This window comes from Triturus cristatus, chromosome 5_1, assembly GCF_964204655.1.
Source record: "Triturus cristatus chromosome 5_1, aTriCri1.1, whole genome shotgun sequence".
Taxonomy (NCBI): domain Eukaryota; kingdom Metazoa; phylum Chordata; class Amphibia; order Caudata; family Salamandridae; genus Triturus; species Triturus cristatus.
In genome coordinates, this window is record NC_140587.1 from 447,580,966 (window position 1) to 447,824,758 (window position 243,793).

Below are 243,793 nucleotides of genomic sequence, written 5' to 3' on the forward strand. Positions count from 1 at the left end.
CAATTGCTGTACGCGTGATTAAAACCTCATCGTCCACATACAATAGTAAAGGGACTAAGCCGGAACCTATTTTAGGGACGTCATAAGTGCATTATATTAAAAAAGTCTCCAAGGGATTCATTTAGGCTAGGCGTAAAAAAGGAGCCAAAATATAGCCTTGTCCTACTCCACGTTCCACTTGGATAGAGGGCGTAAAATCTCCTTGCTGGGTATATCGAACCCTTGTGTGGGTATCTTGATGGAAAGTTTTTATGACATGAAGTAAAGCAGGGTCAACTCCCTGCCCAATCCAGGATTTCCCATAATTTATCCCTGTCCACTAAGTCAAAGGCACAGTAGAGGTCCATAAAAGCCATGTGTATGACCCCTATCCTGGCCATGACATATTTACCTAGGATTAGAGATAAATTCAGAGATACATTTAGGCTAGCTTGGTTGTACCCAAGCGTGGGCAAAACCCATATTGGACTTCAGTAAAAAAATATTTCTCTTTCACCCACTCTTCTAGTTTTGCTAAAATTACCCTGCTAATTTTTTTTTCTGAGGCGTCTAGCAATGAAATGGGCCTGTAATTTCTGGGGGAGTTTTGAATGCCTTTCTTAAAAATAGGGATAGTTATGGATTCCCCCAAGTCTCTATGAGTGCCTTGTTGACCACTGCTCTAAAAACATATGTCACCAGAAGGGCCCAAAAATTAGGATTGTGTTTAAAAAGCTTAGCTGGGACCCCATCTGGTCCCGGCATCTTCCCAGTTGTGGAACTTAATATCCTTTTGCAAACTTAGCCTATCGAAATGGTCTCACTAAAATGTAAAAGTTCTAGTGGTAAAACAGGGACGTCAATTGTAACTGAAGAATTGGTGCCCTCATTACTTAAACTAAAAATACAGGTAAAATGCTCAACCTATTCTGACTATAATACAAGCCATTCTATACCTGTAGGTGAATTCCCAGAGAAAAAGGGTTGATTTACAATCTCCCAAAAAGCCCTACTATTTTTTAGGTGGGCTGCACTTTCCCAGACCTCCCAAACTTTTTCTGATATTGTCAGTTTTCCTTTCCTAAATTGCTTGTTTGTAACTCACTCTTGCTATGCTGACTGCTTCCAGATCCCTTGGGACTGTATTAGTGTTTTAAAAAATATATATTTTAAAAGCATAGGTACAGTCATGATTAATCCAAGATTGCACATGGCGGGTTTGTTCGGGGGCTTTTCTAAAATTAGTGCTTCTGAGACTTCTTTACATATCTTAATAAAACTGACACATATGTCTACTGGGTCAGCATAATCTGTAAAACAACACACAATCTCTGCCTGATTAGTGATGTGAAGATCCCCAAACACTACATCAGGGTTAGCATGGATCCATTTCCTTCGTACCCCCTTTTTTGATGTGTAAGTGAAGGAGTTTTTAATCTTAGTAGATGGAGAGGCTAATACTAACGGGAGGGCAAGGCTGACTATTACAGGGTAATAGTCGCTAAAAGGCGATGGGCACATCTCATATTTTTTCAATTTTTCAAGTGGGGGACAAAATCCTCAGACAAAAGGATGCGATCTATCGTGCTACCTTTTCCTCTCCTGACGAAGGTAGGAACCTCCTCACTGTGCTCACTATTGATCTCAGAGGTGATAAACTGCTTGTTTGTTAAGATTTAGCTTGTCGAGGCTTCGCCATAAGCCGAGGGCTGGAAGTGGCCAATGTCCCCTTTCTTCTCATCTGTAAATTCAAAGACCGTGACCCACTAAATGGGCACTTTACAATAATAAAATCCTGCCCAAATGATAGAGACATTTAAAGGTTCAATAGTTAGTATATCTATGAGGGTGTGTTCCAAGTCCACCATTATCCCCACTGGTTGAGTCGAAATACAATTATAATAAAAATTAATAAATGTAATAATATTGCTGACCTTAGATAGGTTTAACTCCAAAATCTGGTAATGAGGACTAAAGCATTTTAACATTGAGGTGTCTTAATGTAGTGGAGACCAGAACTAATAGGCCCTCCTTTCCCCTCCCTGCCTTAGATGGAATAGCCTGGGAATTGAAGGAACAAAACCCATCCAGTACAACACTATTGCATGCCCAAGTCTCATGACCGCAAATGAGGTCACATTTTTTAATAAAAGATAGCCAGTCTTTATTGTTCATGTTCAATTTCAAACTAATTCCTGCTAAATTCCAGGAAAGAATTTGTAAGTCCCCATTGTAAATTGGGTACCTGCAATTTAGCACTGCGTAGTGTCCCTCAATAGATTTTAAGGAAGAGCCAATCCATCTGACTCTCCTCAACAATAGAACAGTGTCGTATTAACTGGATGCAAAAGCAATATTTCGTGCAAGCCAATGACAGACTTTGTTTTTAAGTTTGTTATGTGATTCTTCTCTCTGAGCTTGGACCTGAGGGACCCCAATCAAAACTTTCACATATGGGGTGCATTCAGGAGGTACATTTAAGGGCTGTTGAGTTTTTAAGGAATTAGGCTGAGTGGGAGGACTTTGAAAACTAATATGTCCGGACGGTCTCCTTTGTCGAAGGCTGTCCGGTGGTTTATTAATTCTCAGCTCGTGCTTCTCCCCAGGAACTAGTGTGGATCTACTTGTGCCAGGACTGCTTGTCATGTTGATGTCTGTCTGGGCTTTGGGAGCCCCCCTGGTAGATGTTCTATACACTGGGGTCTCTTTCTCACACCTACTGCTCTCAGGAATTGTGGAAGTAACTGCTTACTAGGTTGCATAAGGACTGCTGATGGAGACCGCATGGTTATCTTAGATGACAAATCTCCAATGACCTCTTCCAGGAAACAGATCATTTTCATGAGAGGGGCAATGGCAGAGACCACAATAGTGTCCAACAATGACATATCCCTTCCCAAGATAGGTTAAGATCTCCTTTTTTTAGTTTCCAATTTCTTAATAGTACCTAATACCTCTTGGGAACATACCGCCTCAGACATTTGAGGCATACTGGGATTGTTGCTATTAAAGTATTTATTTGTTGTCCCCAACGCCAATTCGGTATTGGTTTTAATTGTGGTTTTAGTTTTCCTCCTTCCCCTGGCTGAGGGTCCACATCCTTTACTAGATCCTGAAAGATCATATGTGGGTACTCTTGTTACTAAGGTGGGCTGCTCCCCCCCTTCTGCATGCAGCTCAACATGGGGTCCTATATCCAGTTCCTGTACCAGGTTGGAGCCACTGTCTGTTTTTCTACTGCAGTCACTGGATAAACTGAGCTCCTACGTGTCTGGCAAGTGTTGGGCCCCTCCCCTCTCTCTAATGACAGACCTCTTTCTGCCAGCTCAATTCCTTTGGATACCACACTGACCGCTTTGACTAGAAATAAATCCAGTGTGGTGCCCGTATGGGAATTAGTAGGGTTAGAGGGGGCACAATCCTTTCCTGATGCAAGTTTATGTTTGACCATGTGTGACTGGCAGAAAATCCAAAAGGGGTGGCCCAACCCAGCCTCTTTCGGGCAAAGACAGGCTCGGTCTTCGCCTTGGTGCAAGCCCAGGCACATCTTGCGCTTCGGGGAAGTGTCAGCGCTGATCAAGTGCATCAGGCCAACCCACTGGTGATGGAGGCTGGGCAACGTAGTCCCACCCCAGAGCAGCCACAGAAACACAGTCCTCCTACTGTCTCCTCCCGTGATATCTCCCTTGCTGCAGGGAAGTATCCGTTCGGATCAAGCTCGTCAGGGCCGACCACTGGTGATGGACACTGGGGGACATAGTCCCACCCCAGCCCAGAGCTAAGTTGGGACCCCAGTCCCTGGAACACTGGGTACCACTGGGTAGTTATAGTTAGGATGGTGTTTCCATAGAAATTACCTTTTTGGTTTGCTAACAACGTTGGCACCGTGTGACAAATCCTCGGGATACTTTCCAAAAAAGTGCTGTTTTTGTTCAGCTAATTTCTGTAAAGTGTCAGGGTGATCCTTCAAGAGGGGGCCAAGAAAAAGGGGTGTCCCAAAAAGCAAAATCCCCAAGCAGCTTCAATAGTGATTTTTGGAACACGCTGCAGCCAAAACAGCTGAACGGCATTACACCAAAACCGGCTGCAACCTAGATCTTGGTCCACAAAGATTGCTTTTTGTGATTTAGTATAAATCCATTGAGTGGTTAAGTTTCACAAACATTTTTATATCTGGATGAGTGGGTGTTCTGATTTTTAAGTGAAAATGACCCCAGGGGTGGGCCCAGAGGTATGTATATATGTATGTATATACATATACAATTTTGGAAGATATATATATATATATATCTCCCAAAATTGTCACATTTCGTAACAAACATGAGTCGTACTCATAAGCAGGGATAACATTTTATTTATTGAAATGAGGAGTTGGTAGGCAAACACCCTACGTGTTTCGGTTCCCCGGCACCTTATTCACTGGTAGTTAGTCAAGTCCTACATCGATGTTTATATCCCTTATCATCGTCCTCTTCCTTTCTAGCGCCTCTCTCATGGGAGTTATAGCTCCTTAATCAAAGTGCTCTGTGGCGCATAATGACGTAAAATTCATCAACCAGGTAAAAGTGTAATAATGATATAAATGTGCAAAATTAGGAAAGAGTACATTTGAATACAGTTTTAGATCTTTTTTTACTTTTACTTGTTCTTTCTACCAGCCTTTTAATTTATTGTTCATGTGTCATTGAATGTTTCCTTTGTGTGCAATAATCAACATAGATGACATTTATCATTCATTCTTCCTCCCCTATTCAGTCCTCGCTGTGAATGATTTAATTTGGAAAGTTGAGATGTTGTTCCTCATTCAGAGCATGCATGTTAATCGCACTGCTTTATGACATTTGTGGTTTTACTGAGCTAAGCACATCATTGACACCCGTATTGCCTTTTGATCCCTTCAATGTCTCACATGGAACTCTTCGTTCTTTCTTATCTGTGTACTCTTTATTGTTCACTGCCCCCTATGGGCGAGTTCATTTCAACGCTGGTTAACTCAATTTCTCCTTTTCCCCCCCATGACTTGTTTCCAAAAGATCCTCATTTCAGATGATTCAGATTGTTTATATTTATCGCAATGTATTATGGTATTCGTGGTTTTACTGAGTTAGGCACATCATTGATGTCCACATTATCTTTTTATTCGTTTAATGCCTCACGTGCAACATTTAGTTCTTTCTTAACTGTTGTACTCTTTATTATTGGCCGCCCCCTGATGGGGACTTAATTTTGATGCCGGTTGACTCCAGTTTCCCCTTTTCTCAGCCTGATTTGTTTCCAAATGCTTATCATTTCGGATGCGCATTAAAGCTCTCTGATGGGCTAAAAATGCCCAATTGAATTGTACATTAAAGTCCTCAGGTGGGTTCTTTCCTTTATCATATTTCACTTCATCATTTGCCATTTTCTGTCAATTTTTTTTTTTTTAGTTTTATATAGCGCGAACTAGGCCCGAGACATTGGGTATCAGAGCGCTTTACAGGGGCACCCGTTTCGATACTGAAGGATACATTCATTTTTGATAGGCACGGGGAGATTAAGTGATTTGCCCAGAATCACAGGATGTTGAGCGTCGTTGCCGAGACTTGAACCCGGTTCCCCATCTTCAAGGTCTCTAGCAGTAAGGCTACACATTTAATTTTTATTCAATACTTTTCTGCTGAAGCCAGGGAAAGGGGGGCATGTTGGTCTTTTCACACCCCAAGACTTATAATGACTCAGTGAACCAATCCCCCGGGGCAACCAACATTGCTATGTCCTGGGGAGCCCACTCCTGGGACACAGTTTCCCTGTGAGCAATAGCAGGAGCAGGGAAAACAATGTGCACTGCCACCCAGAAGGATCTGCAAAATCGGGCGCACCCATTTTTGTCCCTGCCCACACTCTTAAAGACAGGGGAAGAAGTGATTGCTCCCGCCCAACAGGAGAATAGAAAAAAAACCTTACTCCTGCCAGACGGGAGCAATGCAATGCCGGCATCCACTGCAACCAGAATGGGCACTTACAGGGGAGCCGGCAGGATGGCCGGGGACCCGGGGCTCCACCCTCAGCCCCTAACTTTCTGTTCTGTGGGTGACCCGGGTGGGCATCTGTGTTTAAAAAACAAGGGGACCCCACACGTTTGTGACCTGGGGTAGTAGTGTAGTTTAACAAAACAGTGGTCTGGGTGAGGTCAATAAGATCCTCAGGTAGCAAGGCTACAAGCATTTAGTTTGAAGTTAATTCAATTGGAGTCATTGATATGCTGAAGCCAAGGTGGATTCAGTTCAGAAATGTATGCAAGGACACAGAGTATTAAAGGAAGGCATCACATTTTATTTAACATCATAAAATGGAGTAGCTTCCGTTTCTTTTATTTTTGCAGATAGAGAATATACAGTGCTCACACATAAATAAGTGATAGAGCGTGAAGTGAGGTGTTTAGTGACAGTAAGAACTTTACATCGCATTGAAAAACAGATCAAAGGAACCCAAGTAATTTTTACAGTTTAAGGGAACTTTGAAATTGTGGTCGACGGCGTTTCGATCTTAGTAATTCAAGATCATTATCAGGACATTATGAAGTGCGAGCACGTAGAATCTAAAATAAGGGAAAGTTGTGAATTAATTGGATTCTGTGTCCTTGGGATACTGAATTAATTATTGATGGCGTAGCCATTAAGTGACAGTCTGGTGCAATCGTAGCGATGGGTGGGGAAGCGTTAGTGCCTAAGGATTGAAGCATTTGAAAAAGTCGCGTACATAGGACCGGAGCAATGAATGTGATGCTAGGACGCCCGGGGAGTAAGTACACTTGTTCGCGAAGGAGCGTACGTTCCAATGCGGCGCAGGTGAACGTGAAGGCTGTCAGTTGGGGTGCCTAGAGAGGTGATCCTTGTAAACGCTGTATTAATTAAGGAGTATCGGTATGGATAGGTCATATCGTGCCTAAGAGGGTGGGTTTGATACGTAGCAAGACGTGCATGTTAAGGGTTATCGCGCCATGCGTGGAGGCTTAAGTAAGGTGCCAACCCGTAGTGAATGCACCGGAAGGGCAAGGGGGACTTACTGCGTGAGTACTGAATAGATCACAGATTACGGTCCGAAGACTCAGGCTTGCTTAGGCCGAGAGGTGGTGGCCGGAATCCTGATTGTGTAACGAAGGCCCCAGCGGAGGTGGAGACTCGTGTGTTAAGTCGAGAGTCCCGGTAGTTCTGAGGGGGAAGTTACAAGGTAATTAGGTGGGTGAAAGAACCGCAACAAGGGCGGCGTTTCCGCAGGAATCTTACTTACTTGGAAGGAGTTGTATCCAGAGGGAGTCAATCCCAGAGTGAAACGCGTTGGCAGTAGTCCGGAGCGTGTGGCGTGCATGAGCGCGGAGCTTGCTTATGAGGCCTATAGGGTGTAGCTGCGCATGCGTGGCCCGTGAGCATGGTGCGTCAACCTTGTGACCCGGAGGAGGTCAAGGTCAGCCATGATGGGTGAGGGAGTAGTTACGACGATTCCCAGCGGTGTGATTTAGCGGAATTATCTGCAGTTATATAAGGCTAACATGTGAAGGAAAAGCCCAACTTGAATTTAATTACAGTAAGCAGAAAATTTAAAAGCGAAAAGTCATGACAATACGAATTAACGAATAATCGCTTGTTGTGCAACACAAACTGGTGTAATGTCACTTTAAAAATGAATTAATTAAAATAAGTGAAAGAACATTGACGTCATTGTTGGTGGTATGGTGAGCATGAGAGGTGGAGACTCTATTGCCATGCGCATAGAGTAAAATGTCAGCATTAAGGAAGGTGGCTTACAGAATCATATTCCACTCATCAATAGTGTTCAGGCCATATTCGATCGAGCGACAGTTGAACATCCATTTGCATTCCAGTCTGGTTAGGATGAGGTTGGGGTCGCCAACTCTATTGTTGGGATGAAGCATGTCGATCACTTGCCATTGGATATCCTGTTCTGTGTGTCCTTTTTCAATGTAGTGGTCCACAAGAGGGGCTGTTGTGACTTGACATCGAATTCTGCTTCTGTGTTGTCCAATTGTGGCTTTGATTTTTTGTGTTGTCTGGCCTATGTACTTTGGGTTACATGGACATAGAATGCAGTAAATTACATTTGTGGAGTTACAGTTGGAAAAAAATTTCAGATTATGCATGCCAGTGTCATATTGGAATACTTTGGTGTTACTTGTGAAGGGGCATGCAGCACAGTTACCACATTTAAAATGCCCTATAACAGGAGGCAGTCCGAGAAAAGACTGTATTCTGTTGTTTTTGGGTGTTGGTCTTTCAGGCTCTAACCAAATGGTCTTTGATGTTGCGTCCTCTCCTAAATGAGAAGAGGGGGGCTTCTTTAGTGATATTTATGGATGTCAATAGTGGCCAGTGTTTTTTAACCACTTTGGTTATGTTGTTGGTAGAAGGGCAAAAGGTGGTGACACAGGTGATCCGTGATAGGACTTTTTTGGGTTTGGGCTCCAGGAGTATTTCCCTGTGAGAGTACCACGCTCTTTTCATAGATCGTTTGACTAGGTGTCTAGGGTAGCCTCTGTTGAGTAGTTTATCACGCAGTGTGTTGGCTTCTTTAAAATAGTCCTCTTTGAGTTTGCAATTTCCTCTGATTCGTAGGAATTGCCCAAAAGGAAGTCCATCTCTAAGTGCTCTGGAATGTGCACTTTTATAGTGTAGTAGGGTATTACGTTCGGTGGTTTTTCTGTAGAGGGTGGTGTATAAAGTACCCTCAGATTGAATGACGGTCACATCTAGGTAGTTTATGGAATGATTGCTGGAGCTATGTGTGAACTTAAGATCTGGCTGACAGTTGTTGAGCCAGAGGTAGAAATCTTCAAGTTCCAGATTGGAGCCATGCCAGATCATGAAAACGTCATAGATGTATCGATGCCAGCTTTTTGATTTTATTACGTTGTGGGTTGAGGTAATTAAGGATAAATTCCTTCTCTATTTCATCGACGTACAGTATTACAAAATTAGGTGCAAAAACTGCCCCCATATAAGTGCCCTTCCTTTGTTTGTTATATTTCTCATTGAACAAAAAATAGTTTTCAGAGAGAGCTATTTGGAGAAGGGAAATTATACATTCTGTGGGTACCTTGTGTGGACGGGGTCTATTGTTGAGATGCTTTTCAATGACTTCCCTGCCTTTGTCTTGTGGAATGTTTGTGTAAATGGACTCAATGTCCAAGGTGACTAAGAGTTCCCATGATGGGTCAAAGGTCTCTTTTTCTACTATGTTAATAAAGTGTGTTATATCATTAACATAGGCAATAGTGTTCGTAACAGTGTCTTGAATGAAGAAATTGACATATCTCCCTAGGGGTTCCAGGATGGAATCACATCCCGAAAGGATCGGTCTGCCTGGAGGATTACTGGGATCTTTGTGCACCTTTAGCAGTGTGTAAAGTACAGGAGTTCTGGGGTTTTTGTTGTTCAAAAATAGAAACTCATTGTGGCTAATGTAACCTGCCTCTTCTGCGGCCTTTGTTAATGTTTGTATCAGATTTTTTATGCCATTGAGAGGGTTGTTATTTAATGGTTCATAATGGGTAGTATTGTTGAGCTGCCGCATAATTTCTTTGTCGTATGTGGTCTTGTCTTGGATCACAATCCCGCCACTTTTGTCACATAGTTTGATGACAATGTTTTCTGCATTTTTTAGATGGAGAAGGCTTTTTTTCTCTTCCATGCTTATATTAAATGGGACAAACTTGGCTTGGTTTCTTAGTTTGTCCAAGTCTTTTAGAACAAGATGCTCAAAGGATACTACCTCAGGTGGTAGTGATCCCGTGGGTGGATTGAAGGTGGATTTGGGACGTAGTCCCGTGGTGTCTAAATTGGGGGCAGTATCTCTGTTAAGAAAAAAGGCCTGGAGTCTAATTCTTCTCAAGAATTGGAAAATTTCGGTCTGTATCTTAAACCAATCAGTTTTTTCAGTGAGGACATAAGAAAGTCCCTTACTGAGGAGGGAAATTTCAGTGGTAGCCAACTAATGGCTAGAGAGGTTAAAAATTGGGATTTCTTCAGTAGGTTGTCTGAGAGGAATATCCTTAATCAAGGGCTCATTTAGTACTGGTAACCCCATTGGTAAAATTTCCGTCGTGTCTGACGTTCTCCTGGTTGGAAATTGTGACCCGGGGCTCCACCCTCAGCCCCTAACTGTCTGTTCTGTGGGTGACCCGGGTGGGCATCTGGGCACCACCTAAGGCCCCGGGAGATGAGTTTCCTTGGGCCAGTAATAGCTTTAGACGGGTATGGGGGGTGCCTGTGCCCTCTCTTCAAAACAAAAAAATATACAGCCCAGTGGGATGGGGTTTCCAGGGCCTCTTTAGACAATAAGTGGTTGGTGGCTGTTTTCTTTTTAAGTTGATACTTGACAGATAGAGAGAATTTATATTAAAACTTTAGGCTAAACTGGCTGACTCACAAGAAATATGTAGTGTTGGCACACGCAGGTGTAGGCTTAGCATAAATATGCAAATGCATTAATGTTTTCACTCATTTCATCGCACGTAAAGTAATTTCCCATGTGAAGAATGTTTTTCCCTCCTTCCCTTCATAAATTGTTTTGTTGGGCAGTTTCATGTACTCCTTGCTCCATTTAATCTTAATTGAAGCATGCTTAAGTTTAGAACTCCAGCTAATGTGGGAAACGATACTGCAAAAGGTTGTATTTGCCATTAAAGTAATACATTTTTCTTGTTTTCCTCGGCAGCAGCACACTTAAATGGACATACCCGTTTTCCCATACAAGCCCAGAATTGGGACTATGGGAAGCTTCGCCACCTGCTGTTTTGTGCCACCTGTGACAGTAAAGATCCGCGGATTCTAAGAATTGGGCATCTGTGACTGGTAGTTACACAGGTACCTTTTACACACTTTAAGTATGACGAAACCCGGGCCGGGGAAGGCACAGCCAGACCCAATGGGGGCCCGGGGCAATCGCCACCCGGGGGCGGGAAGCCCCCTCGTCACAGAAGCCTGGGAAAGGATTGGTCGCCCTAAGGTAGCCAACTACCCCCTCAATCAGGGGGCGAGGCGGTAAGTAGCTGGGGGGATAAACAAGGGCGCAAAGCTCTGAGTTAGCATGCAACCCCCCTCCCTACAAGGAGAAGACGGAATCACTGCCGCAGATTACTTGGAGGACAGAGGTCAGGAGGGAGGAGCAACGGAGGACTGCGGCCCCCAGGAGGAACGAGGACTGGACCGAGGGCAGTGACAATCAGGCGACGTGACCCAAGCTGTTGAGGCTCAAAGAGGCAACGAGGTGGCGCCGGGAGCCATCTGGAGTGGCAACAGGAAGCAGGCGGCACCCTGCTGGAATCTGCGGTCGGTGGAGCTGGAACAGGGAGGCCAGCGATCAGCGATCAGGCGGCGTACCAGGCGGTCGAGGCGGAAGACGGCACCAAGAGTGATAGGGAGCAGTGGGAAGAGCTGGCCCCAACCGACAGGAACCGGTCAAGAAGGATCGGTCAGCGATGAGGCTGGAAGGCGAGTGACCTCCCCAGAGCCTCCAGTACAACAAAAGGAGTCGATGGAATCATCCAGGCAGCAGAGAGCTAGCTGCGTGGAAACTGCGGCCAGCGGCGGCAACAAAGGCCGAGAAACAGGAAGGCTCGGCGGGGCGGGGACTCGTAAACAAAAATTAAAGATGCATGGGCCATTTTTGCTGCAGCTCCGCGAGGGAACCTGTGTGCAGCAGTGGCTGCGAGCTTGGGGTCATAAGCGTTAAAAATCACCTGAGGAAGCCAGTGAGCAGCGGTGGCTGCAGGCTAACAAAGCAAGGCTTTGGGGCAAAAGTTTAAAGGACTAAGCACCTATAGGAAGCCAGTGAGCAGCGGTGACTGCAGGCTTTGGACATCTGTGTTGGGGTGAAAGAAATGGATCAATCGAACGGAATGGCCGGAAGGCGAGGGGCGGCTGGCAGGGAAACACGGCTGCCAGCACAATTCAGATAGGCACAGGGGTGCACGGATGCCCCCCATAAGAGGCAGAGAGGCCACGAGTGGATGCGGGGCCTAAACTGGATGCAGACCTACAGGCCATTCTGGAGAAAGCCAGGGCTCTGGGGGCCCTGAAAGGGAAGTCGTGCATGAATCAGCGAATCGGGGAAGAGCCCAATGGGAAGGGGAAGGAGCCAAGGCGGGCCTCCCCTTCCACACCACCCCCCCAAGCGTCTGGGAGGCAAGGGGCATGCAGCCAAAACCACGGCCCCCAAGAAGACAAGCAAGACAGGAGCAAGGGGTACAGCGGTTGAAAATGCGAAGGGTGCCGTGGATAGGAACAGAGCCCGGGTTGGAGACAGAGCGGCATCATCCCCTGAGGTGCTGTCCGGCTCAGACACGGAAGAGAGCAGCAGCGATGAAGGGTCTGTGGCCAGCACGGTGGCCCCTCAGGAATCACGCAGAGGGTGGTGCATCGCGGCAGACAGGGACAGTGGTAAGCACAATGCAGAAAGTGCAATGGAAAGGTGCGAGGGTAAGCAGCGCACTGCTCCAGAGAACGGGGGACCAGGGCATTTTGTGAATTTGGGAACACAGCTAGTGTTAAACAATCTACTAATGTGGGGGCCATGGCCTCTCAACCCCCCCCTGGTTAAAAGGCATGGGAGGGGACCAACAGGGATTCTAGGGCACGGCTTGGGGTCAGAGACAGGCTCACCCAGCAGCATGGGTGCCAAGGTGGCAATGGCCGGGGGCGGGATCCCCATTTAGGGGGACTTCCAATGGAATACGGAATGCAGTGAGGAGAGCCAGGGGCCAGAGCAAAGATTGAAGAAAAAAGGGGACCCAAAAGGGGCAACAGGCGGGGGGCAGGCTAACCCCCAGCGGGAGCAGCAGAATAGAGAGACAAGGGCTGAGGAGGCCACATGGGGTCAGCTCCCAAGGGCAGCAACACGGGAAAGAGCGGAGCGGGGGACGGCTCAGACCCAAGGTGGAAACCAGCCAGCGAATACTTACGCCTCTCCCCGGGAGACACCCCACCACCACGAAACTCCTAGGCCCAGCCAACCTTATCCCGGTGACAGTAATGGAAAGGATTTGGATGAAAGAATTTATAGAGATTTTTTCATTGCTAGAGGTGCGCCAGGCAGGCTTAGACCTGACAAAGCAAAACAAAAATGACAAGGACAGGAGGGACAGATGCAAGCCCAGGGTGGAAAGGTCATTTGAGAGTTGGCTAAGGGCGTTCAGGACCCTAGCATGTGTATTCATTGAGAAGTTCTCCCAGAGTGCACCAGCACTGATTTTATACAAGCAGAAGGTGCACAACAGCAATACCAGGGCAACACCTGGTTAAAATACGACTGTCAATTAAAAGCAAACATCACAATTAGGGCACGGCACATCCTGGGGGTAGACAACTCAATTGCGGATGCCATTTCTCGTTTTCAGTGGGGCAGATTCCGGGAGCTCGCACCGAACCAACGAATGGCCTCGGTGCCGGAAGAAGCATTGGCGTAGATGGACCCGGTTTGAAGAGGATGCTGGACAACGCACTGGCCGCTAAGACAGAGAACCGATACCGTAAGGGCTGGGCCACGTTCGCCGACATGACAGGGGTCTCGGGGGGCCGTCTGACAGGGCAGGATGAAGTTTTAGGTTTCCTAGAATGGGCATTCCTGATGGGGAAAACAAAATATGGTGTAGATTGCAGCAAACAAAAAGGGAGAGTCAGCTGCCCATTGACTTTGCAGTGCTACAGCAAATAATAGTGGCGCTGAGCGAGGTATGCACCATGGAACTGGAGGCTATTTAGGGCAGCGTTCACGCTGGCATTCTGTGGGGCATACAGGGTCAGGGAGATAGTGGCCTCCACAATAGCTGCCCCAGGATCGACCTGCATACACCGGGCTGATGTAGAATTGGGGGCTGGATATATGAACGTACTCCTGCGGTGGTTGAAAACGGACCAGGCGGGCAAAGGGAAGTGGAGCAGGATGAACTGCATCAGGGGCAAGATATGCTGTCCAGTATGCTTATTTCAGACGTACATTTGACACAAGCTGGGCCCGCTGCTAATGCATGAGAAGGGGTCTTACCTGAGCCGGTTCCAATTCATAGCAGTGATGAGGAAAGCGCTAGAAAAGGTAGGGCTCCCTGCAAAGGAGTATGAGCGCCACTCTTTCCGAATTGGGGCGGCCACCACAACAGCAGAGCTAGGTTTGGGAGCAAATCAAAGGTGATAGGGTGCTGGGCATCTGGCGCGTTTAAGCGGTACATGCGCCCCACGCTTTACTGAGTCTGGTTTCACCCCCCCACCGTGTAGGTCCGGCGGAGCAGCACAAGAAGGTATGGATTGTAGGTTACTCATACATAACACCGGGACAACGGTGGGCGGCAGCCAGACGCGAATTCAGCGGAATATGGCTTGTCGACACGGCTGGGGCAATCAGGGATTAAATGGGACCAACTGCTCCCCGCAGTGTGGGAGGCAATGGGGCAAGGTGGCAGACGGGATGTGGTGGTGATCCACCTGGTAGGGAATGACCTGGCAATGGTAGGGAGGAGAGGCTTATTGGAAAAAATGCATGCAGGCCTCACAGATGTAGCAAGACTAGCCCACCCGGCTAAAGTGATTTTTTTCAGAGATCATAGTGCGAAAAGCTTGGAGAGGGGCTGTGGATCTGGGGGTGGTGTTGAAATCCAGACGTAGGCTAAATATCACCATGGCAAGAATATGCAGAGCCAACGGCTGGGGGTTCGTGAGACATGGTTTCATCAACTTAAGATCCCCGGGTTATCATTTGAATGACGGGGTACACCTGACAGGGCGGGGATGGACATGTTCTGGCTTAACATCGTAGGGGTTCTAGAGCAGATGGGTTTGTCATGAGATAGAAGGGGAAGGGAGAGCAGGGGGAGCTCCCTCTGATCGTAAAACCATACGTACCGTGGCAGAAGAAACCCAGGAAAGATATACAAAAGAGAGAAAAATTACTAGAGGTAGATGGAAGGCTCACTCAGTGTCCTTGGGATGCCTCATGGCAGGGGCACTGAGAGAGCTAATGACGGCACACAGCCAGAGGCAGAGTAGATGTGATGCTCCCATAGGGCCCTTGGGATGCCTCACGGCAGGGGTACGGAGGGAGCTAAATGACAGAACACAGCCACAGGCAGAGTAGATGAAATGCTCACACAGGGGCCTTGGGATGCCCCATGGCAGGGGCCCTGAGAAGCAGGCGAGGGGCTAACAAAGGGTCTAGGGCAAGCGGAACAGCACTTGCAGCCTGGGCAGGTCCTGACGGACGCCCACAAAATTCGGTAGCAAGTTGAAGCCTGGAAACACAGACACAGAGGCCCGGCCAAAGGGGAACCTCACAAAACTGTACTGTCTGGGAGCAAATAACGATAATGAATGTACAAAGACAATAAAAGTAATCAATAACATGGATTTTTATGAATGACCAATGAAATTGCGAAATGTACAACCATGTTATGTTTCAATAAACTGCGACGTTTAAAGGCACCAAATCACGTTGTCAGTGTTGTAATTGAAAGGTGAAAGGGATGCAGTAGGCGGGGGACGACTCGCCCCTGGGAGGATTTTACGTGTGCACAAGGTTTTCAGACCCTCTATAAGGAATGCAATAAAAGCTTAGTTTATTTTACTTTTGCCTTTTCAGAATAAGAAGTGCAATGAATGATTTATTTGTAATTATTTTATGATTTACCATAGTAAATGAAGTGTCGCTGTTTTTGTGGAAATGTATGAATCTTGATCCTGCACTTCGAATACACAGGGATGTCGGTGATGCATGATCATGAGTGTACACGGTGTGGTATTGCATTAAATAATGTTTGGTTTTCTTTGCCTACGCTATGTAACGTTACTGCCTCTTTCTATTAGGTGGTGTATACAGCTTAACATTGCATTGACGCACTCAGTGTCGTCATAAGATTGAGGATAAAAACATTAAACTAAACCAATTACAATTGCAGCGGGTGTTCCTCACATAGTGATGTCATTTACAGTCCTATGGCTGGCAGTGCAGTGTGTTTAAAAGCAGTCATTGCTTTGTCACCTGCAGTTTCTCAATAGGTTTGCCTGCTTCAACTCAGTTGCCATGGTGAGGCGCAGAGAGTTGGGACATATAACCCCTCTCCTCTGGCTCACTCTGCCCTTAAAGGAAGATGATGCTGTCACGTGTCCTTGTGAGTCAAAGCTGTGTGCTGTGGGGGCTCAGCTGAAAAAGCTGAATCACAAAACTTATTTGGGTTGCTAGGCAAATGAACACACACTTCATTAATCCAAACAGGCACCTTTGTAGGTTTCTGCCAAACAGATGCCAGTCAGGAGAAGGGGACGTCCAAACACAAATCCCCATTATCTTGGTTAATGTTAGCCTTTGGCAGTAACAGTGATTCTAAGCTAAAACTGCCCCCACTCTGAAATGTCTAGATACGGAGGCCTGGGTAAATGACTGAGGCCCTGATTTAGATCTAACCGGACGTGTTACTCCGTCACAATGGGATATCCCATCTGACGAAAAATAAATCCCATAGAATATAATAGGATTTTTGTTTCAAAGGATGGGATAGCCGTCACCGTTGTGACGGAGTAACCCACCTGCCAAGATCTATATCAGTTGCGACTGATCAGTGGTATACTTTTTAGGGAAATGGCGCTACAAAGGTGATGTCACCCACTATCAGTGTATATGCAAGTATTTATTCAAAGGTGCTGTAAGGTAGGGAGAACCACCAGCCTCCCCAAACTTGTGCAGCCTGTGCCACACTTTCAATCCAAAAAAAACAACAGCCCCAGCACACAATACGTATAAGGGTATGACAGCTGTAGCTACAGTAAGTCAAGACAGTGCAACAAGTATTTAGAACACGTTTCTTTTGTTCTTTTATTCTTCTTTTTTGCTCCTTTTGTTCTCAGTCTTCATATACAGGTTTACAAGCCACAGGTTACAAGCCAACACGTGTTTCGTCGCCAGCATGGGGATTAACCCCGCGACTTTTTCAAGGCTCCTGAGTCCTGTGTAGATATGTTGTTAGAGTGTGGTGATTTTTCCAACACACACGGTATGTAGGTGAGGGCAGTATTGTGATGCGTCCCAAAAGATCTATATCAGGCCCTATGTCGGGCACTCTCTTTCAACTGCAAATAGCTGACAGAGAATTATTTGTCCAAAGTAACCAAGCATTGGCAAAGCCAATCTGTCTGGCCTTGCTAAGTATATGTTGCAAAAATAGAAATAAGAAAAAATGCTACTGCTGAAACGTGGCAGCCATATTTTGTCATAAACATATTTGATTTAAAAAAAACATTTTCTATAATTTTAACAGAAATGCAGGGGTGCTGCTTACTACCAATGAGCAGAAAGAGTTGACCCAAATCCACTCTGTTTATATACACGTGTATGTGTTTTTTATTTATGCTTTTATTTGAGTACACTGGGCTGGCAAGACAGTTAAACCTGTCTCTAGGCCATGCCAAAAAATAGCAACTGAACCCTTTTTGTTATATGGCTGCTACCCCATATAGGACTTGTAGGCAGTTTCGGGCAGAGCAAGTATCACTTTCTATGATTCTCAAAATGGTGGGTTAAAATGGTGGCAGGCTTATATCCCTTGGACCCTGGGTATAGGGTACATTTCAAACAGGACAATGGTGCCTTTGGTTTCATTTGGGAATGAGGCCAATGAACCATTGTTCTCTTTAAAAAGTCTCTAAATCAGGTGTCAGTCCTTTTAACAAGCAAATAGCATTCTCCCCAGTCTCTGCCCCGGAGCCAAACCTGCTTGAATCCCAGTGACACCACCAATGAGATAATGATTCTCTCGCCCTTCTGTACACGTGGTCTCCGAATCGTTCCCCTCCCACCCAGTCATCCCCAAGCCGCTCGTTTTCACAGAGCTCTTTTGAAGCATGCTTTAGTTTTGAAGTCCAATTAATGTGGGAACATTAGTGCAGATGGTTTTTTTTGGCACTCCTAGCTCTGGTTGCCATTTATAAATATACCAGACATGAGCTCCAATAAGAACCTGCCAGGTAAATATAGTAGCACTTGCTTTTCTGGTAATGCCCATACTGGCAGTCCATACCTCTGTATTTATAAGGTTGCTTGGTGTTTTTGCCATAACTGGCAAAACACTGTTGTAAAGGTCATTGCACCAACTATGGCAGCCAAAGGTTGTTCTGGATATGGCCAATAAGTGGTATTTCCCTGTGTTCTCCAAGTTTTTCAGGTATTCTTTGTTCGCTTCCCCATCTCTTATGTATCCCAATGAAGATTATGTAACCTCTGACCAAACCAATATTAGAAAGATTTCATGTAAGTTTGTTGATTAAGTGCACTGTGGTACATCTCTCAGATATAAACATTAGACACGAAAATCACAAACCTACAGCAGATTGAACAAAACAGCACTACACAACCACAGATGGCCCAGACCACAGTATCCACAACATACCTCTCCAAGAAGAGATAGGGCCTTATTACGACTTTAGCAGACTGCGGTGCCAGGAAGACCGCCATGGCCCTTGTGAGCCTGCCTACTGGATTACGAGTATAATTCCGGGTGGGTGGGCGGTGCTGCGGTGGTCTCGCGGCGGTGGCATGCTATGCTCATAGGAGAGCCTTTAAAGCACACCTCCACTATGTTAGCACCGAATGCTCGTCTGTGCCGGGTACGGCATGCACTGTCATGCATGCCACACAGTGCACGCACGACCATGCACTTGTCGGGGGGCACATTTGTGCCACCTGCTCCCATCCCCATGGGCAGATTTGTCTACTTTCCCTACCTTTCCACCAAGCCTTTCATGGCGGGCTCACTGCCATGAAATGCTTGGTGGAAAGGCAGGTTGTAATTTGCTCAACAGTACCGGCATCGGCACTGCTGCAAATTCGGCCTGCAATCTGCACTGCCACCACTGCAGGATCCTGAATTCTGGTGGCGGTCCTGTGGCGGTCCGGCGGCCACACTCCTAATAGAGCAGGCGGACCTGCAGTGGTGGCAGTGGTTGGGCCACCACCATGAGTACGGCGGTCTTAGGACCACCGTGGTCATAATAAGGGCCATAGACTCTGCTCCACCTTGGAACTTCTTGTTGATGCATCCCAGACAGCCAAAACTGTGACAGGGTCATACATAACATTACTTTAAAAATAGGGCAAATATGGGTAGCTCTGTCTGCATATAGGTGCAACTCAGGGTGACAGTTGCTCACTGTCACGATATGATTAAAATTATTTCACTATAGTAGAAGGCACATGTTAGACCTGTCAGCCTTAGGATAGTCTTGCCCAAACGTTTTGTCTTCCTCCTCCATCATTTTTACTGATCTTGCTTTTGCTAGCCTTAGGACTATGTGCACTGTACCACTGCTACCCAGTGCTAGAGTGCTTGTGCTCTCTCCTCTAAACTTGGTAACATTGGCTTATACCCAATGGCCACACTTCATTCACTTACAAGCCCCTAGTAAAGGGCCTGCAAATTAAATGCTACTATTGGGTTTGTAGCACTGATTGTGCCACCCACTTTCAACATGTTGCAGGCCTGCCACTGAACCTGTGTGTGTTCAGTTTTAAACTTCCATTTCGACCTGGCAAAATAAACCTTTTTCCAGGCCCAAAACTTCCTCTTTAATACATATATATGTCACGTTTAGGGTGGGCCCTGGACAGCCCAGAAGGCAGGGCGCAATGTTTTTAAAAGTTGTACATGTACATTTTAAGTTCTACATGTCCTGGTGGTGAAAAACTCTTACATTCGTTTTTCACTACTGCAACGCATACCTCTCCCATATTATAACATGGAGTTACCTTATTACATTCTATAAGTGTAATTTCCAGATGAGAATAGATCACCAGTTCATGGTTGGTGTCTCTGGAATCACAATTTGAAATCCTAATTTATGGTGATGTGATATTTTAAAGTGTAATCCTGAAAATGCCACTTTTAGAAAGTTTGGACTGAAACCTTGAAAAAATGACAGGGTGCCGCGAAACACGTGCTGGCTGTTTTACCTGCCGCTGTTCCATTATGTACAATTTTGGGTTGTTTGTTACTGAAGTTCAACATTGTGGTTTTCTTTCTAAAAGAAGTTTTGTGGCTTTGTTCACAGTGAGAAACTCTGGATTAATTATGATTTGTAGTATGATAATGTATGAGAGTTTTTAATAATTGACTTTAAGAAGAAGTTGCGAAATCTGAATGAGAATAATACTTGGTGGAATTCAGAAGCATAAATTAAATGAAGAAATACATTTGGACATTAAAGGAAACTGCATTTTGTTTATTTTGTAGAGGTACCTTCTGCCATAGTGAAATTAGTTTAAAAATACTTTACAATTTTCTTAACTCCACTAGCTTTATGTCTGCTGTGGACCATTCCTCTCTGGAGTCTACCTTAAATTATTTCTTCTTCACTAAATTTCCTAGGAGCAAAAGCAACTAACGTGTTCTTCAGCGGTTCCTGGCTTTTCTTTTCTAGTAAAGAGCCTAGTTATACATTGAATCCCCCCAATCCCAACTCTTAAGCAGCTAATGTGGCATTTTCAGTAGGTAATCCAAAGAGATTTTGAATTCTATATGCTCATTATTTTCAGGGGTGGCCATTAGGCGATGATTAAGTAGTAAGAAATGAAGCCAAACCCAAAACTTCCCCAACATTTTTAGCTTTGTCGGATAAGACCAACCCATCCAAGTAAATAGAATTGCAGGGCATTTGAGGGATAGGGAAAGAGACCTCGCAGCAAAACAGGAAACCTTTTGTAAGAGAAAAGGACATTAATGCCCATAAAAGTCATGGACAAAATGATCAATATTATTTTACAAATTCCGGAGGCTACTTTCCCCAAACCTCTTTCTGGAGTTCAGTTTTTACCGGGCACTTAAAATATGACAGCGAAGCATAAAATTCAGCAAATCAGGAAACTGAAAAGGGCAGCTCAGCAGAACTGAAAATTTGATGAGGAGAGTAAGATACCATTAGTACAAAAGAGAAAGAAACAGCAAAGGTGCAGAAAACTGAAAGATAGATGCAAACTGTACAGCAGCAACTGAAAGGAGAATGCAGCCTGGACAGCAGCACACCAACCCATACAATCCACAATGTTGCCAGGCATCAGTCTACAATGTAAGGTACTACCCATGCGGACTTACGCGCTGATGGCCCAGAATTGTTCCTAGGGCCTCGCAGGGGAGCACCCTGCTCTTTGGGTGTTTTGAATGATGTGTTCCTTTTACTGTTTGTCAAGATGCACCTGCATCCGAACATCAAGGGACTGAGCTTCACAACCCACACATTTTCCTCAGAAGGGTGCAACATCTACCAGGCCCCAAGAAGGAGCAGGTATGACCTTGGTCTTGGCAGGTAACCAACCACCTGCCGTCTTTCAATACCTCAAGAAAGGTAAGTTCAGTTCTAGAGTGTTCAGCATTAGAGAACTGTAAATAAGCAAGCTCAAACACCAATAACACATACAAATATATTGCATATGCTTTGAAATAGAAATCGTATCGACATTTCTAATCAGCTCTCAATAACTTTCTGGTATATAATGTTATATTTTTCACTCGTTGAGGGTGAAATCACAAAGATCTGTGGCTCTCCATTAGAAAGCCGAACCAAACACCTCCAACATGATATCAGACTGAAGAATATAGTCTTAGCACAGTGGCGGATGGTGACATTTGAAAGTGGTGGGCGTAAACTTTCTGTCGGAGTGCACCGTGGCGAGCGAGCGCAGCGAGCGAGCTCGACCACCTTAGAGGGGGTTCGGGGGGGTTTTTCCCCCCGAGAAAATTTTGAAAAAAAAGTGGGTAAAGGGTGCATTTTCAAGCAAATTTGAGAAGCACAGAGACTAGAGCTGCTAACACACATAGAGCCCACTGCAGAGGGTATGTTCTTAGGTGAAGTCCTGCTGAAACTAAAATGCATTAACATTATAATCTCAGTTTCCCCACTTAACAAAGAGAGTCATCCCCAGAAAATGAGTTCCCCATCCTGTTTCTTCATTACATTTTCAGACAAAATTAGGAACATTCATAGACCATCCACACATGCATTAAGCACATTGTAAAAACAAAAAAAAGAATCACGTACAATAAAGCACAAATACACACACACAGTCGCACATACAGACATACATACCATAACACACACATACAGACATACACAGGCACATCTTGAGACTCAACATAATGAAGAACATGACAAAGAGACAGAGGGAGCAAAAATGTTTTGTGCTGATGGAGAGTTAATGTACTCACATCATGCCAGGAATCTGTGCCCAACCTACGGGTCAAAAGCTGTGACCTTGGATTTGACAGCGGGTCAATCATTGTAAATGTTGCCCCCTCTAAGAGCCATGATATACAGTGCTGCAGTATGAGAGCTAGGGCATACCATACCGCTGTAGTATGAGCACAAGACACAGGACCACAATATGGGAACCATAACATTAAGTCCTGCAGCATGAGAGCCAGGACATATTGTGCCACAATAGTATCAGTACAAGACACACGACCACAATATGAAAGCCATAATATACAGTTCTGCAGTATGAGAGCTCGGACATACCATGCCACCGTAGTATGGCCACAAGACACAGGACTAACATATAACAGCCATAATATACAGAGCAGCATTATGAGAGCTCAGCTAGGACATACTGTGCCACAAGAGATTGAGCATAAGGCACAGAACTATGATATAAGAGCCACGATATACAGTGCTTCAGTGTGAGAGCTCGGACATACCATGCCGCTGTAATATGAGTACATGACACAGGGCTACAATATGAGAGCCATAATATACAGTGCTGCAGTATGACAGCTCGGACAAATCGTGCCACCATAGTATGAGTGCAAGACATAGAAACACAATATTAGAGCCATAATATACAGAGCTGCAGTATGAGAGCTCAGCTAGCACATGCCACCAGAGATTGAGGATATGGCACAGGACTACAATATAAGAGCCACGATATACAGTGCTGCAGTTTGAGAGCTAGGAGATACCATGCTGCTGTAGTATGAGCACAGGACACAGGACCACAAATGAGAGCCATAATATACAGTGCTTCAGTGTGAGAGCTAGGATGCCACCAAGTGGACTTGGAAATGCTTTTGCCATATTAAAAATAAATACCATCCTGCTCACTGGAAATGTTGGAACACGTCACTTCTTACTGGGAGCATTGAGTACGCATTGTTGGAATGGACAGCTTTGTCACCAAAAAGGGCAACATAACGTGAACCAAGTACTCTGTTGGCCTCTCGCTTATACGTTATTTTTTTTACAAATATTTAGTTAAGCTCCAATCTTAACTAACTGTAAACATGTCTTTATTTGATATCTAGAGCATACATTTCTGGCATCCAAATATATCCACATAAAGTGAGAACCACGTGATTTTTAAATACTTGGTCACAGAATGTTCCAGTCACTGCATTACCGTCCGTGAGAGATATCTTTACTAGGATCCAAAGACTTTCACCACTTGCAAGCTTTTACTAAAAGACTAGAACAAGCAATTTTAATAAAAATCTAGTTAACACAGATGATATCGTTTGTGTTTGTAATAAGAGACCCCTACTGCCACCTTACACCACACAGGATTGTTTTCCTCACAATGTCGTGGACACGGCTCTGCAGCAATTTTACCAACTAACTTTCCACACAATAGACGTTCACCACATGGTACATTTCACATTTTGAGATTTCTCTATTACTTTTACTGCACAGACCTCGAACCAGCCGGTACCCCTATTGTACTCGTGAGGGTCTGTCACATATCAATCTATCCTGACTACACGCAACGGGTACAGGAACAGCAGAAAACCTTTGTGGTGGTAAAGCGACATCTACGAGACTTAAATTTCAAATACATTGTCCTTTTCCTGGCCAAACTGCGGTTAGAGAGCAATGGGAAAATGCTGTTCTTTTTCCCCTGGTGAGGCAATTGACTGGCTGGACTCCCGAGGACAGCCGGGGGCATGATTCATCCAAGTCAACAGGCTTGGCAAGACCGCCCAGAGTGCAAAAGAAACAGGACTCCTGGATCGCCAACTGCAGGGACCGCAGCACAGGCCGGGTCAGAGTATGCCTGGACGGAACACTACAGATCCCAGATGGCATCCCGGACTCACGAGAGTCGTCCGTGACACAACTTAGAAGTAGTGTTCTGAACAAAGACACTAATGTTTAAGTTAAATCGGTGCCCGAATGAGTATGTGGGTTTTGGAATGGTCTTGAAGTGTCAAACCACTATTGATTCAGAATTAAACCGCAGCACCCTACTGGGAGCATGTGGTACATGCTTGATAAAAGGGGGGATACTTTTACATTAAAGATAATTAGTTGACAGGGTTCAGCGCCCCTAGAGTCGGGTACCCGGACGGGAAGGCACGTCCTCGCATCCCACCGGCCGGCCGGCCAATGGAGTAGCTGTACGCTGAGACATATGTTTTCTGTGTTTTTGTTCTTCTGTTTAATGGGACTCATCGGTAAATGGGGTGAGGTCGACATTCCCTCTCCTTGGCTCTTTTAAGGGGTAGGTGGGGTAGTTATTGCCTAGAGGGAGGGGGGAGTTGGTTCATGTTGGGGGAAGGGTAGGCAGGGCACCTCGACACTTGTGTCATGGTACATTGATTGAAATGAAGCTAGAGGGTTTAACAGTGTCTGAGTTGTATGAGAAAATGAGGCCAAGGACTGGTACAAATGATGGAATGTTATGTCAGCCACCATGACTAAAACGATTACATTGAACGCTCTTGGTATTGCAGCCTTTGAAAAATGTGGGAGAGTGTTCTCTTATGCTGAAGTGGTATGACATGGCTGTGGCCTGCCTGGAGGAGATACACATATGGGAGGACTCATTTCCATGTCTGCAGAAATACTGGAGGGATCAGTTATACTCCACCTTGTATTCTCATTTCGTTAGATGAGGTTCTCATTTGGGTGGCCCCTGGGATCCCATTCCAACATTTACACCACAACATAGACCCAGAAGGAAGATACATTATAGTACATGGTAAACTAGACGGTAGGGAACTGCACAGAGAGTGTGTTCGCAAGAATGCAGTGCACACAGTGTGGATAAGCAGTGCCTCGGAGGAGGATGCAGTGTGGTCTTATAAGGGACACGGGGTACAAGGTGTTCAGAAAGTGGACGTAGAGCTCATGCAGAGAATGCACTGCACAAAGTGTGGGTGCAGTGTAGAGAATGAAGATGCAGAGCACAGTGTAATGCTGTGCAAAGTGGGGACGAATTTCAGACAGCAGAACTGCAGTGCAAATAGAGTTAGGATGCACTGCACTCAGAGTGGCCGTGCAGTGCGCTGAGGCAGCGATGCAGTGCACAACGTGATGGCGTAGTGTGCATGTGGCATGTGGATGCAGAGCAGAGAGAAAAGAGAGGAAGTGCACAGAGTACAGGGGAGATTTCAACATGGTGACGCAACGTGCAGTGTGTGGTGTGCACTGCAGTGCACACATAATAGATGTATTGCAGAACAGAGGGATTCAGTGCCCAGTGAACAAACAAAATGCAGAGACATTCAGTGAGATGCAGCAGCCAGAGCAGGGGCTCTTTGTTGAGAGCACAGTGCACAGAACGACCTCTAGCCACAGAGAGCAGAGATGGAGTACACAGAATGCAGATGCAGCGCATAGAAGCAGCTGAAAGCTGCAGTGAATGTAGTGATGTAGAAGGGGCTTCACAGAATGAGGTGAGAAAAGTTGCAGTGATCAGAGTAGACGAGTAGTATAGAGGGAATAGAATACAATAGTGCAAAGAATGGGCAGAGAGAAAATGCAGTGCGAGGGTAGTGTATGTGTGTGTGCCTTGTGTTTATGAGAGCCACAAAACATGTATTTTTCTAGCGCCTTCTGGATATCGGTGTGCTTAGATTATTTATATTTAAATGACTTCCCAGACAGAAAGGTTGGATCCCACCCTTTGTGTAAACGTCCTAGGCTTATGTTTACGTTTTTAGCCTACTACCGTATGGCGATTGGTGTGGTTATATTACTGAAAATATGTACACAATAATGTCATAGCAGAACTGCAGCGTGGGACCCCAGCTCCGTGTGTAGGTCCGAGGCCGACATTTACAAGGTACAAAAAATGTTTTTTAATAGCGCCTGATTGAGGCTGGCCTGCTTATGTTGCTGAATCCTTAAATAAACGGAGGTGGTTTGTTGTACTATTTTCTTGTTTTATTTTGTTCGTAAACTTTGTATCTTTATAAACTGTAGATTTATTTGTTTTGCTTTTATTTTATATAATAAAAAGTGTGAATATAATCTCAAAACACCCTTGTATTACAAAGTACAATATTTCGTTTCTTTATCTGTGGTGTTTGCTTTGGGGCAGGAGAGGTCGTACGGGGGAGCGGGTCACAGTTGTTGGTGTCTTTATAGCTTTGTAGTGCAGTCGCGGCTCGTGTCGTGTGTGGGGGGGAAGGGGGGGGGGTGTCACGCGGGGGTGTTTTTAAAAAGAATAAAATCCTACCTGTCCTGAGCAGGTCCGGGTCCGCGCTGCCTCGCCTCAGGTCCGTCCGTTACTTCTGGCGCCGCCGCCTACACACTCACTCACTGGAACAGGCGCAGCCCATCTGACCCCTCGCAGCCAATCCTGATGCTGGAGCAGCACCAGGATTGGCTTAGAGCAGGCTTACGCTCCGCCCGCCTACCCATTACGAGACCGAGGTTTGAGCCTTGGCTCAACCTCGCTCTCCTAATGGGCATGCGCCAGACTCGGGAAACACTAGTGCGCATGACTGGGCACGGTGCAAAAATCGCCCTCCGTCCCCACTCATGCGCACTTGTGTGCTGCTGGCTGCCTGTCAGTCAACATGACGCCAGACCGCCCACCCCCTTCAGACTCTGAAGGGGGTGGGCGGTCCAACGTCATACTGACTGACAGTTCTCCCTCACCGTCGTCACCGAGGAAGCTGCGGGCGCGAGGCGCGGGTGGGGGGGCGACACCCCAACGCCCCCAATGGACGGACCGCCACTGTCTTAGCATACTTATAAGACTAAAGCAACTCCCTACAAAATGGCCAATCGGTGCAGAAAGAGACATGTCAGCATAAAAGTGAAATCCTATTTTGTTCACTTCGGGCGTGCCCAAACGGCTTGGTGGTTGTAATAGAGACTGTGATGGTGTGTTGCTTGTCTCCGAATATATGACCTATGTGTTTGTGTTATTAGGTTGTGACATCCAGATCTCCATTCTTTAGCTTTTGCTCACTTAATGTAAACTTGGGGGCTGTCGGTATAAGATTGAATGCTGACCTGTTTATCCTGAAAGATTTTTAAAAAGCATATGATGTTATACATTAAAAAGGCTGCAGAAGGAAAAGGTTAGAGTAGGTGCTCGTATAGCTCAGAGGTGATCCTGAGGGGCATCTTAGCACTAAGATCATCGGAGTGATGCAAACAGCCTACTTTACCACATGTGAAGGTCAAGACGTTAAGAATGACAAAGGAAACAGCCAAGGGCCAGATATACGGCACATTTCAATGGCTGCAAACGCTCCGATTCAGCATTTGCAAGTGTTAAAATAATGTTTCCTATGTACTGATCTCATATGAGAAGTCAGAACAAGTTTTTCCGACTCCTCAAATGAGATTCCGAATGAATACCGATTCGATATCAGGAAGGCGGTGTTGTAGGCATTCCTTCCAAATATTTAATCAGTATCTAATGTATCAATGTTTTGCTAACAAAATCTTTTCACATACCATTGAAATTTTACCAACATGTCAAAGGCGGTGGTAATCCATTCGCAACAGGGAAGAGCTCTCAATTTAAAATGTAAAAAAAAAAGACCAGAGGTCCTGTAAAGGAGGTAAGGGTGATTTTTTAGCGTTAAAGTTTGGATAGAGGTAAAGGGAGTTACGAGGGGAAATTTACGGTTAATTGATGGCTTGGGGCAAAGGAAGGCTAGGATGATTTTATGGTTAAGGTGTGGGTAGAGGTAATGGGAGTTAAGGGTGATTTTAGGGTTTAGGGGTGGGTAGAGGTAAAGTGAGGTATGGGTAGATTTAGGATTAAGGGGTGGGTAGAGGTGAAGGGAGATAAGGATGATTTTAGTGTGAAAAAGGGTGGGTAGAGGTAAAGGGAGTTAACAATAGTTTTTTTAATAGGTGGCTTTGGAGGGGTTACCACCCCCTAAAAAGAACAAAATCAAAGGGGGGGGGGTTCACCCCTAATAATACCTAGTCATCTATTATAAAGAAATGATGTAGCTACTCAACTGTAATAACTTATTACAGTGAGTTCTGCCAACACAATGCCAGCTGCCAAGGGTAAATTCATGTTAGATCATGGAGCATAATTAAAGCAGCTGTTTAAAGAATAAAAACAAAACTCTGCTTTTCTTTCTCCTAATCTGTTATTCTAGCTATACAGTGACACGCCGATATTCATGGCAACATGTTGATTTGCACTTCTTAGATAATTATAGAAAAGTTAGAATCTTTCTGCAAGTGTATACACATTCCAAGCTACTTTCCCTTTTTTTTAAACTGACTTGTAATAAACAGATTCTAATATTTTTCAACGAATATCTAGTATATTTTTTTATATGTTTAATTTTGCACTAGAGATTCTCATAGTCTCTCATATGAAAGAGCTACACACACAGGATGTGAATGATTTGTGGAAAAGGAGATGGTGTGACCATCTATTATAAGGAAAAATGTTTGGCGTTCCATAACGTTATAAAGGAACTCAGCCTTCGTCCTCGTTCCTCTATATGGTCATGGAACTCCTCTGTGACTTGCAATATCCTTATAATGTTCAGCAGGGGGTGCATTTGTCTACATATACATTTATATACCTTAAAAATATCATACTTTACGACATGCAATGCAGGGTAAAGGCCTGCGTTGGAAAACCCTATGTGGCATTGTAAAGCACTGTAGAGATCAACGTGTTGTAATGCCCGAGGTGTAAAGGCACGCTCTGTAAAGTCTAATATTCATCAGTGCAAATGAACTGTTGACAGATAAAACATCCAGAGAAATATATAGAATTATAGAGACTCTATATGCATGATTTTAAGTGTGCTGTTTAAAGAATGGAGACAAGTACGAATTTTCTTTCTAATAAAAAAAAAAACTAATCACCAGAGTGCTACAAGTGTTCAGCATGTATTCCTCAATATGAAGACGATGAAGTCAATCCACTCCGGGGCCCCCACGGACCTCTGCCCCCACCACATTTTCAACAGAGCCGCCGACACCATCGCACCCATGCTCTGCCACACCATCAACCGCTCCCTGGCAACCGCCTCGTTCTCTGACGACTGGAAACACGCTGAGATCAATCCCCTTCTGAAGAAACCCTCAGCGGACCCCACCGACCTCAAAAACTACAGACCCATCTCCCTGCTCCCGTTCCCAGCGAAAGTCATCGAGAAAGCCATCAACAGCCAACTCGCCACATTCATCGAAGAGCACAACATCCTCGACTCCTCCCAATCTGGCTTCAGAAAAAACCACAGTACGGAAACCGCCCTCCTCGCCGTGACAGACAACATCCGTAACTTACTGGACAAAGGAGAAACAGCAGCCCTCATCCTCCTCGACCTCTCAGCGGCGTTCGACACAGTCTCTCACCGCACCCTAATACGCAGACTCCATGACGCAGGGATTCAAGACAAGGCCCTCGACTGGATCCGCTCCTTCCTCTCTCCGGCAGAGCACAGCGGGTCAGACTCCCCCTTTTCCTCTCGGACCCTACACCTACCACCTGCGGAGTCCCCCAGGGGTCCTCCCTCAGCCCTACGCTCTTCAATGTCTACATGGCTCCGCTCGCCCCCATCGTCAGAACCGACGGACTCAACATTGTGTCATACGCAGACGACACCCAACTCATTCTCTCCCTATCCAACGAACCCAACACCGCCAGACACAACATTCGAGAAGGCATGGAAGCGGTCGCCAAATGGATGAAAAACAGCTGCCTACAACTAAACACCAACAAAACGGAAGTACTCATCATGGGCCCAGACGCCTGGAACAACACCTGGTGGCCCCCCGCCCTCCGAAGCCCGCCCGCCTACCCCCACGGAACACGCACGCAACCTGGGAATCATCCTGGACTCAGAGCTCAAAATGGACCGCCAGATCAACTCTGTCTCGTCCTCCTGCTTCCACACCTTCCGCCTCCTACGTAAGACCTTCAAATGGATGCCCCTCGATCACAGAAGGACCGTCACTCACGCCCTGGTCACCAGCAGGCTCGACTATAGCAACGCACTCTATGCCGGAATAAACAAAAACCTCACCCGCAAGCTACAGAACATCCAAAACGCCACGGCAAGACTGGTCCTCAACCTGCCAAGACACTGACACATCTCCCAGCACCTGCTCACACTCCAGTGGCTCCCCATCGAAGCTAGAGTCACCTTCAAGATGCTAACCCACATTCACAAGGCCCTCCACGACACCGGACCAGCATACCTGAATAGCCGACTCAAATTCCGCGCACCCCAAAGGACCTTACGATCAGCACAGCTCTCCTACGCCGGATCGGGAGGCCGCTCCTTCTCCTTCTGCGCGGCCAGAGCCTGGAACGACCTTCTGCTGCACCTCAGACAGATAACATCGCTCCCCATCTTCGCAAGAAACCTCAAAACCTGGCTCTTCAACAGACCCCCTCCTTGATGGACTGGAACCTGCGAACCCCCACCCACACCCCCCAGTGCCTTGGGACCCTTACGGGTGAGTAGTCGTGCTTAACAAACACCTGATTTGATTTGAATATAACAGCTTTCTCGAAAAATATGAACTGACAGATATTATAAATAGCATTTCTTCTTCTGATAGTTAACCTAACCATTCAATTGGGTTTGTTCTATGGATCCAGACGCTGTAGTCCGGGCAAAGCTTATTATGATCACAAGATTTGTGTACAATTAACGCAGAAATAACCAGTCCAGCCACGACAGGGCCATAAGGAGTAGCAGCTAGCAAGAGGAATAACACAAACGCTATCAGTCCTGAAAGCCCACAGGAAAAAGCCATGGAGAACACACCCCAAGGAAAAGCCCTCCAGTCTTTTCCTTGCTGCCCAGTTATAGTCGCCTGCCTCACACAATGCATGTCAAAGGGTGTACTGAATAAGGGATTTATTTGACCTCTGTGGGCAGTATGAGTTCAAAAGGCAGTTAAATCAAAAAGGCCTATTCAATCCTTGCAGGCATTTTCATATGTGAAACATTCAGAAGACATTGCAACAATGATTAGGGAGAATCAAAACTCAATTTGATTTCTCAAACGTTCACTCTTAAGTGTCTGTACAGAGTAGATCTTGGCAATATTAGCGCCAAGATAAAGATATAAGAGTTTGTAGAAAGCATGGTTTAAAGCCTTAATTTTAAAGAATTCAATATCACACTGGTGTAGATGGTGTTCTTACCCTGTTGCTTATATCATCTGCAGAGTACATTATACAAAAGGCACCCAGTTTTCCTTTTTTACTGATTTTACAGATAAATATAGACAGAAAACAATCTATTTCTTGTCTGTACTTATCTTAAAATATGGAAAATACAGAAAATAGGTTCGGGATGATTCTCACTACTGGCAATCATGAGTGTCAGGGCAATAGCTGTGCAGATTGACAGGTAGAGTTAAAAAAATAAAAAAGATTTTTTTCTGATGCTTAACTAACTGCAGCAGTCAACTGTTTAAGCTGTTCTGCAATGCAAGTGATTTTAGAGGACTGTTTTGTACTCAGTGGACATTCAAACATGAGTAAACATTTGTCATTTAAATAAACATGGAAATATAGCCTTTGCAGCTTCATATTTTTACACTAAGCTCAAAATAAATACAAATAAAATTAGGAAAAAATAAATATGGATACATAAACATGTCCCAAAAAAATACCATAAAAGTGAGAGCCCTAATTATGCATGATTCCATGCTCTACTTGTAAGGCAATAGATTCCCTTTTGAGCTCTCTAGTTTGGGCAGGCAAAAGAATTTGGGTGCAGCTACCTATCCTCAAGTTAGATAGAGTGGTGCGTGGATCGCCACCGAGTCCAGGAAAACGGTCACTCATGCGCTCGTAAGCAGCAGACTTGACTATGGCAATGCACTCTATTCCAACACTACCCAGAAACTCCCCAAAAAACTACAACGTCCAGAACGCCTCCTCCAGACTCATCCTGAACATCCCACGCCGCAACCACATCACCAGCCAACTGAGAGACCTACACTGGCTACCTGTCAACAAAAGAATCACCTTCAAGCTCCTCACGCATGCCTACAAAGCACTCCACAATGCCGGACCTGCATACCTCAAACACTACCTCTACTTCCACACTCCCACCAGGCATCTCCTCTCCGCCCAACTGGCCCTGGCCATCTGCAAAACCAAGGCTGGAGGAAGATCCTTCTCCCACCTCGCTGCAGAGACCTGGAACTCCATGCTGCTGCACCTCAGGAAATCACCATTGTTGCTGTACTTCAGGAAGGATCTCAAGATCTGGCTCTTCGACTGAACCGCAGACCACCCCCCCCTCCCCTCTTAGTGCCTTGAGACTCTTATGGGTGAGTAGTCGCGCTTTATAAGATTACTGATTGATTGATTATGCCTCCCTGATCTTGAATTATGCCGTATTGCAGCTCAGCCCAAACACACAGCTTATTGGTACAGTGATATGGACAAATATGCGCAAAATTACTGCTGAAAGGTTACTGAGATGAGGAGCCCCTTCCTATTACATTGAAGGGAGGTGGGGGCACCACTGATCATCCTCAGACATTTCTCTGCTACTTGTGAGACTGCTGTTCATAGGGTTCCGAAACACTCCCAATTCATAGATCCCTGGAGATTTGGTTGTTGCAGCCATTTCGCAAAATCAGTAGAGATATGTTCATATGACCTATACCTGTCTGACAATTTTATTACATTTGAGAATGTACAACATCAGTTTGGGGTTGAACCTGGGCAGTTTATGCAATATACAAAGATGTCCAGAACTGCAAACGAGATTTGGCTGGGGGTTGCCTCGCTTCTCATCCAGCCTATGTAGTCCTAAAAACACTCATGTTATGCCAAAACTGCTGTATCCCATCTTAATAAGGCGACAAATCAGTGCTTAATTTGAGCCAGTGGTTTCCGGTGCTCGGCATTGGCACTTAATTGTTAACACCTGCACTTAAGACAGTCTGCCACATGCTGGCACTGTCTATCTAATTTAGAAGTGAGCAGAACAACAGTCATTTATTGATTAAATATATATTAGAAAGGACTAATACCGTCCGCCACAGCCCTCGTTGTTGTCTTGGGCACCTGAAATAGTCTTAATTATCACACTTGTAAGAGTGTGATGGTTAGTAGTTGTGTTGGTACTGTCATTAGCAGCACTGGTGTGAGCAATGGGTGGTGCCAGTTGCAGTACCAGTACCAGTTGCAGTGCCAGTTGCAGTAGCCCTAGAACTAGATCATCGACATGCAGAAAATGTGGGAAGGGAAGAGCTGACGTCTTCCACATGACATGGAACTGTGTGAACATACCAGTGTTTGGGAAAATGTGGAGTCCAAATGAGTAGAAATTGTAAATATTCCTAATGTAATGCCAATTAAACGTTGTCTGCTTAATCTTATAACCAAGCCTGAAGGACAGAGGGTCAAATGTAAGTGTGCTTTTCTTGTGCTGGTGTTAGGAAAACGCCGTATTGTTGTTCCCTGGCTTGGGTCCCGCAGTCACATTGGCCTGATAGGTGAAAGTCTTTTCCCAGTGGGCTGTCACGAAGGAAATCAGAATGATAACGGCCAGAACAAATGGTAAATATCCAGAAGATCTAGAGATGTGGTTCGAAATGCTGCATGTGCTGGTGGCGAGAAATGGCAAAAGGAGGAGATGGTATTGTGGTTGAATGATTGGAAGTGTTATAGAATAACAGTGGTTTCTGTGATTATTGCTATGGTCCATTCTTCATTTGATTCCTGTTTGTGTTATAATTTATGTTTAAAAATACAATTAAGTTACAAAAAACTTTGAAGAATTAATGATTGTTACAGAGCATAGATCTGTGCAGTTGCACAATGGGGGCTCCTGGGGGTGACATTCGAAGAATGTCCACCCCTGGGCGGCTTCGGGCCAATGGTACGGCCCAGGTGCAGCAGTTGTACGGGTGAGGTGCCTGCTTTAGAACGCGGCGATTCGTTTGTTGGGCCGCTTTACATTTATTTCTGGGTGAGCCCTCCCCGTCAGTGAGGGAAGCTTTAAGGCTCTTATGTGAGGCGGGGCGGAAGATTTATTGGTCCTGGGAGTGCTCAACCAGGCTTGGACGGGGTTTGAAAGGAAGAGGAGGGCGTCAGCTGATGGCGTTTCTGTGGCTGTGCTGGCATGCTCCTCGGGTGACAGCTCACCTGTTAATGGTTGTCATAAGGCGGGTAGCATAGCTATTAAAGGAAGTTTGAAGGAGGAAATGGGGCGTAACACAAACCCCCGCAGCCCCCGCGGTGCGGGGGGCCCCCAAGCTCCAGGGCGCCCCCTCAGCACAGTGCTCGGGTCGGCCAGAGAGGTCCTAATCGGCGGCGGTTTCCAGGGGGTGGGCGGAGGGGTTATGCCCTTCCAATTATTTAATACGCGATGTGGATGGTAATTATAAAAGCAACAATTACCATCCAATTTTAAATTATATAAAAAGAGTTGATGGACGTCAGGCTAAGTCGTCACAGCGTGACGTTTTGGAAAGGGAGGGGTTGCAGCATTTGGAAAATGGCCTGACGTCAGAGCGGTCATGTGCTCTAAACAGTTACAGGGCGCATGCTTCTGTGCCTCGTGTATTCTGTTTAGAGCTGTAACTGAGAGGCGATTTCAGGAGTTGCAGCTGGGCCTCATTGAAAGGAAACATCATGGACTGTTGACACGCTTTGCGAGAATGCGCAAATCTGTACTTTACCTGAGGGAGCTGTAACAGGAACATAAGACCTGACTGGAATATTTGACCTGCGCAAGGGTTGATGCTTCAAAATTATCTGTGTAAATCCTGGAGTGAGTGGCAATCCAGAAAAGAATACTCCAGGGAGGCCTTCCTCATGTGAGTTCGCCAAAGTTCAGTGTGGTGCAGTGGTGAAAGTGGGAGGGCGCGGCCAGTTAAGTTTGCAATTGAAATTGTACACAGTATTTGTGACGTTTGTGAATCCGTAGACATTATCGGAAAGCATTCAACCCTTAGTAAAGTAATACCGAGCAGTTTCAGGTGTACTACTAACATGGCTGTTAAAAACTTAAAGACAAGGGTAACAAATCATTCTGGAAGGAGCTGTACACTATTTGAACTCCGAAAGATCCGTTGCCTTTCCCAGCGGCAAACACTGTCAGTATGTAACAGTGTGTGTCACATGTGACAACGTGAATACAGTTCCTTCAAATTTGAACTGGGACTTTTGTGCGCCAACTCCCCTTTTTACACAAAATACACACTCGCTGTGCTTATGTTTCTGTATGTCAGCCTTTTGGATTTTATCGCCTTGAAACGCTCTCGGCTAGGTTTAGAAAGTTGGAACAATGAAGCGCTTGAAGGCATGCTTCCATTGTATATTCAGACTAAATCAATAAAGTTGATTTGAGCTATTCGGTATAAATATTGGTGCCCTGGAACCCAAATATGTGTGTGAGCGTGCGCGCCCAGTCTCCTGGCACAGTTTAGAGCCTTGTCCTGTTTTATGCGCCTGCAATCCATAAAGTTGATTAATTGAACCCCACTTTTATCACCATTTTATTTGTCATGTTTCCTGCTCTCCACCGGAGGGGCGACGCTCCTCCACTCTCATGGGAGCACCGCCCCTGCCTTGCGTAATTGAGGCAGGTGCCTGCAGTCAAGTACACTGGACTCCAAAAAAAGAAAGAATCCTGGAACGATAGTAAAAAATCATTGATATAAATTAGCATTGGTATGGATTCACTCTCATTTGTAGTACAGTGATAGGATTTAACCTCATTGATGACAACTGCGTGATTGGGTGATCCGTGTTTGAGGATTGAGTATTATTGGTGGCATAATGTGAGTTTAATTTTCATTGGTGGTCCATTGTGAGTATGTACTCCAATGGTGGAGAATTATGAGGATACCTCAATATGTTTACTGTAGTGAGAAAATTGCTGCCTATTGTTTTCAAAAGTGTGAAGACTGCTGGATAATTTCAGAACAATACGAGGATTTCTGCATACATTTAATACATTATGAGACCCCTGCATACAGTGAGCTCAGAGTGAGAGAAAAAAGCAGGCGCTTAGGCTAGTTTGAGGATTCCTGAATAGCATTACTGCTGTGTGCAGACCAATGTATTATTTTGGGGATGTATGCCTGTTCTATTTGGTGAAATGCAAAAAACATCAATAAGGGGAGTTCAGTGTGACCACACAGCTTGCGGCACCAGCGATATTGCACATGAAGTACCCTTGATAGCTCTGCTACTGGCTACTCCTACATAATGTCTCTCTGCATGGGGTCTCCTGCAGGGTCATATTGGGACAGAAAATAGGCCTGGCTCAAAATTAAAAGTGGTCTCTTTAATCGAGTCAGATAGCTAAAAAGTGTTCCACACTCACAAATCGGGGCAGTTTTGAACTGGTAAAGACAAGCTGTATAGGTGTTTTGCAAAGTATGGGAGACTACATGCATTGGTGATAGCTTCAGACAATGTTTGTGGTAATAGAGTAATTAATAATAAAATCAGGCCCACCAGACCATAAAACAAGCTCACAAACAGCATAAAAGTCTGCGAAAATACACTGACATTTCGGACCAGCCCTTCGGACACTGCCCCATTGCCCAACAGGCCAGTTCGACTCTGGCCTCCTGCATTACTTTAGTGCTGGGTGAGAACTTGTGCACCACTTTGGCACTGGGGGCCTCATTTATGAGGTTTTGCCCATTTGTGCGGGGCAAAAAACCAAATCACGAGCAGCTCCTTTTCGGGCGTTTATTGGCCCGTTGTGCACATTTTTACAAGCTGGGGCGGCGCCTCAGCAGTATCGGAATCAACACGACACTAAATCATCATTGGCAGCCAGCCCTGAGGAGCGCACTGTGCAGCATAACTAAGCCTTGATTGGCCAGTATAGTAAGTGCTACTGCACTGCACTGCACGCACCACCTAAGATTATTTTAAAAGTGTACATTCATGTTTGGGTCCCAGGACCGTCAATCTGGTAGCGCGCGAAAGCGCTACCAATGACGGCCCGCAAACATGTATAATGAAGAGCCAGCCCATGGTAGACTTGTAAAGCTGTCCTGTTATTTAGCGCATTGCAGGCACCAACGCACATGGTGATGTGCATGAATGCATCCAGTGAGTAACTACTTCAACAGGCCAACACAAGTTGTTGACTCGAACCGACTCCCAGTTGGACCTCGGGCGCCTGGCTGAGGGCAGGTCGTGTGAGAGTAATACTTTTACTTTCGACTCTCCTTGTGGTGCATGTAGATCGTTGGGAGATTCAAGCAACTGCAAGTACGTTTTTCTACTAGTTTATACACAGTTTTTTGGAGTTGGGACTTCTGAAAAGAAAAAATGCGCGTCACTGGGGGTGAGGTTAGGGAAAGGAGGACACAGCACCCAATAGAAGTGCTTTCTGCATCATGTGTAGAGAGAACGTGTGTTGCAGGCTCTGGCCTTGCCCTTGGACACGGGGTCAAAGCTTGACAGTGACAGGGGAAGTGTTTTAAATGGGCCTGCACATGTAAATATTCTTCTCTTTGGTAATGGAACATTATTTTGCAGTTATGTAGCAGTGTAGTTGTGTTCAAAGCACTAGAAAGTTCCTTGTATATTGAGCAGTTTTGGGCAACAAACAAAGTGTCAAGTTAACTCTGCTGATTAATTTACCTGCAGGAGAGGTGAGTTTGGTCTAGTGGCAGTTTTCCTTTGTGTAAGGGAGCCCAGAGGGTTAATATTGTAGCTGCCACGTATTCGCATTGCTGATGTGACATTCCATGTTTGCAGTGACTTATGAGTGACGTTCCACAGCAAAATGTAACACTTCAAATACATTTTATACTGTGTTAAAATAATGAGTTGCATTTTCACTGTGCTTTAAGTCATAGGCTTGGACATCGTAGCACTATAAATACAGAAGTCGTTAACCACCACTGCTTACCTCCCTGCCAGCTAAAAATCTGTTCCTTACTGTCTGGTTACACTCATCAGCAGTGACGGAATTAATGTAGAAGATTTCATAATGCAAACAAATGCATTTTCTACTGATTACTTTAATTTGGATTTATCTTTAAACTTTATTTTGAATGCTGTTACCTGAAGGTGAAGACAATCAAAAACTAGTGACTGAATAAACATATTTTGTCCTCCAACCTTCTTCCCTCTCATCCAGCCTGGTACTGCTCCAACTGCAGCACTCAAGTTAGTCTAGTGATGAGGTGCACTGGACACACCTGTAGTATCCTGAAGGTGCTGCCGGGCAAAGCCTTCAGAGTGCGTGGTGAAACCCAGTGTGGTGGACCGGTCTGCAGACATTGCTGAGGTTACCTACAGTCCCAAGGCCTGCCAGACAAGGCTACTCTTTGACCTTCTTAGTCACTGTCTCTTGCTGTTACACTAGGTGCTTCTAAGTGCTTGTTAGTAGTACCCCCTTTAAACTGCACCTGCCACCACTCACTGGACGGTCCACAGAGACCCCTTCGTGATCGAAGGCCAGGCGCTGGTGATGGATAAGTTGCTTGCTATCTTTAGGCAAACTGTCCATAGGGCAGAATCGGGGCTGTTCACAGCAGAAAAATCCCCCCACACTGCTCCAGTGCCAGCTGCCTGCCAGCAGCACAATCATAGAGAGCGCGCTGTGAGAGTCTCACAATGCTGTTTGCGTGGTGAGCATGGTAACATGAAAACAAACCAAAATTCAGCCACTGGCTGGGATTATCATTACAGGCTTTCTGTTGATGGTACAGAAGTGCCGGATCCTGGCTGTGTTTATGTTCTGCAGTGACACCCGATGACCAGGTGGAGGGCTGGCCTGGTGCAAATGTATTTAAGCTGCAGGGCAGAATTATATGTGTGTTTTTAGAGAAGTGTTAACACTATAGGTCACAACGCTGCTCCTTAACAGCCAAAGCGTAGTCGGTTATAAGCTCCTAATTGCGACGCTGGACAACCAGTAGCGCAGCAGGTGCTGGCAGTGGCTGCTTTTATCATAATATGAAGCGACGTGTTGTGATTCTTCCAGGAGCTACAGTATGCATGACTAACACATTTTAGTGCGGTGATGCGGAAATCAGTACTAAAATGCCTTAGTCCAACCCCTGATGCGTTGTACTTGGCAGGACTATAATACGCCTGCTGCAAAGGACCTGTGCCATTCATATCAAAGAATAAAATTTTAATGGCACAGCTCAGTGGGTTACTGCTTTTTTCACAGAGATTCTGTTGTTACTGTGTACTTCATAAGTTACATTCGTGATCTAGAACAGTGAGCTATAAACTGCTATCTAAGAGCTGCATGGTACATGTTAGAAATTGATGTTTTTTCCCAGTCTTTCTATTTTGATGTTGCTAAGAAAGGTTTGTTTGGGTAGAAATACATTTTTATTTAAGTCGACCGTAAACACTGTTATGTTCTGAGTCCTGAGTTTGTCCTTCTCCAGACCAAGCACCGAAAAAGTGCCTACCATTATTATGAATCTTACACCTTTTGGTCTTCTTTGCCTCCTGTAACATTTTCTATGCATTAATTCACAAATATATGATTCATTGTGTCTGGATGTGTGATTTTGAAAATGTGGAAAGTTTTGCTTTAGGAGCAGAGATGAATGAAGTGCTTTTTAAATGCGGACTGTAGCATCTGCAGTTGTAAAGCAAGCATTCAAGCCTTTGGCCATTCTGCCGGTTAGATAAGATGATTGTTACTGATGAGGTATGTTTCACACAAGATGCCCTATTAGGCACATTATGTCATACCGCCTTCAATTCTGATCTGCTTTCGAGGCACCATGTTTGTTGAGACTGAGTGTGGTGGGGTAGCACATGCAAAGAAGGTGGGACTGTGTCTGACAAAGGGTAGGGTGTTGAAAATGCACTTGAGAAAGTTAATTATCATGCAATTTTAGTGTCAGTAAATGGTCATGGTGAAAGACTTTGAAGTGTAGGGGATGCAGTAATAAGAATAAGTAACTCTCCCATTTGGCCCATGTACATTTTAACTGGAGGGAGTGGGCCTCTAATCTCAGCTTGCCAAACGAGTTGTTCTGAAGTTTCTTTAGTGCCAAGGTGGTTTCTTTATATGTGCAGCATTGCATGGTGTTAATCCTGCGAGATCCATGAAATGCATTAAATGCCCTGTTTGAGGAGCTACATGACAGAGTTTCAACATTTCAGCATTTCGACTTCACTAAAATAGGTAACAGTCTGCTTTTGAAACGTTTGTTCATCAATGCCAGGTTCAGGTTTGGATTTGTGGTGAACAAAGTAACAGGTCCTAATGGGGACCGATCTTCAAAATCTGTAGTTACTAGACGAATTGATAAATGATAGCGTCTAATTGTGAAATTAAAGACTAACTCAGTTACTAAAATGGCACCCTCGTTTACAGTTTGTATAAAACATTATACAATTAAGTTTCGATTAACTTTAAAACGTGTGCTTTTGAATTATATGAATTTAAAGGGGCATTTTAGTAATGTAATTATAATTTTAGTTTTTCCCGATTTAGTACATATTCATAACAAATAATTTGGGTATACAAGGTACGTGTGCATTTCTATACCTTAGGAATTGACAAGTACAACAGAGATGGATTCATTTTGAAAACTGTAGAGAAAACGGTCTTCTGTGAAAAATATAACTACGTTTTCGGAGCATAGTTTATTGACGAGTTCAACATTTGACACTAAAAACAGTGGAAATAATCCTTTTCTATAACTATTTGGCCCATCTCAAATAAAGTGATCATACAGCATTACCAATGCAGTTAATTTTGACACTTGAAAAAATTGTTCCAGGTCTGAGAAAAAATTGTGAAGAAAGTGTAGATAAATAAAATTGTATAGTAAGGGAAAGTACAGCATGAGAGAGTAATTGTCTAAGTTTCCAAAGCAACGTTTTCTAACTAGCATTTTATATAATTCTTTGAGGAATGTGACATCACTTTTTGAGATGCTTGAAGCAGTGTCAATGACATTTTAGATGTTCACCAGTCCTTCTCAGTGGCTTCCTAATGATTCCGGAAGGTGCAGTGTCAGAGCTATAGAAGTGAAATGAAAAGAGAACACAGCATTAGGAGCCAATGGAGTTCCAGATCTATTGGGAACGTCCATTTGTACTCCCTTAGTCCATTAATGGATTGTGTTGCTGTATTCGGGGTGTTTTTAAAGGTTCCAGATTGCTGTCTGGAATACTGAAGGGCAGGACGTAGCCTCCATGCAGGCGTGACAAGACCAGTGCATGAAAAGCCATTCTCTAGTCAGGCTTGGGGCCAGTGGCGTAACATTAGCCCCCGAGCTCCAGGGGGTCCTCTCCAGCACTGTGCAAGGGGGCAGCGACCTCCTGACTGCGTCCGGAGCGTGGGGGGCCCCCTCCCTGAACTTTGCAGGGGGGCCCCCTCAAGTTTCGTTACGCCACTGGGAGGAATCTCTCCTTACCTCCACTCGGCAGCCTGCTTCCTCGGTTCTAAGGAGAGGGAGGGGCAGGTAGCGCACACGCGCGGTGAGAGGCAGGTTATTAGGCAGAGGGAAATTCACACACACACACACACACACTGGCTCATCCCTGTCTTTGTATTTCTTCTCCTTGCTATAGATCTAATCTGACTCCTGAAGGGAATTCTTTTGTTTTATAGTGGTAGAGGGGAGTGAAACAGGTAGTGAAGATAGTAACTTACCTTATTAATACATACACCCTGCTACACACTCACCTTTACAGGTTCTCACTCTTTCAGGGACACACACATCTTCCATCCACGCGTACCTCCTGCACTGATCGCACCGAGGGACTTTCTTGCTTTGACCACGTTGGGCATACTTGGTGCTATAGGGAAGGGGGGACCTGCTCTTCAGCTTCTTGCATCTCGTTCCTGCGGAAACTTCAGGTGAGCCCTGATAATTTATGTCTATATGAAAAATATATCCCCTTGTTGTTCCTGTTCAGGACCGCCAGGAAAAGTGGCGTTCCCGAACAGAAAACATAACGATGGCCCCCTAACCTAGCAGAAAACTCCAAGGGTATCAAGGTTATTAGGTTTTTGATTTTGAAAAGCAAGCTTCCACTTTGAGAGTGTGTTTCTTAATAAGCATAAGCTTCACTGGGTGGCTGTATGAAAGATGGCAGCTGCTCTGCAGAGCTACAGAGCCCTCAGAGGAGCCACCATGGCAGCCACTCCTCTGAAGGCACACAGATCTCCAGGGAAGCAATGATCTCCGTTGTTGGTGGGCAGTCATCCATCAAACCATAAATAAGGTTTGTAAACACTGGTCCAAGGCAAAATGACCGTCAAGGGAGGAACACCAGCCAATACCAAGAGCAGTGGGCCAACAAACTGCACGTCATTGCAAGCCAGCCACTAACACGGATCCACACCACAGAAGTGGAATGCCAACTGGGAGTAAGTCACACAAGGGGTAGGGCAACTCCTAACACCTCTTGTGCTACTGTAACCTCAAACTGAGGGAAGGCAGGGCACTGCGATGCCTTGCACTCAGGATCCATAACCACAGCCAGAAATGAAATCCAAGCAAGTAAACACCACAGACAGCAAAAATGTCAGGAAGTTGGAGACTTGTGTGCAGTTTTATCGCGATTACTGTGGCTAGAAAGAAACAAGCATTAGCAAAACCAATAGGTCTTGCCTATGCAAGAGCTATTGGCTTTGCCAATATGTTTTGGCAATGTTGTACAACAGAGTGGCTGCTGTTCAACATGTCTAACAGATAGTAGGGTAAAGGAGAGGTGTAAGGCAGAGTGTTATGGAGTAGCGTGTAGTGACGTACAGTAGAGTTGAGTAGCATGGAGAGGAGTGAAGTGGAGTGTCATGGTGTAGCGTACACTGTTGTGGAATGTCGTGGAGGGAAAGAAGTGTTGTGGAGGAAGCAGAGGGCGTAGAACTGAGTGGCATAGAGTGGAGCACAGTGTCAGACTTGAGTAGAGTGTGGTGAAGTGTCATGGAGTGGTGTAGAGCAGAGTGGAGTGGCATAGAGTACTTAGAGTGGAGTACAGTGAGGTAGAGTAGAGTGGCATGCAGCAGAGTAGATTGTCACAGAGTAGAGTGGAATAGAGTGGAGTTGACTAGTGTGTCATAGAATAGAATGTAGTAAAGTGGCAGAGAGATATTTGCGTAGAGCATCGTAGAGTGGAGTAGTGTTGGTTAATGGCATGTCGTGGAGAAGAGTGCTGTAGAGTTGAGTGGCATAGAGTGGAGTAGAGTGTCAGTGGAGCAGAGGTCAACGGAGTAGAACATCCTAGAGTGCAATGTCGTAGAGTGGCTTAGAGTAAAGTGGCATAAAGTATAGTGGTGCAGACTAGATTGCCGTAGAGTGCAGTGGCATAGAAGGCATTGGTTTTGAGTAAAGTGGTGGGGAGTGCAGTAATGTAGAGTAGCGTAGGGTGCAGTGGCATAGAGTAGAGCGGTGCAGAGTAGATTGCAATGGCATAGAGTGGAGTGGCGCAGAGTGGAGTCGAGTGGCGTAGAGTGAATTGGTGCAGAGTAGAGTTCAGATGTGTAGAGTGGTGTAGAGTGCAGTGGTGTAGAGTGTAGTTGTGTAGAGTGGCGTAGAGTTGAGTGGTGCAGAGTAGAGTACAGTGGCATAAAGTGCAGTGGCACAGAGTGCAGTCATGCAGAGTAGCATGTTAAAGAGCAGGGTCGCAGAGTGCAAGGTTGTAGAGTATCAAAGAGTACAGTAGTACAGGATAGAGTGGTGCAGAGATCAGTGACGTAGAGTGCATTGGTGAAAAGCGGAATAGAGTGGCATAGGGTGCAGTGATGTAGAGTGCAGTGGTATAGAGTGATGTAGCATGCAGTGGCATGGACTGCAGCGGCATTGAGTAGAATGTTGTAGAGTACAGTGGTGCAAAGTAGTTGGCATAGGTGCAGTGACATAGGGTGCATTTAGTTTGAGTAAAGTGGCGTAGAGAGCAATGGCGTAGAGTACAGTGGTGCAGAGTGGAATAGCGTGGCATAGAGTGCAAACGCAGAGTAGAATAGACTGGCGTAGAGTGCAGTAGCAAAGAATATAGTGTTGTAGGTCAGATTGGCGAAGAGCACATTGTTTTGAGTAAAGAGGTGTAGAGTGCATTGGCACAGAGTACAGTGGCATAGAGTGAAGTGTCATAGAGTAGGATGGTCATAAAGGGGACTGGCGGAGTGGTGTAGAGTGCAGTGGTGCATAGTAGAGTAGTGTGGGGTAAGTGCGTTGGCATAGAGGGGAGTGGTGTAGAGTAGAGAGACGTAGAGTGGAGTAGTGCAGAGAAGAGTGCAGTGTGGAGTGGCGTAGTGTGGAGTTGTGCAGAGTAGAGTGGAGTGGTACAGAGTAGAGTGCAGTAGGGTAACATGGAGGATGCATGGTATGGTAGCGTATTACCATTACAGGCAAAACATCTTCAATTGAAATGATCATTACATTTGCACTCACATACAGTTTAACTGAGTAAAGTATATAGTGCTCAAATGATAATGTGTGGAAATGTCAGTATCCAGCGCATTGATTTGATCATCAGCACAATTCATTTACAGACATTTAAATTTTGTTGTGTGCTAGAAAAAAAAACATCAATACCGCCTTCCTCAAGCACTTCCCGGAGCCAGTATGATTGTCACATAAATCCTCTCACTTTGAAGTCATAGAAAGAAAAATAAACACCAAGCTCCCTGGAAGACACAGCCTGACATTTTACCTCTGTCTTTGAATGCACAGCAAATGTGACAAGATAAGAACAAGATTTAAAGGCCTGTTTACCGAAAGCAAGTTTGTGGAAGCATACAGTAAACAAGGTTTGGGCAGCGGAAGGGACTGTCGCGAGCTGGGCGGCCTGAAGCAAATAAGCGAGCACATAGAAAGCCAAAAAATGTGAGTTACAAACTGCAAAGCCAATGGGAAGCAACAGAAGGAATTCTTTGTATGAGTTCTTGATTGTTAGAGAGAACGAGTTTTGCGTCATGTCAGGGACAGAAGCACGATCGGTTATGGGACCAGGGTAAGGATTTCAACTGCTCTACGAATAGTATAATTTTGCCTGCTGCATCCTTCACTGTGTGCTCATGTTTACAGCTTGTTGCAGCAATCTGGCTACCCCTCTTTCCTGGTGACACGGGATTTCCCTAGAACTGTCCCTGATAACATATGATTAATTTATTAAGATGCAGGCAGTACTATATGTCTGCTTTAGCCAGCAGAATTCATATTTTTCTAAGCTTTTCCAGCTAGTCCTATTATAGTTGCAAAATTGCGATAAAAGAAATCATGTGAAGAAGTTTGTAATTCGGTCTCTATTGCCAACCTTTGTGATTTCCCTTGTGCTGCTACGCTGTGAAGACTCCCTAATAAAGTAAGGTGCCGGCCATAGCCTGTGGCATTAAATTATCAGCTCCAGTCACCCCTCCATAGAGTGCCAGCATCTTGAAGTAGAACAGAGTCAGCTCTTAAGCCCTTTGCTCCAGTGCCTGAGAAGTCTCAGTAGATGCACACAGCCTGTGTTTGCTGCTGTGTTCCTAGTCTAACAGGGCACGTGCGTACCCAGGTTTTCCGCGGACTGACAGCTCACATGAGGAACCAGTAATGCCCAGTAGAATACCATCATATTCAGTAAGTTCCCCTAGCCCGAGGTACGTCACAAGACACCTTGCCAAGGGAGACGAAGGCATGGTGAAACAATGCCTTCAACTGGGTAAGCTAAAAGTTTGGAAAGATTGCAAATAATATGCCTTCCCTTCCCACGTTTACAGCAAAAAAAGATAAGTAAGAGTAAGTTAAACCTTATTTACAAGGCTGTTTTTATGCCTCTTAGGATGGCTTAACACCGTTTTCTGAATAAGGCACCCTTTAAAGCTATACCTAGCGTGAAAGGGGTGGGGAATTGGTGTTGCGGTGGGCGTTCCGCCGCCACACCCATTGATTTTGACGGTGCCCCATATTTACAAGGGTGGCGTAAATATGGGGCAGCGCCAAAATTAAGACCAGGAAAAACCTAGTCATAACATAATGAAACAAAGAGAAATGTTCAATTTCTCCTTGTTTTTGCCTCAAAACGGCATGCATGATTGTATATGTGCAGTAAGGTGTCCCTTCCTGCTCATAAACAATCATTTAAAAAAATGTTGATCTGCAACTTCTATGTGTGCTGCACAATGCAGCACACATAGGAGTTTCAAATCACAATTCTGGATTGTTTATGTGCAGTAAAGGACACCTGCCTGCACATAAACAATCATTCCCTCAGTGCAGGCACCCTTGCCCTATGGTTCAAGGGTACCTGGCTGGTTCTAGGCAGCTGAATTTAGCCCCAGCGCAGGTAGAAACACAGGAGTGCACCTTATTATTGTAAGCACGGTGCATCTCTGCGTTTCTAAAATGACGTACCACTGCTATTTTGAAGCTAACCCACGCTCGGCCACTTTTGTTGTAAATAGGCCCCCTGGACTGTTTGTTCTCCTGCACAAACTATGGTCCGGGGCTGCATGACCTATGCATCGCCTAATGGGTGGTGCACCGTTAGGGCTGCTTTTCCACCAAGCTGCCAGCATGTGTAACCCATGCTATGCACACAAATGATGGACGGAATGCTGAATAAATCATGCATTCACACCCAGTCAAGAGATCTGGGTTAAATCCATCGTTCTTTTGCTCACCATGCCACCCCAGTTTAGACCTGCTGCTCTTTCCTTTAGAGCCAATCCAGTTTTCAGTCACTTCTGCCCCTCTTTTTATATATAGATCCTCTGACTTTGAATTAATGCAAGTTATGTGTAGGAATGTTGGATCTGCTTTCATGGTTACCCCCACTTTTTTTCTGGTGTTATTCTGTGTTATGACTAGTCTGACTGGGATCCTGCTAATCAGGACCCCAGTCACTGTGCTTTCTCCCTAAATTTGACATGGTAAGTACTTTGGTACATCCACAATTGGCCACTGGCGTACCCTTCTAAGTCCCTAGTGTATGGTACTGATGTACCCAGGGCATAGGTACACCAGGGGTCTCCCTTAGGCTGCAGCCTGTAATATGCTATCCATGAGAGATCCCTCAAACTTTGACTACAGTCCTGCCATGGCAGCCTGTGTGGTGCTAGCACCATTTACGATGGCTATATGTTTTCTTATATTTTAGGTCACTGCACTTAAAATCTATAGGTCACTCCAAAGGCAGGCCTTTCAATCCTGAAGGCAGAGTGCTAGGTTATAAATGTGAGGGTGCCCTGCATGAGCAGGACAACCTCTACAAACCCCAGAGTCGATTCTCCTGGCTTTGTAAGTGCGGTCAGCCATTTTCATACATATAGCGGCCATGCGTCATTACACAATGGCTAACTATTTATTGGCTGTGCTGAACCTGGGCATGTTTGTACCTAACATGTTTGAATCATATTCTAATACCATTACCAGTATTGGAGGTATGATTCCATGAACTGGGGGGCTCATCCGGGAAGCCCCAAGCACTCCTGGAAACAGCCTTCCAGGGTCTGCCAGCAAGCTAGTGCTGCTGCTGACCCCATACACGTTTCTGCCCTCCTTCTGCTGAGCTGAGCTTGAGCAGGGGAAGGTAGAACAATAGGTGTCCTGTCACAGGGAGGTGTGACCACCTCCCAGACAGGACGTAGTGTATTGGGCTGGGGTGGGGGTGCTTACCAGCACCACCAGACTGCTATGAAGGGCAAAATTGGTGCCCTCCTTGCATGCTCCAGTTTGAGCCAGTTCAGGGAGACCTTGGCTCCCACTCTTGTGCAAAACTGGACAACAAACATGGGAGTATCATCCCCTCTGTCCAGCCCCTCCTCTAAATCGTTCCAACCCTTTCCCTAGGGTACTTAAGGGCTTACCTGTGGGTGGCTCTTCAGATTCGTCGTGGGACTAAATTCAAACCCGAAACCACTTCAACTTCACTCGTCTGGGAACCCAAAGTAATCTTCATTGGAGTGAAGGAGTCTCTCTCCTGCATCTGCAGGCACCGCAATGAAGCTGACCAGTCTGCTGCTCCTGACATCCCACAGACTTCGAAAGGCTCAGCAACACAGGTGGTGGTTCTGCAACTCCCTCAGCATGTTTGAGGCCAGTATTCCTCATCGGAACTGCTGGAACAGAACCCCTGTGCACCGCATCAACTTGCCGTTGTCAAGGCTTGTTGGCTCTGTACTCCAGAGATCTTCGGGCTACAAGAAGCTCCAGCCTCCAGCAGTCCTTCCTGCCAAAATCTTTGTCCTCACCACATCCTCTGCACTGTGGACCTGCATTTTTGGTGAGGTGCTCGAGGTCATCTTGCGACTCCTGTGCCTTCGGCTTGAGGGTCCTCTTGAGGGTCTTCTTTGGCTTCAGTGAGTCCCCCTGTTTGCTCGGGCCTGCTCTTAACTCTCCTGCAATTGGTGAGCCCCTTGGACCTTGTTGGTCCCAACTTTGCTCCTATGTTGTTTCCCTTGTCTGTTGTTGCTACCAAGGCTTGTTGGTGCTTCCGCCGGACACCGACCCCCTGGCTCTCGACTTCTGATGTGGGACAGCTCGTGAACGGCTCCTGGTCTTCCACAGCGTTACCTGGTCCTTCCAGCTGCAGTGCGTGGTCACCGTCATCACTCCTGCAGCTTCCATCTTCGGTGGTCCTCCGTGCCTCCTGGTCACCTCCAAGTGTCATAGACTCTGTCCCCTCTGCTTTCTGGTTCTTCTCTTTAAGAATCCACCCTTGGATTCCACTGGACTCTTTCACCTTCTTCGCCAATGGCATCTTTCCTGAAGTCCTCCATTGTGGTATACAGCGGTTTCTGACGTCACTTCACATCTATGCACCTGGCTTCCCTGGTGTAGGTATCCTGGTTCCTGGGGTATCCACGGGTGGGGTGACTCTCCAATCTTCTGTCTTTCACAGGGATTATTCAGGGTCCACTGGGAAGGGTCCTTCTTCTTTTAACTGCAACCGCAATTTTCCCATTGACTTGTATTGAGTCAGCGGTTGTGTTTCCACTCTGCACACAGCCTCCATGTGGTCACTGGGTACTTACCTCGGGTGGGTCCTTGTGTCCTTAGCTCTTCTGAGTCTCCTGGTCCAAGTCCCAACTTCGGTCGAAGTTCACATTGAACTTCTTTATTATATGGTTTGGTCCCCCCCATGGAGACCACAGTGTATTGTGCTTACTTACCTGTTTACAATTGAAGTATTTTGTGTGTTTGTGTTGATATCTCCGAGTATGAGATATACCAATGTGTTAGAAAGTCTGTATAATAAATAGGCCTATTTTTATAACTACACTGTGTGGTTCTTTTTCGTTTAACTTACACTACAGGATTAGATCAGGTAAAACAATTTGCTTAACACTCCTTCTGGACAAAACCGCTACCACTTAGAGAGCTTTCTATGGTTGTCTAAGACCACTAAAATCACCATAAGGGCTGTCTGGATTAGTGCAAGGTGCTTCACTTAAATAAGAGTGCACCATACACTAAGCCAGCCTCATATTAGCCTTTCTTTTCTTACTTTCTTTTTTATACACATTTCAGCTCTACCCTCAGACTCCACCATCACTCCATCAATCAGTGATTTGTAGAAGGTGGCTACTCACTCGTGAAGGGTGAGGGGGGGGGCTCCTGGGTGTGGAGGTTCAGTCGAATAGCAAGGTCTTGAGGTCCTTCTTGAACTGTGTGAACACGCAGATTTCCTGAGGTGGAGGGGCAGGGTGTTCCAGGCCTTGGCAGTGAGGTAGGAGAAGGATCTTCCTCCGGTTCTGGTCTTGTGGATACGTGGGATGGCGGCCAGGGCGAGTTGGGCAGAGCGGAGTTGTCTGGCAGGTGTGTGGAAGGCCAGGCGGTGGTTCAGATATTCTGGTCCAGCATCGTGAAGAGGTTTGTAGGCATGTGTGAGGAGGCCTGGGATTGAAAAGGTGTCAACTGCGACACGGACTCTTGAATATCTTTTGTATCATATATAAATGACCCATGTAGTTCTTGCCTATTTGATACACACTATGATCATCAAAGGATTTACAAGAATGACCTAGATTTTCAATGCCGCACTCGTCAAGCATACAGGGTACAATTCAAAAGAGTGGTGCACAGGTCAGGGGAAGGCTGCCTGCTGGGTCCCCACAGATGGATAAAATCCACACACTTGTATACAGAGAAGACCGGCACCCACTATATATTATGTTATGTAAAACCCGGAGGTGGTGTATATGCACTGAATGCTATTGTCGTGGTTCAAATGCCAACATGGGCTAAAAAACTCAAAAATATTCCTGACACCGTTCTCTTCTGTCTTCAAATATACATTTTCAATTCTAATAATACAGGATTTTCCTGAACGTTCTAAAACAAGTACATGCCTTGAGAGACGTTTCTCCACTAAGGACGAAGCCCTGAAGAAGTCCCGCAGAATGAGACAAAACACGTTGGCTACCGTATTGTGAATCGGTTCTTATGCAAATAATAAAGATTTTTCCAACACACGACATGTCTGAAGCCAGTTTCATGAAGTTGAAAAACCAGAGGGAAACGTGTGTCATAATTAATGATCAAGATCTGATCAGAAAGAACATATTTACATAACATTTTATAGTGGACACACTATGATCATGTTTATCACGTGTGCATCATGTTTAAGAGAGCACTGAGCACGTTTTATACATTGGCACCCGCTGCTTCATTGTAATACATTCTATGTTTTGCATTTTATGATTAAATTCCATTTGTATGTGTTATCAAATAAACTCCTAATAAGGCCCTCAGTCAGCACAGTAGGAACTTAACTAATTAGCTATCATTAAGATCTGTCTTTGCCTTTATATAGACATTATCCTTGGAGCTAGTCTTTTCAGGCCCTGTGCTTTCATTAATGAGGTAGTCGTCCATTTTGTTAATATTGATAAAAAATCAATGGTAATGTTTAGAATGATACGCTTGCATATACGAGCAAAATCATATCACTATTAACAAACTCACCAGTCGTGAACTCTCGGTCAACCCCGACTCAGAAACACGTGGTCAGGCATGCTCTACAACACGTCACAGGTGTGGTGGCACGTAGCTGGCAGAAAAATGCCCCAACAGGAAACTCAAGTCCATCCCCCAGATAAGCAATGCGACGCCACAATGGTCCAGGGAGATTGGCCCCAATAAAGCATACATGGCTGGAGGGGAGCGCATTCCCAAAACATCATACAGTCAGATGCCACACGAAGTTAGGAACACATAGCCAATCAGGACACAGCACACACTGTACATGTAATGATCACGCGTCCCTCTTGCCAGACATCTGGACACTGACCCACATTGTGTCCACGCAAAGTCGAGGCCCACCTGCCTTTGTTATCATTGGCCTTATTTACAACTCCAAAGACTAGGCCCGCGTTCTTTTACCAAACAAGGTTCGCCTGAAATATTTTTATGAAACCCTAAACCTGTATAAAACCTTGCTCAGATTGATTGTACTCTGGGACAGTGTTCAGACCCGCTTCTGTAACTCTGCTCCCGGCCGCAATGTTTAATGAAACCAACTGTTTGTGTTTTGCCAAATGCCTCTTGTCTTTTGTTTTTTCAAGGTAAATTCATATTCAAGCAACCTTTTCATTCTTCATACATTAGGTTCATTAAATGCAGTTGTTTTTAAATAGTGTAATTTAATTAAGTATGTGGTTATAATTCTGCCATACATCTTCTCCCATTTATCACTATTCACTGATATAGGTGTCATAGATAGGTGGCATATTTTATACCTGAAGGCCTACCAGGTCCTATATTTTGTGGATAAGGTGGGTGGTTTCCATTTGGCTCTTTTCTTATTGCTTTAAGAGTTGCAGTAGTGGACTGGACCAGAGCGGTAGGTTGGGTTGTGGCCTAGTGCTACCAGGGAAGTTTTTCATCCCTCCCCCCAGGCCTTACTGATATGCTTTAAAATGGACTATGTTTCACTACCTTTCCCTAAAATTCCTTTAATGGATATTCCTCATAACTTCTGCAATTATTTAAAAAAAAAAAAAGAAAATCATAAAGTTTTCTACAATGTTATATACTTTAAAAGGCACTCATTTGCCTGAAAGTATACTGCCAACGTAAAATACCAATTTAGGGCCTGATTATGAATGGATTGATTCATTCTGACCCATGTGTAAACCTCCGGGTAAGAATTCGCGGCACCCTCGCCTACAGACCCCCCGGATCCCGTACCGCATTCGCCCCAACCATCACTGACCTCATCGCAACCCATGCCACCTCCATTGACTACATACTGCTCGAAGACCTGAACTTCCACCTCAACAATCTCAGCGACCGAACTCCACCGCCCTCCTGGACAACCTCGCTAACATTGGACTGAAACAGATCGACCCCACCCACAAGGCAGGACACACCCTCGACCCCATCTTTACAGGGGAGAAGAACAGCCGCTTCAGCCTCACTACGCAACTCGCAACCCCACTGGACAGACCACCACTGTGGTCACTTCTCCTACTCGAAAACAACCGTACACAAACCTACACCATGCCCCTGTGCAGGATATGGAGCAAGGGCACAGAAAAGCACCTCAACTCCACCCTAAACTACGCTCCCCCTCCCGCCATGCCCAACGTCAACTCTGCAGCCTACGGACTCCACAGATGGATCACCAACTGCGCAGACAAGCTTGCCCCTTCTGGAACTCCAACAAATAGCACCCCACGAAAGCCACCTGGTTCATCACCGACCTCCAATAATTTCAGATGCACCAGCAGACGTCTCGAGAAAGTCTGGAGAAACAGCAAAACCCCGGAAGCAAGGACCAGCTACAAGAACGCCATGACAGAATACCACCAAAAGGAACTTCATCCAGGACAAGATCCTCACCAACTCCAGCACCTCGAAGGAGCTCTTCAACATCATACAGGAATTCACCAAACCCCCCAGCGAAGTCTCAGACGTCATGCCCTCCCAGCACCTCTGCAACAAACTCGGCTCCCACTTCCACCTCAAGATCAAGTCCCTCTAAGACAACTTCAATGAACAGACACTAGACATTGAAACCTCACCTACCTCCAGCGACGCCAGCCAGCCTACCATCTCTGCCTGGATCCCGGTCACTACAGAAGACACCGCCACGACCATAAGGAGCATTCACTCAGGAGCCCATGGACCCCAGCCCACCGCACATCTTCCACAGAGCCGCCGCGACCATAGCACCCGAACTGCGATGCACCATCAACTCCACCTTCGAAATGGCACATTCCCCCATGACTGGAAATGCGCAGAAGTCAAGCCCCTCCTCAAAAAGCCCTCTGCTGACCCGACGGACCTCAAAAACGACAGACCAATCTCTCTCTTCCCCTTCACAGCAAAAGTAATGGAGAAGATTGTCAACCTCCAGCTCACAAACTTCATTGAAGCCTACTCCATCCTCGACTCCTCCCAATCCGGATTTCGCAGCAACCACAGGACTGAGACCGCCCTCCTAGCCGCCACAGACGATATCCGCACTCACCTAGACCAGGGCCCATGGCTGCCCTCATCCTGCTAGACCTCTCTGCAGCCTTCGACACCGTCTCCCACCGCACACTCACCACCAAACTCCACGACGCCGGCATATAGGGAACAGCCCTTGACTGGATCCGCTCCTTCCTCACTGGCCGAACCCAAAGAATCAGGCTCCCGCCCTTCCGTTCCGAACCCACCGAGATCAGCTGTGAAGTATCCCAAGGATCGTCACTCAGCCCCACGCTCTTCAACATCTACGTGGCCCCCCTCGTTGCCATCGTCAGACAGCATGGACTCAGCATAGTATCCTACACCCACAACACTCGGCTCATCCGCTCCCTCACCAAGGAACCCGACACCACCAGGCTCAGCTTCCAGGAAGGAATGAAAGACATCGCCTCTTGGATGAGCAGCAGCTGCCTGAAACTCAACTCAGAGAGGACAGAAGTCCTCATCCTCGACACACCCCCTCCGCATGGGACAACACCTGGTGGCTCACCGCCCACGGCAAACCCCCACACCCACGGACCCCGCTCACAACCTCGGCATCATACTCAACTCATCCCTCAGCATTACCCAACAGGTCAACACTGTCTCCTCCACGTGCTTCAACACCCTCCACATTCTCCGCAAAACCTTTAAATGGATACCCTCCGAATCCAGAAAGACCGTCACCCACGCACTCATAACCAACAGACTGGACTACCGAAACGTCCTCTATGCCAGAATCAACAAATCCCTGATCCGTAAACTCCAGACCATCCAGAACACCGCCGCCAGACTCATCCTCGGCATCCCACGGCAAGACCACACCACCCAGCACCTACGAGACCTCCACTGGCTCCCCATCGAGAAGAGAGTGACCTTCAAGCTACTCACTCATGCTTACAAATCCCTCCACAACACAGGACCTTAGTACCTCAACGAAAGAGTCTCCTTCTACGCTCCCAATAGAAGCCTCCGCTCCGCCGACCTCACCCTGGCCAAAACCCCTTGCATCCGTAGAGCCAGAACGGGTGGAAGAGCCTACTCCCTCATTGCAGCAAAGACCAAGAACGAACTCCCGCTCAGTCAGCATCAGACGTTCCCCCACTATGCATACCTTCAGGAAGAGCCTCAAGACCTGGCTCTTTGGGTAAGATGTTGCTGCACGATAACCCCCCTCCCCCCACGCCTTGAGACCCTCACGGGTGAGTAGCGTGCTACACAAATCCCTGATTGATTGATTGAGTTACGAGTTTGAAGATATTTAAATTTCTTGGAAAATATACAGCGTTTACCGTATCATGTGGTTTTTGGTGCGAAAAACACCAAAATCCAAATGTTATCCCCCACAAACTCATAATAGGGGTTATTTATTGCACCCGATAAATAACATACACCATGCTATTGTTATTTATCAGGTGCATTAAATAACACATAAACTCGTAATCAGGCCCTTAGTGTTTTGGTCTTATGGGACTGGCACTACAAGGACAAAAATTGCTAATACAAATGTCAGCAGTGTTTGTGGGGTGAGGCAGGCACCGGTGGGCACCCTTAAAATAATGCATGATGCTGTGGATGTCCTGAGGGCCCCATTAACCCAGTGGAGGGGGTCATAGATCCCCCTTGCAATGCGGATACCACATGTCCCCATTTCACCCTCCTGAGACGTTTTTTCAGGACGGACCAGTGACCAGAGGACCACTGATTAGAAACAGCAAGTGACCCATTCATTTATATTTCTCAGCTGCCCCTATAAAGATTTCTTTCGTTCAATAATTTGATATAACAGGGTTCATTCTGTTGATACCCTGTCATGCCCGGATTACTTACCGGTAATCTTCATTACTCCGAGTCCTAGTCTTCCTCGCCACAGTATTCACCAATGAGCCTCCGGCTCCACACAGAACTCCAAGTAACTTAAAAGAGCAGCGCTCTAGTCTCCCCTCCCTCCTCCAACATGGCCCCCAGTGGCTTCAGCCAATCCCATAAAGGGATACAAACCAGCAAGCCCGATCTGATAATCAAAGCCGCAGACATGAAGCCACCACCAGGGCCGGGAGGGAAGGGAAACTATACTGTGGCGAGGAAGACTAGGACTCGGAGTAATGAAGATTACCGGTAAGTAATCCGGGCATTACCTCCTCGTCCAGTCTTCCTCGCCACAGTATTCACCAATGAGCCGATACCAAAGCAATCAGCTTCATGTAAGGAAAAGACCACAGCAAAGTGCAGTGAAACTAGATTTAATATACAGAGGTACAGCAATCAAATACAACCCCTCAAGGCATCCCCGCAGTCAACACAGAAGATGCAAATGAAACAGAACCCCCACCCCCAACCTGGAGGCGGTAATGGGACATGAATGTATGAGGTGAAGACCAAGTAGCAGCCCGGCAAACATCCTCCATGGACACCCCTTTGAAGGAGGCCCAAGACACAGCAACAGAGCGGGTGGAACGCCCCTGAACAGGAAGGGAGGGAACTTCAGCAACCGAAGCATACGCCAACAAAATGGCCTCCTTAATCCAGCGACTGATCGTCGAGAGGGAGGGTTTCAGACCCTGACGTGACAAACCATAATTGACAAACAAGTTGTCCACTTTGCAAAACGAAGACGTGCGCGATAAATATATCAATAAAGCACGCCGAACATCCAAGAGGTGCAACAGGGATTCCTCATCCGAGGAAGGATCAGGACAAAGACATGGAAGCACCACCTCAGAAGACCTATGAAAATAAGAACCCACTTTAGGAATGAACGTAGGATGAGGGCGCAACACCACCCTGTCCGGCAAAACCAACAAAAAGGGAGCAGAACGAAGGAATGCACCCAGCTCCCCCATACGTCTGGCAGAAGCAATCGCCACAAGAAACACCACCTTGAGTGTCAAAAACTTCAACTCCACCGACTCCAAAGGCTCGAACGGAGCCAACTGCAAGGAGCGCAAAACCAAAGGCAGGTCCCAAGGTGGAGGACACATAATAGGACGGGGGCGTTGGAAAGATAGAGACTTAAAAAGTCTAGCAACCAAAGGTGAAACAGAAATCAAAGGAAGGACGTGGAACGCCTGAATCGCAGCCCACTGAGCCCTAAGAGTCGAAATGGCCAAGCCTAGCACAAACCCATCATTCAAAAAATCCAAAATGCGAGCCGGATCCAAAGAAGCCACCGACAGATCGCGACCCAGACACCAAGAAACAAAATTATCCCAGTGTTTAGCATAGGACTTAAGGGCAGAAGGTCTCCTGGACTGCTGAATGACCCCAGCTACAGCCAAGGAACAGCCAGTTCGCATCAACGAATCCCTCTCAAGAGCCAGGCCCGCAGACCCAAGGACCGGAACACAGGCAGAGGAAGAGGAGGGCCCAACAGAGGGTAAGGACTGAATGGCAAGGCCCACCCCGGAGACACAGCCAATTCCAACATCAGGGGATACCAAGGGCGACGCACCCAACCCGGAGCAATGAGAAGCACAAAGGATCCCTCCCTCTTGATCTTCTGCAAGACCGCCGGAATCAGGGGAACAGGAGGAAAGGCATACAAGAGACCCTTCGGCCAAGGGAACGACAGGGCATCCACCCTCCAAGCATCCCGGCAAGGCATAATTGTGCAATAGCAACGGATCTTGAAATTGTCCCGGGAAGCAAAGAGGTCGACAATCGGACAACCAAACATCCGTCGCAACCTCCTGAAAATCACAGGCGTCAGGGACAAAGAGCCCATGGAGGGAAACACCCGGCTCAGACAATCCGCCACAGTGTTCTCCGTGCCAGGAAGATAAATGGCAGACAGGGACTCCAGATTCAACTCCGCCCAACCACAAATCTGACGGCCGAGGCAACTGAGGGATCGAACTCTGCACCCTCCCTGATGGTTTATATAGGACATCACAACCTGATTGTCCGTTCGAACCTGCACATGGTGACCCTGAACCAGACTCGAGAAATCCAACAAACCCAGAAGGACGGCTTTCAGCTCCTTGTAGTTGGAGGAACATGACACCACCGACTGAGGCCAAACCCCCTGAGTCGTCGAATCCCCCAGAGTAGCACCCCACCCCAGCAGGCTGGCATCGGTAGTGACCACGCGGGTGGGAACAATCAGAAAAGGGCGGCCCCTGGACAGATGACCGTCGACCAACCACCAACCCAGGACCACCCGAACCTCTTCCGACATAGGAATCAAAACAGTCATATCCAGGGAACAGGGGTCCCAATGCGACAAAATGTGCGATACCACCGGGTACATGTGAAGGCGAGCCCACGGCACCGTCAACAATGACGCCGACATCAGACCCTGAACCCTCAGCCATAGGCTCACAGGATGAGACAGTCCCACCAACAGGGCACGAACAGCAGACATCAGGGACAGAATCCTGGGAGGAGGAAGGAACACCATACCCAACTGAGTCCTGAACAGAGCCCCAATGAAAGTCAATTCCTGTGCAGGAACCAGGGAGGACTTCGGGACATTCACGAGGAACCCATGACGTTCCAGGACATGGCACACCCTCTTGACATGCAACTCCGCCTTGGGAAGAGAAGAAGCAGAAATTAAAATGTCGTCCAGATAAGGAAACACACTAATGCCCTCCCCATGCAATAGGCCAATAAGAGGAGCCAGAACCTTAGTAAAGACCCTGGGAGCAGAGCAGAGTCCAAATGGCAGTACCTGGAATTGGTAATGCTGACCCATCACGCAAAATCGGAGAAACTTCTGGGAATCCGGATGAACCGGGACATGGAGATAAGCATCCCTCAAGTCTATCGATGCAAGGAAGTCGCCCCGAGAAATCAGAGGAAGGATCAACGGAAGGGAAACCATCTTGAACTTCTCGTGAGGGATGTAAGTATTCACCCACTTCAGGTCCATCACAGGGCGAAGATCTCCAGTGCGCTTCGACACCAGGAACAGGATGGAATACACGCCCAGCCCCAACTGATCGATGGGAACAGGAACCACCGCACCCTTGACCACCAGTGAGTCGACGCCGTCCAAAAGCGCCAATCTCCTTACAGGATCTCTGGGACAAGGAGTAGCCCTGAAACAGTCTGGGGGAGTCAGGATAAACCCAATCCGCAAACCCTCTGAAACCACCTGCAGCACCCATTTGTCCGAAACAGACCGTCTCCAAGACTCCAGGAAGAAACGGAGGCGACCCCCAACCGGACCCATACCAGGAGCGATCCAGTCACGACTTAGGTGCAGGAGTGGAGGAGGAAGAGGAACCGGAGAACCGGGTCTTACCAAAGGAAGGAGCACCCCGGCCACGCCCCCTCCCACGAAAGGGCTGACCAGCACGACCCCTCCGAGAAGGGCCAAAAGCTCTCTGAGAACCAAAGGAACGGAAGTGACCCGCTCGCTCAGGAGCCAGTAGCTTACGGTCCTCCGCCGTTTTCTTAACCATGTCATCCATCAGTGACCCAAAAAGTTTAACCCCAGAAAAAGGAATCTTCATCAGGAGATTTTTCTGCGCAGCATCAGCCTTCCACGAACGAAGCCACAACTGACGCCTCGCAGCCACCGAAGACCCAGCTGCGGAAGCCGCAGCCCCTAAAGAGTCAAAGGAGACATCCGAAAGCAACCGAACCTGTTGCTCCATCATCGCCAGGGTAGAAGAAACATCCTCCCCTTGGTCCATCAATTCAGACAGGGACTGAAAATCCTTCAGCAAGGATTGTATAGTGTAAGATGCATAGGCAGCCGCCCTGATAGAGAAATTAGCAGCCGCAAAAGTGCGTTTCACCGCACCATCCACTTTACGGTCAACCGGGTCAGCAGGAGAAGAATCCTCAGACACCACAGTACCATGAGACACCATGCTGGCCAACAATGAATCAACCTTCACCGAAGAAGGGAACTTCACATCAAAGTCCTGCAGCGGGTATCGCTTACTCAAAAAGCGTGGAAAGGAGCCTCTGTCCACATCTTTCCATTCATTCTCCAGGACCTTCAAGACCGAAGAGTGTAAAGGCAAAGAATCAGGCGCAGGACGCTGGTATTGCGCAAAGAGATCGTCATCCAGAGGAACCACAGAAGTAGGAAACACCAAGTTCTCTCTAATGTGACCCAGCACCTCCTTCAGGTCGGCACCCTGCACAAAACGACCTCTGACATCAACATCCTCCTCAACGTCAGAATCAGCAGCCGCAGCTACCTCCACCTTAGCCCGCTTAGCAGGAGGAACAGGCGTCTGACTTTGCAGAGCAGCAGCAACAGCAGAATTGATCAGCTGCTGTAACACAGCCATAGACGGTATCTGGACACCAGAACCAGAAGCCTCAGGAGCAGAATCAGGAACATCACCACACTCCATGACAGCAACACACCAGTGAACGCACGAAGAGAACACAGGCAGAGGAGAAGACAACACGCCTGGCTTAAAAGGCCCCGGGGTTGCTAGGTAACCAAACCAGCCAGAACCCGTAACCAGACCAACCAACCATAAAGGGAGGAGAAACAGCCTCGCGCATGGTCACATACCCAGCCAGCGAGGACCGAGGCAGAGGTGAACAAGGAACACACCACGAAGAAGCCGTGAAAGAAACGCCCACGGGAGCCACCCGCCCCCACAGCACGCACACGCTCCAGGAACAGCAGGTAAGCAATGAGACCGGGAGCCTCGGGCCCCCAGATCAAAGGCATCCGGCCGCGCTACGTCCGCTGAGCAGGACGCGCGGCCGGGAAATGAAGCAGACCACGAGGGATCGTCAGTTTCACCGAACGACACAGGCCAACAAACAAACAAGACGAACGCCGCTGAAAGTCCGCTAGAGCAGGACCAGCGGCGTCAAAGGCAGTAGCAGGAGGTACAACACAACCATTTAATCGAACTACTACCCCCAAACTAAATACCCAAGGGCATAACGGGACCGCTGAAGCAGGAACCCAGCCCCACTCACCTGAGGACACCACCGGTCAACACAGGCAACGCAGCACTCGGAGAAGTGCAGAAAAAAAGAACAGATCGGGCTTGCTGGTTTGTATCCCTTTATGGGATTGGCTGAAGCCACTGGGGGCCATGTTGGAGGAGGGAGGGGAGACTAGAGCGCTGCTCTTTTAAGTTACTTGGAGTTCTGTGTGGAGCCGGAGGCTCATTGGTGAATACTGTGGCGAGGAAGACTGGACGAGGAGGTAATGAAAAGCATCCCTGGTAAATGTATTGTCAACAGAAGCACATCCTACAGGTGCAACTTTGTCAAAGAACATGCAAACAAGTGCAAGCTTTCTCTTTGGGTATATTTTCATTTTGTACCCGATATAAAAAAAAAAACCTTTCCTTGCAGGTAGAAAGTGGCAAATGACAGAGAACAGAACTTCTCCGAGAACCTGCATCACGAGACGCAAATACCACGTGTTGGTTGTACCTTGCAAGCCCGTCTACAGATCACGGGGGTACAGAATATAAAGGAAAGAAGCAGCGCCGGAACCGAAGGAGTTAAACAATACTGCCAAGTCACTTGCCTTGTCGGGAAGCCCGGGGAATCCAGCCTCTGATTTCCATCAGCAGCTGCACAGGCTGCCACGTTTGTTAACTTTCACACTAATGTTTATCGCACTTGTCGCGCGCTGCATAAATACCTGCTGGCTCGCGCTGCATGATGGAACACAACTTGGGAGAGGAGCAAACCCTAATGCTTTAATGCTTTGCACGGGATGGGCGCTCGGGAATTGCAGTCCTTGAGCACATGAAGCAAAATATACTTACATTTACGGCCATGGAGTTTATCATCCCTAACAGGGCCCTATCACAAGCATGCAATGCTGCAAGAATTCGCCACATGTGTTTTCAGGCGGTGTAATTAAGACAAAACAGCAAATAGCATTTGCACATGGGGCAATCTGATTCACATTAAGTTTGCTGTTCCCATAATGAGAAGTAGATAACATAGATGTAACACACGAGTATGGGTCTATGTTTGAGGCAAAATCACTCTGTTTCACGTTTTACTACACAGATAGCAAAACTGATTTGCTTTCTTTGACAAAACACAGAGGTTATTCACTAATAAAGATTTCTTTGTTAAAGTCCGATGAATCTCTTACAATGATACTGCAGGGATTTTAATTCAGTATAAAGGAATTTAATGAAAATTAGGTCATGTGGAAAAAAGGTACTCTTTTAAAAATAAAATAAAATAAACTACGTCATGTTTACTTGGTACAGCAAACTGGGCTACTTCACTACCATACTTCAGAGAACCCACCACAAAATATGACAGAGTTCTCTGGGGACAGTTTCTCTCTTTCTGTCCCTGCCCCTTTCTCTCCCTCCCCCTCTATCTCTTTCCCTCTGTCTCTCACACCCTCTGTTTCTCTCTGAGTGCCCATCTCTTTCTTGTCAGTCATTCTCTCTCTGCCGCTTGTCACTGGCCCCTTCTCCCTCCTGTCACTGCCCCATTCTCGTTACCAAAGTAGAGAGGGAGGCAGAGGTAGCGGCTAGGTTTATCCTTCTGACAGTTACGTAGTTAGATAAAAATTGAGTATATCCCAAAAAAACTATCTTTAGGGAATTAGATAAGATCTAGCAAGAATTCGATGTAATCCCTTGTCTAGAAAAAATGCTTTTTTTCTAGAGACCCCTCACCTTCCACGGTTGCCCCTAGGTGGCATGCTTCATCATTGGGGTTCCTCTCAATCCTCTACGGATTGAGGCATGCTGCGACATGCGAATTACGTAGGAGCACTTTTTATTGTAGACTATGTGTAGAGCAGTGATGTGGAGTGGAAAGGGAAAGAACATTTAAAAATACCTAAGTAGTTGGCCACTCTTATTCCCGCCCCTAGTTGGTATGGTTAAAAATCAGGGGTCGTTTACTGAGAAGAAACCTGACCTTAATGAGCTTGGTTGTCTCAGTAATGTGTTTTTGTCAACATGTTTTGAGTAGTTCCCCTAATAGCACTTCATCAGGACTCCACGGGGTCTAACCCAGTGTGTACCACTCGTAGTGAATCATGTAATAAGGACACAAACCATGCACACCTAATGCGCACTGTATGCCTATTGTTCTAGTGATTAATCCGTGTTTCTGTAGATGCTATATTATTGCATCATACTCTTATGTGGTCTCCAGGGAGAGAAGTAGGTTGCTGTACCAGAGGCAGCTTTGACGAAAGTGTGACTACAAGCCCCTCTACCCCTGGCTTTGAACATGATGCAATAATATAGCATCCACAGAAACACAGATTAATCACTAGAACCGTATGTATACAGTACGCATCAGGTGTGCATGGTTTGTGTCCTTATTACAGGATTCACTAGGAGTGGTACACATGGGGCTGGACCCCGTGGAGTCCTGATAAGAGCTATTAGAGGAACAGCCCGAAACATGTTGACAAAAACACTCACTGAGACAATCAGACTCATTAAGGCCAGGTTTCTTCTCAGTAAACGACCCCTGATTTTCAACCATACCAACTAGGGGCGGGAATAAAAGAGTGTCCAACTAGTTAGGTATTTTTACATTTTCTTTCCCTTTCTACTCCACATCACTGAACTACACATAGTCTAACATAAAAAGTGCTCCGACGTAATTCGCAAGTCGTAGCGCACTTCAATCCGTAGAGGATTGAGAGGAACTCCAATGATGAAGCATGCCACCTAGGGGCAACCCTGGTGGGTGAGGGGTCTCTAGAAAAAAGTATTTTTTCTAGACAAGGGATTACAACAAATTCTTGCTGGATCCTATCTAATTCCCGAAGGGCAGGGTTTCTTCGATATATTCGATTTTTGTCTAACTACTACCCATTCTCTTCACTGCCACTTTCCATCCACCTCTTCTCCCTCTCTCGGGATTACCCATCTTTCGCCTGCCATTGAGCCTTTCTCCAGGCAGTGTCCTCCCTAGCTCTCTTATCCAGTGCTTCATTTGTAAGAAAATAATAAGTGCAAGGGCTCTCGTCAGGAGGTCAATCCAGCTTGCAGCACATATTGCCCCTGCGGTGCTGCCAATGATAATAACAACACAACTACTAACCGTCACACTCCTACAAGAGTGACGGTTCGGACTATTTCAGGCCACCAAAGCTATAAGAACGGTTTGAGTGGCAGCTAATAGTCATTTTTTTTTCATAACTCTTTTTATTGAGTCAACAGATATAGTAATTGCAGACATTGCAAAAGTATTATAGCATACAAGTATCCATATATTAAATATAATATTGAGCAGGTGACTATTACATAATTGTTGTAAAACAAAAAATGTAATCATTCGGGCCCAGAAACAACAGCCCTAAACATTTCGAAACACTGTGTCATATCCTGGAAAACAATATCCCGGTCATGCCCCTCCAGCCCCTCCAACCACATCATATCTAACTGTACATCCAAACAGCCCTGTGCTACGTCAATATACATTTTCGATTTTGGCAGAGTGTGGTGGAGGTGGTTCTAACACAAGGCCCCTATAGTCCGCCCATCGTTTCCATATTTTAAAGTGCTTCTGAGGACACCCTCGTGCTTTAAAAATGGGTTGTTCTTGCCCCATACACCAGTCAAGACCTGCCCTCCAGGCACTCAATTTGGGTGAAAACTGATCCTTCCACGCCTTTGCAATATCCCTCTTGGCCAGGGTAAGACCCAAGAATGGTAAATGCCTTTTATAGATGTTGCCCCCAATTTTTTCCGTAATATGAAGGAGAACAAGCCTAGGCGAATGATGTGGAACCCAACCGAGCACTTCAGATACACACCGAAGAACCCCCCTCCAGAACCGACCCAGTGAATCGCAGCTCCAAACAGTATGCAGTAGTGTACTCTCCTCGACCTCGCATCTTAGACACCTGGGAGAATCGATCAGTCCCACCCTCCAAAGCCGGTATCTAGTGAAATAGGTGCGGTGTAAATACTTGAATTGAATAAGCCTAAAGACGGAATGCAATTGGTGCGTATCTCGGGGATTCAAGGGCTTCTCTCCAGTCGTCACCGTCCAGGGAGCCCAAGTCTGTCTGCCATTTCTCATGAAGGTGATCTAGTGTCGTGAAGAGATTTGTCACTAGCGTTTGGTAAATCTTTGCGGTTTTATGATCCCCCAAATCCACCATAAACACTTTAAGCTAATAGTCATTTTTAATGTATATTGAGTTAATAATTACCTGTTGTTGTGGTGATTTATAAATTAGCCACACTGTGCCACCTTGTGGCAGGCTGTAGCAAGAGCCGGCTGTTGCTAGCACTGAAAACCACAGGCTCAAATTAAGCACTGCTCTTATCACTGCCACTCTCTCTCTGCAGTCAGTGCTTCTCTTTCTCCTGTTATGGCACCCATGTCTCTTTTAAGTGCCTCTCTTTCTACTGGCATTCTCTCTAATATGGCTATCTCTCCAGTGCTTAATTTGTATAAAAGACAAATACGTGCCAATGCCCTCGTCAGAACGCCACTGTAGCTTGCACCACTGATTGCTCCTTCTCAATGCTGCTGACAGTACCAACACAAATACTAACCATCACACTACTACACGTGTGACAATTCAGAATATTTAAGGCCTCCAAAGCAATAAGAAGGTCGAGGGTGGCAGGTGTTAGGCATTTTTTATGTATATTGAATTAATAAACTACTGTTGTTGTGCTCCTCTCTAAATAAGACAACTGCTCCACCATGTGGCAGACTGTCCGAAGTGCCGGTGCCGAGCACCAGAAACCACAGGCTCAAATTAAGCATTGTACAGTCCCTCTTTCTCATTACTGTGAATCACACTTTTTATATGCAGTTCTGTGCTTCAGTCGCCGGATTTTTCCTGATGGTGAGGGGTATTGAAAAAAGGCTATATGTCGGCCCATTTAAATTAGGTTGGTGGAGATATAGCCAAACCTCCAACAACCCTTACTCCTTTGGGCCATCGGAGGAATTTGACCAGAATGGAGATGGAGAAGTCTCCACTGTCGTCAAACTATGGTCCACCGCAATGGCGACCGAGTTCCCTCCAGGCCAAGACTATGATCTGCCTGCCTGATTCAAATGCGGGCGGGCAAATCATAGTCTTGGCCTGGAGGGAACTCGGTGTCCGTTGAATTGGAGTTCCTTCTCTGTCGAGGTATAAATCGGGCTCTAAGTCTTTAGTACAAAGGGGTCTAGAACACTGAATTCTGGGTCCTGTTTTGTAGGATGATCTAGCAAAAGTATCATATGGCGCCTGGCAGGGGGGCATGAACTTTCCTAGAACCTTGAGTAATTTTCTACGACACAATCAAGAAACCAAATATTACATTTAAGCACAGATATCCGTTTTAATATTGGGTATCTCATTCATCCTACATAAGTGCTTCCTATTTGCTGTAGGTTTGTCAGGCGTTGGTTATTCTCCATTTTGATTTCTGTTTTTGAATCTGTTTATTAAATCTGTCTGTTAAAGATGGTGCCAGTTACTGTTCTGATGGGGCTACATTCCAGGGCACTATTTACTCAACATCTCTTTGCTAGGGGTGTTCCTAACATAGGAGGAGGGGTAACATTTACTGTAAATGCACATGCTGTCTACCCTTTTGAAATAGTTTACACATGTGTGTAGTTTGATCCTGTAGATCCCAATACTGGGGACTTTCATACATATAGAGCATAAGCTGCTCTCTCAGCTGGTGATGAACTCCATTGTCCTGTTAGGATATCGAGGACGTCAAGCATGTTTTGGTGGTCAGTTACCGCTTGTAGGACATAACATCAGAATGAGTCCATTATGTAAATATGGGGCTACCTGCTCTGTACTGGCTGGGTAAACACCATATCCTGACACAACAAATCGAACAATTTTAGAAGTAAAACAGTTACTATAGCAAATAGCATCTACTTATAGGCGTCTTTGAGAGTATACAATCAAATGCTACAGGAACAGTTTCTCCTGGACCTGCACAACATGTGCATGCCACATTATAGGCATTTAGTTCACAGATTATTAATGCTATTATGGACAAAGCACCCAAAAAAGTGAGATGACATTCCATTCAGATTGCTCTAAGACCAATCAATTGGAAGCAGTCTATCCTCACACAACACCCCATGATAGACATAGAATTTTAATTATGTGCATTTCTGCTGGGGTGGTGCCACTTGTAGTAGATATAGTGTAGCACTTGGGGAACAGTAATTGCAAGTATTTATACTACTACACATGGCACATCCTCTTTTGCTGTACTAAAACAAGTTCAAAAGGAACATGGAGCTGCACCTGCTCTCGATTTTGAGATGAAAGATGCTGCCTCCAGTTGTACAGGATTGTGAATGAAAACTTCCAAAGATTTTTCCAGAGGTTTACATCTCTGTGGGCCACGATACTTTAGGTTCATTGGCTATAAAACAGCATCTCGAAGCAAAAAATGGAAGTAAGACGTTTGGCATGAATAAGCTGCACAGGAGACCAAGAAAAAGCAAAACAAAAAACAAGGACTGGATCTCTCTCCACACAGGAATACATGGAGTGAGGGGGCAGATATAATTATAGAGATTGTGACAAAACCATAATGCAGAATTGGTATCAGTATCCTGGTAGCTGTTCACCCCATTCTTTTCAGGACTGTAGGGACAGTAAAAGGGCAAAAGGAAGTGGACGGACTGAGTATCACAGAAAAGATTAATATATCAAGCAATAACATGAATCCGGATATGAAGCTGAAGTTAGTATAAAGAAGGAAGAGAAAGGTTCGGTCTCAAAGACACACTTTAAGAAAAAGAAAATGGCTGATTTAGCAAAAAACAAGCCCTGCTAACTATGTAGACTTCTGCAGAAAAGTACTTGGGCAGTAGCGTTTCTAGACAGTGCCCCATAAGTGACAACACCAGACTCTTAAGGGGCACGTGTAGGATACTCCAAATAAAGAATACATACATACAGGTTGAGACACTGGATGGAGATATAAATCATCCAGGCAGGGATCATAATGTAGAAATACAGATTGAGGACGACATAACTCACAGAATAAAAGCTATACTCTGGCCTCAGTTATCGGATGCTAACAATATCATTCTTGCAGCGGATGATTGACATTCAGTGTTTGTAAGGGAAGCACCCTAAGGTGAGGAGTTGATAATGCAAGCATTCTCCGCCTTTATATTTGAATAACTCAGGGAAAAATAACCATGCAAGTGGACTCTGAAACAGGCTCCCACGCTATATAGAAACCAAGTGCTGTGGGACAAATAATCTGTTCTACACTAGATTACCTTAAGGAGCGAGCCCAAGTCCAGGCTCAGTGGCATTGAAGCAAGGATCCAAGCGCAATATAAAAGCTATTCTAGGTCATCTACAATACCAAGGTATTACAGTGCTTTGTTATTCTACGAGACTGAAACCTGATAACCAATATAGAATAGTCTTGAAATATAGAAATTGAAATGCACATACATGCGCACATTCTGTACAGAAGGCTCACAGTACTGCACTAAAAATTAATCCAGTGAGAAAAAAGTATTAAATGACTTCAGACATGTCTTAAGGTTTATTTACTCAAAAAATAGTGCCTAAATCCCAGTATCTAACCTCTTTCTCATGTGGTGGTTCTTATCACACATATATATGATTGCCATAAGGGTATAAGCATAGCCCTGTGCTTTTTGCAGCAAGAATTAAGGAGCTCTTTCATGAAGATCCTTAGGCACTATCATATATTGATTATGATTGAGCACCTGGGTAGGGTGGATGGACTAATGACCATTTTAGCGTGATACAGTTGTCAAACTGATTTTAAAAAATCGAAAACTTCTTATTTAAAGGTGATTTTCATTTGATATGAGCTATCCAGTGAAGTTAAGTGTTTGGCACCTGTCTTCCTGCAGACATGTGCTACTTTGCAACCTCCAAACACATTAAAGAAGTCACAAACCCTGATGGAGTTTCTTAACTTCGGAAGAGCTTACTCGTCACATTATACTGAGCGAGTGATGTATGATCTAATTACTCCCACATTTCCTAAAAAACAATGGATGAAAGCACACAAGGCTATCTTATAAAGGGCACTCTTACAAAATAGCCATCTGTATTGCAATGAGAATTTTCTCAAAAGGAGCAAAGTGTTCCTCAGCAGAGGACTACAGATGTGATCTTTAAGCTATTAGAATTGTCTGTCCTTTGATGAACACTATGTATGTGTGATGTACTAGGAATAACTCTAATTACTAAGTTTAGTTTTTTTAATCACAAGTCTGTAAATATTTAATCTCTAACATCCTTACTTGAGCCATGTATTCACTAAGACACACTTAATCAGTCAGTTATACAATTAATTTTTCAAAAACAAATCATCCATTTAGACACTTATATACCCATTTATTCTTCCATCGAGCTTGAGATATACATATATAAAACATATGTAATTTTCAGAAAAACACACATTCACTGGATGTGTGTTTTTCTGAAATCAGTGATGTCATCAGTGATGTCATTTGAGATGTCATCAGTGATGTCATGAGTGATGTCACTGACCATGTCATGAGTGATGTAATATGTGACGTCATCAGCAGTTCATTGCGGGCGCACGAGTTATAGTTAGCTGAAATAACTATAACGGGGGAATTTCAATGGTTTTGTAAGAGTGAAAAGTCCAGCTAACTATATCGCCCCTGAAACCTATGGTTTTTTCAGTGAATTTCTAAGATTTTTAAAATTCGAATTCCTAACTATAACGTGCCTGAAAACCTATGGTTTTTTCAGTGAATTTCAAAGGTTTTTTAAATGCTAATTTCTAATTTTGCCTACAGAGATAGGACATGTGAAGAAAGAAGAAAAAACGCACAGAAAGAAAAAAAAGAAATGCAGAAAGAAGCAACAGAAGTCCTCAAAGACGAAGAAAAGTGCAGGAAGAAGGATAACGTGCAGAAAGAATAAACAGAAGAGCAGAAAGAAGCCTTGTTGCAAAATCATCCTGTACCCTCAACTTTTTCAGACGGATTCTGGTGGTAACTGAGTCTGACTAACCAGTCCTAGAGCCAGTGCTATGTTAAAAGACATTCAGAATACAGTGAAAACACCTACATACACTAGGGAACACTATGCGTTGGGGTCCCCCTGTGATTAGCATGACCTCCTCTGTAAGCCCCTAGTATATAATAGGGCAGGGGATTAAAACTACCTCTTAAAACGCGCCACAGGGCGTGTTTGCACACGTCACCTCAGGCCCCGTCCCCTCCCTTCCCCACTGTGTAAACACACCCTGTGGCCGTCTTAAGTTGTGAGATTAAGTCCCCTTGAATCCTGAGGGTCCCTAGGGTCCAACTAGACCACTAGGTACCTCCAGTAAGCGCCACAGAGCTGCGTTGCAGATAGATGTAAAAAGGGGCACGACCTAGACCACCTCTCTGCAACGCAGCGCAGTGGCGCTTACGGGAAGCACCTGGTGGGCTAGTTGGCCCCCAGGGTCCCTCAGGATTGAAGGGGAATTATTTCCCCAACTTAAAACGCGCCACAGGGCGTGTTTGCACATGTTAACTCAGGCCCCGCCCCCTTCCTTCACCACTGTGTAAACATGCCCTGTGGCCGATTTTAGTTGGGAGATTAAGTTCATTTGAATCCTGAGGGTCCCTAGGGTCCAACTAGCCCACTAGGTACCTCCAGTAAGCACCTGGTGGGCTAGTTGGCCCCCAGGGTCCCTCAGGATTGAAGGGGAATTATTTCCCCAACTTAAAACGCGCCATAGGGCGTGTTTGCACACGTCACCTCAGGCTCCGTCGCCTCCCTTCCCCACTGTGTAAACACGCCCTGTGGCCGTTTTTTAAGTTGGGAGATTAAGTCCCCTTGAATCCTGAGGGTCCCTAGGGGTAAAATAGCCCACTAGGTACGTCCAGTAAGCGCCATTGCAGAGAGGTGTAAAAAGGGGCACGGCCTGCACCACCTCTCTGCAACGCAGAGCAGTGGCGCTTACTGGAAGCACCTGGTGGGCTAGTTGGCCCCCAGGGTCCCTCAGGATTGAAAGTGAATTATTTCCCCAACTTAAAACGCGCCCCAGGGTGTGTTTGCACACGTCACCTCAGGCCCCGTCCCCTCCCTTCACCACTGTGTAAACGCGCCCTGTGGCCGTTATAAGTTGAGAGATTAAGTCCCCTTGAATCCTAAGGGTCCCTAGGGTCAAACTAGCCCACTAGGTACCTCCAGTAAGCGCCACAGAGCTGCGTTGCATAGAGGTGTAAAAAGGGGCGTGGCCTCAGAACACCTGTCTGCAACGCAGCTCCCTGGCGCATACTGGAGATACCTGTTGGGCTAGTTGGCCCTCAGGGACCCTCAGTATTGAAGGCGAATTAATTCCCCAACTTACAACTGGCCAGGGGGCACGTTTGCAGAGTGCTGCAAGGAGGGGGCGTAGCCTCCGGCGCGATGCCGGTCTTTTATTTATTTTATTTTTGTAAGAAGGAGGGCTGTGTGGCCCCCCTTCTTTTTCTAATTTATTGGCCCTGGGGACCCCATCCCCCAGGGCCTGCACCCTAATTTGTTTTGTTGGAAAAAATTAATTTGGCCCTCCCAAGGCCTTAATCGGCCCCGGGGACCCCAACCCCCTGGTCATGGCCTTTTTTTATTTTTTATTCTTTAGGAGGGGGCTGCGTTGCCTCCCTCCTCGGGCCACTTATGGCACCGGGGACCCCATCCCCCGGGGCCGGCATTTGTTTTTTATCATTTTTAAAAAAAATATATATTTATAGAAACACCTAGGACATGCTGGACAAACCGTATGTACCTATCACCATGACGATTTGCGTGATATTCATTAAAAGAAGACTATGCATACAATGAATCCACATGGAATGTATTTACACCGCTAGTGAAGCTCTGACGTGTCTGACGCCCTACCGTGCCTAATCCCGGCGCCCCCTCCGGTGTGTACTCTCCAAGTAGACACCCTTGTTGTTTATTTATACAAACATGGGTAGCTATTGACGGGCACATTTAATACACACGCACACCAAGCCATTCAAAGGGGATTTGACAAAAAGTCGACCAAACTATGTAAGAAACCTTCCTCACGGTTAATAAAACACACATCCATCGCCGGATGTGTAATACTTTTTATTTTACTCTCTGGAAAGGAGACAAACCTCACTTGAGAGTCACAGCGTGCTTCTGGGTTGTATTCCACCAGCTAGTGCGTATGCTATGACACTCTCTAGCCCATGTGCACTGTAACACCACCCCGTGAATATGTCATGCCACACTTGCCTTCGCACTGGTTATATTGCCCCATCTAACGTGCCTTCCTCGATGCCTATGTTATAACGCACAGCGCTATGCCATGCATATTACAATCTGGGATTCATATCTTTGTCACAGTGCATATGCAACGTTACACTCCCCAGCACATATTTTATATTACAACTTTAGAGACTAGTTAGGTTACATAACACTGCCCTGTGCATATTACACTCCAAGGCGCATATCGCATAGCACGCGCTAGTGCCTGTGCTATCTCGCGCTCTCCAATGAATCTGTCATTGCGCACAATGTATTGCATATTATATTTCACGCCCCGGTTCATCTTATATCACACTTTTTGGTGCATAGTTTATACCATATACTATATCTAGTTTTCATTTTCAATCGTGCTCTCAGGACTATGTTCTATATAACACTGCGTCCACCTACCCTTTTCACGGGCATTACATTTTGCGATAGGGGGTGGAGGGTCAGGGGGTGTTTCTGCCAAGTGAGCCCGGAGTCACAGTCACAAACGTCCTCTTATTCCTGAATAAAAGTGAGATTATGCTGCATACTTGTTCATATTTTAAGTAGTTCGCACAGACACACATTTTAAAAACAATAAAGTTCCAAATACCCACCTTCTCTGAACAGTTAGCTTGCTGCCCCATCCACCTCCTCCCTATCCTCTGTTGTCTGAATCCATGGACTAGCCTCCTCCCTTCTGCCATGCATGGTCTGATGTGCTGCCACTGCACTCCATTTAGCATGATGTACCAGTCCACTCCTCCTGCCCTCCATTGCCCAATTCTATGGCCCATCATTGACCTCCTGCTTAGCCTCTGTGCTTAGCTTGCTGCCCCTATTCTCCTTCCCCCTGCCCTCCAATGTCTTTGTGCATGCCCCTGCTCCATCCTTTTTACCCACCATGTTCCATGGACCTGCCACTCCTATCTACTCTGATTGTTCTGTTGAGCTGCCACTCCCCTCCCATCTGCCTAGCATTGTCAGATGACTGTAACCTGTCCCTGCCACCTCCACCCTGCCTGTCCACATGCCATGCCCCTATCCCCTTCCTCCTGTCCTCCATGGTCCATTTTACTGCCATACCCTTCTGCCCTCCCTGGTCTGTTGTGCTGCACCCGCTTCTCCTGCCTGCCCCGCGCAGTCTGTTGTGAGGCCCCTTCCCCTGAACTCTCTTGTTTGTGCCCAGGTCCTGTCCCTCCCTTCTATCCTCCATGGTCCTTTGTGCATGCCCCTGCACCCTCCTTCTTGCCCATCATAGCCATTGTGCTGCCACTAACCCTCCTGCTTACCATGCATGGTCTTCTGTGCTGCCATGGCCCCTCCCACCTTCCCTGTGTGGTCAGCTAGCTGCCCCTGACCCCCTCCCACCTTCCCTCCATGGTCTGTGTGTATGCCATCATAGTCTCACTGTTGCTCTCCATGGTGTGTCTTGTTTCTAGTGCCCATCCTGCCTGACCTCCATGGTCATCTAGCTGCTCATGCCCTGCCCCCTTGCCCCCAGCCCTCTGTTTCCATGTGCAGACCCCTATTCCCTCCCTCCTGGCTTGTCTGTTCCATTGTAATGCCCCTGATCCGTCCCTCCTGTCCTTTATGGTCTGTTATGCTGCAGCTTTCTCTCCTGTCTGTCCATTATGGTCAGCTAGCTACCATTGCCTCTTTCCCCTCTGTTCTCTGTTGTCCATGTGCATGGTCCTGTCCCCTCCCTATTGCTTTCTATGGATTATTGTGCTGCACTCCCGTCCCACATGCTCTGTGTGGTGTATTGTGCTGCTGCAAACCCTGATGCCTGCCCTGTAGGGTCAGTTTGGTGCACCTCTCCATGTCCCTCCTGTCCTCTGTTATCCGAGTCCATGTCCCTATCCCAATTCCTCCTGCCTACCATGATCCACTGTACCATACTTGCGAACATTTTGAACTTGGTAAGAGGGAGATTTTGAAAAAAAAACTGGGGTATTGATTTTCCCCTTTGAGTTACATTGAAAAAGAGGAGATTGTAGACAGGAGACAGATAAAAAAAGCCCATTTGAGCTTAAAAACATTGGACGTTTCCTGGCTGAAACGGGTCTGTTGGCATGTATGGTTGTACTACCACTGCCTCTTCCTTCTGCCCACAATGGTCTATTATATTGCCACAGCCTGTCTTGCCAGTCCTGTATTATTGGTTTGTTGCCTCTGCCCTTCCTGCCTGCCCAGTGTGGTCAAATTGTTGCCTCTGCACTCTCCTACCTGCCCCTGGCCAAATTCATTTTGGTTGTAGACATGGGGAGATTAAGTGATTTGACCAGAATCACAGAATGTCGAGCTGAAGCAGAAACTCCTACCTGGTTCCCTATTTGCAAATTCTGCAGCTCTGGAAGTAACACCACATCCTCTCCCCTAAGTGCAACATTTAATCAACTGGTCAACTGGATAAAAAAACATAAAGATAACCAATAATTTAAAAGTGCTTTGTCGCTATTTGAAAACTCATTTTATTTTGTTAGAGCACTAACCATAATTTTGATGCAAATAAGACCCTCTCATATATATAATTTCTAACGGAAATGCTCTAGGTATTACAGTGTTGATTACATCAAGATGACGTCAGGCCTTCCACAGTTTTGTAATAAATATTGAATGTTAGCAATCTAGTTGTTCATTAGGATAATTTTGAGAGGCAGAGGCCAGGGACACGGACTCTGAAAATTGAAGGCAGGTAGGAGGGTGCAGAGGCAACAATTTGACCACACTGGGCAGGCAGGAAGGGCCGTGGCAGCACAACAGACTATGGAGGGCAGTGGAAAGGGGGGCAGGGGCAACAAACCAACAATACAGGACTGGCAAGAGAGGCTTTGGCAATATAATAGACCATTGTGGGTAGAAGGAAGAGGCAGTGGTAGTGGTAGTACAACCATACATGCCAACAGACCCGATTCAGCCAGGAAACGTCCAATGTTTTTAAGCTCAAATGGGCTTTATTTGATCTGTCTCCTGTCTACAATCGCCTCTTTTTCAATGTAACTCAAAGGGGAAAATCAATACCCCAGTTTTTTTCAAAATCTCCCTCTTACCAAGTTCAAAATGTTCGCAAGTATGGTACATTGGATCATGGAAGGCAGGAGGAATTAGGGTAGGGACATGGACTTGGATAACAGAGGACAGGAGGGACATGGGGAGGTGCACCAAACTGACCCTGCAGGGCAGGCATCAGGGTTTGCAGCAGCACAATACACCACACAGGGCATGCGGGACGGTAGTGCAGCACAACAATCCATAGAAAGCAATAGGGAGGGGACAGGACCATGCACATAGACAACAGAGAACAGAAGGGAAAGAGGCAATGGTAGCTAGCTGACCATAATGGACAGACAGGAGAGAAAGCTGCAACATAACAGACCATAAAGGGCCGGAGGGACGGATCAGGGGCATTACAATGGAACAGACAAGCCAGGAGGGAGGGAATAGGGGTCTGCACATGGAAACAGAGAGCTGGGGGCAAGGGGGAGGGCAGGAGCAGCAAGATAACCATGGAGGCCAGGCAGGACGGGCACTAGAAGCAAGACACACCATGGAGAGCAACAGTGAGACTATGATGGCATACACACAAACCATGGAGGGAAGGTGGGAGGGGGTCAGGGTCAGCTAGCTGACCACACAGGGAAGGTGGGAGGGGCCATGGCAGCACAGAAGACCATGCATGGCAAGCGGGAGGGTTAGTGGCAGCACAATGGCTATGATGGGCAAGAAGGAGGGTGCAGGGGCATGCACAAAGGACCATGGAGGATAGAAGGGTGGGTCAGGACCTGGGCACAGACAAGAGAGTTCAGGGGAAGGGGCCTCACAACAGACCGCGTGGGGCAGGCAGGAAGAGCAGTTGCAGCACAACAGACCAGGGAGGGCAGAAGGGTGTGGCAGTAAAATGGACCATGGAGGACAGGAGGAAGGGGATAGGGGCATGGCATGTGGACAGGCAGGGTGGAGGTAGCAGGGACATGTTACAGTCATCTGACAATGCTAGGCAGGTGGGAGGGGAGTGGCAGCTCAACAGAACACTCAGAGTAGATAGGAGTGGCAGGTCCATGGAACATGGTGGGCAAAAAGGATGGAGCAGGGCATGCACAAAGACATCGGAGGGCAGGGGGAAGGAGAATAGGGGCAGCAAGCTAAGCACAGAGGCTAAGCAGAAGGTCAATGATGGGCCATAGAATTGGGCAATGGAGGGCAGGAGGAGTGGACTGGTACATCATGCTAAATGGAAGGCAGTGGCAGCACATCAGACCATGCATTGCAGGAGGGAGGAGGCTAGTCCATGGATTCAGACAACAGAGGATAGGGAGGAGGTGGATGGGGCAGCAAGCTAACTGTTCAGAGAAGGTGGGTATTAGGAACTTTATTGTTTTTAAAATGTGTGTCTGTGCGAACTACTTAAAATATGAACAAGTATGCAGCATAATCTCACTTTTATTCAGGAAGAAGAGGACGTTTGTGACTGTGACTCCAGGCTCACTTGGCAGAAACACCCCCTGACCCTCCACCCCCAATCGCAAAATGTAATGCCCGTGAAAAGGGTAGGTGGACGCAGTGTTATATAGAACATAGTCCTGAGAGCACGATTGAAAATGAAAACTAGATATAGTATATGGTATAAACTGGGCACCAAAAAGTGTGATATAAGATGAACCGGGGCGTGAAATATAATATGCAATACATTGTGCGCAATGACAGATTCATTGGAGAGCGCGAGATAGCACAGGCACTAGCGCGTTCTATGCGATATGCGCCTTGGAGTGTAATATGCACAGGGCAGTGTTGTGTAACCTAACTAATCTCTAAAGTTGTATATGAAATATGTGCTGGGGAGTGTAACGTTGCATATGCACTGTGACAAAGATATGGATCCCAGATTGTAATATTTATGGCATAGCGCTCTGCGTTATAACATAGGCATCGAGGAAGGCACGTTAGATGGGGCAATATAACCTGTGCGAAGGCAAGTGTGGCATGCCATATTCACGGGGTGGTGTTACAGTGCACATGGGCTAGAGAGTGTCATAGCATACGCACTAGCTGGTGGAATACAACTCAGAGGTGTGTGGCACTCGGCGGGCACTGGTGGGTGTAACACAGCATTGGGCTCAGCCAGAAGCACGCTGTGACTCTCAAGTGAGGTTCGTCTCCTTTCCAGAGAGTAAAATAAAAAGTATTACACATCCTTGCGGTGGATGTGTGTTTTATTAACCGTGAGGGGGGTTTCTTGCATAGTTGGGTCAAATTTTTGTCGAATCCCCTTTGAATGGCTTGGTGTGCGTGTGTATTAAATGTGCCCGTCAATAGCTACGCATGTTTGTATAAATAAACGACAAGGGTGTCTACTTGGAGAGTACCCACCGGTGGGGGCGCCGGTATTAGGCACGGTAGGGCGTCAGACACGTCAGAGCTTCACTAGCGGTGTAAATACATTCCACGTGGATTCATTGTATGCATAGTCGCCTTTTAATGAATATCACGCAAATCGTCATGGTGATAGGTACATACTGTTTGTCCAGCATGTCCTAGGTGTTTCTATAAATATATATTTTTTAAATTAATAAAAAACAAAGGCCGGCCCCTGGGGATGGGGTCCCCGGGGCCATAAGTGGCCTGAGGAGGGGGGGGGGGCAACGCAGCCCCCCTCCTAAAGAATTAAGAAGAAAAAAAAAAGGCCATGACCCGGGGGTTGGGGTCCCCGGGGCCGATTAAGGCCTTGGGAGGGGGGCCACGCGGCCCCCTTCCAAATTAATTTTTTTCAACGATGAAAAATTAGGTTGCAAGCCGTGGGGGATGGGGTCCCCAGGGCCAATAAATTAGAAAAAGAAGGGGGGCCACACAGCCCCCCTTCTTAAAAAAATAAAATAAATAAAAGACCGGCATCGCGTCGGAGGCCACGCCCCCTCCTTGCAGCACTCTGCAAACGCGCCCCCTGGCCAGTTGAAAGTTGGGGAATTAATTCCCCTTCAATACTGAGGGTTCCTGAGGGCCAACTAGCCAAACAGGTATCTCCAGTATGCGCCAGGGAGCTGCGTTGCAGACAGGTGTTCTGAGGCCACGCCCCTTTTTACACCTCTATGCAACGCAGCTCTGTGGTGCTTACTGGAGGTACCTAGTGGGCTAGTTTGACCCTAGGGACCCTTAGGATTCAAGGGGACTTAATCTCTCAATTTAGAACGGCCCTAGGGCGCGTTTACACAGTGGTGAAGGGAGGGGATGGGGCCTGAGGTGACGAGTGCAAACACGCCCTGTGGCACGTTTTAAGTTGTAGAAATAATTCCCTTTCAATCCTGAGGGACCCTGGGGGCCAACTAGCCCACCAGGTGCTTCCAGTAAGTGCCACTGCTCTGCGTTGGAGAGAGGTGGTGCAGGCCGTGCCCCTTTTTGCACCTCTCTGCAATGGCGTTTTCTGGACATACCTAGTGGGCTATTTTGCCCCTAGGGACCCTCAGGATTCAAGGGGACTTAATCTCCCAACTTAAAACGGCCACAGGGCATGTTTACACAGTGGGGAAGGGAGGGGACGGGGCCTGAGGTGACGTGTGCAAACACGCCCCATGGCGCGTTTTAAGAGGTAGTTTTATTCCCCTGCCCTATTATATACTAGGGGCTTACAGAGGAGGTCATGCTAATCACAGGGGGACCCCAACGCATAGTGTTCCCTAGTGTATGTAGGTGTTTTCACTGTATTCTGAGTGTCTTTTACCATAGCACTGGCTCTATGACTGGTTAGTCAGACTCAGTTACCACCAGTATCCATCTGAAAAAGTTGAGGGTACAGGATGATTTTGCAACAAAGCTTCTTTCTGCTCTTCTGTTTGTTCTTTCTGCACGTTATCCTTCTTCCTGCACTTTTCTTCGTCTTTGAAGACTTCTGTTGCTTCTTTCTGCATTTCTTTTTTTTCTTTCTGTGCGTTTTTTCTTCTTTCTTCACATGTCCTATCTCTGTAGGCATAGTTAGAAATTAGCATTGAAAAAACCTTTGAAATTCACTGAAAAAAACATAGGTTTCAGGCACGTTATAGTTAGGAATTAGCATTTAAAAAACCTTAGAAATGCACTGAAGAAACCATAGGTTTCAGGGGCGTTATAGTTAGCTGGACTTTTCACTCGTACAAAACCATTGAAATTCCCCCGTTATAGTTAGCTTAGCTAACTATAACTCGCGCGCCCGCAGTGCACTGCTGATGACGTCACATATTACATCACTCATGACATGGTCAGTGACATCACTCATGACATCACTGATGACATCTCAATTAACATCACTGATGACATCATCCTTGTGATAGAGTGGAAGACCTCCTCTCCCCCTAATATAACCTTTGATACACACATTCAAAAATAGAAACAAAAATTTTCAAAACAATGGACATACCAATACCAGTTACAACAACCTATTCAGTAATTCTAAGATCCACATACACTTTCACTCATTCACCAACAGTCCTATACAGTCACTCATACATGTACTCACTCATCATATGTACTCATATACCTATACATCCTGTTACACAATGCCACTCATCCATAGAGTTACTCACACAGTCACTCATGCTAATAAAGAATCAAACATCCATTTACTTGCATATACAGTTATACACACACCACCACACTTACTTCTACAGAAACTTACACATACTTAGTCTTTTAACCAATCAGTTATAGAAACACATACTTATTCATACAGGAACTCTTCCAATCTCTCACTCTCACATATACTCACTTATATACACCAATAGTCACATATACTAGTTTAAAACATATGTAGTTACTCATAAAGACACTATTGAGACAGTCATTCACTCACTAACACACCCATGCACACACTCATCCACCCATACAGTCCTGCACCCATGCTGTCCTCAACACATACAACCAGTGAGTCACTCATTCATGCACCTATGCACTACGTAATACCCCCCACCGAACCATACAGACACTCAGACACTCATACTGATACTCAAAAAACCAACTAATAACCTATATAGACACTCATGTAGCTACAAACCAACCCATGCAGCCACTTATACACAAAGTGAGAGACTGATACAGATATTTACATATTTATACATTACTCACTAAGCCATGTATTCACTAAGATACACTTAATCAGTCAGTTACATAATCAATTTTTCAAAAACAAATCATCCATTTAGACACTTATATACCCATTTATTCTTCCATCGACCTTGAGATATACATATATAAAACATATGTAATTTTCAGAAAAACACACATTCACTGGATGATGTCATCAGTGATGTAATTTGAGATGTCATCAGTGATGTCATGAGTGATGTCACTGACCACGTCATGAGTGATGTAATATGTGACGTCATCAGCAGTGCATTGCGGGCGCGCGAGTTATAGTTAGCTGAACTAACTATAACGGGGGAATTTCATTGGTTTTGTAAGAGTGAAAAGTCCAGCTAACTGTAACGTCCCAGAAACCTATGGTTTCTTCAGTGAATTTCTAAGGTTTTTTCAATACAAATTCCTAACTATAACATGCCTGAAACGTATGGTTTTTTCAGTGAATATATATATATATATATATATATATATATATATATATATATATATATATTCAAACAAGGACGCTTTAGCCATCTAAAGCTGGTGATGCACTCCGAGCCGGTAGGTTTTTAAACAAAGCTTTATTCCACCATTGCTGACAAACCGGTTTCGGTCTTCACGACCTTTTTCAATGTCAGAGTTCAATTTCCAATTGCTTTCTTAAATACACGGATGTTAGTGACATAAAGGACAGACTATACTGTTTGACTAAACATGAAAGAAGGGCCACTATGCTCGTAAATTATAGCAATGGTCGCCATGTTGGAGTTACCCTTGGCCAATAGCCTGCATATAATTCCAAAATTGCTGGTATTGTAACCAACGAAGTTGTTATCAGTCATTTGCATATAATTGTTAGCAGTTTCTTGCATGATATTATTGTTCACTGTAATTACAGTTCCTAATGCAAACATTATTCTAACAATTTTGTTAGTGCCTTTATGTTACAAGTTATTAAGCCCTGAATGGGAAAAAAAAAAAATATATATATATATATATATATATATATATATATATATATATATATATATATATTACCTACTGGCAGTCGCCAGTAGGTAGTTATAGTTAGGCCCTCTTTTCCATAGGAAATCCGCAACATTCTATTTGGAATAACGTTGGCGCCGATTGATGAATCTTCGCGAACGTTTCCAAACTTTTGGCCAGCTCCGGTCCGCCGCTCCTATCCTGAAAATTTCACGGTGATTCGTCAAGCGGGAGCCGAGAAAAAAGGGGGGTCCCAAAACGCGTTTTCCCCATGCATTTTCCCATAGGACCTGTTGACGCAGCTACAGCCCGAAGTGCTGAACGGAATTACACCAAATTTGGCAAAGAGGTAGTCCTCAGTTCAGACTCGTGCCTTTTGCTTAAATGGTGTAAATCGGTTTAGTATTTCCTGAGAGAATCAAAAGTAAATTCACATATATATCTGGGCGGAGCCTAACCACACATCTCATCGTGAGATCTGATTGGCTGTCAGCACTTCATCCAAGAAGTGTTGGCAGTCATCTTGGGACCAATATACATGATAGCACCTCATTGAAAAGCATTGCAGTTAATAGAAGGTTTTAAGACTTTAGTTACATTATAAATCATTTGTTGATGCTACCATACTCATTTTAGGAATTGTGGTGTGTTCTAAGGTGATTTTACCATGTGAAAAAGCCTTCTGCTGTGATATCATGAATCATGTTTGAGAGAAAACTATTTTCTCACGCTTTTCCCACAGAGGTTTGGAAGGTGATCTATAAGCTAAACTGAGAGCATATTTTCTGTAAATTCACATTATCTTTCTCAGTCATGTGAGAATGAAGTCTGACATTCTCAGTAAAACATGTACATCCAACAAGGGCAGAGACTGTCAGTTGATTCCTTTGTGTTCTACTGCAGCTTCCCAGAGTGTTCTAAAGAACAACTAGAGCGCTAACAGTCCTACTTTGACAAACGTATGGCACACCTGAAGCCATCTTGGTTGGAATAAAGTGGTAACTCTTAAAACATTTAATTTAAAAAGGAACAAAATGAGGGGGTTCATTTTGCCATGGAAAGTATGATTAGTGCTGCAGAAAGAAAAATTAGGGCACATTTTGTGTGACTTCTCAAATCCTCTTCTATTTCATTAAAAAATTCTGACATGCAGACTGAAACATGCACTTTCAATACCAGCAGCAGACTTCCCTGGTGAGCAGTAGCTTTACTACAGTGATCTAATAAGCAACTAGAGTGCTAACATTCTGAATTTATGGCAAATGTGTGACACATCTGAATGCCTTCTTGATGGAATCAAAGTAAAAAACTGAAAGTATTTCCTACTAAGGAGACTGTAGTAAATGAGGAAATTAGGAAACATCATAACAAATAACTCTCCCAAAATGGCCACCAGAGACAAAAGAGCCCAAATGTAGCCCAAATATCACCCAGATGTAGCCCAAGTATAGCCCCAAGACAGAATGTCCCAGAGTGTTCTAACAAACAACTAGAGCGCTAACAGTCTTAATTATGACAAAAGTATGGCACACCTGAAGCCATCTCGATTGGAATAAAGTGGTAACACTTAAAACATTTAATTTACAAAGGAACAAAATGAGGGGGTTTATTTTGCCATAGAAATTATGATTAGTGCTGCAGAAAGAAAAATTAGGGCACATTTTGACTTCTCAAATCCTCTTCTATTTCATAAAAAAATTCTGACATGCAGACTGAAACATGCACTTTGAATACCAGCAGCAGACTTCCCTGGTGAGCAGTAGCTTTACTACAGTGATCTAATGAGCAACTAGAGTGCCAACATTCAGAATTTATGGCAAATGTGTGACACATCTGAATGCCTTCTTGATGAAACCAAAGTAAAAAACTGAACGTATTTCCTACTGAGGAGACTGCAGTAAATGAGGAAATTAGGAACCTTCATAACAAATAAATCTCCCAAGATGGCCACCAGAGACAAAAGAGCCCAAATGCAGCACAAATATCACCCAGATGTAGCCCACATGTAGCCCAATGACAGAAGTGTGCAAAACACTTATTTTTTGTGTATTTGCAGTTTTTTATAGTGCAGACTTGTCAGGTATTGGAGTGCTCTACATGAGCATTGGTTACATCACACAAGATCACATTCATTTTGGTTGTAGACATGGGGAGATTTAGTGATTTGACCAGAATCACAGAATGTTGAGCTGAAGCAGAAACTCCAACCTGGTTCCCCAGTTGCAAAGTCTTTAGCTCTGGAAGTAACACCACATCCTCTCCCCTAGGTGCAACATTTAATCAAGTGGTCAACTGGATAAAAAAACATAAAGATTACAAATAATTTAAAAGTTCTTTGTCGCTATTTGAAAACTCAGAAAATATGTCCTCATTTTAGTTTTTTAGAGCACTAACCATAATTTTGATGCAAATAAGACCCTCTCATATATGTAATTTCTAAAGGAAATACTCTAGGTATTACAGTTTTGATTACATCAAGATGACGTCAGGCGTTCCACACTTTTGTAATAAATATAGAATGTTAGCAATCTAGTTGTTCATTGGGATACTGTTGAAAGGCAGAGGCCAGGGGCGTGGACTCTGAAAATTGAAGGCAGGTAGAAGAGTGCAGAGGCAACAATTTGACAACACTGGGCAGGCAGGAAGGGCAGTGGCAGCACAACAGACTATGGAGGGCAATGGAAAGGGGGGCAGGGGCAACAAACCAACAATACAGGACTGGCAAGAGAGGCTGTGGCAATATAATAGACCATTGTGGGCAGAAGGAGAGGCAGTGGTAGTAGAACCATACATGCCAACAGACCCGTTTCAGCCAGGAAACGTCCAATGTTTTTAAGCTTAAATGGGCTTTATTTGATCTGTCTCCTGTCTACAATCTCTTCTTTTTCAATGTAACTCAAAGGGGAAAATCAATACCCCAGTTTTTTTCAAAATCTCCCTCTTACCAAGTTCAAAATGTTCGCAAGTATGGTACATTGGATCATGGTAGGCAGGAGGAATTGGGGTAGGGACATGGACTCGGATAACAGAGGACAGGAGGGACATGGAGAGGTGCACCAAACTGACCCTACAGGGCAGGCATCAGGGTTTGCAGCAGCACAATACACCACACAGCGCATGCGGGACAGGAGTGCAGCACAACAATCCATAGAAAGCAATAACGAGGGGACAGGACCATGCACATGGACAACAGAGAACAGAGGGGAAAGAGGCAATGGTAGCTAGCTGACCATAATGGACAGACAGGAGAGAAAGCTGCAGCATAACAGACCATAAAGGGCAGGAGGGACGGATCAGGGGCATTACAAAGGAACAGACAAGCAAGGAGGGAGGGAATAGGGGTCTGAACATGGAAACAGAGGGCTGGGGGCAAGGACAGGGCAGGAGCAGCAAGATGACCATGGAGGTCAGGCAGGATGGGCACTAGAAACAAGACACACGATGGAGAGCAACAATGAGACTATAATGGCATACACACAGACCATGGAGGGAAGGTGGGAGGGGGTCAGGGGCAGCTAGCTGACCACACAGGGAAGGTGGGAGGGGCCATGGCAGCACAGAAGACCATGCATGGCAAGCGGAGGGTTTCTGCACTTTTCTTTGTCTTTCTGTACCTCTCTTACCTCTTGCTGTACCTCTCTTGCCTCCTTCTGTTCTTCTCTTGCCTCTTTCTGCACCCCACTTGCCTCTTTCTACACCTCTTACCTCTCTACACCTCTCTTGCCTCTTTCTGCACATCTCTTGCCTCTTTCTGCACCTCTCGTCCCTCTTTCTGCAGCTCACTCTCTTCTTTCTGTTCCTCTCTTGCCTCTTTCTGCACATTTCTTGCCTCCTTCTGCTCTTGCCTCTTTCTGCACCTCATTTGGCTCTTTTTGCACCTTTTTTCCTCTTTCTGCACCTTTCTTGCCTCTTTCTGCGCCTTTCCTCTTCTTTCTGCATCTCTCGTGCCTCCTTCCACACCTCTTACCTCTTTCTGCACTTCTCTTGCCTCTTTCTGCACCAATCTTTCCTCTTTCTGCACCTCTCTTGCCTCTTTCTGTACTTCCCTTGACTCTTTCTGCACCTCACGTCCCTCTTTCTGCAGCTCAATCTCATCTTTCTGCACCTCTCTTGCCCCTTTCTGCACCTCAGTTGCCTCCTTCTGCACTTCTCTTGTCTCTTTCTGCTCTTCGTTTGCTTCTTTCTGCACCTTTCTTCCTGTTTCTGTGTAGGAGAGTAGGATCTGCTTCCCATGTTTACCCCCACTTTTTGCTGGTGTTTCACTGTTTTTCGACTTTAGTCTGGCTGGGACCCTGCTAATCAGGACCCCATCCTAGCTGCTTCCTCTCTAAAATGATTCCATGTACTTTAGGTACAGTTCAGATTGGAACTGAGGTGCCCTTATAAGTCCCTAGTGTATGGTATACTATGTACCCAGGGCAAAGGTACCTCAGAGGCCGACCAGGGACTGAAGCATGTATTATGCCACCCCTGGAAAGCCACCCAAAATGACACCACAGGTCTGCTACTGCAGCCTGGGTAAGATGGTGAATGCACCCCTTACTGAGATATAGGTTCACTATATCTCACCCTATATACACACATATAAACCTATACATCACTCCTATGGCAGGCCTTATCAATCCTGAAGGCAGAGTGCTTGGTTCTTATGTGAGAGGGTGCCCCTGCATGAGCAGAGTTCCTCTGCAGCGTTCGGAGACCCTTTCCTGATGCTGTTTGTAGTGCAGCCTCACCATATACTCTTAAGTGCATTATAACCAAACGGTAAATGCTAACTTTGGACTGGCTGCACGGAAACATGTCGTGTTTGGTGTCAAACTCCTTGGAATCATTCCCCCACACCAGTAACTTGTGTGGGAGTATGATTCCACCCTTCTAGAGGGAGAGACATGACAGCACTGGTATACCCTGTAGAAATTTAATAGAGCCCTGGCATCACAACATGGATGCTGCAGCCACAGACACGGGTCTGGCCTCCTGCTGCTGACCGAAACTCCAGCAGGGGAGGCCTGGACAATAGGTTTCCTGTCACAGGGAGGTGTAACCACCTCCAAGACAGGCTGATGTGTATTGGGGCTGGGTGGGAGCACTTTCTGAGTGCTTTGAAGTCCTGCACTGGGGGCACATTTGGTGTCCCTGTCCATAGTCCTGCTCAAACTGGTTCAGGAGCTTCCAGCCCCTGCTCTGGCACGAAACTGGACAAAGGAAATGGGTGTAGCCACCCCTCTTTCCAAACCCTCTCATAGGTGGGTCCCCAGAGTATGTACAACCCCCTACCTTAGTATAAGTATGGGACCCCGTCCTTAGGATTTTAGATTACCCTGGATGAAACTCTGAAGCCGAATACTGGAACTTTGAGGCTCTGTTCAAGACCAGAGGACTGAAGAAATCTCCCTTGGGGTCAAGGTGTGACTCCCCTGCTTGGCAGGCACCAACGAAGCAACTTGCCAGTCTGCATCATCGAAGCTCCGGACTCTGAAGTATTTGCAGCCCAGGAAGAAGATTTTCAGACATCTCAGAGGCCGACCCGAGTCCCCAGCAAAGCTGTGACCCGCAGCCCTCGTGAGTAGCGTGGAACCGGAACTCCTGGTCACTGTGCATTTCTTCAAGTGCATTGACTTCTCGACGTCTCTTAAAGTTGTGCTTGGGCTGACTTATAGCCCCCACCTCGAGCACTGAATCCACCAAAGATTGTTGGCCCGAGTCAAGCAATCCTGGCTGAAGAGGGGTGAAACCCCGAAACCGGTCTTAGGATGCTTGATTCCGGTCCAGGGAAGACATGGCTTGGCAGTTCGGGCTGGACTGTTCCCATGAGGCACAGGGTCAAGACTGATTTGCATATGGCCATGTGACCCGTGGGCTGCCATTTTGTGTTTGGTCTTGAGGTCCCTTCGCGATCCCTGGTCCGTTGACTGGTGGGTTCCTGAGGGGGTAACTTTGCATTTCCTTGCGCTTTCCTGGTTGCTCCAGACATGCCCTGACTCCCAACCAAGTGGTGAGTCCCACAGACCTTGCTGGTCTGCACCGAAGCATCTTTCTTGTTTCTGCATGAGTTGCTGTTGCCAGGGCTTGTTGTATCCAATCTGGGCACCGATGCTGCAGCACTCGACATCCTTTGTGAGACAGCTCGAATCCAGCTCCTGGTTGTCCTTGACGCCTCCTGGTCCTCGTGGCTGAAGAGTCAAGCTTCACCTCTTCACCTGAAATCACCCGACATCGGTGGGCATCTGCTCATCGCCTTCCTGGTCACTGGCAAGTGACCCAGACTCTGTCCCCTCTGCTTTCAGGTTCTTCTCATCTTCGATCCAGGCTTGGATCTCTTCGGACACTTCGCATCTTCACGGTAGCAGCACTTCTTCGCCAGCTCCCATTGAAATCGACGACGCAACCCGACACCAAAAGACACCTATGCACCCGGCTTCCCTGGGTGAGGTAACACTAGTACTCTGGTGCTCCCGTGGGTGCTAGCCCTAGAACTTCCTAAGTCCAAAAGGGTTTGGTCCTGACTCATTTCCAAGTGTCCCTAATCTTTAAAAATCTAACCGCGACTTTTCCCATAGAAGCTAATGGGAGCTTGTGGCTGTGTTCACAGATCTAGGCCTTGTGTCTAGTTAAGTTGTGGTTCTTATACCACTATTTTAGTATATGGTTTGGCTCGCCCCTAGGGCCTGATGTGTACTTGTGCTATTTTACTCTGATTATTGAAGTGTAACTTATGTGTTTTGACCGCTAGTCTCATAAAGAGACTAGGAGGGTGTGTTTAGTAATAAATACATATATTTTATATATATACCTGGTGTGGATATCTTTCATTTAGTGACTCAAGAGATTATAGACTGGTAAAACAAGCTGCTTTACATTCCTGCAAGACTTAGCCTGAAGGCTGCTCTCCATATCAACCACTAGGATAGCTTTCAATAAAGGTTGTCTTTAACCTATAACCAATAAGGGGTTGTTTGGACTGATACAAGGTGCCCACTAGAACTACTGGACAGCATATATCAGGCCAACTTCTTACATTCTGCACCTCTCCTGCCTCTTTTTGCCCCTTTCTTTCTCTTTCTGTACCTCTCTTGCCTCTTTCTGCACCTGTCTTGTTTCCTTCTGCTCTTCTCTTACCTCTTTCTGCACCTCATTAGCTTCTTTCTGCACCTCACTTGCCTCTTTCTGCACCTCTCTTGCCTCTTTGTACACCTCTTACCTCTTTCTGCACCCCTCTTGCCTCTTTCTGCACGTCTCTTGCCTCTTTCTGAACCTCTCTTGCATCTTTCTGCCCCTCTCTTACCTCTTTCTGCAGCTCACTCTCTTCTTTCTGTACCTCTCTTGCGTCTTTCTACACCTCTTACCTCTTTCTGCACCTCTCTTGCTTTTTCTGCACCTCTCTTGCATCTTTCTGCCCCTCTCTTACCTCTTTCTGCAGCTCACTCTTTTCTTTCTGCACCTCACTTGCCTCTTTCTGCAGCTCAGTCTCTTATTTCTGTACCTCTCTTGCCTCTTTCTACACCTCTCTTGCCTCTTTTTGACCCACTCTTGCCTCTTTCTATACCTCTCTTGCATCTTTCTGCCCCTCTCTTGCCTCTTTCTGCAGCTCACGCTTTTCTTTCTGCACCTCTCTTCCCTCTTTCTGCAGCTCACTCTCATCTTTCTGGATCTCTCTTGCACCTTTCTTGACTCTTTCTGTACCTTTCTTTGTCTTTCTGTACCTCTCTTACCTCTTTATGTACCTCTCTTGCCTCCTTCTGCTCTTCTCTTGCCTCTTTCTGCACCTCACGTGCCTCTTTCTGCGCCATGCTTCCTCTTTCTGCTCCTCTCTTGCCTCTTTCTATACCTCTTACCTCTTTCTGCACCTCTCTTGCCTCTTTCTGCACCTCACTTGCCTCTCTTGCCCTTTCTTCCTCTTTCTGCACCTCTCTTGTCTCTTTCTAACCTCTTACCTCTTTCTTCACCTCACTTGCCTCTTTCTACACATCTCTTACCTCTTTCTGAACCTCTCTTGCCTCTTTCTGCAGCTCACTCTTCTTTCTGCACCTCTCTTGCCTCTTTCCTCTTCTTTTTGCACCTCTCTTGCCTCCTTCCTCACCTCTTACCTCTGTCTGCACTTCTCTTACCTTTTTCTGCATCTATCTTTACTCTTTCTGCACCTTTCTCGCCTCTTTATGCACTTGTCTTCTCTCTTTCTGCACCTGTCTTGCCTCTTTCTGCGCTTCCCTTGCTTCTTTCTGCAGCTCATTCTCTTCTTTCTGCATCTCTCTTGCCTCTTTCTGCACCTTGCTTGACTCTTTCTGCACCTCTCTTCCCTCTTTCTGCAGCTCACTTTCATCTTTCTGCACCTCTCTTGCCCCTTTCTGCACCTCAGTTGCCTCTTTCTGCACCTCTCTTGTCTCTTTCTGCACTTCTTTTGCTTCTTTCTACACCTTTCTTCCTGTTTCTGCACCTCTCCTGCCTCTTTCTGCCCATTTCTTCCTCTTTCTGCACCTCTCTTGCCTCTTTCTACACCCTTTACCGCACCCTTCTTGCCTCTTGCCTCTTTCTGCACGTCTCTTGCCTCTTTCTTCACCTGTCTGGCCTGTTTCTGCAACTCACTCTTGTCTATCAGCACCTCTCTTGCATCTTTATGCATCTCTCTTGCCTCTTTCTGCACATCTCTTGCCTCTTTCTGCACCTCTGTTGCCTGTTTCTGTACCTCTCTCGCATATTTCTGCAACTCTCTTGCCTCTTTCTGTAACCTCTCATGCCTCTTTCTGCACCTCTCTTGCCTCTTTCTGCAGCTCACTCTCTTCTTTCTGCACTTCTCCTGCCTCTTTCTGCACCTCTCTTGCCTCCTTCTGCTCTTGTCTTGCCTCTTTCTGCCCCTCATTAGCCTCTTTCTGCACCTCACTTGCCTCTTTCTATACCTCTCTTGCCTCTTTGTACACCCCTTACCGCACCCCTCTTGCCTCTTTCTGAACGTCTCTTGCCTCTTTCTGCACCTGTCTGGCCTGTGTCTGCAGCTCACTCTCGTCTATCAGCACCTCTCTTGCATCTTTATGCATCTCTCTTGCCTCTTTCTGCACCTCTGTTGCCTCTTTCTGTACCTCTCTCGCATATTTCTGCAACTCTCTTGCCTCTTTCTGTAACCTCTCATGCCTCTTTCTGCACCTCTCTTGCCTCTTTCTGCAGCTCACTCTCTTCTTTCTGCACTTCTCCTGCCTCTTCCTGCACCGCTCTTCCCTCTTTCTGCAGCTCACTCTCTTCTTTCTGCACCTGTCTTGCCTCTTTCTGCACCTCTCTTGCCTATTTCTGCACCTCTCTTGCCTCTTTCTGCACTTCTCTTACTTCCTTCTGCTGCTCACTCTCTTCTTTCTGTACCTCTCTTGCATCTTTCTGTACTTCTCTTGCCTCTTTCTGCACCTCTCTTGTTTCTTTCTGCACATTTCTTCTTCTTTTGGTACCTCTCTTGCCTCTTTCTGCACCTCTCTTGCCTCTTTCTGCTCATCTCTTGCCTCTTTCTGTACCTCACTTGCCTCTTTTTACACCTTTATTCCTCCTTCTGTACCCCTGTTGCCTCTTTCTATACCTCTTACCTCTTTCTGCACCTCTCTTGCCTCTGTCTGCACTTCTCTTGCTTCTTTCTGCAGCTCACTCTCTTCTTTCTGTACCTCTCTTGCATCTTTCTGTACTTCTCTTGCCTCTTTCTGCACCTCTCTTGTCTCTTTCTGCACATTTCTTCTTCTTTCTGTACCGCTCTTGCCTCTTTCTGCACCTCTCTTGCCTCTTTTTGTACCTGTCTTGCCTCTTTCTGCACCTCTCTTGCCTATTTCTGCACCTCTCTTTCCTCTTTCTGCTCTTCTCTTGCCTCTTTCTGCACCTCTCTTGCCTCTTCCTGCACCTCACTATTTTCTTTCTGCACCTCTGTTGCTTCTTTCTGCCCCTCTCTTGCTTCTTTCTGTGCTTCTCTTGCTTCTTTCTGCGCCTTTCGTCCTTTTTCTGCATTTCTCTTGCTATTGCCTCTTTCTTCACATTTCTTCCTCTTTCTGCTCTTCTCTTGCCTCTTTCTGCACCTCTCTTGCCTCTTTCTGCACCTCACTCTTCTTTATGCACCTCTCTTGCTTCTTTCTGCACCTCTCATGCTTTTTTCTGCGCTTCTCTTGCTTCTTTCTGCATTTTTCTTCCTCTTTGTGCAACTCTCTTGTCTCTTTTTGCACATCTCTTACCTCTTTCTGCACCTCTCTTGCCTCTTTCTGCAGCTCACTTTCTTCTTTCTGCAACTCTTACCTCTTTCTGCACCTCTCGTCTCTTTTTGCTCTTCTCTTGCCTCTTTCTTTCTGTGCCTTTCTTCCTCTTTCTGCACCTCTCTTGCCTCTTTCTATATCACTTACCTCTTTCTGCACATCTCTTGCCTCTTTCTGCACCTCTCTTGCCTTTTTCTGCACCTCTCTTGCCTTTTTCTGCAGCTCACTCTCTTCTTTCTGCTCCTCTCTTGCCCCTTTCTGCACCTCAGTTGCCTCTTTCTGCACCTCTCTTGTCTCTTTCTGCACTTCTTTTGCTTCTTTCTGCACCTTTCTTCCTGTTTCTGCACCTCTCCTGCCTCTTTCTGCCCATTTCTTCCTCTTTCTGCACCTCTCTTGCCTCTTTCTACACCCTTTACCGCACCCTGCTTGCCTCTTGCTTCTTTCTGCACGTCTCTTGCCTCTTTCTTCACCTGTCTGGCCTGTTTCTGCAACTCACTCTTGTCTATCAGTACCTCTCTTGCATCTTTATGCATCTCTCTTGCCTCTTTCTGCACATCTCTTGCCTCCTTCCTCACCTCTTACCTCTGTCTGCACTTCTCTTACCTTTTTCTGCATCTATCTTTACTCTTTCTGCACCTTTCTCGCCTCTTTATGCACTTGTCTTCTCTCTTTCTGCACCTGTCTTGCCTCTTTCTGCACTTCCCTTGCTTCTTTCTGCAGCTCATTCTCTTCTTTCTGCATCTCTCTTGCCTCTTTCTGCACCTTGCTTGACTCTTTCTGCACCTCTCTTCCCTCTTTCTGCAGCTCACTCTCATCTTTCTGCACCTCTCTTGCCCCTTTCTGCACCTCAGTTGCCTCTTTCTGCACCTCTCTTGTCTCTTTCTGCACTTCTTTTGCTTCTTTCTGCACCTTTCTTCCTGTTTCTGCACCTCTCCTGCCTCTTTCTGCCCATTTCTTCCTCTTTCTGCACCTCTCTTGCCTCTTTCTACACCCTTTACCGCACCCTTCTTGCCTCTTGCCTCTTTCTGCACGTCTCTTGCCTCTTTCTTCACCTGTCTGGCCTGTTTCTGCAACTCACTCTTGTCTATCAGCACCTCTCTTGCATCTTTATGCATCTCTCTTGCCTCTTTCTGCACATCTCTTGCCTCTTTCTGCACCTCTGTTGCCTGTTTCTGTACCTCTCTCGCATATTTCTGCAACTCTCTTGCCTCTTTCTGTAATCTCTCATGCCTCTTTCTGCACCTCTCTTGCCTCTTTCTGCAGCTCACTCTCTTCTTTCTGCACTTCTCCTGCCTCTTTCTGCACCTCTCTTGCCTCCTTCTGCTCTTGTCTTGCCTCTTTCTGCCCCTCATTAGCCTCTTTCTGCACCTCACTTGCCTCTTTCTATACCTCTCTTGCCTCTTTGTACACCCCTTACCGCACCCCTCTTGCCTCTTTCTGAACGTCTCTTGCCTCTTTCTGCACCTGTCTGGCCTGTGTCTGCAGCTCACTCTCGTCTATCAGCACCTCTCTTGCATCTTTATGCATCTCTCTTGCCTCTTTCTGCACCTCTGTTGCCTCTTTCTGTACCTCTCTCGCATATTTCTGAAACTCTCTTGCCTCTTTCTGTAACCTCTCATGCCTCTTTCTGCACCTCTCTTGCCTCTTTCTGCAGCTCACTCTCTTCTTTCTGCACTTCTCCTGCCTCTTCCTGCACCGCTCTTCCCTCTTTCTGCAGCTCACTCTCTTCTTTCTGCACCTGTCTTGCCTCTTTCTGCACCTCTCTTGCCTATTTCTGCACCTCTCTTGCCTCTTTCTGCACTTCTCTTACTTCCTTCTGCTGCTCACTCTCTTCTTTCTGTACCTCTCTTGCATCTTTCTGTACTTCTCTTGCCTCTTTCTGCACCTCTCTTGTTTCTTTCTGCACATTTCTTCTTCTTTCGGTACCTCTCTTGCCTCTTTCTGCACCTCTCTTGCCTCTTTCTGCTCATCTCTTGCCTCTTTCTGTACCTCACTTGCCTCTTTTTACACCTTTATTCCTCCTTCTGTACCCCTGTTGCCTCTTTCTATACCTCTTACCTCTTTCTGCACCTCTCTTGCCTCTGTCTGCACTTCTCTTGCTTCTTTCTGCAGCTCACTCTCTTCTTTCTGTACCTCTCTTGCATCTTTCTGTACTTCTCTTGCCTCTTTCTGCACCTCTCTTGTCTCTTTCTGCACATTTCTTCTTCTTTCTGTACCGCTCTTGCCTCTTTCTGCACCTCTCTTGCCTCTTTTTGTACCTGTCTTGCCTCTTTCTGCACCTCTCTTGCCTATTTCTGCACCTCTCTTTCCTCTTTCTGCTCTTCTCTTGCCTCTTTCTGCACCTCTCTTGCCTCTTCCTGCACCTCACTATTTTCTTTCTGCACCTCTGTTGCTTCTTTCTGCCCCTCTCTTGCTTCTTTCTGTGCTTCTCTTGCTTCTTTCTGCGCCTTTCGTCCTTTTTCTGCATTTCTCTTGCTATTGCCTCTTTCTTCACATTTCTTCCTCTTTCTGCTCTTCTCTTGCCTCTTTCTGCACCTCTCTTGCCTCTTTCTGCACCTCACTCTTCTTTATGCACCTCTCTTGCTTCTTTCTGCACCTCTCATGCTTTTTTCTGCGCTTCTCTTGCTTCTTTCTGCATTTTTCTTCCTCTTTGTGCAACTCTCTTGTCTCTTTTTGCACATCTCTTACCTCTTTCTGCACCTCTCTTGCCTCTTTCTGCAGCTCACTTTCTTCTTTCTGCAACTCTTACCTCTTTCTGCACCTCTCGTCTCTTTTTGCTCTTCTCTTGCCTCTTTCTTTCTGTGCCTTTCTTCCTCTTTCTGCACCTCTCTTGCCTCTTTCTATATCACTTACCTCTTTCTGCACATCTCTTGCCTCTTTCTGCACCTCTCTTGCCTTTTTCTGCACCTCTCTTGCCTTTTTCTGCAGCTCACTCTCTTCTTTCTGCACCTCTCTTGCCCCTTTCTGCACCTCAGTTGCCTCTTTCTGCACCTCACTTGTCTCTTTCTGCACTTCTTTTGCTTCTTTCTGCACCTTTCTTCCTGTTTCTGCACCTCTCCTGCCTCTTTCTGCCCATTTCTTCCTCTTTCTGCACCTCTCTTGCCTCTTTCTACACCCTTTACCGCACCCTGCTTGCCTCTTGCCTCTTTCTGCACGTCTCTTGCCTCTTTCTTCACCTGTCTGGCCTGTTTCTGCAACTCACTCTTGTCTATCAGCACCTCTCTTGCATCTTTATGCATCTCTCTTGCCTCTTTCTGCACATCTCTTGCCTCCTTCCTCACCTCTTACCTCTGTCTGCACTTCTCTTACCTTTTTCTGCATCTATCTTTACTCTTTCTGCACCTTTCTCGCCTCTTTATGCACTTGTCTTCTCTCTTTCTGCACCTGTCTTGCCTCTTTCTGCGCTTCCCTTGCTTCTTTCTGCAGCTCATTCTCTTCTTTCTGCATCTCTCTTGCCTCTTTCTGCACCTTGCTTGACTCTTTCTGCACCTCTCTTCCCTCTTTCTGCAGCTCACTCTCATCTTTCTGCACCTCTCTTGCCCCTTTCTGCACCTCAGTTGCCTTTTTCTGCACCTCTCTTGTCTCTTTCTGCACTTCTTTTGCTTCTTTCTGCACCTTTCTTCCTGTTTCTGCACCTCTCCTGCCTCTTTCTGCCCATTTCTTCCTCTTTCTGCACCTCTCTTGCCTCTTTCTACACCCTTTACCGCACCCTTCTTGCCTCTTGCCTCTTTCTGCACGTCTCTTGCCTCTTTCTTCACCTGTCTGGCCTGTTTCTGCAACTCACTCTTGTCTATCAGCACCTCTCTTGCATCTTTATGCATCTCTCTTGCCTCTTTCTGCACATCTCTTGCCTCTTTCTGCACCTCTGTTGCCTGTTTCTGTACCTCTCTCGCATATTTCTGCAACTCTCTTGCCTCTTTCTGTAACCTCTCATGCCTCTTTCTGCACCTCTCTTGCCTCTTTCTGCAGCTCACTCTCTTCTTTCTGCACTTCTCCTGCCTCTTTCTGCACCTCTCTTGCCTCCTTCTGCTCTTGTCTTGCCTCTTTCTGCCCCTCATTAGCCTCTTTCTGCACCTCACTTGCCTCTTTCTATACCTCTCTTGCCTCTTTGTACACCCCTTACCGCACCCCTCTTGCCTCTTTCTGAACGTCTCTTGCCTCTTTCTGCACCTGTCTGGCCTGTGTCTGCAGCTCACTCTCGTCTATCAGCACCTCTCTTGCATCTTTATGCATCTCTCTTGCCTCTTTCTGCACCTCTGTTGCCTCTTTCTGTACCTCTCTCGCATATTTCTGCAACTCTCTTGCCTCTTTCTGTAACCTCTCATGCCTCTTTCTGCACCTCTCTTGCCTCTTTCTGCAGCTCACTCTCTTCTTTCTGCACTTCTCCTGCCTCTTCCTGCACCGCTCTTCCCTCTTTCTGCAGCTCACTCTCTTCTTTCTGCACCTGTCTTGCCTCTTTCTGCACCTCCCTTGCCTATTTCTGCACCTCTCTTGCCTCTTTCTGCACTTCTCTTACTTCCTTCTGCTGCTCACTCTCTTCTTTCTGTACCTCTCTTGCATCTTTCTGTACTTCTCTTGCCTCTTTCTGCACCTCTCTTGTTTCTTTCTGCACATTTCTTCTTCTTTCGGTACCTCTCTTGCCTCTTTCTGCACCTCTCTTGCCTCTTTCTGCTCATCTCTTGCCTCTTTCTGTACCTCACTTGCCTCTTTTTACACCTTTATTCCTCCTTCTGTACCCCTGTTGCCTCTTTCTATACCTCTTACCTCTTTCTGCACCTCTCTTGCCTCTGTCTGCACTTCTCTTGCTTCTTTCTGCAGCTCACTCTCTTCTTTCTGTACCTCTCTTGCATCTTTCTGTACTTCTCTTGCCTCTTTCTGCACCTCTCTTGTCTCTTTCTGCACATTTCTTCTTCTTTCTGTACCGCTCTTGCCTCTTTCTGCACCTCTCTTGCCTCTTTTTGTACCTGTCTTGCCTCTTTCTGCACCTCTCTTGCCTATTTCTGCACCTCTCTTTCCTCTTTCTGCTCTTCTCTTGCCTCTTTCTGCACCTCTCTTGCCTCTTCCTGCACCTCACTATTTTCTTTCTGCACCTCTGTTGCTTCTTTCTGCCCCTCTCTTGCTTCTTTCTGTGCTTCTCTTGCTTCTTTCTGCGCCTTTCGTCCTTTTTCTGCATTTCTCTTGCTATTGCCTCTTTCTTCACATTTCTTCCTCTTTCTGCTCTTCTCTTGCCTCTTTCTGCACCTCTCTTGCCTCTTTCTGCACCTCACTCTTCTTTATGCACCTCTCTTGCCTCTTTCTGCACCTCTCATGCTTTTTTCTGCGCTTCTCTTGCTTCTTTCTGCATTTTTCTTCCTCTTTGTGCAACTCTCTTGTCTCTTTTTGCACATCTCTTACCTCTTTCTGCACCTCTCTTGCCTCTTTCTGCAGCTCACTTTCTTCTTTCTGCAACTCTTACCTCTTTCTGCACCTCTCATCTCTTTTTGCTCTTCTCTTGCCTCTTTCTTTCTGTGCCTTTCTTCCTCTTTCTGCACCTCTCTTGCCTCTTTCTATATCACTTACCTCTTTCTGCACATCTCTTTCTGCACCTCTCTTGCCTTTTTCTGCACCTCTCTTGCCTTTTTCTGCAGCTCACTCTCTTCTTTCTGCACCTCTCTTGCCTCTTTCTGCACCTCTCGTCCCTCTTTCTGCAGCTCACTCTCTTCTTTCTGTACCTCTCTTGCCTCTTTCTGTACCTCTCTTGCCTCTTTCTGTGCATTTCTTCTTTCTGCAACTTTCCTGCCTCTTTTTGCACCTCTCTTGCCTCTTTCTGCACCTCCTTTGCCTCTATCTGTACCTCTCTTGCCTTTCTACTCAACTCCTGTCTTTCTGCACCTTTCTTGCCTCTTCCTGTACCTCACTCTTTTCCTTCTGCACCTCCCTTGCTTCTTTTTGTGCCTCTCTTGCTTCTTTCTGCACTTCTCTTGCTTCTTTCTGCACCTCTCTTCCTTTTTCTGCATTTCTCTTGCTATTGCCCCCCCCATTGCTCCCACCCAAGAACTTTGCAACGACTTGGCAAAATCCTCCTTAGAAAAAGTTAACATATATGTCAACTTCTCCACCCAATCTAAACCTGACAATAAAGAAAACACCCCTTCTTTCTCAACATTTAGCCAAGTGTCATCAAAACAGATCGAGGACCTCATATTAACCATCAAGTCTGGGTCCCCCACCGATCCATGCCCTTCATCGGTTTTAAAACTCATCCCTGATATTCTGGCCTCAAACCTGACAGACATCTGCAATGCCATGTTCAACACAGGCCACTACCCCGCCACATGGAAAAACTCCATTATTAAGCCACTACTGAAAAAACAGCACCTCGACCCGTTAGATACAAAAAACTACAGACCCATCACAAGCCTGCCTTTCCCTGCCAAAATATTTGAGAAACGAATGAACACACAACTGGCCCACTATATCGAAGACAACAACCTCCTGGACGAGACTCAATTTGGATTCAGGAAAGGACATGGCACGGAAACAGCCCTCATTAAAGCAGCAGATGAAATTAGAACCATCTTAGTTCAAGGTGGCACAGCACTGCTTGTATTGCTGGATTTGTCTGCAGCCTTTGACACAGTCGATCATTCCACTCTGATCGACCCTGTCTCGAACATTGGCATCAAACAGAAGGCCAAAAAACTACTGACCTAATTTCTCTCGAATCGCACACAATTAGTTAATTTTGGCAACTTCAAGTCCTCCCCATTCACCCTCCCATGTGGTGTGCCACAAGGCTCATCCTTGTGTCTGACACTCTTTAATATCTATGTGTCGGACCTGGCCAAGGTCATCAAAGCCCACGGGATGGGTATTACCTCCTACGCCGATGACACACAATTGGTGCTAGCAATTCATAATGATGGAGAATCAATTGCTGCAAGATTCCAAACTGGTATGATTGCAATCAGCACCTGGATGGCCAAAAACTACCTAAAAATTAAATTCCGATAAAACAGAGGTATTGATATTTGGCAATCTCTACCCTATCTGGTCCTCCATCTGGTGGCCCACCGAACTGGGCTCACCACCTCCCCCGGCTTCAAAAGTCAGAAATCTAGGTGTTTTATTTGACAATAAACTGACTTTTACCTCACATGCTAACGTTATCTTCTCTACATCATTTTACACTCTAAGGATGATTAAAAATCTTTTACCTTCCCTTCCACCTAACGCTGGTAAAACCCTCATCAACACACTAGTTATGTCGAAAATCGACTATTGCAATGGCTTCCTAATTAACGCTCAGAAAAACGTCACCAACAGACTCCAGATGGTGCAGAACTTAGCCGCTAGACTGATCACAGGTACCTCTAAATATCATTCAATTTCATAAGTAGTATGAAACCTTCACTTGGTTCCTATAATAAGCCGTAAGAAAGCTTTGTGTGGATACACCCTTAATAGAACCCTCCGGTCCTCAACTGCCAACCTCCTGCACATCCCCCGCACAAGGAAAGTAGCCTGGGGTGACAGAAGATTCATAGTCGCTACCGCTAAACTTTGGAACACCCTTCCCCAGCATATTAAATCATGCCCAACCCTGCTCGCCTTCAGGAAACTGATCAAGACTTGGCTTTTTAATCAATAGACACCTCATCTCTGGCTCCAACCTCTACCTAGTTCGCAGTGCCGAGACGCCCTAGGGTATTTGCGCACTCTATAAATTGCTTAAATAAATAGTAAATAAATAAATTGCCTCTTTCTGCACCTTTGTTCCTCTTTCTGCACTTCTCTTACCTGTTTCTGTACCTCTTTTGCCTCCTTTTGTACCTCACTCTCTTCTTTCTGCACCTCTCTTGCTTCTACCTGCACCTCTCATGCTTCTTTCTGCACTTCTCTTGCTTCTTTCTGCACCTTTCTTCCTCTTTCTGCCCCTCTCGTCTCTTTTTGCACGTCACTTGCCTCTTTCTGCACGTCTCTTGCCTCTTTACGCAGCTCACTCTCTTCTTTCTGCACTTCTCTTACCTCTTTCTGCACCTCTCTTCCCTCATTCTGCAGCTCTCTTGCCTCTTTCTGCACATATCTTGCCTCTTTCTGCACCACTCTTGCCTCTTTCTATGCCTCTCTTTCATCTTTCTGCACCTCTCTTGCCTCTTTCTGCACCTCTCTTGCATCTTTCTGCACCTCTCTTGCCCCTTTATGCGCCCCTCTTACCTCTGTCTGTGCTTCTATTGCTTATTTCTGCAGCTCACTCTCTTCTTTCTGCACCTCTCTTGCCTCTTTCTGCATCTCTCTCACCTCTTTCTGTAGTTCACTCTCTTCTTTCTGCACCTTTCTTGCCTTTTTCTGCACCTCTCTTCCCTCTTTCTGCAGCTTACTCTCTTCTTCCTATACCTCTCTTGCCTCTTTCTTCAGCTCTCTTGCCTCTTTCTGCACCTCCATGCCTCTTTCTGTACTTCTCTTGGTTCTTTCTGCAGCTCACTCTCTTCTTTCTGATCCTCTCTTGCCTCTTTGTGTACCTCTCTTTCCTCTTTCTAAACCTTTCTTGCCTCTTTCTGCAGCTCACTCTCTTCTTTTTACATCTCTCCTGCCTCTTTATGTACCTCCCTTGCCTCTTTCTGAACATGTCTTCCTCTTTCTGCAGCTCTCTTTCCTCTTGATGCACCTCTCTTGACTCTTTTTGCTCTTCTCTTCCCTCTTTCTGTAGCTTCCATGCTTCTTTCTGTACCTTTCTTCCTCTTTTTGTACCTCTCTTGACTCTTTCTACACCTCTTGCTTCTTTCTGCACCTCTCTTGCTTCTTTCTGCACCTCTCTTTCCACTTTCTGCAGCTCACTCTCTTCTTTCTGCACCTAACTTGCCCATTTCTACATCTCTTGTTGCTCTTTCTGCAGCTCACTCTCTTTTTTCTGCACCCCTCTTGGCTCTTTCTGCACCAGTCTTGTCTCTTTGTATACCTCTCTTACCTCTTTCTGTACCTCTCGTGCTTCTTTTTGTACCTCTCTTGCCTCTTTCTTCACCTCTCTTGCCTCTTGACTCTTTTTGCTCTTCTTTCCTCTTTCTGTAGCTCACCTGCTTCTTTCTGCGCCTTTCTTCCTCTTTTTGTACCTCTCTTGACTCTTTCTACACCTCTTACCTCTTTCTGTACCTCTTATCTCTTTCTGCACCTCTCTTGCTTCTTTCAGCACCTCTCTTGCCTCTTTCTACACCCCTCTTGCCTCTTTCTACAGCTCACTCTCTTCTTTCTGCACCTATCTTGCCTATTTCTACACCTCTCTTTGCTCTTTCTGCAGCTCACTCTCTTCTTCCTGCACCCCTCTTGCCTCTTTCTGCACATCTCTTGGCTCTTTCTGCACCAGTCTTGTCTCTTTGTACACCTCTCTTGCCTCTTTCTGTACCTCTCTTGCCTCTTTTTGCACCTCTCTTACCTCTTTCTTCACCTCTCTTGCCTCTATCTGCACCTCTCTTGGATTTCTACTCCACTCTTGCCTCTTTCTGCACCTCTCTTGCCTCTTTCTGCACCTCACTCTCTTCTTTCTGCACCTCTCTTGCTTCTTTCTGCAATTCTCTTGCTTCTTTCTGCAACTCTCTTGCCTCTTTCTGCGCCTCACTTACCTTTTTCTGTACCTTTCTTCCCCTTGCTGCACCTCACTTCTTTTTGCAACTCTCTTACTTCTTTCTGTGCCACTCTTGCTTCTTTCTGCACTTCTCTTTCTTCATTCTTCCCCTCTCTTGCCTCTTTCATCACTTTTCCTGCTTCTTTCTGCACCGTTCTTCCTCTTTTTGCACCTCTCTTGCTTTTTTCTACACTTTTCTTGCCTTTTTCTGTACTTCTCTTGCTTCTTTCTGCACTCCTCTTGCTTCTTTCTGCGCCTTTCTTTCTCTTTCTGCACACATCTTACCTTTCTAGGTGTAGTTAGAAATTAGCATTTAAAAAACCTTAGACATTCACTGAAAAAAACACAGGTTTCAGTGATGTGATAGTTAGAAATTAGCATTTAAAAAACTTTAGAAATTCAGTGAAAAAAATCACAGGTTTCAGGGACCTTATAGATCGAAATTAGCATTTAAAAAACCTTAGAAATTCACTGAAAAAACTATAGATTTCAGGGACATTATAGTTAGTTGGACATTTCACTAGTACAAAACCAGAGAAATTCACCCGTTATAGTTAGTTGAGCTAACTATAACTCAATGCACTGCTGATGACGCCACATATTACATCATTAATGACATGGTCACTGACATAACTGATGACATCTCAAATGACATCACTGATGACATCATCCGGTGACTATGTGTTTCTGTAAAGTTTAAATATGATATATATATATATATATATATATATATATATATATATATATATTACCTACTGGCGGTCGCCAGTAGGTAGTTATAGTTAGGACCGTGTTTCCATAGGAAATCTCAAAATTCTATTTTGAATAACTTTGGCGCCGGTTGACGAATCCTCGCGAAATTTTCAAAACTAATGGGGCGCTCCGCTCAGCTCCTACCCTGAAAGTTTCGGGGGGATTCGTCAAGCGGGGGCCGAGAAAAAAGGGGGGTCCTAAAACGCGTTTTCCCCATGCATTTTTCCATAGGGACTTTAGTCGCAGCTACAGCCCGAACGGCTGAACAGAATTACTTGAAATTTGGCAGAGAGGTAGCCATAAGGTCCATGAAGTGCCTTTTGCAGGTTTGGTGTAAATCTGTTCAGTATTTCCTGAGAAATTAGCATTTAAATCAATATATATATCTGTAAGCGCGCAGCGTGCGTGCACTGAGCAAGTCCTGTGCTTGCACCCTGCCGTGCGCGAGCGCACTTCTGATTGGTTGTTAGATGTCAGTAAACATTCGAATCGGTGGAAATCAGGAAGCGGCGGCCGCCATTTTGTCTCTCGGATAAAGAGGGGGTGAGAAACAAAGGTGGAGAACTTGAAAAGGGGGCAGAGTGGGGAGATATTGACCCACTAGGCATTGTAAGGGGGTTACAGTAGGACCTTGTAGGGCAAAAAAAAAGATTTATATTTTGGAAAAAAATATCGCCGAGTGCGCGCACCCAGCGTGCACCCAAAAAAAAACTTTTTTAAAAAAAAATAATAAAAAATCGCATTTAAGTGTTTAGATATAAGGTGGCTCTAAAAAGAGCCCTTGTGTTTATTGTTTGTTTTTTGGTACCTACAAGTAAGTACCGATGCAGAGTCTAAAGTTCAAGAGGAAGACTCTGTTGCCTTCATCAGTGAAGTGTACACCATCTCCTCTATAAATGTCTTGCATGTTGTAACGCAAGTTGTTGTGGTATATAGAACCCATACCATAGTCTCTGAGAAAAGCAGAAATATATTTGTTGACGTGCTTCCTTGCTTTGTCAATCTGCGGACAAAATTGGTTGGACCAGTTCCACTTTTGCCTTTGGCATATGTTAGAATATACGAAGGCAGTTTGTGGAAAAAGTGACATCAATTGCACAAAGGTGTCCTTAATAAGCATTTCCAGACCTACCCCAGTTAAAGTGCCTAGGTCATTTCCACCACAGTGCACAATAATAAGGTTAGGCTGTGGGAGATGAAGAAAGGTTTTCACCAAAGGCATTAATTGGTGCCACTTTAACCCTCTCTGACCAATCCATTTGATGTCTACATTTGGCAAAGCAAGGTCTCTCACCATACCTCTTTTTTCTGAAAATTTTTCACTCCAGAAGACATAGCTGTGACCTACAATCCACACTATAAACATCTTCAAAGGAGATCTGGATGCACTCAGGAGGTGTCTTTCAGTAGAAAGGCAAAAAGAAATGAAAGACAGTTGAAAAATGGGGGCACACATACTTTTTTTTATAAAAAGAACTCATTGGCTGTTTCAAACCATTCTACGCTAAAAACTAGGCTATATGTTTAAATTTTAAAAAGCATGTATTGTATTGGTTCAGAAATATGTGTGAACAAAGAACATTAGTTTGGATTTGCTGTTAGGTTTGAAAAGTCAAGCACTCTTGCTCTTTGGAAATGAAACATTGTCTGCTGAACTTCTGACCTCTCTGCTCACACCTGTGTTCCATGGCCTGTTGCTATGGTAGCAGGCAGAAGTCAAGTTGGGGGAAGGGTACATTTGGAAAGGGGTTGAAGTTTTCAACCAATAGAAATGTGTGATTTCATTTGACAAAATGTGGGAAGCACTGAGATTTGAAATTAACATGTATATGTGTGAAAAAAGAGAGGGAAACTGTGCCATTAACTGGTTCTGCTGAGAGGAGAGTGGTGTTCAGCTCAGAGATTCTGGTCTGATAAACTGCTGTGTGACTGCCACATTTCTTTCACAACTAACTAATTTTAAAGGTGAGTTATGAGTTTGAGCGGGGGTGTTTGTGGTTAATTTTGATATATAAAAAAGAATTATTATTATTTGTTTAAAGTTGTGATTTACATTTTCTGTTTTGCGAGATATTTAACTGTTTTGAATATGTAAAATATTATGGAGTATGTTTTCACCATAAGTTAATGTGTACTGGTAACAATGAGGAATACTGTTTTGTGCCTACCATCAAACCATGAGTCTGTGTGCAGAGAAGAATTCTTGACAGAGATTTAATTTGTGTTGCTGTTGAAAAGTAAGACTTGCAGTTGAAAGAAAAGGACAGCTTCTTTTTAATTGTGATGGTTAGCATTTAGCAGAAATCACTTTGAAAGAAAAGAGAGGAAAATGGCAGCACAGTTGAAAAAAGCATTAGTTCTGTAAGAATTGATAACTCAGGAAAGGGGCAGCCTGTGTTTTGTGCCTACCAACACGGCATGAGTCTGTGTGTATATAGGAATTGTTGTCTGAGATTTAATTTGTGAAGGTGTTGTTCAGTAAGAAATGCAGTCCTAGGAAAGGGGCAGCCTGTGTTATGTGCTTAAAATGATGACATGAGTCTGTGTGCACACAGAAATTGTGGGCAGAGATTTAATTTGTGAAGATGTTGTTCAGTAAGAAATGCAGTTCCAGGAAAGGGGCAGCCTGTGTTATGTGCCTAAAATGATGGCATGAGTGTGTGCGCACAGGAATTGTGGGCAGAGATTTAATTTGTGAAGTTGTTGTTCAGTAAGAAATGCAGTCCCAGGAAAGGGGCAGCCTGTGTTATGTGCGTAAAATGATAGCATGAGTGTGTGCGCACAGGAATTGTGGGCAGAGATTTAATTTATGAAGTTGTTGTTCAGTAAGAAATGCAGTCCCAGGAAAGGGGCAGCCTGTGTTATGTGCGTAAAATGATAGCATGAGTGTGTGCGCACAGGAATTGTGGGCAGAGATTTAATTTGTGAAGATGTTGTTAAGTAAGAAATGCAGTCCCAGGAAAGGGGCAGCCTGTTGTGTTTACACAAATTATCCCTTAGCACACATGCACTGTTACATACATCCCTGCAGTCTTCATGCAGTTCTGGAAGTCTCTTTGCTCATCTGTCTTGCACCAGACAATACACAGTGTTCAGAAACACACTCTTGGCACACACGCAGCAGCTTCTCCAACACTCTCATGTGTAGTACTCAGCTCTGTGTGCTGTTTCAGATAGCACTGTGTAATGCAAACACATTCAACGTCACCAAGGCCTCATTTAAATTGATCTAATGTAATTACTCACCCTGTAACACATGGACATGGTCTTAAGGAGCTGTTAGGACATGTGCTGTTTTCTGCTTCTGTAAATGATAAGGGAAATGTATCAGGCTGTAACAGTAATTTGGTACTATTCAGGGACACTGTTTTGTTCCAAAAAACATAGCATGAGTCTGTGTGCGCACAGGAATTGTGGGCAGAGATTTAATTTGTGAAGATGTTGTTCAGTAAGAAATGCAGTCCCAGGAAAGGGGCAGCCTGTGTTATGTTCCTAAAAAGATGGCATGAGTCTGTGTGCACACAGGAATTGTGGGCAGAGATTTAATTTATGAAGTTGTTGTTCAGTAAGAAATGCAGTCCCAGGAAAGGGGCAGCCTGTGTTATGTGCGTAAAATGATGGCATGAGTCTGTGTGCACACAGGAATTGTGGGCAGAGATTTAATTTGTGAAGATGTTGTTCAGTAAGAAATGCAGTCCCAGGAAAGGGGCAGCCTGTTGTGTTTACACAAATTATCCCTTAGCACACATGCACTGTTACATACATCCCTGCAGTCTTCATGCAGTTCTGGAAGTCTCTTTGCTCATCTGTCTTGCACCAGACAATACACAGTGTTCAGAAACACACTCTTGGCACACACGCAGCAGCTTCTCAAACACTCTCATGTGTAGTACTCAGCTCTGTGTGCTGTTTCAGATAGCACTGTGTAATGCAAACACATTCAACGTCAGCAAGGCCTCATTTAAATTGATCTAGTCTAATCACTCACCCTGTAACACATGGTCATTGTCTTAAGGAGCTGTTAGGACATGTGCTGTTTTCTGCTTCTGAAAATGATAAGGGAAATGTATCAGGCTGTAACAGTAATTTGGTACTATTCAGGGACACTGTTTTGTTCCAAAAAACATAGCATGAGTCTGTGTGCGCACAGGAATTGTGGGCAGAGATTTAATTTGTGAAGATGTTGTTCAGTAAGAAATGCAGTCCCAGGAAAGGGGCAGCCTGTGTTATGTGTGTAAAAAGATGGCATGAGTCTGTGTGCACACAGGAATTGTGGGCAGAGATTTAATTTGTGAAGATGTTGTTCAGTAAGAAATGCAGTCCCTGGAAAGGGGCAGCCTGTTGTGTTTACACAAATTATCCCTTAGCACACATGCAGTGTTACATACATCCCTGCAGTCTTCATGCAGTTCTGGAAGTCTCTTTGCTCATCTGTCTTGCACCAGACAATACACAGTCTTCAGAAACACACTCTTGACACACACGCAGCAGCTTCTCCAACACTCTCATGTGTAGTACTCAGCTCTGTGTGCTGTTTCAGATAGCACTGTGTAATGCAAACACATTCAACGTCAGCAAGGCCTCATTTAAATTGATCTAGTCTAATTACTCACCCTGTAACACATGGACATGGTCTTAAGGAGCTGTTAGGACATGTGCTGTTTTCTGCTTCTGTAAATGATAAGGGAAATGTATCAGGCTGTAACAGTAATTTGGTACTATTCAGGGACACTGTTTTTTTTTTTTTTTTTTTTTTTTTTTTTGAAACCGTTTATTACATCCATAAAAAGGTTACAGTTATGGGCCTACAACCGCACGGCCGGCCGCTAGAGCATCACAAACATAGTACACACAGACAGTAAAAGTCTCTCAGCGGTGCACAGTAGAAACACAGGAGTAATCAACGGTGCAGGCCTCACGGCGTCCTGCCACAGAGTACGGTTTCATTTTAAAGACTAACAACAACAACAAAAACCACAACCGCAAGGCAACCCAAGATTCAAGGTGACAACACTTGCTCCATAGTGGGGGATCCAGAGTGGCAGGAAAGATCTGAAGAGGGGGATGGGAGGAGATCAGGGACTGGGGGGCCGCGTGCCCGCGGCCGAGCAAGGGGGTCCAGCTAGGGAGACGGAGCAGGCGAGGCAGCCGGCAGCTGTGGCGGCTCACAAATGCCCCCACGGTAGGCGTTCCAGGGGCCCCAGAGTTTCACCCACGCCCCAGGCTTACCCCTCGCCACATACACCACCTTTTCACGGAACATGCACCAATCCATGTGCTCTTTCCAGGCCGACACCGCAGGGGGCCTCTGGGATCCCCACAATTGAGCAATATCACGTTTCGCTATCATGTATCCCAGAGTCACCCACCGCGTCTGCGGAGCCAAATAGTCATTCGGTTCCCATACATTCAACAAGCACCTCCTCGCTTCAGGCAGCAGCGCTACACGCGTGACCACACGCAGGACCTCATGCACACCACGCCAGAATCGCTCCACCTTCGGGCACTCCCACAGTATATGCATAAAAGTCGCCAACGCACCACAGCCACGCTTACACAGTCCGTCCACGGCATAACCCATACGTAGAAGCCGTGGCCCCGTCACGTAGACCCGGTGAAGGATCTTGAGCTGGACGAAACGAAGGCGAGCCGGGATGGCCACCTCTTTTGGAGAGGCCACCGCGGACATCCAATCCTCGTCGTCCAGCTCCAGCCCGTCGGCCACCCAAGCTTCGCGCAGACTAGTCAACAGGCACGATCTATCATTAATCAGCTTCTTATATATGAGGGAGATCGTGCTGTCCGGGACATGGCCATCTAGCACTCTGTCCTCCAGGGGGGAAGACTCCGGAATGGATGCAACATCCGGGAAGACGGAGCCCAGCGCATGGCGGACTTGTAGGTACCGAAAGTACTCACTGCCCTGCAGCTGGAACTCCGCCTGCAGCGTCTCAAAAGTTTTGAATCCCCCCCTCGTCCAGAGATCCCCCACTGTGCTGATTCCGATCGTGTCCCACTTCTCGAAGCCCTTTGATGTCCACAGGGAGCCCAGCCTCTCGGAGGCATACAGTGGAGACGCCCGGGTCAAACGGTCCTTCCACCCCATAGCTGCATTTGCCGCGTGCCAAACCCGCACCATGACACGCGTCGGTCCCGTCAGACGGGAGTCGGGCGCGCCAGAGTACAGTGCTCGATTGTAATCGCCACCGGGAAGGAGCATCTTGTCCATCTCGAATGCCGGGTTCAGGGCGGGCCCGTAAAGGCCATGATTAATTGCAGCTAGCTGGGAGGCCCAGTAATACCGTTTAATGTCCGGGAGGGCGACCCCTCCATCGTACCACGGGAGCGTCAGTTTAGCCAGAGCAATACGCGGCCTCCCGTCCCAGAACAGGCGCCGCTGAAGGCCCTCCACCTCACGAAAGTAGCTTGCCGGGACCATGTCCATAGTGTTCTGGAGGGCATAGAGGAAGCGCGGCAAGGACATCATTTTAAACAAGGCCGCTCGACCGAGCGGCGAGAGCGGGAGACGCCGCCAGCGCACCACATCCTCCCTCAAACGCTGGAGAGGGGGCAGCAGATTCCGCTCATAGCGGGCCTCCGGGTCAAGAGTGATATATATACCCAAGTACCGGAAACCCTGGGAGGTAATCTGGATCGGGCAGTCCCGCGGCAGGACCGGAGCCTCCCCGGAGAGTACGTAGACACAGGATTTCGCCCAGTTAATGACTAGGCCTGAGTTGCGACCGAAGGAGCGCAGCACATCAACTAGGACGATCAGGGACTTGCGCGGGGAGGCGAGATACAAAAGGATATCGTCCGCGTAGAGGGACACACGGTCCTCGTGCTCGGGGGTCCAGCGGAGACCCCGGATGGAAGGGTGCCACCGCAGCCACTCCGCCAGGGGCTCCAGGGCCAGGGCAAACAGAAGAGGCGACAGGGGACAACCCTGTCGCGTGCCCCGTCCCAGCGCGAACGGGGTCGACACACGCCCGTTCACCACCACCTGCGCCATTGGGCCCGAATATAGTAATTTGACCCAGCTGATGAAACCCGGGCCGAACCCAAACTTCGCGAGCATCGCCCAGAGATATGGCCATTCGAGCGTATCAAACGCCATGGTGGCGTCCAAGGACGCCAAGATGGCTGGCTCCCGCACAAATGGAACACGCGCAAGCACGCCGTGCAAGCGCCGTAGATTAAGCGCCGTGTTGCGGTGCGGGATAAAGCCCGATTGGTCTTGGTGGACCAAATCGCCCACCACGCCAACCAACCGGTTAGCCAACACCTTGGCGAGGATTTTGGGCTCCGCGTTCAAAAGCGAAATCGGCCGATAGGATGTGACCCGTTCACGGGGCTTTCCCTCCTTATGGATCACCACAATTGTAGCCAAACGCTGGTCTGGCGGGAGGGAGCCCTGCGAGTGAGCCGCGAGGAACATCGCACGCAGGTGGGGCGCCAGCACATCCGGGCGTAGCTTATATAGCTCAATGGGAATGCCATTGGGGCCCATGGCCTTGCCAGATGAAATCGAGCGAATAGCTGAGGCAATTTCGTCCGAGGTGGGGGGGACGTCCAGCGAGTCTCTGTCTTCCGCCGTAAGGGAGGGGAGTGCAATATCCTGAAGCAGGGCAACGGAGTCCGCTTCCGAACAGGAAGAAACAGGGGAGTAGACTCCGCGGAAATAATCCGCGAAACAGGAGACAATGGCTTCCGGCTCCGTGGCACACGCACCATCCACACTCTCAATCAAAGGCACCACTCGGCTCGCTCTCTCTCTCTTATCCAACCACGCAATCAATTTACCGGCCTTATCACCCACATCGTACAAGCGCCCCTGCTGCTCTCTACCAAGGCCCCTGGCCGCCTCCGTGACGAGGGCCCGGTAGGCCGCCTGCTTTAACTGCAGAACATGTAACTTGGCGTCTGTTACCCCGTTCTCCAGGTCACCCTCCAATTCCGCAATCTCGGCCTCCACCCGGGTCACCTCCTCCCGCTCGCGCCGCCGGGCATTGGCAATAAAGGAGAGGGCCTCCCCTCTAAGAACCACTTTGAAAGCCTCCCATAGGGAGAGGGCAGATGGGACCGACCCCTCATTCTCCTCAAAATAGCGCTGCAAGGATGTGATCAAGTCTGCACGAATGGAGGGGTCGCGCAGATACCAGGCGTTAATCGGGGCCACCCTGCCATCCCCCCTCGGGATGACATCGAAATGCAACAACAATGGGGAGTGGTCTGAAATACCCCGTGCCAGATGGCGCACCTCCCCCACCCTCCCCGCGTGGGCCGCTGGGACAAGGATGTAATCAAGCCGCGAGAGACTGCCATGGGCCCCCGAGTGGAAGGTGTATTGTTGCAATACGGGATGCTTTAGGCGCCAACAATCCACCAGGCCCAGTGTGTCTAACAGGCCTGGCAGCCACGCCTGTGCCCGAGGGAGGTCCCTAGGGGGATGGCGATCCATAGATCCAGATACAACCGCATTAAAGTCCCCTCCCACCACCAAGAGGCCACTCGGAAGTTCCAGAAGGAGGCGCCCCAGGTCCGCAAATGTAGTGGCCTGTAGCCCAGGCGGGACGTACACCGACACAAAACTGAACACTCTACCCTCCATACGTCCCACCAGAGCAGTGTAACGTCCCCTCTCATCGTGGTGCACCTCATCAATCTCCAGCGGGAGCGAGTTCCTAATCATAATACCCACCCCCCGCGAGCCCGAGGTGAAGCCAGAGTGGGCCGCCAAACGATATCCCCTCCGATTCATTGCATGAAAGGTGTTACCTATAAGGTGCGTCTCCTGCAGAAAGACAACATCTGGTGAAATACGTTTTATATACTGCAGGACCACACCACGCTTAATCCTATCCCCCAGACCGTTAACATTCCATGACAACACCGTCAAGTCCCTACCCCCCATCATACGTCGAAACAATCGGTCGTCCCCCACCGAGCAGTCTAAAGACAACAAAACAGCTGCAGGATTGCCTTGCGGTACAAACAAACAACACACCCCCCCCACCCCCCGGTCCCAACAAAACTCCCCCCTCCCTGCACCCCTGCATGAGCCCAGACAGCCCCCCCAAAGTGCAGTGTGCCTGTCGCCCCATAGCTAAATACTAACTAGTCCCCCAGAGGAGGAGGGAAGCCCCCAGCAGGCCCCACACGACCTCCATGGGAGGGGAACCTACAGAAGCAGTGTGTGGTGAAGGAACAATGTCCCGAGCAAGGCAATACAATCATCCCTCAATTCTGATCCAGCGGGCCCTCCTCGCCAGCCGCGCTCCCCCCACCCCCCCGGCCCCGATCCCCAGGCAAGGCGTCCAACCAGTCCCCAGCCGCCTCGGGCCGGTCGAAGAAGTGCGTGCGACCATCCACCTCCACCCGCAGCTTAGCCGGGAAGAGCATTGAGTACTTAAGATTTAGGTCCCTTAAACGACGTTTGACGCCAATAAAGCTCTGCCGCTGCTTCTGGACCGCCGGAGTAAAGTCTGGGTAGAAGTTGACGTCCATGTTGTCCAACCTGACCGGTCCCTGTTGCCTGGAGGTCTGGAGGATGGCATCTCGGTCCCGAAAATTAAAGATTCGGGCAATAAGGGGCCGTGGCGGGGCACCGGTCTTAGGGCGGCCCCCGGGGACGCGGTGGGCACGTTCCACCGCAAAAAACTTACTCAGCCCCCGGGGCTGGAGGTGGGTCAGGATCAAGTCTTCCACGAAGAGGTCCGCCGCCTCCGCCTCACGTCCCTCCGGCACACCAATAATGCGGATATTATTCCTCCGGGCGCGACCCTCAGAATCCTCCAGTCGCCGGTCCATCAGGGCGCTCGCCTGGCCAAGCCGGCGCACCTCCTTCTGGAGGGCCACCACGTCGGTCGTGAGGCTCGTTGTGGTGTGGGTCAGGGAGTCGACTCGGTCATTCGTTTTTGACAAGTCCGCCCTCACAAGTCCCACATCCACCAGGACCGAGTCAATTTTCTGCGACAAGGTGTCAAAACGCTGGTCCACTGAGGCCTTCAGTTCAGCGATGGCGCCCATGACGTCCCGGAGGGTTAGATCCACTGGATGGGCGGGTGTCTCCGTCGGGCCCACCGGGGATGACCGCGTTGTCTCCGGAGAACCCCTTTGGAGCGTGTAGCGGTCCATACTATTGGCCTGGTGCGCCGTACCACGGCGGGTCGTCTTAACCTTCGCCCGGTCGCCATCTTGTTTGGTGGCCATGCTGGCCCTTCCACCGTCACGCCAAGATCTCCAAACGGGCCGTCACACCAGATCACGGGTGTCAAGGGGGGGCGACCACAGAGCTGCGGGTCGATCCACCGCAGGCGGGTCAGCTGGGCACCGGGACAAGGCAACACCACCGCACCCCGCTCCGCAGCCCGACCTCGCCAGAGAGCAAGGAGGGCGCAAAAGCGAAAGTGAAAGTGCGGGGTACGCGAGTCGCCCAGCCCCGCTCGCCGCTGTTATTCACCTTGTCCCCGGATCACGCCACTACTCCAATCCGGGGGGCCGGCGAGGAGAAGGCCGCAATCTTCAGGCGATGTTCCCACCGGTGTTCGGGGTCCGATTCGAGCCCAAAAAACGAGGAATGCCTCAGCTCGGGTTCCCCGACACAGTCCCCTGCACAAGGACAGGATATTTCCAGGATTTATTCAGGAGGTCGCGGAGGTCCACGGGAGCCTCGCACCTACGCGGCCATCTTGGTTGCGCGCTAGGCTCCTCCCCCCCAGGGACACTGTTTTGTTCCAAAAAACATAGCATGAGTCTGTGTGCGCACAGGAATTGTGGGCAGAGATTTAATTTGTGAAGATGTTGTTCAGTAAGAAATGCAGTCCCAGGAAAGGGGCAGCCTGTATTATGTGCGTAAAAAGATGGCATGAGTCTGTGTGCACACAGGAATTGTGGGCAGAGATTTAATTTGTGAAGATGTTGTTCAGTAAGAATTGCAGTCCCAGGAAAGGGGCAGCCTGTTGTGTTTACACAAATTATCCCTTAGCACACATGCACTGTTACGTACATCCCTGTAGTCTTCATGCAGTTCTGGAAATCTCCTTGCTCATGTCTCTTGCAGCTGACAATACATAGTCTGCAGAAACACACTCTTGGGACACACGCAGCAGCTTCTCCAACACTCCCATGCGTACTACTCAGGTCTGTGTGTAATGCAAACACATTCAACGTCACCAAGGCCTCTTTTTCTTTGCTCTACTCTAAACACTCAGCCAGGTTGCAGATACTTATGGTATGAAGTAGCTGTTAGGAAATGTGCTCTTTTCTGCCTCTGTGATTTTCCAGGTAAAATGTGTAAGGCTGTAACAGCAATTATCACTTGATCTACCAGAGTAGTAAATGTGCTTTGAATTTGCAAATCAAATTCTGTTTTCTGCTTAGAAGCACACCATGAGGCTGTGTGTGCACAGGAATTGTGGCCACAGATATAATTTGTGTTGCAGTTGTTCTGTTAAAAAATGCACTTGCAGGAAAGGGGCAGCTTGTTTTTTTTCAACTGTGGTGGTTAGTACTGTGCACAAATTAGTAAATCACAAATGAGAGACAAATGGAAAAACATTTGAAATAAATGAAAAGTAAAAAAAAAATATTTTAATGAATTATAATTACAAAAAGGATTTTTTTTTAGTTCCTTGCAGGTATTGCTGAGCAACAGTGAAAAAAAATGCCTTTAAGGACAAGAAAAGGGAAAGAAAAGCAACAACAAGTATATCTGGACAAAACTGGGGGAAAAAAAATAGCAGGAGATGCTGGTGATGGCAAAAAGAAAAAGTCTACTGGTAAGCAGAGCAGAGATTTCTTAAAAAAGATTTTCAAAAAACAAAAAAATGGCAAAAATAACTAAAACAAAGAGTTTTATGTACAAAGCAACAACACAGTCAACAGCAATAAAAAAGCTAATGTACAATCAGAAGTATATCAAACAGATTTAACACGAAAATTAGATTTTAAAAACATTCGTCGAAAAATGTTTCAGAGAAGAGTGATGTTAAATTTGCTAAAGGATGTGAAAAAATATAAGAAAAAATCAAAAATTATTAAGAATTTTTTTTTATAGAAAATATTGTAAGTAAGGCTTTGGAAATAAAAAGAAAACTTTTTATTCTAATTTTGAATAGGATGCGTAGATTAGAAAAATTAGTGAATGCAATGAAGTCACAAAGCAAAAGGAAAAGAGAAGTGAAAAAAAGTAACTTTTGAAAAGTGTTCTTGGGAGAATGGAAACACAGTTCAAGTACTGAACCATTTTTTAATGAAGAGAGTTATCTTCAAAGTAATTGTTGCATGCAGTTGACACCAATGGTAGAGCATATGAAGTTAAGGATGGTTGTGTGATGCAAAAAGAGAAAATGGTCCCAAGAAATGAGGAAGAAGTAATGGCTGCTGAGGCTATGGGGAGACGTCCAAAAGCCCCAGTGTACACTTGGAACTGTAGTAGTATTTGTACTGTGCGTCAGGAATCTATTGATAAATTACGTGACTTTCTAAGAGAATATAGTAAAAAGAGTGTAAAACAGAAGATGAAGGTGCTTCAAACACTAGATCCATGCAGAGTGAGAGAAAATACTGGTTTGCAGGGACATTCTCTGGCTTGTCTATCTAGAAAAGTGTGTAAAAGTGTTTTTCATCATTTTAGGATGCTGGCTGTTCATCATACTGAAATGAGAAAGTTTGTGAGAACATTGTATTTTGCTAAAAGTCCAGCAGTGAAGTTGAATGAGTTGAATAATGCTCTGTTCCGTGGATCTGTATCAGATGTAGTGAAGGTTACTGATGAGATTCAGTTTTGTTACTTTGGTCCAGAACAAGAAAGTGCAGAAAAGGACACAGTAAATGAGGAAAATGAGGAACAGAATGTAGAACTCATTATTACTAAAAATTTTGAGAATGAAATGACAAAATTTACTATCACCTCTAATGAAACACCAAATATTACTTGTATTTGTTGCCGCAGAAGTCATTATAAAATTCAAACAAGGAGTGTTGATCTGTATAAAAAAAGTGAAAATGAAGATAATTATAAGTGGAAGGATTTTGCAACATATATATTTCTTGAAAATTGTTTTGAATTGGGTGAAGATCAGCGTATTTGTAAATACTGTTATAATAAGTTAGAAGAAAATAGAATGCCGACCAGAGCTGTACATAATAATTTAGAATTGGATGCTATTCCTGCCGAACTTTCTGAATTAAATACATATGAGTCTATACTCATTCAATGTGTTCATCCGTTCCAGACCATAGTACGTATGGAGCCCAAAACTGGTAAATTACCTCCTTCTGATTTACTGAGAGGTTTAAAAGAAAGAGTGGTGTATTTGCCCTTGGATTTGAAAAAAAATATGGAAACTATTGATGCAGATACTTTGGAAACTGAACCATTAGTAATTCTGGTTAATGGTGTACCTACAAAGAATAAGAAGATTTGGCAAGAGCTGGTGGATGTACGAAAAGTACAAAGAGCAAATTTGTATTTGAAAAAAAAAAATAAATGGTATGAATCAATTTATATAGAAGAAGAAGAAGAAGATTTACAAGAAGACACAGAAACACCAACTGGTCAAATTGAAAAAGTGGACAAGTCAAAGGAAGAAGAAATTTATGAACATTTTAGCATACATCCTCTTCATTCAAAAGAAGTTATGGGAGACACTATTGATCTGTTTCAGATGAAGAAAGCAAAAGGAACTCCCGTGAGTGTATGGGAGGAGAGCTTGGAAGCTCGATGTTTTCCCCAGCTGTTTCCTACAGGAAAAGGAGGACGATACGATGAACGTCCAGAACAGATTCCAGCTTCTGAGTATCGGACTACAAGACTATATGCAGAAGATCCAAGATTTCGTCAAAGTATTCCTTATTTGTTCCATATTTTATTTGAAAGCGACTTGTCTGCATTATCTTATGCAGTAAATCACATTTTAAAAAGTGGAGTACATTTACAAAATGTGTCTGCTAAGGATTTTATGGAGAAAGTGCAGCACCGAGATGATCATTTGGAAACACAACTGATCAATCTGATGGCTTGTCAGCGTGGGACAAATCAATATTGGTACCGACGCCATGGTGAATTAAAATGCATGTTACGGAATTTAGGAACTCCAACATGGTTCCTTACCCTAAGCTGTGCCGAGTACGCTTGGGATGATTTACTGGATTTTCTAAGAGAGGCAAATTCAAACATTAAAAACATTGAATACAAGACAGCTGGAGAATTGTGCTCTTTGGATCCAGTTAATGTTTGCAGATATTTCAATCATAGATTTGAGGCTATGATGTCCTTTATCTGCAATAAAAAAAATCCACCTCTTGGAGAAGTAGTGGATTTCTTTTGGAGAAAAGAGTACCAGGCAAGAGGTGCTCCTCATATTCATATGCTGTTGTGGATCAAGGATGCCCCAAAGTTTGGAACAGATACTGATGAAGCAGTGTTATCTTTCATTGAAGAATATGCAACATGTGCTATACCTAAAAGCACAGAAGAGAAAAAGTTAAAAGAGCAAGTTTTACGTTTCCAAAGTCATCGGTGTGGAAAATACTGTCGACGGAAGTACAAGACGAAAGATAAATTCTACACAAAGTGTCGATTTGGATTTCCTAGACCTGTTCTTTCAAAAGGAAGAGTCAACAGTTTTATGTCAGCTGTGCGACATACTATAACCAGAAAATCTCCCAAAAATACCTACAACCTAAAAAGAAATGAAGAGTCAAAATTTATAAATGACTTCAACCCAGTCATTTTATCCATGTGGAATGCTAACATGGACATTCAGTATGTGGCAGACAATTCTATTGCTGTTGCTCGGTATGTGACATCTTACATCACTAAATCTGAGAAAACAGAATTGAAGGAAATGTGGGAAGAGATTTCTCACGAGAAGACTGTCAGTAAGAAGCTGTACAGTTTCAGTTTAAAGATGTTATCGCATCGAGAAATTGGATCCTACGAATGCTCAGATAGGTTATCATCTGCAAGTCTTTACTCGAAATCCAGAAGAATAATTTGGGTAAGCTTAGGCCTTGCAGGAATGAGAAATCGGGTACTGAAATCTGTTGGAGAAATTGAATATTTGGCCGAGAATGACCCAGAAAGTACAGATATTTTGAAATCAAACATGTTGGACACATATTACCCAAAGAGAAGTCATCATCTTGAGAACATGTGTCTCTATGAAGTGCTGCAGAACTACATTTATTCGCGGAAAGCCACAGAAGACATCAACAATGGAAAATATAAAGTCATTGGTGAGGAAGGATGTTTGGTGAAGCAAACAAAAGGAAGTTTGATAAATCACAGGAAGCTCAGTTGCGAAACTACTGACAAAAAGGAATTTTACTACTTGGCTCTTTTACAGCTGTTTAAACCATGGCGTTCAGAGGACGAACTACTGGGAGAATTTCAAAGCTATGAAGATTCTTTTAATGCTAGGAAAGACAGCATAGAATGCAGTACTTTCACAACTTATGTCCAAATGTTAAATGAAGAAAATGAACAGGAAGAAAAAATTGCAGCTGAAGTACCTAGAGACAGTTCTCAAGACAGCCAAAGTTCAGTAACACTTAGTCAAGATCCCCTAGGACAACCGATCATAGAAAATGAAGCTGCAGTAGCCATGACTGAAGTAGAAATGGCTATTAATCAAGCTCAGGAAGATTCAATCGACTTACTAAATCTGGAACAACAACTGAATGAAGAACAAAAAGAAATTTATGAAGAAGTCATCAAAAAAATTGATCATGGATTACTACATGAAAAGAAAGAGTGCTCATGCACATCATTTGAACCAATCAGGATGTATGTGAGTGGACAAGCTGGAACTGGTAAAAGTTTCTTAATAAAAGTCATCAGAAGCTACCTTCAGCAAAAAACAGCTTCAAATTTGTCTTGTGTGGTAACTGCTCCAACTGGGTTAGCAGCCTATAACATAAACGGAATTACCTTACATCGCTTGCTAATGTTACCAGTGGAGCATGAGAACAAAATAGAATACCACAAGCTAACTGGAGAAGCATGCCTCGAAGTTTCAAGAGTGTTGAAGAAGATGCAAGTTCTCATTATTGATGAGGTGAGCATGGTTTCAAATGTAATGCTTGCCTTTGTGCATTTAAGAATGCAACAAATACTTAAGAGAGACTATGACGTGTTATTTGGAGGTAAACACGTCATAGTTTTTGGAGATCTTCTGCAGCTCACTCCAGTTAAAGGACAACCAGTGTTTAATACTGTGACACATGAAGACACGAAGAAGTCATTAGGAAGCATTGGTAATGCGAATATTTGGTCGTTCTTTGAGTACAAAGAACTCACTACCAATATGAGACAAGCAAACGACGAAGATTATGCAAGTATTCTGAAAGATATCAGAATTGGACTACTCACAGAAGTTGGCAAAAAAGCATTACAGAGTCGGTTGCTACATAACTTATTTCCAAATGAAGAAATAGTTGCAGAGAAAATATACCAGAACATTGCAGAAAAAAATACTGTAATCTGCTTAATGCCAACACTACGTGAGTGCTCAATATTCAATGAGGAACTTTTGAAATTGGAAAAGGAAGAGATTAAGAAAATGGAAGCAGAGGACAAAATTCAGCATGAAAGAATTACTTTTACATTAACAGGCAAACTGAAAAATAAATTGGATTCACTAGAGAAGAATATTTCCAAAACAGCTGGATTAGAAAAAAATCTATATGTTTGCATGAATTGTCGAGTGATTTTAAGGAGAAATTTGGATGTAGAAAAAGGTTTAGTGAATGGAGCTATGGGAAGAGTTGTGGGTTTTATTAATTACCAGAAAAAAGATGGAATTGAATGTTTAAAAATAAAATTTGATCAGATAGAAGAAGTTAAAGACATTTGTCGTTGTTCAGTTCGTTTCATGCTTGTGAAAGACTTATATGTACGTAGGAAGCAGTTTCCATTTTCTCTAGCATATGCTGTAACTATTCAAAAGTCTCAAGGATTGACTGTAGATAGTGCTTTTGTAAACATTGGTTCTACTGTGTTCAAAGAAGGTATGGCATATGTTGCTTTGTCACGAGTGAAAACATTATCTGGTTTATTTATGATAGACTTTGATGACTCAAAAGTTAGTGCTGATACAAACTGTGTAAAGGAGTATAACAGATTAAGAAGAACCTATGCTCCTCATTTAGGTCAGTATCCTGTGATTGAAAAACATGTTGTTTGTCGGAAAAGGAGATTTGAGAATATCTGTAATGTGGATGAACAGAACAAAAAAAAAAAAGGACAGTGATGTGATAGCAAGGAAAAAGAAAAAGGACAGTGTTGAAGAGGTTGTTGGTTGCCATTTTGAAAATAGCTCTGGTGTCAACTGCTATGCAAATGTAGTGCTGAATGTTGTATTTTATCTTGAAAAGTTGCTAGAACAGATAATAGTAAATCATGGAAAAAGATTGTGTTCTCTGCTGAGTCTCCTTTTTGAGAAGCTGAGTACTGATAAAACTGAAATAGAAAGTGCTACTGATGTTAGAAATCTTTTAGATGTATGTTGTGGTTCTACACAGTTTAAAGAAAATGTCCAGCAAGATGCTCAGGAATTCTTAATATATATTTTGAGTGTACTAGAAGATGAAGGAGTAGAAGTAGAAAACTTATTTGGTGTCTCTTACAAATGGGAACATTGCTGTGAAAACTGTATGAACACATGTAGTAGTAATGTTGATTCAGAAAGGTTCATATTTTTACCATTACCACAAAGTAAATCAGTGACTTTTAGTAAATTAGTTAAAGATGCCAATCACAACATGGAATGTTCTGAATGTAAATCAGACATGTTTTCTACATTATTTTTACAGAAATAAGGTCAGTATGTAATTTTAATGCTGCAACGTTGTATAACTGACGGTGCAAAATTGGACACTTTAATAAAGAAGTTTACAGGACAGCAATTATCAATTTCTGGAAAAACTTTTGTTACAGTTGCAATAATTTTTCATGAAGGACCTACTGTAACTTCTGGACATTACACAGTTTATCTTAAATGTGAAAAAGGCTGGACACTGTGTAATGATTCCCAATTGATTTTCAAGCAACGTTTGCCTTATGATTTACCCAATTCTTACTTAATTTTTCTGAAACCTACATTTTGAAAACTAAAAACTGCATCTGAAGGAAGCATTTTTTGTAATTTTAAAGGATTATAATTGAAGATATCACTTAAAAAGGATTTTGAAATTACTATTTGGCCTAAAGGAAAAGTAATAAAAAACAATTGTGGACTCCTTTGACAGAAATTATTTTGGCATGTGTGCTTTTGCGACAAGGTTTAAAGACGGTTTGTCTAGAAAATTTGTATTCATCTAGAGAAGTACTTGTAATATATATGTAATATTTCTAACAAGGTATATTTTAGTGAGGAAAGTTTTAGGGCTTTTTTTAAGCAATCTTTCAGATTGTTTTTTTTTTGCCCGCTGTTAAATGATGAATACAATTGTTTTCACTATTTTAAGTGAAAAATAAAAAATTCTGAAAACAGCAAAAAAAGGGCAAAAAATTGCTTTGTAAAATATGTAAAAACATGTAATGCTTTTTGTAATGTATGATTGAATATTAATACTTATTTTCTTTTTTTGCAGAACTGGAAAGAAAAAATCAAAAAAAAAATCTGTTCCCTTGCAAAATACTTTAAAAAAAAATTATTTCGAATTATTATTTTTTTTTTTTTAAATAAGTGAAAAATATTAGTATTACTCAATCCTCCCTTTTCATGCTTCCATTTCTTCACCTCTTTTTGTACATTAAATTTAAAAAAAAAAAAAAAAACATTTAAAAAAAAAAAACCTTGGGTGCGCGCAGGGTGCGCGCACCTCAAAAAAAAAAAAAAAAAAATCCCTCAAAAAAAATGTTTGGGGTTAAGTTTATAAGTGGCTCTTAAAAGAGCCCTTGAGTTAATGGAGGGAAACAGGAAGAGAAAAACGAAAAAAAAGAAAAAACATCTATGACCTACTGCACTCATGGGCATCAAATTTTCTCTGAATGAGATCAAGACTGGTCTCACACACAGAAATAAGTTTACCGCAATCAGTGCAGCGTGTGGACAACCTAGCAAAACAAGGTGGTCCAAAACGAGGTGTGGAAGAAGGCAAAGGCACCACTGCAGAAGAAGTGCTCGGCTGAGCTGCCGAAGATGTGCTCGGCTGAGCTGCTGCAGATGTCGTCGGTAGAGCAGGTGGAGGGTTTGCTCCAGAAGCTCGACGAAAAGTCACTGGATGCATTTTGTCAACATGCCTCAACATAGTGTGAATGCTAAAAGAATATTTCTTGTTAGGATTCCCACGTGACAAGACTTTTTGACAAAGTACACATGTAACTTTAGGTGCATTTACCTTTTTTTTGTCCCTCTGGAAAAGTGAAAAACTGCCATATAAAGCTGTCTTTCTGCTTCCTGATCCTCTGCCTCTCAAGAGTGTCCTGGTCACTGTCTGAAGATGGTTGCTGTTCAGCCATTGTCTCTCAACAACAGAATAGCTCCTTCTCCAAAGGAATCAGAACTAATAATGAGGGGAGTAGGTGTGGTTTGGGAAGAATCTGGAACTGAAAGTACTTCAAACCAATCAAAAGTGATGATTCTTGATCACATGACTTGCCATGAGGGGATTGGGTGTGGTGTTGAAACAATTAGAAACTGAAAGTAATGATAACAAATAAGAAGTGCTGTTTTATTATGCATAAACCCGAGGTGCGCGCACTGCGCAAGCTCCGAGCGCGCACCTCGCAATTACGTATGCGCGAACGCGTAGGAGCGCATGTGCATACGTCATATGCACGTACCTAGCGCGCATACGTTGAACACGCGTATACGCGACCGTTATTGCGCGTAATTTTAGCGTATGCGGAAGTAAACCGCGTGGAGCGCGTAGGACGCACGCACGCATGCGTACATACGTACGCATACGTACTGGGTGCGCGCTCCCAGCGCGCACTATGACGTTTATTTGCGTACGTAAATAACGTACGACGGTATTCATAAAAAACTTACGCAATTGTACTAGGAGCGCGCTCAGAGCGCGCACCCCAAGAATATATATAAAAAAAAAAAAAAAGTAAAAAAGTGGAGAAAAATTAATTGCACAAATTAAAAAAAATGTTCAACTTTATCCTAATTGAATTTTTTTTAAAAAAGCAAAAACAAATAAAAAGATACAGATAATATATAAATGAATACATAGGAATTTTATTTTTAATAAAAAATTTTTTTTTTAATTAAATAATACAAAAATTAGCATTTAAAAAACCGTACAAATTCACTGAAAAAACCAAAGGTTTCACACACGTTATAGTTAGGAATTAGCGTTTAAAAAACCTTGCAAATTCACTGAAAAAACCATAGGTTTCACACATGTTATAGTTAGCTGGACATTTCACTCGTGAAAAACCAATGAAATTCCCCCGTTATAGTTAGTTCAGCTAACTATAACTCGCGCCCCCGCAATGCACTGCTGATGACGTCACATATTACATCACTCATGACATGGTCAGTGACATCACTCATGACATCACTGATGACATCTCAAATGACATCACTGGTGACATCATCCTTGTGACAGAGTGGCAGACCTCCTCTCACCCTAATATAACCTTTGATACACACATTCAAAAATAGACACTAACATTTTCAAAAAAATGGACATACCAATACCAGTTACAACAACCTCTTGAGTAATTCTAAGATCCACATACACATCCACTCATTCACCAACAGTCCTATACAGTCACTCATACATGTACTCACTCATCATATGTACTCATACACCTATACATCCTGTTACACAATGCCACTCATCCACAGAGTTACTCACACACATAATCACTCATGCTAATAAAGGAAGAAACATACATTTACTTGCATATACATTTATACACACACCACCACACTTACTTCTACGGGAACTTACACATACTTAGTCTTTTAAACAATCACTTATAGAAACACATACTTATTCATACAGGAACTCTTTCAATCTCTCACTCTCACATATACTCACTTATATACACCAATAGTCACATATACTAGTTTAAAACATATGTAGTTACTGATAAAGACACTATTGAGACAGTCGTTCACTCACTAACACACTCATACACACACTCATCCACCCATACAGTCCTGCACACATGCTGTCTTCAACACATACAAAGAGAGTCACTCATTCATGCACCTATGCACTACGTAATACCCCCCACCGAACCATGCAGACACTCAGACTGATACTCAAAAAACCAACTAATAACCTTTATAGACACCCATGTAGCTACTCACCAACCCATGCAGCCACTTATACACAAAGTGAGAGACTGATACAGATATTTACATATTTAAATAAAACTCACTAAGCCATGTATTCACTAAGATACACTTAATCAGTCAGTTATACAATCTATTTTTCAAAAACAAATCATCCATTTAGACACTTATATACCCATTTATTCTTCCATCGACCTTGAGATATACATATATAAAACATATTTAATTTTCAGAAAAACACACATTCACTGGATGATGTCACCAGTGATGTCATTTGAGATGTCATCAGTGATGTCATGAGTGATGTCACTGACCATGTCATGAGTGATGTAATATGTGACGTCATCAGCAGTGCATTGCGGGGGCGCGAGTTATAGTTAGCTGAACTAACTATAACGGGGGAATTTCATTGGTTTTTCACGAGTGAAATGTCCAGCTAACTATAACATGTGTGAAACCTATGGTTTTTTCAGTGAATATATATATATATATACCAAAATGACGCTCCTTCCAACCGCCAGGGACCCAAGAAAGGTGGCGCAAATGCCGGCGGAGCTGGCCGGCTGTTAATCTCCAGTAGAATCACCATCCGAAGCACTCTCAGAAATGTAGGAACTCGGCAATCAGGTAAGTCAGAGGTGTTTAATACAACGCGTTTCAGCTCCCTGCGGAGCCTTGATCACGTATACAAAGTGTAATGCACAAACCTGGTGACTAATAAAGTTAAGTAAAACACAGACATAGGACTAGACTGTTGTTGTCAAATTGTCGGACATATTGGAATGGTCAAATCGAAATGGCAAACACCATAAACATAGTTTGGTAAGTACATTTGTAAACTGCTTCGTGCCAATATGTCACAATGAAAATGGATAATTGCTGTTCAATACCCCAAATGAGAACCACTATACTGACCCAAAAATGTAGGGGAAGTGCATGCAATCGACTACATGGGGTCAAAGAAAAAGTGGAAGAAAATACCTATCGATTCATGGCTACTGAAAGGACAGTGTCCGTGGCAAAATTGCAGCGGAGGACATGAGAGGATCACCAGAATATAGGTGACCTCCAAGGAGCATCCAAACTAAATCACCCCGTGAAATAGATCTTGCGGGAAATATGAAACAAAGGTAATTGCCAAGTGGCCAAACTCTAAACGAAAGAGAGTGCAAGTGCAAAAGTCTACGGACAAGTGCCCGGGCTCCAAACACGTCAGAGAGGCCCGATATAACAGTCATGTAAAGTCCTAATGCTGTGATATACTGTACCCATCAGGCGCCAGGTGTCAGTGATGAAAAGGGGAAAAGGGTAGGTTGCCCGTGAAGCGTGTGTGACGGTGGCTGGGCCCCTTCCTTTCCTCCTGAAAATGAAGAAAGGAAAATAGTTATGGTAACGATTAAAACCATGGAGATCGGATAATGCAAATCATGTAGCAAATGTAGTGAAACATCACGTTCTCTATCAAGCATACACAGTAGCAACATGAAACGAGCAGAGTCAGGGAGAAAATGGAAAATGAGGCATGCACAGGAAGTGAAAAGTAGGTCAGACGATGTTACTCTCTAAGATGTATTGCTAATTCCTCATCCTGATTGAGCCCGCCCGGATGTTTCGTTTGGAAATTAACAATGTGTTTGGATTCTTTTTGTCTCAATTTCAGGGTGCGATTCCCTCCCCTGGGACTATGGTAAATTTGTTCCAAAATGAAAAATCTGAGGAGGGCAGGATTCGAGAAATGGAAATCTCTGAAATGGCGCGCCACAGGATATTTGTCATCATGGTGTATGATTGCCCTGTAGTGCTCGAGAATGCGTTTCTTGGCCATGAGAGTGGTACTCCCAATGTACCACAACTTGCATGGGCATTCTATGACATAGATGACAAACGTGGAACTGCACGTGACAAACTAGGTAATTTCCTTGGTGATCCCATTATTGTGGGCACTCTTGCAAAAGATGCTGTTCTTGCAAGCCTTGCAGTGGCCACAGGGGAAGAAGCCTTGAAGACCATGATCATATCTGTTGGGGTAGATGGTGACATCGCTCCGTACTAGAAGGTCCCTGATGTTTTTCCCTTTTCTGTAGGTGATGCTGGGTCTGGAGGGAATGTTGGCACCAATGACGTTGTCACATTTTAAGATATCCCAATTTTTGGCCAAAATATGGTGTATCTTGCTCGAGTCAGAATTGAATGTGGTAATCAGCCTGGTCTCATTACCATCTTCTTCATTCATGTTTTGAGGTTTGTCTCCGATGGTAGAAGCTCTGCTGATGCCATCAGCTCTGTCTTTGGCCCTGCGTAAAACCCAATTAGGGTATCCCCTGGCCTTAAAACGGTCTAACATGTGGACACATTCGAGTTGATAGGCTTCTTCAGTGTTGCAATTTCTTTTTGCCCTCAGCAGTTCTCCAAACGGGATGCTCCACTTGAGCGTGTCTGGATGACTGCTGAGAGCATGAAGAATGCTGTTCCCTGCGGTGGATTTTCTGAACAGGGCAGAGCAGATGGAGTTCTCTTTGATGTCAAGCCTGACATCCAGATATTCGGCCATCGTACTGCTGATGTTGCTGGTGAGAACAATGTTGTAGGGATTGTTGTTCAGCTGTTCAATAAATATGGTGGCCTCAGATTTCGTGCCTTTCCATATGATGAACAGATCTCATCAATGTATCGTACCCAGGTGTTAACATGTTCCAGATGTTCTTTCATGTCAGGATTCGCAAAAAGTTCTTCCTTCCAGCGTCCCATGAAGAGATTCGCGAAGCTGGGAGCGAAGCACGAACCCATCGCAGTACCGATGTTTTGTCTGTAGAGGGCGCCGTTGAACAAGAAAATGTTGTTATTGAGGCAGAACTCAATCATCTCAAGAATCATGGCAGTGTGTTCCCTGAAACGGATGGGTCTGTCTTTGAGAAAATGGTCGCATTCTGTCAAACCCTGTCTATGATCAATGATCGTGTAAAGTGATTGGACATCTAGGGTGATAAACAGACATCCCTGCTCCCAACTGAATTTTTGCAGCTTATTGAGGAAGTCTTTAGTGTCCCTAATGTAACTGGGCAGCTTGACAACATAGTCTCTGAGAAAGTGGTCAGCATATTTAGAAATATTTTCTGAAACACTCCCTCTGGAAGATACAATGGGACGCCCAGGGGGGTTGATGGGATCCTTGTGTAATCTGGGCAACAAATAGAGCACCGGTAAAATGGGATGGTCATTTTTAAGATAGCACAGCTCTTCCCAAATGAGGATGCCTTTCTCATACCAGTTAGTCAATTTGTCCCAAATGTCAACTATACTCTTGTTGTAGATCTCAGAAGAGATCGGCATGTAAAATCTCTTATCCGAAAGTTGCCTTTGAGCTTCTAGAATGTATTTGTCTCTGTCTAGAATGACAATATTTCCGCCCTTGTCTGCCGGACGGATGACAATGCTATTGTCTTCTGCCAGTAATCTAAGGGACTCTCTCTGTTTGAATGTGAGATTATTGGTTCTGTTCTGTTGTCTTTTTTTATTTCTAAAAGTGCAAAGAGCTTTATTGACACTATCATGGAAGGTGTCTATGTTGTCGTGTGACATCATAGGTAAGAATGTGGATTTGGGTTTCAAGCCTGTAGTACAGGGTGAATCAGTAGGTAACTCTAGACTCCTGATAATTTGAGTGGTGGATACCTCACCTTCGGTGGGAAAGTCGTGAATGTGTGTGGAGTCTGCAGTGGTGTTGCTGTTGTTCACTTCAAATTCCTGTCCTAGCTGTATCATGGTGATAAGGGTGTCTATGTCTCCACAATTAATGTTGTCATGACTGTTACATATGGTCGATCCTACCCTTCTGTTATCGCCCAATCTTTTGAGCTTGTGCCATTTTTTAAGTTTAAATTTTCTTGTAAACTTGAAAAGATCGATTCTGGTTTCTATAAAATCAAAGGATTTGGAGGGACAGAAAGAAAGTCCAAGACATAAAGTTTGTTTTTCAACGTCACTCATCACTCTGCTAGAAAGGTTGATAACAGTCTTATTAACCATTTCGTGCTCCAGCAGTAGTTCTTTCTGGGGCGTGATCTTTTGTTTCCCATGCTCCCCCTTGATCTGCCTCTTCTCCCATCGCTGGAATAGTCGTTTCCTTCTGTTTCTCCGTTTCCGCGTCCTCTTCCCCGACCTCTCCCCCTCTGGCCTCTCGTCTGAGGCCCAGGGGTTTCCTGTGGAGTCCGTCTGCTCCGACGTAGGTGCTGGTATTCCTCTAAAAAATTAATTTGGCGAGAAGTGGGATTGGTAACGGCGATGTTCTCAACAGAAATGTCTGATTCGGTGTCACTAGGGAGAGAGGACAGTGTTGCTGAATCTGCATCTTTCTCGATATTGTTAGGTGCCGGTATTTTGTCTTGCTTGTAAAGATGATCGTATTTGCGACTGAAAGTCAGAATCCTGCCGCTCTCATAGTCTCCGTAATCACGATTGAGTTTTCTTTCTTTCCGTGCCTTGATATCATCCTCGTATTTTTTCAAACGGTCTTTCATGGCACTTGTTGCTTTGTTAACTTTTTCCACATCCGGATGTTTATTGATGTCTTCCATGATCTCCTGTATCTGTTTGATTATCTTCTCATGGTCTATCCAGGCGTATTTTACCAATATTTCTAACATCCTTCTTGAGCTCAGAGCGGAATTCTGCGACCACTCTTGCAGCATTTCGGGATTGGGCAATTCATACGTAGGTGTGGTAAAAATACGTAATCCTCTTGGAGCCATCTCTTGGTCAATGTAGTTTTGTAAGGATGTCGCTTCCCACCATTTAGAAGTCTCTGTTTTCTTCAATTTCTCTAATTTACGTAGCTGTTCATCAATAAGAGGTGTGGTAACAACCTCAACATTGGTGATTGCTCTTGGCTGTCTTTTGGCAAACATTGCATGTGCTGCCGCTTTTCTCTCATCTTCCTCATCCATGTTGCTGACACCTCAAAAAATGTTCAATGTAGAAAGCCGAGAAACTGCACTTCCCCTGTGTGATTACAGGTTCCTTCTGCCGCGTGAAGCGTAACAAGTGACACTCTGCCTGGGATGCAGGGACGTATAGATCAATACTGAGAATGCAGTTCGTGGCACCGGGGAAAGCGGAGAAAAATGGGGGAGAAACAGATACAGTCAATGCTATATTGTGCCCCGCGCTGTCAAATCCCACACTTCCCGGAAATCATGGCTGGAAAGTACTCTCGACGTATCCGTACTGCGGATACAGGAGGTGCCGCACGCTAACTGAGCTGCTTCCCCTGGGACGAGGAACATGAGTCCCCCAAACGAAAGACACACACCTCCCCACCAAAAGGGGCAGGCTTACCTCCTTTTGAAGAGTAATCCACGCCACAAACTGCGGAAGTCACAGCGGCCGGTCCATGTCGACGGTCTCAATTTCCTTATACCAAAATGACGCTCCTTCCAACCGCCAGGGACCCAAGAAAGGTGGCGCAAATGCCGGTGGAGCTGGACGGCTGTTAATCTCCAATAGAATCACCATCCGAAGCGCTCTCAGAAATGTAGGAACTCGGCAATCAGGTAAGTCAGAGGTGTTCAATACAACGTGTTTCAGCTCCCTGCGGAGCCTTGATCACGTATACAAAGTGTAATGCACAAACCTGGTGACTAATAAAGTTAAGTAAAACACAGACATAGGACTAGACTGTTGTTGTCAAATAGTCGGACATATTGGAATGGTCAAATCGAAATGGCAAACAACATAAACATAGTTTGGTAAGTACATTTGTAAACTGCTTCGTGCCAATATGTCACAATGAAAATGGATAATTGCTGTTCAATACCCCAAATGAGAACCCCTATACTGACCCAAAAATGTAGGGGAAGTGCATGCAATCGACTACATGGGGTCAAAGAAAAAGTGGAAGAAAATACCTATCGATTCATGGCTACTAAAAGGACCGTGTCCGTGGCAAAATTGCAGCGGAGGACATGAGAGGATCACCAGAATATAGGTGACCTCCAAGGAGCATCCAAAGTAAATCACCCCGTGAAATAGATCTTGCGGGAAATACGAAACAAAGGTAATCGCCAAGTGGCCAAACTCTAAACGAAAGAGAGTGCAAGTGCAAAAGTCTACGGACAAGTGCCCGGGCTCCAAACACGTCAGAGAGGCCCCGATATAACAGTCATGTAAAGTCCTAATGCTGTGATATACTGTACCCATCAGGCGTCAGGTGTCAGTGATGAAAAGGGTAAAAGGGTAGGTTGCCCGTGAAGCGCGTGTGACGGTGGCTGGGCCCCTTCCTTTCCTCCTGAAAATGAAGAAAGGAATATAGTTATGGTAACGATTAAAACCATGGAGAACGGATAATGCAAATCATGTAGCAAATGTAGTGAAACATCACGTTCTCTATCAAGCATACACAGTAGCAACATGAAACGAGCAGAGTCAGGGAGAAAATGGAAAATGAGGCATGCACAGGAAGTGAAAAGTAGGTCAGACGATGTTACTCTCTAAGATGTATTGCTAATTCCTCATCCTGATTGAGCCCGCCCGGATGTTTCGTTTGGAAATTAACAATGTGTTTGGATTCTTTTTGTCTCAATTTCAGGGTGCGATTCCCTCCCCTGGGACTATGGTAAATTTGTTCCAAAATGAAAAATCTGAGGAGGGCAGGATTTGAGAAATGGAAATCTCTGAAATGGTTCTCATTTGGGGTATTGAACAGCAATTATCCATTTTCATTGTGACATATTGGCACGAAGCAGTTTACAAATGTACTTACCAAACTATGTTTATGTTGTTTGCCATTTCGATTTGACCATTCCAATATGTCCGACAATTTGACAACAACAGTCTAGTCCTATGTCTGTGTTTTACTTAACTTTATTAGTCACCAGGTTTGTGCATTACACTTTGTATATGTGATCAAGGCTCCGCAGGGAGCTGAAATGCGTTGTATTAAACACCTCTGACTTACCTGATTGCCGAGATCCTACATTTCTGAGAGTGCTTCGGATGATGATTCTATTGGATATATATATATATATATATATATATATATATATATATATATATATACACACACACCAAGGTGCATTAAAGAATGATTGGGGGATGTATGACGTTAGAACGCATGCTGTTACAACGCATGCTGCTACAACGAAAGTTTTACAACGCGAGTGCATTGACAACGCAGGACATAACAACGCAAGTCTTTACATCGACTTGCACTAGATGGCGTGCTAACATTAAAAAAGTGTAATTTACTATTCCAACTCCAGTCCACGTAACAGTAGGGAAGGTGTTGGGATAGTAAACTACACTATTTTTAATGTTAGCACGCCATCTAGTGCAAGTCGATGTAAAGACTTGCGTTGTAATGTCCTGCGTTGTCAATGCACTCGCGTTGTAACAGTTTCGTTGTAATGGTAGTGCGTTGTAAAAGTTGCGTTGTAAAGGTTGTTCCCCATGATTGGGCGTATGGATGTCTCTATGGTACATGTGTGAGTAACTACATATGTGAAAGGCAGTATATGTGAGTGTTGGAGTATATAAATGACTATATGTGAGAGTGAGTGATTGTGAGAGTGGCTGTATGGATGAGTGTGTGCTTGTGTCAGTGTTTGTAGAAGAGAGTAAGTATGTGTTAGTATCTGTATGAATAAGTGAAGTGGTGTGTGTATAACTGTATAGATGAGCAAATGGGAGTGTGATTGATTCTTTGCATGACTCACTAGGTGTGTGAGTAACTCTGTGGGTGAGTGATGGTGTGTGAGTGTCTGTATAGGTGTATGAGTGCATATGATAGTATTGTATTGATGAGTGACTGCATGTATAAGTAACTGTATGGATGAATGAGTGGACATGTGTGTAGACCTAGGAATCAGTGAGTGGGTATGTAGTAACTGGTATTGGTATGTCTATGGTTTCGAAAATGGTAGTCTGCATTTTAGAGTGGGTGTATCAAAGGTTATATGAGGGTGTGAGGAGGAGCATCAGATTATCAAGTGGATGATGTCATCAGTGATGTCATTTGAGATGTCTTCAGTGGTGTCACTGACCATGTCATGAATTATGTAATATGTGACATCATCAGCAGTGCATTGCGCGGGCGTGAGTTATAGTTAGCTCAACTAACTATAACAGGCGAATTTCCCTGGTTTTGTACTAGTGAAATGTCCAACTAACTATAACGTCCCTGAAACCTATGTTTGTTTCAGTGAATATATATATATATATATGTGAATACATACAAACACATATATATATATATGAGTATATATATATATATTTATATATATTTATACACACACATGCATGCCGTAGCACAACGCATGTTCATTTAATTAAGTGCAGCAACAACTCCTGACGAGTTTCGGAGCCCTAAGCTCCTTGATCATGAGTCAGGTTACATTTAATTCCTGACCATTATAATACACCATGTGATTCACTGTGTCAAAAAAATAGAAAACAGACTCTCCATTGATGCCCAGATAAAGATGAACATTTCAGCCATTTTAACGTTGTGATGCTACATTCAAATAGTCTTTTTCATACAAAACAAAATTCCTCTTCGTTGTATGTTGCTTGGTGCCTTTACAGACGTATATCGTATCATTTAGGTGTTTCTATGCCTCTACAATAGTTTCACATTGTGTTATAGTGAACTAATGTACTATAAATATAGTGCTAAACCATGCTAATTATTGTTATTCGTCAGCCCCAGGTAAATCTCTAATTCAATTTAATCGGGTGGGCAGATCAATCAAATCTGGGATATCCCACAATTGAAGACCTTCTTAATCTCTAATATAATTAAAGACTGCTGCCGAGTGGTCCCCAAAGTGGGAGATCTAGTGCAAGAAAAAATCTTTGACAAACAAGACTACAGCCTTTTTACAAACTACCTGTTTCAGTTCTTGGGTGTAGAAGGCACTCAAACAGTGATTTTGACAATGTCGCCTGGTTCAAAGAAAAACAGGAATGTGCTGATCAATCATATCAAGAAGCATTATGTGGCTGCATATCTACATCAGATTCCCATTGATACCAAAGTGCTTCTGGAGTAGATCAACACATCCTCTCACTACTCTGAAAGAGCTATCCCATGAAGAGAACAGTCACGCTGAAGTCCTGACACCATTCCAGCGTGTCTCCAGCTTCACACCGAGTACGGGTTTTAACATGTGAACTTGAAGCTATAATTTCGCAGGGCCTGATTCACAGAATTAATTTAGGACAAAATCCTAAACTTACTACCATTTTGGCATTCACAGAAGGCACCTACTCGTTTTGGTATTCACAGAAGGCACTTGCTCATTTTGGTATTCACAGAAGGCACTTACTCATCAATGAGTGAGTGCCTTCTGTGAATACCAAAATGAGTAAATTGTAGTAAGTTTAAGATTTTGTCTTAAGTTACTTCTGTGGTAGGGCCCAATAATTCTAACCATTGAAACTAATGCTGTGGTTTATTTTGAGCTGCCGACAGCTCCAACATCAATTGAAATGATTCCACTACAAGAAATGATGCTCTATGAAGATGACTCTGATTTTGAAAGAAGAGATATCATAATTCCTTCTCCAACTTTTCCAGCTAATTAGGACTACTGGTGGTTTCTATCCTGCTGTTGGTTTCATGACGGGTACCTTTCTCCATATGGTCATATATTCGGGATTGCTGTGGCAGTTGTTTCCATTTAATATTATAATATTATAATTTTGCTTCTTGTTCATGGGAGCTATATTTCTGATAAGACAGTGCCGTCTCGTGTAATTCAGGGACTGCAGCTGCACTTCTTCTCGCAGAGCATGTTGGCATCACCATGCTGTGAACATTACTGCATATCCTATGCTGAATGATGTTGTTTGGGAAAATGTTCCCTATCAGATTATAGGACTGATAGTAGTGATTCAAATTTCTGTTGATGATGTTATATTTCCTGGCCCCTTTGCAAAATCATGGGACTTATACATGCTGTTAACCAACTGATGTCAGACTTGAGTTCTTGTGCCACTTTAGATTAGGGGTGGGCGAAATTTGCGAAATTCACTTTCGCTAATTATCGCGAAAATGTTAAAAATCTCCGCAAACACGCGGAAATATCGCGAAGATGCAAAAGTTTTTTCCCCGCCCGTTCGCGGTATTTTCTGCGTGGTCGCGGCTCGCTAACTTACCCGTGCGGTTGCTCACGGGCATGGCCATCTTGTTTTCTCTTGTCTCGCGGTGCATGATCGCGAGAAGAAAGACGTGATCGCGTGACGAATGACGTTACTGTGGGCGCGAACTGTCGCGAGACAACGCAAATGGCTACCAACAATCCAACATCTCGTGGAGAACGCGACCGGATCGGGAAAACTTGTCGGCGAACGCGGGGATTCAGGTAAGGCGATTGCGCGCACGTGAGAATGTATTATTTTACAGCGCGAGCAAGCAAAAAATTTCCGGTAAAATACGGATTGCGGAAATTTTGACATTTTCGCGCTCTCCGCGGAACGCGAAAATGTCAAATTATCGCAATTTCCGCAAGCGGAACGGATTTTTAGCCCAGGCCTACTTTAGCAAATGAAGATCCCTAATCAAATACGGAAAATCCCCAAGAGTTATTTTGGTTGCCTCACTATGGACACCATTACATACTTGGAACAAATAGCCCTCGGGAAATCTATTACTCTTTACATTGACAGCATTGTCAGGCCCTGACCCTAAATAGTCCCAAAAGCTTCCGGAAAAGGTTTTCTTACTTATCACTGGAAAAAAGCATGGGTGAATGCTGTTTTGCCAAATTAAAGGTACAGAGACTTGATTTAGAGCATGCATAATTCCTAGGAAAATTATTTCTGTGAATAAAACTATTCAGCAAATGACATCCCATCTGACTTTTATTATTTCCAAGAACCATAAAGATCTAAACAATTCTGATCACAAATAGCAGGAAAAAAAGCATTTGTTAAACTAAGTTTTGTTAAATTAAAGGTGCAGAGACTTTATTTAGAGCATGCATAATTCCCAGGAAAATGATATTTTGAATAAAATTATTCAGCAGATGACATCCATGCATGAAATGCTGGGGGTTTCTGTCTACCGGAGACCTTAAGACAACATCTATTGCAAAATTTGGCACAATTCCCAGTTTGGAAATAAAAAAAAAGATATTACTGATGCAGAACTTAGCAATATGGTGCAAAAAGGGACATATAATTTAAGTGCATTTGATACAAAAGAAATTGCATTATGGCCAATAGAGACTGATGTATTTATGAAGCTTTCTTTCTAAAGTTACTGGTCCCTTACAGCGGTGATTTCTGGGGGAGGGCGTTGAGGCTCTGCCCCCTTTTACTTCCATCCCCCAGGGCAGGCCATTTCTTTATGGAATACATCATTTGGATATTTTGCATTTTTCACATATTGCTTGTTACCATCCTGCGCTTCATAATATTTAAAACCAGAAGACTAAACCAACTGAATATTATAGCTTCCCTAATATACTTTTTGAACAAATTCCCATTTTGCAGATCGATGATTGACTATTAATTTGAAAATCAAATCTTTGCGGTTGAAATACCATCCTCATTGTCGTCACAGTGAAGGCATCTCTGTTAGCTCCTTCCCAACACTTCAAGTCGACAACCAATGGTCCATACGACCAGTGGTGTCCATACGACCAGAGGTCCATACGACCAGTGGGGTCCATACGACCAGTGGGGTCCATACGACCAGTGGGGTCCATACGACCAGGGGTCCATATGACCAGTGGGGTCCATACGACCAGTGGGGTCCATACGACCAGTGGGGTCCATACGACCAGAGGTCCATACGACCAGTGGGGTCCATACGACCAGTGGGGTCCATAAGACCAGAGGTCCATACGACCAGTGGGGTCCATACGACCAGTGGGGTCCATACGACCAGTGGTGTCCATAAGACCAGAGGTCCATACGACCAGTGGGGTCCATACGACCAGTGGGGTCCATACGACCAGTGGGGTCCATACGACCAGAGGTCCATACGACCAGTGGGGTCCATACGACCAGGGGTCCATACGACCAGTGGGGTCCATACGACCAGTGGGGTCCATACGACCAGTGGGGTCCATACGACCAGAGGTCCATACGACCAGTGGGGTCCATACGACCAGTGGGGTCCATACGACCAGTGGGGTCCATACGACCAGAGGTCCATACGACCAGTGGGGTCCATACGACCAGGGGTCCATACGACCAGTGGGGTCCATACGACCAGTGGGGTATACTGTTTGATGGTTTCACCAAGAGCTTGAGGCTCAAATATCCCTGCTCCATCAGAGCCAGGGTGGACCTGAAGTGACCCTCAGAACAGTCTCAACTGTGCCATCTGAAGATAATTCATTTCAAAGTCCAAGCAACTATGACTCACTAGGGGCAGCTGCCGGGTAACTGTAGAGGGACGAGAAAGAAGCAATTTCACGGAGTCCTCTGTGCATCTGGGTTTAGCCAGGTGAGTGACCCGAGGCCCTGGGAAGAGCAGCTGTGAATGTTAATGCAAACTGCGTGCCCTGCTCTGGAGTGCCCGTGACAATGGCGGCAAGGATAGCTCTGCACCAAACGAATGGAAGACAAAACCGAGGACATTTATTTAATTTCTCCTTCTATAAATATTTTGGCGGTTTCGCGGTGTCCCTTATAACACACTCGCCGCTCACGCATACCTGACAGGAAGTGACTCATCCAGGGACACAACGGAAGTGTTGTTTCAGTATTATGTGAGCTCGATGGTATCACCTGGTGCTTGTTTGGCCTCCAGGTTTCTAAGGAAATAAACTGCAATCAGTAATAAGTCCAATAAATTCATTCATGTGGGCGCATTCATTTTTCTTCAGTGCTTGTATGAGCAAAGGTGCTTGAGTTACAACTTTTCAAACTTTGTAATAATAAATTATGACTCCATAAGGGTTCTATGGTTACCAAGAAAACAGTACATAAAAGGGTTCAGAAAGATGACTGAAAAGCTACGAATGCGCTGGCTGAAATCAAAGCCAGGGAACACAAATCGGTTTTGTGAGTTAATTCATATTTCAGGTTTTAAGTGCGCACACGGGATAACACACAATTCTGTTCCGCCTTTAGAAACCAGAAATATGAGCATTTAATTGATTTTGCGAAAAAATGGTTTCAGTCAGGTACTAAAAAATAAAAAAAGAAGAATACGACGGAACGGCTCTGGTGGGTCACCTTTCATCATGCTTATTATACAATTTCCATGGTACAATGTTGCATTGTGGGTTTTGGGACAATTTCCATAATTGTAACACAGTGCTACACCCAGAATTGGGGCTCAATTGTCATTTGAAACGTGACAGACACTTTGGCAGGCTTCTAAGATAAGTATCGGGGATATAATGGCTTTAACCACCTTTCACTAGAGGGGGGCCTCTGTCCACACCATCAGTCAGCTTCCCCTGTAGGCTCGCCACGACCATTCCATCTTATTCAGGTTCAAAGGACCAGACAGGCAGGCCTGCCTCCAGTTCCGACTTCGGGTGATGTCCCCTCAGCTCTGGGACGATGGATATCATGCAGGTACCAGCCCTGGATGTGCTTAGTGCTCTGGGCACTTTGTGGAGCACTCCCTCTTTGGCCAGAGAAAGCTTGGAAATGGGACATGAGGTGGACCTGCAGCTCCCACTCATCAGCGGATGGCAGACAGGAGATGTGAAATCTCGTTCTGCCCTTTCAGAAAGTTTGGGTCAATTCTCTTTGCATGTGTCTTTCTCAGGCAGAGCTGATATCTGCGTGTCAATCAGGAGTGACTCTGAATTTAGAGGCATCTATGCTTGGTAATGCTAGCCTCACCACCACCTCTAAAGATTTAGTGAACAATAGGATGGCAGTCTTGTACAAACATTATTTTAGCTTGGTGTTTATATAAACATTCTATAGTTCTTAAGAAGATTTGCTACGTTTACGTTATGTAGAATCAGCCTGCATTTCTATCTGCATAAATTAAGTATGACAAATTTACAGGTATGAGACTCTCCTTAATATTGAAAGATGCACTCCACTTTCAAGCCTCCTTCCCTGGCCCCTTTCTCTGGCCTAACCCCAAGCTGGAGATGGTTAAAGTGACATTTTCAGGCCCAAAACCAATTCTGACCACAATAACAAAAACACAGCGGTGACAATAACTTCTAAGTGACCTACCAGGTTTCTCCTGCTCAAAAAGGCTAGAGTGCCCTTGGCAAAAAACAAATGTTTGAGGTAATTGACACATACAATTGCAAGCATAATTATACTCTTCTTGATGTAATTAGACCCCTTATCAATGTTACAAGATCAAATTCAATAATAACCCCTCATCCTTAGGCCTGTACTACTAAATATCGACCCCCAGAATCTCGTCATACAAGAATATTGAGGACAGAATACCGAGGGACAAAATATCAAACGGTAAGCGCAATCAGGGAAGTATAGATTTACCATCCCTACCTCCTCATCGACATTCCTTAAAGATATATGTAACGTATAAGTACATATATGTGGTGTTAGGTTTGGAAAATCTAGATTTACTTACCTGTTGACTTTTTGTTTGATATTCTGTCCCCTCAATATTCAGAGGTCGATAGTGAGGGTGCACACCGTCCTCAGCATAGTGTTCAAAGGGTTTATGTTCCCTCACAAATGACAACTATTGGACTTTTGATCAGTGTACAAGAGGTAATGCCTATCTACGATTTCGGTCATTTATAAACCTTTAGATGTCTTTTGGTATAGGAAAAAAGTAGGATGCTTTTTAGGAATCGCAAAAGTGCAGCTTTCAGCATACCCTATTTGATAAACAGTAAGAGAGCTATAAGAAACTCTACTGAGAGAATGACTTTGCCTCCACTTACATGTTATTTCCCTTAACTACAACATTTGATTGGGCAGAAGATGTGTGTTTCTGTTCAAAGGAGTACTTGTGTTTCAATGTATGCCTTTTTGAGAAGCTTATGCTCAGCACAGTAGGCCTAATTTGGTTATGGTGATAAGCCAACATTGCCATAAGTCAGTTACCATATGTATGACCTATTAATCACAATATGTTATGACAAAGGCATGACTAATTTATTGTGATAATTATATCTTCAAACCAATAGATCTTTATAGGTGGATTGGTATTATTACATTATAAAGTAAACACATTTTATTTCCATTAATAAAATCTATCCACGATTAAATTGACACACAAGCAAAACTCTACCCAGTTGACCTGCAATATTAAACCTTCTGTCCTCATTGCATGCATACCCACCTATGGCACCAAAACTTACTTTTCCCTAGATTCCACAGGTTTATAAAAATGGCCAATCTACATTACCTCAATTTGTGTATTGCAGAAAAGGAGAGATAATGGCCAAAAAAGACAAATACTAGGCCTACACCCTGAAGGCAGTCTATAGCAATGTACAAATTAAAATGATTGTGTTAAATATAATAAAACAAATGTAACGTTGGTGTCCTCTTACACAACAGAACTTAAAAGACATATAATGCAATCCAGCGCATTATAAAATACAGTTTCAGCATAAAATGTTCTTGACTAAAAATCCACCTATGTATGATTCACACATACATAGGTGGATTCCGGCTGGCTCCATTCCAATATTAGCTGTTCCACTTTATTCATAAATTGAAGGAAACAAACGGACACCATTGGAAAACCACCTCTCAAGTCAGAAAATTATTGTTTGGTGACATGTTCTTATTCTGAACTGAAGGAATACTGGGCATAGCCAATATCTGCATTACTTGGGCAGACACACAATAAATGCAGCACAGATTCTGGCTGAAGGAAACACAGTCTGCAACTGTTCACTGATGGCGTGCCCGCCCATTTTGGTAACCAGTCTTGTGACTCAAAAAACCCAAATCTAAATTGCATCAACCTTATTTTGAAAAAAATCGATGATGACTTTCTGCTAGATATTTTTGGTGCTGAAATCGCCTGCATCAATGGTCATCCAACCGTGGCTTCTGTTCCTCAAGTTTTCCTTGTCTTCCAGTAGTGATTACAATTTTGATTGCTTATTTCCATGAGTTTAAAAGTGTTATATATTTGATGTTGGTACCACTTTCTACTTACTTTGACGTCTTTCAAAGCAGAAGACAGATCTGTCATCAAGGGGTTTTGTGATGCCCCACTCGGTATGCCTTTCCATAGGCATGCTTTAAGCGTACCATCCTCAGCATTGACCAAGGAGAAAGCGTACTTGATCAGTGAGGCCTTCTGTGCTACCTGCTGGCCCTTGAGCCCACATTCTAGCCTCAGCTGGGCTTGAGATGTATTATTAATGAGGTGGAAAAGTAGCCTACACACCTTACTTTGGGAGACATTTCGGAAATGCCCCATTTTCACCCGGGAAAGAACCATGAGAGAGAACGGGTATTAATTTTAGGTTGATTACAAGTAACAAGGGAGCGAAGGAGGGATTTGGCAATTTTCCAAGTAGCGAATCTAAATGAATAAATTAGTGCTGCCATTATCGTTTTCAAAGTGTCCTTCAGCAACAAATGAGAACCGTCCTCTTGTACCCACACACCCAGATGTTTAGAGTTCTGGCTTCTTTTCATCTCAGTATCTCGTAAATTCCAGACACCTTTCTTGATCAGCTTTTCCCCAAAAATTACTATATGGGTTATATCAAAACTAATTGCCATAAAATTATCCTTGCTATAAATACTCAACACATTTAAAAGCCTCTGTATACCTACAGCTGTTTGATTTAAAAGCACAACATCATCAGCTTATTGTAAAGAGTTTAACTTCTGGGTACCAATGGACGGTGGATGGGATAGCGCCTAATTTAAGAGCGGGCTCACATCAGAGATAATCAAGTTAAAAAGAGTGGGAGCCAGCACACACCCTCTTGTTTTAACCCTCTATTTATTTGTATCTCTCCTAATAGTGTGTGGTTATCAATCAGTTTAGATTGCACCCAGTTATTCGAGTACAGTAACTGAATAGCAGTAGCAGTGGTATAGCCTGGGATATTCCAATCTGCTAATTTCTTCCATAACAGGCTCCTGTCAACATGATCAAATACTTTAGAGAAATCAATGCAGCATGCCTAAAGCAGCTATTTCCTCTGAATTGACTTGTTAATTAGTATAGTCAGGCAAATAAAGTTGTCTAAAGTGCTAGATTTCGACCTGAAACCTGTATGATTAAAATCAATTCCTTTTTTTCATTTGCCCATGCTTCCAGATCACTCAAAATCAAAGTAGCAAAATATTTAGCCTCAATGTCTACTAGAATGATTAATTAGTAGCTGTGGGAGATAATGTATAACCCTTTTTATATATAGGATGACAAATTGCCCCTCTCCATGGCTCAGGAATGGCGTCCAACTCCAAACAATGGTGAAAGAGATTCCGAAAAGCAACTGCCCTGTAATCCCAATCTTGTTTATATATCGTTGTCGGAAGTCCAATTGGACCTTGAGCAATATCTCCTCGCCATCTAGTAATTCGTTGAAGAATTTCTTGTTGGGAGTATGTCAGCAGGGTTGGGTTACTTCTTTATCCACACTTAGCCAGTTGAACTGTTCACCTGTTTGACAAGAAATATTTTCTATATATTTTACCCAGGATGTTGAATCAACCGTATCGACCCCCTGTAAAAGTTCGGTTTATTTTCCAGGTTATTAATAAGAAGCCAAAAAGTCTGCTGATTTTTCCTTTTGCAGACTAGAAAGAGGTCCCGCCACTCACGGTCCTCTGCACTTCTCTTTGCCTCTCATAAAGCCTTTGTATGTTAGTTTCTCAGATCCTTCAGCCTCTTTGCATGTTCCGCTATTTCTTTTATTTTTTCATCCTCTTGAATTCTTGATCCAGCGATTTCAGTTGCGCCCTTAACTCCTTTGAGTACACATTCTTGCACTTGGGTCTCCTTGCATTATTCTTATACTGTTGATCACCTCCCAACTCAGATCTTAACTTGCCTTGTGTGATTCCCACGTCTCAATCAGATCTATGGTTTTCCCTAAAGGTTTTCGCCCCTGCCAGTGAGCCACTATTGCATGAAACTCTGTTCCAATATACCAAACTTGAAGCCGAACCCAATGCCCTCATTGGTTCTGCCATCTTATTTGTATTGCTTATAATTATACACTCCGGATAGTGGTCACTTTCCAATCTCGGTGCCATTATAAACTCCTGAATATCTTTAAACAGCCCCATAGAACTAAACGTATAGTCCAACACTGTGAGGCTGTGATTTGTTCTGTTTGTAAACGCCGTGGGTATATACACGGAGATGTGGTCGTTTAATGCACTTAGTTCGAGGGCTTCCAGGGTTGCCAATAACAGATGATCATGTTTCTCCAACTTACTATGACCTGTGCAGTGGAATTCCATTAGTGACATCGATTCTATTAAAAGCTCCTTTCCTCCTATCGTGGTTGGCTAGATTCAAATCAAAATCCCCAGTCAGCAGCCAAGGGGCGTTTCCGTGCGAAACAGATCATTCTACTAACTTTTGTTTAACTGATCCTGCTATATTTCACAATAGAATTGAGTCTAAATCATTTACACCACTTGAGCTTCTTTGTACTAGGGGACATGCATTACAATTACTGTATAGCGCCTGTGACAACCATCCCCAGTCCTTGATCTTACACTATTGCCGCAATGTCAAAATTGCACTGCCGGCTCAAGGAGGAATCCCATACAATTAAGATGTTTTTGATTTGTTTAGCTTCGAGCTACTGATGGGTCCCAAAGCCTCCTTTAACACTGAGCCCACACCAAAGCCTTTGTGCCAACTTGTGCTCTTCTTAGGACATCATCTGGTCTTTTCTCTGCTTTGTTACAGTGGTTTTCCCAGACTCTATGATGGGAAGTAACAATGATACCCCATTCTGAAAAGGTATCCTCTCTGAATAAGATCAACAGAGCTATTTCTGATGACCCCCATGTAACGTCTGTCGTTATATTCTGTTGTTTTTCTTGTGAGGGTTTAAATTTGACTGCTACAATATTTGTTAAAGGTAGGTGCCTGAGATTGCTGTCAGTCGCCAATAGTTTTAAAATATTTCCACTGTTTAATATATCATTTCGCCCCCTGGATTCATATTCCGGGTAGAAAGCTGTCTTAGTGGAATAATATTTTCTGCTTCTGGGTGGGTGTTGTTGCTGATCAGGAATTACCTTCAGCTGATTGCCTTCTTCTAGTAGTCCTGGGCAGGGCTTTAAGTGGAATGAAGAAGGGGTGGGGGTGGTCTCTCAAAAGGGGGTGGCCTATGTAATTAAGGGTGTGGCTGAAAAACACCTAAGGTAAAAACCTGTGCTTAGCATAGTAAGCCGCCCGACTGGTATGTTACTGTTTCTGTCATTACATCCAGATATGTATTAAAGCAAGTAACATTATACCTACAAGTCAGAACTATTGGCTTTGTCAATGGTTGTTTCTTGCATAAGATAAATAAGCAATAACTACGGCTCCGTTGTATATAATATTGAAAATGCTTCAGTTCTGAAATGATGAGACTATGAAAGACCTACAATGAATCTCTTTGAAGTTAAATCAAAGGCAGTGAAGAGTGGCACTGCTGCAGAGTTAAAATATTTTTTTCACCCTGAGGGTTAGGGCAAAAATGGAGAGCCCGCTAGGGAGCCGTCCCAGCGCCTGCTTTTTAGAACTGGTGGTGCTGAGCACCGACAGGACCCGGCCCACTTAAACCCCCTAGTCCTAGGGATGTATTCTCTTTTTTTTAGAGTATCGCTGGGGTCTCCTAGTGTTTATGGTCTGAGACAGTACTCAGTTTCATTTAAACTGAGTATACTGGACTTTATTTCCCGCCTTCCGCAGTATCTACTTGCATAGGTTGACTGACCACCAATTGCTGCACTTGTCCCTATTTGAGTTATTTTAGGGAATTGCTTTATGGAGCCGTAAGAACACCTTAGGGGATATGTACAGTAAAGTGGTGGAGCTTGTCGTTAAGCCTCCTTTGCTTAACGACACGCTCCACCACTTCGGAAACGCAAGGCTGAACCATATTCACAAGAATGTGGTGCAGCCTTCCGTTTCCCCCTGCGATGGTGCTAAGTTTAACAACGCAGGTACCCTTGCACCAGAGTGCAAGGGAGTCTGTGTGCAGGGGAGGATTGGTTATGTGTAGGAAGGTGTCCCTTCCTGCACATAAACAATCCTAAAATGCCATTTTGTAACTTTCATGTGTGCTGCTTCAAGCAGCACACATGAAAGTTTCAAAATGGCATTTTTTTAAAAGGTTTGTTTATGTACTAAACAAACCATGGCATTTTGCTTTTTCTATGTGTGCTGCACAAGGCAGCACACATGGAAAAAAGCAAAAACGAGGAGAAATACACTCATTTCTCCTCGTTTCACCAACTTAAAACCAGGATTGTCATGGTCTTAATTTTGGCGCTGCCTCCTATGTACGCCACCCTTGTACATAAAGGGCAGCGTCAAATACAATGGGTGTTGCGGTGGAACGCCCACCACAACACCCACTGCACGCCCCTTTCACGCTAAACACAGCATGAAAGGGTGCCTTATGTACCATGCAGCGTTAAGCCACGTTAAGTAGCTTAACGCAGCCTTGTACAGAAGGCAAGGCCCCTATCGCCACAAGAACGTCACAAAAAGTGATGGTCCGTGGCGATAGGTGCTTGTACATATGCCCCTATGTGTTTTAACAGGGATATAGGCGCTGTTCATGCCGTTCTCCGAGTCTCTTCCTTCAGTTTTTTGTACTGTTTACTTTTCTGCTTGGTTGATCTCGTTCCCCTCTGCCGCTGATTCTTGTAGTTCCATAACCACTTAGTCTAACTTTACCTTATTTCTAATAGGCGTTATTTTTATCTTTTACGGAGTTTTATATAGCGCGAACTTGACCCGAAGGTATCGGGTATCATCAGAGCGCTTTACATAGCTCCAGTTGCGTTACATGAGGACACATTCATTTTTTAAAAAAAGTTTTGTTAGTCTCGGGGAGATTAAGTAAATTGACCAGAATCACAGGATGTTCAGCATCGTCCCCGCGTTGGAGCGACCTTGCTCTTCATACTAACCTCGTGACCACCACACGTGGCCATCCTAAAAATTGGAATCAGCTTTGTAGTCGTATCTTTCATTTTTTGGGCTTTAGCTTCTCTCTCGCGCTTTTTAGGTCTCGCCTATCGAACGCAGCGCATGCGCTGCATCACCTTGGCGAGACTATTGTTGTGAGTTTGGAGCGTGAAGGGAGACAAACCTTGTGCGTGCACGGACAGGCGATGTCCACACGCATGGCATCTCCTCTCCATGCTCATATGCTCCCACCGCGCGCTTGTTTAAGAGACATGCACGCGTCTGGCGCACGGCGTGATCACATGTCCTGCTCCCTTGTTCATTCAACTTAAAGCCCTGACGTAAAAGTAGATTCTTTTTCCGATGCACACCAAATCGATCTGTTTTAAAAATACTGCGAGTCCTGTTTAGAGCGAAGGAAACAGTGCTTTGTCCAGGATTCAGAGGCTGGTCATCGTTTGGTCAGTGTCAGTGGTCAAAGGTAAAACAAAAAGTCCAAAAATTGCATTTGCAGAGCCATTATGTATCCTGCAGATTAAAGGTTCAAATTAGGACGAGAAACTACCATTGTTCTAGAGGCAGCAAAAGGAACAACAAAGAGACCCACCACAGGCAAGGTGAGAGTGAGGCACCAACACAGCGGAAAGCCATGGCTTTATTTGGTAGATACAGTGCGGCCCGGCGGGGCTTACTCATACAGCAGACCGTTCACAGGAGGCTTTGGAGGCCTGGGGGGGGGGGTTGCAGGCAGCTTTGCCAGCCGACACCCGGCGGCTCTGGCGCACTGCTCTCCTCCCCTCACGCTGCCTATGTGTGCTCACACTCTCAGTCCCCGCAGCTAGCTTTACAGCCAGACTTTACAGCCGGACGTTAGGCCGATCCAGAGCCTCCACCCCCTATTGCATTGGATTGCATTGGAAATGGTTGTTATTTGTACTTGGGCCATTGACACTGAATATTTTGTTTAATTTTATCCGCGTCCTGGCAAGTATCACCCTCTCGGGGTTGTTCTATGAAGCATTACTTTCATGATTGTGTTGTCCTCGGGACTCGTTGTTGTAACCAGTCTTGATTTATTTTGTTGTGTATTCTTGGGGCTGGTTAAAGGTGGCTCACTGCCTGTGCACCTTATCGAACGAGGGCTGTACATTTCTCTACTTTTTACTCAGACGCTTTCTTTATTGCAGCTAAATTGGCAAGTGAAAGGGGGGAACAACCTTTACAACGCAACTTTTACAACGCACTACACTTACAACGCATTTTTTACAACGCACAATCCATTACAACGCATGACATTACAACGCATGACACTACAACGCATTTTTAAAAACTACCTTTACAACGCATTCCATTACAACGCATACTACCATTACAACGCATACCATTACAATGCATAATATAGTAATTTTTACCCCTATACTATCCAACACTTCCCCTACTGTTGCACCCCCTGGAGTTAGAATAGTAATTTTTACCCCTATACTATCCAACACTTACCCTACTGTTGCACCCCCTGGAGTTAGAATAGTAATTTTTACCCCTATACTATCCAACACTTACCCTACTGTTGCACCCCCTGGAGTTAGAATAGTAATTTTTACCCCTATACTATCCAACACTTACCCTACTGTTGCACCCCCTGGAGTTAGAATAGTAATTTTTACCCCTATACTATCCAACACTTACCCTACTGTTGCACCCCCTGGAGTTAGAATAGTAATTTTTACCCCTATACTATCCAACACTTTCCCTACTGTTGCACCCCCTGGAGTTAGAATAGTAATTTTTACCCCTACACTATCCAACATTTACCCTACTGTTGCACCCCCTGGAGTTAGAATAGTAATTTTTAACCCTATACTATCCAACACTTACCCTACTGTTGCACCCCCTGGAGTTAGAATAGTAATTTTTACCCCTATACTATCCAACACTTACCCTACTGTTGCACCCCCTGGAGTTAGAATAGTAATTTTTACCCCTATACTATCTAATGCTTACCTTAAATGCAATTTAATATTATGCGTTGTAATGGTATGCGTTGTAAAGGTAGTATGCGTTGTAATGGAAATGCGTTGTAAAGGTAGTTTTTAAAAATGCGTTGTAGTGTCCTGCGTTGTAATGTCATGCGTTGTAATGGATTGTGCGTTGTAAAAAATGCGTTGTAAGTGCATGCGTTGTAAAAGTGTGCGTTGTAACGACATACATCGAGTGAAAGGCAATGTAGGCCTTGTTGAGGAATACTGTAGCACAAACAAAAAAAGTTTTAAAACATTAAACTGGTACTCATTCAGTGTTGTGTGTGTTTAACATTGTGAGTTAAAAGCCGTTTTAGTATTAATGCAGCTTTTCAGACGACCCGAGAGAGCTTTTTTTTTGCTTCGGTCGAATGCCACAAATGACTGCATAATCGTGTTTTTTTTATTTAGCTAATATGTTTTTGGTACCCTTCATTGTACATGGATAGTGCAGCTTGCCGCTTTGCCCATTCTAAATAGAGATTTAAGTCTGGGTATGTTTTAACGAGTGCACATGCACTTTTACGGCCCAGATAACTTAGAAATGGGTGCATTTATTGCCATCCTCTGGGCCTCTGTGCACTAAGACAGTCGCTAGTACTGTAATGTTAAATATCAGATCACCAAATCTGTTGAAGTCTTCCAGTTTTAGGGTCATTGATTTAGCCACCATTAGTACTTGAGCCCAAATTGCATTCCTTCAAAAGGCAATTTGATATTTTTTTCTGAAACATTTTTTTTCCTACCAAATATGTTAACTGCTGAGCAGGCCAATTAAAGTATTTGATGCTGCAGAGAAGTCATTTCTAAAACAGTATCACTAACAACATATTTGAGATTATGTGTGTTTCAAGAGAATGCGGTACTGGCCTTTTACATTACATCGTGCTCTCAAAAATAGGCCAGAGGTCGCAAATTTGAGCATACTGTATAGAACAAAACATGGGGACCTATCTATAATCCTATCCCTGGCCAGTATGCCTCATTGAAGCCTAATATGTGACAGGTACTCATCTGTCTTGAAAGCTAGTCCTGAACCCATTTGTCTTCTGTATCGTTGTATATCTCCTGTATTCGAACTTCAGTTTACCATGCTGGGAGTCGGAAACATTCCAGCAATTTGTCATAGAGCAACATCTTCATATCTTGAACACATTGCAAAGTAAACTAGAGTGTAGAAGAGCAATTGATTTAATTTCTTTGTTTAAGGTAGTTTACATATTTTGTCTCTTGTATTGATTTTTTAGAATGATTTCCAAATTTTGCTTGAACGGTAGTGAAGCATTGTTTTAACAAGGTCCCAGGATTGCTGAAGTTGGTTAGGGCTTGACCTAGTTTATACCGACCTTTCAGTGGATCTGTTCCACATGAAATAAGGAAGAAACTATCCTTGCACGTATGATGTTTATAAAATCTATTATACGGGTGTCTCTCTGTAATTATGATTGTGTGGCACTTTGCATAGGAAAAGCAGCGATAATGACGTGAGCCTCTTTTTGACAAAAGTGGATGACCAGTTTAAAAAATGTAATTTACTTTCATTTGAGCCTTTAAATTTGTGTTCAGATTTCTTAAGAGGAGAGGAGTTGTTGGAGTAGAGCTGTCCGAAAATGCGATTTATTTTTTTCAAATATAAATTACCATAGGTAAAAATTGTTGCAGCTGTATAAGATGATAGTGGACGTATTCTGATCCAATTTGGCATGAACACAGGCACACTTTTCAAGCAACTTGATGCCCATCCAGGGCTACATATTTTGAGAAGAATGTCATAGTATAAAGCAGGGATGCAAACTCATATTCACTTAAAGTGCTTAGGCAGTAAGACAACAAATCTAGTTTCAGGTTTTTAAAAATAAGACTTTCCTCTGTACTTGTACAGCTCAGATAATGGATGCACAGATGCCAGATCGAATATGTTATTATATCAAGCTTGCTATGATGCATCTGCCCCCTGTTCTGTGTTCTTAGCTGCCATGGGTGCAAGATTTGACCCCAAATTACTGTAAACCTGTAAAACCGGCCTTGAAGTAAAACCACACAAAAAGCTACTGACCAAAGTGGAAAGCAGTCCCACCAAGCCAAAAGAGATTTTCTTTCTATAGTGGTTTCCGAAGAAAAAGTGTTTCTCAATTTAATGGGGTTCCTGTTAAGACTAGCTAAGCACAAAACTGTCTTTATTACTTGTTATCTGCATTAATTAGGTCGAGCCTGGGTGGCAAAGGCGCTGTTCTAAGAGGCATGCTGTATTAGAGTATGTACATGAAGCTCTGCCCACTCTCCGCCCATATTTTTCATTGGCTTGTGTCATTATCTCTTATAAATGCTAGATTCTGAATCATTAATAGATTGTTAGTCCCTCCCTAGTACGTCTTTATTTGTAACCTCCCATGGGGACTGGCCCTTTTACTTCTGTTGTTGCACGGTATGTCTTATTTAGTCTGTAAGCACTATTTTCTTTAATCAGTTTCTCTTACTGCAGACACGACATGCTTTCCTGCAACATTCAGCGCACCCTGCACGCTTTCACTTTCCAAGTAACCCGGGACAATGGTGGCAGCTTCTTGGAAGTGAAATAGGTCTGGCATTTACAAGAGTTTGAGCTATTGGAATTGTAAATGACAATGCCTTTTATTTATCCGTTTTGATAATTAGCAGGCATTGTCATTTACAATGCCAATAGCTGAAACGCTCTCAAATGAGAGACCTATTGCATTGCAAATGCTTTTTTATTCTGCTTTTGTGATTCTTTCCGTTGTCCTTTTATAAAAGATTGTTTTAGTGAACTGACAGTGGAGTTTGACCGGCCGAAGCCTCTTTGCCCAGCATTGAATCTCTCAGTTCGAGTATGCTTTTGTCGGATCCCTTTCCGGTTTCCACATTCGTGAAGTCTTCCTCTGGATGCATCGTCTCCTGGACCCATTCTCTGGGCACTTCAGCCACACGCAGCAGTGCTCTGGAAATTGTTGGTGCCGTGTCAGCAGGGGGCGTTGCAGTGTGCTGCGCTGCACTCGGAGTTTCCACCGCCCTCTACCATTATTCTCTCCTACCATGCTGTATCTCAGATCTTTAATTTCTCCTGCTAAAGTGTCACGAACAGAGGGAAGTGATGTACATTTTCCCAGAATTGAGTTATCTATACATAGGTTGTGCTACATGAGCCCCCATTTGGCCGTGGCAAGTAACCCTCTAACAGTACTGTGGACCCTTCCAAAGCAGGGGTCAATGGGTACAGTTTACTGCGCTAGCCTCTCTAGCAAAGATATTTGAATTTCAAATGTATTTAACTGGCGCTGTGATGCTCTAGCTGTGGCCCCCAGCGTGAGTTTTCCACATCGCTTGTTTTGTGCCAATCTTTTTTTAATCAAAAAACCCCAGATCTTCCACCTCGTCATTTTTCCCCTGATTTAATGAAGCAATGTTTGTTGTCAGGTGTTGATGCCAGCTCTTTAATCCACTGTCGCTCTTGCAAGTTGAGTTTGGACCTTCCTCTGCCCGGGGCTCAGACTTTGAGAGCTGCTGTTCATGGGGGTACTATGTGTGCCAACTCAGGGTCTTGGTGCACGTGCACAGGAGACGCCATCATGTTACCGCTCATCCCTTTATCTTCGCTGTTTGGACCCAGCTGGCCGCTCAAATTAAAACCTGCTCCACTTTGGAGTGGCTCCGCCTTCTTGTTCGTCCCAGCCTCTCACCAGCCTGCTTTGCTTCCGGTTCTCACCTGTCAATAATAGCTCGCGCTCTTGTGTACACCACCAGTCTTGTCCTGGGGTAATGCGCTTCATTCTTTCCTTTTTCCACTCCAACACTTCTGTGCACATTCCCTGCTTGATCTAAAAGTTACTTTCACAAGTAATTTTACAACCCCCCGCCCGGATTAGGAGCTGTTAGGGCACATCTTTCCAATTAAACCCAGCCTTATCTCTCAGATTTTCCAAGTAACTTCTAACTGCACATCACTTAGTGCACCTAACAGCGCCGGGGGCTTCCAGATGTAGTTGCAGATTGGGTACAGCAGGGGTGCTTATGCTGCCTCCGGTACCAATATTTTTTTTTAAATATTCCTCCTGAGAGGTTCCACTCGGGTGGTTGAAAGAAAGAGCAGCGTCTCACCTGCCTTGGTCAACTCCTCACTCTTAAGATTGTCAGCTACTTTGACACACACTGTGCTTGCCATCTTTTGAGATTTTATCCTGAGGCCACACCCGAAGCATGTCAACTGTGTTGCTAAGTGAGGTTAGATTGGCAGATGATCAAGACTGAAGCTGGTTCCTCTTGGTTTGGTTTAGCCGAGATCCTAGCTCACACAACCCTATGAGGTTGCAAGCTGCACCAGAGGCCGCCTTACACTGTTCTCTGCACCCTAGCTTTGCCCTTACACCAGATGTGTACTGACCCTTTCTGCCCCTGTAGGCGGTCCTACCCTGCCAGATCTCAGACCGTCACCACCACCTGCTGCAGACACTACAAAACCATGGGCCCAGCCTTGATATCAACTACAGACCATACCCTCCCTCTCCCCCACAATCACCGCTTGGATCCCACAATCCTGTTCTCTGCTGGTACAGAGGGATCACGGTGGCTTGAAGAATGGAAGAACGGGCCAGGTACAGGCCACAGGGAACAGGACTGGTTCGGGCCCCTACTAGGCTGAAAGATGCGGCACCAGAGGTAGGCGACAGGCAGGTGGCCTGCAGCACGATAAACAACCTACCAAGGTGAAATGCCAGCACGCCAACCCACCGGGCGAGCTAAACCAAGCCAGAAGATCCAAAAAACTCAGTTGCAGGCGCGAGCGCACTCCAGCTGCTTCCCAACGACTCACGCGGCTGCGGCTAATGGGGAGGACCGTTCGTGTCGAAGGGTTAAGCTTTTATACTGTGGTAAAGCCTATAGATAGGCATGCTGATACATAAAATCTCACCCACTACTGAAGTAAGCAAGGATTTGGATGTTACTAACCCTGTTAACAGGTCCTTGGGGTAGAATATTTGCACTGTGATCATCCTTATCGGTGCCTCTTGAAAGGATTGTATGTAGTTTTTGTCACTTGTAATTTTGTATTTATCTGCAATGTTTATACCTATATGGCTTTCAATGGCACTAGTTTGTAAACATAGTGATCCACCCACAGGTGTATATATATGTCAGGTCCTCCCAAATTAGGTATGTAGCCCCACAATGGTGGAAGATACACATTAGTTGTTTAAATACTCCTCACACACCAAAAGGGCCCTTGGTGTCATGCTTCATCATAGGGGTCTTCCTGCCCCTCTACGGGACGGGGCGTGCTGCGATCTACGTTTGCGCAGGAGCACTGTTATTGTGAGACAACTATGTGTCGTGTAGGGGTGTGAGAGGAAGGGTCGAGAGTGAGTGGGGGGAGTGAATTAAAACATACCTGGCTCGATGGTCTAAAAAATGTAATATACCTTTGAGCTGCAGATCCGTTCGGGGAGGTTGTACAAGGCAGGGCACTGTCCCAGGAGTTATAGCCTATCAGGCACTCCCTCCACCCGTCCAGAGGCTCATGGTGAAAAATCCTATAAAATTTCAAGTTGAAATGACTACAGACCGATTGAGGCTTTATAACTCCATGCAGTTAATTCCCCTGCTTATATGATCTTTCTTACACCATACATTCGTGACTATCCAACACATCACTGTGAGTATAGGAAGGGATCCTTAAGTCCTGAAGAACAATCTTGGAGAGCTTCAAAACATGTCGGACATGGGAGGTATAGTTCATTGAGGCATACACACCTCCTTCCCCACCTTTTATTGATATCAGCTCAAAGGTATATTACATTTTTTAGACCATTGAGCCAGGTATCTTTTAATTCACTCCCCCCACTCACTCTCGACCCTTCCTCTCACACCCCTACACGACACATATTTGTCTCACAATAACAGTGCTCCCGCGCAAAACGTAGATCGCAGCACGCCCCTTCCCGTTTTTTTAATTTCAGTGGCATTAGCCATGTGGAAAAACCTGTGCTTAATATAGTAGGCCTAATATGGTTGTGGTGGCAAGCCAGTGATGAAGGCAACAGGCTTGATTGGTCTCTAAGAAAAGTTATGTCAGATGCCACAGGTCTAATATGTTTATTGTGAAAAGCTCATGAGAAAGGAAGTAGGTTTGACTTATTTATTGTGAACAGCATTAAGTTATAGCCCATAGGCCTTTAAGAGTGGATTGCTATTACACTGCGATGAACCCTGTGCACAGATACTCTGTGACATGTAATCTCATCGATTACCTCTGTAGGCGCTGGTACCGCCTGTGACGAACCCAGACAGTAGAAGATTTCCACTGTGATAATCCATGTTAGGGCGCATCCATTCATTGCTTAGTCATTTTTTATCTGTATGTGACTGACGGTTGCCTTGTGGAAATAAGTACAGAATTTTGTTGGTGCCAAACCAAAGATGGCCTATGCCAGGTTGGTTCTTTATTATTTTAGATACCATAGATCTGTTTAACCCCTTCAGTGCCACGCCCTTTCCCCGCCCTGTGCCGGGCATTGCATTAGCGGGCGGGGTTCATGACGAGATAGTCTCGTCATGGGCACAGCGCAACCGCGCTCCATGACAAGACCATCTCGTCATGGGCACTGAAGGAGTTAAGTTACAACAAAGGCAGTGGGCCTGGCTAGTTTATTGTGAAACACATTAATTTCAATAGGCCAATAAAGGTGGATTTTTGTTATTCCATGGTAAAGTCTGTAGAGAGATATTTTGTTACACTTAATCTCACAGATTATCCTAGTAAGTAAAGGTTTTGGTGATGGGTATTCCCTTTGACAAACACTAGGGGCAGATGATTTGTGATGTTCCGTGATAGGCCCTCTTAGGAGGGGTTGTACATGGCTTTGGCCTATGTATTTTGTACATGTTTGTGCTTTTCTAAGTGCATATCTGATGGCTGTCTTGTAAAGTAGCTTATCCTCGAGTCTGGTTATAGATACAGCCAATGATAGCGTCTGTGTGCCTGAATCCATGTTTGCCCCATCCATTGGAAAAAGTTATGCCAGATGCCATGTGTCTGATCTGTTCTTTTTAAATGTTGAGATAAAGGAAGTAGGACTTATTTATTGTGAAAATCATATGTTAAAGCTACTAAGCCTTGAAGGGTGGGCTATTGCACTGTGGTACAGCCGGCCATTAGTCGTTTTGATGGATTATATCTCACAGATGGTTGCACTAGGCAGGGGCTGTTTTGTTTCTCATCCCGTCTGACAAACGCCGTGGGTAGATGGCTTGCATTCGGAACATCCTTGCTAGATCCTCTTAGAGGGTTTTTATGTGGTTTGTCCAATGGTAATCTTGTACGCATTTATGCATAGTATTTAGCTGTGTGTGTAATAATGTACTTTTTAAATCTGGCCTGAGAGCATTATAGCTGTCTTCCAGGGCATTGCACAGCAATGACAAAGTTCAGTTTGAAACCTGATTTTCAAAGTCCAATCTAAGGGTCCATAAAAGTGGGCATTAGAGATAAATTCCAAAGCACCTCTGAAGCTGATCATTTTAACAAGAAATGTATTCCAGTTAAATTAAATGATGTAAACTCAATTAGTTACCAATAGCCACTATGTATTAATTTTAAACTTCCCCATGCAAGAGCCATGCTCTGATCCAAAGGGAGGAGAAATTAATGTAATATCAGTAGAAATGGAGACCAAATGAATGCATCAGGCAGGCCAGTGTTTGAACGTGAAGTGAAATCAGGATTGGCGACATTGATGAGCAGTAGCGGCTCCTGCTGATCCGGAGTGGAAGGCAGGGGTCAGAAATGAAAATAAATAACACTTACCTTGGCTGGCCACCACCTCTCCTCCGTCCTGTTCTTCCTGTCTCGGCGGCAGCAGGAAGCAACAGGAAGCACCCGGGCTCCCAAGCTCCCCATATCCAATCACAACGCTGCAATGCAGCGTTGTGATTGGAATGAGCGCTGAACCATGGTGCTCAGATGGGGACTGGGAGGATTTGCATGTTCCGCACCAGGCTGTGTAAAGCAAGCCTGGTGGGGAAGATGCAAAGTGAGCAGGACTGCTTGGCCGGCCGGAGAGTCATGCGCACTTAAGGAGTGCAAACCACTCCTCTCCCTGAGCTGCCCAGCCCTGCCCTGCCCCGCCCCACCACTGACTGCAATAGGGAAAATACAATGATAATAACAATATGTGGGGACATCACATCAAGAAGAAAGCCACTGAGAAGAAAGAGGAATCCTAAAACGTATTGGCAGCATTGATGTACCTTAGGAGGCACCACACAAAGGATCAATCATTGGCAAAGCCAGTATGTTTGATGTTTCTATGATGAATGCAGGACTAATGCTACATGAATTGAAATCCATGAGGGGGGTGATAGCGGTGTCATAGTCATGCTCTGTTGACCAACCTGATGCAAAGCTTAAGGGCAATGTAACTCATTTCTGAGGTTGTAAACATTGCTAGCCTTTTCAGGGATTTTGAGATTTAAGGGTCAGGAAATGAAAGAGGTGCAGGTCAGGCAGACTGCTTTCTATCAGTTGCTGCCGGATTACCAAAAATTCAAGCACTGACAAAAACAGTGAAAATGCTTGCAAAAGTGCAAAAAAGTAATTGCTGTGAGAATTGAATACATGTGAGATAAAGAATTGTAACAAAAACAAGCCATGCGTTATTGTGCTGCTCGCATGTGAAATATCCCTGCATGCATCTCAGTAGAGGCAGAAGGATGCATCCACACAGCCAATAGGAGGGTGTGAGACTAACATACTACTTTGGGCTGATCAAAGATTGACAATCTCTAAAACCCATCACTAGTGGGTCATGAGCCAATGAAGCCCTTGGCTGAAAGAGGCTGACCCATAGTGCCTTCCTGTATGCATTGAGTATGTGTAGAGTTTAATATGTTCACCATGAGTGGCGCAAGCACCACTACATGTCAAACCTAAAAAGGGACTGGGAAGAAAGTATAGTATACTATAGTCTAAGAGGTGTCCCAGGTAAGGACCAAACCCAGCACAGACCAGTGCTGCTCTTTGGGAGTTCACTGAGGCTGAGCTGGAGATGGGAGCCATCCCTCCAGGTCCTCTGCGGTGCCTGCGACTCGGCAGGCTCAGGCTCAGTCACTTCCAGGCAGAGCTGGGCTTTCTCCCAGCGATGAGTGGTGACAGTGGAAACGCTGCCTGTGATGGATGCTGCGGAGGAGTTTGTGCTGAGCTGCTCGTCTGCCGCCAAGTGAAGCTTGTGCCAGCCTCGTCACTGTGTCTGCACAGCAGTGTTAGAGCTGCAGCGGTGTTCATCAGGGCTGCCTCTGCTGGGCAGTGTGCACGACTGGATCACCTACACAGGCTAATGCAATGACACTCAAGCTAGTAACTGTTGTTCCGGTGCTGTCTGTTTTATAAGAGGCTAGAAGATCTGCTTTATAAACTTGTAATATTACTGGGCATCTGTAATGAGAGTGGTACCCGGAAGGCCAGTCATCTTAACTAGAAATGCATCCAAATGTAATGCAAACTCATGCTTCTATGGAGAACTCAACCGTTGCCACAATCACAGACTTGTAAGTAAGTAATGCATTTTATTGTACATAAATAGTAAAATGTCAATTAAAGTAAAAAGTGCAATTAAACACTGCAATTTAAAATCATGAATAAAGTCTGCGTCTGAACACCTATACTAGCAGCCTTATTATAAGTGACGATAAACTAGATCTAAGAATCTTTTCAATCTGCCTGTAAATTGTCAGTCTTGTGAAGAGAGCAGCATCCAACAGACTTCTGTTTTTAGACCTAGGTCTGTAGTGACTTTTGTGTCTTATTTGCTGCCCTCTTGTTAGGATGAACTTTGCAGGCTGTTTTACTCTTACAGATGATACACAGGGGTTCAATAACATTTGAAGACTCTTGCGCCAGAGGGGCTGCCTTCAGTTCAGTTCAGGCGACCGGCATTTTACACTTGTTATTTGAACATGAGATGGTTGTTGCTCGGGCAGCACCACTGTGGCTGCTGTGCATCAGGACAATCACGAGCCAAAGTGAGCAGGGTATTAGATCCCACTGCGGATGTTCTCTTTTTTACCAGGATGATCTTGGTGACTTTCCCCTGAGTATTCAGAACATTTCATCTACATAACCTGATGATAGGTAAGCACTGGTAGGTCGTGCAGTGAGGTTTCCAGTTGCAGCATCCGCGTGTTCTTCTGCGCTACTGCTTCAAGTCTCTCTAAGGGAGACTGGGCCATTGAGGTTCTTAAAATGAGTTCCATGAGTAACACTCATCAAGTACATGAGAGGCCTGGGCGGAGTGACCAAAAATCTCCGCCGCCCTACACGGAGTTACGGAAGCAGTGGAGTGCATGACATCGCATCGTTCGTGCTGATTTTTAGTGCTGGGTGTTTGTCCTGTGCTGTAAAATCAGTTTGAACTGCACCACGGGCATCACAAGAGGGCACTGCTTCTTTCTGCCGCTCAAGTACAAGTCTTACTCGAGAGGCAGCTTCCTCAACGTGAACAGAATGTTTCTCAATGCGAGCGGTAGCGGCCACCCGCGTTGAGAAATCTCACCGGGAGGTGGTCTGGATGAAGATTTTCCCCGCTCGCACTCGCCAACCCTGCGTTGTTCCAATTGATGGTGCCTCCTTTTGTATACCCAATCCCTCATAGGTCCAGGGTCAGTTCCGATATCTCTTATTTCAGTTATGCAGCAACAGTACCTTGATAAGCCCCAGTTCCCACTGCGTTCGTCGGCGTCTCCCCAGAGAGACCCTGGACCTATGAGGGATTGGGTATACAAAAGGAGGCACCATCGATTTTAACAACGCAGGGTTGCTGTTGACGCTATTACATACAGGAGAGGAACACAACAACCCAATACGCATTGATGAAGTCCACAGGTGTTGGACGAAATGTGTTGGCTGTTTCTACAATACTTATATGAAGATGAAAGAATATTTTGGATATATATTGACTGGATGGACTAAGTCATTTTGTAATTCTTTCATTGCGGTGCACTTCACAGTCGTGATTGAATTAATTTTGGTCCTTGGGATCACTCTCTGGAAACAGCGGGAGTAGTGGATGTGCACACCAAACAGCTTCAAATTTTGGACTCTGCACTGATTGGGGGGAACGGAGAGGGAGGTGTGGTTGCTCTATAGGCTTGCCGTTTCACTTTTGTTGTTTAGACTTTTCAGAACATGCTAAGAAAATCCCTGGATAGCCTGACTCCCTGTGAAATCCTGTTTGGGGTTCAGATGTGGGTTCCTGACCTCGACAATGCAAGCACAGTGGTGGCGGAAACACCATTAGACATCAATTTGGCTGTTTTACAGGAACTGAATGATTTCTAGGACGAACAAAGCAACGTCCAAGTGAAACGCACTGCCACTGGAGAAGTAAAAGTAACTCTGGCAAGGCCTATCTGGATCCCGAAGGTTGGGAATCTGGTCAGAGAAAAGACTGTGGACAAGAAAGAGTTTGGGGTGTCCTGGCTGTTGAAGGTACAGGAACTGTACTACTTACGCCCCTTGCCGGTCATCGAGACAAGAGGTTTGTCTCCATTGATCTGATCAAACCACACTATGTGGCCGATTCTCAACAGTAAGCTACATGGACTCCTGGGTGGCTACCAGTCTCCTCTCGCTACCGTACAGGAGGTTCAGATGGACGATTTGATCACAAATGAAGCATTCAATCTCCAAGAGAGACAACACTTAACAACAATGAAGTATGTCTTCTACCTGCATAAACTATGACTACTGTACAGTCAACCAGTACAGAAACACAAATTTGAATTTGGAATCCTGAAAAGAATAAGGTCTATGTCAACCTAACACAGATCGAGTCTCCATCATGTTCAACACAACCTGCTGAGCTGTCAAGAATAGACCGGATGGCTTCTGGCTATTTCATCGATTTTGATGACTTCTCTTCTGAAACATCGGAACAACCTCCGCCTCCACCACCTCTACCTTTTGAACTGAAGGCGCGTATTTTCTATCTTTGGCTGAAAAGGACATACTTTGTCTCTCCATGGTTACACCCGTGGATTAGAATTACTTTTCCTGGTCCTTTTGATTGGTTTTGTGACAGTGGGTTTTCTCCTCCTGAATGGACATTTCATCCTAGAATGCTGTGCAATACAAATGGTAAACTTAATTATGAAACCACATGCATCATCACACCGTGAGCAAAGGAACCTTTCCCCAGTGAACATTTCAGCTGTTCCAGTTCCATATGGAAGTGAATGGGATAAGGTATCTTTTGATTTGTATGGTCCCAATGAGCTTTTACAGATTTAGCATTTGTTTAAAATTTCTTTAACTGATATCATCACCCCTACTGCTGTTTCTGATGATTGGGACATTGATTCAGTGCATGAAATTCTAGAAGATCTAGAGCCGCCAACTGTGTTTACTTCTAATGAGTTATATGATGGTACAGCTAAGTATGATGAGATGTTTGGTTTTCAACATCAAGGACATTATTTTCTACACAAAGCTAGTATTTTTTAGGAAATTTTTAACAGTGGGAACATTGCCCTACACTACCATCGGGAAGTTCCCAACCTCTTTTTATTATAGGCTTGCACCGTCACCTGCAAAGAAAAATATGTTAACAATCACATAACTGATTTACACTGTTTCTTTCCTTTACCAGCTCTCTGTACAAGGTTTCAACTTTTGGGACAAAATAGATGAAAAATCTGTCTGGAGGAATAGAGATTGGAAGGTCCAGGAAACTGAGGCCTTATTTAGAGTCCATTTGATACCACAACAAATGGTTAACCTGTATAAAACCAGTCAACAAATAACAGGTCTTGGCCTCGCCAAGATAAAAGATTTGAACCCACCATGAGTTCCCACCCTTACACGATTTGAGAATTGGCAACATTTAACATCATACAATGAGGATACCATGGATAGCATGCTGCGTAAGAGTAAGAATAGCTCATCAAACCCCAATTGGAAGGGTTGGTTAGTCTAGCCATTAGACACAAACAAATGTCAGGCTTGATTCCTGGGTAACAGCAAGGGTTTTACAGCAAGTAGGCCTGACATGCAATATCTGCAGACTGACCATTTAGAGGTGGTGACAACTTACAGTGTTGGGAAGTTGTGCCTTGATTGTCTAAAGACCTCGACATGGTCTCAGGTACAACCTCACTTGTCCCTTTTATTTGATGACATGGAACTACAGGTCTTTTTATTAGGTCCTCGAAAACTGTGTGAAAAGCGCTTTCTTTTTGCCGTCTATAATGAGATGTGGAAAATATCTCAACAGGAGACTACTGAAAGATTGCGCGAAATTGACAGGGCCAACTTAGAACAAGTTCTTGAAGTAGTGGACAATGGTATGACTACTTTATCATCCAGAATATACTCTTTGGGTAACATTATATCATTACAATAGACATCATACATCAAGAAAGGTCTGCATTACAACAAGGACAGTCCCAACTTAGCTCTATTCTATTGTTAAGCTGGACATTACAGACACTAAGTTCTAGCCACATGCTGTTGCGACACATAAACATCACAAATCTGATTTCACCATACCACCTTTCAGAAAAACAGATAGTTGTGGCAAGGAAAGATGCAAAATACACTATGTTACATATTGAAAGACTGGAGAAATTACCTTTTACAGTTACTGAAACAGCATCTTCAGATTGGGTGCATTACACTACCAATCTCAACTTTACACTTTCAGTTCTGCCTACAACACCATCAATTGGGCAGATATTAAGCGTTAGGTGAAGGGTATGAACATGAACATTGGGATCTTCCTTGCAAACTCCGGTGTTGACATAAGGTATGGACGTTTTCCTCAGCGGTTCTGACTGCGAAAATACTTTGAGTGGGACCCTAATATGCAGAGATGTTTTGTTACACAAAGCATGTAATGCCTCTGTAGCAAACTTGTCTTGCTACTTGAAAGGCTCTCCGGCGGCCGTGATATGTCAGACTTTCAGATTACACTGTAATGCAAGTTACCTGATGTTGAACAGTCAAGGTTGCTGTGGGATGAAACCAGGGGTTGCCTATTTTGTGACCTTTTCCTCCATTGTTACTTGTTGTACACATGTCCTGTTTCCGTCTGCCCATACAGTTAGGGAGGATACACTGTGGCCTTTGATTCATCTTACCAATGTGCGTTTTGATGCCCTGAGCAAACAAAAGCCTTATTATTGCAAAAAGATGTGGCCTTAACTCCTGCTAAGGAGACGTTTAATCTTCAGGTGGCGAGGTCTTCTTCAAAGATACATGCGCTACTCCACACTAACTTCCCACAACATTTTGGATAGTTGGTGCATTGTATTTTTAACATGTCTGATACAACAGGAATAGAACGTTTTTCAAAGGCATAGGCTCATAGTCATTCCATATTTCATCCACGCTGTTGTCGGAAGCATCTTTGGGGGTCTTCCGCTGGTCCTGTTCCTAATTGCAGAAATAGTGGTTTTAATATTTTTGATCCACAATGGATGTCCCATGATCGAATGGAGCTGGTACTGCCTCATGTCCTGTTGTGCCGTGAGCGCATGATGCATTGCTTTGGCGCACCCGTGCTTTGAGAACTGGATAAGTATTGGTTCCTATCATTTTGGCCTGTATGGCTTCACTGCGTGCAGCCCGTGTTCTGCTGTCTTCTGTGCACTTACGAGTGTGCCCTGGATTTGTGCATGGGATCGCAATTGTTTAAACCTTCGGACATACATGTACTGATGGACCCACTAAAGGCCCATTTGTATAGCTGTGCCCTGCAGATTCCATTGCTCCTGACCACATTCTACAAGCCTCTCTGGGTTGCCTCTGCACCTGGTAGATTGGATCTTGGCTCTGGCTCAACGGAACACCGACTAGCTGTTCTCATTCCCACAGCAGCTGCTGTGGGAGGGATTGGATCTGAACATACTTGCTATATCAACTTGCTCTGAAATGTGCCTCTGGGATCATCGTCTGCAGAATTGGGAACAGAAATGTTTCATCTACCACTCAGAACACAAACATCTGGCTATTCCATTTGGTGGGAATTTTTCATTCAGCTCTGATTTTAATATACCAAATTGTTTTTAAATTGTCAATTTTTTATTGCTTTTACATTTTTTAAATTTAGGCTTTCTGTGTCCTTTGGGTCTCCAAATAGCATGAGTGCCTGTTATACGTGCCTTTTATTAACATTTTAATGTATGAGTTTTAGAAACTTCCTTTACATCTGCTGTTGCTTGTTTTAGGAGTATGGCTTTTATAGCTTTAGATAGCTTCTTCGTCAACTTATGTCCTAGGAGTTGGTGTCATGTGTCCCACGTAGGCCTAGAAGGAAACATTGCCATTTTAGATGAACCCAGGGCTTTCCTAAAGTTGGCTTCACTCGTCACATTGACTTTTGACACACATTTGCATTTGTGATACTTTTTGTTAGTTTCTTGGAAACACCAACCATGCTTACACAAGTCCACTTCTCAAGAACATTATCGTATTGCCCTGACACTATGTACAAATCCTACACGTACGTTGTGCAAATGTGTTTGTTATTTTCTTCCATATGGAGACACAGCTATCTGTAGCACACAAACAATGGTAGCCTGATTACAATCTGAGCCCAAAGCAAGGATGCCCTTTTCTATAAATATTTTTTTAAACAAACATGTACCTAGCCGTCATTTTAGAATGCTGCTTTTTCTTGAACAGACTCAGATCATTCTAGGATTCAAATGGTCTGAAGTATTTATTGACTTCTCTTTAAATCTTTTGCATGTTCATATCATTTGTTAAACATATCAATCTGAAAGACAGACCACCTACAACAATTACATTGACATACATACACACTGTAAAGAACATGAAACTAAACATACAATATATACAACGTGCAACATGGACAAAGTTACAATAAAGCTAGTTCCAGTCAATACTATACACAACAGCCATTTTAGTAGTTTTTTTCAATTAGTCATTTTTTCTACAAAGGCTATTGCCTACTAGGTACACTTTTGAGGCCTGATGGGGCAACATTTATGAACAGATTGCTCCCTACAGGGAAGTAATGTTCAGTATGAATATTTTCCAGTAGGAGTTAACAACGACGCGTTTCGACCCCCATGTCGGTTTTCAGGGTTCTCTTCAGGGCTTTAGACTGGATAAAATCTGGAATGAGAGATCCAGAAATATTTAATTGTAACTTTTGGCCCTCTCCTGGTTTGTTTGCATCAAACCTACAATTTCTTATTCAAATGTGAATTTAGTACATGTTATGATTCATGATCAAGCCAAAAAGCCTTTATTTGGGTTCTGGATTAAAAGAAGTTGCTCGCAGATTGCGAGTGCTATTCTGTACATAAAGGGGAAAAAAGGGCTTTAAACATGTGGTTTACTAACAACCGAGGCTAGTCAAGAGATTGTTTATAAGCAATGTATCAGTGCGCGACTTACTATCAGAGTTTTATTCATTCCTGTTGACTTGGTGGTTAATCAACGTTATCGGCAGTAGTAGTGTGTAATTTTCTCTGCTGACTCTTTTTGCAACCCAGGGGCATCAGGCCGCGGTCAATTTAGGGGCTGTCGCGCATTACTAAAACAAAGAGAAAAGCACTGTAAATGTTACAATGTATCCGCGTTTGTTTAAATTATTCCAGCGGTGCTCGCGGTAGCATTACACTCACTTGATTTCCGTACTCGTGTCAGCCTGAGTGTGCTGGATTCTTCTGGTTAATGGAAACCGGGTTTCCGGTTACCGGTGTCTTAAAAATTTAATTTACTGAACGAACAGAGCATTGACTTCTGGGCATTGTGTTTTTCGGATTGTGAAATAATTAAACACGGCTCGTTGACAGTGTAATGTGGTAGCTGATGGCACGATCCGATTAAAAGAGCAATGCATTCTGGTAGTTGTAGTGTCCAGGAAGTGCGGCCGGGCCTACTAGCCAAGAACTCACCTGTGGTGCAATCATTTGATTCCATTTTAGGACTTGGAAGTAAGTTCCTCCTATTTCCGTCATTTCATTGAGGCCATTTACTGTGCTATTGAACTTGAGTATCAAAAATGCCTTTTTCTTCACTAGTGCGGTTTCAGTGTCACCTCCCCTTGGGTTCGGTTTTATGAAGCATAGTAGGGTCTATTTAAAATCTGTTTCACTATGATTCATTTCAATGTAATGGCTGACCATAGGGGCAGTGGCTACTTTTGTTTTTATCCTCGATCGGTGTTGCACAGGTCTTTGTTTTATTTCCTGATTTGTCTTCCCAATGTACAATTTTTGGCAAGGGCATATAACTACATATATCACATTTTTTGTTTTGCAGTTTGAAAATTCTTTCTGCGTGCATTTGATGTTCTGGTGTACTAATTCAGTGCCCTCAATTGTTGTTTCACATACTGAGCAGTTGCCACACTTGTGGTGCCCCACGATAGGTTTAAGGCTCCACTTTGATATAATATCTGTTTTCCTCGTTGTCGGGGTGATCTCTGCCCGTACAATTTGCTGAACTATGCTGGTATTCTTTTTCATAGCAAACAGTGGTGGTTGTAATGGTTGTTTCAAATTTCGGAACAAATACCGGTTTTTGAGTATAATCTGGCGAAATTTGTTTGGGTGTGGTCCAAATGTGGAGACGTAAACCAATTTATCGTCATGTTTGGATAATAAGCATTCCCTGGGTGTATATTGTGCTCTTTTCATTGCATGTGTGAGCAACTTTTTGGGCTACCCTAGATCTCTCAATTGATCATGAAATGTTCTTGAATCTAGCATGTATAACGTAGTCCTCTTGGCGTGTGCAGTTCCTTCTTATCCTTAGCAGTTGTCCATACGGTAGATTGTTCTTCAGACTTCGAGGGTGAAAACCCTTATAATGTAGTAGAGTATTTCGATCCATTGGTTTCTTATGAAAGGTGGTTATTAATAGATTTTGAATTGGTTTGACCTCGACATCAAGAAATGTTAAACTGTCTTTGCTCTTAGTGAGGGTGTACTGGATATCTGAATGTCTACAATTCAGTCTTTGGAAGAAACAGTCCAATTCTTTTTCTGTCCCATTCCATAGGCACTAATTATCATCTATGTAGCGGTACCACTGTTTCAAGTGTTCCAGATAGGTATTGATGTTGAAGATGTATTTGTCCTCAACCCGTGCCATATACAATATGGCCATCTCTGGCGCGAAGGGACAGCCCATCGGGGTCCCCTTTGTTTGGACATAAAATGTTTCTTCAAATTTGAAATAATTCTTCTTGAGTGCTATTGAAGCCAAATTCAAAATGAACTATGTGTGTTGGCGTGGGCGAATACTTGATTCCAAATAATATTCCAATGTCTCTTTTGCTTCATCCTGTGGGATTTGTGTGTATAAGGAAACCACATCTCGGGATACTAGCCACTGCTGAGAAGGGTAAAAGTGTATACCTTCCGTTTTATTTATAAAGTCCATAGTGTCTTTTAAGTACGATGGTACTTCTTGGAGGACTGGTTTTAGGAAAGTGTCCACGTATTTAGATATTGGTTCCATTAATGAATCACATCCAGAGACAATAGGTCTTCCTGGCGGCTCCTGGAGGTCTTTGTGAATTCTGGGTAAGAAGTAAATGACCGGAATTCTTTTTTTTTTTAGGTTAGATATTCAAACTCTTTCTTCCCATGGATTCCCAACTCCAAACCTTCCTTAGTTATTCCATTTACAATTCCCTGGAATTCTCGTGTGGGGTCTTCTTTAATTTGTCTGTACCAAACGGGATTGAGAACCTGCTTGCAACCCTCTTTCAAATACATTTCACTGGGCCAAATCATGACTGCTCCACCTTTATCGGACGCCTTGATGACTATAGAGTCATCTTTTTTGAGTTCTTGAATGGCCTTTTGTTGTCCCAATTTTAGGTTGTTCTTGGTGTAAGATTTTTGCTTCTCTAGTTGCTGAATGGATGATAAAACCACTTGTTCAAATGCAAGTATTTCTTTTGACATCATATGTTTCAGCGGAATAAATTGTGATTTATTACTCAACCCTTTGGGTTCTTTGGGCCTACTAATCTCTCTAGTGGAGAAGAAAGATCTCAACCTGATTTTTCGAAAAAATTTAATTGCTTCTATCTTCAATTTAGCAAAGTCTGTTTGTCTGTTGGAGACGAATTTCAAGCCCAACTCAAGTACTGATATTTCATCTTCCGTTAAGATTTTTGTTGGACAGGTTAACAACTGAGTGTAGGTTTTGTAGAATTGGCGTCTTGTGCGCATTTCCCATGGTTGTTGCTTGAATTTTATTTTGTTCCTCAAGTCAATTTGTCAAAATACAAAGGTATTCACCCTTAAGGGAAAGTACAGAAGTGTTCCTCCAGACTACGGGTGTCTCCTACAATGGTGGAAAGCACACAGCTTTGTTTAAATACCCCTCACCCACCAAAAGGACCATTGGTGGCATGCTTCATCATTGGGGTCTTCCCTCTCTGCTGCGGGACAGGGCGTGCTGCAACCTGCGACTGCGTGGGAGCACTGATTATGAAAATCAATACTATGTGTGGTGTGGATTGTGAGTGGAAGGGTCAAAAGTGAGTGAATGGTGAAAAATTAAAAAATACCTGACTCGGTGGAAAAATACTTTTTAATGTTCCTTTGTGCTGGTATAGTTAAAAGTGGGGAATGAGATACTATGCTTTAATGAGCCGTGTCTCCTGTGTCGACATGTTTCGAAGCCCTCCCCTGGTTTCTCATCAGGACCTAGAAGAGATCCCTTCTAGACTCAAATCACAAAAAAGTGTATTTACATATAATCCTAACTAAGTGGTGCACATACAATCTACATGCACAGTATACTATACCCCAGTAGGTATATTGCAGAATAGGTTTTTTATATTACCCAGATAATGCCACATGAGCCTTCAAAACGGGAGGGAAGGAGTACCTATAGTCACACAAATGTCAAGGTTACCTCCTCACCAGGACACTGCCTCGCCGCGGTTCCGATCCCTTTGTTTTTTGACAAGATCATGGTGACCCAAAACACCCATTGCCTACAACTCTTCCATTCTTGACCCATTAGCAGCAGCTCTCCCGCCTAGGCTGCAGTCTGTCGCTGTGGTTGCCTCACCTATCAAGCCACTGAAATCATTGTAGTGGGTTTCGCTTTGATAGTTGCTGCTCATTGCTCTGTCACTGCTTTATTACAACAAAAACTCAACATATGTCTACCACACAAATGTCCTGTTTTGACATTGTGTTACTTCCTGCATCTTAAATCACGTTAATCTGTTGCCCGGCACTGAATCCGAATTGCCTAATGCCCACTGTAAAGGAGGAGGAGGAGCCCCAGAATTGTTTCCTCACCACAGAACATTTGACTAAGCACAGAATTGGTTTGTCTGATGCCCCAATACCAAACAATGAGCTTGTTTATTTTGTGGATGGATCTTGTCTCAGAAGGTATGCTATAAATATTGTTGCTGGATATGCTTTATGTGCATTGTATGAGGAAGTGGAGAGCTGACAGTTCTTGCAGGTCTGTTATGTGATGCCCAAGCAGCTGAACTTGTCACCCTCACTCAGACATGCATTCTAGTGTTGCGTAAGATTGTTACTGTGTTCAGTGACTCCAAGTATGTTTATGGAATGGCTCATGATTTTGGTGTTGCTCATGTTGCACATGGGGTTTCTTACTTCTTGTGGGACACCTATTAAAAATGGGTAATATGTTAAGAATTTTCTAGATGCATGCATGTTCCCCCACAAGGTTGCTATATTCAAATGTGCTTCCCACCAATCTTCTCAAGATGAGGTGTTCCAGGGAAATTCTTCTGTAGCTCAAACCACTAAAGTGGCTGCTTTTCTCCAAACCTAATAAATTGCCCTGTTCATTGTATGAATTGATGAGTTTCTTGTGCCAACACTGAAAGACTTGTCTTTATTGCAGGATTAAGCATCTGAGGATGAAAAACAGTCAAGAATTAAACCCAATTGTAACAGGGACACTGACCCTGGAGGTATGGATCAGAAAGAATGGCGACCCAAAATTCCTACTCCTCAACCATGGCCTTGTCTGTGTTGTAAGTGATAGTATGTTTCATGCAGCAACAAACCACTAATTTGATCCCTTCTTTGCTTCTGTTGCTCAGCAAATATGCCAGTCCTGTGCCATATGTCTACTCCACATTATCAGAGAAAGAATTAAGGCTATTCCAGCCATACACCCACCCCCTCCTTTGGGGTTATTTGTCTATTTGTAGATGGAATATATTCATACGGCTAAGTGTTGCTCCTACTACTATATATCGATGATGGTATGCATGTTCTCTGGCTGGATCAAAGCATACCTGTGCTTGCATACTTTCATACTATTATGTTGGCCTAAAAGCTGCTTTGGTATTTCAAACCTCATTTTGGGATTCTGGTTCAACTTTCAAGTGACCGAGGGACCCACTGTGTCTCTTCTGTAATGCAGGTAGTTTGGAAGGTTCTAGGAATAGAGCAGTATTTTCACCTTGCCTATCAACCTTAGTCCTTGAGAAAAGTTGAGCACTACAATTGTATGCTTAAAAACAACTAGCTAAAATCTGCGCCAAAAATTACCTTAAGAGGCATGGCATACTACCGCTGACACTTCTTCCACGAAAACCAAGTTGAGCCCCTATGAAGTAGTCATGGATCGTCCATCTTACTAATCTCAAACCCTCCAGTTGCTCTCAAATTGTCTCTGAATGATGATATGATTCTGCAGGGATTCACTGTCTCGTCAGTTTCTGTCCTCAAGTCCCACTATTGAGCCCCACTGAAGCCTGTCATGAATTTCAGACCAGATCCAGCTTCTGTGGAAAGGTTCCTACCAGACCCTGTCGAATACGAACGCAGCTGTGCAGTGCTGCGGAGTTCCTGCCTGGACCCCCTCCAGCCACTCCAGCTGCACATCCAGGCTCCAGCCCTTCTGCACCTGCTATATGTCCAATCCTGCCCATGGCTTCTGGAAGGGGCTTCAGCTTCTGTGCCTGTGCACCATTATCACCTTAGGATTCATCCCCTCTTCCTCGCCGCTACCAGCTCCATCCAGCAAAGTGGGTGTGGTCGGCTATGGTTGTGACAAGCCTTGTTGCTTGAGCAGTAGTATGGTATTTATTTGAAAAATAGGGTTATAGGCACTCAGAAATGAATTGCATGCTGCCCCTTGCCCAACCTAGAGATTGTTGCTCCTTATATTTTGAAAACACTGGCTTGAACCTCTTGGAGATGTATTGACAAGCCGTCAACTTTACCTCTTGTTGAATTTGCACTCATATGGCCACAGATGCTTGAGAGGGTGTATCGATGGTCCATGTCCCTTTTGACAAGCAAGCAAGTTATCTTAGCCTGTTCTTTCTTAACCTTCACCCTCATGAGCATGGTGATGTTTGTACACTTTACACAATAAGGGTTTCCATTTTTCAAATCAGATCATCATTCCTGCTGCCGCTCACCTTGCTAATGCTGCTCCTGGCTCGACATGTAAAACCAGAAATGGCAGAATCTTTATAGGACAGAGTGAGTATAACCTCAATGTCCCTATCCCATCCTATGATCCAGAATCATGACTTCCACTCTGAGTGCTCATAGGAGTCCTGCCCTATTGTACACAGCCCAATTAATAATACAGAACTTACTGTTTGTCATGGAATTGATCTGGAACCTGTTATCCTGCCTATGTTCCTATGTTGTCCCTCTCATGCGTCAGACTCCCAACAGACTCCTTCATCCGAAGAGACTGCCTTGAGCTACCTCAGAGACTGCCCATTTCTTTGCCATCCTGTTCCACACATACAGGATAGGACTCACCATATATGAAGTTAAAACTCTTGCTGATGTTTTAAAGGAAGTCGTGAAAGCAACATAGCTCACACTTATTTCAGATCAGTTAGCGGCTCAGAGAACTGTCATATTACAGAACAGAATGGCTTTGGATGTTGTCCTTGCTTTCAAGGGTGGGATGTGCATTATAGTTGATGCAGAGTGTCCTTCATTATACCTAATATGTCTACATGCATCTATGTAAAGACTGATCATATTAGAAAAAGTGTGAAGGGACGGGAAAACATATAGAGTGAATTTGATTTAGATGGGGTAGCATCTGATCCTGGTTGAAATGTACTTTGGGGGATTGACGAATGAAGATACTCAAAATTTTGCTAATTGGTTTTGTCATTTTAGATCTCATTTACAAACTCATACGCATTTGCATGTGTATCATTTATCATCATCATGCTAGTAAAGTTACTGTGCCTTCCTTTCCCCTCACAGTTCCAGTTCCTGAAGACAATGATGGCACCAACAGTGATTCTGATTTTGAAGTTAAAAAGTGTTATGACACTTATTTAGATGCTGAAGTCCTTAGACTAGAATCAATAGAGTTGTTGTACTTTATTGCAAAAAGATTGAGAAACCGCACAAAAATGTACTTTAAAACTACGGTATAGCTAACGCCAAGATAAATCATTAGCTGTTATCGTGTTTTCGTATTGAGCTCATGTCATTAAGTTTGAAGTATTCGGTCTTATTCCCATTTTTTGAACTTTTCAAAAAGAATTCATAAATAACTAAATTGGCATCAGGTAGTTTATATATCTTATATCTCTGTCACAGTCTTATTTCATTCTTCTCATGAGAAAGCTGTGCACCTGCTAATCTGTGTTAGGGTTTCTGCCACATATTCTTTCATTTGAAGGAATTCATGTAGAAAACCTAAACAAGGCATGCAACTATAAATAGAAAAAATAACATTTGTTATTTTTAGGTATTCCCCTTTGGATTATATATGTTCATTTATTTAGGTTTATGTATTATATACAGGTGCTCAAATGTCAGTACCAAAAAGATATTTGCCTTCATTGCCACATGATAGTACAACTTGCTTTAGTATAACCATGTTTTATTTTAGCGTGGCCTGAATTGTTTTTCTAGTTATCGCTATTAAATCATGAACAAGGTTTCATAGAAATTGGTATCTTGATTTCTCAGGTATTGTCTTTAAACAAAAACAATGTTTCAGAGAATAGAAGTAGGTGAAAAACAAGAGGGCTTCATTATTAATTGCTTATTCTGAAGATGTTCAACATTTTGCTGACAGACTATGTAAAGTGGAACAAAGCATTAGTTGATAGAGACGCACTTCACTCCAGTGATTTGAGACTGAGCCGTAAACATCTTCTCTTACTGAAGGCGGCAGAGAAGGCATATCAAGCCCTCTGCGCAGCTCAGCTTATCTGCCTGCCTGAAGGACAAAGTCTCAGAGACACAGATATTGGAGCAGCAACTGCTATTTCTTTATTGAACACTGCTTCTATTGTACAGAAAAGGTATGCGGGTGCGAACTTGATTCACATTGTATGCACTAGGATAGGATTTTGATTTCAATGAGTATTGAAAATATAGTCCTAGCTTCCTAGTGTTCTTGAGTGTGTCTATTCATGATGAAAAATGTTGAGGTTCTACTAACTATTCAGGTAAGCATCCAAAGGACTGACAGTTGTCTAAGAGTCACATCACTCATATAATGCTCAGTGGGTTAAGGTCAATCAGGTTCTCTCCTCATGTATGTACAATGACTCAGTCCTTAATGCAGAGGTTCTAGAGAACCCTTTCTCAGGACGTGTTCTGGAGAGAAAGCCAGAAAACGTATCAATAGAGACTTAGATGTTTATCCTTCTACTGGTGATAAACGGAGAGCTACATCATTTTTTAATGAACATCTATTAATTAGTGTGCTATGAATCTGGATAACACTATGGAAAAACACTTACATAAAATTGTTTGTATGCAAAGGCATCTGTATTAACTCTGTGTGAAAAAGCTGATCTCTAAAGGAAACAGACAAAACGGACTGTTGTGTTGGTTTTGAGGTCTCTTATACACAGTAAGGACACAGAGCTAAATAAATAAATACAGTTGCGGCTCGCAATACTCGCGAGTGTGGGGAGGTTCGCACGGAGGTTCGCGTGGGTGGTAAAATAATATATTTTTTTAACTTACCTGACCGGGTCCTGCTTCCCCTCCGCACCTGGGCCGGGTCCCGTGTTTGAAGTTTTCCTGCTCCTCAACAGGACAGGAACAGGCATGCTCCCTCCTCTCCCGTAAGCCAATCACAATGCTGCAATGGCAGCGTTGTGATTGGTGCGGACAGCGCCCAGCTGGGCACCTGTAGGGAGGACATTTTCTCTATGTAGGCTGCATGGAGCCTACATAGAGAAAATGTAGAGTGTGCATGACTGGTTTGGTCGGCCCTAGAGGGCCGACCAAACAGTCAGGGCCCATAACTGTGGGTAAGCCACTCCTCCCGCCCGCCCCCAACCAGGCATACCCTCCCGCCAGCCCCCAACCAGGCATACCCTGCCTTTTGCTTTCTCACAGTGCGAGCAGCAGAAACATAAAATGGTATTTAAAATACCATTTTATATTTCTGCTTCCCACACTGCGAGGAAGCAGTGGGGAGACGCTCCTCCGCCCTAATGGAGGAGCCACCCCTAAGTAAATATAAAATCATTTTACGGCAAAAACTATTTTAATATTTTGGGTTGGAACCAGAATCAATAAGCAGTAAGAACTGCAAAGTACAGCTTGGGTATGCACGTTCTTAGTGCTTTCTTTTTTGCCACACATCCCAGGAGTGTATCATATTGCATCACCTTTGTGTGCAAGCACGGCAGAGTGGTATCCTTGAAAGTGAGTTTATGCAGCCTTACTATAATTTTATTTTGGTTTCAATTAATTATGTAGCTAATCAGGATCCAAACACTTTAATTAACATCTTTTGTCCCATAAAATAAAGTTGAGCATGGCCGGCGCTTCTAGCATGTAAGTGCCCACAACGTAATCAGGGTAATGCCGCTGACCGAGGCACCCACAGGGTGCCACTAGAGAGGTCAGCGCTCTAGTGTCGCCTGGGCACCTTACAACCCTCCCCTCCCCCTTAGGGGGCAGGGACTCCGGCTGGAGTCCCCCCACTTCCCGCCTGGTGGTGACGCGAAGGGCGTCACTTCCTGGGCGTCTTGGTCTTGGGGGAGGCTATATATCCATCCCCCACCATGTTGGCGACCTCTTTATAGCCGTTCACACCGCATCGAAGGTCTCGCCGCCCGTCTTGTCCTCGTGTGCCTGCAAGTCGCCACGGTGATTGCCGCTCGTGACACCCCCGCCCCAGTCCTGTCCCTGGGCAGTACCAGGTTGTACGGGGCCCTTTGGCATCGCCTGCCATGGGTGGGGGGCGTGACCACTGTGGTGTTCCGCCCGCTTGCAGCCCCTCGCGTTCCCAGGCCCAGGCGGGGTCCATGCGCCCCCACAGGCATATGCCAGTGGGGTCTCGGGGTACGCTTGTGGGGGGGGGGGGGCGGCAGATCCCTGTTGCAGCCCAGGGGGGTGCCACTTGGTTCTTGACCCGGGTCCTGGGTCGCTCTGCCCCTGCCTGGGCTGCGACGCCTCGCCGCGAGGAGATGCGCCCGCGCCCTTGGCTGCAGGGGTGGAGAGCTGCTAAGTGCGGGGGAAGACAGGTCCACGCACCGCGCCGGCTTTTCCTCGATGCGGCAGGACACGGATTGTTTCCCTTTGGCGGAAGTGGGGTTGTGGGGGTTGATGTTTAGATCAGGCCCCCCACCCCTCTGTGCACTAGGGGGCACACACCGACCGACGGTGTTTGTCGCCATTAGGGGCGTGCTGCTCCTGCGGTACCAGACTATCGAAGCTCTTTTGGGCCCTATGGGGAGAGCAGGAGATGAGCGTCCGTGTAGCTAGGGCCTGCTGTGCACTGCCACTGCCGTGTCTGCATTCACCCACCGCACCTCCCCCTGCCCGGGAACAGCCCAGGTAATGCCCGGGTGGGCTGCACAGTGCACTCCGCACAGGACTGCTCGGCCGCTACCCGCGTGGTGGACTAGCGGCCGGGGAGGGAGGGCGGGGTGTCGGCCATATTCAAAGACGTGACGGGGTTCCAACGAATAAGGCGTCTGTCTCCGGATCCAAGCGGGTAGGTTCGAGTCCCTCCGAGCTCAGGTCTTTACCTGGGCAGTACGGTCAGATTCCCTCCCCGGAGAGCGGGTGTCAATCCCCGATCTCCTCCATGCCTCTGTCTACTCCGGCGATAGGGATGGCAATGGGATTTCCTTCAGTGATTGGAAAACTCCCCAACCGCTCCACAGTGCCCCAGGTCGCATCATCCAGCCCGGCCGGCGCCGCCCACACTCAGCACGTGGGCCCAGGTTGGTCGCACACGGTGCCCTGCCCAACCCCTGAATCGCGGCCCCCACGAGCGCATCCGAGCGCGGAAACAGGGGGTGGGGGGGGCTTTGCGGCAGCGTGACAATGAGCTGGCAATCTCCTTGCTCTGGCCCCACACTGCCCCCAATCAGCTCACCGGTGATAGGCACAGCCAGCCTCTGCCTTGTCTTTCACCCAGAGACACCCCGGGCCTGCACTCCGTGTGCGGTCCCCTGCCCATACGGGTTTCTGGGGAAGGGGGGTGGGGGGGGTTTGGGCCTCGCCGCCCACTCCCCCTCCCCGGGGCAACACGCATGCACAGCGGCCCCTCCCTTCGTCAGTCGAGAGGCAGAGCGGGGGTGCTGCTGGAGTGACTGGCACTCTTAGGCCGCGGTTTCAGTACAGGTGCGCAGGGCAGCTTGCTAAGCAACCTTTTTTGCTGAGGGGCCGCGTGGGCCCACCCCTGGGGTTTCCTGCAGCCCCTCCCAGGGCCCCTCGCCTGGCAGACCCTGGGGCAGGGGGTCCCTTGCGCTTTCTGGGTGTGGCCCTCCCTGGTGAGCACAGTGCTGCTTGGGCCCAAGGGTCAACAGGATACCATCGGACCTTTAGGTCGCATGCGCCCCCCCTGTGCATACCCGCCTGTGCCCCCTCCTTTGTATCAGCCAAGGAACCCAGGGAACAGTCCAGCGGTGATTTCTGCAGCTAACATGCCTTTCCCGCCTATCTTGTTTCTCAGCTGCTGTGGCACTTCAGGTCCCGAGGAATAGTGCCGGAGTGCACGTTGGGAGTCAAGGTCAAGGTAACCAAGTGGGGCGGCCAGAAAACAGCTGGCCCCTGGGGTGTCATGGCTCGCTGCGTAGGGCGCTGCTGGCCTTCCACCGACCTTGGCACAGGGTAGTAGTCACTGGTTCACGTTGGTAGTTTAGGGCAGCACCCTTCCCTCCTGCGCCACACACTTGGTTTTCTCTCCCACAAGCAGGTCTTCGTGAGACGAGCAGCGCTGTCGATGCCCGTTTCCAAAAGGGACACATGCACGCAGCAGGTACGGGCACTGGGAAGGGTCACCTCGCAGGCCCCTGGGACAGTACTTGCAGCCTGCGAGCAGAGATAACCTCTGCCCGGCCACGTCGCTGGGGGGGCAGAGCTGGGCCATCGCTGCGCCCGTGAGGGGTGTGGGTCTCAGGGGCTGGGGCAGGGAGGTCTGGGGCACCGGCTAACCTCTCCTTCATCTCCACTCACAGTGCCTCCGAAGCCCGTCCGCCTGGCCCGATGTTCCGTCCTTGTTCTCCTGGTCGTAAGTAAGTACAGAGTCACAGGGGGCCAGAGTGTGTCCCCAGGGCCAGGACCTGGGCTACTTGTGTCCGCGGGTGTGGCTTCCTGGGCTAAACACTTTTTCCCTTATCCTTCCAGATTGGGAGGCCCCCGCAGGAGAATCGATGGATAGTCAGGGATCCCCACCGCTTTTTTTCGATGAGTTCCCAAGTCGATGAGACCCAGACTGGCATCTCTGAAGATGCGCGGATCGCCATACCGTATAGATCAGCTCAGAGAGTTCACATCGCAGCATCAGCTATGCTCTGCTCCTAGGAACGCCCTTCTTCAGAATGTGTTGAAAACATGTAGCACTGCAATATTAAAAGCATTCGACTTTCAGGTATTCGCAGCTGCGGGCGTGTTATGGCTAAACTAGTGAGCCGATCAACCTGAACTCAACAACATGCACCGTCTAGCGATCCAGACTGTTTCTGTTACACTGTGTGCAGACCAAGGTCGCTATTCACTGTTCAAGATGTTAACAACAGACAGTTCTCATGTGAAGCAAAGTCGAGTAAGCATTTCTCAATTCTAATAACATGTGACTACAGTGTTGTGTGCAAAAGCAGCAAAAGCGGCAAGATGGCTTTCTAACATTTAAACGCGGTTATGCTAACTTAGCGTTGTACATAGGTAGATAACGATCATCACTACATCCCCCCATGATCGGACCAGTAACCACTAGGGGCGCACTAGCAAGAACGCAGAGTTCAAGTTCGATAGAACGGAACCAAGGGCATGAACTAGAAGTCCATATAAGGGAATTGAAAAAGTAAGAGAAAAACAATTTCAATGGAAAGAGCTAAAACGTAGAAGGGTGGTGAAAACAAATCACACATACTTTAAAAAAAAAAAAAAACAATCAAGGACTGAGGACCGAACGAAAGTAGAAAAGTCAATCCATCAAAGTGTATGCACAATACGTTGCTACCGCTTCCAAGAGGAAATCATTGGAACGTTCCGCAAAAGTATCGGCCATCCAGTTCAGGACGGTGAAAGAACAGACGTGTTCTTCAACCACCGGAGCCTCCAGCACCTGGCGAGGACAACCGGTGGGTATCTCAAGATAACTGTTCGCCAAGAAGTCAATCGCTGCATTTCCGATGTCCCAATTACCAAGAACTCCATACGCTGCAGCACAGGCCATAATCCCGACGCCAGAACAGTCCGACTCGTGGGCCCCTAGGGGGCTCATAAGCCGATCATAATCCGGATCAGGAGACACCGGGTTTGACAGACACAAATCCAGAGCCCATTGGAACGGACAATCTAGGCAATGAAAGACAGGCTGCACACAAGTAAAGTAGGCAAACCGGAAGGACAATCCATAGGCTACGCTCAGAGTCGCCAGTGGTAAGGTGCCATAGAATTCAATCAGCTGGTTACGAAGATGGTGCAGCCGGGACATGTTGTTGTGCCACGCAAGTTGTGCATCCATAGCGCAAGGCACAGATCAACAATAGTATTCCAGCTACGAGGGCAAGAAGCAAAGAGAGACCTCCGAAGACACTGGAAAAAATAGAATGAAAAAAGGCCGGGATCACTCCAAAAATAGTTTGAAAAGAGGTCACGAGGCCGGAGCCCACGATTTAAAAAAAATGAGCTATGCCACTTGTGGAAGAGGCATTAAAGATAGTCTGTATCAAGGTCCCAAAATGAAGGGGAAGATCAGTATTTAAAAGCGCTTGCACCTCAGTGCGCGTGTTTGCTACGTGAAGGACAAATGTTTCCCGGGATGAAGTCAAAGCGACCTCTTTCTGAGACAATAGAGCCCTTATTCTGCTCATCTTATTGAACTCTGCTTTCAAGGTTGGAATTAAAGGCCATATGGAGACATCCAGCCGGCCATGCGGGGGTGGGAAAAGGACGTTATTAAAGCAAACCACCCTCTGTGATACAGTCACGATGTAGGGAATTCCCACTAGCATCCCACAGCAAGCTTCATTATTTAACAGCAAATAACTACCGTTAGCAAGCAGCGTAAAAGACGGGGTTATAACAGGGACAGGGATCCCTTTCAGGACGCAAGCTAAATTAGGGGCCTGTACATTACACGCACCATGCAATTGAATGTGCCTACACACAACAGAGTGATCCGGTGCAGAAGTGCACTCTTCCCCTTTCAAGTAAACCTCCTTGCTGTCCCTCACACATCTGTATGTGAAAGGGAGCGACCAGACTTCATGTAAGAAGGCAGTACCCAACTGTTCGTACCTGCCCAAGGCATAATGTTTCATGCACGAACTAAACTTGAACAGGGGGAACGGTAGAGTGATCAACCCATGTACAAGCCACACGGCCGAATTCAGTTCGGCAACAGAGAAAGGCAAAGGTTCTAACTTTTCAATGTGCATCAATGAATATGTAGCATCCTTCATGGACATGGATTGCTGCTTCGCAGTCAAATTAAAGGGAAGGAATAAAGATGAAGTATTCATGTAATCCCAAGGGACTTTCCCTGCCTTCAATGTTTTCAATGTCCATGCAAACCGCATAATAGATCGCAATTGGTTCTGACCATGATACAATACAGATAAATCATCCTGCACAATGTCTACTACTGATGAAACAATGTTATCTAAAGTATAGATTCTGGAAGACAGGGTGTTAATGCTATTATCTATAACAGCCAACACTTTTTCCATATTGGCTTGATCAATAGCACGCAATCTGGAAGCAGCCTCAATTTGTGACAACTTCCAAACTTCGTTATATACAGCATACACCCATCGCTTGGGTCTGCCAACAGCAGGACCCTTAACAAAATCATTCAAATCTATTTTGTCATTTAATCGCGCTAAATGGAGCTTAACAGACGCTAAAGTGGAATGTTGCAGCCAAGACTGGCATAACTTCCCTACTGAGTAGATAGTTACAGTGTGAGAGGATTCAAAACGGGGGTCCACACAAACCTGTGTATACCCCTGCTTCAAATCCAGAACCCTACGTTGACAAGAGTCCGCACTCGTTTGCCACACCAACCACCCCTTCGGGTTCAATGTAGAAATATTGAAGGAAGTGTTGGAAACCTGTGTCCGCAACATATCAAGGGATAGACCCGTGTGATTATCCCAATGAGGATAAGCACCCAGATCCGGCATGGAGGGAGAATTTAATTTTTTAGTGGTAGCCAATCCAAAACAGGTCGTCTGAAAAATGGAGGAATTTAAAAATAACATATGATTCGGGATAAGACAGGCACGATGCAAAGCCTCTGTTCCCTGTACCTGCCATCGTTTGGAACCCCAAACTGATTTAAGATCGACTGTAGCTTTCCACAGATCATACCCGCCAATTGCAAACTCGTCCATAAAGGACTTGGAATACAATAATTTGGTGTGTGTCAGTCTAATTTTAGAAGCAGCCTCAGGCGCAAACTTAAAATAAAAGGACGCCGGATGTGCTACACTAAAATCAGAAAAATAAGTGAACTTCTCCACCAGCGTGGTAGAACTGCCCATCCTAGGGGCAGGGCAGTGTTCCCATTGTGTAAAATTTACAAAATTTCTAAACGTATTCGCCTTGTGCAGGAAATGAGTGCCATAATGTTGATAACAAAATTGTTCATCATAATTAGCAGTATCTAAATACAAATCCTCAGCATCAAACGCAGCATAATATTTCAAATCAGAAAACAGTGCTTCTATGGCTTGAACATCCCAATCATCTGAGTGAATGTTCTGTTTAACGACATCACCCATAGAAACACGAAATACATTTGGCACATTAATCACTTCAGTGGGGCCATGGATTTGGAATTTAACAGCATCCCAAGCGATCCCATCACGTACAGGCCAGGCAGTAATGTTCACAAAAGTCTGGTCCCTCTTCATTATGTGTGATGAGGAGTGGGGGGCCAAAGTTCCATTAATTAGTCCAATCGTAGAGCGTTCATTCAGGTAGTGTCCATTGATAAGTCTAAAAAACACCACCACAAAGCCAATGGACATAAATAAAAAAAACACATATGAGCACCAGCCAAATGTAAGTCCAAGGGCGTATCAAAAAATGTCTCTTGAACCAAGCCACAAAAATCAAAACCTTGGACGGGGCACTGGAAGTCATGGAACAAGAATCAAAAGAGTCTTGTGAGAGGGCAACTGAGGTGGATTGTAAAACAGGCAAGGTAACATCCGCAGGATAAGCATATTCAGTTTCTTCAAGCACGCCACTAGGTGTTTGTGGCAACAAGGGACCAGTAACGGCATGCATCTCGATGGCAACATTAGGCACCATTTCAGGAGCTCAGGCCACCACAGAACGTCTCAGCATTGAAGGGCATGATACTACCAGAGTCATACTGAGAAGAATCGGCCACTCGTTGTACCTGTTATCCTTTCGACCAGGAAGAGGAGGTAAAATGACAGTTCTTGTAACCTGCACTCCAAGCACTGGAACCGGTGCACGATAAGAGGGGCCGAACTCCTTCTTGTTCTCCACCTTCTCACGGACCAGATCACCAACTTGGGGTAGCCAGCCGACTACCGGAATCTGAACTTCAGCTTCAGATGAGGAGGGTACGAGTTCCTTCGCTAGACTGTTTCTGGCTTCTTGTAGAGTCTGCAATACAGCACAGTGTTCATCTACGCCAAAGGGTGCGGCTGACGCCGCCATGTCTAGACCATCAAGGTCTGGAACAAACATTCGAACACCAAAGAGCATCATGTATGGGGTCCGCCCACCCAGAGACCTTCTAGGGAGATTATTAAGTGCTCGTTGCACGTCATATAAGTGGGCAAGCCAGTTCCGGCCAGTACCCAAAACTCGGGCTGTCAAAGATTGCTTTAAGTCACGGTTCATTCGCTCCACTACACTATTGCCCTCAGGCCGGTAGGGAGACGAAAATTTGACTTGGACCCCCAAATTTCTCATGGCCTCTTTGTACGCCTTAGAGGCGAACGCCGGGCCCTGATCAGAATGAAAGGTACCACACGCAAAACTCCCAACAAAGACACGCAAATCCTTAATGACAGTGCGAGAATCAGCACTCCTTTGTGGCCACACCCACAGAAAACGTGTGCACGAATCCACTGCAACAAAGATGTATTTGAAAGCAGTATCAGAGGTAAAAGGACCGCAGTAATCTAAATAAACACAACCCAATGGTTTAATAGATATGTACAACTGAGTTTGTGGCGGGCAGGCTGCAGAAGAAGGTTTAATCTGCTGGCATATATCACAATTAAGAACATACGCCCTGGCTTGTTTGTACAAACCGCACCACCAGTAACGTTGTTGTAACAAAGATATAGTAGCCGCAACGCCGGCATGCGCGGACGCGATGCCCTCGTGGGCCGCTAATATCAAAGAAGGTCTGCAGTCCGCATTGGGAATCAATCTGTCACCAACGTCATTAATCCTCACTAATGGGACTTTATCAGGACTTAAGCGATAATGGTAACGAGCAGGGAAACCTTTTGGTGGCTTCGTGTCCTGCTCTGTAGCAGCAATAGCTGCCAAGATGTCATCATCGATCTTACTTTTGGATCTTGTAACTGCTGCTACTAAGTATGTCGCCACTGCTGTTTTTGCTGCCTCGTCAGCTAAGCTGTTGCCGACAGCATGGACACCAACGCGTTGGCGACCAAGAGTGTGAATTACATTCACGAGAGGCAGACGGTCTTTAAGATCTGCCACTCGAACCCAAAGCAGCTTATGCTTTATAGTGCTACCTTTGGAATCATGGTAGTCATTTTGAGACCAAAAATGTAGATTGTCGTTGTAAGATTGAACACAATAAAAGGAGTCACTCACTATAAGTGTAGTGACTCGGGATCAGCAAACTCCAGTGCGAGCACCAGGGCACGTAGCTCCGCCAACTGAGCGGTACAATCACCCAATGACTGCGTGTGCACGACATCGGACATGAATTCACCATTCACGAAAGTACCAACCACAATTGCGCATGCCGCTGAATAGGCGTGCTTTGATCCAGTTGCGGGTTGCGCAGACCCGTCAGTGTATATGACACAATGGTAATCCTCGAGCGGGCGCAAGGACAGAGGAGCTGGATGAACGAATTCATACTGCAAAAACTCCTGAGTCTGAAGGGCCGCGTCAAATATAAAGGTGATGTCCGGCGAGGTCAAGGAAGTGGCCCATTGTATCCACCTTGGATGCAAAGCTTTAGAATTCGGTACACTCGCTTTCGTCACCGCCTCTAGGGCAGGATAAGGTGTAACCACCAACATGCGTTTCCCTTGCGACAGCGCTCGTTCTTTCAGAATCGCCATCTGCACTGCTGTCAGAACTTTCTCGACAGCGGAAAAACGCAGTTCAGCTGAAGTGTACAAATGAGATTTGTAAGCAATGGGGACGGTGTTGCCCTCATTGAACGTTAAGTATGTGAAACCAACTGCGCCGGGCACTATTCTTATGACCAGGTTAGTGTGATAATCACGTGACAGTAAATACTTAGAAGCAAGGAGATCAGCTTTCAATAACTGCAATATAGCTGAATGCTCAGGCAGCCAACAGGATTTGGAAAAAATAGGTTGTACCAAGGCGTAAAGCGGCTTGATACGCTGGGCATAATCCGGGATATAAATTCGACCGAAATTCAGAAAGCCCGGCAGGGATTGTAATTTCTTCAGTGAAGTAGGAGCACGGAGGCATGCGCACTTTTCTAGAAAGTGCGGAGCCAATCCTCGACCTTCATTGTTGAGTTCGTACCCCAAGAACAACACTGTAAACTCTGCAATGTGCGACTTCGCAAAATTGAATTTGTAACCGAAGTCTGCAAACAAAACAACAATGCGATCAACGTGCCGAAGATGCGGGTCCAACTCGTCATCCGTGAGATAAATGTCATCCACGTACGAGTACGCATCTGGGTCTACATCCTCCAAGAGGGAGACCACGCGAGCGGCAAAGACTCCCGGGCTGTTTTTATAGCCCATTGGCAATGTTTTAAATTTTAAACGCCGTCCACTCACTACTAAGAGAGGACAGGTTATGGCTGTAAAAACCATTGGATATGTAAAGTGTGGTTTTAAACCTTTTTCTCACGAGACTATCAACGAGAGCCGAACTATGGGTATTCTGTACTGCACAGGTCCGGCAATGCGAGTTAAGGTGCCGGTAATCCAAAACTAGGCGGTACGACACGTCAGGCTTCGTCACAGTAAACAACGGATTATTCATAGGTGACACACATGTTTCGATAACTCCCTGATATTCCAATTGTTCAAGGATGGATGCTACGTGAGATCTAGCTTCACGACGCATGGGGTATTGGGCGTGTGGCTGGGGCGTAGTCCGTAACGGAATCTCATGGCCGGGGGACAATTTATCCCAGCCTACCTGAGTCCGCTATAACGCAGGGGCTTGCACCTGAGCCCATTCCCCGGCATACTTATCAGCTAGGACCTTAGGCACACTGTGCGCAAAGGACGGGAGGATCACCTCCTCCCCTCTAGGAGCAGCCAAAACGAAAGCCGGGGGCCAATCTGCCTCCGCCAACAAAATATCATAGGTAGTGGTCAGATGATCCCAAAAAACCCCTTGAATTGTACGTTGTATGTCACCTTCAATGTGAAGAACTATATTATATAGTCTATCAGGGGGAGACACACGAGTGTCAGCAATTTCAATATTCACGAATATATCAGTTGCTGTCGCCACCAGATATGGACGCAGTGCTTGTCGCACTACTGTAACTTCCGCCGCGCTGTCCAGCAGCGTTAGCGCCCATGTTAGGTTCTGAAGCTGCGTCCGTACCATCTGAGGCATATCTCGCTGTCAGAGCAGCAACCTTCTTCTTCTGAAACGGGGGTCGTTGACATGCAGAGTCTTCTTGCTTGCCTTTGCCGTCAGTCTGTCGGGATTGCTCACGTGCTTGCGGTGCACCCCGACTTTTACCAGCGCCTCCGTCACCGGATTGTGAAGCCGATGTTTCCTGTGAAAAACGAGGAGAGCGTTGTACAGAAACCTGAAATCTATCAGGTGACTTAATAGTAGCACGGTCGCGCAAATCATAAGTGCGTTCACTACTTGACTGAACGGGAGAGGCAGGACGAGACCCCTGTTTCTGTTGCTGTTTTTCTTGTTTTTTCGCCCTCCAACTTTGTTTTGGAAAGTTAGGGCGCTCGTCCTTACCAGACGAGTTTGCCTTTGTCTGCTGAGAATCAGGATTTTTCACAGGTGGCTTAACCCCTAAAGCGCTACGACCAACCTGTTTATAGGCCATCGCAATCATTTTTGCGAATTCCCTCGGCTTGTCGTCTTCGTCCACCGTGTCTCATTTATTAAGCACTTGGAACTGCATAGCATCTCCTTTGAGGTTGCCCAATATCATGGTAGCAACCACATCAAAGACACCGACAAGCCGCATACCTAATTCAATAGCAGCCTCCGCACCATGATTCTCCTGAACACGTTTTATAACGGAGGGCAGTACCGACAGAGACGGAGTGCCATAGCACTTCGAGTATGTCGCTGCAAAGACCTTACCCCAGTTTTCACAATCTGCCATGTCTGGGACTAAGTCTTTAGGCAAAGCAATGGTAAGGATCCTGTGCTTCTCCACAGGAGATGTACGCGGATAAACCGCTTCTATTTGATCAAATTTCTCAGCAAGCCAATAAGGGAAATCATCCCTATTCTGGGGTCGCTTGCCTACCACCAAATTGACCATAACAGGACTGATGACCACCGCGTGGTGGTCCGTCTGTTGTCCCGCAACAGCAGTAGCGACCACCTGCACGTTGCGTGACACGTACTGCACTAGAGCCCTATGTACTGTAATCAGGGCAGTGTGCAGAACGCGCAACTCAGCCACCGCTACCTGCAGGTAACGGGGATGAGGCGTAAATCCGGCTAACACCGGCCACGTGGCCCCTGGGATTGACAAAGGGCCCATTCTCGCCGGAGTTACCGCATGGGGAAGGGCGCCATTAAACCAAATGTTATGCTGCCAGGCAGAAATAGGAATTTCTTGAGTCCTATATGGCGTATAGTTGGCTGGTAACGCCGTGTGAGTATAATTGTGGAACGTATCATCGTCATCACTTATCGCCGGGAAAGTAACCCAAGAGTAGAACAACTCAAACGGAAACAAGGCATCGGCACTCACAACAAAAATCACAGCCATACCATCGTCTGGCACCCCATAATTCGCCAAATGACGTTTCAGGGGGGCTCGGCTATGAGCCAGAATATCGACCGCCATTAGGACACAAACAGTAAATCTACAATATATCAGTAGCCCCAGGGTTCAGATTAAATAACCTTTTTAATGATCAAGCTTGAATGAACCTATTTAGTCGAAACACAGGTAGGTTAAACCGTCACTCCCATTATCCGGAAACCAGAGTGAGGGTGTTGTGGACTAATACAAGCACTACTAAGGCGTCTCAAATCAATAGACCAAACGTTAGGTGCGCCATGTTGCAGGGATTCTGCTTATGCGCAGAACTATGCACAGGAACCCAGGCCCTCAGTGAATTGCGGTGTACCAAAAACTCACCTCAGAACCCAGAACCCCTATCCGGCCAGCATCAGTGTCGCATTTCTCAATTCTAATAACATGTGACTACAGTGTTGTGTGCAAAAGCAGCAAAAGCGGCAAGATGGCTTTCTAACATTTAAACGTTTTTTTCCATCGGACCTTTAGGTCGCATGCGCCCCCCCTGTGCATACCCGCCTGTGCCCCCTCCTTTGTATCAGCCTGGAACCCAGGGAACAGTCCAGCGGTGATTTCTGCAGCTAACATGCCTTTCCCGCCTATCTTGTTTTTCAGCTGCTGTGGCACTTCAGGTCCCGAGGAATAGTGCCGGAGTGCACGTTGGGAGTCAAGGTCAAGGTAACCAAGTGGGGCGGCCAGAAAACAGCTGGCCCCTGGGGTGTCATGGCTCGCTGCGTAGGGCGCTGCTGGCCTTCCACCGACCTTGGCACAGGGTAGTAGTCACTGGTTCACGTTGGTAGTTTAGGGCAGCACCCTTCCCTCCTGCGCCTCACACTTGGTTTTCTCTCCCACAAGCAGGTCTTCGCGAGACGAGCAGCGCTGTCGATGCCCGTTTCCAAAAGGGACACATGCACGCAGCAGGTACGGGCACTGGGAAGGGTCACCTCGCAGGCCCCTGGGACAGTACTTGCAGCCTGCGAGCAGGGATAACCTCTGCCCGGCCACGTCGCTGGGGGGGGCAGAGCTGGGCCATCGCTGCGCCCGTGAGGGGTGTGGGTCTCAGGGGGTGGGGCAGGGAGGTCTGGGGCACCGGCTAACCTCTCCTTCATCTCCACTCACAGTGCCTCCGAAGCCCGTCTGCCTGGCCCGATGTTCCGTCCTTGTTATCCTGGTCGTAAGTAAGTACCGAGTCACAGGGGGCCAGAGTGTGTCCCCAGGGCCAGGACCTGAGCTACTTGTGTCCGCGGGTGTGGCTTCCTGGGCTAAACGCTTTTTCCCTTATCCTTCCAGATTGGGAGGCACCCGCAGGAGAATTGATGGATAGTCAGGGATCCCCACCGCTTTTTTTCGATGAGTTCCCAAGTCGATGAGACCCAGACTGGCATCTCTGAAGATGCGCGGATCGCAGCTTTATTAGAATTGGCCAAGACCAAGGGATTGGCTTGGGCCACCGAACTTTTGAAATCCAACAATCCCGAGGACTCAGGAATCGCCAGCGAGGTCACGGCCGCAGAACACGAGCCCAATGAGGAGGCAGGCCTCTCCAGGTCTAAGAGGATCCGCAGACCTATGGTCAGAGACTTCCCGGCCGAGCAGCTGCCAGCGAAGAGCCGGGCTTTGGCCCCCCCAGGGCACCGCCCCCCTCCCTGCGCCCCCGGCCCTGGCACCTGGAACAGTGCCCACTCCGGCCAGCTGCCCGCCTTCGGTAGCTTACGCTACATCGGATGACCTTGGTAAGCTCTCAGACACTCTGTGGAGCTTTATGTCCGAGGTTAGAGCAGGCCTAGCCTTGGCCAGCCCATCCAGTGTGGTTGGGAGTGCTGCTACCCCCCTCCCTGCAGGGGCACCGGCGGTCCCTGCCTTCACGCAAGTCGGGGGCGGGCAGCCTGCCTTGCGTATCACCTGCTCAGGTTGGGGGTCTGGCCCTGGCGAGCCCCTCGTCCTTAGGAGGACAGCTACCAGTGGGAGGGGCCCCCCTGCCGACGGGTCCCCCCACCCTGGTCCAGCCCACGGTGGTGACCGCACCCACCACACCCACTGAGGTCTCCACGGCCACAAAATCAGCAGTACTACCCCCAGCAGTAGTGTCCAAGCCCCTGGTCACCATGGCACCGTTGCTATCTGGTCGCTGCTGTTTGGGGTGGGAAGTTCGTCTGGCAGCTAAAGAAGGCATCTGGAGGAGAGAGTTTATTGATATTTTCCCCTCCTTATGCATGGGGCCGAGGGGGTCGACACTAGGAAAATGAGGGGTAAAGATGACCACAAGAAAGTGCGTTTCCAATCCTGGCCCGAAAAGAACATTGGCACTTGGGGGCAAGCCTTCGCCATCCTGGCGACTGTGATCATGGAAAGATTCCCGGAGCAAGGGCCAGGGCTTTTCCAATACGCCAGCATTATCACTAAGGAGGCAGAGATGAGTGGAGGGATGGGTTGGTACCGCTATGACTGCGATTTCAGAAAGAAGATGGCCATGTGCCCTAAACTGGAGTGGGACCAATTAGAGGAGAGGCTTTGGGTCATGCCCATGGGAAAGCGCACAGTCCAAGGGACAGCAAAGCCTAGCACCTCCAATAGTGACAAGCCCAAGGACACGAAGCAGGAAGCGAAAGGGCCAGACTAAAAAGTCCTTTCGGGGGGGTCGTGGAGGGGGCCGGAAGCAGGGCAACTGATCAAAGTTCCATGGGACCTGCAGGCTATTCAACGCGGGCTCCTGCTCTTGGGGGAAAGCATGCAGGTTCGCACACAACTGCAGCAAGTGTGGGGCCTCCCACCCTGCCTCCTCCTCCAAGCGAGACAGCTCGAGTCAGCTCCCGGCCAGACAGGACAAGTAAACCCTGCCCCCCCCTGTTTTCCCCCCTCCATCCCGGCCCCATTTTCCCCCCACCAGTGATGTAGGCTGCCGGGTGCTCCCCGGGGGGGACCTGCCCTTCTCCCTCTAACCAAGGGTACGTCCCCCATCATCATCGCCAACCTCCTTCCCTTGATCCAGGGGTATCCCAACAGCAAAGACGGCTCGCTACTTGCGGGGGGCTTTGTGGAAGGTTTTAGAATTTCGTACCTAGGCCCCCTAGTGAGCAGGGACGCGGAGAACCTTATATCGGCTAGGGACCATCCTGAGATCGTGCTGGCTAAAATAAAGAAGGAAGTGGGCCTTGGGAGGGTGGCGGGCCCCTTCTACCTACCTCCCTTTCCGCATTTTGTAATCTTTCCGTTGGGGGTCGTGCCAAAGAAAGAGCCCGGGTCCTTTAGGCTGATCCAGCACCTGTTGCATCCAGAAGGGGACTCTGTGAACTTTTGGTTGGATGAGGGGAGGTGCTCTGTGTCCTACTGCTCCCTGGACCTGGCGGTGGACTTGGTCAGGAGGGCGGGGAAGGGAGCCTGGTTGGCAAAGTCGGACATCGAGTCGGCTTTCTGTCTGCTGCCGGTCCACCCTGACAGCCACCACCTCCTGGGTTTCAAGTGGCAGGGCAAAGTCTTCTTTGACAAGTGCATGCCTATGGGCTGATCAGTGTCTTGCGCATACTTCGAGGCGTTCAACTCGTTCCTGCAACGGGTGCTAATGAGTAGGTTCAAGGTTGAGGGAGTGACCCACTACCTTGATGACTTCCTGTTCATCGGGGGGGCTGACACACAGGAGTGAATGAGAGCCCTACAGTGCTTTAGAGGCTTGTCCGATCACCTGGGTGTGCCGCTAGCACCTGGCAAGACTGAGGGTCCGGCGCAAGTACTGACTTTTTTAGGCATTGAGTTGGACACGGTAAAGGGCGAGTCCAGACTCCCTGCGGACAAGGTACAGACGCTGCGTCAGGACATTCAGGCGTTGCTGGGGAATGACAAAGCCACTCTGGGTGACATCCAATGCCTCTTGGGAAGACTCAACTTTGCAGCGAGAGTGTTTGCTCGGACACTAGCAAGGGCCACATCAAAGGTTAAGAAGAAGCACCACTGGGTCCGTCTGGGGACAGGTTTGAAGCATGATCTCGCCATGTGGAGTGACTTACTCACGCAGTTCAATAGCACGGTGATCTGGCGGGAACCCTGGGTGGACAGTCAGGAGCTATGCCTATTCACGGATGCTTCGGGTAGGGAGGGCTTTGGGGCAATTCTGGGCGAGAACTGATGTGCTCAGGAGTGGCCCAATGCCTGGCGCAGGCGCAACATCACAGCGAACATCACTGTACTCGAGCTCTTCCCCATCGTCATTGCACTACACCTTTGGCCGGACACCCTGTCAGACAGAAAGGTCCTATTCTGGTCTGACAACATGGCGGTAGTCCAGGCCATCAATAGGCAGACAGCCAAGTGACCGTTGGTCCTCTGCCTGCTCAGGGAATTGGTCAGGGCCTGCCTGCGTTGTAATGTTGAATGCAGGGCCAGACACATTGAAGGTGTCAAAAACGTGGCAGCTGATGCTCTTTCCCGTTTTCAGTGGCTCCGCTTCAGGGAGCCTGGCCGTGGGCGAGAGCACAGATGACCCCCTTCCCGGCGCACCTCTGGAGGATCCTGCAGTGGACCAACGACTGAGAACTATGGGGGAGAGAGCACTGGCTCAAGGTACTAGGAGGCGCTATGGGGCACACCTGGCCACCTTCAGATCTGTGTCTCACACCTTGGGTATTTCTTCTGCACCAATTGAGGGTAGAGAACGGGCATTTGTAGTGTGGGCCAGGGAGCATGGGAATAGCCACTCCTGGGTGTGCGGCCACCTGGCGGCCGTGAGCAACGACGCCAAACTGTCTGGGGGGGGTAGACCCAACCAAATCTTTTGCCATGAGGGCAGCTCTCAAGGGGTGGGCTATGGACGAGCCCAGGGCCCCAGATAATAGGGCCCCTATCGATTTCAACATCCTCATGGGCATGCTGGGTGTACTTGATGGGGTCACCTACTCCAAGTATGAGGCTACCCTCTTCGCAGCTGCTTTCTGTTTGGCTTTCTTTGGCGCCTTCCAGATTAGTGAACTGGTGGCCAGGTCCAAAACCGACAGTTTGGGTGATGCCTTAGGCATCCTAGATGTGTCCCTCACTGATTCCCTGTCCATCCGCCTCCGGAGATCCAAGACTGACCAGGCTGGGCAGGGTGTTGATGTGGTCCTCAGGCCTCTCGGGGACCCTAGGTTTTGCCCGGTCCACTGGATCCAATGGGTGTTCCTTCTCGTCTAACAAGTGAGGTCTGTGGCATGAAAAGTACCCTTACACTGGACTTCTTGACCAATGTGTGGTTTTAGGAAGAAAGTGCAAAATATGAAAAGAACCCGACACAACACAATGCCCTGAACTTTACATCACTTTTGCCTTTGTTATTGCCTTTTTAACTAAGACTAGACAAAAAACTCAGAGGCCTAAACGTAGCAGACTTCAAAACCTTCCAAACTGCATTTCTAGCAAAACAGGGAGCCTACTGGCGTTTACCCAGCCAGGAGTACACGCCGGTATGGCTTGCACTTGAGAGAGCCATCCTAAACAACCTAGATCCAATAGCACTCCTCACAGTCAACAAACACATACATGATTCCAACCCAATACTCAAAAATACCAAAAATGCACTGCTTAAGATAGACCAAAAACTGGAATACAGTGTAAAAAACTCAAAGTGGGAATCGCTGTGGGCAAACAGCAAGGTTAAGTACAGGGGAAAACACCTCTCCATGGACACATGGAAGAGGCTAGGTATCTCCTACCCAGCGCAGCTGGAAGAGGGAGGAAGCCCCACCACCTTCAATACGTTAAAAACGAAACATAAACTACCAGACATGGAACTCTACAACTTCCTGAAAATTAGGACAGTTCTGACAAAAGCGTAACTAGAAAATCACAAGCCTTCAATCATTCAATACATGACGAATCTCAACAGATTAGGCCATCAGGTGTCACATCTATACAAGCTACTTCGCCCCAGCACCACCACAATGAACGACAAAGTAGCCAAATACTGGGGAAAACTCTCCGACAACCCACTCAGCGAAAGAGAACTCTGTCTCCTCTGGGCCTCCTCCTCACAAGACAAAATAATACCAGTATTAGCACAGACAAAATTCTGGCTACTACACAAGACTTACTGGACCCCGGCTCGCCTGGCGGCACTGGGGCTCAGGGAAAATGATCTGTGCTGGAACTGCGGCAAAGAAAAGGGGAACCTAGCACACCTGATCTACTATTGTCCCAAAGTCAGTGTTCTGGGGGAAAATATTCAACTTCATAAATATAGAGTTGGGGTGCACATTAAAACCAGGCTTCACTACCCTCACTACCGTGTTTGTGACAACAGAACTAAATTCACAACACGATAGAGACCTAATAGATCTCCTATTGACAGTGGCAGTGAAATTATTACTCACCAAATGGAAAGACACATCCAAGGCAACTTTCAAGGAATGGCTCAACTGGGTGACGTACCTCAGAGGCGCCGACAGCACTGCCCTGCGGAACTCACCATGGAAACAATCCTCCAGGGGAATGTGGGCTTCTCTGGACGAGTTCCTGGACCCCTATAAACCCCCGTGAGCAGGAGCATACTTACTAATAGGGCCTAAAAAAGCCCGAAAAAGTACCCCCGAAAGATAGGAGCACAAACACGAAGGTTGTAAACTTCTTGTATACTATGTCTTCTTTCTCTCCCCTATTCTCTATCCTTTTCCTTTTCACCCATTCTATTCTCTTAGCAAGACAGTGGTTAAGGGGGATAACCAAGCATATATCCTATGTAACTGTATCCTCGACAAATACAGCCAGTTTGGCTGCCACCCTGTAACGACAAAGCGTTGATGTCTATATGTGTAAAATCAATAACATTTGTTGAAATTAAGTTATTGCCTTTTTAAAGCCCAGAGTAGTCATTGCTTCCCCTGGTCAGCAGGAATACCAGCAGTAACTTGACTGCTGAGACACCACAGGATCACGTCAGGGCCTCACCACACCCAGGAGTCACCGGACATGCTAGACTCACACACACTGCACTGCAGACATAGTTATTATATGCCTGTACACAGTGGAGTACTGCGATGTTGTACTAGTGACAGTTGCATACAGTGGTTAAGGTGGGGGGGAACGGCAGGGCACGGCGTGCCCCTACTTCTTCAATTCCAGCGATTCCGTTCCCCTACTTTTTTATTTTGAAAATGCGTCCCGGGACGCAAGAAATCACCATCGCCTATAAAGCTCGGCGTTCCTGGCGTTCGAGGACTGGCAGCAGAGAAGTAACAGGACTCTGTCTTTTTCTTCTTACCCAGAGAAGAAAAAGACAGTGTCCGCTTCTGCTCTGTAGCTTCAGCTGCCTTCCCCCCTCCCCCCAACTCTTTCCCTCTTCCCTCTCTTTCTGTCTAGCAGTTCTTCTCTTACAGAAAACCGAGATTTCTTTTATTTCCTCCCCTGTGAAATGGATCCAAAAAAGAAAATAATTTTTGCTGGAAATGTGCAGCATCTGGAATAAAAGGTTAAAAATAGGAAAAATAACTAAGCAAAGTAAGACAGACTGGTAGCCAGAGGCGCTACTAGAGCCAAATTTCGGGGGGGGGGGGGGCTTAATCTTTAAGCAATAGGCAGAGTGGAGCTGCAGGGGCTCTTCAGAGGGGTGAAACTCATTACCTCATCAACAGGCCTCATTAACATGCAAATGGTCTTTAAAAGACCTGAGAAGTGCTCGGGTGCGGCTGTGTGTGTGCCAATGGGTGTTGCGCGCCTGCTGGTAGCAAACTGACCAGATTGATTTTATTCACACCCAAACACATTAGCGCCACTTTTACAGAGTTTGCCAGTGAAGCGCTATTTTTGTTTTCTTGTCTTTGTTTTCCCTGGGCTTGCAACTAGTGCCCCAATCCTGGAGGTACTGCAAAGTGTGGATTGGAAAACAAAATGTGTACTGCGGCTCTGCGTCCAGGGATGTGGTCTTTTTACCATACTGCTTACGTTTTGTAAGGATATAAGCATTGGGCATTGAAATGGGTCCATTCAGGGCCCTGTAGTCATGTCCTTAACTTTTCAGGCAAAAGCACTCACTGATTTCTGAATAGTGAGTGTAAACGCAATAAGGTAACCATGTTGTTCCTGCTTACAATTCACATGGTTTGCTAAATTTTGCATTCCCTATGAGTGTTTGCTTTATCCAGGATGTTGTCACTTTTTTTTGTAGGCTGCATATTGCTCTGCGTCATTTAAATTGAGCCGCATCCAGGTGTTTATAGCTGGCAACAATTGGGTTGTAGTTGAAGGCAGTGTGAGTTTTTCTAATTGGGAAAGTATGGTGTTTAGTGGGGGAGAGGATGTGGCACTATGGCCAGAGCTACTGAATTTGTAACTGGGGAACCAGGTTCAGCCTTAATAACCAGTCCACCAGACGACTCTCCTGAGAGAGCACAATCCCATGCTAGACCTTAGAAGGCTTCGCAAGACCTTAGAAGCCCTGGTGTCTTAGCACCAGCAGGTGGACCCTAGCAGTGGCAAGTGTGGGTTAACCTTCAAGGTTTGTCCTCCACAATCCATATTGAAGTTCACCTCCAGTCTTGCAGACAGGCCTATGAAGCAGCACACCCTAGAGTGACAGTGACTCTGTCACTGAGGTCACAGGACACTTGAGAAGGGCCAGCTCTACGGCAGTGCAACCGATGTGACCGCACCGGGTGCTGACTTTGGGTGGAGGCATTATGTTTGCAAGTATATTAAGGTTTTAAAAGTGCTTGCTGCCTCCTTCCTGGCCGCCAGCAATTTTCGGCAACAATAAAAATGTCATGATGACTCTGGTGTTTAATGTTCTTCCTAGAGAGAGATCATTTTGTCTAGTGGAAGTTCTGATTCATGGAAAGGTAGCTCAGAGGGTTAATGTGCCTGCTGCAAAGAACATGTACCATACAGATTGTGAGAAGTTGGCCTGGTATATGCTGTCCACTAGTTTTAGTGGGCACCTTGTACCAGTCCAAACAACCCTTATTGATGATAGGTTTAAAGACAACCTTTATTGAAAGCTATCCTAGTGGTAGCTATGGAGAGCAGCCTTCAGGCTAAGTCTTGAAGGAGTGTAAAGCAGCTTGGTTTACCAGATTACAACCTCTTGAATTACTAAATGAAAGGAGATCCACACAAGGTATATATAAAATATATGTATTTATTTCTAAACACTCACTACCAATCTCTTTATGAGATTAGAGTCCAAGATACACAATAATACAGTTCTAAAACGACAGTAAATCGCACAATATACAATGGGCCCTAGGTGCGGACCAAACCATATATTAAGAAAGTGGTATAAGAACCCCGATTTGACTAAACACAGTGCCTAAAGCACGTAGAATCGCTGGGACCCCAAGAAACCACCCACAGGAGCACCGGAGTACTTGAGTTACCTAACCTAGGGAAGCCGGGTGCATAGGTGTCAAATGGTGTCAGGAATCGTGGTTGATTTCAATGGCGATCTACTGCAAAGTGCTGCTGCCGGGAAGGAGAAAAGTGTCCGGTGTGATCCAAGCCTGGATCGAAGATCAGAAGAACCTGAAAGCAGAGGGGACAGAGTCTGGGTCACTTGCCAGTGACCAGGGGCACGGTAGACGAAAGCCCACCGATGTTGGGTGATTCAAGTGCGAAGAGGTGAAGCTTGACTCTGCAGCCACGAGGACCAGGAGGCGTCGACAACAACCAGAAGCTGGATTTGAGCTGTCCCACAAAGGATGTCGAGTGCTGGGGTGTCGGTCCGCGTATTGAACACAACAAGCCTTGGCAACAGCAACCAACGCAGGAAGAGAAAAGATGTTTTGGTGCGGACCAGCAAGGTCCTGGGGACTCCCCAAGCAATGGAGAGTCAGGACACATCTGGAGCAATCAGGTAAGCCTAATTTGAGGTAAGGTTGCCTTCACAGGGACCCACCAGTCGACGGACTAGGGATCGCGAAGGGACCTCGAGAGAAAACACAAAGGGCCAGCTCACGGAACACTCATGGAGTGTAGGCGGGCAATCTTCAGTGCGAATGCTGCTCGGGGTCAGGGCTATAAGTGATCCAAAGCTTAGCTGCAGGAGTTGTTAAAAAGCTGATGCTTCTGCAAAGTGACGTGGTGTCCAGGGGTTCGGTTTGCACAGTCGCCACGAGGGATACGGGCCTCAGACTTGCTGTGGGCACTGTTCGACCTCTAATACCACGGAAACCCACCTCCTGTGTTGCAAAATTCTTCGGAGTCTGGCGGGAGTTTCAGAGCTGCAAACCGGTCAGATCTGTCTTTGGTGCCTGCCTTGCAGGGGAGTAACTCCTTTACTCCAAGGGAGATTCTTTACTTATCTAGTTCAATGTAGATCGTTGAAGTTCCAGAATTCAGTATCAGAGTTTCATCCAGGTGTAATCTAAAGTCCTGTAGCCAGGGGTCCTTTCTTATACCCAAGGAAGGGGTGGGACAAACTCTAGGGACCCACCTATGGGAGGGTCAGGAAAGAGGGGTGGCTACACCCATTTCCTTTGTCCAGTTTCGCGCCATTGCAGGGGCTGGTAGCCCCTGCAACCGGTTTGAGCTGAACTATGTACAGGGACACCAAATGTGCCCCCAGTGCTGAACTTCAAAGCACGTTTGGAGTGCACCCACCCAGCCCCAATACACTAAATCCTTTCTGGGAGGTGGTGACACTGTGGAAATTTAGCTTGCAAACTGAACATTATCTGCGCCATCTTGCCTCTCCCCAGCGCCACGCACAGCGAATGCACGGCCGCCATTTTAGGCACCCCACTCTCTCCCCGCTCATTCTCGATCGCCAGCGCTTTCCCCTGGCGCTGCGAACATCCCCCGCGCGCCGGCCGCCCCCGCTCTCTCATACACGGGCCATAAACCCTCTCCTTCTGTGCGACCCTGCTACGGAACCACATCCGACCGACATCCCATACATGGTCATGCCTCTCCTTTGATAACCCCCTTCCTCTGCGCCCCATTGTCCGAACTGGTCCCAGGCCATCACCTAGCCCTGCGGATGCAGTTTATTGCCCCTACTGTAAGAGAAACACCCCACATCAAAGGGATTACAGTGGATCAAAGCCCCTACCCCCTGAGACCCGGCCGGTCGCACACACCCCCGGGAATTGGCGGAATTCCCTGCTGCGCGATAGCCATCTCCTACTGCGGGTAAGGTGGGAACTTCTACTGTAGCTATGTGTGGGATCGGATCTGAGCCGGGGCTTCAGGGGATGTTCTCTCATGCATCAAGGGAATCTCAAGAATGTACTATGTGTAATAAAGCAATAAACCGGTGTATAAGAGACCAGGTCTCAGAGATGCAGTTAGAGCACCTCGTGACGATACCTTGCTGTCTGATCTGATGTGTTCTGCTCCGACGGAATAAAACTTTGTTTCCTGCCTTCCAGTCTCCGGCGCCTGCCTCTTTCATTGGTAAATTATCGAGTGGTATGAGAGGCGATTACCGCCGGGCAAATACTTGAAAGGTTATCGACTGAAACTGCCGCTACCATTTAACAATTGGCGTCCCAAACGTGGGGCCCATCAGCGACACGTGGATCCAGTGGGAGAGGTCCCGACGACAGAGTGAACGACTGCAACGATCGGGAGAGCTCCTGCCCAATAGACCCTCGTCTGGCAGCCGATCATCCGAACTTCACTGGTTCCGAGCAGACCTCTCTCGAGTGATCTACGGTCCTGACTGGGAACCATCAGGAGTGCCGCGGCAAATACGGAGAGTAGAGGACGATCGGGCGCTGGAGGCGGAGGACGAGAAACTGTCCACGCGGTCCGGGTAAGGTCGTGAAACACGACAAATTGCGAAATAATTGATTGATTGTTTGAAGCTTTTGGAATACTAGTATTGCTCATTGATTGTGCTCATTGATTGTTCTCTTTGAGATATTCGCTGTCTACAAACGGGGAGGAGTAGAAATACTCTCTCTCTCTCCCTTTGCAGATAGTGAAGGGTAGGTAACGCAGACTTTTGTCCCCGTTGAAACCCGTCGTGCCTATCTTTATCTCCCCGCTGATTGATTGTCCGAACATTGATTGTTTTGAAGAATAGTGCTCTTTGAGATATTCTCTGTTTGCAAATAACGTAGAATAGAAATATTCTGTCTAGTCTTTGCAAATAGTGAAGGGTAGGTAATGCTGACTTTTGCCCCGTTGAAACCCGTCATGCCTATCTTTATCTCCCCATTGATTGATTGATTGATTGTCCGAACACGAGTTGTTCGATATTGGTTCTTTGGAGGTATTCTCTGCTTACAAATAACGAGGAATAGAGATATTCTGTCTAGTCTTTGCAAGCAGTGAAAAGATAGGTAGTGCTGACTTTTGTCCCCGTTGAAACCCGTCATGCCTATCTTCTCCCCACTGATTGGTAGTTGGTTCTGCCCGGGCCGCTTATTAGAGGTGAACCATCCGGCTCCACTGGAGGCACCCCTAATAAGGACATGTTCACTAAATATGGACTAGTCGCCGTAGCTTATACCAAGCTATGGCATAAATATACAAAGAAGGACCCCGAGAGTCAGTGGCCACTGATGGGATCCTTCGACGACCATAAGATAGAAGTGCTAGAAATAGCTCTGCGTAGCAATAAGACGACGCCTACTATGCTTGACAGTATCGGCATGTGGCGCAAAGAAGCAACGCAACGGAAAAAGAGGGAAGAAGTAAAAGCAGAAAAGGAATTACGAAAGGCAGCCCACCTTGCCGCTAGAAAGTTAGAAGAAGAAATAAAGGAGAGAAGGGAAACTAAACTAAGACAGGAGCCCGAAACATCAGGCCAGTACGCTGTTAGGACCCCTTCTTTGCTCTACCCTGAGTTGTCCTCCAAGCAGCGAACGAATGACGAATTACTGTTAGGTCCCCCGATCATTTACATGCCCCCTCCATATGCACCCTCCCAGTCAGTAGTGCAACACCCACAACCCCCGAACACGAGCGAAAACAGTACAGGGGCCTCGGTCCTCACGGCCTCCGCGCCGGCCGAGCCTCCTGTGCTGAACACAACGTCGGCAATAACGCTAGATGACCATGAGATGGGAAAGAAAGATTCCACCAGAATGAATCGATTAACGAAGGATGAACGAGCAGGAATTGATAAGATAGTAGGGACACTGGTGGAGCGAAAAGATAGTGAGGAGTATATAACAGACGTGTATAACTCGTATGCCGACAGCCGCAGACGACACTTTGTCGTACGGCTCTGTTATCACGCCCTGAATGCATATGAGGATAGATACCACGATAAAGGTCCCGAAGGCTTAGCGGCCCTATATAGGAAGGTAGACATCGGAGAAGAAAGAGAGGGCGACGTGACGAACCTCTTCACTCGTACACTCGAGGTCTACCGACACCTTAAAGAACATAGGCAGACCACCAAAGCAGAAACCCCCATAGCGACTAAGCCCCAGGAAGGAAGGGCTGATGCCATGATGCCCATCAAAGAAGCTGCCCCCTACTGGGTCCCCCCACGAGGTCAGGGAACACATGATGACATCAACCACCAAGATGCGAAGGGAAGGGTTGTATATAACTGGGTCTACCAGCCGTGGGACCGACAAGATATTTTGACCTTTAGAAAAACTCTACCCGACTTGAGAAAGAACCCGACTGCCTTCTACACTGAACTGGGTACAGCCTTAGGTTCTACGATAATGACTTTAGCAGATATCGACTTGTTCTTTGGGCTATGTCTGCCGGCTGACGTGTGGAAACAAATCCGGAAAGTTGACCACGCTGAGCCGTTCGGATATACCTGGGTACAACTCGATACCATAGATAAGCAGCGAGAACCAGGACAGAAACCCCCGAAAGCCATATTAGAGCTCCCAGACAAGATTGTACTAAAGCTGAAGACTCTAATCCCAGAAAGAAAGGTAGACTGGTCGATAGTGACGGCTTGCCGCCAGAAACCCCAGGAGGATGTGTCTGAATACTTCTCCCGATTCGAGACTGTGTTTTCCGATTACAGTGGCCAAGACATGACCACCGCAACCGGACATCACCTCTTTGTCCAGAATTACGTGAAGGGTCTGTCACAAGAAGTTTCCCAGAAACTACAGACCAGCGAGAGTAGTTGGGCAGCCTCCAAACCCGCAGCAATTCTCCAGATGGCCCAATACTACGAAAACCAGAAAAACGAGAACGATAGGGCGTCAGAGAAGAAGAAAAAGGAACTAAAGGAGAGGGTAATGATAGCACAGTTGCAAGGGGTGACCATAGGAAGGGAACCCCCGAAAGAGAATTACCAACCAACCGCCCCTAGAAAGCTACCCCCTAGAGACCATACACCTGCACCCTACAACGGACGGAGAGACTTAGATGGGAACCAATGTTCGTTCTGTAGAGGGTTCGGACACTGGAAATCCCAGTGCCCGGTCCTTCTGGAACTGAACAAAAATAGGGATCCCAGAGACACAGCACATGACCCCAGAAATAGAGGACAGGGACGAGGGCACACGAACGACGCAATCAACGTCAGGCCAGGCAGACCAAACACCTTTGATCGCCCCCGACAAAACCAGTGTCAGCAGTCCGACTACGAGAGCACCCATGACTTCGCATAGGACCGCCAGGGGCAAGGGAGGGATCCAGTCGAACTCCGTGTTGACCAGCAAGGTCCTTACGTCACTGCTAAGGTCTTGGGCACAAAATCTCCATTCCTGGTAGACACTGGGGCGACACGTAGTGCGTTATCCAAACGACTGATCCCTAGGGCACCCTTGTCTGGCTCACATGTAACCTCAATAGGCTTCGATGGAACGCCCTCCACTAACCCCTTATCAGCACCAATCTCCTTTGACTTAGAAGATAACACCACTGACACGACCTTTCTGCTCTCCTCCAACACCCCCGATGCTATTATGGGACTTGATTTGCTAAAACATTTTCGAGCTACCATCAGATGCTCCCCAAACGGAGTTCGAGTCATCCTACACGATAACCCAGATCTGTCCAGACCCTGTCACACACGGCGTATGCTCTCTATAACCGATGCTGACACGTCCCTACTCGACACATTACCTTCACATCTATGGGCTAAAACCGACTCAGATGTAGGGCGCATGGTGATTGACCCAGTACACATAACCGTCCGACCGGACGCAGTGCTCCCAAAGCTTCCACAGTATCGGATATCACCCGAAGGCGAGAAGGCATTGGTGGAAATCATCGAGTCCCTAGTCGAGGCAGGAGTGGTAGAAGAAGTAGTCAGTAATGTTTGCAACAGCCCTATCCTACCCATTGTAAAGAAGCAAGGCGAGGGAGATGAGAAAGCCTACCGTTTCATTGTTGATTTGCGAGAGGTTAACAAAGTAGTCATACCCCAGTACCCCGTGGTCTCAGACATCACCACCATCCTCACCCTGATTCCATCCACTGCCACCACCTTTACTGTTATTGATCTCAAAAACGCATTCTTCTCCATCCCCATCCACCCAGACAGCCGTTACCCCTTCGGCTTCACCCTAAAAGCCCATTCATACAGATTCTGTAGGGCACCCCAAGGCTACACTGAGAGTCCCAGCATTTATAGCCAAGCCCTCAAGAGACAGCTAGATGCAGTCCAACTACCCGATGGAGTGGTGTTGATACAGTACGTCGATGACATTCTTTTGGCGGCCGACACCACTCCACTTGCCGTCACAGCCACCATTCACCTCCTCCGCTTCCTTGCGGAGAACGGTCACAAGGTCTCCAGAAAGAAATTGCAATTCTGCCAGCCCAAAGTAACGTATCTAGGCCACCTACTATCCAAAGACGGGAGGAAACTTACCCCTGACCGAATTCAGACCATCCTAGAAACCCCTGTTCCCAAAACTCAGAAGGAAGTGCGGTCCCTAGTAGGCCTCACCTCCTTTTGTCGACAATGGTTGCCAAACTTCAGTCTTATCGTAAAACCTCTGCTTTCCCTGCTGGCTAAAGATGTCCCCTTCCCCCTCCCCTGGACACCCGAATGTCAATCCTCCTTCAAAGAATTACGAGACGCCCTCTGTTCAGCCCCAGTCCTAGGAACCCCAGACTACACTAAACCTTTCTCCCTCTACACCCACGAAAGGGAGGGATGTGCTTTGTCTGTCCTAACCCAGTCCATAGGCCCTAAACAACGCCCTTGTGCCTACTTCTCTGCCACTCTTGACCCTGTAGCCAGAGCTTTGCCCGCATGCCTTCGAGCAGTAGCCGCCGCGGCTATCTCTATCCGGCAAAGCGAGGGGATCGTACTCTCAAACCCCCTCACAGTATTGGTACCCCATGCGGTTGACACCCTCCTGAACCAGACCAAGACTCAACACCTGACTAGCGCACGACTGACCGGTTACGAACTGACTCTGCTTGCACCCCACATCACATTGAAACGATGCACCACTCTGAATCCAGCTACCCTACTACCTCTCCCTGACACTGATCCCAATGCGTCCCCTATACACGACTGTGTGACCCTCACCGACGAACAGACCAAGAGTAGGGTCGACCTCCGAGATACTGCCTTCCCGGACCCTGACGGAGAACTGTGGGTGGATGGCTCATGCATCAAGCTCCCCGATGGCACCACCTCAGCTGCCTATGCAGTCACCACAGCCCGAACAGTTGTTGAGACAGCCCGCATCACACAGCGATCCGCACAGGCGGCGGAACTAATTGCTCTCACACGAGCCTGCATCCTGGCAGCAGGGACAACCGCAAACATCTACACAGACAGTCAGTACGCCTTCGGGGTAGTTCACCACTTTGGGCTCTTATGGAAAGAGAGGGGATTCTTGACTTCTCATGGCACACCCATCCTGCATGGAGATCTAGTCTCTGCCCTGACCGAAGCGGTCCTCCTCCCCACACGGCTGGCTGTGATCAAATGCCAAGCACACAAGAAAGTGACAGACATTATTGGACAGGGAAATGCACTAGCTGACATGACTGCCCGAACCACAGCCGAGAATAGGTCCACGACCCGTATGTACGTGACCAGGTCACAAGCTGAGAAATGGAAGGATGCTGGGGAAACGATTAGGGACATCCAATTAGCCAGTACACCACACGAGTTGACTGAATGGGCACGGGTGGGATTGAAGGACGATGATGGTTGCTGGCGGACTAAAGACTCGAACAAATGGTTGCTACCAGACTCATACTTGATCCCCATGCTGACCATGGCACACTCCCCCGCACACATAGGGTCTGCCCCCATGATCGAACTCGTCTCCAAAGTCTGGCACAACGACAAGATCCCAGACTCAGCCAAACGTCTGGTCCAACAATGCCTAGTATGCCTCCAACACAACCCTGGGAAAGGAACTGCTGTACCCCGGGGAGGGTTCGGGGTCCCCAATCACCCTTTTGAAGTCCTACAAATGGACTATGTCCAGTTAGAAAGGTGCCAAGGTTTGAAGTACGTACTTGTCGTTGTGTGTGCCTTCAGCAAGTGGGTGGAAGCCTATCCAACCCACGACAACACCGCTATGACTACTGCAAAAGTACTACTGAAGGAATTCTTCCCCCGATACGGCCTTTGTCGAATTTTGTGGAGCGACAACGGCCCCCACTTCGTAGCCGAAGTTATCCAACTCATCTTAAAAGGGTTGGGTGTAAAACAGAAATTCCATGCGGTCTTCCATCCCCAATCTGCAGGCCTGGTTGAGCGACACAATGCCACATTGAAGCTTAAGATAGCAAAAATAGTCGCCACCACGGGACTAAGATGGCCAGACGCTCTCCCACTAGCATTGCTATCAATGCGTTCCACCCCCACCAAACACCACTTAACCCCCTACGAGGTCGTCTTTGGGCGGCCCATGAACCTTTGGACTGCACCAAAACCAACATCCATCCACGACGTCCCGGACGTCCTCATGTCTGACTATTTGTATAACCTAACTAAAACGTTGTCCGTTATCCATCAGCAGGTGCTGCACGCCATTCCCGATGTTTCCAGGGGCCCCGGACACGACATCCAACCCGGTGACTTCGTCTTAGTGCGTAACTTCCAGCGCACCAAGAGTCTGGAGCCCCGGTGGACGGGCCCCCTGCAAGTCCTGATCACCACCCGAACAGCTCTTCGAGTGGAGGGGAAACGCAATTGGCTGCATGCACACCACTGCAAGAAGGTATCACCGACCCTGACAACCACGGACAACATCACCGCCCAAGAAGAACTTCTGGACAAAGACCGACCATCCCTGAGCCGCTGCCCAGATACAGAGACACTCGAGTTAGTAAGATATCCTGATCCCACCGTGCCATCCAAGGAAGGGTATAACTTGCGACGAAAGGAGAGAACTTCGGCTAAGCAGACCACAGGCTAAGTGGAAATCTCAGAGCGGTAGCCTAGTCACCTCAAAGGCCACCAGGAGAGAAACTAAGCGAAGTCTGTGGTTCTGCCCGCTACCGAGTCTCTTGAAGGTGATGGAAGCGCCCGACATGAAGATGATGGAAGCAACCGGACGTCCGAAGATCCACTACAAAAACCCAAAGACTGACCGAATGCACAGCTTAAAGACTATCGCACTTTTCATTACCCTTCTCTTTTGCCTTCTCCTCGTGGTCACCTTCTGGATCATGGAGGAGGGCACACCCGCTCATAAGATATTGCTGACCACCGTTCAACCTACCACCACGAAAGAACACCATCTGATCTCACTTTCACCCCAACTCCGAGAAAGGCGTAAGGAGTTCTGGAATAACTCTTTTGTGCAGTTGCTCCACCAACACAATCTTGCTGCCAACGCCACTAATTGCTGGATCTGTGGATTGCTACCACATGCCACTGGACACTCTATCCCTTTCATCCCTTCACCTTTTTCTGTCCATGGTTCCTGCCTCGCCTGGCTAATCCTCCTGCAAGAAAGCTACAAGGACAATGCCACTTCCGGCAGAACCATGTCACACTTCTACCATGGGTTCTGGCTGAACAAAACTGGAAGAACTTCTGCCCTCTTCTGCCCTCTGAGATCGAACACTTCCTTTCACATGGACATCCCTGCCAAAGAACGAGTTGAAATGCAAGTGTTCAACAACCCAGCCAGACCCACCTTCTCTTACCTCCGGAAACGGACGGCCGCCACCCTAACAGTGGCCCTGTCCGTCATCAACATCACTGGATTTGTGTGCCTCGAAGGCCTGGGGGCGCAGCTGGTGGGCCACAGCTCCTGCCTCATCACCCGAACATTGGACTCAGTTGACCCACCCTCCTTTGTTGCCTCCCCGAATATGTACTTCGTCTGTGGTACTAAGGCCTACACCTGGCTTCCGAAAGGTTGGGGAGGCACCTGCTACATCGCCTTTGCCCTTCCTCCGACATATGTGGCTCCAGCAAACCATCACCGACAGAAGCGGGCCAAAGACATTGTGCAAGCCGACTCCGCCGGAGCACAGTTCATGGACGCAGTGAAAGGCCTTGTTCCACTCTGGGGTCCAATGGCAAACAGCCGTGCCATCCGCCACTTAACCCAGGCAGTCGAGACGGCGATGAACATTACAGCTGGCGCCCTCGCCAACAACACCGCTGAGCTTCAGGCCGTCCGCCTGGTGGCTCTTCAGAACCGCCTCGTTCTAGATGTGGTTCTGGCTGATCGTGGAGGAGCATGCCGCATCATTGGGTCCAGCTGTTGTACCTACGTACCGGATAACTCACCCTCAGTCTACAAAGCAATTGAACACCTCCACAGACTGTCCACAGAGGTCCATCAAGAGCAAGAAGAATGGTCACTGGGGAGTTGGTTTTGGGACACTATTAAAAGTTGGGGATGGAGGCTGTTTTCATTTATCCTCATACCAATTGTGATACTATGTGGATGTTGCTTGGGGATTCAGTGTCTGCCACCTTTATGTTCGCTTTTTATGAACTGCATCTGCCCTAAGACTTTGGACTTTGAAACAGAGCGAATGAAAGCTCTGTATGAGGTGGAAGTTTGGAGTATTATGGGGATAGATCCGAACTAGGCAAGCTGGCGAGATATGTTAAAAGGGAGGACTGTGGAAATTTAGCTTGCAAACTGAACATTATCTGCGCCATCTTGCCTCTCCCCAGCGCCACGCACAGCGAATGCACGGCCGCCATTTTAGGCACCCCACTCTCTCTCCGCTCATTCTCGATCGCCAGCGCTTTCCCCTGGCGCTGCGAACATCCCCCGCGCGCCGGCCGTCCCCGCTCTCTCATACACGGGCCATAAACCCTCTCCTTCTGTGCGACCCTGCTACGGAACCACATCCGACCGACATCCCATACATGGTCATGCCTCTCCTTTGATAACCCCCTTCCTCTGCGCCCCATTGTCCGAACTGGTCCCAGGCCATCCCCTAGCCCTGCGGATGCAGTTTATTGCCCCTACTGTAAGGGAAACACCCCACATCAAAGGGATTACAGTGGATCAAAGCCCCTACCCCCTGAGACCCGGCCGGTCGCACACACCCCCGGGAATTGGCGGAATTCCCTGCTGCGCGATAGCCATCTCCTACTGTGGGTAAGGTGGGAACTTCTACTGTAGCTATGTGTGGGATCGGATCTGAGCCGGGGCTTCAGGGGATGTTCTCTCATGCATCAAGGGAATCTCAAGAATGTACTATGTGTAATAAAGCAATAAACCGGTGTATAAGAGACCAGGTCTCAGAGATGCAGTTAGAGCACCTCGTGACGATACCTTGCTGTCTGATCTGATGTGTTCTGCTCCGACGGAATAAAACTTTGTTTCCTGCCTTCCAGTCTCCGGCGCCTGCCTCTTTCATTGGTAAATTATCGAGTGGTATGAGAGGCGATTACCGCCGGGCAAATACTTGAAAGGTTATCGACTGAAACTGCCGCTACCATTTAACAACACCTCCCTGTGACCAGCACCCTGTCTTCAGGATTGGTAAGGCCTGCCATAGGGGTGACTGATAGGTTTATATGTGCAGTTGTATGGAGAGATATAGTGAACCTATATCTCAGTAAGGGGTGCATGCACCACCTTACCCAGGCTGCAGTAGCAGACCTGTGGTGTCATTTTGGAAGGCTTCCCAGGGGTGACACAATACATGCTGCAGCCCCTGGTAGGCCTCTGGGGTACCAAATACAGTTGGTCGCACTCTGCTCGTCACACCAGCAAGTTGCCCCAAGGAACTGTGGTCAATGTAGTGGCGACGGCGAGTACGCCTATGCCACGGTGTGTATAGAAAAGTATGTGTCGCATTAGCCATCCCTGGACACGTGTTTCGAGGTAGTTGCCTCTCGTCAGCAGGGAGCAGGTAAGTGTATAGGGGTGCCGCTTGGACTGCCAAAAAGTAATTAAAACAGGTAGAGTACCTCTCATGGCGCGCAGGTGCAGGTCCAAGGCTCGTCAGCCCGTTGGCTCAAGGGAGCCGTAAATAAATCAAATACAGTTGGTCGCACTCTGCTCGTCACACCAGCAAGTTGCCCCAAGGAACTGTGGTCAATGTAGTACCTATGTCCTTGGTACATAGTATACCATATACTAGGGACTTATAAGGGTACCCCAGAATCCAATCTGGAGTGTACCTATAGTACTTGTAATCAATTTAAGGGAGAAAGCAGATAGGCTGGGGTCCTGAATAGCAGGATCCCAGGCAGACTAAGTTGAAAACCAGCAAAACACCAGGAAAAAAGTGGGGGCAACCATGTAGTCAGATTCCACCTTCCTACACAGATCACAAAGTGCACATAATGTAAATAGATCAGTGGGCTACTGCTTTTGTCAGAGAGCTCCTTTTGTTACTTGCAGTGTATAAGTTAAAATCCTAACATACAACAGTGAGCTATTAACTTTCATCTAAGAGCTGCATACAACCTGCAAGGTATAAATTAGAGCGTTATGTTTTTCCCCCCAGTCTTTGATTATCCTAATGTTGCAAAAAGTGTTCTTTTGGACAGAAATCAATTCTGATTATTAAAGAGAACCCCCAACCATGGTATTAAGTTTTAAAATTCTGAGTTTATGTTTCTCCCGACCAATTACTATTAAACTATACCGCCTAGTAGTATGGTTGTCATGTGACTCCTACACCTTGTAGTCCTTAGTCTTATGTAACATTTTCTATACAGTGATTTACACACATATTGATTGTCTCTGAGTAATGTGTGTGATGTAAAGGGCTCTGACACCCTACACTGGTATGAGTGGCGCTGTAAATCAAATTAAATGCATCTGAGAGAGAGTGTGGTTATGGAGACTTGAGGGGCACTGTTAAAGGGTGGTAGTGAGGGAATCCATGACAGAGGTGGCCATTAGAGGGTAATAACAAACATTAATGCACAGGGCACCACCAGTGCTAAGACCGGCCCTTCCCTTGAGGCCAGTCTGCCGCACCCATAGTTAGCTCCATTGGCCTTGTTTCAGAAGTAGTAGCTGCAACTCACCAGGGATTGGCAATGCAGAATTTGCACGCACACCAAACTAAGTTCGCAAACTTCACAGTCTCTCTGCTTCATTCACAAGCACTTTTAACATGTGCTGCTTGCTGTGGGGTCACTGGAATTAAATATGCAGCAAAGGAGGACAAAATTATGTCGCAGTGTTGACTAAATTATTTGATTTGATTTGATTTGAATTGTTATTTATAAAGCGCGCGAATGCCGTGGCGTCTTGGCGCTGGGATTGTGAAATCTGGGTAATACCATATGGAATGTGTCTTAGTTTTGCCCAAAAAGCCATGTTTTTAGATTCTTCCTAAATTGCATCAGGTTTGGTTGAACGCGCAGAGGGTCTGGCATCTGGTTCCATAGTTTTGCTGCACAGAAGGATAGAGTACGTCCTCCCCATCTGGCCTTCCGTGTTTTTGGAACACTGACAAATCCTTCTGAGGACGATCTAAGCAGTCTCGCAGGGAGATATCTTGTGAAAAGTTTTCTAAAATCCCTGGATATACCACCATAGAGGGCTTTATGTACCAAGCATAAAGCCTTGAAATTGGCCCTTTGACGGACTGAAAGCCAGTGAAGGGTTTTGACAGCCTCTGAGGCAGAATGACCTTTAGGAATATTCATAAGCAGTCTAGCTGCCATATTCTGCAGTGATTGAAGCTTCCTTTCCTGTGCTTTATCGATTCCTACAAAAAGAGCGTTGCAATAATCTAATTTTGATAAAAATAGTGCAACTACTATAGTTTTTTGGAGTTCAGTTGCTAGAAATGGGAATATTTTCCTCAAAGTTTTTAAGAGGAAAAAGCAAGAGGACGTTAATTGGTTAATATGGGCGGATAGTTTTAATTGATTGTCTAGTGTTATCCCTAGACTTTTGGCCTTAGCCACGGGGGTAGGACACACCCCCGCTTCCTTTGGCCACCAGCTAGTACTCCAGACCGATGGCCCTTTACCGAATTCAAGGACCTCGGTTTTTTCAGTGTTTATTTTTAAGAAATTTACGCTCATCCACTCCATAATGTTCGTCAAGCACTCATGAAAGCCACCGGCTGCTATTTCAGACGGTTCAGTAACTGAGACAATGAGCTGTGAGTCGTCAGCATACATGATTATAGAGAATCCATGTTTCTTAACCAGGTTGGCTAAGGGAGCAACATATATATTAAAAAGAGTTGGAGACAGAGCAGATCCCTGTGGAACCCCACATGGGAGGAGAAATGCTCCTGATTGCATATTCTCCCAGTGTATGTTCTGCTGTCTATTTTTTTAAATTATGCATTTAAAAAAAGGCTGCAGCATGATGCAGTATATTTTCTGATATTTTATTATTTCGACATGTGTACACATGCTAACAGTCTTTGGAAAGATTATGCCTTATTAGCACCAGTGTAACATACAAATGCAACAGTGAGAATGATGATCAGTCAACCTTTGCAATAAGCCATCCACTCCGCAGCAAAACAAGTCACATTTTTTGTTAACTTTTGATACATTTGAGCTATAAACAATTTATTAGTTTAAATGGTCAGAACATGCAGCAGATCTTGCATTATGAGGCAAATATGGCAGAGCCAGAGTTATATAGAAAACATTTGCAAACTAGGATATTTTGCCATTCATGTTTGAACTGCTGTTGTGGAAAAAGGGAGAAGTGCTGATGATAAACTCCATGGCTCTGCGAAAAATTGCTTGTGCTTCCACATTTTATCGTATTTGGGACATTCTGTGATTAGAAGCATATCCCACTTTGTGAATGTGTTTTACTGTCAATAACTCATTATAACCTTATATAAGCATGTGTATGCATTGGTTGATTAAACTGGGCAGTGAAATGCCAAACAAATACTAAAAATTAGGATATTTGCGCATTCTGGCCACACCTCTGGCTCCGCCCACTGATCCAATCCTTGGGTTATTCCCGCCCTCTGATTCTCCGCCCACAGTTCCCCTACTTTTTTTCCCCCACTTCGACCACTGGTTGCATACGTTACACATGCTAGATAAAATAACTTACTATCAACTAGAGGTGCGCGTGCCAACAAATGACCTGTGACACCCGGGCCAATGGTCTCTTGCTTGGTTCATTCAAAAAGATGGCTTTCTCTATAACGTGCACGCGTTTTGCATTAGAACATTAACTTCTAGCACTGCATTGGGTGACGTCCGTTAGAAGTGATAGTTCCCAAACATTCATTTAGAAACATCATGGCACCCGAATGCCCATACAACGATGCAATTAGTGGACCAAGGGGCGAATCAGTTGTCACCAGACCCCAGCGGTGCGGAGAGTGCCGTTGTAGATTGCAGCCAATTAACAATCGTGTATTATAGGAGGGCCCCAGGTGAACAAGAGCCAGGTATATGGCTCGGCTCGAGCTCAGTGGCTCGCGCATCTATAACATGAGCACGTGAACAGGCGTGGTATTTGACATCATATGATTTAGTTAATTTCCCATCGCTGCGCCTAGTATAAATTACTTTTATACCTGTTCAGGTCTACCACGTTATGTGTGCGGGGCACAGATGTCTCAATTAACGCCTGTGAGTGCATACCCGTCTACTTGTCGTGGTTTTTGGCAGCAGCCTGGCGTGCATTCATTCCTCGGCTGAATGTTTTAAGCGGATCGTGTGCCCGTTGCACGGTAATGGTTTTGTGATTCTTAAGTGCGCAGCGCCGTTCACTCCTCGTTTTCCCTGCCCGGGGTGGCGGCTCGGCGGAGAGCCCAGTGACATCACGGAAAAGCCCTGTCTCCCATCACTTCTGCTTCATATAAACCAGCGGAGCCAAGAAAGACTTAGAAAGAGGCAGTCGGGGGACGGGAGAGGATTTACTTCAGCACCGGGCTCCGTCTCTGGTATTTACAGGAGTCCGCGGGCAGCAGCGGAGCGGAGCGGGCAGGCAGCGCCGGCGCACGGGGGTCGCACGAAGGTAGGTCCTGCATGCGCAAAAACAAACCGCGACCTGCACTCTTTGCCTTCAGAGAGTAATTGCCGAAGAAAACTCGTTTTTTCCGAAGACTTCACGCAGCTGTGAGACTATTGCGCACCCAAAAAGAAGCGTTACACTTTATGAAAGCATAACTGTACTTTTTTAAAACTTACATTGTCCTCTTTGATGGAGCGGTAACTTTTGCACACTTTGAAAAGTCAATTTCTTGCAGAAGCGTGCGTAGTGAAGCGACCCCGCGGTATGCTGAGCCATGTAGGGGAGTAGTTTATAGGGTTGAAACTTTTCTGTGCACTCTCGTTCCTGTGGCTGTACATTAACAGTGTCTGAAACAGGCCTAAAGACAAGGCCACTGAAATTATGCGATTTTACAGTCACGGCGCTTTCAACATAATTATGAATTTGCCGCTTTTGCCACACAATTCATCATCTCCTAATTAATCTGCAAATTTCAGAAAAGAAAGTCTTTAGGTCAAAAGGATCGAAAGCTATAAAAACACTGCAACGCATCTTGTCGTGCAGTGGAAGGCCATTCGAAAAGGCTGACTGGTCACCCTTCTGTGGCTCATTTCTGTAGTTTAGTGTCAAAGTGATACTTATGAGGTGAAACCTTTGCCCAGAAAGTTTCAACATTTAAAAAAAGCAAATTTGATGAGGCAATATGAAAACAAAATGTGGCGCTTTATTCCTCATAATTTGCCTTTTTGCTGCATAGTTTAGTCAACTCTGCCACATAATATAGTCCTCCCAAACCGCATAGTTCACATGGCCCTGCCTACTGATACTATAATGGGAAGAAATAATAGAACATGGCTACCTTCTCACACAAGGCATGTTAAAATGTTTATATTAATTACTGACAGCTAACCTGGTGTTTCAGAGATTAATATGTGAACTTTCAAGGGATACAGCCTTTACAACGCTGTCTTTACAGAGGAATGCCTCTACCACGCATCCTTTAACATGCAAACCCTTTGCCACACAATGCCTTTACCACGCATGCTTTTACAATGAAAGGTAAGTATATTTAAGGTAAGTGTGTAGGTGCATTATATACACACATATATATATCTATATATTTGTGTGTGTGTGTGTACAGGTTAGCTGTCGGTAGTAAATATAAACATTTTAACATGCCTTTATATATATATATATATAAATATATGCAAATATATACATTTGGGTTTAGGGGTGGGTACGGGTATTGAGTGGTAAGGACTTTTTAGAGGTTAGGAGTAGGTAGGGGTTTAGAGTGCCAAGGATGCTTTTAGGGTTTAGGGGTGGGTAAGGATATAGGGTGGAAAGGGTTTAAGGACGAGTAAGAGTATGGGGTGGTACTTTTTTTTAGGGTTGGATAGGGGTATAAAGTAGTAAAGGTATTTTCAGGGATTAGGGACGGGTAAGGGTATAGGTGGTAAAGGTATTTTCAGGGATTAGGGAGGGGTAAGGGTAAAGGGTGGTTGGAGTGTTTTTAAGGTTTTGGAGTGGTTAGAGATATAGAGTGGTAAGGTTCTTTTTAAAGGTTTAGGGGTGGGTAAGGGTATTTTTAGGGTTTAGGGTGGGTAAGGTAATATGGGTGTATGGTTACAAAATAAGGGTGTTTCCCCAATAAATAAATATATACAATTATTTTTAAGTAAAATTATATATATATTATATATAATATATATACACACACACACACAAACGTAGTAAGGGTTTCACTTACCTTATGTATACTTACATTGCTTTGAAAAAACATGCGTGGAAAAGTTATATGCGTGGTAAATGGTAAAGGCATTGCGTGGTAAAGGATACGTGGTAAAGGCATGCGTTGTAAACGCATGTGTTGTAATATCATGCAACCATTTAATATCATTGCAACCTTTACATGTGGGTGAATGAATAGATACCTGGCAGGTTTCTTTTAATGGAAACGGGCCCATGCAAATAAGCAATTCTGTGCCCATGCATTTGGATAGGTGGGCATTTGCTGCACTAGACATCATCTGCTGCACACACTGTAGTTCTGAACCAAAAATGTTTCGTTACTAAAACATACCATGCGGGGAGAAGCACAGATTCGGACATTTGCAAATGTCAGCCTCTCAACTTCCATCTACTGATCGCTGCAGTCAGACTTTAATATTGTTCCCAGATGGTGTTAATATCCCTAATTGATGGACTGGTGCGAGGGCTTCTATCCAGAAGAAAACTAAATCCCACCTACATAAATCTACTCAAAGAATTGTTATAATGTGCAATCATTCTCTAGTATTTCTTGACCGGAAGAGGTCCTTTTCCGCGCCTCTGAAAGGCAGGCTTCGAACCGTGGCTGCAATGCCCGGACTGCGCGAGACACACGTGTGATTGCAAGAAGCGTGTACAGTGCAGCCATGTTTCTGTCTCAGTGGCAGTCCACGTCTAGTGCTAGGAGGTAAAAGGGGCGGTGGCTCTACAGTCCAATGCCTGGGCCTTCCTGCAAGACAAAGGCACGAAGTGTTGCTGAGTAACGATATGAATGGGATCTGCTGAAGGCGTTTAGTTTTTATAGGGAACCTCTTTATGTTTTTGCAGCTTTGAGATCTGCTTTGTGTCTGTAACTCTGGGAGGTAAAGTATCAACATAGATAGATAATGATACAGAATTCGGAACATCATTTACTTTTGATCGCATCACAACTTGAGTAATTCACTTTTACTTTTTGCATATTTTTTTTAGCCATCTGTGATGTATGATTTGATTTACGGTTGTCGCATAACTTAAATAGACTTATTACAGCACAAGACTTTCTAACAAGGTTAACTTTGTGATTAATAAGACAACCCGGGGACAGATTCATCCAATGTGTTCATTTTGCCTCAAATCTACCTAGGGATTTAAAAAAAAATGTTGACAACCAAGAAAACTCCACCTTGCAGATTGCTGGTTCTTGCTTTGATAATCTAATGTCAAAATATGTGTAATGAAAATCTGTGAAACCCCACTGCATGCACACTATCTTGAATCATCTCCCTGCAGTCCTACCCCCCACCTACCGCTGTACAGCGTCTGTAGCACCAAAGGTAGGTTTGCACTATGCACGTCCCCATGCTTTTAAGCATACATAGTTCATCCGTCGCAGACAGAAATGCTAGCGGTAAAGCTCTCACCGACCTCTTTCCATCATGGGAATCTTAACCCTGCCAATAGCATGAAGCATGCTGACACTTGACAGTTTCACTGTTCCCCTTATGAGGATAAGCCTACAAGCCCCAGCATGCTAAGTATTGGTGGAAAAACGGCAGTGCTTAATTTGAGCAGGTGCTATCCGGTGCTCAGCATCGGCACCTAATCCTCAGCACCGGTGCTTATAGCAGCAGTTAAGGACACACTTATTTGGAAGGCAGATGATTTTCCTCAGAATCACAGGTGTTGAGCCATGCCAAGACTCAAACCTGGTTCCCCAGCTCCGAAATCAGCAGCTGTAGCCATTAGGCAAAGTCCTCTCCAGAATAATAAGTGCCAGGGCTCTAGTCAGGAGGCAGTTTTCCCCAGCACATTTCTCCTGTTAGCGCTGCCTCCTGAGGAGAGCCCCGGCACTTTTTATTTGACAAATTAACCACTGAAAAACGGAATTGGTTGAAGGCTGTCCTCGTGGCCCGCGGCCAGTTGACAGCCCTGTTCAAGCTGCAGAGACCCCCTTCTTTCTGATGCGTTGCCAGTAGTCATTCATTTTGAGTTGCAGTTCCCACTGCTTGCAGAAAAGAAACACAAGCCCTAAGTTTCCAGAGTAGATGCCCAAACAAGTGTCACTGCTGCTGCTGCTGGACAGCGTCAAACTAACCTTACTAAACATGGTAGCTGTAGGGTGCGCTGTACGTCAGGCAGGCCAGGCTTACTTCAGTGTGGCCGGCCCGATGCTCTGCAAGCCAAGTGTGATTGAAAGGTGGGCCTAGCGAGGCAAGCTCCCCTGCCCCTCCGCCAGACTTCGCTTCTGAGGCTCAATTAGGGTCCAACATGTTATAGAGAAGCACAGAGCTCTAAAGTGTCAATTAGTCATATATCGACGCCTTCTCTAGTCGTGGCTTGTTAGCCGACAACACTTTGGCACTTACTACAAATTTGCTGATAATTGGTGATATAGTCGGAATTTATTGGGTGCTATAAAAAATACCACCCAATTACTGCGAGTTTTCACCAATAATGGGAAATAACACACAGAATGTGCATGTATCTCTTTTGTCCCCTGATAAATATTAGCAGATTTGGCCTTTTGAAACGTATCCATGGGTTTGATTTCTGTCGCAATACGCTTAACTCTGATATGTGCAGTAACGAGCCACCACACATACCAGAATTTAACGCCCAGATCTTAACAAGGGCCGTAACATTCACTTTACCATTACCGGTGTGCATTTTAATTCCAGTAGACAAAATTTGCCTAAACAGCCTGGACTGGCTTATGCTGCGGTGGGCATGTGGAACCCCTACATTTGAACACCCCAAGATTTACCTCAACAGCTCGCCCATAAGTTGATGAAACAGAGACGGAGTTAAACATCAGTTTCATGAGGCAATGTGTCCCCGAGATAAGGCACCCGACAGCATATCAAAATATGGTAAAACAAGTGTCCACTCAATAATTGAGTTCTTTATTAGCAATACAATTGAAATGATTTATTACAAAAATTCAAAAGGTACCGAACAGAAATCACAAATAGAAAAAGTATGAAGTCAATGTTAGGAAGGCTCTCAGAATGGGGCATTACAGAATAATGTGCTAATCAGAAAAAATTGTAAGTCCCAAGTGAGCAGATAAATTTATAAAGCGACAGACATCACTCCTAGTAGCATCGGAAAATCTTCACTCTAACCCCAAAATCAGGGGTTTATGTAAGAAATCTTCTCTTAGACTAACAATAATTGTGCAGAATCATCGTGGCGTGATAAAAAAAATTACATTCTAAGCAAATCAGAGCACAGTTTTATGAAACGTCACAATGCCTTAGCATCAAACGCTATCCGAGTACATGAATATTGATTCTGCCCACTCTATGCTGATGTCATCCAGAGATGGCAGGACAAACTAGTTACATGAGCAACAGCAAACTATTGCGAATGAGTAGGGTACAGTAAGCTAAAGGCCTTGAAGAAAGAAACATCATTGTGACCATGCAGCAAAGTTTCATCGAGATCAGCAAGAACGTCAATGGAAATAAACAAACATGGCGCTGCCTGACTGCGTGCTGCGGAAATGATGAACAGTGTCCATGCCGAACGGAGATCTTCATTTTGGACAACATGGTGTTTGGGGCTATACTGAGGCCTATTTGACAAGAGCCAGGAAAACTAACTTTTACATGTCATAGGAAATTTGCTTCAACAATTACATCAGTTCAGCATGCACATATACATTTGAATCCACAGTCTGTATGTTATTGTTATCAATAATGCGCAACATATATATAATGCACAAAAACTCTAACACTGTTATATTTGACACGGGGTAACATGATCGTGTGTTGAAATTTCAGTAAGTGAAAAACATACAACCAATGTGCTTTCTTGACTGTGTTCAGGATCAATACGTTGTTTTCTGCCTTGCGGCTTCTGTCATTTTATCATCTTCAGCCAGTCTTTATAAAACACACTTTTCAAACATATAGTACTAATGGAAACGCAAAACAACAAGTCCCAGAATGCAAATGTCTCTTTTGTAAAACAGGAGAGTATAAATGAAATTGTCACGCGTGTCACGGGGCCTCTTGGCGGCTTTACATGTGAGAAAGTGTGTTTGGTGCCAACACTGTAATTTCAACAGCAAATTGCAACTCGATTCATAGTTCAATCTTTACACAACAAAATAATCATTACTATAGATTTATATCCATATATTTAATCTTTTAAAAAAAAAATTGTGAGAACCTATAGATATGCTTTTCTTCTGTTAATTACACGTTATGTTTATAGACCAAAACAAAAGGTATAAGTTGGTCCATGCTTCGGAGTACAGAACATTTTACAGAAGGTACAGGCCAAATACTGTATTAGATGTCAAACAGCTGTATTTTTTCGAGTCCAAAATTGAAAATGGAACCTCCCATTTGAAGTCATGGGCATCGACCCATTTCACAGCCAACACGTTGTATATGTCAACACTGCAGCCTTGCTCAGCTGCATTTGGATGTCCCTGTCTTAGTGTGCAGTGTAGGGTTGAGAGGAAGGCAGCACCGTGACAGGATGACCGAACAGCTGTACTGTACCTCTGGCCTATCTGTAGGGGCACCGTCTGGGCACCTGGACAGCCAGAGTGTTATTTCAATATGCAGGCGCGGCCGGTGCAGGTAAGAGCGGTGGGGTGGGGTTAGTGGGCTGAGTCGACAGACGATTGAATAGGGAAAATAAAATAAAAAAACTGCTTACCTTGCTCTCGCTGCATCGCCGAATTGCTGTTATGGCGAGCGCAAGGTAAGTGGTTTTATTTATTTTTTATTTTATTTCCCTATTCTGTCGTCTGTCGACTCCCCCCCCCCTCTCCCCCCCCCCCCCCCCCCGCCATCGCCCCATCGCCCTTACCTGCACTGGCCGCACCTGTCAATATGAGTGTCTGCAAAAACCAGACGGAGCACACTGTGGTAGCACGGGTCATTTCCATTTCAGTGTATCATTGTAAACACATGCAAGAAGGTAAACAAGCATTGGCATAGCCAATAGGTCTCGCCTTTGGGACCTTATAAGTGTTTAGCCATGCAACAGTTGCATAACTAAACACTTATAAGGTCCCAAAAGCGAGACCTATTGGCTATGCCAATGCTTGTTTTAACTGCTGCAATCTATTGAAGCCTCATGGAGAACATCAAAGCGGCCGTGAGGCCGCGAAAGTGATCGCGATCGCGATCAAACATCAAAGCGGCCGTGTGGCCGCGAAAGTGAAAGCAATCGCGGTAAAGCGCGATGCGCGCGCCCGCGCACATGCACTGTAGCTCTAGGCTGGCCTGGTTGCACTTTTTGGAGCCCTCACAAAATGTCTCGCCAGACCAGCGCATGCGCTGGGTCAGGTGAGACCTAAAAATGAAGCGGGCGTCCAGTGAATATGCAGACATTATGGCTTTGAGCCCCCTCCTATTCCCAGACCAGTTGTAATTAGTACCTGTCAAAAGTGAATGTTAGATTGCCCTTTTCCTCATCTACTACAATATCAGCCTTGACAGCACAGAAGTCTTTCAATGAATATATAAAACAATAGATAGGTACTAGTGAATACTGGGGACGGTTTGCACCTCAGAGTCACCCCAAATAGACAACAAAAGCGAAGCTCAAGTCGCCTGTGATCCCACTCAGAATCCTGAGGTGAAAAACGTCTGTTTTTCGCTTTTACCCATGGAGATTATGTTATTTGTGGCCCCCAAAATCATCTGCACCTGCTTTCAACTGCTACGAAGAGCAGAGGAGGAATGAGGCAGCTGTAGATCATATAACATGTCCCCATTGTAAAAACAATACCACGCCTCCTGCCAGCCTCCCTAGCAACCTCTGTGCCTTCCCTCCTCTTCCCCAGCTGAAGCTGGGCTCTCTGCTCTCCATCGAACGGGGAGCCCTGTCAGAGCAACAGCTTGTGTTTCTCACTCCTACAGGGCCATTCAAGTGAATGACCAGACTTAGACTCTGCTGTTCACACTAGTGGTGCTCAGTGACAGTGACATTACAGTGATTTCTATTTCAGACAGGGGATGTGAGCATACAGTACTCCAGGGTACCTCATATGAAAACTATGAATGCCTGCAACATCTGCGAAGAAGGTTACCCTGAGAGTCTGGTGTTTTCTATATGCTTCCGAGTGCCTATATGGTGAGAGCTGGGAGGTGGAGTTTAGGTACCAAGAACAACATAGGTGTAGGAGTACACTTGCAGTGAATGCCATGCTGGCTCGGTACAAAATGATTCCTATTTGCAGAGTACACTTCGGGCCTCATTTATGAGAAGTGCCGCATCGCTGCGTGAAAGCAGCGATGCGTCCCTTCTCAGTGCGCCCTCCTTGTGACATGATGGTTGCGTCATATTTACAGTATGACGCATCATGCCGCAAGGAGTTGCAGATACGTCAGTATTTCTGACGTATCTGTAGGCGATAAAGTGACGCATTGCTGGAGTGTGTCACAAAAGTGACGCAACTCCAGCAATGTGTCATTTCCCATGTGAAAGGGCCTGCGTCAGTCTTACAGGCGTAAGATATTGACGCATTTGCATCCTAGAAGTGGCGCAGTGAAATCTCGTCGATTTCACTGCGTCACTTCTACGAGGCTTACTTACGTGGGAACGCTCCCCCTGAATACATTATACCTGGCACAGGTATAATGTGACGCAGGGGTTTACAAAGTGACGCATCTAGGTAGATGCGCCACTTTGTAAATATGGTGCAACAAGGCTCACTTTTTACGCCACTGGTGCGTCACAAAAAGTGATGCACCATCGGTGCAAAAGTGACGCAAGGGCTCATAAATAAGCCCCTTCATCTTTACCTTTGTGACGCACCATCGGCGCAAAAGTGACACAAGGGCTCATAAATAAGCCCCTTCATCTTTACCTTCTATCTCCCATATCTCTACCTCCTCCTTCTATACTTGCCTTACTTTTCTTCTCTCTTTGCTGCAGCTCTCTACACTCATTTTTCTTTTTCTCTTCCTCAGTTCATCAACCCTTCCCTTTGTGCCTCTGTCTAAATCTTCTATTTTTAACTCTCACTCTCTCACCTACTTTTACATAGCTCTCTCTTCCCCACCTCTTCACTTCTTTCCCTCTCACTCTTTTTACCTCAAGGTTTTACATCATTTTCTTTTACATGAGTCATCCTGATTCCCTCCCCTCTCTACCTTCAACCACATAAGTCCTCTTTTCTTTCTCTCCATCCTTGCTCATCCATTGTTCTGTTATCCCCACTACATTGGTCAACACTTTCTCCTCTTCTCTTCCTACTTCTCTCTTCACTTCCAACATACCCTCTATTTCTGTTCTTTCTCTTACTCATCTCTTTTACCCTTAACTCTGTTTTCTCTGCTCTCTCACTCCATTTCTCAACCCATCTCTTTTTCTCTCACTATATCATCTCAGATTTCTTCTTCTTTTCTCTCACCCCCCTTTTTTTGTCTCTCTTCTTCTTACTACTGTTCTCTCCTTCTTCCAACCTCATTCATACTTCATTCAGCCCCCTTTCCCCTGCTCTCTCCCTCATTCCTTTTCTTTCCTCTGCCTTACCTTTCTCTCTCCCTTCCCTCTGCTTTCCTCTAATGTGTGTATGTATGTATGTACATGGCATTTCTCGAGAGCAATCCTAGGCAAAAGGCAGCGCATCACTGTGCATGGTCAAAGACAAGATTAAAGTCGGCGAGTAGTAGGAGGGGAAGCTGAGTTTGGATGATTAATTCATTGTAATGTAGTGTTCTTTAAAGAGGCAAGTCTCAACTCTTTGCTAAATTGGCACAGCATTGGGACGGTCTGGATGGATACGTGGAAGTTGTTCGAGATCCTAGGTGCATAGATGGAAAAGGCCTGCTGTCTTGTTTTTACACTTCTTAATATATGTTTCTTTTCAGCCTAGTGTCCACAACTAGGAGGTGATATCCACTATATCAAAGACCACACACTGATTTCCTGTTTTCTAATTTAGGTCACTTTTGTGATGTCATTTCCTTTGAGGTCAATTTATGCTAATTAGAATGTCTGATAACTGTAAATCCCTCTTCTTTTTGGTCATACAACGCTGTCAAATATGGAGTATTTGTGACTTCAGAAATACAGTAATTGTGGCTAAAGGCATTCTCAATGTTGTTTAATACCCGGTACATTACAGTGTTCACTACGTTTGCAAAGAGTGCCCATAGTGGAAACATTAAATGTCCCCAGCCCCCTAACTCACACTTATGACTGCTGAAAATCCATCCACCGGAGAGTGTGGCAGCAGTATGTCCCATGCACATGTATAATACAAAGGGGCATTTGTCAAAAGCATTTTTGCATTCGGAAATGGCCCGATTCGCAGAATAGGGCCATTAGCGACCGCAAAAAAGGTTTTACATATGTACATAGCACAAATTGCGATTTGTGTTAAGCGATTCGGTATTTGTAAGGGGAATGTTTCAGGCTTCCCTTCCAAGTACCGAACTGCAGTGCTATGTATGAATGTTTTGCGACAGAGTTACGGTCGCAAAACATTCATTTTTTACCAACATCTCAAGGGTGGTGGTAATCATTCGCAGATGGGAAGGGGTCCCCAAGGACCCCTTCCCCCTTGTGAATGTTGAAGCAAATATAGTTTAAGAGCAGGCAGTGGTCCAAAGCAGGCCACCATCCTTGTGATGACAGCAGTTACAAAAGGGTCGCAAATTGTGATCTACCTCATTAAGTTTGGAGCTGGAGAACCAGGTTTGAGTCCCGACGGCGGCTCAACATCCTGTGATTCTGGGTAAATCACTTAATCTCCCTGTGCCTGCCAAAAAATGAATGTGTCCTTGTGTAATGTAACTGGTGCTCATGTAAAATGCTCCAATACTTTCGGGTCGAGTGTGCGCTATAAAAAAACTGCAAAAAATATACATTCATGCGGTAGGTCTATTGTGACCCCTATTAGGAATTGCTATTACTAACCTGTACATTTTTGTACATTAGGAATTGCAATTTCCGAATTCCAATTTGCACAGAATCGCAATTAGGAACCTGCAATTCCTAAACTTTGTACATATGGCCCACAAATCCTAATTTTGTGATTCAAGATACCTGATTTGCAGACAGAGATGTAGCTTTTTTGCCAGCCCGTTTTTCTTACCTACGCAAAAAGCTTTAAAAATGGGCCCAGTATAAACAGAAAACATACAAATGTAGATTGTTGGTGCACTGTGATCTAATATCAATTAAATTTTTTGTAGCAGGGGCAAACATGACTCTGAACGTGAGGATGCGTCGCAGTAATACCTCTCTGACGCCGCAGCAGCAACGCTGGAGCATCCCGGCAGACGCGAGGCACCTTCTGGTTCAGAAGCATCCACACCTGACCCGGAAGTACACCATCAACCCCGAAGACTACTACAGGGGGAGTTGGTCCTCCGACTCCTCGGATTCCGTCATCTCCTCAGAGTCCGGGAACACCTACTACCGGGTGGTGCTGATAGGGGAGCACGGAGTAGGAAAGACTGCCATTGCTAATATCTTCGCAGGTGTTCATGATAATACGGATGGGGAGTGTGAAACTCTGGGAGGTAAGACGCCAGTGTCCTAATAATGCTGAAAATTTGGGCATGTGGTAAATGACAGCTCTGACCATACTAATGCCAGGTGCGTAGCTTCAGGGTGGTGTTTGTGGTGTTACACCACCCCAACAAATGTATTTTATAATAAATAGTTGGGTACAGAAGCTTTCAGTCCGATATGGTAAGGTGTCTCTTGGATTTTACCTGGGATTTTTAAATACTCAGACAAAAACACACACGCTCTTGTTTATGTGTTGAAGGTCTTAGAACGTTGTTATTTTATAACGTATTGTATTTTAAGTATCCCCTCACAATCAACTCTCCTTTCCCTTTCCACTGGCCCTTATTCCCCCTCATGCGCTTTCTCATATAATGATTGACATGATATGCCAGCGCGATTGTCGGAAAAGCTGAAGCTCACACCCCTGCAGTCTCACTGACCAGGCTACGCCCCTGACTAATGTTCCACCTGGAGTATCCAGTGATATACTGAATACCGCCAGCGATATTGAATTAGTACAGTAGCAAATGCCACTTTGGGAAATTACCCCTGGATCAGTCATAAAAAATATACAGTCACTGCACTACATGCTTTCATGTCTTTATCAGCTAAACATATTTAACTGAGATAAAATTGACAGCGAGCCCTTAAAAGTACCACCAATGAAAATTACATTTCAGGAGTTATTATATGGTCTTTGTCAGTTTAATTTTATGGCCTATGTTGGACAAAATACTTCCACACTTCTTGGAAGCTTGTTATGGGTTTTATTCATTTTATGAACAGGCCAGGGCTGATCTTAATTTGAGTGTTAAAATCATGAGTTTTGGAGAAATCTTTTTCTGTTATGGAAAATGTCAATGGTAATGCAATCGAGTCAGTTGTCATTTTCCCCCAGCATTGCCTGAACGTTAGAAATTGCGCAACACTATATTTACTAAGAACAACACACCAGTAATTGTCCGCACTGCTGTAAAAAATATAAAAAGTCTGTGTAGCGCATCACTCAGGGGTTTATTTAGTAACATTTTACATCGTGTTTGAGCTCCAAAAAAGACGTAAATCGACGCAAAATGTTTATTTGCAATCTACTTTCCAGCACAAAATTGTGGTGGAAAGCTGCCTGAAAAGTAACACAAATGTACTTTACTTTGCTTCAAGGGGACGTTCCTTGTATGGTACATTGGCATTCCCATGCAACTATGCATAATTTTAGGCACACAACCCTTTCTGCCAAGAAAAGTAGACCGGGTTCTACATCAAAAAATAACATCTTTTTAGCACTGACGTTATGGAGGAGTAATGCTTTTATTTCTCCAGTCTTTTCTGACTTTGCATGTGTGCTGCACTGTACAGTACACATACAAAGTAGGAAACATTTAAAAGTTAGTCTGAGCATAGTATTTTTGTACTGGCATGGTAGCTTTCTAGTACAAAAACTATGCACAGATTTGCACGATGGTGCTAAGATGTGTGCATGGCGCTAGGCAAGGCAACCTGACTGTGTGCAAGAGCTGGGGAGAGAGCAGGACAGCACTATATCTCTGTAGATTCGCACTTTCCCCCTCTCTTTCACTCTCATGCAAAGCAGCTCAGCAACTTTAGTTGCTGCATTTCAAGGCATTTTCGTAAATATACTCCTAAGTGTGGCTCTAGGGCGTAATAGGAAGGCAGCAGTGTCCAGCCTGAGATTTGTACTCCAGGTACACCCTGTAGTACAAATTGCAGTGCGATGGTTTCCGCCCAAGAGTAAGTTGCATAAAATGTGTAATTTCACATAAAATACGCATCTTACGTGTCAGGCTATCAAAGCGTGCCCTTTGTTTTTGCCTCGTTTCAAATGATCAGTGTCGGACTGGGACCCCAAAGCAGACCTGGCAATTTTCTCGGACCAGCCCCTGGGGAAGCACTGCCTGGCCCCAGGAGGCTCGAAACGCTTACTGCTTTTGTTACAATGGGGCCGATATAGCAGCACCACTGCAAAACTTGCACCCAGTAACAAAACCGGCCCCCACCACTGGAAAATCAGCCCCCACCCTTCCAGCCTCCCGAGGAACCGCCCGGTACGCCCAGTCCGGCCCTGCAAATGATGTTAGGATTTTACTTAAAGCCGTGTCATGATATTTTAGCAGATCTTACATGTGTGAAAATCTATGCGTGTTGGCACTGTTCCTGCCCTGTTACGCCCCCTTTGCTTAGATACTAAGAGGGGGGCCTGGGTTTGGAGATCCGCAAAGCAATTTTGGAGGTGCGTTTGCCTTCTTTTTGGCACAAAAATGCTTTATGCACATTATGTTGTCTGAGTGCCCTTGCAACTACATAGGAAATCTGGCTTCGGCTTGTGGTGGTCACTGCTCTTATGAGATTCAAAGTGGTACCATCTGTCAAAAGGAGGAGTGCGCCTGCCTGTGCCTGCCGAGGTCCCTAATCTCCCTCCATCTTCCCTTACCATCAATTAATGGATACATTTTTGGCTTGGAGAAGATGCATAGTTTGTAATTAGGCACATAATATGAATCTACTTATTGTTTAATGCCATAAATTGCTTCAAATAGAAGTCGTTTGTGTTTCACTGTTACACTTATTTGATGTGTATCCTTACACGACAACGCACTATTAAATTCACTTATCCATGCAACAAATTCCCAACTCTTTCACTATTCAGTAGCTGTTTTTTCAAACAATTAAACTCTTTGATTCCCCACAAACCACCAGGAGTTTTTATCAAGAGTCCGTATAATAATAGCAAGTCCCTCGCTTCATTACCTTCCCCACTACTATTCATCGATTTAAGGGTTTTGTAGAGTGCTAACATGTTGCTACATTAGCACTTCATGGCACCTGCTCATGGTGAGGGTAGCAAAGGTTGGGCGTCTTACGTGGATAATGTCCATGTAGATCAGTCTTGGAATTTGGCTTTAGACCAAAAACCACCCACAGGATAATCCCGGCTTAATGGTATGATTGGTGGATTTAGTTAAAAGGTACACTTGTCAAAGGTGGATTAGCACTGTAAATGGCAGGGTCTGGTTGCTGCAAAAAGGACTGGGAGTGTGCTCATATGGTGAGGTCCTAGAAGACAAAGCATTGCACACACAGAGGAGTTTTTCCTTATATTTTTGCCAGCTTAGATGTATCTGTCCTCAGTGTTCTGGTCTGTGTTTCTTCCTCATAGATTTGAATTTGCAGATTGTAGGGATGTGCCTGGGGTGTGGATTCTTGGTGGGAACATAAGTACTTTGATCTCTGCACCCGAACACACCGTACATGGTGCCCAGGGACTTGAGTTGTGTTCTTGGATCCAGTGGAGTGATTTATGGAACATTTCAACTTATTGAAGCCTGTAGCGGGTGTTACATGGCTATCCGCCTACAGGCATTGGCCGGCAGCGTGAGGAGAGTATGGCGGACATGACACCGCTATTTGCCTACAGTCCTGAGGCCGGCAGCTGTGAACAGTTATAGAATACGAACAATCCTGTTGAAAAAACTCCTCCACGTTACCCCCAGCTCCTTCGCACTGAGTTTGCAATTGCTCCAATCATTTGTCTCGGGCCCAAATTAGTAGGAAAGAGCAGGAAAGGTATAAAAGTGGTAGAACCCTAAATTACCGCCTGACATTCATGAGGAATCAGGCGAAGTAGCCTCAGGCAGATCAGTGGAGTGATTTACAGGTGCCTGTGTTAAACCTGTGGATGCTGTAGATGTTCAGATTGAGGTAAACCATAGCAGCCTTGTCTTGCACCCCCTCTAGTGTGTGGACTTGTGTTTTGGGTAATGCCATGCACTGGATGGTTCATCAGTCTAAGCTTGATAACAACAGTTACCTGGATAGTTGTATGAAGAAGTTGGATTGGAACATGGCGCCCTTCCTGAGCATGCTTGATTGGAGGTTGGTCCACTAAATCACCACATTGAACTGGGACTTTCTGGATAACGAAATCAAACGGAACATAACTTTTTTACCAGTTGCACAGAGATGGGGCTTCACTCAGGAAGTAGAGTCTTGCATGGGAAAGGGCATTAATCCATTATTTCTATGTTTTTATTTTGTTTATTGAAAAAAAGCTTTTTATCAGTGGGAATATGTTTGGCCCAGCAAGCATGTGACCTGAGCCAGGTGGTGTGCACTTATAAGTGCACTGCTTAGTGACCTGGGCGGAGGAGTGACCGCTCAGTTTGAAAGCGGTGACAGGGTGAGCCTCCTTTAGGGGGAGGAGAGCTGCATTTATTTATGACTACTGTCCCCAGGATCCTTGGAGTATGAACTGGGACTAAAGCCAACACTTTTTTCCCCCACAAAGATTCAATATAGAGATAGCAGTTTTTCGAAGGAGTTATGGAGTTAACATGGAACACAAATGTTTAATGTACCTGCTGGAGGTGGGCTCAGATCTAATTCTCTTTACATGGTTACTTAAAGCTCACCATCAGCGTTCTGAATGTAAACCTTCCTCACTTGAGTTCTCACTTCATATTGAGTCATGATTTTCCCTTATCATACCACCCTGTTCTTACCCTACAAGCGCTGGTTGCCCTCTCTGAATTATAATCAAATGCTATGAAGATCTTCGAGGCACTAAGGGGCAGATGTACAAATGTTTGGGTTGAATCACAGATGCTGAGGTCATACAGCCTCAGCGATGTGACCAGACCATTTGCTGCGCTGTTCTGGATGGATAATCCACTATAATCCAAGAATGGGATGCACAAGTGTTATAAAAAAATCTTGCCTTACTAGTATTCCTGAAGCCGAATTCCCACGAGAACCATAGTGAGCGCCTGTGGTGGCAGAGATGTATGCTTGTAAGGGACATCAGACCTCTGTCTCTGCATGCACATCTCCAAATAACACCCCCAAACCCAGCATTCCCCCCCCCCCCCATGGACTGGTATGCGTGCACAGGAGAGTTAGTGGGATCCTGGGATGGCCCGGGGCCCATGGTCCCTGGATAATCTTTGAGGTTACGTTCCCTGTGGCATTGCTTACCTTTACATTTCATTTTACCCCACTGCCTTTACTATAACTGTAAAGTATGTTGTCTTGCACTGTCCAAATTTAATCCAGCACATTTTGAATTCTATGTTTTTATCAACTGGATTACACATATCATGTTGTTCTATTTACAACACCCCATGTTCAACATCCCCTGCTGCAATACAAATGTCTATGCAAAGTACAAGTATACATAGGAATTTATGCAGAGGGTGACCACATGGCCTGTCTAGACTCCCCAGCTGCCTGCCTGGCACAACAGCATGGTCTCTAGTTGAAGGCTGTCCACCGGTATATCCAGGTGGTAAACATTACCACTGACTATGTAAATATGTTCTAGTGAGTTTCATTGTATGTGATTTAACCATGGGTGGATATCCTGAAAATCTGGGACGTTTGCACCCCCCCCCCCCGCCCCTCCGGACCTACATTGGACAAAACCTACTCTTCTAGTTAGTCTCCGATTCTATCATTGCTCTTGGTAAGATCTCTGGTCTCTGCCCTATACTTCCATGGCATTCCTTTTTGGGGCTATTTATTTCTGCTGGGCTACCTTTAGCCCAGTTATCCTTTTGGAGATGTGATCCCTAGGTTGGGACACAATGCAGTTCCAAGGAGCTCCGTTTAATATCAGTCGGACACTTTATGAACACGTTTTGACTTTTCTTAAATTGTTCCTTATTTATTCACTCAGTTTGGGGTGCCATTTCTGCTGCAGACCAAGTTTTACCTAGAACAAGGGAAATGTTCCCCTCCAGGACCTCTGCTGAGTTGCTGATAAATGCATCACTAAACATGGACCTTTAAGTGGATCCTTGAGGGTTCTCACTGATCACACCGCTTGCAAGAATGTGTCTCCTATCTCTTAGCAAGGGTGGAACCCACCCACAGTGGGGCCCAGGCTAAAGCCACTTATATTGATTATGAGTCATCTGTGCAACAAGGTCTCCAGAACCTCCAAAGAATCCAGCCTGGCCACATCTTTTACTTGTTCCAGGTTTCAGCCACCTAGTTAAGGATCTATCAGAATTGTTCTTAACATAATGCTGTGAATGCTACAGTCCTGCAGCATCAGGTGTACTTCCAGTCTGTCTTAAGCATTTTAATTCATTTCTGCATAACTGAGTTGAGGCCCACACACCTGCTATTAGCAGTCTATGTTTTTGTTCGACTTTGATAAAACAAAATCACATTTCCCCTTCTGCATTCTACTTTCAGGACACATTTTAGTTGTGCTGTGAATATTTCCACACACGACCAATGTATCCCGATAACATATCGAAGCAGGCACCAGTGCCTTCCCTACCTTTTAGTTTCCTATTCATTTGCCATGCACTTGTAGATAAAGAAGCTATTTTTTGACTGTGGACACTTAGCAAAAGTTCATGTTCACAAATTCATTTTTTTCCAGTTCGTCTCCTCACCTTCTCCCCTCTGCCTTACCATTCCACAGAGAGGTCCAACCATCTTTACACAGGATTCCTGTGCTCTGCTAGATATTTCGTCTTGCTACAACCTCTTTATGTAAGCATAGGTGTTTGCAGCGAGCCAATCTAGCTAGCCAGAAACAGAGCACTGCACAAAGGCCAGAGTCGAAATTGACACATCAGGATCCTTTACAACGAAGCCGGCTGTTTCTGGCTGGTGAATTCTATGAAGTGGAGATGTGGTGTTCTCCGAAGAGTTTGTTCTTCAGCTCCTTTGTGGAGTTGACTTCTCTTCTTATTTTTGACTTTCTTTTTGCTTCCAGTCTAGGAATGCCCTGGCTTTTTGTGTGACCCGATACACTTGAGGTTGTGAGTGTCTGTGCCACGTATAGAGTGGTGCCGATTCTGTTAGCCTCGTATATAATGTAGCTTATCATGAAGATGAGTCAGTGTAGTTTCATCATGGTTTGTTGGAGCTTTGTGAGACCTGCTGCTGCATGCAGCCTTTCAGGGGAGACAATATCATGCCAGGGAGATAACAGAGCAGGGCTTTGACACGAGCAAGATGCAAGAGAACTAAGAACTGGATTACTCTTCAGAAGTCAGTTTCTGGAAGATACAGATTCACTTTCTTCAGGTTGCAAAGATGTTACCATGGTATACTCGTTTGATGCCAATATGTTCTTTGAAGGCGAGGTCAGTATCAAGAACAAAACCAAGTGATTTTGCTTCCTATGTCACCTGGGGAATGAACCCACACATGTTCATTTCGGAGAGACAGACTTCAATTTGTGATTGTTTGCAACAATTTGAAAACTTGAGGAATTCTGTCTTACTCAGGTTGAATTTTAGGTAGGAAGTGGAAATAAAATTCTAAATTAGATCGAGGCAGGTTTTTTCAGGTAAAGTTCTGTGTCATCAGTACATGGATGGATCATGATGCTGTTGCTGGCAAGTAGGATTCCAAGGGGTGCCATGTTGTGGTTGAAGGTGATGGGGTACTGGGCGCTTCACTTGAGATGGGTAGTGTCTTGGCATCTGGACAAACAGGTAGCTAAGCTGTTGGCGAGGTATAAAACATAAACATTGCTGGGCCACGTCAGAGAGCCCCAGTGTGTTTGCAGCGCGTGGGTCTGTATTCGGTGGTTGGCTGTGTCAAGGACTGAAGAGAGGTCACGTAAGATCAAGGAGCAGGGGACCTTGTTGTTGCCAATCAGGAGGGTGTTGTCGACAATTTAAAGAGTGGCGCTCTCTGTGCTACCGAGAGGTCTGAAGATGGATTAATAGACCTGTCAGAGGGCATTATTGCTCATTAGATCTTGTAGCTGTATGGAGACTACTCTCTCAATGATTTTACTAAAGATAGACAGGTGGGTGATGGAGCAATGGTTGCCATGATCTTCTGGCTCCAAGGTAAACTTTTTCAGAAGGGAACAGTTTGTCCGGTTTTGGGAGTGACTGGGAAGGTTCCTTGGCTGTCGATGATATTGAAGAGAGGTGTGAGGGCATCACTGTGGAGGAATTTAAGGATGGATGATGGTAGAATGTTATCTTTTTAGAGATTATGTTGTGAGTTCAGTGTACAAGAGGAGGTCAAAGGTGGTCCTCTTTGGGGTATAGCGGTGGGGCTTAGAGGGTGCATCAATCAGTCCCTGTTTTATGTAGGTTATAATTTTCTTTATTTTCCCTGTGGGAAAAAGTTTGATGGTTTCACATTTGTAAGTTGAACATTGAATAGGTGAGCCTGGGAAGGGGTTGACACAATGCGTAGCTACTCTAAAGAATCCACACTGGCTCCTGCTCACCAAAGCGCTCTGCCTTCGTAATTTCTGAAGGCAGTGAGAACCCTGCCAGGCAGGTAAGGATCTCCTAATGTGGCGTGCGGTCAGGAGCGGCCGGGGCAGGGAAGAGTGGCTGGGCTGGTGGGGGGATTTCGACAGACGATGCAGAGGGAAAATTAAATAATTAATTTTCCCTTGTCGTCGTCTGTTGAATTCCCTAACACCCCCCCCCCCACCCTGCCCCACCGCTCTTCACTGCATGGGCCGCCCCAGCGTGCGGTCCTCTGCAAGAGGAGCCGAATCAGAGCCTCTGCTGACACGATGGGCTAGTGAGCTGCCTGCTATGTATAAATGACCCCCTAAATGAGTTCACGCTTGCCGCTGACATCTGATGTTAGCGTTACCAGCAGTGATGATGCAATAATTTGAATAAAAGAAACACCTGTATTTACAGCGCTTAAAAAGTGCATTATGCAAGACTATGTAAAAAGCAAGTTAACATTATTACACTTCTGAATTGGACCTCAATTGCTTATGTACAAATAACTAACATATGTAATGTAGAAACAGTCAGAGCTCACACAATATCAATGGGCCAATAACCTTCATGTAGAGTGGCTGCCTGGGAGGGCACACTCCCTAAACTTGTCAAGGAGTTGTTGTGATGTGGTGCTTTGTTTTATACTGATGAATCACTTAAAGCAAAGAGATGGTGTTGTTGCACTTGTAGGTGCAATAGACAGTTTGTTTGCAGTACTGAAAATGCTTAAGGAGCGAAAGCCCTCTCCTCACTTGATGAAAAGCGAGGTGACCCCATCCGATTGAAACCAGGAGTCCTTCAAATTGCAAAATTTCTCATGAGGATTTTCCTCAAAGTGTAAAATCTGGGTGAGTAAATCTTGCAAAGTTGTGAATTTGCACAAATAAATAACATTTAAAAAAATCTAGAGAGGGACATTTTTCCCTACAGAGAAACCCTTCCCTGCTCTTCCATTTAATATATGGCTGTTCTCTTACCTGTCTCTCAGTGAGCAGGGGCTTATTTCGGTCTTTCACTGGTGTACATTCACACACGTTTCCAGGCTGGCAATGTACCTGGCAGAGGGATCTAAATACCCACAGATATGTACGTTTGTGGTTGTTCACTTACTTCTGCTGGATGGTTCCCACTCTGAAGCACCGCTCTCCTGCCCTAAACCTAGATCTCCGACTGTCAAATTCCTGAAAACCTCATTCTGTGATTCGGGATGTGCGGTGTGTGATCGCAAAGTGATTTTTGCAAACTTAAGCATGAGAAAACATGAGGGGACCAAAAAAAAGACTGTGAATTGTGCCCCCACAGAGGTGGGTATCTAGACCAGGAGGGGTCTGAAGGTGCCTTGCCTCAGCTGATCGCATCCCAGTAACAGATCAGAATTACCCCTCGAGGTGCCCTTGCGGAACCCTAGAAAGCTGAAGATTGATATATCCTGACGTTTCTGCAACTATTTCAGTCTTGGCAGAGTTACAGACCTTCCCCAACAGAGCCAAATATTGCAGCTGATATCCAGCCAACATACTTGAAGCAGTAGTAATGCGAACCACAAAACATCACTGGTGGAAGGGAAAAAAGTATTTTCCATGATCAGGGCTGGCTGGAGTCTGTTTGTCTGCTGCTTTATTGTGTGTGTTCTGGAGGGTCCACACTTACTCTAGTCACTTTCACTGTTGTGCCTTTTATGGCATCCATGGAAAGTGAGCCAGAATGTGCACACACACAGGTAAATGCCTATGAATACAGTGTAGGGATTAGTAAACCCAGACTGCAGTGATTGAAATCGATATCTTTGTACTTGGATCTGTGTTTACATATGTTGTATGTTATTGAATTACCATAGTTATTTACTTATACTCTATTTCCTTTCCAGAGAACACATACGAGAGAACCCTGACGGTAGACGGAGAAAGCGCCACCATTATTCTGATCGACATGTGGGAAAATAAGGTATCCCTTTGCATTCTGTGTAGTGTATACTCGTGTGTTGCAAGTTATATCACTCAAGCAAGGTATACTGCCTGAATGTCATGTGGGAATAATATAGTACCTTAAAGATCGAAGACCAAAATACCGACAAGTTATGTATGTTTGACTAAATACTCAGCACCATGTATCCGTATATCACTACATGTATGCAGATATGAAATTAAGAATAGTACATCTATACTTATTTATATAGTTTTACCTTTTTTTAAAAAAAATATTTTTTATTAAACCAACAGAAATCCGCATGTACAATTTTCACCTGTAAACATTTCAGTACAGTTATTTCAAAACATTTAGCGATATTCGGCTACACCACCACATTAATTATTATTACATATCATCCTCCGAGTCATTGTCCTCTCCAGGGGGGGTACATATCTCTCCTCTATACATATTTCACTTCCCCAATATTCCACTCCATTTTTTGGGGCATTTCCTATTAACAAATGTGGCCTTCTCCGCCACCATAGCAGCATCTATATAATTACTCCATTGCTCCGCCGCAGGTATATTTCCGGCCCCCCACTTTTGCGCAAAGTTCCTCTTGGCTATCATCATGCCTGTCGTTGCCCAGTGTCGTTCGGCATGTGTAAGGTCCGTAGGCCCCCATACATTTAAAAGACAGCACTTGGGCTCCATTGAGACCTGTTTCCCTATTACCTCTACAATGATCTCCAGCACTGTCTCCCAGTACGGTCTCAATTTTGGACAGTTCCACAATGTGTGATAGAAGGTCCCCACGTCCCTGCACTGCCACAGACAACTCAGGTCAGTGGATCTTCCCATCTTATTTAGAACTACCCTGGTGTAGTAAGACCTATGTAATATTTTGAACTGTACCAGCCGTAATTTGGAGGAGATTGCCACCTCTCTAGGCGATGCCACAGCGTCTCGCCAGTCTGGGTCATCCATTTCTCCCACTTCTAACTGCCAAACCTCCCTGAGTCGGCCAAATGGGTCCGTTCGATTATTGATGATCTTTTTGTATGTTAGTGAAGTTGCTCGCTTGTATAAGTGGTCTGTAAGCAATCGGTCTTCTAGGGGGGACGACTCTGGGAGAATCTCGGCTGGAGGGAGAACTGCCTCTATGGAGTGTTTGATTTGCATATATCTAAACTGTTCCCTCGGGCCATTTTGTACTGGTCTTGTAGATAGTCAAAACTGACCACTTTTCCACTACGCCAGAGGTCCCCCAGCCGGGAGATTCTGATTAGGTCCCATAGTTTTACCTTTTAGATAGTTTGATCCACAATATTTAAAATGTTTTGGCAGGTCAATATTTTCTACACTATATTCTGACATGCAATTAGACAATCTTGTTCTTTTTTTCTACATTAGCCACAGATTGTTGAATGGCCCTGTTTGAGACAAGAATAAACAAACAAGATTGTCAGCTGTTGTCGAAATGGTGTTCCATCACCCATTTGCTATCAATATGACACCGGTTGGAATTGTTCCCCTTCAGGAGAGTCAGGAAAATACAGCCCCATTACTCCTCCCTGGCAACCTCATCCAAAATCTTGTTAGCTTTCTACCACTGCCTCCATTCTTCTCTACCCTGCCAGCTGCTGACAATCTGGTCAGTAATCCAAGTTTTCTTAGGGAGCACTACATGTCTCTAAGACGTAGGATTAAAAAGGTTCATGAAGTTGTCACATTCTTCACCCCCACTGAGGAAACGTAAACCTATTTTGGCGTTCCTGTCAATTCCAACATTTATTATGCCAACTCCTTATTCATGGAGCTTCTACTATCCTAAATCTACAAAGGTCTAAAACACAGCCTTACAGTGACCTTTAGCCTTATCTCCACTTCAAGCTAATTTCTGCACTTCTTCCCTGTGTCTTCAACAATACAGTCTCTTGTAAGTGCCTGCCTACCACATGAAAAATTATATCCCTATAATGACCAATTAGGTCTTCCTCATCATGGCAGCCCATTCACATTGCTCTTCAGGGTTGCCAGGTACATTTTTTTTTTCACCATGCCTACTTAAGCTTTTTTTTTTTTAAATATGCATTATTAAACTACCATCCACATGTACAACTTGCCTTAAAACCTATCTGTTCAATAATTAGCAGCCACTTTCAATCTGCGCAGTGATTAGCAGTACCAACAGCGTGTGCGATCGATACGATATCAACGCAACTGACTAGCTTATTCATTGAATAGTGCACTGGCTGACTGACTAGCACACTGACTGGTTGATCTACCGGCTCACTCACTCACTCACTCACTCACTCACTCACTCACTCACTCACTCACTCACTCACTCACTCACTCACTCACTCACTCACTCACTCACTCACTCACTCACTCACTCACTCACTCACTCACTCATTCAGTAAAAAGGTTGCTGCCAAAACACCAAAGCTAACCATGGAACACAATTATCTTACATGTAACCTTCTACCTAAAACAAGAAGGTGAAAATCCCAAATCTTTTTATACTCGCCGAAAGTGAAGTAGGTCTGAACAAATTATGAAGGGAAGGAGCTACTTTCCAGTATTTGTTAACCACGGGCTAACAAGTGCCCCCGGTTTTGCCTTGGCCAGCAGACTCCTCTTTCCAGTAAATAACAACATATGGGTTTCTTCCTCCTGGTATTATATTACTATGTTCTAACAAAAATGGTGTGCAGTACCAAAACGCTGCATAGAACTGGATTCTCGAGTGTCAGTATCCAGCAGCGGCCCGTCCTAATGGGCTGAGGGGTCATGCCCCCCTCCCTGGTAATAGTACAGGCCGCCACTGGAATCGACAATGGAGAATAACTGACAGAAGCTGAGGCAACCTTATCAAAGGCACAATTTGCATACCACCTTTCTAGGAAGATTGAAAGCTGTGCTTTTGATTAGCCAATTGCCTGAAGACCATAATTACATATTTCCTCCATTGATGTATAAATTGAAACAAATCAATGCATTTTCTTCATCATCATGATCATGGTCTCATTTATATTGTGCCTACTGCCCATGTAGTCTCTTGACGCTGGCCTTTTTTTACGTAGAGGCATTCCATTTTGTGTAAGAAGGGAGCGTGGATCACTGTTGCGTACCAAAAGCCATTTTACACATACCTATAAAGGCCATGATTACAAGTGTCCCAGAATGTTTTGGGATAATTTTCATAATTGATAAAATCTGAATCGGGGGATGGGAATTTATTGCACTAAATTCAGCAGGTCCCGGCATTTATCAGGTATTTTCTACAGATATATCTCAATATGTTCACATGACAATATGCACATAGGGAAATTTGCAAGGGTGCCCCAAAGTCATAATTACAACCTTGTGCTAAAGGGTTTGCACAGGGCTCTGCACAGCAATTTATCACATTTTGAGAGAAATGTGGCAGAATCAATTACATTTTAATGTTGCTGTAATCAAAAGGATCCACTTAAAAAAATAAACTTCTAAAAAGCAGTTAAAAGGGATGTAAGGCCATTGTTTTTCCCTGACTCAACAGTGTTTTGAAACAGGAGATGAACACCATGCAGAAGTTATTTAGAGAAAACAGAAATCCATATAAACACCTGTGGAACCATTTGTTAATTAATTCGTTTGACTCTGTAGGTGGCACTTGCTGAGTGAAGGATTACATCTTTGAAAATAAAGTAGACTATAAATATTAAAACATAGATCGCAAATAAATGAAAAGAAGTGTGTGGTACATGTGCATTTCACTAGCAACGTACCTTAGAAACCAGGGGCCATACTTGCTGAAGATGCGGGCGTACGTTTGCTCCAGCTCCCAGAAGTGACTTTGCTGCCATTAACTTCTGTCCATGCAACAGGTCATTTGAGATGCCTGATTTTAAAACATACCGACTGGGAGCAGGAATAAAATGTTAGCTCACTAGCTAGGTATTTTTAACCTATTTGTCCCACTCACATCACTGCACCACACATATTTTCCAAAAACTAAGTGCTCATACGTAGTTCGCAAGTCACAGCACACCTCAATCCGCAGCTGATTGAGAGGACCCCAATGAAGCATGTCACCTAGGGGTGACCATGGTGGGTGAGGGGACTCTAGAAAATAATATTTCTCTTTCTGGAAAGAAGGTTTTTCCCACATGTTCAGTGGAATCCCTGTTATTACTATGGCTAGGTTTCTAATTCCGGTATTCCGGTCACCTAGGAAGAGCAGGACATCGTCTGCATAAAGAGCAATGCGGGCCTCCACACCACCCTCCCACTGCCATCCCCAAACCCGAGCATCACACTGCATCCGGTGTGCTAAAGGTTCAATTGCGTGGGCAAACAATAGGTGGAGATAGAGGACAGCCCTGGTGAGTGACAAGGCGGATTGCAAAGGGCAGAGAAAGGACACCATTGACACAGACCTGGGTGCTAGGGGTGTTGTAGAGGAGAGCCACAAGTTCTGCAGAAGTTGGGTTCAAAGCCAGCTCGTTGGAGCACAGCTGTCAAAAACATGAAACTGTGTTGAATGCCTTCTGGAAATCAACTAGAAGGTGGGCCAGAGGGTAACTCAAGTGGTTGGATTGTGAGAGGGCCAATTGCACCCTCTGGATGCAGTGCCAGGTGCTTCTGCCCGGCATAAACCTGCATTGGTCTTGTTGGATCAGGTACAACAGCTTCTGGCTCAGCCTTGTCGCTAGGACTTTCGCAAAGCTCTTAACATCGCGTTAATGAAGGAGATCGGCCGGTAGGAAGAACAGCATGCAGTGGTCTGGTCTACCTTGGGGATGACCACTATGAATGCATTGTCAAGATCTGAGGGAAAGGAGTCGTGTTTTGATGCTTCCATGTAGAGGGCCAACAGGTGCGGTTTCAAATGGGTGCGGTACAGTTTAAAGAATTTGACGGGGTCCTCCCAGATTGTAGATCAGGTATAGCCAGCCCCACCTCCTCAGCTATCAGTGCCTGATCCAATGCTTGAGCCAGGGAGTCAGGAATAGAGGGTCAGGGTATATCTCTAAGGAAGGGAGCATAAATCTCTTGTGTGGGGGCCAGAAGTGCCATGTAAGGGTCCTGATAGAATGACATGAAGGCCTTTGCGATTGTAGGTAGCTCCTAGCAGAGAGTTCCAGAGGATCAAGAAATGGCTGTTCAATCTATGGCCTCACGGAGGCGGGGTAGGTCGGTGAGGAGCACCATCGAGTCTAATCCAAATTTGGGATATAGACGGTGGAGAACCCCTGTGATGTGTACCTGTAAGAAACATTGCAAAGCAACAACCCAACTCAAAATAACATAACCCTCTCCGATTCTCCTCCTCCCATACTTCTAGCCCAGAAGCATCTGTCTCCCATAAGAAAGACAGAACACAACAAAATCAGGAGAAAACTCATTTGAGGACACCGGTCCCCCATGGGAAGGATAACGGTGCCTGACAGCCGCAACTAACATTTAGAGTACAATCTCTGATACTAGAGAACTGTATGAAGATCTTCCCACTCCCTTCCATCTCCCTCCACACAAGACTCTGGGAGGTACATCACCCCACATCATAGATAGTCCCAGGTGGGGGCATAACGGTACATGGGACAAGTAACATGCTGTTCAGTGTACTGGGGGTCTGGTCAATTAATCCGGAGCACTCACAAGGGTCTTAAAAGGAATCGGGGTGTCAGAGAGGGTTGCCTCAAGATCAGCTGCATGTGGAGCCTCCTCCACAGGAGGACGGCTTGCTGATTCTCATCTTCCATGTAGGCTCAGTTGTCCCCTTTGGGAGTGGGTAAATGTTTTCCAGGGTGCTTGGGCGGGGAGGGGTAGAGGACGCTCTGTCATCCCTTGCTCCACCAGGCCCTCAGAGCTCGCCAGTTGCTGTGGCTGCTGCTCTGTCACTCGCTCCCATGCTTGGTCGGGGGTGTCAAAGAAGTAGGTGGATGAGTCAAAGTTCACTTTGAGACAGGCTGGAAACAGGAGCATGTACTAGATATTCAGTGCCTGGAGTTTCTACGTAACATCTTCAAGTGAGCGGCGATGCTGCTGGACTGCTCTGGTATAGTCTAGAAAATGTAGGATTTTGGCATTAAGGTACCACAGACCTGGTTGATTCTGGGCTTCCCGGAGGATAGCATCGTGGTGGTTGAGGATGCGTGCTAGCAGTGGGTGAGGGGGGCCCCCAGCAGGGATCTTTTAGAAAGGTCTTGGTGCTCCCACTCTACTACAAAACAGTGAGATAGTTTATCTGACAGAACCCAGGATCGGAATCATTACTCCAAGAGGGTGTCCATCCCGGAGACCTTCTCTGCCTCCGGAAAGCTGATAAGGCGCAGGTTGTTCCTTCTGGAGTGTTTTTCGACATCTTCTGCCCTTTCTTCTAGAGTAGCTGCCGTATGCATCAGTTTGGAAACCTAGCATTTGAGAGTCACTACGTCAACTTCAGTAGTCAAAATCTGGGTCTCGGTTTCAGTCACTCTCTTGGCCATCTTGCGCAGGAGGAAGAGGTCAATGCGGATTCCATCCACTTTGGATTACGCCGCTTCCCTGGAATCTTGATTTTCTGCAAGGACGGCTGTCAAGTCTGTGAGGTTTGACCCGGCTTGATAGGCAGGGATCCTGCCATGGCCACCCTGTTATCTAGTACATAGGTCATCTATTGATCCATTTTGGTCTGGGCTGGCTTCGGTACGGGTGGCTTAATGCACTCCATTTCTAGTCATGGGGTGGTGGATGACATCTGGAGCGAAGGCGCTGTGTAGCCAGCCAACTTGCGTCGGGGCATCATGAGCAGCCGGCACCACCAAGTACAGACTAGCTGGGAGGATTCACTGCTGTCCACAGTCCAGCACCCGAGCAAAGGAGGTTCGTGAGTAGACTACTTTTGGAGCTCTGTAATCATCGACCTACTTGCAGGCAGCACGAGAAGCCGGAGGCGATCATCCAAGATCTTCTCAATTGGGGGGGGCAGCCCGGGCAGACGGATAGACTCAGACAAGGGCATGTTCAGGCACAGGCCAGGAGAGCTCTCAGCACACCGACGGTCCCACGACCATCCCCGGGGAGCAGCGGCCATTTGATCCAAGGTGTCACAGGGAGCGTACAGTACGAGCCGCACCAGGGCCCCTTTGCAGGGAGGCTGCCTTTGTAGTCAAAGTTGCCGCTATCCCCAATGCGCAGGAACACCCCTGGGGTGCAGCCTGACGAAGCAGCAGGGAAGCATAAAGTCAGCAAAACACAGTCGGTACCCCTGTAGATTGGAGCCCAAGCCCTGCCAATGTATCTGATTATTCCCTGCGTTGCAACAAAGGAAATCCATCTACCCCAGAGTTTTCAGCACACTTCTACTAGGATTAATTCAACAATGGCAGGGTTCATTGAAAGTGTGCTGCCACTGAGTTTTTCTTTAGCACTGTAGCTCCAAACCCTGTGGCCCCTGTATATTTACGCATCCGGTTCAATCCCTGCATGGCTGACAGGCCAGTAAAGAGGAGAGCAAGACTCTGGCGCCTTTCCAGTGCGATACAGCCAGTGTAAGGAGGCCCTCTGTGGAGTATCAGCAGGCAGAAGGGCTTGGCCACAGTTAAGGCTTCTTCATGTTTTATGGGGTGCCAGAGCTTACGTCCCCAGTCTACCTAGGCCCCCTCACCTAACGACAGGTCGTTGTCAGGGCCCTTCAAATCCCCCCATGCATGTGTGCCCCCAATCTCCCCAGGCCAAACACCGTGAGGTGTGGGAGCAATCCGCCAGTTCACCGGCCCTTTGCAGACATGCCCACTGCTGCGGGCGGGCAAAGCCCTCTTAATAATACTGAAAGCAGGGCTCCCTAGGGGATCACTGGAGGTCTCCTCAGCCCTTTAATTGGGGAGCTGCCATGCCCCTCGAATCACGGCAGAGTGTGCAGACAGTCAAAGGGTGTCCCGGCCACACCTCCCGTCTCCAGGCTTGGGCTGTCCAAGAAATGCACACAATCTCACCTTCACCTCGATGTGCTCTACCGCATGGAGGGGCCCTACACCACAGCTGCGTCGGGCACCTCAAATCTCAGGATGTGGTGTCGGCAGGCTTCCAACATGGCAGGGGCAGCACTCAGGGCCACCATTTTGCCGGGGCTCACCGCCTGCACCAGTCTACAGCAAGGCTCCCCACAGCTCCGTCGTCATTGAAGAAAGGGTGTACAGGGTGCCCAGGGCCCCACAGGTGCCCGGTAGAGAGGAAGGGGGTGAGTGTGGCTGCTGTCAGGCAGATTTAAGGTGATTGACAATCGGGCGATGGGAGCTTCACTAAGGCTCGGCCGCCATCTTGACTTCTGTGGCCACGCCCCAATGTTTGTGCTTTTTTAAAGCCTTTTCTCACCACGAGGGTTCTTTTTATAGCCTTCATTGACTCGTGGATAGTCTTCCCATGCTTGTAGTTAAATCATGTTAGTCTACCTAAACGAGACCAGGGGCTGTTTTATGGAATGTGGCGCAATTTCCTTGTTAGCGCCGGGCACACCTTTAAAAAGGTGCAATCTGCGCTAACAAGGAAAATGCGCCGTATTATATTGATGGTGCTACCCCCATGGCAGCCGCAAACTCATGCTGCCTGGGGGCAGCGCATTCAAGTGAAATATGAAGCGGATTTGAAGCAGCTGCTCCGTGTTTCACTGTGCAGGCGGCAACCCGCCTGCACCTTTAAGGGGGATTAGACATTCCCTTGCAGGCGGGTGCAGTGAGTGACGGCACCTGTCTGAAAGGGGATGTCTGTGGGATCCATAGTGACCCCCTTTCCCCTCTCCAGAGAACTGCCTTCAGGAGGTGCACTGACAGTGCGCATCCTGACGGCTTCTTTGCCTCACAAAGAGAAACAGATAGCACTAGACAACTTTGCTTGTAACAGCCATACTTTTAAACAGTGATTTTACTTCTGAATCTAATTAGTATAGTAACTCTTCTCTGCTGATACTTTCTGCACCTTTTTCATCAGGGTGATGACAAGTGGATCCAAGATCACTGCATGCAAGTTGGTGACGCATATTTGATCGTGTATTCCATCACCGACAAGGCAAGCTTTGAGAGAGCTTCTGAACTCCGAATACAGCTACGCCGAGCCCGTCAGACAGAAGACATACCTATTATACTAGTGGGCAACAAAAGCGACCTAGTTCGATGCCGAGAAGTATCAGTGTCAGGTGGGTTCAACTGTATTTGTTTAAATTGGAAAGTGCTAACATAGTTAAATTACAGCCATAATGTTGTAATGGCATTATTTGTGTTCTTTGCCCATATTTAAGATTAAAATATCAGGTTTGTACAACATGAGGATAGTATTATCCAGAAATTGCTCTAACTGTGACTGTGGAACACATGGGCCCCATCTGGGCACTGGCCCTTGAAATGTGGGGTGGCTGCCATGGGCCAATGGAAAAAGTAAGGTACCCCTTTTGACATGGGGACTGGATCCACCACAAGAGAGTGCAGATAACTTAGCGGAGAATGGAGTATATCTGAGCATCACTGAGGGCAGCGAAACAGATCTAAAGTCCACTCCCAGTGGACGGGAGCGTTTTTTAAGTTCCCGCACGCTGGGAGTGAACTTGGTGCTTGCTCCCACTTGGCAGGAGATTTAAAATGCTCCCGCCAAGTGAGAGCAAACCCAGGTTTCCCTGCCCGCACTGCTGAGGCAGGGAATCTGCTATGTCCTAGCGGTGGGCACCTTGGCACATAGCTGCTGAGCTGGCCATGGGGATTGGCTCTCTGGGGCCTTTAGAGGCTCGGGGAGGGGGGTCGTTAGTGGGGCCCCATAAACATTTATATCGGCCCTGGTGGTGGGCTCCCCTTGGCCTCATCAGGCATGGGGAGGGAGGACGCATTTTTAGGCTCCCCGAGCTTATAATAAATAAATGTAGCCTGGACGCCATTTTTTTTCAATCCCACAAGAGTCTTGTGGCATTTTTTTTTGTAGCCCAAGGGAGGGTCCTTCAAGGTCCCCCTCTTGGGGCCTAGGAGGTCAGGGGGTCCCTACCCTGCATATATATAAACATATATATATATCTATATATCACCAATCCTTTGAACAAGGAAGACAACGCCATGTGCGATTTCAACAATCATTTATTTGTCAAATCGCCATTGGACGCATTTCGGCTGACCCCAGCCTTGCTCATCAATGGTGAGGCAACATTTCCGGCAGACTTTTAACTGTCTTCATTCATAAAGTGATACTACAAGTGAAAACGACATAAACAACTGACCTGTAGTTTTTTGCATTTTTTTGAGATTTCAATTCTCGATATGGTTTACAACCGTCATACTAATGCTTAAAATCTCATGATGCTTATTCATACAAATCACACTTTTGCATATTATTGCAAAGATAAACATTGTAGGCATAACTGTTCTTTTGCTTTAACCTTTTCATTGCCAGTCAAACTTTACCAATATCGCGGCTGGCTAATGTAAACTAGACATATCATCATTGACACTTATTCATTGTCATTAAGTATAATCAATGTTATTCCGCTCTTATGGGCTATAAACATTTTATCTACGTCATGCTAAGCCATTCCTACAGATTTTGGCATTCCACCCAATCACAATTATGAATTTCATCATGAGTAATTACATTTCATGCCCAAGTGGGCTCTTCAATAGGTTGTATCGTCTCAGGTATTTGTTGTACAAAAAATTATCTAAAGTGCATATAGTTTCTGTGACAAAAAATTAAAAAACTATTATAATTAAAACATTGTATGTACAGATATTACTAGTAACTGCAGGGAAGAGAAATTCCGCTAGCTTTAACTCATATTTCCGAGGTGTGTATGCATGTCCTCCCCAATATTAAGGCCATGCCGACTTTTTGTGTCTAACTCGATTATATATCGTGTTTCAAGCCTTCTCAGCCTTTTTTCACGATTACCACCTCTTGCATTTATTAGCACCGCATCGATCACAAAATATGTAAGCCCGGGTCCGTGCAGGTAAGAGCGGTGGGGCCGGGTCAGGGGGCATTTCGACAGATAACGACGAGGGAAAATTAATTATTTATTTAATTTTTGCTAGTGGTCATCTGTCAAACCCCCCCCTAATCTGGCCTCACCGCTCTTACCTGCACGGGCCGCTCTTTTTTTCAAAAATGTTTTTTTTACTAAAAGTAAAGACCCAGGAGAGAGTGTTCTTACTCAGAGGAATTCATTTTTAAGAAGAGCTCTCCTGGTGATTGCGATTTATTAGTAAGAACCTAATGTTAATCTACACACAACAGTTATGCAAAGGTTATGGGAGGCACAGTCCATTAACACCCCCAACTACTGCCCACCCTCTGAATCAAGCAGTGGCATGCGCAGAAACACATTCACACACTGGCTCTGGGAAATGTGGGCACTGTGTTGGAATGAAAAAATATTTCTTGGGCCTTAAAGAAGAATCTTTGAACATAGTATGGTATTCAGCGAGCCATAGTGGCCCTTTAGTGGGATGATGAAACTTGGGCCTGATTGAGATCTTGGCGGATGGGATACTCCATCACAAGCGTGACGGATAACCAGTCTGCCGTATTACAGGTGCCATGGGATATAATACGCTTGTAATACGGCGGACGGGATATCTGTCACGTTTGTGACGGAATGTCGCATCAGCCAAGACCTAAATCAGGGCCTTAGTGCTGAGATGACAGCGAAATACAACTACTGGGTCTTTGATTATGTTTACTGAACAAGTAATGTAAATTTAATGGCAATCTATTAATAACAACAACACCACTACTGCTGCTACTCCATCTGCTACTAGTACTACAACTAATAACAGTAATGAATACTTGTTTGCGCTCAGAGTCATTCATAGCACACCTCTTCTGTTCGAATGCTCTGTCAAAAAACAGGTTTCACCATTGTCTAATTTAATGGTAATGGCTTTACCAGCCTTGCTGGGATGGGAAACTGAGCAGACCTTGTCAGAATGTGCAGATCACTACAGAGATCACTCACTGAGCCTTCTTACCTCTATTGTGGCATCCAAAGCGATAACATTTGGGCAAAGATTCCTTGCACATGCAAAGAAGTACTTTTGTATCCAATGAAGGTCGAATGATCGTTTGCTTCTATCTCACTTATATGTAATGAGCCCTTTGAGACTTGTGCATAATTCCAGAGTTACTTTGTAATTTATCATGCAGTTTTATGTACAAAGAGCCATAGACTCACCCATGGTTGTCATTGTTTCGTTTGCAGAAGGCAGAGCATGCGCAGTCGTGTTTGACTGTAAGTTCATTGAGACATCTGCTGCGGTCCAGCACAATGTGACGGAGCTGTTCGAAGGGATTGTTCGACAGGTCCGTTTGAGGAGGGACAGTAAAGAAAAGAATGAGGAGAGGATGGCTCACCAGAAACGGAGAGAGAGCATCCCGAAGAAAGCGAGGAGGTTCTGGGGCAGGATAGCGGCCAGAAATAACAAAAACATGGCGTTCAAGCTCAAATCCAAGTCCTGTCACGATCTCTCTGTTCTGTAGACGCATCGACTATCACAAACCCAAGAGATATTCTCAATGTGGGCATTTGAGACTGATCATCAATCTATATTAGATTGGAGTACTACCAGCGTCTACTTTTTTTACATTTACGGTTGTGATAAGAGAAGACCAGAAGCATAATTTTTATGTTTGAACAGAGACAATCTTTTAAATGTAAATATTTATTTGTCGAGGGACAATCTGTATTATTTCCACACCAGGATGCCTAAAGCATACTTCCTAGTGACGTTTAAGGAACTATTGTTTAATTTCTTAATTTCTTTCAATATTACCATATGAAGTAGATGATCTGTATCTCCTAGCAAAAAATAAGAGTTTCTAAAGCATTGGGCAAAATCGAGAATATTGAGGCGCACGTGGAACAATTTGTTGTTGGCAATTCTACGTCACCAACAGACCCAAGCTCAGAATGCTCAGTCCTTTCGGACAAATAATTTACTCATCCATTTTTCTTTGTATCTACACTTGAAGGACCATCATAATCACCGTATGCGCCCTCGCCTCATTGAAGTGATTGTTGCATCTCTTGGTAGAATGTCGACGTGCAATCTCACTCTTGGGTGGTGTTTGGCTAACATTTTGTAAGAACCTATTTCATGCATACTGTTTTTTCTAAGCCATTGTTTTTTCATTTGGTCATTTTGTTGTCTTTTCTTTCTATTTGCTCTATAAGTTTTAAGTTTCTTATAAAGCTGTGAATCTGTCTGTCAATCGACCATTGTCCGCTAAGAAGACTAAAACTTTAAGTGGGGAAACAATTCAATCAATTTGAAAATGTAATTTATATGTTTGGGAAACCCATTGCATTGCATAGGCCAAAATGTGAGAAAAGAGAAGTTTCCTGCTGAGAAAGTTTCAACTTTGAAATATGTTAAAAAGTGTGATGTACATTTTGAATTCACATCTTTTTCAGACTATGCAGGTTTGTACTTTCATATCTTGTAAAACTTTGAATAAAATATTTGCTTTATTTAAAGCACATAAAACTCTTTGATAACTAATTTGTCAACCTGTCTTACATCTGTCAAATAGAGCCTATGGTATAAGACTCGCCCACAGAATAATTGGAAACATTCTGACTGATACACCATTCCAGGCAGTTATCCTATGATAGAGCCCAGTATTTAAGTCGCTGTATTACAATTTGAACCTGTGGTTTCACCTGGCGACTGCTGAAGCTCATACCAGATCTTCTTAGAGTTTGGGGCACAGTTGTTTACAGGGAGCTTCGCAATACAAGTTCATCACAGCAGGTGAGGAAGCCACCCCAGCATCCATGGCATAATGAGCCAAAGATTCCATAACACGCTAGTGGCCTTGCGGGCGCTGGCCACTGGAGAGAGAAGGCGGAGCCTCAGTCGGGATGCACCAATCGCTGCTTTAAGCTTCCCTGGTGCTTTGCAGGAAGGAAGGGAATGCCTTGGAGGGCTTTTTCCCACCACTCAGCTGTGGAACCTGCCTATTATGTGG

The 243,793-nt window shown here is 45.6% G+C and overlaps 1 protein-coding gene across 4 annotated transcripts; it reads left to right on the plus strand.

Annotated features, from left to right (window-relative positions):
- The first annotated feature begins 34,475 nt into the window (after nt 1-34,475).
- Nucleotides 34,476-243,309, plus strand: GEM (GTP binding protein overexpressed in skeletal muscle). Of its 4 annotated transcripts, none has more exons than XM_085605263.1 (6): nt 34,476-35,015; nt 166,519-166,651; nt 219,353-219,682; nt 229,785-229,861; nt 238,781-238,985; nt 242,025-243,309. In XM_085605263.1, exons 2-6 carry the CDS (start codon nt 166,591-166,593, stop codon nt 242,300-242,302), a joined length of 951 nt encoding a protein of 316 aa, XP_085461389.1. In that variant the 5' UTR covers nt 34,476-35,015; nt 166,519-166,590; the 3' UTR covers nt 242,303-243,309. The 4 variants fall into 4 exon arrangements, with proteins under 4 accessions (XP_085461389.1, XP_085461391.1, XP_085461392.1 ...); XM_085605265.1 differs by having other exon boundaries at nt 34,880-35,015; nt 166,519-166,588; XM_085605266.1 differs by lacking the exon at nt 166,519-166,651 and having other exon boundaries at nt 34,896-35,015.
- The last annotated feature ends 484 nt before the right edge of the window (nt 243,310-243,793 follow it).

What these genes read in the sequence shown, in the direction of transcription:
- GEM (XM_085605263.1), top strand. Translation starts at nt 166,591, where the DNA reads ATGGATCAGAAAGAATGGCGACCCAAAATTCCTACTCCTCAACCATGG. An exon ending in TCGACATGTGGGAAAATAAG is followed by an intron (nt 229,862 to 238,780) that starts GTATCCCTTTGC and finishes CTTTTTCATCAG; the next exon opens with GGTGATGACAAGTGGATCCA. An exon ending in CCGAGAAGTATCAGTGTCAG is followed by an intron (nt 238,986 to 242,024) that starts GTGGGTTCAACT and finishes TTTCGTTTGCAG; the next exon opens with AAGGCAGAGCATGCGCAGTC.